General features: G+C 40.9%; 11 protein-coding genes and 1 long non-coding RNA gene across 23 annotated transcripts; 8 read left to right on the top strand and 4 right to left on the bottom strand.

The window, feature by feature from the left end:
• Positions 1-6,233: 6,233 nt before the first annotated feature.
• kiaa0753 (KIAA0753 ortholog) lies at positions 6,234-30,747 on the bottom strand. 3 transcript variants are annotated; one of them, XM_023351967.1, is made up of 18 exons: positions 30,308-30,747; positions 29,588-29,881; positions 29,247-29,508; positions 28,962-29,011; positions 28,762-28,824; positions 27,878-28,099; positions 26,421-26,601; positions 24,427-24,587; positions 24,191-24,312; positions 23,286-23,441; positions 22,627-22,695; positions 20,075-20,162; positions 19,868-19,936; positions 19,151-19,315; positions 17,837-17,918; positions 17,213-17,333; positions 9,380-9,604; positions 6,234-7,001 (listed from the first exon to the last, which is right to left on the bottom strand). In XM_023351967.1, the coding sequence occupies exons 1-18, from the start codon at positions 30,416-30,418 to the stop codon at positions 6,842-6,844; spliced, it is 2,601 nt and encodes an 866-aa protein (XP_023207735.1). In that variant the 5' UTR covers positions 30,419-30,747; the 3' UTR covers positions 6,234-6,841. The 3 variants fall into 3 exon arrangements, with proteins under 3 accessions (XP_023207735.1, XP_023207734.1, XP_023207736.1); XM_023351966.1 differs by having other exon boundaries at positions 28,902-29,011; positions 30,308-30,743; XM_023351968.1 differs by lacking the exons at positions 29,588-29,881; positions 30,308-30,747 and having other exon boundaries at positions 28,902-29,024; positions 29,247-29,338.
• A 1,040-nt stretch (positions 30,748-31,787) lies between these two features.
• txndc17 (thioredoxin domain containing 17) lies at positions 31,788-33,609 on the top strand. Its single transcript, XM_005804075.3, has 4 exons — positions 31,788-32,044; positions 32,195-32,276; positions 32,930-33,005; positions 33,189-33,609. Exons 1-4 carry the CDS (start codon positions 31,900-31,902, stop codon positions 33,255-33,257), a joined length of 372 nt encoding a protein of 123 aa, XP_005804132.1. The 5' UTR covers positions 31,788-31,899; the 3' UTR covers positions 33,258-33,609.
• A 1,070-nt stretch (positions 33,610-34,679) lies between these two features.
• nxn (nucleoredoxin) lies at positions 34,680-107,614 on the top strand. The gene is made up of 8 exons (XM_023351693.1): positions 34,680-35,381; positions 88,816-88,933; positions 92,813-92,946; positions 95,225-95,325; positions 95,445-95,551; positions 97,320-97,499; positions 98,310-98,434; positions 106,221-107,614. Exons 1-8 carry the CDS (start codon positions 35,073-35,075, stop codon positions 106,401-106,403), a joined length of 1,257 nt encoding a protein of 418 aa, XP_023207461.1. The 5' UTR covers positions 34,680-35,072; the 3' UTR covers positions 106,404-107,614.
• An 839-nt stretch (positions 107,615-108,453) lies between these two features.
• mrm3 (mitochondrial rRNA methyltransferase 3) lies at positions 108,454-114,137 on the bottom strand. Its single transcript, XM_005815860.2, has 4 exons — positions 113,743-114,137; positions 110,215-110,459; positions 109,974-110,135; positions 108,454-109,203 (listed from the first exon to the last, which is right to left on the bottom strand). Exons 1-4 carry the CDS (start codon positions 114,105-114,107, stop codon positions 108,623-108,625), a joined length of 1,353 nt encoding a protein of 450 aa, XP_005815917.1. The 5' UTR covers positions 114,108-114,137; the 3' UTR covers positions 108,454-108,622.
• A 969-nt stretch (positions 114,138-115,106) lies between these two features.
• On the top strand, positions 115,107-118,051 carry glod4 (glyoxalase domain containing 4). Its single transcript, XM_005815858.3, has 9 exons — positions 115,107-115,253; positions 115,462-115,511; positions 115,585-115,705; positions 115,794-115,938; positions 116,973-117,109; positions 117,186-117,272; positions 117,350-117,463; positions 117,565-117,651; positions 117,750-118,051. The coding sequence occupies exons 1-9, from the start codon at positions 115,164-115,166 to the stop codon at positions 117,813-117,815; spliced, it is 897 nt and encodes a 298-aa protein (XP_005815915.1). The 5' UTR covers positions 115,107-115,163; the 3' UTR covers positions 117,816-118,051.
• Positions 118,052-118,554: 503 nt separating this feature from the next.
• Positions 118,555-143,844, top strand: kiaa0100 (KIAA0100 ortholog). Of its 6 annotated transcripts, none has more exons than XM_023351174.1 (41): positions 118,555-118,658; positions 119,170-119,295; positions 119,376-119,502; positions 120,610-120,659; positions 120,767-120,908; positions 121,025-121,143; positions 121,241-121,301; positions 121,384-121,579; positions 122,238-122,361; positions 122,468-122,592; positions 122,686-122,753; positions 122,832-122,968; positions 123,136-123,290; positions 123,804-123,997; positions 125,117-125,417; positions 126,590-126,795; positions 127,318-128,347; positions 128,424-128,615; positions 129,741-129,943; positions 130,086-130,204; positions 130,289-130,512; positions 130,588-130,778; positions 132,043-132,142; positions 132,274-132,473; positions 133,005-133,302; positions 133,392-133,549; positions 134,068-134,274; positions 134,433-134,532; positions 135,158-135,340; positions 135,924-136,045; positions 136,136-136,291; positions 137,056-137,177; positions 137,258-137,438; positions 137,513-137,599; positions 138,817-138,825; positions 139,090-139,200; positions 139,293-139,428; positions 140,209-140,333; positions 140,414-140,515; positions 141,900-142,034; positions 142,313-143,844. In XM_023351174.1, the coding sequence occupies exons 2-41, from the start codon at positions 119,225-119,227 to the stop codon at positions 142,496-142,498; spliced, it is 6,753 nt and encodes a 2,250-aa protein (XP_023206942.1). In that variant the 5' UTR covers positions 118,555-118,658; positions 119,170-119,224; the 3' UTR covers positions 142,499-143,844. The 6 variants fall into 6 exon arrangements, with proteins under 6 accessions (XP_023206942.1, XP_023206947.1, XP_023206946.1 ...); XM_023351179.1 differs by having other exon boundaries at positions 123,172-123,290; XM_023351178.1 differs by having other exon boundaries at positions 121,384-121,570.
• Positions 143,845-145,528: 1,684 nt separating this feature from the next.
• LOC102226367 (putative serine/threonine-protein kinase F31E3.2) lies at positions 145,529-150,759 on the top strand. The gene is made up of 12 exons (XM_014475741.2): positions 145,529-145,616; positions 146,445-146,687; positions 146,755-146,838; positions 147,551-147,619; positions 147,831-147,900; positions 148,264-148,371; positions 148,721-148,761; positions 148,845-148,872; positions 149,648-149,737; positions 149,990-150,078; positions 150,146-150,256; positions 150,353-150,759. Exons 1-12 carry the CDS (start codon positions 145,587-145,589, stop codon positions 150,641-150,643), a joined length of 1,254 nt encoding a protein of 417 aa, XP_014331227.1. The 5' UTR covers positions 145,529-145,586; the 3' UTR covers positions 150,644-150,759.
• A 14,473-nt stretch (positions 150,760-165,232) lies between these two features.
• LOC111612046 lies at positions 165,233-167,884 on the bottom strand. 3 transcript variants are annotated; one of them, XR_002754375.1, is made up of 5 exons: positions 167,851-167,884; positions 167,603-167,753; positions 167,433-167,525; positions 166,726-167,098; positions 165,233-166,623 (listed from the first exon to the last, which is right to left on the bottom strand). It is a non-coding gene; the product is annotated as an uncharacterized LOC111612046 (long non-coding RNA). The 3 variants fall into 3 exon arrangements; XR_002754374.1 differs by having other exon boundaries at positions 165,233-166,354; positions 166,449-166,623; positions 167,433-167,753; XR_002754373.1 differs by having other exon boundaries at positions 167,433-167,753.
• A 7,718-nt stretch (positions 167,885-175,602) lies between these two features.
• LOC111611941 lies at positions 175,603-181,831 on the bottom strand. Of its 2 annotated transcripts, XM_023350993.1 has the most exons (5): positions 179,630-181,831; positions 176,775-176,929; positions 176,310-176,465; positions 176,004-176,096; positions 175,603-175,818 (listed from the first exon to the last, which is right to left on the bottom strand). In XM_023350993.1, exon 1 carries the CDS (start codon positions 181,696-181,698, stop codon positions 180,418-180,420), a length of 1,281 nt encoding a protein of 426 aa, XP_023206761.1. In that variant the 5' UTR covers positions 181,699-181,831; the 3' UTR covers positions 175,603-175,818; positions 176,004-176,096; positions 176,310-176,465; positions 176,775-176,929; positions 179,630-180,417. The 2 variants fall into 2 exon arrangements, with proteins under 2 accessions (XP_023206761.1, XP_023206763.1); XM_023350995.1 differs by lacking the exons at positions 175,603-175,818; positions 176,004-176,096; positions 176,310-176,465; positions 176,775-176,929 and adding an exon at positions 179,391-179,509.
• Positions 181,832-195,763: 13,932 nt separating this feature from the next.
• Positions 195,764-199,730, top strand: LOC102236105 (fructose-bisphosphate aldolase C-like). The gene is made up of 9 exons (XM_005810961.2): positions 195,764-195,846; positions 196,859-197,012; positions 197,114-197,325; positions 197,398-197,452; positions 197,532-197,692; positions 197,777-197,860; positions 198,444-198,618; positions 198,773-198,972; positions 199,073-199,730. The coding sequence occupies exons 2-9, from the start codon at positions 196,901-196,903 to the stop codon at positions 199,163-199,165; spliced, it is 1,092 nt and encodes a 363-aa protein (XP_005811018.1). The 5' UTR covers positions 195,764-195,846; positions 196,859-196,900; the 3' UTR covers positions 199,166-199,730.
• A 2,641-nt stretch (positions 199,731-202,371) lies between these two features.
• On the top strand, positions 202,372-207,789 carry LOC102236359 (serine/arginine-rich splicing factor 1). 2 transcript variants are annotated; one of them, XM_005810962.3, is made up of 4 exons: positions 202,374-202,810; positions 203,288-203,466; positions 207,139-207,311; positions 207,500-207,789. In XM_005810962.3, exons 1-4 carry the CDS (start codon positions 202,623-202,625, stop codon positions 207,695-207,697), a joined length of 738 nt encoding a protein of 245 aa, XP_005811019.2. In that variant the 5' UTR covers positions 202,374-202,622; the 3' UTR covers positions 207,698-207,789. The 2 variants fall into 2 exon arrangements, with proteins under 2 accessions (XP_014328763.1, XP_005811019.2); XM_014473277.2 differs by having other exon boundaries at positions 202,372-202,810; positions 207,139-207,614.
• Positions 207,790-211,044: 3,255 nt separating this feature from the next.
• LOC102236607 (dynein light chain 2, cytoplasmic) lies at positions 211,045-217,137 on the top strand. Its single transcript, XM_005810963.2, has 3 exons — positions 211,045-211,236; positions 211,775-211,921; positions 215,273-217,137. Exons 2-3 carry the CDS (start codon positions 211,790-211,792, stop codon positions 215,408-215,410), a joined length of 270 nt encoding a protein of 89 aa, XP_005811020.1. The 5' UTR covers positions 211,045-211,236; positions 211,775-211,789; the 3' UTR covers positions 215,411-217,137.
• Positions 217,138-249,649: the final 32,512 nt, after the last annotated feature.

Raw genomic sequence — 249,649 nt, forward strand, 5'->3', positions numbered from 1 at the left:
GGAATTTGGAAATTCCGACTCCTCGGTCAGAAAAATAAACTGGAACGGCCTTCGAAGTCGGATTTCCTACCGGGAAACTAGCAGCTACTCCGTCTACCCCCGTTACGAACTGCGTCCACCTGGAAAGTGGGAACTCGCGCGTTCTAGTTAAGAAGTCTGAATTCCAACATGGCGACGCCCATAAACATTGTTACCGGTACCTCTTACTAGCATTTTAAGCTTTACTTTCAATGAGCAAACACGACGTTTAATTTGGTCAGTGTAGAGTGGCAGGTGCAACATTTGTTTTAGACACAGGCAAGTGTTTGTAAGATAAACATATTCCCTACACATCTAACTTCAGCTGCAAGGAGCAGCCATATTCAAACACAAAGTGGGCCTCATACTGACTTCGTTTCCAAATGGCCGCTCCATGTATTAAAAGCAGTAAGATGTGGCGGAAACCAGCTTATATTACAAGACACGCATGTCAGAGTGCGTCTAACATCACTGTTACATCATGTATGCAACCATAAACTAAAGGCAAAACTTAAAGCGGGAAGTAAAGCTTACATTGTTTGTAAGAAAACTGTCTATGTTGTCGCCATGTCGATTTCCGACTTTTTAACTAGAAGGCTGAAAAAAAGATTACCAGCTTTTTAGTTCATAATGTCCTATCATGTGTCGGCACATCTCATAAAATCCAAACAAAACAGATTGATGTTTTAGGTTGTAGCATGAAAAAATGTGAAAAATGAAAAGAACACGAATGCGTTTGAAAGGCACAGTATCTGCTGCATGTGGAGGTGTGAGCCACCACCCTTGTTAACTCCGAATCACTGAAGTAGCAGATGCCACCTTGGTCCTTCCGGGGCAGCAACCAGAGCAGAAAGAAAACATTTTGGAACTGTCAGAAGCTCAAAAATAGAACCTTTTAAAAATCCGACTCCTGCTTTTTCCAGGGACAAAATTAAGCCCTTGATTCACTTTCCCACAGATTTTCTTTGGAGCGTTTTCATTCGGCAGATGTTTCACCTTACAGCCAAATCTTAATTCACTCTTAAGTCCATATCTGAGTTGCAACACTTGACCGTGATTGCCTTTAAATAGCTCCTCTCACACATTACGCAGTCATCGTGTGTGAAGTGGCCATAGTAGCACCTGCTGTTTCCATCCCTTGCTTCCTCAAATGGGATCACGCATGAGATCCCGTCGCCATCAAAGCCCCACACGTCCACACCAACGAAAACCACGGAAAAATGCCTGTGGCTGAGCCGTCGCCCTGGAATATGAAAGACAGACATGCTACATTACCGAGCTCCAAAAGGAACACACAAAAGCAATTTGTTATTGTCATGGAAGTCGGCGACGGCCTGCTACTTGTGCGGAGCACTGAGCTCAGATTCCACAGAGGAAAACTAATGGAAAAGGCCTCAAGGCCAGGATGTCGAGGAGACAGATAGCACTGATTATACCAAATGACTGAACTGACAGCGTCCAAGAGAGAGAAAGAGAAAAAAGGCTAATTGAATTAAATCAGTTGGAGTTTGCACAGCTTTCATCGTACGTTTGAAGACTTGCTTCCACTGTCATTAAGAGACACAACGAAGACCTCTGCTACAAATATGTCAAAGGTTGCTGAAGTACAGTATAGGACACTGAAACTCTCCCAGGCAACTCTGTTTATTACCACTGCGGGGCTTTCTGGGAAACAGAGGGAAGATTTGCTACAGCAGCACAAAGCGCATTAGGAGCTATTAAAGAGTCACAAAATGCAGCATACTGGCCAGTCAGTAAAAAGAAGTTGCTAAGTTGCATATCTTTTAGTTTCTACCTTGTGGGCAGACAAATGCACTGTACATCAAAGCTGGGCTAGTAAATTGAAAAAAAAAAAAAAAATCACAAGAAATATCATCTGAAATACTTTTTTTTTTACTTTTACTTATGTATCTCCTGAGAGGTACCACAGTAATTCATCTCGTTTCTCTCTTATTCAGGTACATCTGCAGGCAGAGGTCTTCGTCGCTGCCTGAACAGAGAACAAACGGCATCATGAAGACCAGCAGACACACACATAAGTCAGGAATAAAGGTGTGTGGAGGCTTAAAGCAGGGTGAGGCTATAATACAGCGCCGTAAGATTGAAGCTTTTCTCAGAAAGCCGTTCCATCCACCATCTGAAAATGGAAAAATAATGTTTTGACCCAGCTGTAGGCCTACCGTGACATGGTGACCTACCTACACTGACAAGGTGAGCAAGGAGGGTATTGGTCAGAGGAGTAACCAAGAGGGAACTCTGCTCAAGTGGAAGAATCTGGGGACAGGTTATAGTCACGCACGCCACAAATCTGGCCAATAGGAAAATGGCAAGGAAGAAGCAAACTTTGAAAGAAAGCAGGAAGAACTTCAGTTTAAAGTAGGAGAACGGTGAGGACGAAGATGCTCTGGTCAGATAACAAGAATCAAACTGTATAGCATTTGTACAAATGGGTGCTTTTCACCTGCAGGGCAAACTGGCATTAGTTGAAGGGAAGTAAAACAAAATTAAGCAATAATAGTAACTCAAAGATAAATCTTGAGTCACCTTGAATCAAGACAAAGATGTAAAACCCAATAAACTAATGAAAAAAAAAATCAGCAAAAGACTTCAAATGGAAGTTTACTTCTTAACAAGACAACAACCATAGTCAGTTTCAATAGAATGGTTTTAATTTAGTACATGTTCATCTGTTAGAATGGCCCAGTCAATGTCTAGACTTAAATCCAATTTGCAAAAACTGAAAGATGCAGTTTACAGATGCTCTCCATCCAATCTGAGTCACAATGAGCAAAAATGTCAAACTCCAGATTAGCAAAACCGACAGATGACAACTAGACAAGCCACATTAGATGGTCATTTAAAGGGGCAGTATTATTTGTTTTCCAGGCACATATTGCCATTTTATAGCACAATCAAGTAGCTATATTAACTCCAGTTTGCTATAAAAATGTTGTATATATCATACATAACTTATAAGAAATTTTATTTCCTAATTTAGCGCCTTGAAATTGGGCTGCTGTCTCTTTAAAAACTCCTGCTCTTTCTGAAACTCTGCCCTCAGGAAGTAATCACAACATGGCTCTTCTATTAACCCTTTAAATACATTTTTACCAGCGCTGCACTCAGAAGTAGCTCGTATAATGAGCTCTGCAGATGTACAGTTCTACCAGGTGTTTGCTAATTGCTGCTGGCTAGTCTGAAGGAGCTGAGTGGGGAGGCCACGGGTAAAGGCTGTTCTATGAGGCGGAAGCTCAGAAGCTTGGAAACTGCAGCTGCACCTAGAAAAGAGAGAGGATGCGCCTTCGGTTCATTCAGCCATTTTGCACAGCTGAGTGGCTCCCACAGGAAGCTGCAGGATTTCTCAAACGTACATGAAAGAATCAAGGTTTTTGATGAGGGAGTAAATAACATTATAACATGATGCAAAGCTCAAAAAATGTGCCCCAAAATGTTAGTTTTCCAAAATGTGTCAATCAGAAAACATATTACAAACAATTAAAGAGCAATAAGTATAAAGATTTCAACATTTAAGAACCAGTAAGATCACCACGATTATAAGTGATGGTGCTGGAAATACAAAGAGCATGACTTATAGGGAACTTTTTCAATGCAACAGTTTAGCTGTGTAACTGTGATGAACTCACCTGAACTGGGAGCCAACTTAAACTTTTTGTCTTTTTAAAACCGCACACAAATAGGATTTATATAAATCTCTACAAAGAAAGGAGTACCATCATTACTTTTAACGTAAAAGCATCTTGATGGCTTAATGCATAAGAAATAAAGATGAAAATCTATGCTTCCTACAAAATATTAGAAGAAAATATATTCATAGGCATGTTGACTGCCAGCTCAGATCTCCCACTCTTTTGTGTATCTCTGGAATAAAACACAGCCTAAGAAATGATTTAACCAAAGTCTACGCATTTGCATCAGAAGACATTAGAATGCGCGCTACGGCAGTCCTGCCTGCTCAACAATGACCAACCTTGCTGCCAGCATGACTAATAAGCCTGAGGACTTGACATCCGTCTGATATGAATACAGAGCATCAGCTGGGAAAAAAAAAAAAAACCCCGCAACTCCCGACTTAAATGTCAAGTACTTGACATACTTTACCAACACATAACTGTTCCCCCTCAAAGCACCACAAATGCACCGCAGTCAGTGAAATCCTGACTGAGTTTGGAAATGAGCTCTGGTAATGAGTCAGCGCCGGCCGGAGGCAAGGTCTAACCCCCTCCGATGATTATAAATTATAATCATGTGCAAAACAGTTGCTAATTCTGGTCTTTCCACAGGAGCATCTGCATGTTTACAGTACAGCGGCTCAGAGAAATATTCACTCACCTTTGGCCTTTTCCTCCCTTTTCCAATTACAATCGCAATCGTTGACGTATTTTGTTGGGGATTTTATGGCCGACGCAAAGTAAAAATGATTTATGGCTGGTAAAGAAGGCTGGTTCTGTTCTGAGGACGACTGTGGAACCTCTGGAGATGATGGCGCGAAGAAGGATTCTTCATAAAAATCAAGAAAACTACAGACAAAACATTCTCTAGTCAGAGGTTTAATTTCAACCGCTGTAACACAGACCGCTACAGAAAAGCTTTCTTGTCCACAGCCATTATTAGCATCTACAACAACTGTTTGAAGAAAATTGTTTATTATGTATTACAACTAGAGGGTTGTGGTTCGATCTAAAATATTGATAATACCAATAAAAAGTCAGTATTTCTTGCACTTTGTTTTAGAAAAAGGAAGCAAAACAACTTGTTTTGCTTCAGTTTGTCATGTAAATATATGTCACCAAAGTATTTTGTTGGCACCTATAAACTCTGTCCAAATTCTGTCCTGAGTATTAACAAAATTATTCAAAGAAGTCAGAAGTTTAGTGGTACATCAAACTTGATTAACAAAAAAATATCGGTAGAAGTATTGGCGATACTTCCCCTGTATTAACTTGGTGTCAGATCGATACAAAAATATGAAGTACCGCACACCTCTAATTACAACAACATTCAATTTTCCTCTGGGATTAATAAAGTTTTGTTGAATTGAACCGAACTGTATAGCCAATTCTTTTGGAGTATGCCTCTACCAGCTTAGTTTATTTAAAAACAAGCTCTAGTGATTATTTTAGTAATTAATTATTCTGATGATTAATCGATTTATCAGGTGAGGAAAAAATTGGGCACGTTCCACACTTAAGCCTTTATTATTCAATAGTAAAAACACATAAAAAGATCAAAATAATTCAATTCCATTTTTAAATTACAAAATAAAAATGTTATTGAATAAGATGCAATAACAAAGCATTCTTTTAGTGTACGTTTCTGTTTTTTTTTTATCTTAAATCCAAACTGCATATGTTTTTTGCACAGTTTTGGCTTTATTAGTGCTCCAAGTATGTTGTTTTAATCATCAAATGTTTTTTTCAGTCTTTATACTCCAGTTAACGATTAAGCAAATGCTAAATTAGTTGACGATTATTTCAATAATCGATTCATTGCGATTAATCGTTTCAGCCCTAATATAAAGCAAAACGTTATATTAGTTTATCACCTGATGGAATGCGTTACATCACATTAGCTGCATATTCCGATTTGTCCTCTAGGTTTCTGACCCGTAGCAGTGAAGCACAATTAGCTTCTGTCATCAGAGAACCGGCATTACTTCCCGACGATTCCAGCTGACTGGCCTCCATTTGTCGAAGCTCATGAAGAAGCCTGTGTGGAACAATCAAATCCAGCCAAGATAAAAGACGGAGCTTACTAATTTTGCTGTCTAATATATAAATAATGCTGCAAGCCGGTCCCCACCGTCCAGAGCAACATCTGCATGTGTTCCTCCCCCGATCCGGATGGATGACTTTCATGTTTCCGTCCAGGGACTCAGGCGTTTTCTAAATGGGCCAATCATGTCTTGTTTTCTTTGATGTCAAAATTGACACTTTTCTCTATAATTACGGTTTGTTCAAGTCGTAATTATCTGTAGTGTACTTTATAATCTACTGGTTGCATTTTGCACAGCTAAAATGCACCATGGGAAGTGGAATTACATCAATTTACATGTCCCCACAAGGAAAGCCGTTATGACAAAAAAAAAAAACATATATATATATATATATATATAAATTTCCCTCTGCTGAAACATACTGTCATATTGTAGTAAACTTTGATAGAAAGCAAAAAAGAAAAACAGAAAACAAAAAACCTAACTCTGAAGCATTTATTTAGAGAATAAAGCAAAAGGAGAGTCTGAGCGGCCGTGGAAATAAACAGAAGATGCAATTTGGCTTTCAGACATTTCTAAGTGGAGGCCATATGGAATAATTCATTTCTGTATTCCACTGTGAAAATAGAAAGTGTGAGTAATCCTCGGGGAGATTTAAACCAAGTGCAAAGGGAGGGCAGTAATCTTCTAATCCTCTGTAATGTTGTAATGGTCTCTCCAAGCTTATCTACCCTAAACTAACTTTCCCCGAGGAATACTTCCACAGATACAAATGGACCGGAAAGAGCGATGAGACCATTGCTTCCCTGTGTAATTCACTCATTATCTGCAGCAGCTTCTTAAAAAAAAAAAAGGAAGAAGAAGAATCTAAAATCTCAGTAAAGAAAAACGTGATTTCACTCGAAATAATAATATTTTTTTTAAAAAACGTCGAAAAAATAAAAACATCCATTTTCAAAATGTACAAAATGCTTTAAAAAAATAAATATTTGTGTCTGAAATTGCAGATTTAATCCAACTCGAACACGTAACGCGTTTGTACGGTACAGTTTTTAAGGAAGCCGGAGCAGACGCAGCGCTGGGGACTCCCTACTGGTTTCTCCCGGCTACAGCCTCAGCTGATGCAGGAACTGAGTGGACGGGCCGCAGGAACTCGGAGGTGAACACGGCCTCGGCGTACTCCTCCACCACGTCCTGGAACTCCTTCGCCACGTCCGCCAGCGCCTCCGACAGCAGCTCCGCCGCCACGCTGCAGCAACGGAAACAAGCACGAACGTCAGACCAAGCAGTCGCATACATGTCAATAACCTTTTAGTAATAATAATCGTTTATTGCAGAAGTAATGGAGGACGTCTGTTACTTCTGGAATTGTTAGCAACCCTTTGAATGTCTCAGAGTTAAGGTAAAGATCTACATCTTAAAGGGAATGCACACAGATTGCTAAGTAATGCTAACTCCGCTAGCTGCTAATAGAAGATACGAAAGAGTTTTAATGTCATATAGGACTGCACCTAACAACTATTTTCAACATTAATTATTCTCACAATTAATCAATTAATATGATAAAAATAAATTTGGCACATTTTGCAGATTTTTAAATAAACCACGTAAGCCTTTTATGAACCAGAGTTTGCTCTTTTTGTACGCGTCAGAATTTGACTGCACATTCGCTCTTCCCCACACAAACTGGACTTTCTAGACCAGTGGTGCCCAAAGTGGGTCCTGGAGGGCCGGCATCCTGCACGTTTTAGTAACAACCTTTTCATCATGTCAATGTTCTTCTTAGGCCTTCTAACGAGTCGTCATTGGATCCAGGTGCGTTAAACCAGGGAGAGAACTAAAACATGCAGGATGCCGGCCCTCAAGGACCGACTTTGTACACCCCTGTTCTAGACACACAAACTAGATTCGGTTAAAGCGGCGCAAACAGGGCTGGTGTGAAAGCATCCTAATCCTTGGAGAACCCGAAGTCTCATTCATGGTTCCATGATCCAGTCACAGTTGAGTCCAACAAGCTCAACCTTATGCTGAGAATGCACACAGCTTTTGCTCTGGTTACTATTGACTACATGTTTTTTTATTTAATTTTTTGCTCCCGTCAAGAACAAAGTACACCAACTGGGCGCAATATATATATGATGCAACACAGAATCTATTGGGGGAATCCTCTGTAAATTTTACACTTATAAAATGCGCTTTCATTGGGTCTAGAAGACGACTCCCGCAGGCCAAAGTTAGAACATTATCTGGGTCAACACACATATAAACATCACAGCAGGGACGGGTGAGACTGCACTCGAGAAGTCCAAAACACCCCCACCAAATCTTTCAGATGTCACAGAATCCAAAAAGTAGAGTCAGAGTAATTGTGTGTTGGTGAAGATTTAAAGGCTAAAAACAAGAACTAATGATTCTCCGCCGTAGATGCAGACCAAGAGAAAAGACTGAACTGTTATGGATTGGACTCGCCATGATGAGGCATCACAGTTAATACGCTTTGAGCTGTGCTGAACAAGTCCCTGCGCTTTTACATATTTACCGCACCACTAATCGAGTTGGCCGATATTAATGTAATTTGGGCCTCAAAATGAGGAAGTTCGTCTAAACACTGAGTTATTATCCGCCTCGGGTTTAGCCAAGTGTTGGAAGCGGGGCTTAAAATAGCTCCGAGGATGTATGTTTTCTCTGTTCTGGCAGTGCTTAAGATTCTATGTAGCAATCAGTCTGTCAGCAGACAGATTAAATGAGATCCTCCAGGTGGTGTGGCTGCACACCAGCACACGGCTGCTCATTACCATCTCGTCACTCAGGAAGGATGCTGCTGCTGCTGCTGCTGCTCTGTGTCAGGGTTGAGGGAGGGGGTGTAAAACAAACGTGTGCCAGGTATCGCTCTTCAAAAAAAAAAAAAAAAAAGGATATCCTAACAAAATATTCTTTTTCTAGCTAGTTAGTTCACTGATGTTTGTGCCTCTGCTGTTTTCATTTTGGTTGTGTGGTTTCTCAAACTGAACCACTTTTTAATGTTTTGTATTTTTGGATATTGGAGTTTTATTATTCTTTTTTTCCCCTCATCATTTGGGCTAACAAAAGAAAACCTTGCCTGGCCTGTATGCCAGAAGACCTGGGAGTGCGTCTGGTGAGTAGCGGACTAAACACACTTATTTTTGTTGTTGTTTTTGTCTTTTATTGGGCACTTCCTTATATGACACCGGATTATTTACAGCCACGAGCCTGACCCTGCGCGTGTGTGGGTGTGTGGTTTGGGAACATGAAGTGTGCGGTTTTACCTTAAGTGTGTTTGCATGTTAAACTTTACTGTTTTTATTGGATTGCTGTTGTTGTCCACTCATTTATCTCACCGTCTCCCTTGACTTACAAGTTTAGATGAGTATGGGAGTAGTGCTGGCTACTCATATTTGCCCATTAATATGTTTTCTATGAATGGAGTGACATGATTTTTGTCGAACTTGCTGGCAACAGCAGAATGGGACACTGGCTTCAAACTAGAGGCTGAAACATGCCCCAATTAATCCTATGAAATGGCATCGAACTTGTGGATTTAGACGGTTTACAAAGATGAGAGGGTCTCTGCCAACCTGTCGGAAAAAAGTCAGCACTTTTGTTTACCTGTCCGCAGCAGCCCAGGGGTTGAAGCTGTCGATGGCCCCTCGAGACACAGCACCAAGGTAGGCGTTGTAGTCTTCCTTATAATGGCGGATGTTCTTCAGCGTGCTGCCTGGCACCGAGAGAACGGTCCTGCTTCTCTCTGCCCTGTCATTGGGTAAAACTTTGTTTGTGGGTGGGTGTTGGTCCTGGGTTTGGTCCTCCGTTGGGCTGCTCTCAAACAGGAAACTGTGACAGGGGGAGCAGAAGAAGAGGCCCATGAAGTTAGTTGTACCATAACTTATATTAGTGTATAAATTTTGTTTTTTGTAATCTAAACAAACACCCATTTACAGACTGAGGGTGCTTTCACATAAGCCCTGTTTGGTCCGCTTCAATCGAACTCTAGTTTGTTTGCCCAGAAAGTCAGGTTTGCTTAGGGAGGTGTGAAAGCTCAATTGAACTCTGGTGCAGTCCACCTAAAAGCACTAAATCTCGGTTCGGTTGACGTGAAATCTGATGCCATTTCAATGCAAATGTGATTGGAAGCAGGCCAGAGACCGCTCCAAAAGCAGGAAGCGAAGTGTAGTGCAAGGTATTCTGGGTAAATACAATCAAAACCAATGTGTGTGTCAAGCGAGAAATGGCTCCTGGTCTTCTACCAAAGACAAAAGACAAATCCTACAACCGGTAAAATCTGACACCACTCCATATTTGTTTGAATTTTGTGAAGAAGGAAGTCACGCTTAGTGTCTTCTTCAAATGTTTTTGTGCTGTTTTCTTAAGTGGCGAGGAGAAAAACAGATTTTTCAAAGGGTTTGGTTTATTTGACATATTGCAATGTGAAAGCCAACAGCTACAGCTGGAAATGTAACAAATGCTGCAACTTTGGTTCCCAATCGAACTGAGTCTACTGGACTAAGAGGTGTGGAAACACACTAAAATTCTTCCTTTGCCTCATGGAAAGTTGAGGATGATTATGATTATTTTTAGGAAAGGTATTGCATGCAGGCCAACTCTCTCGTCTGAACCTCGTTTTGGACGAGGATGGCCTCAGCTGCGCATCTCTGAGTCCTGGCCTTATAATCCTCTCAGTTCAGACGAATCAACCTGCCTCTCGAAACATCACTCGCTGAGCTATATTTAGTGTCGCAGCAGCTCTCAAGCAAACGACTTCTTTCTATTGTGCTCCCCGGACCTCGGCTGAACTTGCCTCAGTATTGACCGGAGGGGCCACGAGCAACACAACAGCCATAAATATGAAAGCGGTGGCACAGTCAACTTTGTTTCCTCTCTCAAGCTGGTTGATCTGCAGTCTTGACAGGCATCAGAGGACCGACGGTACAGCCCACCGCCGGCTCACGTATTATTTATAAAAGTCAAAGAGGCACCCGAGCTTTTTCTGACATGGTGGCAAATAAACAAGACCGACCAGCGTTTTTACATTTTGGTCTGACTGCAAAAGCAAAAAGGACATTGTGAGCTGAAGGTGAAAGTAAATAGAGGAATGATGACAGAAAGTTGCAGAAATATGATAAACTTTGCCTAGCTATTGCCTTGATACACAATTTTGTTCAATTTTCATCTCCCTTAGGTGCTCTGTCGGGGCTTTCTACCATTGAGCTTGATGTTTCCGGTAGAATTTCAACAGGGCCAATCAGCACACAGGAGAAGAAGTTGGGAATGATGACATAGATTTTCTGCGCTGTTTTGTTTGCAGTCCAGCCTGTAGTTTAGCAATGGCAGCGGTGGAGGTGAACGAAGCCTTTCAGTCCGCTTTGGCCACGCTTCCAAATATTGAATTAACATTAACCGTCTCGTTTGCATGGCTGAAAAACCTATCATGATATAAGCATCTCCATCCATCCATCCATCCATCCATTTTCTAACACCCTTGTCCCTAGTGGGGTCAGGAGGTGCTGGTGTCTATCTCCATCTAACGTTCCGGGCGAGAGGCAGGGTCACCCTGAACAGGTCTCCAGTCTGTCACAGGGCAACACAGAGACAGACGGGACACACAACCGTGCACACACACACTCACACCTAGGGAGAATTTAGAGAGACCAATTAACCTGACAGTCATGTTTTTGGACTGAGGGAGGAAGGAGAAAATCTGCTATAAAATACATCTTCCAAACAGGGAAACATTTGAAAGGATTCCAGTATTGCTGAGTGGGGCTCTCATCTCTCTTATTGATTTGTTTGACCTGCTGACGGAGCAGCAGCGAGTTGGTCCATATTATCCAGGTTCTGGATCTGGGCCGCTCACCACGGATACGTACAGTAAATCTTATCTTCCTCTTTGCTCGCGAGTGAAAAGATGAAATCGCATGCTGCACTGTCTCAGTGGTCGCTCAGAAGAATTCACACAAAAGCGACGAGAAAGGCGGCCAGAGCGAGAACACTGTAGATGTTTTGGAAAAGAAAAGTAGTCATGAGGGACTAAGTTGGCGCCGGCGCCGGTAAGAGCTTATGGCGGTGGAAAAACAGACGTGTAACGTAAACAGCTGCTGGGTCTCTGTTGTTGTTTCACATCAAAATCTAGAAGCAACAGCACTCTGACGAGAACAAAACTGTCGCTACACCTGTTAAAAAAAACAAACACTTTACATCAATTTTTCCATTTTCAACTCCAATTTATTTTTTAAAACACGTTCAGCATTCATATTTCTTCAACAACCATAAAGCATCAAAGGAGGAAAAAGCATTCCGAATAGCAGCCTGAGAGCGTCTGTTATCAGACAAGGGAATCGCAAACGCCTCCAGTGATAGGCAAAGCGACAAAAATCTGCGGCTTCGTCTCTCTGTCACATGAACATCGTCTCGGAACGAGCACGTGTTTCACAAAGCCCGAGGAAGGGGCTGAATGCTTCCTCTCTCTGGGCTGAAGAATGTGAGCTATAAAACAACAAACACGACGATCTCTTCACACACTGTTCTGCTCCAAATCCCAAACATTCAACTTCCTGCGACATACAGTCAACAATGGGAGAGGATTAATTTTCGCAACAAAATTGATGCAAAAATAAACGGCTTTTTTATTGTTGTTGTTGTTGCTGTTCGTTTTACCCCAGGAAGTCGGGAAGAGGGGGCAGAGCTCCTCTAATCAGCTGCTGTATATAAAACAGGAAGTGAGACTTTTTATCAACGCTGTCTCTCCATCCTGTCTTAAATGGGTTTTCTCTCTTGAAACTGTGTTCAGACTCAAACGTTTTAATTAAATGGGCTTTTTTTTTTTTTTGAAGATGTCTGGAAAATCAGTGGCATAAAACCTAAGAAAATGTTCGAGTACAGTCAAGGCTTTCAAAACCTAAAAAGAAAAATGTTGCATAAAAGGATTAAGGAGACTAACTGCTCTGTCAAAGTAAAACATTATGTACTAATCAGAATTTTCTCGACAGTTTCCGTTCAACGGACTTGCGAAGCCGACAGCAAATTTAGCCCAATCGGATTTTCCTTAAGAAAATATTGAAAGTAGCAATAGGAATAGCATTCAAAATATATTCCTTTAGCCTTTCTGCCATGGGCAGTTATTAATTATTCATTTTGAGAGCAGAAGTGCAGCCTCACTGCGTGTCTGAGAGTCAGAGGGGTTTCATTCTTTAGCAATTTATAGGAGCGATTTACACACTTCACACAGCAGCTACGCATCACTAAAACAGACGGCTCTGTGTGTATTACCAAAAACATGGAATTTACAACTTTAACTCCGAGAATTTTAAAAGGAAGAAACATCCATTTGACTATACTCTGTTCAGCTATTGTCTTATCTTCCTCACTCTCTCTTTCTCTCTGTTGTGGCACCTGGAATAAGTTGCTCCATTCAGCTCATAATAAATTACACACTATTTTGATAAATTGTGGAAATGTGAGCAGATAAGGGGAAAAGAGTTTCTGTTCCTCATCCTCATCCGGTTCCTACACAAGAGAAAAAGAAACATTGGGCCTTAAGCACCACTGACCAATCAAACTGAAGTTTACATCGTCTATTGAGGCTCATTATATTTAAACACGTTCAATAAAAGTTTAGCACCTAAAGTTAGATTCTTCAGGGCAGTATCCGACAAAGATAGCTTATTATGGTCGTAATTTCTCTCTACTTGACTCACGCCATTAAACACGAGCAAATGGATTTTTGTTTTTCTTACACAGACGCTTCTGTGCAAAGTCGAGCTGACCTCTGAGAAATAAGATGTCAACATTGCGTCATTTCATATTTTTAGACATTATCATGAACAATGACGCGTTTAACGATGTGACAAGTGATCTTGACATTTTGACAGTGAAATTAAACAAAACTAATTAGTAGTAACTTGAGTTAATCTTCAAGTGATGTTCTCTAAAAGTGACGGCCCACCTCCAGCTAGTGAATAGTAAACACAGCCTGATAAGAGCTCTTATTTCAGTTGGCATTTTACTGTTTGAATGGGGTGGCTATTCACTGTGAGCAATCCATTTCAAGAATTAAAATCAATCAGACGTTTTGTTCGTGTTAATGTGAACCATCACTGCACTGCAATCAGGCTTAAAGATGCAAAATATCAGGCAGTCAAGCTCACAAGCTGTGGGTTTGTTATTCTGTAAAAGGGAACATTTGCAAAAAAAAGCAAATGAATGAAAAATGTTTTCTATGATGGGATGTGTGAGACTGCAGAGATAAAACCAATTATTCACTAGTAAGTAAGAGATTTTGTTTTTTACCACTCCAAAAAAATATCTGACATTTAGTCATGTGTTTCTAGACTCCAAAGTGTGCTGGAGCTCCTGGTGACTGATGAAACGGACCAGCGTAACGGACATAATGCGACCTCAATGGAGTGGATGACCAGGCCCAAAAACTGGGAGCACTGATGGACTCAAACCTGAACTTCTACAGACACATAAAGACGATTACAAAGTCAGTCTTCTATCGCCTAAAGAGATGCTGCTCGCGTTCTGACTAAAACCAGAAAGACGGAGCACATCGCCCCAGTTCTAAAGTCCTAATGAAACCTGAATGATATTATAAACATCAAAGTGGGGAATAAGGATTGGGTGATAATCTGTTCATTAAAAAACAACAACAAAACACATACACACAAAACCACAATCATAGCTTGTAACTAAAACAACATCACCCAATACTCATATTAAGTTAATGATGTTTTAAAAGTACAGCTGACAAGCTACGAGTCTTTAAAGCAGCTGACTCCAGACTGACTACCAGAGCAGATAGCCTGACTAATTGCCAAGTTAACATTAATTTATCTATAAAGAGCGAAATTACAAAAACACTTTTCATACTGTGACTTCTTTGCGTAGACTTTTTACCAACTTGCATAAGAAGCCAAATTCGAGTGTCTTGCCTTTCATTGTTTAGCATTTTACATGTAAGATCATATTGGATTGTGCGTCCTTAAATCTGATCTGACTATTTGATTGTAATGTTTTGTATGAATTTGGTTGATTGTCCAGTTCTCCAGAGCTGGAACTGAGTTGGACTTATTTGTCCTGTACAGAACCTCATCATGACATTTGATGTAAATTGTCATTATATACAATAACACATTGCACAACAATATGTTAAACAACCAAAAAATGTGGCTGGAGTTATCAATGTTGCAATATTTTTCTAGGAATACGTGAAATTCTTGTACTTATCTATAAATAAAAGCAGTCAGGTAATGGTACACACGTAAAAAAAAAAAAAAGATAACATTTTCTTGTAAACAACATGCATCTGTTGTATTTTTTACTGAAGGTTATCACAGCATGACAGTCTCTCACCAACTCACATCCTAGTTGTTTTACAAATGTTTTTTTTTTAAATTGCAATTATTTTACATTTCCACCTTTTGGCAATTCATAATTCAGAAAATGTCTTACAGAGTGAAACGTTTAGGTTGGTGGTGGAGACATCTCTACTGTAATAACTTAAACACCAAAATTTAAAGTTCTGCTACAGCTTTGTGAAGATTATCATCAGAAATACGTTTCAATGTTGGTCCAGCATTTCCGTCGCACCGAGATCAAAGAAAACTGTTGATTCTGAGAGTAACTTCTGCACAAAGTCTCATTAACAAGCAAAACTTATCCTTTTGGAACCAGTCAAAAGAGACAAATTTGTTTGCCATCCCATGTCTGGACATCGTGCATGTTCAGAGAGGAGCTGGTTCTTTTAAAATGCTGCCTTAAATTGAACAGAGGATGCAGGAGGTGAGTATCTTTAATGCCACAGGGATTCCAAGGAGTTACAGAACAAATGAGCAGAAATCACCATGTTCTTGTGAAGAGGCTGCAAAGCCAGATACCGCTGAAAGCAAATTACGCACATCAAGTACTTGACTTTTTCAAGCAGCTGGGGCATGTTTGGCAAAAAAATAAACACATAAATAAAACCCGACAAAGCTATTACTTTATGACTCCTAGAAGAGTAGAAGATGAGTCACTTCCTCTGCGGAGGTAAGAGCAAAGTCTCCGTAGAGAAATCTGAATGGTTCTGCAAGGTATAATTTGCAAATGCTCGCGGCTCAAATTTGTCGGAATTAGCCGATTCAAGGGGTCTGTCTTTGTCGACAGTTTTTATCTCACCCTTTCTTTTTTCCCCGTTCCTCCGAGCTTTTTATTAATTAAAGCAGCCGAGCAGCCAGAGCTCTGGGCCGTGCCAGGGACAGGAATAGACTCTGCCCTGGGTACGGCACCCACCAAGTGAGCTTGGGAGAGGAGCGCGGCCTCCCTGTGGAAATGCGACTGAAAAACATTGGCACACGATGTGGAAAACAACCCCGCACACTGACTGTGCATCGATAGGAATACGTTAACCGATTCCCGTCCAATCAGAAGTGAATGAGTTCCTGTAAGAGAGATTGCTGCTGAATCCTACAGTCATATACAACCAGAACAATTTTACCACAGACGAGAAAACACTTTCCAAGTAACCGGATCCATTATGTATTTAGATTACTTAGAATCTATGTTCTCTCTTTTTTCTTTTTCACATTTTTTATGTTATTTTATTATTATTATTTATTTTTGCTCCATTATATCAAAGTTTACTGGCAACGGCAATAAAGTGATTCTGATGTCACTTTAATGCAAACAGCTCAACTGCATTGAGTTAGGGCTGAAACAATTAATCGTGATTGATCCGATTGATTGCAATTAATCTAGATTACTCAACTACTGAAATAATCGTTAACTAATTTGTTAATCGATTTATCGCTAACTTGGAGTATACAGATTGCCCAAAAAGAGACCAATTGCTAAAATAACAACAAAGTCTGATCAGTAATTAAGCCAGAACTGTACAAAAAATATATGTAATTTATATATATATATATAAATAAATATATAAAACCGTTCTTTGTCTTTAAATATTTCCTACACAGAATTCCTCAAGTGGCATTTTCTGGGGGAAAAAAATCACCTATTACACATCTTATGTTATCCATTTATTAATCGGTTAATCCAAAGAATTATCTTCAGTTTTTCTTGTATTTTATGCAATAATTTATTTCCCATTTAAAAATAAAAGAGTTAAATTACTTGTTAATTTGCATTTTATTCCCGTGTTTCCAATATTGCATAAAAACTCTTACATGACAAATCTGTAGAATGTGGCAATTTCTTTTTTAGATGATTAATCCCTTAATTGTCAGAATAATTTAGCTATTAATCGATAGCTAAAATAGTAGTTAGTTGCAGCCCTATTCTGAATCCAAGAGAAAAAATAATGAAAGCTGAGAAGCACAGCCCCAGCTGAAAACATATGCAGCAAAGTTAAATGGGTCAACCCTTCATACAGGCCTCCAGGTGATACTCTTAGAAAAAGACGAGAGATGAATAAAGTTACGGACGAAGAAAGAAAGCACAACCCACCCTGCCTCTATGGGTTTCTCCAGAATAATATCGGCTGCGGCAGTCTGTTTCAGCGCCGGCCTGGTGAGCCTAATGGGTTGAGGAGAGGCCGGCCTGGAGCCTGGAGCGTGAGGCTGGGATCCTGGGAGGAGCAGAGGGACGTGATGAGGAAAATGTAGAGTGTGACAGAGGGACAGACGGATGGAGAGGAAAGTCAAGCACACAGTCTGAGTGACAAATATTCCCGTTCCCATGTCAGCACCAGCTCTGTCTCCATCTACAGGAAGAACCTGGGTCGTGACTCTCTCAGCAACAAGGCTACAGTGCTTTGGAAGAAAATTGTTCAGCTCGTTTTTTTTACCTTTAGCGAGTCACAACCACAAACTTTAACCTGCTTCACTGGGATTTTACGTGTGTGCATGTCACTCTAAAGATTCTTTTTTTTTTTGTAGCAAAATTTTTGACACCATCTAACCTTCTCCTTCAATTTAAAAAATATTCACTTTTTTTGTTGGTCTGTCTCATGAAATCCTGCTAAACTAAATAGAAGATTGTGTTCTTAATGTGATGAAGAGGTATCTGTTATTCCCTGTACAGATAAATATAAATGGAGTACTTTTGTTGGGTCTCTTTTGTTCTTATTACCTGTTGTTTTGGAGCGGTCCCAGTAAAGAGGGTCTGAATAGGCGATGGACGCGAACCGTCTCCTCACTACTTCTTCTTCTCTCTGACCAAACACATAAAAAAAGAAGCTTTAAACGCTAAATTTTAAGGGTTTTACGTTCATGCCAGAAACTCTCTAAGTCAGGGGTGCCCAAAGTCGGCCCTCGAGGGCCGGCATCCTGCACGTTTTGTTCTCTCCCTGGTGGTACCTACAACCTTTTCAGCATGTCAATGTTCTTCTTAGGCCTTCTAATGAGCCATCATTTGATCCAGGTGCGTTAAACCAGGGAGAGAACTAAAACATGCAGGATGCCGGACCTCCAGGACCCACTTTGGGCTCTAAGTAACCAAAAATAATCAGTAATTGCAGTTTGAATGTCATTACAATTACACTTCATTTTTCTTAACCTTAAAGCTGCAATATGTAACTTTATAAAAAAAATATATCTTTTTTTAACATATTTAGTCAAATATTCACTAAGTCGGGACAGTATAACATAAGACAGCCAATCAAGATCCTCAGCCTCCTCCCTGTGGTCCCACTGCCATTCCCGATCACAAACAACCAATCAGAGACAGGAGAAGGGTCTTGGCGCTGTCAGTCATGCCTGATTATACGCTGCTCAAAGTACAAATGGCGAAAAAGCAACTTATGATTACGGGACAACTGTTTATCCGCCGTCATTGGTGGCTATGCTAACTAGCCTGAGAAGTCACGACTGGCTCAAATGTAGGGAACTAGCTGTAGCCTAGCATGGAGCAAGGGGGAAGGCGTGAGAAGTGTGTACACTGGGATGATTGACAGCGATAAGCCCCTGCTTCTGGCTCTGATTGCTTGTATCTGACCAAGTGGTGGAGTAGGACCACAAGGAGGATGAAGAGCTAAATTTTTTCACATATTATTTTGTCAGGACATAGTAATATTTTTAACAAATATGGAGAAAAAAACAAACATATTTTTATAAAAGTTACATAATGCAGCCTTAAGGGGAAATATCAATAATTAAGTACCAAATGCACCATAAATAAAGGTTAATACAAATTTCACTTGAAGTGTTTAAAAGATAACAGTCGAATCCTGGATCCGTTTTTTCCCCCCCACATTACCCAGAAAATCAAAGTCTAATATGCTGATAGCCGGCCTCTAGATGGCAAATCAGTAAGCAGCAACTGTCCCCAACTGTCACAACAGCTCACTATAAATAACAAGCCGATTACAGGTAACCTTTGAGGTTGCACCGTGACCTTTAAATGGTTCCCTCAGCTCCCCTCCCTCCCCGGCAACGCAACTCTCACCTGTATTTCCTCCATCCGAAGCAGCATGCTCTCCAGGGTAGAGGCCTGCAGCCCACGCCAGGTCATGTCCCCCATGCCCGTGTTTACGGCCCACGCATTGGGAGCGGTGTCCTTTAGCAGATCTTCTTCCTGATGCTCAACGAGTCGCACGTGATCGCCTGCTGCCTACAAACGACAATTCACGGCAAGGTGACAAAAAGCTGGCAAAATGTCATCATGAGTTCCTGTCGTTTTTGATGCGATACTGACTGGTAACTAAAAAAGAATATCCAAAAGGTCTGTCACGATAACAAATTTTGCTGGATGATAAATTGTCCTTGAAGTTATATCGCCATAAACAATAATACTGTGGTTCTGAGACCATTTTCATGGCATAGTAACGCAAGAACACATCCTCAAAGATCAATAAACTTTACATTCAAGTGAACATTTAACACTGGAACTGGAAAACATCTTAAATATTCAAATTAAATAAACAATGCAACAGAAATAGCAAATAAAATGAATTCTTAAGTCTCTGAAAACAAAATTGTTCTTAAAAGAAAAAGGAGGCTAGTTGAGACGAAAGCAGCAGACTAAAGATTTTTGTCATCAAGTTTTTTGTAGAAAGAAAGAAAAACGATAAAACATGCAAATAGGAATTGAGCTCGTTTTAATTTATAATGGGATTGATTGATTTATTGCGGCAGACCTAATATTCAGCTCTGTGTAACATACCAGCTCATCAGCATGCTCAGGGAGCCGTATCCTCCTAGATCTGTCAGGCTTGTTCTTTACCACACCTTCCTGCCAAAAAACCCGAAACAAACAGGATCACTATATACTCTGCAGGATAAGAAGGTGAATGTCTTTAGAAAATGTACATGCAACAGAATGATTGGAAATGTTTGACACCACAGAGGTAACGGATAAAATCCTCCCCACCTGTGTTTCACCAGAGAGCCGATGGCTGCCCTCTCTGGCGCCTTGCTCAGCTTCCTCAGTCCACTGATTCTGGAAAACGACTTCAGACCTGTGAACCAAAACATGCCTACGTCACAAGCTGCTCTGCAGTGGATGAATTACATTCCCTTTAATCAATAAGATAAGGCATATTCTCCAGAAAACGACAAAAAAATGGCATCAAGAAACTAGGTCGACCTTGGATTCTAAGTAGAAAATTTGTTAGTTTCTTTTCAGAAATACTTGTTCATTTTCCACAGTGGTCTTGTTGTAGGTTAGAATGCCCTAAAGGAATCAAACAACAGTGTTTTGAATGGCTACCGATGTACATATGAAGACGAGGAATAACGGTCAGTTGTAACTCAGATGGTGAAGGAACTTAAAAGGGATCTGGGAGCTCAAGTTCGAATTTTAGATTCATATCTTTGTGTGCAAAGACATATTTTACTTCAAAGGGTTAGCACTATCTGTTAAATGCTAATATAGGTTGCTGAAAACAGCTTAGAGGTTTCACCAACTCAAATTTAAGACTTTTTAAGAGCATTACGAAAAGAATTTAAGACTTAAATCTCCACAGAAACGTACAAACGTCTTCCAGCCAACTGGTGATAAATTTCCACTTAGCCGCGATAGACTCAAAAAGAAGCTAGCGAGGTAGCTAGCTATCGGTAGCCTCAAATGTCTCGAGTTGCTGAACGCAATAAATATGTTTGAGTGCGACACAAACGTTTGCCTAACAGAAAAGTCCCAAAAGAAAAAAAATGGAATAAGATTAAATAGTTCTGTTCTAAGATTAAATATTTCTGTCAATACAAAATTTAAGATCCCAGAATAACATATTAACGGCCAACTTACTTTTTAAAATGAATTTAAGACGTTTTAAGGCCTTAATTTTAGTTACATGAATTTAAGACATTTTAAATATGCATGAACACCTTTTGCGAAAATGCCTCCAGTCCTAATAAAAACATTTAGTCTTTCTTTACTACAGAAAGGCTGCTTATCACCAATTTAATTATCCAACACAGAGCAGTAACTAAGAGCTTGTAGAACAAAAATGAATCATTTACTATGTGAAGCACATTACATGTTTAGGACTAAATAAACAACGAAAAAAAGAGTTTTTAAAGAGAAATTGTATTTGCCTGAAAAAATGGTGATCGGACATTGGCGGCAAAATGAAACATTTGCACGCAGCAGGTTTTTAAAACACAAGACCAGCAGCTTTAACTGTTGAGTTGAGTTTAAGTGATATCAACGTTTCCTTCTATGAAATCACAAATTTAGCTGTGACGAAAAAGAAAATTCACTGCGATGACAATTAACACTGCTTGGACAAAGCGCTGACTGCAACTTGTCCTCGGCTCTTGTCAAACTCCCAAGTGACTAATTAGAAATTCTTTATTGGTCAACGAGGCTAAAAACTCTGCTTTCCCTCGTTTCCCTTGTACTTACCACATCGACAGCTTGCTTTAATTTCTAGTCTTTTGTCTGGGGGATAGTTTCGCCGCCGGCATAACTCTCGTTGTAGCCGCACATATGATTGCGATGATTAGCTGTTTGAGTTGCTCTGGCTGATTGCTGCGTGGATTCCTGCCACGGACTGGCACCGGCGCAGAGATTTAGCAGCAGGATTGTTCCCGAGTGACGTGAGATAATTATTTTTTCTTAATTAATACAATGGTGAATGTTTACAAGAGATAAAAAAACAAAAAAACATATTGTATTACTTTAATTATTGCGTTTACGTATTATATTTGCAATTAGCGTCAAGTGATTATCCTCTCAGACCTTAACCTGTTTTGTTATGCGTGTTGAATTCGAACGTTCTGGTTTGAAACGCTGCAGATGATTACAGCTGAATAATTCACACAGAGATACAAAAGCATTAACTTTCTCATATTTCAGTCAATATATATATGTATATTCACATATAGTGAACATATTTAACATCACAGCCACGTAATGTCAAATATGTTGAGTTTAATCTGGATTTTATGCGATACAACACAAAGGAGTATGTAATTGTGAAAATTACACAACTTTATTTTGTTTTACAAATAAAATTCTACACAGTGTGTGAATTCCAAAGTAAAATTTCTTTTAAAGTCATATTTTAATATACGCAGCATTTTTATGACGACTGAAGGTAACATAGTTACTTGCTACTATATTCCTGGAAAATACACAATACTGCCCCTTTAAAACTGTGACTCACACTTTTCATCCACTCTGACTGAATTTGAACTTCACTGCAGAATCGTAGGGACGGCGGTTTCAGTCTGGATGTCCAAAGACGGTGGAGACACACCCAAAAATATTTTTGATGTAACTGCAACAGCAGGTGATTCTACAGTACAAAGTATTAATGCTGAATTTTATCTGTGAAACTTATTTTGAAAACCATCTTTCATTTTTCTTCTACTTCACAATTATGATGCCTTTTGTGTTCGTCTGTTAAACGAAATCCCAATAACACACCATGGTGGCTGTAACACAACGTCATGAATAATTTGTGCGTATCAGTGGCATACCTTAATCTCTGAATGAGTGGCGCCTCTTCCTCACTGAGCTGCGTAGTCATCTTCTCTTGATAAGACGTCCTGTAAAAAAGTAGCCGGCAATTTTTACATGACGCCAAACAGAAGTTTGATTAAGCCTTCCACATGAATAACTTATAATCCCCATCCTTGAGACCAGCCTGCTAGCTACTGATTAATAGGAATCCACCACTGTAGTAATTAACAGTTGATTAAAAGAGCGCATATGTGCAATACTCTATCAATGCGACGCTTATAAGCACCAGAAACGCACCAATCACTAATCACTCAAAAAGAGGAATGGCCTCAATTGTATCTAGATTAATTTATAGGCAAAAAAAAAAAACTTTGAATCACAATCGGGAGTGTTGCCTGTGGCTTTGCAGCAAGTGGGGTCTGGCATGAAGGTTAGAAATGACTCGGTGAATACCGAGTGAGGGGCTCATTAAAATTCATTTCCACTCCATTTCATCCACTTGGCATTTTTCTCTTCTTGCAGGGTCAGATCTTTTACTGAATGAAGTCGAGATGAGCAGAAATCTTTTTTTATTTTTTATCACAAAACAACTAATCTGGGAAATGGCACTGATTCACTCTGAAGCAAATTGCAAAGTGGAAGATGTTAAAAAATAAATAAATGAGGTGGTTCTCGCCTCGTTGCTTCTTTCGGAGCGGCTCGCTGCGTGGCGCCACTCACTCTTCGCTCGGCTTCTGACTGACGTCCCGCCTGCTGCTCACCCGGAGGGCTCGGCGGAGGCTTCACCGGGGAGAAGAGGCAGCGGGGCTCAGGCCTCCACCTCTGAGGCGCTCTGTTGGGACATCAGCACGGGATTAAAAGGCACACGAGCAGAGACGGATGTAAACAAGAGAAATAATCCCGCCAGACAATCAGATGAAGCAAGCAATCCTGGAAAGGTTTTGATTTATTTTCACTTGATTTCATAGTGTGATGTTGGGCTGAAACGATTAATGGAGTTAATCGTGATTAATCGATCACTGAAATAATCGTGTAATTTGGTAACCGATTAATTGTTCATTTCAGTATACAGACTCAAAAAAAGAAAAACAAACTCCGAACAGTGATTAAACCAAAACTGTACAAAAAAAATCTATACTTAAAATAAACACTTCTTTGTCTGTTTCTACTAGTTTTAGTTTTACCTTGTTCAAATTCTGGGGGGAAATCCTATTAAGCATCTTTTGCTATCCAATTATTATTAAACAGTTAATCCAAAAATATTACCATAAATTTTCTTGCAATTTAGCCAAGAATGTTTTTTTCTTTTCTCATTTAAAAAAAAGGAAATTGTTTGTTTTTGTCACCTTTTATTTATGCATTTTAATTTTTTTTTTTTTAAGTCTTGCCTACTTATGGAGAGATAGAAAAGTATTCTATAGGAAAATAGGCCTTTTGTCATTTTTACAACTACAAATGATTACTTTTTTGTTGCTTTTTTCTGATACCTGTTACCTTAAAATCAAACATGTTACCAATTTAGCACAGTTGCAGTTCTTTTCTTTTTTTTTAAAAAAAAAAATCGTTTTCATGAAGATTTACTGCTGTTGAGGAGGAGAGCGGGGCGACGTCGGCATCCAGGGAACAGACTTCTCCCGCTGAGGAAGCTGACTGACTCGGAGCTGCGAGGAAACTGTCGGCTGCCGGAAACCTGCGTCTCTAATCTGGTCGGGATGAGACGCATTTTCAATAAATCAATCAATATTGACCGTGACATATTTTTTACAAATGCAGATGTTTTGAATGTAAATAACTGGCCCATTAAATACGTCAAGCACCTTCATTACGTCAGCTTTTCTCCCCGGGTGCCGCCTGCTCTGGTGGTTCGTGTTTGGCTGAGGAAGTCTCTGCAGCTCCCTCTGCTGGCCGACGTTGTGCACACCGGCCACCAGGGGCTGGTGGGAGGCCGGTTTCAGCTTTTGTAACACAGCTTTTCGCCCTGCGGGGCACAAATGCAAGACAGAAACTTTGAATTTTTTCACATCCGAACAAAAACAACAGAAGCAGAAATCAGCAGAGTTTGTATATTTCCCCCCCCTCCACATTAAAATTCAAGAACTTTTCAAGCATTTTTAAGGTAAGTTTTCAAACGTTTCCAGCGTCACACGCTGGAGATAAAAACAATTCAGTTCACTATTAAATCATGTAATTTATTACAGCCATTAATAATGTCCCGTGATGGTATTTTACATTCTACAGCAGGGAAAAGGCACATTAAAATATAGGAAAATTTTATGTTTTGCCATGTCTCTCTCTCACACACACAATAACAATAAAAGTGGCAATAAGAATTATTTATTGCATCATTTTTAGGTAAGTGTTTGACTATGAATGTGTGTCACAGCGAAAAGAGCCCCACAAACACAAACACGGATCTTTAAAAACATTCCCGTTTGTTATATGCTTCTTTAAGACATCAGTCACAGAAAGAAGTGTGTGATTTGTCTCGCTGAACTGCACATGGTAACTGTACTTGAAAATGAATTGATGTTTCCACTGAACAAACAGTGGAGGAGATAATAAAAGTATCAATCCTGGCAATAAAGTCAGCGTTAGGGGGTTTTACATGTCAATAATTGGAATTTATTGTGATAACAACAAATCAAGATTCTTATCGTAATAAGAAATGTATCATGATAAATGATAAATAGGATAAATGCTCACCCCTACGCCCTCTGCACCCGACTGGTTCGAGAACAAAACACTGATTTAACAAAAATAAAAAATACAAATCTGCAAATTTTAATAATATTAATTTTATTAACGTTAAAAATATACCAAAAAAAATCTCAAACAAAATGTTCTCGCTACGTTTTCTGGCATTTAGAAAATAAACAAAATTGGGGTCATTTGTTCCTGACCTAAAATGTGAAAAGTATCGTTTGATTTAACTTCACATAGCAAGAAAAAAAAATAAAACATTTTTTTTTTTTTTAAATAAAAAACATTTTTTATTGGATGCATGAAAATATGTGGTTTCAACGGTAATTAACGCTCTCCAAATAAAGGTTTTTAATCAAACATTAGATTACTCTCTATTGCACATCTGTGCAGTTTGAATATCAAGCACTTTCCAAACATTGAAAACACCTAAACGGAACTAAAGGATTTCAAGCACTTGTATAAACTCTGAATTAAAGAACGGGCTAAGATCTAAATGGAAAATTGTTTGAAACCGTAACAAACAAGAGTTTGCTCTCAACATTTCAGCGACTGCATTACGGCAAAATGTATTAATGGATTCAACACAATCCTCCCCGACTGCAGGAGTTGCAGATAAAGCTCATTGTGGGCGTTCATGTCATCTCTTGCAGAGGATAGTTTTCAGCTCAATAAAAGCCAGCGGGAGTTAACTGCTCATAAAGCTGAGCAGCAGGGGGGAGCAAAGGCCACCGCTTTGCACTTCAGTTGCTGTTTTCTATCTCTAAATCGAGGCTCCACGTCAATTTTCAGCCTGGGTGCAGCAATTTAACCGCAGAGGGGGGCCAAACACTATCACACACCAAAAAAACAAACCAAAAAAAAGCTGTATGGTGACTTCCACAAACTGAGGGGGGACAACAGGTGCTTCATATCAGAGTGACTCTAAGAGCAAAAAAGTAAATAAAAAAAGCTCAGAAACGAAGGTAAGAAACCCAAAATACATGTAGCAGATGTAGAAAATAACACAGTTTGATTTGAATCTGTAGTGACTCGCTGAGCATAAATATAAATCCTGAAATGCACTGAGGTGAAAGAAAAAAAAACACCAGAAAAAAAAAAACATGTTTACCACCACGAACAAATCCTCTGGGATTTGCAGGTCTGTAAAGGCCCGGAGCAGCTAGCATGCTGAGACTGTGTGGCCCGGTGGCGGGGGACGCGCTGAGATGAGGAGACCTCCTGCGTGGAGGACGGGTCTGGGCCTGCAGCTTCTCCAGCGTCTCATGTTTGCTGAGGGCTGAGTCTAAAATCTGTAGGGAGTCGGGCAGAGAGGCTTAGGTGCCGGATTAAAGAACCGAAAAACAAAATAACCAACCCTCGTACTATATCATCACCTTCCTAAAAAAACGGCTTATATCATTTTTTTTGCAAATGTTTTTTTTTCTTTTTTTGCCTAAATTATTTTTTGCAAAGAGAGAGGTTGGTTTTTATTTTTCTGGCCAAAATTACTTTTGGCCAAAAAAAAGACTTAAGCCATTGTTTTAGGAAGATGAGGATACCCAAATAACTCTCAACTTGTATATATTTTAGCAATAAACTTCTATATGTAATCTCAACTTCTAAAACTAACTATTATAAAATGAATATTTAAATTAAACTGATACTGTATAAAGTTTGGATCCATTTTTGTGACTATATAAAACATTTTAATCTAGTTAATTGCAGTTATTAACTGTAATTAATCGTAATTCATTTTAATTGTTGAGTAAATAGACATGTGAGCTCAACAACAGAGATATTTGTTGCTCTTAATAATGTTATTTACGTGATTCTGCCATCAGATTGGTGCAAAGTGCTATTATACCAATTCAGCTTTTGAGTGTTTCAGGAACATACTGATTGGAGCCAATCAGTTCATTGCTAATAAATCAATAGGCAGAAGTTGACACCACCCCTCCTCATTTGCATAATGAGGCTGAAATGACCATAAAGTGAAGAGAGGAGACAGGAAAACGTAAAAACGATGCATGGAAATAAAGGAAGTTAATCAAATCTAATTCATTATTGATCCCAACAGGGAAATTAAATAATATGTGGAAAACAAGAATAAACTCTATTCTATAAGTAAAAGAAAAAACAAAAATATATCTATTTTTAAAAGCAGTCAAATTGAAATTATGTGCAAATATAAATGGTTGAAGCGAGGCTGGAAAAAAACATGAACAATGAATGTCAGTTCAATTCTAAAACATGATTTAAAATTCTCAATTTTTTAAAGCAATTTGTACATTTTAAGTGTATTGACTCATTCACTGGGCCCTTCGTATATTTATTTTTTAATTATATCAGAGTTGGTCCTCCATGTCAGCATACACTGAAGTTGTGATGTAATAAACAAAGCTTTTCATCAGGAACTATATTCACTTTAAATCTCCGCTGTCATAACAGTTCATTTTATTATCTGTTCTTCATGAACCTACAATTATTATTCCCCCCATCCCCCTTATTTTCAAAGCAATTTCAACACTAATTGAGATTTATGGAGTCCATAATGAGGAGCTGTAACATAAAACATTCGTTCCTCACCTCCAGTTTCTGCAGGATATCCAGGGCCGCCTCAGGTACAGCCGACCCCTGGTCCACTTCCAGCTTAGCCGAGCACAGAGACAGCTGCCGGATCAGCTGGCCCAGCGCTTTGTAATGAGGGGGCACCTTGCCGTGAGGTTGATCCGAGAGCTGGTGGATGACGACCTGCAGGGCCCTGAGCGCGCCCCGGTGGGCGGCCGCCAGCCTGCCGACCGCCACGGACTGAAACGGGAAGAGGAAAGTTCGCCGAGTTTATTGCCGAGACCGACTGGAGCAGCAGAGTGTAGGCTGCTGCTTTAGCAGACTGAAACGTGGAAGTGTGCTTTTGTTTGTGAGGGACAAACGAGTAAAAATAAAAACACAAATTCCTTCAAGGTTCATCACGTTCAGTTATTTAAAATGATGTAGTTCTAAACCTCATGCAGATAACTACAAAGTGAATATTGTTTGTGTAGTATTGTCGTGAATATTGTTGCTCATTATGGACTTGTCGGGGAAAAAACTAATCTCAATTAGTGTTGAGGTTTCTTTGAAAATATCAGAATTGTAGATTCATGAGTATTAGGGCCAGGCTGAGACGTTTTTCTTTTATTGTGAGAGTGAAATGATAATATTATGACAGCAAAAGTCATAAATTAGAAATAAAAACACCAGATTAAAGTCATAAAATTACAGGAAAAAGTTAGTCTCCTTTATTGTGATGTGACTCTTTCTTGTAATATGACTTTATTCTCACACTATTTCAAATTTATTGTCTTACAACATTTTTCAGATTTTGCTACGGCTTTATTCCTGCATTATAACTTTATTCTCAGATTATTTTGACTTGCTATGACTTTTTCTAACACTCCGTCATTTAAAAAAAAAAAAAAACAAACACCTACCTTTTTTGTCTCCCACATTTTCTCTCCTTTGAGTTTTTCAATATCATATTGTATCTCTTTAACCTGAAAGAACAGTATTTACAGCTGAAGGCACATAAAACACACTTTATCACATCACCTGTTATCTAAAACATAAATACCTGTCGCTGCAGAACATAAATGATGCGTGCTGAGCGCAAGGCCTGTTTCTGTCTGCGTACCTCCAGCTTGATTTGCTCCTCCGGTTCCAAAGACTCCTCCAGTATTTCACCTGCCAGAAAGGCCTGATCATGATCAACATGCAGTAAAAAAATAAAATAAAATCACTGAATGTGGAGGTGACTTTGCTAATTGGGTCTATTTTTTAAAATGCACTGATCTGGTTATTCTTTAATGGAGTAGTCAGTATGAATTAATCGTCCGAAAAAAATCAACAGGTTAATCGATAACTGTTGTTAGTTCAGAATCAGCTTAATGACAGCCGTCGCTGTCTGCAAAAAAATTACCTCGATTCGCTAGCTCCTCCACTTTCCTAATGTACGTTTCCAGCTCATTCTGCAGTTTGCGGATCTCGTTGCTTAAATGTCCCGGTTTGCCTCCTTCCACCTGCCTTAAACCGGGGTCTCTTGTTGGAGGAGACCGGCCCACACCGGGCATTAAAGAAGAAGGATTTTTTTGGGATACTCGCTGTTTAGCACCGATCGGAGCCTTCCTTTCCTTTGACTTGGCCATGTTAGACTCTTGCTTACCTGGAGCCGCTACTAGCTCCTACAGAGACAAGAAAATAGTTATTTCAGTCTTTGTTTGAATAAACTATTCAGGAACTTCTTAGTTAAGACGAGTTTACCTGAAGCAGCTCCGCATCGCTTGTTTCAAAGACAGAGGCCTCCTGCAAATGTTTCGGTGAGGTCTTTGCAAGTGACCCGAGGTGCCTTCGCCTTAGGTCTCGCCTGGCCAGTCTGACAGCGGCCTGCAGCCTCTCCTCGGAGAGCACGGTGAAGCTGCGGGAGCTGCGGAGGCTGTCCGGACTCTCGCGCATCTCCGGACGCGGAAGCAGTCTCTCTATCACAATGGGAGCCGGAGGGCCTGCACGAGTGGCACGGTTGACCACACTCACGGGAATGGCTTCATTAAACAACAGCTGTCAAAGAAATGAGAATCCCAGAAATCCATTTTACATCAGACTAGTGTCTGACAAATGTTTTCGGTGTCTGTAAAACAAGCGAAATTGCTTTGTTATTTCACAAGAGACCAAGTGAAGGTAAGCTACAAGTTTACCTTGTAGCTTACAAGTTTACCTTGTAAGCTACAAGGTACAAGTTTACCTTGTAGCTTACAAGGTAAGCTACCTTACCTTCACTTGTAAACTTAAACTTCTTTTCTGTTTAGCTTAGCTGTTTGACATGCTTCCTGGATTTAGGCTATATATAGGTGCCTTGAATAGAACTATATGCAATTCTACATTATTAAGCATCTCTAAAAGGTCTTGGTGGCATAATTAATTTATTAGCTTCAGTGGAATACGAAAGCGGAGCTAAATAACTTGAAAACTTAAACATTTGTTTACCTTAGTTTGGGACGTCCTAGTTGTTGAATTGTTGCTGTTTACGTTTCGGGCTGAGCCTACATAAACCCAGTTTCTTTCCTGGTTTTGACGTCCTGGTAACAGTGCTGGCATTGCATCGACAGTCGTCACAAAAACAATGTTAACGAATGTAAATAATAATTTAAACCTAATGCTAACACCTATTAGCGCGAGCAAGCTAACGCAACCTTTCAATGTACCTCCGTTTACTTCAGGTTAAACCCAAAACTGACGATTCCACCATTTCGTCGTCGTTTATAGCCAACTGTTTAAGTCTGCAATGAAAGAATATACAGACGGACAGAATACCAAACTAAAACATACACCGTGAATAAGGTTTTAAAATCCCGTGAAGTCTGGACAACAGTTTGAAACGGCGCCATGACAACAACAAGCGGAAGTAGCTCTTTTTAAAAAAAATAAAAAAATAAAAATAACGATATCGTAAGCAAAAAATAAATTTGTATTTTTGTTACTTAAGCATTTTGTTACTTAAGTAAAAAGTATAATACATATATTAACAATTATATTTAAAAAAATTAAATAAAACAAAGACTACGCGACGGGCGAAATATTATGGCAGGCCGTTTTAACATAAAATCGACTTCGTCTCCCTGTCCGTAATTACATTCTAGATATCTAAAAATGCAATTTCACTATCCCCAATGGTAACTTAAGATATCTGCTATTACATTTTGACTAGTATGAATAATAATTCAAGATATTCTAAAGAACATTTTGATTAGTCTTTTTTTTTCTTTTTACAATATATCTCAAAGGCATCTAGAATAAAAAAAATCAAAATATCTATTTCAATTTGAGATATTTTTTAGAATTTTATAAGGAATTTTGACTTGTCAAAAATATTTAAAAGTTTTGACCTGTCGTTATTTGCAAATAAAAATATCTATTTCAATTTGAGATATTTTTTTAGAATTTTATAAGGAATTTTGACTTGTCAAAAATATTTAAAAGTTTTGACCTGTCGTTATTTGCTTTCAAGATATTTGCAATTTAATTTGGACTAATTTAATGTAATTACCTGATACCTAAAAATACATGTAAAATTTCCTGAATAATGAGTACAACTAAGACATCTTTAACTGGAAATATAACTAGTCAGAACAAAAAGGCACATATCTAAAACTTACTTAATGGCTAGTGACAATTCTTGCTGATATCTGAAATATATGTTTCAGATAGTCAGCAATTTATTGTAGATATATTCCTAAAACTTTATGGTACATTTTATGTCATTTTTACCAGTTAGAATGTAATTCGACATATCGCAAATATATATTTTGTCAAGTCAGAATATAATTAGAGTCCTCTTAATTAACAAACACATCTAGTCATGAACCAATGTCAGATTTTACAAAAAAGCAAGTGTCGTAAAACCGATTTTATGGCCGAACTCTCGTGCGCGATCGCTTTAAGAACCGCTGCTCAACCCGGAAGTAATTCTTCAGCTTCTGATTCCTTATTTTTGTCGCAACTTCAGTGTTCGAGCGTGTGCTTGTAGCGGCTCAGACTTGAAGGTTCCAGTCAGATTTCACATCTGCTTAGTCGAAAGCATGGCCGGTAATGAGGAAGTGGTCGTGCACGGATACGAGGAGTTCTGCAAGGCGGTGTCTGCGAGAAAAGGGAAGGATATTTTTGCGTATTTTTCAGGTAACAAAGACGCCGAGGGAAAGAGCTGGTGTCCAGATTGTGTGAAAGGTAACTTAAATATAGCTTATGTCGTTGAGCAAGACTGGCTGCATTATGTTTATCATTTGTTGCTCTAAAATATTTTTGATTTTTATTATTTATTTATTTTTGCATTAAAAAAAATGTTCTTGTTTTATTTTTGTTTGTTTGCTTTTTCAGCTGAGCCAATTGTAAGAGGGGAGCTGACTCATCTTCCTGAGGGCTCCGTCTTCATTTATTGTCAAGTTGGAGATAGACCGTAGTAAGTTTCTTCTTCTTCATTGTTTTTTTGTGTGTGTTTGTTTTCGACCTGATTATGTAACAGTTCATTGTTAAATTATTGCACAATAAATGTTTTGTTAAAAATAAATAATAAAAAAAACAACTTTCTTCTTCTTTTTCCTTCTTTCTTCTTCTCCTCATTATTAAGAGAAATATTGATGAAATAATAATTATTACCCAACTGAATTACTGACTAGTATGACAAAAGGGCACTAGGTATTAAACATAATAACTACATCAATAAAGTATTTAAATTATGTTGTAGTGAGATTTACTTGACGAGGGTTTATTTTTATGTCGTTTCATTTGGAAAAAATGTGATTTCGTCTTTTTTTTTTCCTTTTTCATACATGTTCATACATTTAGACAATGTCTATTCAAGTTCATAGTCTACGACTTGTGATAGATCCAGCTTGGTCGGTGCAGAGCTGTTTATCTTCAGTTAAAAGTTTATATATATATATATATATATATATATATATATATATATATATAAAATTGAGTGAATAATACATCCCCTCCCCAAATTGCTTTTATTTTTAGTTTATTTCATAGCCACAGAGCTGATATTGCTGCTGGTTTTGAATACTGTAGAAACCAGGTTGTTGCAGTAATGTCTACCTTGTGCTTTAGTTGGAAGGATCCGAACAATGACTTCAAGAAGACCCTGAAGTTGACTGGAGTTCCCACTCTGCTGCGATACGGCACAGTAAGCAGTTAATCGTTTAATGTTTGAATCTGCAATAATGAGTCCATAGAGCCTGGATGTGAAAGTCGACAGAGATGTTTCGAAAACCCAAATGTTGCTAAAAGCTCTCTTAAATAAAAAAAAAAAAAATACCATCTACCATCAGAGCAGTGCTACAAGCTGACTGTGATCTTTGTGCTGCAGCCTCAGAAGCTGGTGGAGGAAGAGTGCTTCAAGCCAGATCTGGTGAAGATGATGTTCACTGAAGACTGAACGGTCCCCAGCTCATAAAGAGCCAACATTTCTTCACTAATCGACCGTTTACACTGCTTCATTCAAGCACTTAGTAATCACCCAGTTCTGATCTCAATACAAATTGGTGCAACTGAATTGCTAGCTGCGCTTTTACAAAAACAACCAGTCTGTCACATGCAGCTCCATCATTCGTTGTTTAGTGGGGTTGTTTTGAAGGATCTATTTCTTCTTTGATGATGCTGTGCAATCAGTCAATAAATACACACACTAATTGTTGATTCAAAAAGCAACTAGAGATTTTTATATTGTGATCATTATTTCCATTGCCTTGCAATTGAACGTAAATAAAAAATAAAAAAAAAACATTTGATGTTGAATAGTTAAACGATGCATTATTTGCGATTTGCTACGTCTTCCGCTTGTCAACTGTTCTTTCAGAGGTCACCAAAAAGTTTCATCTGCCTCTTGCAAAACGTGATGCGTAAAGAACATGTAAAAGGCATCTGCAGTCGTCATGAGATGTTCAGTTGTGTCTGAGGATTCTTGTCTCTGATGTTTGGGTTTTCACAAATATTCATCCACCTCAGACTTTTTCATTTGTCATGTTGCAACCACAAGGCACGCTGCATTTTATTGAGGTTTCTATATGATAGACCAAACATAAAATAAAGCAAATATATGTTTAAAATACATTTGAATAACACAAACTAAATGCTATTGCACATGGGAAACCATTTTTATTATTCTTACAGCGTTGCACAAGTAACAGGTCAATCTATTCCTCATGTTGCCTGCTGCCACTCATGGGGAAATGTAACATGAAATTATTTACTGTAAATTTAGGGTTTTATCAACTGATGTTACTTTCAAGTAATTCAAATAATGTGGAATACTTAAATATCACTCTGCATTTCAAAATCCAAATATATTTCCTTGTTTGCTACTCCTGTAGGGTTAAAATCATTAGCAATAACAACACTGCTATGATGTAAGCTAATTACAGACAGCGCCAATGAGAGCAGACATGTTACATAGAGTAGCTTAGGAACGATAAAGCATTTGGTGTTGGTATGATGGGCCCCAAATGAAAATCTGCATAGGGCCCCAAAAAGTCTCGGACCGGCCCTGAAACACAGTGTAAGCCTTTTATTTTATGTTTTCCAAAAGTATGGACTGAATAAAGGAGGCACGCCCACATGTTGTTTTCTTGTTATGACCGCTAGGTGGCGGCAGACTCTCAGAAGTTGCTGGGTCGCTCCAGCGTTTACAAAAATCTTGATGAAATTCACTCAGTATATAAAATAAAACTTATTAGATCGATACAGTAATTACCTGTAACAAATATGTGTGTGTTTGTGACGAAACGGAGCATTCGCGGAAGTGGAAATATTAAAATAAGAGAGTTGAGAATAAAAACAAAATAAAAGTCTAATTCAGCCTCGTTTTGAGGCGTTACTGCATTAAAACCCTCGTATGACATGCAGGAGAAGTGAACTCTCATTTAGCAACAGCTGGTGTAAATGAGCGACTCCGTGCTAAATGGGAGTCATCGCGGTTGCAGTCAGGGAGATTTAAGCGACGCGCATTCCTGCACAGCGCTCAGAGCGGAGGGACGAGCAAGAGCCGCGGCGAAGCCCTCACCACCGCAACGCCTCTCTCCTTACCTCCGGGGCTCGGAGCTCCCCTCACAAACCTCTCGGTGGAGGCGAAAGGAAGTGCTGGGTGTCGCCCCGAACACACGCCGCGGTTACATGTGCAGCAGCCTCGGCTGAAGAGGGAGCGGGAGGGGGGTTACGGTTGTGGCTGCGTGTTCTCGGACCGTGTCGAGCCGCGATGTCGGAGTTTCTGGTGAGTCTGCTCGGGGAGCGGCTCGTGAACAGCGAGAAAGCCGAGGTGGACGTGCAGTCTCTGGGCGCGAGGCTCTCCCTGGTCGGGCTCTTCTTCGGGTGCAGCCTGAACGCCCCGTGCAAGCAGTTCAACGGAAGCCTGTGCGAGTTTTACAGCCGCTTCAAAAAGGCGTCCGAGCATAAGGACAAGCTGGAAGTCGTCTTCGTGTCGTCCGACCAGGACCAGAAACACTGGCAGGACTTTTTGCAGGAGATGCCGTGGCCTGCGCTACCTTTCAAAGACAGACACAAAAAGGTAAGAGAGGCCAGGCGGTGATGGAGGGCAGCCCAGTCTGGCGGATCAGTCCCTGGTTACAAGTGACCTGAGAGCCACTGGAAACAAAACACCTATATATATATATATTCTCTCTCGCTGTTTTTATGCACTTCTGGAGTTTAGTTTGATTCTTCTAAACAAGGCAATCTGCTTTTAATTAGCCCATAATCTGTCATGATAACTGCAGATTATCAGTAGTAGATAAGATGAACTGAAATGAGTTAAAAACACCCGAGCCTATTCTGGGTTGCGACTAATTCATTTCATAGGATCTAATCAGGGAATTAAAGTATGATGCCATTGTTAATAACTTTATCTGGATTATGCTCAACGAATCAGTCTGTTGATAATTGCGTCTGCTGAAATAAGCCAGACTTTAATTCGTCCAGTTCTATCTGGACGTAAATGTGCTGCTGCTGACATTCCTGAGTTATTATTAGGAGGGGAAACACATTGGACTTCCTTCTGGCTTTCCGCTTTCCAAACACACTAATGATTTTACCCAGAGACAGGCTGGAGAAACGGCGAATTAGAGAACGATTATGGCAATTTAATGCCTGTTTTTGTTATTTGTCCATTCAGTTTAGGTTGCTGCGTACAGTCAAAGGCCTAAAATGCTGCCAGTGTAGTATTTTCAGCTTTTTGTGTGTTTCCACACAAAAAAAACGTTTGGAGGATTTGAATCAATTTGAAAGCACTTTTTTATTTTCTTTTTTAAAAATGTTTTTTATATATAGATGTATTTTTTTTTTATACACCAATTTATTTTCCTGGCAGGAAGTCTTTTGTCTGGCTTTATGTGGGGGTGTGACCCACTGATGTCCATTTTGACAAACTGTGATTGTATTATTTCTTTCTAATTCCAGGGACAAAAACTTATAAAAGCCAAATGTGCTGCATGTTAGAGAGAGCCGTTTATAGAAATAGAAAATCAGAGTTTATGCATCAAAACGTATGTTGCTAGCCTTTGTTACTTTTATTAAATTCCCAGAAAACATCCATCATGCGACATGCTGTTTTTAGATGGGGAAACATTGGAGGAAGTTTCTAGTTATGACCCATGTGAGAAAGGAAATGCAGTATTTTATTTTTTATTTTCAGTATTGGACCTGCAGCTCATCAATCTGAGTCGATCAGTTGAAAATCAGATTCTAGCTGATTGCTTGCTGCATCTCTAATCTTGCTTATATATATATATATATATATATATATATATATATACATTTTATTTTTGTTCAACTGGAATTTACAAACTTGCTACAGCTTCTGAAAATGAGCTCAAATTTAGTGGAAATAAGGTTTTGTTTTTCCTCCTTAGCCGAATAACTTCGAACGCAGCTGAATATTTCTTTCTTTTTAGATTTGTGTGCATAAAATGTCGTTTTTAAAAAAATAATAAATTCAGCTGCAACAATCCAATGGAATTTTTTTTTTTCCTCCCCTGTCACACATCATGCTGGTGGATTTTTAAGTTTCTGTACAAATGCATTTTTCTGTGTCACTATATCCCGGCCATGTTGGCAGTCTTTGCAAACAATGGAGCGGAGGATTATGTTGCAGGAATTGCGTGTGTGTGCTCCTGGAGGCCAGGCCAGCGTCCTGATTACAGCATTGATCTATTGCAATTCTATATGACTAAAAAAAAAAAAAAATCCAGAGTCAGCTGTAATGCATCAGTGTGTGAATTCTGACTTTGGCAGAGATTTTCATTGTGATTTATTGCATTTTTCTGCAACGAAATAAACTTCAAAAATGTCTTTCGGATTTGATTACATTAAAATATGAGCTTGAGAGACTGAAACCCTTCAATACGACTTCCTGTCTCCATTACTTTCCCATAAAGGAATCGCCCTCTTGAGTCAAACCAGAGCAGCCTTCCTGACCGTTTGCTATGTTGGCAGGATTAGGACTGAAATGTTGTCCTGTAAATTCTTTCTGATCACCGGTGATTGTTTCCGTTGCACCTTATAATGAACTCCAGGTCTGAATGAGGTTCAGATGATGGAGGAGGAGGAGGAGGAAGCGGGGAGGGTTGTCTTGGGGAGCTGAGCACGTCCACCGTCGCACTGCAGCCTCATTATGTTCTCTGACCCAGAGCGGAAAATATCTGTGGCATCGACATGGGCATTGTTCGTGCTCTTCTTGGTGGTCCGCCTGTCTGTCCGCCTGTCTGTCTGTCTGGGCCTCGTGTTGCAGTGTGCAGCTGTCCAGCTCTGTTTGGCTCCATGTCACGTTTTGAAATATTCCTACTATGTGCTGGGCGACATGGGCTTAAAAGTTTTATCGCAATATTTTGTGGCGCTACGATAAAAGTGAGGATAAAAACTACTTATTGCTACTTTTTCTAGGTAACTGTATGACTCTGTGACCGTGTGTCACGGCAATCAGAGCCCCACGGACACAAATGATGCTCTTGGTGGGGGGAAAAAAATAAAACATTCCCATTTGTAATGAGTTTCTTTAGGACACCGGCCACGTAAAGAAGGGACTGGTGACCGAGTGCATCGCTAAGCTGCACACGGTGACTGTATTTTCACATTTATTGGGTATTTATTAATGCTTTTATTGAACAAACAGTGGAGAGGGGGGGGAAGTAAAACTAACAACCTGAACAGTAAGGACAGTTCTGAGGGAATTTAAACTGCATTCAAATTTATCATACTGTTACATGAGAAATTTATCCCAATAAATGATAAACGTTACAATAAATACTGCATATACAGTATCAGTCTAAAATGTGGCGTTACTAACACTCATTTCATCTGCTCGCTAGATTACAAAATTGTAATGTTGAGACTTATGTTTGCTAATTTTATATTGCTCCATCCAGTTGGTTTGCTTGAATATCTAAAAGTGGTGACACTGAATTTATTTTTGTTATTCTCAGCTGGTTGTTGCTCAAAATGAACTCCTCTTTTAGCACTTTCACATGTTCCTCAAACCCAATCTCCAATGTGTTTTATGCGACGGACTGCGTTGTTTTCAGCTTCTGTGTCCCAAATGAAAATTTTAAAAGTGGCATGTATTTTTATCCAATACATTTTTATCTTTTAGACCTTGCACCAGCAAAAAAGCCTCCGCTTTTTATCTTTGTTGGTCCGTCGCATGAAACCCCACTTAAAAAAAGCACACTGAGGCTTGTGGTCGTAACGTGACAAAATGTTGGAAAGCTCCGCAATTAGTTTTAAACTGTTGCTAGCTTTCAACCATTTCTATTTTACTGCGTTTCGTTTTGGCGTAAATGAAATGCGCCGTCCTTCCGAGCTCCAGTCTGAGTAACAGATTTTGTTAATTGTTTCTTGCCAAAACAATTAGCTGACTTACGGGAAAAATAAGCAGCCAATAATTAGCAGACTGAATGATAATGAATGGCGTTATTGGTTGCAGGCGTAATTAGCTGCCTATTGTTTTCGGATTTGTTTGTCTTGAAGACACAGGAAGTGGCTAACTGGGACCAGAGGGGAATGAATTGTTTTGTCGTTGGATTCGTGTGTGCAGTACTCGTCCTGGCAGACCAGGGTCTTTAAGTTTGGAGGTAGAGAAAAGCAGAAGCTGCTCTAAGGTTGCTGCTTTTTTTTTTATTTATTTTTTTTATTTTATTTGACTTAATTTTTTTTCTTGAATCAGGAAGAGTTCACCTCTTGGTGAAGGATGCACTTTTTGTATTTTGCTCCCCTCTCCTTTGTCCAGAGCTCCAACGCCTCACCGCCCACGTCAGATACTCTGACTTCACTTCCTCCCCTCGCTCTGCTTGCCCACCCATATCCTACAATGACTTACCGAGCCGTCTCACTCTCACTTCATCCTTTTTAGTTTTCACTCTTCTACAGGAGGTATTAATTCAACAAGAAAATAAATCATTGGGTTAAGCAATGGAGTTTGTCAGGTAGGGATGGCCGGTGACCAGAAGCAGACTAAGGTTTAGTTTTGATCCAAAATCCAGCGTCTTTCCAGTCATGCAGTGACTCATCGTGCCGAGACGCAGTGACGACGACGCTCTTCGAGGTGGAAGTTGTTGCCAAGCAATGAAGAAACGTCTGTATTCACTGTCGATAGCCGCGTTTCCATTACAAAAGTGCGTAAATCCATTCGGATGTTCTGCCAAAAAAACACAAGTTATTCAATTGTGTTTCCATTGAATAAGAAATGAAATTAAAATCCCATGTAAATAAGTTTGTTCACGTGATAAGCCATTAAAAATCATGGCAGCGATGGATGTAAACATTTACAGGATGTATATTCACATTCCTACCACGGCGCTAGCGTCTTAGCCATCAAAGGAGACGGCGACATCTTGTCGAGGCGTTGGAGTGATGATCTTGGTACGTGGGAGCGACTACGCATGCGGTGTGTTGGGCAATTTATAGGTCTATGATTTAACAGGAAAGCTTTGGATTCAACACGTTCGAATTACAAACTTTTGATGCTAATAAGTGCGTTGTTGTTGCATACAACCTGCCGTGATACAAAAAAGTGTTTCTATTGCAGTGCTGTGTGTTTTAATTCAGACTGCATAACGGTGAGAGAGAGCAAGACTTAGAGTACATAAACAGAAGCACGCTTAATTTCTCTCCTGTTGATTCCAGCGTGTCATGAAACATGCTCAATTTGTAAATGTTGGCCCTCATCACAGATGAAGATGAGGGCTAATCATGCTAACGATGCTACTTGCTTGTATTAGATGCTAAAGGTTTAAATTTCTCATTTTGTCTTAAAATATTAATAAAACCCCGTTTTAAAGCGACTGCTCTCTCACACAGGACTCTACGTCTCCTCAGCCCCCGATGTAAATAATTTATGACCGCTCTTGGCAGGAAGGCCATTTTAATGCTCATTTGTCGTATTAAATGGTGTCGGCAGGTTAAAGCTTCACAAAAATCTGAAATCTGCTCCAACATTCTGAACAGTGCTAGTTATCGGGTCGAAGCTAACCTGGAATCTGTCCAAGTCTGTTGTCGTTTTTTTTAATTTTTTTTTTATTGTTTGTTTTGTGTTTCAGAGACACTCGGGTCGGTAACAGAATACATTTTACTTAGGAGCCAGAAAAGACCATGAGATCATATTTCCGTGAAGCACAGAACCCATTTTGTTTGAATATATTACTGCTGACTGGAAGTAGGTGTCCAGATGTCGCCTTGCCGACAATTGCTGGAGTTGTGCAAAACTGAAATCTTGCAAATCTACATCACATAGAGATTTTTCTGACTGCATTATAATAACGGGGGATCACGTCACAAGTAAAAACCCTGTTGGATCCTGCGGCTCGCTCACTCGCTCGACTCCCCGCCAGGTGATGACGGTTCTTGGCAGCCTCAGAGCGAAGTTAAGGACGCCTTTCATCAGCACTGCCCTCGTCTGCTGAAATCGTTATTGCGCCGCGCTCATCGGGTGTCGCAGCTTCCTTGTCCTGCGAACACAAGAAGAAGTGGCTTCAAAGGAGGCACGAAATGTTTTATCTGGGGCTTCTTGATCCAGCTGTTGGCTTTTACTAAGATGTTTTAGGTTTTGTAGAAACCTTAGATTGGGGGGGGGGGAAATGCAGCAAACAAAACATCTTCACCAATTAGTGTTGATATGTTGTGTTGAGGAGAATATAAAGTTTGATTTAAACCTTGAACTGATCGTGGGGCCCACACCGATTTCCTGTGTTTTGGTCAGATTGGCCAATTTAGCTTTAGCAATTCCTCATTGCTTTTGAAGAATTAAATGTGCTAAATATTGACACAGGAGTCAATTTTGTTTTTATCTTTACTCCAATAGCTAAAACAAGTGTGATGCAAAAAATCTTGCATTAAACAAAAACCATGAAAGCCATTGCTAGCAGAAGGAAAAATGCTAAATTACAGCATAACGGTGTTTCAGCCAAAGGTGTTTATAATAGCACTTTTTTATTTATTTATTTTTTTAGATTTATAGCACGGATTCCTTAACGCCGGTGTCTAATGCCAGGAAATGTGAGCTCCGCAGTCTGAACAGGGAAACCGATCCTCACTGAAAGACATTTGACCCTGAGCAGTAAATCATGGGAACACGGGTTAAGATTTTGCTGGTCATTAAATTGGCCTAAATGTTTTTGGTTAAACTGCTTATGAAATTTTTTTTTTTAAACTTTTTTTTGTTTGTTTGTTTTCAGACTTTCAAGAGTAAATGAGATGGTGGAACTGTGGGGAAAAAAATAAAAAAAACACAAACAATTTTCATTACCCTTTCTTCTAACATTGTATTTAGAAGATTTTTGAACGTGTCAGACATCCCGACTTAAGTGGAGAAATTTTTTGCCGCAAGACACAAAATTTCCCCAAGTATTTTCTATCTAGTTTCTAATGCAAATATCTTAGTACACTAGAAATAATACAAAAACTATTGGTTCCCATGTTATTTCACTTATAACATGGGGAAAACACCTTGCATCTGCTCATAAATTCACTCGTAACAAAGACTTTTTTTATTAAAGACATTAAAGTTGTCTTTAATGTTGACTTTCATCAATTTAAGGATTTAATTACTTAAAAGAAGCTCCTATATCTTGCTGAAGCGTTTTTTTCTTTTTTCGCCTTATTTCAAGCGTACTAAGATATTTAAACTAGAAAGAGACACTTTAAGATTTTGTGCTTCCAGTTAAATCCATTGCTTTTATTACAGTCCAGAGTCGGGGCATGACGTTTTTTGCACAAGCAAAAAAACAAACATAAAAAAAACAAAACTTTTAAATACCTGCAATTAGTTATTGTGTGCATGCATTCTCCTTTGCAGTTCAGACTTGTGTAGCTGAAATGATAAAATTTGAGCAAATAAAAACTTACAAGTGTTTCTCTGTATTTGCAGCTGGTGCTTTCATAACCTTATTAAAATGACCCTATGGGGCTTTAACAGCTGTAAAGTAAAGTGTGCTTGTATCTTGTCACCTCACGATGATCTTGAGACGGCAAATCACAATGTCCATTCACTTTAACTTCTCTATATCGCTTTTTATAAACTCCGTTTGCTCCGTCTGCTTTCATGTTGCACTAGTTTTGCCTCTGACCTTCCGGGAACCGTTACCTTGACTCCAGCTGCCATAGTTTGACTCCCATTGTTGTGCAGCTGGGACGGCCCCTGCGTCCTGCTCGCCATGTTTGACAAGAGCTCATGTAAAGAATGCGCGACGCAGACACCTGCTGCAATGAAAGCGCTAGAGACATTGGGCGCCTGGCCGCGCCCAATGTCCAATCTCGCACCACAGAGCTCAAGTTGCCTTCTGCTCCCACCGGCCACTGTTGCCACTTTACAAGGTGATGTGTAATGTTTCAAGAGGCTGTCATCACAACTGCAGCTTCGGGGGTTTACCCTTTGAGAGTTAACAAGTTCTGTTAACATTTCCCCCTAAAATCAACGGAAACCATTTGCCTTCAGAAGTCACTAATTTGTATGTAACTTAGGCTACGTCCACATAGCAGGTGTTTATGCTCGACTCCAGTATTTATTTTATTGTTTAGCTTGGTTGCTCATATTACTATGACATGAACGCGACCCGCGATGCGCAGAAGAATAACGTTACATCCACCATTTATGGAGCGATGTGTTGTCATAAAATCATTACAAGGAGGCGGCTAATGACAGAAAGCAAAACTAATAGCAACACCTTTTTTGTGTCGCATTATCTGCAATGTCTGTAGGTTAGTCTGGATGCATAGTCAGAGCCAACAGTGGTGGGATTGTGATGTGCTTCACTGACTCAAACGTTTTATAATTTCATGATTTATGATCTTCATTGTGTTTTGTGACTCAAGACAATTGAAGCTTCTGCTAAATACCTGCTTATTTACCCTTGTTGGCAAGCTAACTTGTTTTTGTTATTATTTGGGTAAATGCAATTTTGTCGCCACTCGGCTAGTCAGTGTTTGTACATTTCTATGGAGATATAGATCTTAAATTTCTTTCATAATCGTCTTTAAACAGTCTTAAGTTTGAGTTTGTGAAGCCTTTCCTCAGCCCTGGTGCAGGAAAACCGTTTGAAGACGATGAGTGGAGCTAAACACAGGGAATACAACAGATGCACTTGAAGCTTATCTGTCTTTCTGAAAAGTTACTTTTAAGTTATTTTTGTCTTTAATTCAGGTTTTATAAAATATTTGCACTAGAAGCTTGAAAAACCATGTTGGTAGGATTGTGGTTTTACAGTGTAGTAGAGGCTTGAAGCCATTATACCTGAGGTGAAAAATAGACTTTGCATTGTCCTGACTAGTGGGGACAAATTGCTAATGAATAGTGCACTTTTTACCATTTTCACTTGTAAAATAACCCACGAAGCTATCCACTACTGCTTTTGATCACCCAAAATCAGACCAGAATACGTCAAAGTTTGTAGCCGCGATACGGACAGAAACGGGGAAACATCCAAGGACTGCGAGTACTTTTTCTAAGACTTCGAGAGTCTCTGTGTGCCTCGTAAAATCCTCTCTGCTCCCGTTATCTTGTTAACGCGATATCCGTAAGGCTACAGCCTCCATCTGACTTTACTCCCCGGCCCCAACCTTCCTCCCCTAGTTGGACCGCCGCTGGACGCCGTGTGGTTTCCAGGCAGGACTTTCCACAGCGGAGTGACGTTAAGGATAACAGACACGGCTGATGTATTCGCCACAGTGTCTGCTGGAGCTCGGGATGAGAACAACAGATGATTCATTCGCTTGTCGTCCAACAACCAGACTAACGCATCTGCCAGTGAAAGCATCCAAAACCAGCACAGAGTAAAGTTCAGCGTTACAATAATTTGACATTCTGGTGATGACATACAGGCGGTTTGTTCAGACGAGGTTTCCATGAGGATAAGCGCATGGCGGTCAGTTGACGAAGCAAACCTCGTCCGGCTCAGCTTCATGTTTTTTAATGCTGCCGTGTCTCGATTCACCTCTACTGCCCCCCATCCCACCCGTCAGCCGACTCTTTCAGTCTGTAATTGCCCCACACAACAGCTCAGCTGCCCTTCCCACCATAATAACCTCACAGTCGCCCCCAGAGGCATCCTGCCATCCATAGCCGTCTTTCGTTTGTCCCTTTATCTTTCCTAGATTGAATGTTGCCTCTCGGCGGTTTCCCCAGTTTTCCTCCTCCTCATCATCGCCACTGATCGTGTTTCTTAAGCAAAATGACAACTGACACAATGACGGATGGATGTACACTCCTGGTGTTGTCTGCGCTCGCTTCACGTTTATTAACCCTGTCGCTAAGGCGGGAGAAAATGCGTGTCGTCCATCGGCGAGTGATGCGACTGATTTTTAAGATGTATTTTTACTTTTATTTTTTTGCTTGTTTTCCATTGAGTCCATCCATGTGACTGAGTGGAAGCAGAGTGGTATATGTGCAAACGGCAACCCTCCGCTCCTCCTCCTCAAGCCTCTGTGCCATATTCACCCAAGTGTAAGTGCTCCTGCAGCTCCTGCTTGAAATGGGTTTGCTGTACAAAGAGACCCAGTGTCTCAGCGTGCAGCATGGCACCCTGGCACCAGCCCTGCTGTTTGTGGCACCGGGAGATTAAGCAGGCAACTGACAAGAGCAGGTTTTCACAGAAAAAGGATGGCTTGATGTGGTTGTAAAACAACAAAAATGGGTCGCCATAAAAATGTTTCATCTCAGTCGATTGGCTTTTTTTTATGGGTTACCTAGTTAAAATAAGGACCAGATGGGGGGGGGAAAAACAGGTTGAATTTAAATATTTGTTTTAATTTTAAATGTAACCTTTCATAAGAGGTCAGCCATGTTGTCCACACATCCTTAAAAAGTCTTATGAAATCTTAAATTCATGTATTTAAAATTAAGGCCTTAAGTGTCTTAAATTCATTTGAAAAATGTAAGTTGTCCTTGTACACATTAATAACATGTCATATTTTGTTGCGGCAGGACTATTTAATAAAAAAAAATATACGCGTATGTTTCTGTTGAGGAACGGTTTCAGTGGTATTCTGTTACCTGATGCAGTCGCTTTTTTTGTGTGTCTATCATGGTTACGTGAAAATGTCTCACTAGTTGGCTGGATGACGTTCTGTTGTTTTGCCACAAGCTCACTTCTGTTGCCAGCAGCATCCCCTGATGGCCCCCCATAATATTTTTGGCCTTAAATTTAATTCAAATTGGCATTAAAAAGTCTTAAATTTGTCTTGCTGAAATCAATAATGCTCGTGTATGTGCCAACAGCAGAGAAACAACTTACCATTACAGGACATCCTCTGTTGATGGTGGCCTTGCTAACTAGCATTAGCATTCATGGCAGGCTTTGTTGTGTCAGAGTTGCAACATTTAGAAATGATATTTCCCCAACATTCCCAGAAACACAAGCAGGTCTTGCTCACAGCAAACAACTTGAACAGAACTTCACAGGACAGATTGAAGACATTTGCTATGCTGTTGAAATGTCTCACAACCTCTAAAAGGGTCAAAATACAGTTCAAAATTCATCTGCGTTTGTACAGTTTCTTGGCTTTTGTGATCTACACACACAGTTGGGTTCTCCGACAGCAGTCTGTCAGCATGAGTCTCTGCTCAGGCGCTTGTCGGCCCCCGTGCCAGTCAAAAAACTAAACACTATTAAACCCACAGAAACGGCCTGGCCGCGGTGTAAAGATGCCTGTGCTCCTGTGTTCCTCGTCCACTGCGACATTAGATCCAGTCTCCCTCTAAATTCTCAACAGCTGCTTCACATGCGACTCGTGCTCCGTCATCTGTGTTTCTAGCAGCTTGTGTTCATGTCACGTTTTGATGTGGATCCCTCCATAATGCGGATTAATGGCTCTTTACTGATGGCTGATCCTCGGTTTGCTGTTGGACAGGCGGCACATTTACAGCGAGCCGCTAATCTCCTGCGGGGACGATGAGGCCGGCCCGCGCGTGGCATCCTGGGTTTCTAATGAGGTCGGACGTCACCGCATTTGGCTTCCCCACAAAAACGTGAATCGGCACTTTAAGTCAGTTCTCGTGGAGCGGCTAAAACATTATTTCGTTTTTTGCTTTTTAAAAGCTTCAGCGAGAGCTAAGCGTGTAAGAATTAGTAAATGTAGTTTTTTTTGTTGTTGTTGCTGCTCAGCAACTCGACTTGCGTTCTAGCACTAGGAGGATTATTTAAATGCTGGCCTTGCTAAATTGGCACATTGCATTAAGAGAGAGAGTGGAGGAAAATGCAGGGGAGTCCCGTTGAAGCGGAGTTCCTGGCCTGTAGGTGGCTCATTATTTTTCTAATAACCAGAGAGTCAATTGGGATAATTTGCAGGTGCACACGGCTCCCGCTCCTCCAGGAGACGGCGTTCACAAACAAGCACTGTTGACTTTGGCTCATTTAGTGTGTTTTGTTTTCAGTTCTGAATCAAAATGTGTAGAAACATCTGCATCTGGGTTTGCTGATTTCATTTTAACAATACAGTAGTTTGACATTAAATATAGCAAAGTTAATTATGTTTTATATACTGTGTGTATTTGAGTCACATGACTGTTGGGGTCAAATGTGTGAACTAATAGTCAGGATCGGTGGTGGGCAAGCTAATTAGGACAGTAAACAACAGTGGGGGCCTTGGAATCATTCATAGGGCTTAATTATCAGTTCTGTGGTGGATTTATTTATTTTATTACAGAATATTTGGGTTGTATTTATCAGCTGAGTTTACCTGCCACTACAGAAACCCTAAGGTGTGCGCTATTCTAAATGCTCATTACTACATACATGCGACTTGTGGATAATTTTTAACGTCATCACATGACGGGTCTTGGTTTCAGTGCTACTAGATACACACAAACTGATTTTGTTAAATGTATGTGCTCAGTGCACAGAGCCTTTAGAGTAAAAAGGCAATGCAAAAGTTAGCTTGTTACATCGGTTAGCTTCCGCAGTCGCCATCTTGGAGGAGGCCGGTCATTTTACACACTAAGGCTATGTTCACGCAGCCGGTATTGATGCTCAGTTAGGATTTTCTTTTGTTTGCTGAAAAAATTAAGCTAGCTAGCTAGCTTAATATAGCTTTTACAAACACATCTGGAGAGCTACTTATTATTTATCTATTTATCTCTCTAGTTCTCTCAATCAAATTGGTAAACTTTTAAGCTGCAGAGGTCTGCTGAAAAAGCCACTTTTTCAAAATCCATTTTACTGGAAGCTAGAAGGACGGCTAAGATTGCGTCAAGTTTGAGACTTCAATTCGATTCGCCAAAAGTAAAACTTCAAACTTCACCTAAACACGTCCCCTCATGACATGAAATTTGACTTGGACTCCTGGACTGAGACTCGAGTTTGATGAACACAATGGAAGAGCAATAGGAAGCCAGCATGCGAGCTCGAGCCTGTAGCTGCTGCGCAGGTTTTACCGAGATAGAATGTGCTTATTTCTTTGCCTGCAACATTAGTGGATTCATAATATTGATATGTCAATATTGGCTGTAGCTATTATAACCATGACTGTCTCTAATTGATTCTCTATGGAAACCAAATAAACATAACTTGCATTTAACATTCTCTGCCAAGCTAGCTGCGGTATGCTAACATACAGCAATCAGGTTTTAAAGTTGTACTTCTGGTCTTTGAGAAGTTGTTAGAAATTTGGCAAAAGACTCGGGGTTTGGCTTGAAACTGGAAAAATCATTTGTAAACATTTCTGAAAAACTGAGAATTTCTCTGCCTAACGTTGGCCCTGTGCATCTGATTCTGAGCATTTAAAGAGAGTTAACTGCCAAATTTGCGCAAGATGACGATGTTTTTAGATTGAATTCTGGTTTGTATCCTTCAGCACAGCAAGGAGATGGGTGTTGAATTAGTTTTTTCCATGTTGTGCACACGGTGCAGCTGAGTACGAAGCGCAGAGCCTGACCTTGCTGCCGAGACACCCGTGTATTGTGAAGCAACAGCAGGTCTGATGGAGGCATCGCCAGAGGATCTGGCTGTAACTGGAGCTGGAAATTAAGAGGAAGACTCATGAGATGAACTATGACAGACAGCCAACACGCTGTGGGAAATGCTTATTATGAAATAATTTGTCTTTAAAAGTGGTTGAAGACTGTAACGAGCCTGGAGACCACGATACTCGCTGGTCTATTCCCCTCCTGCTATGTCTTTGTTGGGTAAATTGCGCCACACCACATGCATTCCACTCATCTCCCAGCTTATGTTGCTGCACTTCGGGAAACATTTATCAGAAAACTCTCTCTGTTTGGAGTTTAGACCTCCTGCTGAGGCTGCACCGTGGCTTAGCTCTGACTCCACGTTGGAGGCTAATCACTGTTTTGATTAGTCTTTTTTTTTTTTTTTCTTTGCCCAATCTATTTGCTGGCAGTGCCGATCCCACGGCCATGTTGAATAAGAGGGTTTATCAGCTTAAGCCTGTTGTAGGAGCAGAAGAGGTCTCGTCTTTTCATCGAGGAACGAAAGCAGCCTCTTTGGACACGAGTGTCCAGGCAATTAAAGATACAGAGGGGCCTCGAAAGAGAGATTACAGACACACGGAGATGGAGCTGGATTCTTTTTCCTCTGGAAAAATGTTGAGTCTGATCAGAGAACCATTTTCATTTTCTTTTTTAAAGATTGAGCCTATTCCTTTGGACAAAATATAAAATGTGTTTTTCTTGTTGTGTGAACATGGATACAGTTTTCTTTTTTGTTTTTTTGTTTTTATCTTTACTTTGTTAATCTACTGTAAATGTCTACTAGTGTCTAATCAGGGTTCTTTTTAAAATCAAACTCCTATCATATATAGAAACACTCAACCATCATACCCCAGAAAGGCTAACACGGACAGCAGTCGCCCTCTCACACTGTCTGTATTTTGAAGGCCATATGAGTTTTTAATACGCATCATCATCACTGTCAAGTAAGCTACCCGCAATGTACAAGAGATCCAAAATCAATAACAATATTGTGGGTAGATCTGTCTTTAGCAGGAGTTTCGTTTTATCCCAAACACAGATGGAGGTCGTTTACAACATATACATTTGCAAACATCGAATCCAACTCTTCATTATGTCATTAAAATTAATGGCATAAATATGCCTGAAAAATCTGTAGCTTTGCAGTGCATTACATTTTATTGGTACTCCACGGTCTGCGTTGGTATTTTCGCTAACTCGCTAAGAGGATGTTCGTAATCCTGGAGTCTCCAGTTTTTCTGACAGCAACCGATATTTTGTCCTGACCAAGGCTTCAAAATGGGTCAGCTGTTGGCAGGGTGATGTAGCGCCGTAAGGAGGTCAAAGTTATAAAGATATTTCAATTTGGCCAAAATACGACTTGGGCAATTATGCTATGAGGCATTTTTACGAAACGTTGGCCTCAAGCAAAAATAGAGTGGTGTCAAACTGCAGCAAATTGGTTAAAAACCAGAGGCTTCTTCTCCGCTAGCTCTAGACTCTTGGGTTTGTTTTAATTTAATTTACCCACAATACCCTACAGTATTATTCATTTCAACAAAGCCGAGACTTGGGTTTTAGGTGGACCAGGATTTGATTTTTTTTTTTGGTCTTTTATCAGCATTTGATTGCGCAATCACACCCCCCCAAACCAACCGGACTCTCTAGAGTTCCATTAAAGCGAACTAAACAGAGTTCGGGTGCGAATGCGTCCTAAGATACTTTGTTTGGGGGATGGGGGGAGCTTATCGCAGCATGGTGCTAATCTCAATCAGGAGAGGGGAGTGCATAAATGTGGACGAAATACTTCTCTCCTCCACCTCTCACCTCCATGTCACTCACCACCTGCTCATTTCAGAGCCAGCAGGTGTGCTCTGAAGGTACCTCGTTCCGCTCCAACAGCCCAGCCAACTTGCCTTTTTTTTATTTTTATTTTCTTTTTAAAGCTGAAGCACAATAAACTGACATCATTAAATATCTTTAGGTGCAGCAGTAATGCATGTGTTTGTGCGTGTAAAATAATTGCCCCCCCCCCCCAAACAAAAAACCGATGAAGTGAAGCAGAAAGAAACCAAATGCTGGTTTCGTTTCAGGAATGTCTTGCCAAAGCCCTATACCTATTCATCTTGTCTTTCTTTTCTATAATTATGTGCTCGCCGAGAGCCAGAGGTATGTACAGCAACCAACGAGGGACAATAAAACTGAAGAATTATTGCGTCTGACGAACATTTTGTAAAGTAAATCGGACCAAAACGAAAGGGGTAAAACTGTAGCCTCAAAAACTGCAAAAGGATGTTCGTCGTGGCTGAAAACGAAACGCGTGGGAACGATCCCTTGTCCGTCCACTTCGCCGTGTGGTCGGGCCCAAAGTGTGGTCGTTTCTCCCCCGGCCGCTGTTTCTCCAGGTTCTGGAACGGAAAAGAAAGAAACTTTCTGTAGAGATTCATCTACAACAGAAGGATTTCAGCTGTAATGTCCAAGCTTCAAGTTTTTTTTTTTTTTTGTTTAGTTTTTTTTATCAGAGCAAGTGTGAGGAATCCTCTTGACTTTATTGTGGTGAGAGAAAATCAGCCTGAGGGGTGGAGATATGTTCATATTGTAAGCTGTAATTATTCTTGGAAATGACTGACATCAAAGCGTAATTAGCAGACCTTTGGCATCACTTTCTAGCTTGCGGGCTGTTGTTGGTGACCGTTCTCAGAGCTATGCGCAGGGCAGAACAATGAGGATGGAGATGGGGGGGGGGTGAAAGGAGGAAAGGAGGAAATGGACATAGTCTTGGTTTGTTTTAACAAGTTCTTCCTTTGTCCATTCGCAGCGTCAGAAAGCAGAGCCAAGACAAACATCTGGCATGGCTTCAAAGCTTTGGATATTTCCTTGCAAAACACAGCAGCGGTCTGTGTAGGTTTATGGAAAGAGATAACAAACTGGGAGCCTGTCATGGCGATAGACGTTCCTCTGTGCACAGGGAAGGGCGGAGTATACACTGTAGTCAATTCTCTGACTTTTGTTTAGCTTTTTTTTTTTTTTTTTTTTGGCAATTGCTGAACTTCAAACGCATAAAAAAATCTGATCGCTAACAGCCGACTGCCATAATTACTTAGGTTAGCAGAGGCGATGTCACACTGTGTGTGTGTGAGAATGCCATAGTTGTGACGGTGGGAATTGACGGTATCATTGTTGCTATCATTACTTTTGAAGTTTAACATGGTGGACATACAGTAAATCACTTTTGGCGATCTGTGCAAATAGCATAGCCATTGGCTTATTCACAACTCCCGTTCCTAATGGGACTTTTAGATATAAATAAAGAAACAGACAATATAGCAGTAAGAGCATTTCAGTAGTGAATAATGTATATAGCACATGTTCTAGGGCTACACAAGAGCATTCAGCTTCTAGGCACCACAAATCTGGAACAAAGTTTCAGAAAATTGCAAAGATGCAGAAACAGAGTTTCTTCAAATGGAGGCTAAGATCCCACTTGTTTACAGTTGCTTCGATTAGTAGTAAATAGAACTTTGATCAGCTCATTTGATTTCTATTTGCTTGAGGATTTTAATGATGGCATTTGAAAAATAATACTTATTGTTTTGTAATTGAAACAAGCAATTACACCTGAACGCTCTACACAAATAAACTTGACAAGATGGCAAAAAAAAAAAAATCTTATGGCAATAACAGTCAAATGCTGCTATGAATAACTTAGTTCTGATGTATTATTTTGTTTTTCCATCTCTTTATCTTTTTTTCTTTAGCATTTTGAGGAATGTCGTGTGTTTGCTGAAAGACTCTGTCCTACTGACTAAGTATTACGTTAGCATAAAAAATGTAAGTCCCACTTATAATAAACATTTATTGCAAGAGTTGTCCTTTGAATATTGCATATAATAATATTGTAATGATGATGTATTTGGGATAGTATGCAGCCGTAACATCAACCTAACATACTCAATAAAATGTGGACATTCATGCATTTATGATCACATCGAAAAAGTCCATCCTTGCTAAAAATGGCTAAAACTTTAAAGTGGGTGTAATTTTGTTTCACTTTCAAAGCATTCTTTACTTCAGAGTAAAATTCTTTCCTTCAAAGGTTTTGAAGTCTGTTATCAGTTCTGGGCTTTAAGGATTCCTTTGGAGAATACTGACTTTTAAAAGTGGCTTTGCTTTGCGACAGGCTGTTTTAACAAAGACACAGTAACTGCCCTCTGCATTTTACATTTGTGGAAGGTTTGTGCTAGCATTACTATTTGTACCTTCAACTCTAAGATTTATAAACATTTTCAAACCATTAAAGATCCAGTATGCTCCATTCAGCCTTTCTGTTATCTGGTGAAGTTTAGCTCTTACTCGCCCTGTCACAGCCCTCATGGACTGAAAACTGAAAACCGGGTGTCTTGAGTCCTCTTTACGATGTTGCAACTTCCATATCAGTGTTTTGTCAGCGTAGCCTTATAGTGTCAGCTCGCAGTGTGCTAATTAGATTAGAGAAAGATCAAAGTTTTTGACCAGCTGGTCACTGCATCAGACAACTTCTCACTGCAACGCCATACTCATACTGCACTTATTTTGCGCAGTTTTTTTTTTGTTTGTTTTTTGTCGTCGAACCTTCTCTTGTTTAGTCTGCCTTTGTTTTGTCCCCCTCTGAGAAGAATAATGCAGGCAAGCAAAAACTCCTGCAAGCTGAAATTTAGAGATGAAACAAGCGGAAATAGCCGGTGTGTTTCCAGTGCCATCTTTGATCCTCAAATCGAAGCCATTATGCGTCCCAATACTCCATCTAAAACATCTCTGGTGACTTTTCTCTTCATGTTCAGACTCGTCTTTGAAATCACTCTGCTAATTATAAACGCGACCCCAGCTTTCTTCTACGTAATAACGCCACCACTCATTATAAAAAGACACTAATAACAAGTCTTTAGCTGCGTGATGGAAACCTCTTCCAGCCTGCTTGTTTATATGGAAGCTAGAGGGAAACTTGCCGGTGGTTTCTGGGGGTTTAGTGGTGCAGGCGACGGCTTGTGCGATTTGTGTACTTGGCATCGAGCGAACTGAACGAGAGACGGGGAAACCAGCGGGATCGCATGCCCCCTCCTTTTTTTCTGTGTGTGTGCACAAGTTTGCCAGTGGTGAAGTGTGAGCAGCTGAATGCCAGCTGAATGCGGACTGAAATAATTACTGCAGTATGCCTGCACAGTCAACAACGCACAACTGCAGCTGCTTCTCGTTGCTGTTGAAAGAATTTCCCAAAGGGTCTAATGAAGCTCCAAGTTTTTTTTTTTTTGTTTTTTTTTTCTCTTTCTTTTCTTTGTGGGAGTGGATCATAGATTTGGTGGAGTAGGGTGCCAGTTTTTGCATGGAAGGGCTGTAACGTTTTCATGGTCGTGTCCTGTGATACTTGGGAAGGGAACAATTGGTTAAGTGTGGACAGAACTTCACTGAAGATGAAGTAACGGAGGGTTTGGACAGAGTCCATCTCTGCAGCTGGTGATTTGTCAGGTGCTTGATTACCCGCCATGTGTGCGTGCGTATGACGAGGGATCCGCTAAAACATGCTTTATTATTCGCTGATCTGGCCTAAAAAAAATAGAAGAATAAACAAAGATACAGCTCGATCTTTTATAATGAGAATTTCTCTGTTTTTTTTTGTTTGTTTTTTTCAAATGTGTAACTGTTGCCTAAATAGTAGTGGCAGAAACAGAAATGGCTTTTAACAGAAATTGCACTGCTAGGTGACTGAAAACTAGGTTTGTCACTTGTTACAATGTTATGTGCCTCGGCAACACTGACTTGTGCAACTTTATTACCAGTAAAGATTTTCCACCAACTTTTAAAATGTTGCAAAAAAGGAAGAAAAAAATGGAAAATGTGAACTAAGTGCATTTACGTCTACTAGTTTGGAGTTGAGGTGTCCCGTATGGTCTCGTTTTCGGTAACACCGGGGGATTTTTTTGACACGGGTGAAAAAATGTATATTGTCATATCAAATTATGACGTCGTTCAACAACCTGAACTGCTTAGCGTGAGGCGCTATGTGGTAATGCTTCCAATAATTGTTTGCCATCCGCTTTTTAAACAAAGGAGAAGCTTGCCTCCATTGCGGCGCGTATTGAGCGTCTACCACGGCATAATTTGAACCGTTTGGAGCGATTTGGTCGTTTGAAGCGTCTGATTGACGCACCGCCATATAGACTTTGAATGTAAACCAAATGTGCGAAACGCTAGGTGCAGAGCAAAAATGTCCAGCGTCTGCATTCAAAGTGCACACGCGTCGAACTTGAAGCGTCGGACACGATTTTTTGACCAAATTATTGGTTTGGTGTGAACGCACCATTAGCGCAAGGTTCACCCAGTTACATGAAACAGAACATTGGTATATCATTAGATGTAAGGCATGTTCCTGTAAATTGCGTTATTATGCCAGCATTGCGATTTTTGGTACATTTTCAAGTTGCCCAGCAACACACACTTAGCAGCCTGTTGAGGTTGTTTCCCTACATGTAGCTCCATTTTGATTATTTCACCATTTTCCAGCTGAGCTCAAATGGCAAAATAAATAAAAATCTATTTGGAAGCAACTTCCCCTCTTGTTGCAGGTTTTTAATGTTTGGCAAGCTGAAAGCTCAACGGACAAGTCCTGCACGGTGACAGAAGTGGAGACGGTTCTGTCTCATCTCTAGTGCGTCGAGAGCAGGACACGCTCATCTGTCATGCCTCCAATTCAAGGTCTTTTTTTTTTTTTTCTTTCTGATTGCGTTTACAGACGTGGTGGGTTTTGTCTCTCGGCAGCATCCTCCTGCTCGCTTATTTCACCGATGAGTAGCACTCCGTCATCTCAGCCTGCCAAGTACAGCTGCCTGGGGATGAAAAAAAAAAAAAAAATACTGGATGGACTCCAGCAGGCTTTGGTCCGATTTATGCTAAGCAGGCAGTTCAGTCGAATACTGCATTGCTCAAATATGCATATTTTTATGAGCTTTGAGAGCGCTTTCCTGCGCAGAGTAGTATCTAAGGTTTCTGTTAAGTGTCACACAAAGGTGTGCTCAGAGTTTTGCTTCAGGAGTGTGTGTGTGTGTGTGTGTGTGTGTGTGTGTGTGTGTGTGTGTGTGTGTGTGTGTGTGTCACTGGTCCTGCACACATTCTCAGGCTCCAACAAAAGCACCCCTCAATGCTGGCCCCTCATAATCCTCTTTACGGCCCCCTGCAAGCCCCCTGCACAGCCCCGCCAGCCAGCTGTGCAGTCAACATCCGCCAGGCAGAGCCGACTTTAATAATTGCTTTTCTTAAAGCTGCAGTAGGTAACTTATATCATTTTTATTATTATTATTTGTTCAAACTATTACTACGTCCTGACGGTTTAATATGAAATGCGCAATCTGAAAAATTGACCCTTTGGTCCTACTGCCATCTGCAGAAATGCATTGCTCAGTGAGAAGCAGCCAATCAGAGACAGGAGGAGGGTCTTGGTTCTCTCCAATTAGTGGATTTTATTGATTAAATTATTGGTTTATGAAGATTTACTTTTTGGAAAATCAAGATTGTTTTTTTGCTAAGTCTAGGTATACAGCTAATGGTTGCCACGGGCGATTAAAGGATTTCTCAAACATGCATGAAAGCATCATGGCAATACTCCAGATATGTTCTTGATGAATAAATAACATTATGACATGATGTGTCTGCCTTTCTAGTACATTAAGGAGAAAATTAAATACGGTAGAAATTATTTCATTATGTTGCTCGTTTTCATTTGTTGTTGTAAAAAATTATATCCGTTAAGGTTTATATTTGACTCTTTCTTGTTTTTATGACATTTCAGTCGAGGTTTCTCTGTTGCGAGTGTTTTTTTGTTGTTTTGTTTTCAGCTCTAAGGCACTTAAGGTTAAACGTCTCTCTGCAGTCGAAGCTCCTTATCCCACAGGGGGGTCTGCGGCTCTTTTCTTTTCCTTTCAAACATGACGATCCCACTTCCCGTTGTAGCTCTGCCCCATTTCATTGTTTAGGAGATTCTTTCAGCTTGATTAAAAATGTAATTATTCACCCATTTACCCCTTCATGCATTAAGGCACTCCCCCTTTTTTTCCCTCTTGCTTCAGTGAAATGGCAAGTGACGTGTGGTAATTGCAGATCAAGGCACGGGTGCCGGGGAGCCGGCTGACTCGGGGGAGGCCCCCGGAGCTTTTGGCGACCGCTGATCTGCGAGTGCTGAGAGCTTAAAAGGACGCTGCTTAGAAAGTTGACCCTTGCTTGAGGGCGCTGCAGCGTAGCCCCTCGTGCCAACCGTGCAGCGGCCAGGCTTTGCATTTGAGCCCCGTGGGGGGTGATTCCTGCCCTCTGGCTCTTGGCCGCAGCCAGCGTCTGTCACTCAGGCCGAGCGCGCCGGAGCAGTACGCAGGCCTGAAAGGCCCCACCACGCCGGAATCTACTTAAAATGAACAACCAGAGCATGCAGGAAGCCTCCCTTTCGTTGTCAGATGGTCATTAGGTTGGGGGGGTTTGAGCTCATTAATGGGTTCTGATGGAGCGTGGGAGGGATATTCTGTGTTTTGGATAAAGCGCCGGAACGCAAACCTCAGGGCTGAAGCGAAGCTGCTCAATGTATGCAAAGCTATCTCTTGACGGGGCTTGTTAAGCATCAATGCTACACAGCCGCTCCGGAGATTTATTTCCCTGGTGGTCGTTGGCGTCCATAAAGTGCCCATTTAGCCCACCGATTACTCCTTTTTTGACTTTGCTGTCTTTTTAATCTTGCTGACAACTTTCACAGTTCTCTTTATTTTGCAACTTAAGAATCTTCTTTCCCACACGTTTTGTTGCTATATGAACAGCTTTAGTAAGATTGATGTAATTCAGAATATTCATATTTATCCTATGTTAGAAATATTTTGGGGTTTTTTAGCGCTGTCAATCAAACTTTTATATGCGCTGCTCATTGTACTAATGATGGAGAAACAACTTGCAGTTGCAGAAACACTGTTTACCCCCCGTCACCCGTTCCCATGCGAACTAGCCTTAGCAGTCACAGCAGGCTTCAGTGTGGGGGGGAGAGCTGTAGCTGTAGCTAACTTACATGAGCATGATTGACAGCGATTAAGACCCTCCTCCTGGCTCTGATTGGTTGTTTCTGACTGAGCTGTGTATTTCTGCAGATGGCAGTAGGACCACAGGGATATCTGTTTCACATTATACTGTCAGGACAAAGTGACTGTTTTCTATTTAAATGGATACTCATGTCTCAATGTGTTCAGCTGCTAGTGTGTAAAAAGCTTGATCATGTTTTCTATGAAGGTTTTTCTAAACCAGTTTTAGGAAGATAATTAAACTTCTGCCTAATTGCTGATCGTTTTGACATCATTCCTTGATGACTTTTTAATTTAGACATTACATGATTTGACATTTACTTTCATTTATTAAGTCGGTCCAGAATGTTTCCCCTGTAATGAAGCCAACAGGTTTGCTTACCCTCAGTCAGACACTGGGCCCTTTAGGCTGAGGTAACATCTTAAAGGAGGGAGCTCCAACAGCAGGATATGTGCTTTATTTTGGATTCTCATCTTAACCTAATGGAATACAGCACTACAGCAATTAAGCAGATGCTTGGGATTAATTCAATAAAGCACCTCCTCTTTGTGACTGTGAGGTATTCTCAGGGAGACGAAGAATTTAGTGCACAGTGTACTTTTTAAGATTATTTATTTGAGGGGGAAAGGCAGTGTTCTTTTGTTTTTTTGTTTTAAATTTATGTTTACTGGATGGAAGCTACCAATCTGTTTCTTCTTTCAAATGTATTTGTTCTCCATCCATCCATCCATTTGTTCTCTAACCATCCGTCCATCCTCTATCATTCATCTACTTGTTCTCTATCATCTACCCATCCATCCATCCGTCATCTATCCTTCAGTATCCATCCATCCATTTGTTCTCTGTCCATCCATCCATGACACACCTCATTTCAGATCTGCGTAGCACTATTGAGTAGCCGACATTGAAGACGGCCATGGCCTTAGAGCAGTGGTACCCAAAGTGGGTCTTCGAGAACCAACAACCTGGATGTTTTAGTTCTCTCCCTGGTTTAATGCACCTGGATCCAATGACGGCTCCTTAGAAGGCCTAGAAGACATGTTGAAAAGGTTGTTGGTACCACCAGGGAGAGGACTAAAACGTGCAGGATGCCGGCCCTCGAGGACCGACCGCTCTGCCTTAGATGATGGCTGCTCTTTCATTTCCAAATAAATGTCCTTGATGGCACTCTGTCGCAGAAAATCATCCCCAGGCTGCAGATTTCTGTTGCTAAGGGACCAAACTGGTGGGCTTGTGACAACAGAGTGGACTCTGAGCAATCTTAGGTAATTACTTCACTTATCCAAAGATCTAAAGGGAGGGGTGCTGCGCTCTGAATTCATTAAAAGGGTTGAAGTAGTGGTTTTCTAAAGACATACGAAAAAAATGACAAGTGCGTGAAAGACATGGAGCCATTACGAGCCAAGAGCTCATATTTCCAGGAGCAATTAGCATTTATTGTTTTTTTTTTTTTGTGGGCCATTAGGGAACGGACTGTGGAATAAAAGAAGAATTGCGTCAAGACCTTTTTTTTTTTCTTTTGTCTTTGTGTTCCGTCGCCGTTCCGTAATGGCCCAAATGTTTTTTTATGTTGTTTAAAAACTGCTGACCGAGTCTCCTTGTTGAAACGGCGAGGCAGGTTTGTGTTTCGAGCTCATTAGAAATGAAAAGAAGAAACGGCGGCATTGTCCGTTCTGTCTTTTCACTTACTGGGAGAAATGAGTTGGAGGCGGAGGGAAGGGAAATGTCCCACACAAAAAGTCCAGTCTCTGCCGAGCCGGTCCATGGCGGACCGTTTTCTGCTCACTTTCGCCAGACCACCCATATCCGCCGGGCTGCACAAGTGGACATTGTAGTCCTGCGGGACAGAAAAAGCCCTTTATCCGAACAGCTTGTCAGGTTAATTCCTGGCAACGGACAGCAGGACTGATCAAAGGAAGCTGAATACAAAAGGACTGTACCTCCAGATATGAGCATCAGTTAACGGCCACAAAGTTCTGTAAACTGGGTCCAAAGGCTTCCCGTTTCTCAGTGAGAATATTATCGTTCCCTGATGACTGATTGATTGCTCTTTTGTGCAGCACTGCTGACAAATCACATTTTCCAGATATCCCAAACAAGGAGGCTTTGTTTCCTTGACGTTGGCTGACCAACAGACCTGCATAAAAGCAGAGTTGATTGTTACTCAAAGTCTTCCACTTCAAAAATGTAAATCTCCAAGCTTTTTGTCTTATGAAAATGCAGATTTATTTTTGTTGACTCTGTTTTGAGAAGAATTTTAGGATGCAGATAAAATGTAAGACAGAATTTTTCTTAATTTAAATGGTGTTATATGCTCCAACCAAGTCCTTTAAGGCATTTATCTCATGATAATTAATTCAGCTGACTACAATAAGTTTGCAGTTTGGATGGGATACTTTCCATGCTTGTCCATTTATTTAGTTGAAAGCCACCAGCTCCTGATGTATGAAGATGAGCTTTATCAATCATGCTGATAGGAAAATAGTATAGTTTGTTGAACAGTAAAAGTATGGGAGCGTCACTTTGGGCTCGTTCTGGTCTTACTTAACTATTGTAATTTTTTTTTTTTTTGTTTAATAGGGTGATGTAGTAAGTGTTTCAACCAGAAGTGTAACTGTATTGAAAACTCGCAAGATGAGACAAGTTAAGAAGGTCACGAGAACGAGACGGAGCGAAATTTGATATTACTTACAAGAAAACTTCAAAGACCAAATGTATCCTACATAAACACGGTTAGTCACGCGTGAAGAGGTTTGTCCACGCAATAAGTCATTCAAAAGCATCCTGCGCCATCATCCGCAGACTACTTCCTGTCACCGTCTTCTTTGTGGTTTGTGCCAGTGGCAGCATTCGGTTTGTTGATCGTGTGACTTGTGTGATGTGGAAAAAAAAAAAGTGTTTCAATTGCTGGTTTTGTGACATGACCCAATTTTGATACGGCCAAAACCTCTTCCTACGCCAAAACGCCACAGCTTTTTAACGAAAAGTTTGTTCAAAATTGTCATGTTTCCATGAAGTGAATTTCAGTCAAATTGCCCAATCATGTGGTCAGTGCAAACACAACTAATGTGATTACTTTAATATTGTGAGATCTTGTCCGGTGAGATCTTATTACACACCCAGCTGAAACTGACCTACTTTCCCCTCGATTATCACTCCACTCTGTGGGATTTAGCAGACCCACTCTGTGGGTTTTTCAACTGGTGTAAGTCAGTTGAAAAACCCATGTAATTTCCCCATTAATGGTGTCACACGTGCATGGAGAGTGCATTTGTGGGAGGAGCAGAAGAGGAATTATGTTGGTTGAATCCATGAAATTGTCACCAATTCTTCTTCACGAGTCGAGATAGTTCAACCAGTATTTATGCAATTCCTCCACAATCTGGAACCAAACTCTATCCTCAATGCTTGCTTCATAGAGTTGGATTTATCTTGGACTTTTTCCACCAAAAGAACTCTGGATCTCAAACTGATTTGGTTCAGGTGCCTTTGAACTTCAGAGCTTTTTTTTTTTTTTTTTTGAGAGAGAGAGAGCAACACCCGTTTCCACCAGTTTGGGGAGCCAAGCATGCTTCCTTAGTCACAACATGGTAGGAGAGGGTAGTAGCAAGATGGCAGAGCTGTGCATGTTACTAATTTGCTTACATATCTTCTTTGGATTTAACAAGCCACAAGCCCTTCAACTGAGCACCAGAACTGCGTTCAGTCTTACGGCACAAAACGGAGACTAATGACATAGAACGGAGCTGTTGATAACTTCGTACCAGACAATAATTTCTGGAGTTGTCTCTACTTTTCCAGTCCTGAAATAAAGTCAGCTGCTGGCTTTCCTAATCAGACCTCTGCAGGTTCTTCAGTGCCATGCTTGTTTGTTGTTTCGTTGTACAGTCGACCGGCCTTTTTGTCCAGCTGTTGACCGGCCCATGGGTGATGTCATGGTTTGCTCAAGAAAAAAAAAAAAAAACTTTTCTGCGGTGCCAGAGCTAAACCAGAGTTCGTACTGTGGAGCCTATATTTTATTTTTATTTTTCTGGATGCTTTCTATTTTAATGTACTAATTTTCGTGACTGTATACCTATTTGAGAACATGTTCTGTTACTATTTGAATGCATAAAAAGCAGAGAAATGTGTTTTTCTAGGCTTGTTTTGTTAACATGACTCGGCCTGGCCTTACAGGTTTTATGGCTTGCAACTGAAACATGCTCAACTGGGGCTTGTCGTCTTTCCCATTTTCCAACTTCCAAGGCAAACTGAATGCACCATTATTCACAAAGACTGAATAATTTATCATTAAGCATCACTACATACTGGCAGACCCGAATTTTTTATTTTTTTTTACTTTGGCTGCATTTTCACGGTTAAAGTCCTGAGGAAAGACCTCAGGGGCCTGGAGAACCATTGATCACACACAATAATAATGTATGCAAAAAATCTGACGGCTTGAAGGGAAATCTTTTAAAAAAATTAGAGGTGGCTTTACATGTAGTTTTCTATAATGCAATGCGTTATGGTAAATCTAATGGGTTTGCTGCTGGATATTAACTTGGAGACATGTTTTACAAGTACATGTTTACCTTTAATTGCATGTTGGTTATTGTAGTGCACGTGTAAAATTTATTTATGTTGGATAAGTTTTCCCTACATGCCTTTGTTTTATTCCTCCCGCAGGAAAGGCAGTCTGGCCTCATGCTGTTTTTAAAGTGGTGTGTTACAGTGTGGGAGTTAATGAAATGGGAGGAATGTTTTAGCTCCATAAAGCTGCTAGTGAGAGGGGCTGGATGGGTGGGGGGGGGGGCATGGAGCTGTACAGTCTGTTCATGGTATTTATAAGACATGTTAAACATCGTCTGTTTAAACCCGATTCAGTCGCTACGTTGAAGGTCTTGAGCAGTTGTTCGTTTCTCTCAACAAATGTGAGCGCACACATAAACAGAAAGCAAGCAGGGTCCGTTGTCCAGCTGACTCCTCCTCCTCTGTTTCTGAGAACACTGGCCTACTGTTTGGATCTCACAGCTCGGATATAATCATATTTCATGTTTTAGTCACTCAGGCTGTTTAACCCAGCACAGGACGTAAAATCATGGTTGAAAGTGATGCGGTTGGAGTGAGGTCATGTGTGACATACGGCGCCTGATGTTGAGTTGGCAGTTCGCTGAGGCTTCTTTCATTCACAATGAGCAAATCCACCACCGGTGTTCAGATTTAGCTTGTAGCTTCAGAGAGTTTTCACTTCTGATAGTCTGGTAGACTCGGTTCGATTGGGGATCAAAGTATCAACATTTGTTGCATTTTCAGCTGGTGCAGCTCGCTCTCAAGACTGCACTGTCAAACTAACCAAACCCTTTTGAAAAACCTGTTTCCATCCTCACCTGAGGTGGCGCTGCACCAAGAACCATCGAAGGAAACAACAAAAACTTCTGAAGAAGACGCTGAGCTCAGCTTCCATCTTCACAAATTGTAAACAAAAATGGAGTGGCGTCAGATTTGAGCAGGTTGTTTAAACCAGTGTTTCCCAACCCTGGTCCTCAAGGCTCACTGCCCTGCTGCATGTTCTAGGTTTTTCCTTGCTTCAGTCCAGTTGATTTCATTTGATGACTGATCAACAGGCGTTTGTTGAACTGCAATTAGTGGAATCGGGCACATTAAAGCAGGGAAACCTCTAAAACATGTAGGACAGTGAGCCTTGAGGACCAGGGTTGGGAAACACTGGTTTAAAAGACCATAAGCCATTCCTCCATTGAGCGCTAGACACCTGTGTTTGTTTTGGTTGTATTTACCCAGAATGCCCTGCGTTTTCCGCTTGCTGCTTTTGGAGTGGTCTCCGGTCCACTTGCTGTTCATATATGCATTTGAACAGCACCAGAGTTCACTTGAGCTGAACAGAGATCTACGCTTATAAGCGGACCAGAGTTTGCTTTTTTTTGGTCCGCATCAGAGTTTGATTGCGCATTCATACCTCCCCAAAAGAAACAGACTTTCTTGGCAAACCTATAAACCTACAACAAGTGTATTATTAAAGCAGACTAAACAAGTCTGGTGTGAAAGCAACTTTTGTTGAGACAAACCGGCAAGATGGAAAACAATGCAGCCTTTAAGATGCTGCTTGTTTCACTGACCAGGTTTCCTGGTTGGAACTTGGCTGCATGTGCAACACAACCGCAGAGTCTTGGGAGGTTTTATGCGTTTTCCTGACTGCATGAAGTCGCATGGAGGACCCCTGTAATTGGACTGAGAGTGACAGGAGAGGCTACACCTCCAGCAATCGCCCACAGCCACATGAACACTCAAGAGTATCACTGTGAAAATCTGCCCACTCGCCCCATTGTCCGACTGTAACACCGCGTCGATGTTCCTCCACCCTAAGACACAAAGCGCCCGGGTCAGGCCAAGCGCACGGATGTCGGTTTCGCTTGTGTCTTCGGTGGGATCTGCGCGCATTCTGGGAAGCTCGTCGCCTGCTTGTATGCATTACCGCGAATGCCACTCACAGGCGGAAGGGAGCAGACAGAAATCCGTAGGTTCACTCAATCCTGTTAATGTGGAACAGCATTTAATTAGATCCGCTCGGCGCCGGGCCCGCGGCGTCCGCAACGCGACAACACTCCGTCTGACTCCGAATGCTGCGATTGCTTTGAAAGGTCTTGTACTCGTGAATAAACTCACCTGAAAAATGCAGATGCGCAACAAGCGAACATGAGGAATCTTTGTTTGCTGCTTTGGATGAGATTTCTGCATTCCTCCCACACATGCCTCCCGTTTGACCGTATTTTCTGCACATGACTTTTACTTGGCTCATGAAATCTACAAAATGGCTATTGACAAGTGTTTTCTGTACTTGGAGGTTGATTGATTTGTTAGTCTCACAATTATGTATCTATGGTTTAGCGTATTTCTGTAATTTCTAGTTGTGAAAATGTGAGACTTTAGCAGCTTGATAAGCAGGAGTTTACATTTTTAGGTCATTTACGCAAGACGTTTATGTAAGAAGGCAATATTTTCACTGCTGCTGCCCAAGTTACATAATAGTTATAGTAATGTTTTTAAGGGTGTGATGGTACACAGAGGAGTACTGAAAACTTCCAGCACAGTGGACACCTGGTTGGGGGAAACGGCTGCAAATACTTGAGACGTTTTCTACTTTGGAGATATTTGCCAAGTAGTTTTGCGATATGTTATCCTCGTCAAACTCTTTCCATAATCTACACTTAGAAGAAAAAAAATAACGGGCAGATTGGGCACAGATATTTTTATTCTATGGAGAACTTGGTTTTGTTTCCCCGTCGTATCGATCGCTGCCCAAAAACTGGACGTCAAGTAAGACTGAGGCAGCAGTGTAGTAGAAATGAGAAATACTGCCACTTGCAGGCGACCATTATTTTCTGAAAATATGTGGTACAATTATGCATCAGTGTGAAAAAAAAAACGATTCGTTTTTTTGCTCCTTTTTGCATAAATTCTTGTGACCACAGAATCACAAAGAAGCGGATTGGCCAGCTAACAAAAATAAATGTCGCCCCTGGATTGGTTGCTTTATGAACGCTAGCCAACAGTTTCGCTTGGCAATGCACAAATTGCTTGTGAAACTTGATATTTCAGCTTCACAAGCTGCATTTTTACATTATTTGATTTTTAGAATATGAATCTGTAAATACTGAATTATTTGGTCCTGATGCCAAAAAAGCATAAACTGTTTTTTTCCCCCATCTTCTCTTTGACAAATGGGGGGAAAAAAGTGAATATTTTTATGAAACATCTACTAATGAACATCTTTGGATATTTCACAACCTTCTCTAAAATTAAACATTTATACTCAATTCAAAAATAAGGTAAATACACAACATCCCCTTCTTTAAATTCTAATCCTACAGGGTTACCTTTAACTTTTTTGCCAAACCTCCATGAACAGAGGCTCTGCTCTGGGGGGGGGAATATTCTCTCTGATATTTCTAGACACCTACTCTGTTGGGGCGTTAACAGACATGATAAATTTGACGCAGACGTTATTTTTGGACTTGTTCTTTTTCTTCCGTGGTGATGTCTCGGCTCTCTAAAGAGAAAAAGCTTACTCTGTCTAGACATGCTCCTTAACAAATACCCGTGTTTATGACAAATCACACCGGAGAGCAGAATCGGCTTCGCAGTCCTATTTTCCACTACATAACAAAACAGGACCTACACAGGAATATATCATCCAGCCCTCCTCACTTTCCATTTCCTCTGTGCGTTTGGGAGGGGGGGGCATTTAAATGTGGTGTGACTGCCTATTGTGCTGCCCATCATCTTTTCACACCCCCTCCTCATTCCCTGCCTCTCCAGTCTACTCAGTGCATGCCATTAGCCTTGATTTGGGGAGAAAAGGGAGGCATGGAGGGCTGGAGAGGTGAGGAGAGAGCTGACGGCAAAACACCGGCCTGATTTCTATCTCTGCGAGCTCAGGCGGTGGCGGCGGTGGCAGACTCCTGCTCTCCTGCAGCCAGCAGGGAAAAGGATGAAGGCTGTAATGTGGCAGCACAGACCCGATGCGCGTCATAATCCTCTCCCTATCTGCACAGCTTTGGGGCTTTTCAGACAGAATACCTGCCACTTTTCATTCCGTTACTCCACACGCCCACACGGCCACAGCCACGCTGTCTCATTATTTCCCAGAGTGCCTTGATTCCATTCGCGCCGATAAGCCGTCCCAGTGATGAGGCCTAAGCAGATGAGGGGCCCGGGGGGAGCCGTATCGCTGCAGTCACCTGTGAATGAGACTGCCATAGTAATGTATGTAGGACAGGTGGAAATGGAGTAGTTACTCTCGGTACCACAGTTTGCAGAGGTTGGTAATGACTTTTTCTTTGTCAAACTTTAATGTGTGCATTCTCTAATCGAAAATCGACTTTGTGTGTTTGTGTTTGTATGGTTTGTGGCAGAAGAAATGTAAAGAGCACGCACTGCTTACTAAAGCAACAGTCATGTATTAACCAAAAGTGAAGACGCAAGCAAGATTTCATAACATTTGCCTGGACTCGGTTTGCATTCAGAGTAAACATTTATTTTCTCAAAGTTATGACAAGATGCTTATTTTTCTCTTACAACTAGTTTTAAAAAAAAGTTTTCACAGCAGGAAATCCATTAAAAAAAAGTTTATGAAGGAGTGGGAAGGTCTGTTGAAATTTTTAATGTTTTCTTGGATTTAGTTACGTATCTAATCTTGTTTTCACTCCCGGAAGTCTGGTAGATTTGGTTCGATTGAGCACACCAGCATTTTCGTCTGGTGAGCTTCTCTTTCACTTCCTCTGTGTCAAACAAACTAAATCCTTGGATAAAACGTATTCCCCTCCTAGTCTGTGGCACTGCGCCGAGAACCACCGAAGGAAACGACAAAAACCTCTGAGAAAAGGCACTGTGCGCAACTTCCTCCTTCATGAAATGTAAACAAAACACATGGATTCGAACAGCACCAGAGTCCACTTCACCCAAACCGAGATCTAGGTTTTCAGGCGGACCAGAGTTTATTTTTTTTATTAATTTTTGGTCTGCATCAGAGTTTCGCTACACATTCACACCTCCGCAAACCAACCGGACTTTGTAGGCAAGCGGACCAGAGTTCCAATAAACTCTATGACTCACCTGCATTTTCCCCACTAACTCTTTATTTCTCAGTATTCTAAGCTTTCCACCACTTTCCCCTGAGCCTTCTGATGTTTGGCACACAAACTCTGTCATACGGGACAATAAAAGTCCGTTGAAGTGGCCAAATGTATGATTGGAGGCAGAGTTTTAACATTGTGACTGCGCAAATCTTAAATTCTATCGGTTGTTTTCAATAACAGTTGCAGGTTTTGATATTACTATGGGTTTAGATTTTTGCAATCACTAAAAGGTGCAAGACTCTGGCAGGAAAGAAACGAGGAACACCATTCCCAATCGTACGTCAAGGCGTGCAGCAGGGGTGGCCGAGTCCGGTCCCAGAGAGCCACCATCCTGAAACGTTTACATTCATCTCATCTCCTACATACCTGAATCAAACGAATGGCTAGTTACCAGGCATCTTCAGAGCTGCACGACGCACTGAGGATACAGGTGTATTGGAGGGAAGATGCAGCTAAACGTTGCAGGTGTCGTAGCTCTACAGATCCGGACTCGGTCACCCCGGCTGTACAGAAGCATCCCTGGAGAATACGGATTTGAGGGAATTGGGATTGAGGTGGTGGAAAGTAACCGAGCAAAGATCCTGTGGGACTTCCAGATAGACGAAGAGAAAACGGTCGTGGCCAATCAACCGGACATTTTGATTGTTGATGAGCAGCAGAAAGTGAAACACAAGAAAGTGGAGACAGATTGAGGACTCTGAAGAGTCATAGAAAATTCAAAAAGTGAAGTGTTAAAGGTTTATCTAGAAGTTTTAGATAGTTTTTTTGTCTTTAAACTATTAAACACATTGTATAAAATTGGCTTTAGCAACTTATTTGCTAGATGTCATCAAGCTGGTTGGCTAAAGTTGTCTCACTAATGAGGCAAAGACTGAAGACTAACGAATAAAGTTTTATTTTGGGGTAAAAAGCCATAAGTTAGATTTTTTTTTTTCTTTTTGTAACCACATCGTTTCCTTTTCGCCTCGGCAGTCAGTCTACATACACACTGGTACCTTGTACAGCCTCAAAGGTTGCTTTGACTGCTCTATTCTACATTCAGACCCTAACCTAACAAATGATTCAGGAGCGGCACGGGTAGTTAGCAGCAGACAGGCGGAGTGGGTCAAGGTCTCCAGTGAGACGCTTGTAGTAATTTTGATGGAGCGATGGGCCTCGGTACAGCAGCACCTTTTGTGTCTGTTTGACAGTAAAGGCACTTTGGACTTCAAGTTTCTCCAGACACAACATCAGCTTGACCTCACTCATTTTTCCCCTTTGAGTTTGATTTTTGCCGTTACTTCCAGGACACATATTGGTCTGTGTTTGCCTACTAAGTACTACTGTAAAAAAAACAAAACAATAGTGATAATAATAATTGAGAGAATAAAAAGGTGGACTTATTGCTGATTAAGCTTCTTTTCATGTCTTAAACCTCCTTTTCTTTTGACTTCAGCATTAATTTCTTCTGGTTTTTCCATTAATTTTGGCCATTGGTTGTGGTCTTCCATGAGTCATATTGATGCAAGTGTTCAGTTCAGCGTTGGCCTTTTACTGAACTTCACTCTAATAGCACAACCCTTTTTCAGTCCAAATATCTTGGGACTGTGGGGGAAAGAAAAAAAGATTTCTTCCTGGACATTTTCTTTTTTCAGAACTTGTTTTGTTTAAAAATAATGCTTCAAGGTTTTCTCATCACATTACTTTCTTTTATTTTTTTTCTTGAACTTTCGCAGAGTTCAGAAAAATTGGAAGCAGTTTTTTTTGTTTGTTTTTTTACCTTCATATTTTTCTTTTTTTATTGATGAGACTTTCAAAAGGTGCCTCGTCGCTGACAGCATTTTATTCTAAATACAAGCACATCTGGGAAGTTGTTTGAAAAAGTCTTAAATCTCAGTTCGTTTCTGCTATATAAGCGCTAAGGGAAGCCCAAGTGCTAAACGACTCCAGTCTCTGAAGTGTCGGTCTCCGTCCTTCTGAGACTATTAATGTCGCATAAAATATTGGGTCTAAATGTGCAGAACTCAAACAGAAGTCCTACCCTTACAGTCTGCTTTAATGGTTTGATGCACTCAAACAAAAATGCCCTAAAAGATTCGATTGATGTCGACTACAAAGAAATCCGTGGCAGAAAACGACTCTGCTCGTATCAAAGAGCTGAACGGATCATTGGAAGCAAAAGCTGCACAGTGTTCTTTTTTGTCATCCAACTTTCCGACTTCTGGCGAGCTTCAAAAGGGGTTTTTTTGCGCTCTCACAAATGTTTGACTTGATTTGTAAATCATTGTAAGGCCCCTTGAAGCAAAAGGTCTGCTTTGCTGTGTTGTGTGCAACACTAAATGTGAACTGAAGTGTACCGTACTGAGCCTTTCTTATCCAAATCTCCCAGTCAAATCAGTCAAGTCTTTTCAAAACTCTAGACATCTAGGCGTTTGTTCCTCGTGCCTCTGGAGTTCATGTTTTGGAATAAAATATGATGCTATTAGTTCATCCACTGCTTATTTAACTCCTAAAGTTATTATTTGTATAAAACACCGCCAATAGTAATATGTACCTTTTATCGGTAATGGACATGGACTGGTAAGAGATTCTCACAGAATAACCTTGAATAAAAATAGTCTGGATTCACACAAAATATGTAGAAATTTTCTAAGATCTGAATGCTTTTATTTAAGTTTTTTTTTTTTAATTGTTGTTCGATGCATACATTTAAAATAATTTAACACGTCAAAAGATTGTAATTTAATCTGAAAAATGTGTTTATTTTTATACAAAGTGCTAAGAAAAAAATGTTAAACTCCTTGTAAACTTAATTGTAGGTTTCAAGAGCTTAGTGGACACAAAATGTGACCCTTTTTTTGCTGTTGTTCTGTGCACATACTGTTAACCCTAACCCCTAAACCTGAACCATTTGTGGAAGAGTTGCAATGACTGGTGAAAATTGAAGGGCAAGGCAAATATTTGTGAATGAGGAGTGAATTTGGATTTGGGCCTGTCCCAATGATCAATAAATCAATTAATCGCATGATAAATTAAAACAAACTAAATCATTTTCACTTGAATTATTTATCGTTTTCCTCTTTTTCTACCAAAAACTGGATGATGGAAGTCTTCAGTCTAGCCCTTATTTTGAAGGAGACTTTTGTTTACAGAGACTTCATGGTTCATTTTATTTTTTGTTTTTGTTTTGTTTATCTATTGTGGATATTTAAAATATCTTCCAGTTCCAGTGTTAAATGTTAATCAGATTTTAAAGTTTATTGATCTGTAAGAATGTATTGGTCTCAACACAACAATATTATCGTTCATCGCAATAACTTCTAGGACAATTTATCATGCAGAAAAATGTGTAGTGGTCACAGGCCTAATTGTGTTAATAGTTGAGATTGTAACACTGTAACTTCCTGGAGGAACTTGCTCCATATTGCCCAGTGGTGTTCATCGTCTTCCTCTAAATGTTGTTTTAAGCTCCTGTTCCGATGAGATCAGATGGAGATCATGAAACTTTCACAAATGGTTTTTGTTGCAGATATACCGAGATAAATACTTTGTAGTTAAACCACGTCCACGCACTGTCATCTTCCACAAAGATCCGTAATTCAACATGACCCAATGTCCGGGTCCGGCGTTGACTCTCGTTTTGGTTGTGGCTCAAACACCAACTAAGGCTTAGCACTGAAACTTCTGTGGTGGCCTCCATATTGTATCCAGGTGATGAGTTGCATCATATCCCCCACTTTATGCTAAATCTGAGCAGTGTTTGAAGTGAGACGCGTCGCTGATGCAACGTGCTGCAGCCAATACAATTGCTGAGGGGTACATGGGTTCACCTTTCAGCCCTTTGCTGCATCAACCTAAACCAGGCTCGTAATTCTCTCACCTTTCTTTTCACTTTCGCATATAGATAAGGTGTATTAACTATCATTGTCTTTATGTGTTTTTTTTTTTTTTTTTGACAAATGTGCACAAGTAACGAAGAGCTGTTTGACTGATTGGAACGGTTGTCACTGGTCCTTTTATGTTCTTGCCCATAAAAGCTCTAGAATGGCTGAAATAAGATATGAGAGGAGTCTGCTGGAAGCCGGGGCTTGGTGAGGTCCCCTGACCTCTGCCTGCATCAGTGGGTGGCCTCAGATCTGTGCTGTCAGGCCTGTGGAGCTGGAATAAAAACGCATCAGAGCGGGCTCTTTTCTCTCATCCTGAGACTGTCTTGATGCAGTCAAATCTCTATGTACAGAAATACCCAATTCCCTTCTATACTCAGCTTCTATAGTATTTGTATGGATAAGAAGGTAATTCCCACTCAAAGTAGTGAAGTGTAAAAAAACCCCAAAAAACTAACGGTTGGAAATTGGGCTGGTTTTTTTATGGAAGCACTTAGCTTCCATTAAAATAAAATTAATTTAATGGAAGTTAAGTACATCATATGTTTACAAAGTTAGCAAAAGCGTCAACATTGAAAACGGCTGGAATTTAGCTATGCTAATTTTTTAGCATGGCTAAATTCAAGACAAACCTTAAATTTATCTTGACTAGCGTATTTAGGGGAAGCTACGCGGACTAAATGTTTTCATAGTTAGCGAAAGCTTTGAAAGAAAAATTAGCTCCACTGTTAGCACATTAGCGTACACATTAGCACATTTCTTTTTTTAGCTGCTAAAAAAACCCCAAGAAAATCAGGATATGTTTTCTCGCAGAGGTTTAGTTTGAAAGCGTAGACGGCGGTGTCAGGCCGGATCAGGAGCCGTGTGGAAGTGAGGCGTGAACGGCTGACATCGAGGTCATGCTGTTCCAGCTGAGCTATTAAAGGCTTGAACTCTGAACCAGAGCAGTGCCCTGTCAGTCAGCCCCTCCACCAGAGTGACATGACCCTGAAAATTGACTCTCATGTCTCTGGGCCTTCTGTGTCTGCATGTCTGTTTTACCACCCTTTGATCTTCTCAGCTGTTTTGCTGACTCTCACTGTTGCAGGTTTCTTTAAAAAAAAATAAAATAAAAATGGTCATAGTATAGTTCTTTGCTATATCTCTACAAAGCGGCACAGGCGATTTCAGACGCTGGATGTCTTTCGTCGGTTCAACAGTCCAAGCAAAGCGTCGCAGAATTGTGAAGTGGAAGGAAAGTTATGCATGGTTTACAAAAACATTTCTTTTAAAAAATGAAGTTTAAAATGGATTTCTATTGAACTCCTTTTGGTCGATACTTCGGTGGAACCACATTTTACAGCTGCAGGTGTTTTCGGGTGCGTCTCTGAACTTTGTACTTCTACAAATGGACATCTCTGGCCATTCTTCTATCACACTCTGTTGTAGATGGATGTTTTTGGTTGCTGTTCCAGTGTCTGTTGTTGCATCCAACACGTTTTCTTCCAGTCCATTTAATTCTGTCCATCTTATCAACTCTAACACCATGTTTCATATTGGGGATGGTTTAATGTGCAGTGTTTAAGCTCTTTTACACCGGGATAGCCTTGGGGGCTCAATTGGATTTGGTAGTCAGTCATTCATTTAGCCGGCCTCAGTTTTTTGCCAAATACTTTTGAAAGAAACAGTGATGCAAAGCCGATCTTATGCAGGTTTGACGTTTTCTATTTTTACCGTAGTGCTCAAACTAGCCAGTCCAGTTTGAACAACAGATACAGTGGTTCCTTTTATATTTATGAGGTGACTGCGCCTATTCTGGAAAAAAAGCTGGAGAAAGCACCGAACCATGACGTCCTTTAGTTATACTCTTACACAAATGCCTCCTTTCTTTTGTTCATTGGATAGTTTGTTCTGATTTCCCGTTTAAAATGAAGCTCACCTTTCTTCAGAAGCGAACAGAGTCCCAGGTTTTTCGAATGAGCGCAGAGTTGACTTGTCTCTAAATTTCAGCCTATTTTATTAATACATTCTCAGACTTAATTGGAAATAAGCGTGTCAGTGATCATTCCTTGTTGCATGAAGAGTTTCTTCTTCGTCTTCTTCTGTCCGATAGTTTTGAAGCTTCTAAAACCGATGTCTGCCCAACTTTTTAGAGTTGCTTTCGACCCAAAATTACTGGAACATTGACCAACATATTCAATTTGACCATTTTGGTGATGGCACTCGACAAAATGTAATGTTTGTTATTGGTTTCTCAATTGGTGACTGCATGATGTTTTTATTTGTGTATTTTCATGATGTAAGGCACTTTGTACTGTCTTGCTGCTGAAATGTGCAATACAGATAATTAAAATCCCAGTAAAACACATTGAAATTCCAAACTATTAAGTGACAAACTGTGAAAAAGTAAAACGGTGTGAATAAGTTTTTTTTTTTTTTACAAGGCACCATACGCTCTTCTTTGCTCCTCATGTAGTGTTGGACTCGGCAGTCCTTGCACAGGGTTACACACTAATCTTGTGTGAACAGTGGCACAATAAACCACTGTTGCATATTTGGTTTTGGGTTTTACCACAGCAGAAAACGTTTGTTCTGACAGCAGAGAGCTCTTGTAAGTTGGATCCGGTCCTCATTGTGAAACCACAGAATAAATTCATGTAGCAACATTGTTGGTCATGTTGTGTTTGGGATTTAGCAGGAAATGACAAGATTAACACCCGGCGCTTCGGGTAGAAATGATACAAAAGTCATTTCACTGTACGGCAGCTGTTACCGAGAGGCTCCCGTCTCACTTCTCCTTCTTCTACCTTTCGCTGTTAAATCTGCTGGGCCGTCTCCAGACTGCTTCAGATTCGAGCATGGACACGTCTTCGAATGCGCCACCACAAACATCAGTCTACCTTTGTCTTGTCTGATTACTGTTTATGGTAATTTAACTGTGGCGTAGGCCAGGTGGTCTTTGGGATTTCACGTGTGCTCTGTAGGATTTCACAGTTAATTTACGCCCAGCCGGTGTTTTGGTTTTTCTCTTTCTGTAGGAGGTGTGGCTTTCTGTTCTAATGGTTGGAAACTAACAGAGAGGAAACTTTTGCATCACAACCTTAAACCAAAAATGGATTCAAGGGGTTCTTAAAAAACCCGAGGTTGATCAGAAAGACCCAACAACTCAGTACATTTTGTAAAAAATATCTTGGTATTGGATTGAAGTTAATAGATTGGCCCTCTTGGTTGACCTTGAGGTCAAACTGTGGCAAGGAAATTTGGAGTTGTATGTCTTTTAATATGTACTTTTTTTGCTTTCTTTTAGTTTTCGTTTCCAGAACAAAGCTCCAAATTGGTTAAATTTGTGTCCCGGTTAAGCTGAAAGTGGTATGTAATGAAACGCAAGAACTGGATGTTTTAAAGTCAACTTTTCCAAGAAAACACTGGGTTGGCCTTGAAATATGAATTTTTACTGGGTTTTATCATTTCTCCAGAGTAAAGTTGGATGATTTGAGGCTTGTGAAATTTAACTACAGGGAACAATTGGATTTGTAATTTTGAGCTAAGTGTGGTAATGTCAGACCTTTCAGACTTAAGCTTACATTTGGTTATGTAAAAGATAAAAATGTTAGATTTTTTAAAAGTGTTTTTTTGTTTTTGCATGAAAACATTCAAAAAAGATTCACTTCACTGGTTTAGTCCTTTAATTTCCTCTTATATCAGAGTTTAAACGTGGTCTGGTTTTCTATGTCAAACAAGAAAATACTTTTTCCTGAACGGGTCATACATTTTAGAAATGCCTAGAGGCGCCACTGCATCGTACTGTATCTTTTGAAATGGAGAATTGGTTGGACTCTTGTATGTTTTCGGTGCAGTAGTGACCCTCCTTCACTGAACTGAACCGTCTTGAGGTTTTCCACACACCTGAAGGAAATCCTCTCCCCCTCTGCTTACCTCCGGGTTGTCCCGTTGGATCTCTCAGTAAACGCTGGAGGAATCTCTAAGGAGAGAACGGCGTCCCTGTTCCCTCCGTTGTTCTGACCTTATTTTGAGGTTCAGCAAGAGTATCAGAAGTGGCTGAGCTTCACATCAGACCCCTCTTTTTTACTTTTCAAGTGAGGTGTAGCCTCAGGTCGTCTGGCAGAGATCTCTACTGTCGAGAAAAGAGGAGCGGGTGTGTTCGGTTGGAGCTCCTGAGGTCTGAAGTCGGTGTCTTTTTGAAGTGTTTCTCAGAGCAGATTGGTTCTTTTTACGCATCATGTTTTTTGTGTTTTTTTTCGTGCTGGTTTAAGCCAACCCGCCTCATCTGACAACAACTTTCTGTTTTCTTATCAATAATACAAACTTAAATGGTAGAGATGTATCTGTATCGGTCCCAATATGGGGGATGAGGGGAATCTGCATCGGGTATCAGTGATGATGTACACAATTCATAAGGTGGATCTATTCATTCTAATTCTATGCTTTGTGCTCTGAGCGACGTCAGGCTTTATTATTTATTTGACATTATATTTATAATTTCTAGTTGCACTTTCTGATACAGATCTCTTAGATTTAGAATCAAAAGTTTAAAAAAGTGGATCGGTGCATCCCTATTAAACAGACTTCCCTCTCCTCAGCCACTTGTTCCAGCTCCTCCGGGGGAATCCCAAGGCGTTCCCAGGCCACCTGGGAAACAGTCCCTCCAGCGTGTCCTGGGTCTTCCCTGGGGTCTCCTCCCGGTGGGACGTGCCCGGAACACCTCACCAGGGAGGCGTCCAGGAGGCATCCTGACCAGATGCCCCTCAACTGGCTCCTCTCGATGTGAAGGAGCAGCGGCTCTACTCTGAGTTCCTCCCGGATGTCTGAGCTTCTCACCCTATCTCTAAGGGAGAGCCCAGACACCCTACGGAGAAAACTTAATAGATGAGGGTGGGAACGTAGATCGACCAGTACATCAAGAGCTTTGCTCTTTGACTCGGCTCTCTCTTCACCACAACAGACCGGTACAGCGGCCGCTTCACGCAGATTCCTCATCAATCCGCCTGTCGATCCCCTGCTTCATTTTTCCCTCATTAGTGAACAAGATCCTGAGATACTTGAACTCCTCCACTTGGGGCAGAACCTCAACCCCCCGACCCGGAGACAGCACTCTACCCTTTTCCAGCTCATTTATTTATATAGCTATGAATTTTTATTTTATTTGAAATGATAAAAGAAAGAACCTTGAACACATTGATCAACAGGTTTTGCATGTCATTCAACACATTTTCTCTCTAGGTTTTCTTATCCAGGGTGTCAGACACACACAGATAATACACATATTGTATACACCATAGAGGCAGTAATGTTAGCTAGTTGTTTAGATATCTAGTGTTGGCTAACTTTGAAGAAGGCTAATATGTTGATTTGTGATGATAACGCTCTCACAGTACACATGATTGACACCCCCTGCCCCATTTGTGAGGTAAAAAATAAAGGTAATACCTACATGTAAGAGTTCTTGCTGTGTAAAATATAATTACTCAGGGGTGACACTTAAGACTCGGTGTGTATGGTTCACAAAATAATGTTTCCCTGACAGTCACAGTTGGTAAGAAACCCAGATTCCCATTAAAATCCATAGGGAATGAATGAGGGTCATTTTTGACCCACTCACGGAAGAATGGGGTGAAAAATAGCATGTTTTAAATGGCATATAAAACATGCTATTTCTTAAAATGTATAAAAGGTCAATAAAAAATTTTAATTGCATGATATCAGTAACATATTTTTTAAGGAATACCTGGAATATGAAGTGATGAAAACTTTTCATAACAAAGATATTGCAAAAAGATGACTTCACCTTCACTGGGTCAAGAAGGACCCACTTATGCATCAGAGGGGATTCTTAATTTCCAAGCCAATTTGTGCAATTCTGTACATGGATTAAACCAGTTTGAGAGCCAGGCCAATAAGATGGAACTTTATTTTAAGAGTCAATCTTGTCACTGCTGCAGTGAAACGTACGGTGGGGAGGAGGAACAACCAACAGGCTGAAGCATGCTGGCAGCAAGGAAGAGAGGGAGGGGAAGCTGGGAGAGATGCAAGGGAGGTCCAGATGCAGAGCCGGGCTGTAAAAATGCATAGAGCCCGTCTGCAGCTGGAGCCAAACAGATGTGACTTTTAGTGAGCGTTTGACTGGAAAAGGAAACTGGTTAATGGGTGGATGTAAAGTGTCTCCCTGTGTGAGCAGAAACTGCATGACTGAATATCGCTTGTCGTAATGAGCAGCTTTTAGCTTTAGCTTAGCGCCGTTGATTTTGAAGCTGGTCCTTCTTTCTTTATTTACTTTTTTTTTATTTTGCATCGACAATAAACAATTCATAAGACTATAAATAATGGAGTACGTGGACCACATCCGGCTTTTGGAGCTCAGATAGGGCGTGTGTGTATGAGACTCTGTCCACAGGCATGTTGTCTGCTGCTTCACGAGGTAAAGTGGATGCAGTGTGTCACTGAGATTTATGAGGTTTCTACCCGATAGTGTTGGGCACAATGGAGTTAAAAATAACCGTCCACTTTATTAGACGTGCCCTAAAAAGCCAAACTAGAGGGGCTGAAGTTAAGTTTCTTTCTCTTGGAGATTCTCCTCCTGGAACTCCAGCTGAAAATACAGTTGGAGTTGGAGTACAGACAAGTTTTTTATACATTTACACTTTTTTTTAATTAGGTGCCTTCCTAATTATGTCTTCCTTATACCTTCAAAACTGCTCTTTGTTCTTCATGGCATCAATTCAACAAGGTGTTAGAAACTCTGTTGAGATCTAGTAACCATGGAGACCATTAAAGTACAATAAACTCAAACAAAAAAAATAACAAGACTTTGTTATTATAGTTCTATATATATATATATATATATATATAATTTTCAGTCAGTGTCATTAAGAGCCACAGTGGAAAAACCAAAGAGCCACCCAAGGGCCCGGAGTCGCACGTTGCAGACCCCTGAGTTACAAAATACTTGGTTTATGCTAAAGGATCCTTTTGATGCTTAGTTTGAACTTCAGGAAGTCATCTTGATCATGATGATGAAATTGAATGACCCATGTCTAAGGCATCAATAAAGTGCCAGAAAATAATCCTATAAATAGTTCAAAAATAGAGTAAAAATAAATATTCAAGGTCAGTCTTGAGTTAGCTAGTTTAACCAGGAAGAGATTTAAAATCTCTTTTACAAGGATGACCTGGGCAAGACAGAAGCATCGGTTTGAATCCCCGTCTAGCGACTTGCTCCTCATAAACCATTGTAATGCTTCATATGGTCTCCATTTCAATCTGCTGACAAATTGGCTTAAATTTTTAACTGCGTTCGCCGTAGCTTAGCCAAAACTGCTGCCTCATGGTTCATTAGCTGGAATATAAAACCTACGGGATCCGGAGCGATCGTAATTTATGCCAAACACGCTGATAATGTGTCTGAAATGCTTCCTTCAAATTTCCATAAATATTAATGTGTTGTTGTGATGGGATTGGGGATTGGGCTCCGGCTGACTCTGGCTGACTTTCCAGGGCTCCGATGTGGAGGGAGGCAGAGCGGGAGGGAGGAGCGGTGGGTGCTTAAATGCAGGGGGCAAACAGAGGTCACAACAGGGATGCTGTCGAAATCACCAAACACCTCCCCCACTCCACACACACACACACGCCAACAAACATCTCCTCCCCAGCCATCAGCACTTCAGGAAATCGGGGAACCAGAGACACAGTAATGACTGGATCTGATTCACAGCTGCACAGGGCCTGTTAGCAGAGTGTAGCTAATTTAACTGCAAGCATTAAAAAGAAAACACATGCAAACTGACTGGTTTCCTGTTTTAAAGTCTGTTTATTTTTTTTTTTGGTTTGTCATTAACATGGAATGGTTACTGAGCTGATAAAAAAAAATATATATATATATTTTTTTTCAATTGAAGGCAGAAATTTCATTCATTTCCGATGCTTGGATTAACTTTCCTAAAATGTCTTTGTTTTGATTCTTTTGGCACAAACAAAAAAATCAGTGTTATGCATCTTACAGGCTCTTGGTGTCATTTTATAGCACAATAAAATGTTACAAAATGACAACTAAAAAGTGTTGTTTTTAAAACAACACTTTTTAGTTGTTCTAAAAATATTTTATATATCAACTATGACTTAAAAGAAATTTGACTTTGTAATTTGAAATTGGGCCTCTGTATCTTTATGAAGCTCCTGCTCTCTCTGAAACTCCGCCTTCAGGAAGTCATCATAACATGGCTGCTCTGTTAATCCTTTAACAACATTTTTACCAATATTTCACTGAGAAGTAGCTCTTAAAATGAGCTCAGCTGATGTGGATTTCCATCAGGCGTTTGCTAATTACTGCTAGCTAGTCTGAAGGAGCTGATTCGTGGAGAGCTGCTCTCTCTGGAAACTGCGGGGCTAAAGCTAGCTTCCCACACCGGAACATGCCGTGCCTGCTCAGGGTAGTTGGATGAGCAGTTTTCCTGGAACAGTAAGTTGTTTCTCCACCGTCAACAGATTGAGCAGCGCATACACATGCCTGATTGACGCAGCTAAGCCCCTCCTCCTGGCTCTGATTAGTTGTTTCTGACCACGCAGTGCAGTTCTGCAGGCAGCAGGCTAAGGTTTTTTTGTTTTTTTTTTACAAATTATCTGCCTCATGTCACAACATGACAGTTTTAGCAAATATGTAAAAATAACATTGTTTATAAAAGGTAAAAACTGCAGCTTTAAAACTTTTTGAGATATAGAAAACAAATTAGGTTTTTTTTTCCTCTTTCATACTAGTCACTCTTTCAGTCTTTGCAGTTTCTTGGTTCAATCCTCCTTCCCCTCTTAAATAAGCTATGCAAAGTATTTCTCTTGGCTGCAGAATCCGAATTCCGTACGCGTTTGATTACTGTGGACGGAGCATGTGCAGTCATATTACCTTTTGGCACACGATGCGCAAAAGATAAACATAAAAAAAATTTTTTAAATGCACCGCTCCTTCCAAGTCATGAGCTGTGAGACTCGAATGCCCATTACAGAGGGGTCACTCTGAGGTAACTGGCTGAGCGGGGCCAGGGCCAGACAAGCTCTATATCATCTATATCTGTGTGTCTGTCAGAGCCTGCAGGCCCTGACCTGATGAAGTGTAAGGTGATAGCAGAGTGTAAGACCAACTTGGAAATCAGGATTCAGTGTTTATGCAGCGGGCTTTAAACACTGCGCCAGGAGGTGAATCATTATGCAGACCCAGCTTAATGACTGACCAGCAGAGATCAGAGATTAAAGCTAGATGGATTCCTGACTGGTGCTAGAGAAGATAAAGCAGAATCAGGGCGGGACATTCTGAAAATTGTGTTGCATGATGGTGTAAAAATCCTCCATCATGCCAAAATATTCACTTTGAAATTCTCTCAGGACACAGCCTGACATGTTTTTGTTTTGTTTGCTGTTTTTTTTTTTTTTATCAAGATTTTATGTGATGGTCCAACGCAAAGAGTGGTGTAATTAGGGAAAGACAAAGATGCATGTATTTCATAATATGAACCTCCCCAACAGCATGATGCTGCCACCACCCTGCTTCTGAAACCGTGGATGGGGTTTCTAAAGAGATGTCCAGTGTTGGTAGTAGCCCTACAAAATACTAACAATTATGTTAGTAATGGATCATTTGATCAATTATTCTGACGATTAATCGATTAATCTGATTTTTGTTTTTGTTTTTTAATTGTCCCGATTTAAAAAATAGGGAAAAAAAGTTTAAAGTTAAGCTAGAAACAGAAGTGTATGAGAAAATGTTAGTAAAAAAAACAGTTCAGTCCCCTTTTTTAAATAAGAAAACATTTTATTTCTTAAAATGGAATAGGACTCAGACACCACTTTTAGTCTCAAGGCTGAAGTAAGAAAATAACGTTTTTTTTTAAAGTGCAACAACAGCTGCAAAATAAAAAGTTTCACATTAGCTTTTAAAAATTCAAATGCTTTCACCACCCTGCTTCTGCGTGTGGTTGGTTTTTAAAGTGATGTCCAGAGTTAGCTGTAGCCCTACAAAATACTAACACTTAGTTTAGTAATCGATTATTCCGACGATTAATCGAATAAAGAAACCATTTAAAACATTTCTTTTCTTTTAAAAGAAATTCATTATAAGATGCAAATGAGCAAGTCTGTTCCTTTTTTCTTTTTTTTTTTTTAAATAAGAAAATTCAATTACTGGACACTCGATCATTTGTAGGAAAGATAGCATATGCAGCTAAAAATATCTTCTCACATTAACATGTGAAAAGCTCAGTTTCTTCTGTCTGACCTAACAGCAGTACAGTGCAGGCTGATCCTTTTTTTTTTTTTTTTTTTTTTTTTTTTAAATAACTGATCAATAATCACATAGCGAAAAAAATTTTAATTGGAGTTACAGAATTTTAACCAGATGAAGCTAAAACGATCACTTGGGTATTGGGGAGAACATATTTACAGACAAAGGTATTTTTTTTATTATCTTAAATGCATAATGTGCACATTTTTGTACAGTTTTTGCTTAATCACTGCTCCGAGTATGTTGTTCTTTCAGCAAATGGCCTTTTTTTGAGTCTGTACACTCCAGGTAACGATTACTCGATTACTAAATTAGCTGATGATTGTTTCAGCAATCGATTAATCGTGATTAATCCGATGAATCGTTTCAGCCCTAGTGTTCTGCACACACGCTGCCCACTTCAGTGTTGCTGTTGTCTGTCCAGACCACCAGCTTGCTGCTACATTTAAACAGCCCCTGTTTTTTTGAAACAATGGTTTCTTTCTCTTCTCTCTTCCTTAAATCCATTTTTTAAGTCTTTGCATTGTCTTCCTTCTACTTCACAATTAATCCCAATGTTCTTTTGATTTCTCACATAAATATATATTTATTTGCGGTTCTACTGTGCTAAAATGGGGAAGGTTTGGGGGGGGGGGGTAGGAGGAGGAAATACATTTGAGGCATTACAAAAAACAATCTCAGTATAACTAGATGTCTAACAGCTGAGCCCCTTCTTTGTACCTCTGAGTAACACTGAATGGGTTTATCTCAGAAGTAGCTGAGCAGTGGGTTAAACAACATAACAGGCATCTGAAAAATGGATCACATGGGAAACGGATGCCTGGAATCACATGATGATCACACTTGATTCCTACCAGACGGGCGTTTTTTTTTCTTTCTTCTTCTTTCATTTCGCTCTCCTTGCAAAGCAAATGCTGTTCAAATTAACGCATTCTTGTGGCCGATAAGTCACTGATGTCAGTTTATGATGGATTAAAGTAAAAAAAAAAAAGAAATTTTTTTTCCCACTTTCATGTGGACACGGTGTGTTTGTGTAACAGGTTTACATCTTGTTCTCGTCTAGAAACCAGAAGATTCCAGGAGAGCTAAAGGACTTTTAGTGTATTATGGGGTCAGTGGGGGGGGAGGCTGGAAAAAAAACACCACTGGGAGGGAAGTATGCACCCCCTGCTAATCTGACCTTTGACCTGGCAGAATGTCACCCTCGGGGCCAAACTCACTTCTGTTTAGGGACAATGCTGTGGATTCTCATTGAGCCGTGGCTTTTTGCTCCTTTACAACCCCCCTCCCCCACCCCTCTGCATTTTCTTTTTTTTTTTTTTTTACGTTCCCTCCGTCGCCACATAAAAACTTGTCATGACGCAGGAGGCGGGGGCCTTTGTAGCTCCTTACAAGACTGAATTGGGGAAACATTCACCCTCTTTGCAAACTCTCTCTCTCATTCATTCTTTTATTTATTTCTTTTTTTTTTCTGCTTGGTTAGCCCTCTGACATTCTGGCACCTGTTTCCAGCACAAACCCATGTATTTATCTGTTGGGTAAATTGTATTATTAGTACTTTGAAAGCAATAAAATAGAGGAGCAGGCAGATGTGTTTCAGAGCAGTTGGAGATTTGTAACTGAAAGCACATCTCTGTCTGCTCTCCTCGCGAGAAACAAAGAATCTAACTCTCTTGTCTTTCCTGTGTTTGTTTAATAGGTATTTAGACCTGACATTGTCTCTGAATTATTAACTAAGAGCCCACAAAGTGTCTGCCACTCGGTGACATGTCCTGACTTCATGGAGGGGAAGAGGTGAGGGAGGGAGGGAGGTGTGTGTGGGGGGGGCTGGTTTCCTTGGCAACAAGGGGGCTCCTTTATTATTAGCCGGTGTCTCCCATCTGTGTTCTGCAGGAGCGAAATATTACAGGATTATTAAATGCATGATTGATGTCGCATTTGGTGCTGGGGATGGACAGACGCTGCGAATCCTGCAGTTTTCACCTTGTTCTTTTTCCCCAAGCTGGCTGGGGCAGGACGGGGTTTGTAATGATGACATTAGCGGTTTGCAGAGGATTTCCTTCTTTTTTTCTTTTTCTTTTTTTTTTTTTTTTTTGCGTCTTATGAACAAAGCCGTGAGTTTGATGAGGAGAAATCCCAAGGGATAGGAAGTAGTAGCTCACAAACTGAAAAGTCGCTTGCGATGTAGCAATCAGATATTTTGAGGGAAACTTCTGATCGCCAGAATCTGTAAACCTTTGACTTGTCAGTTCCAAATTTAGTAAAGTTCAGGTTCTTTCAAAGAATGTGTTAAAGAATATACAGTACAGACCAAAAGTTTGGACACACCTTCTAATTAAAATGGGTTTTCTTAATTTTCATGACTATTTATAAGGCAAGAAATCCCACTTATTAACCTGACAGGGCAGGTTGACCTATGAAGTGAAAACCATTTCAGGTGACGACCTCTTGAAGCTCATCAAGAAAATGCAGAGTGTGTGCAAAGCAGTAATCACAGCAAAAGGTTGCTACTTTGAAGAAACTAGAATATAAGGGCTATTTTCAGTTGTTTTACATTTTTTTGTTTAGTGCATATTTCCACATGTGTTATTCATAGTTTTGATGCCTTCAGTGTGAATCTACAATGTCAATAGTCATGAAAATAAAGGAAACTCATTGGATTAAAAGGTGTGTCCAAACTTTTGGTCTGTAATGTACTATATATATATATATATATATATGTATGTGTGTATGTATGTATGGGTTTTTTTGTTGTTTTGTGTTTTCCCCAGTGTGCATTGGAAAATTGAAACGGTTTGGACAAATGTTCATCCGAAGTGCTTCTGTTTTTTAAGCGGACTGTTGTAGAGCTCCCTCTCAGTAAAATCTTCCAGCTGATGGGACGGGGTTATCTTAGAAATGAAGAACTGGATGTCTCACTTACCGTCGTAGCTCAGTTTCTTCGTTTTTTGCACACCTAAAAATGTTTGTGCATTTTATCAAAATATATTTGGTTACTGTGTTCAAGATCCACTCGGCAAAAAAAAAGTCTTGTTTTCTGCACTTATGTAGAAAATGCTTTGCTCCCCCCCTCCCCGAAATCTTATTTGAAAGACTGGTTGAGAAACCTTTATAGTTTTTTTTTGTTGTTGTTGTTGTTGTTTTTTGTTTTCTCTTCGTTAAGAACAGTCCAGAAAACATTGCCACTGCTAATTTCTTGTCGGCCATGTTTGTTTACTCTGAACTCACGTTTTATCTCGTGAGGTTTTGCGTGATTTCCCGTCTGATATCTGAACGTTGGTGTGTCGGTTTAAGCCGTGCCGTTCACCAAACAGTAGAACCAAACCTGTTGTATCGATATTGTTTTAATCGTGGTGTCGGGTTTGAGGTTTTGAAAATCGTCCAACAATTTTACAATCTTGCCGTGTGAACCAGGCACTGGAGGCTTCTCACCTCTTTTGTTTCTCCTCTCACTTCGTCCTTAAACGCTGGAAATTGCGAAGTTTTTGCTTTCCCTCGGTAACAACATCCACACTTGAAGAGTGTTGTCATTGCAACCTACTACTGCTTTTGAATTGCATTTTTGTGTTTCTGATCGGCAGATCGCCACCAATCGTAGCCATTCGAGCGCAGAACCCGTCAGGTTCCTACAACCTGACGGGTTCGATGGAAACGATGTTGAGGTGGAGTTCAAAGTTCAGAGAAAGTCGTCACCACGTGCTCACAGGAGGATGGGTCGTCGGCTGTCATGGGCTTTTAGATGTGTACAGCAGGGAGGACTCTCGAACGAGCCAAAACGACAGTCGGGTCAGACGAGGCGGCTCGGTGTGAACCGGAGCGCAGCTGAGAGGTGGGAGGGTAAGGGGCTTCCTTTTGTAGCCATGAAGAGCAGCAGCAGCGTTTTGAAGTGGATACAGGCGCTTACTGAGAGCCTCGGGAGCAGAACGAGCGGAGGCGGGGGCGCAGCCTGGAGGAATGTAATCCGAAGCTAGCGGCAGGGGCCTGGCCAAGAAGGGAGTAACGGCAGCAAAGATGGTTGTTTCTCATCCGTCTGCAAGCTGACAAATGATAAAACGACTCAACGTTTCAGAGTTCAAACCAAGTGTTGACGCCGCCGATGCATCCGCTTGAGTTTCACTGCATTTTCTAAGGAAGCCGTAGCACGGGGCACGGCTTTATTACTTGAGGATCCATCAGAGAGGCGCACAGTCTCTGCCCTCTTTTGCTCTACTGTAAATCTTTACGGTCAGAGATCACAATACGCCTGCAGGCACTTCCAATGAAAAAGTCTCTGAAAAGACAAGTGCTTTTGTTGAACATGTCAAAGGGGGGAGGGGATGGCCAGTCCCAACAGATAACTTTCCAGGCAGCCTATCAGTGGCTCACTTGATTAGTGCATTGAAGTTTGATTTATAAGATCTGCAACTGTGTTTAGTCTCCCATGAATCAACATCCTTATTGTATTCTTCACAATTTCCTGAGCATTGTTGGAGTTTCTAAACACTAATGACTTCCTAACCCGTCTAATGTTCTTTCTGTTTTCTTTTCCCCAAGGAGTCTAGAGGGTTATCAGCAATGTTCCTCATTTATAATGCTCAAAGATGAAAAGGACTTATCTGGTATGTGCTACCACAGTAGGATAGCTCTCATGTCCTCAGTTATAAAGGCTTTTGCTCTCCTTTGTAGTGACACTGTTGTTGCGAAGCAGCAATGGAAGCATCTGGCAGACGCCTCGGGCCGCGGCGGTTCAGTGAAAGTAGATCTGTGAGGAGAGGGAGCTCCACCATGGGTTGAGTTGGGGAGGGGGGGGAATCTTCACTTTGTTTTCCTCAACAAAGTGACAACCACTCTGGACCCACTGGTTACAGAACACGTTCGTTTTTTGTTTTGTTTTTATTGCTGGGCAGACTCGATCGATGACCGACCCGAAGCTTGAAGGAGGTGGGTCTGTTTTAAAGTCTGTGGCCACGGAGCGTTGAGGGTTCACCGCCGGTGCTAACCTACTTTTTAAAAGTGGAGAAGCGTCAGGCACGAAAACTAGTGCCTGACACTAGTGCCTGCAAAGATGCGTGAAACCGACGTGCAACATTTAAATGCGGATACGCTGGGAATTCACACCCCGGCAGGCGGTTAGTGGTCCCGTCAAGGGAACCTCTGAAGAGAATCACCATGATCTTTGATTATCGAGGATTGTAAACCTCAGTATCTCCACGCGCAGCGGCCCCACAGCGGGTATACGATGTTGTTCTCAGCCGAGCGTGATCCCATTAGCGCTATGGGCATTGAGTGGAGAGCGACTCTAATGCTCGCACCTCTTGGAGAGTATGGATCTTGAGTATGGATTAGGAATTCCCTGGAGTTGCAACTGTCTGTGACCTCTTTGCCAAGGGTTATTGGTGTAGTTAAACCAGAGTGTTGTTATGTACTCAAGCCTGGTGCTCATCAGTCATTTCTGCAGTTTCACAAGAAAAATCAGAAGTACATTATTTCTTTTTTTTTTTTTTTATTCTGGACTAATTGGCTTCATGTGTTTTCTGACCGCTGGCCTCGCCAGGACAGTCTTTTGTTTTGGTTTTGCAATAATTGGTTATTTTGAAATATGTTAGAACCATATTTCTAAGTTTATGTTTTGAAATGCAATTTTCAGCCTCCTTGAGAGAACACAATGTTTCCCCAGCCACTTCTGTTATGCTAACTTTGTTGGCGGTTCACATACTTGACCTGTTTGTTTTTGAGGATTTCGGTTCTTTGGACGTGAAATCGGGAAGTCATTTTAATTAGCGGCTAATTTAGCCGCGTGTTTTTATAGTTATTCCAGACAATTTGCCTGCTCAAGATTGTGCCCTTTTTTGCATAGTAAGCTGAATAATAAAGGAATCATAACAACATAGATTGTACTGCATTTTATTTAGGAAAAATGTTGATTCCCTTAAGATATGTTGGCTTAGCTTTGATTAGCATAAAATTGAGACGCAAGAAAATCACTACAGTGTTTATATTTGGGAGGTGGAGGAGATTTCAAATACTTAAGTGTGCTGTGTGTGTAATCTTCTCATAGTTTAAGTTTTATATATTTGATGGTTTTAGATTTCTTTGCTGCTTTTTACTGTTTACATTCAACTATTGTGCTTGCTAACTATTCAAAGCACTACGTTATCAATAAAATGATAGACCCAGATTTAGCAACTTTTTCTGAAGTTATTGCCATTATGTAATTATTACTATGCCATAATGATTAAGATAACAACATGTATCGTTCTTATCTTACTTTTGTCAAAAAGCAGCACATGCATTCCCTCTCTCCAGCAGTGTGTGTTACTTTCCTTCCTTATATTCAGTTCACTTCTCTCATGACTCTGTCGTGCCCCAGCTGTCAATTCTTATCTTAAATCTTCTCTGCGGTGCGTACAGGAGCAGAAACACGTTTATGACACAAATGTTCTTAACACCTCTTCATTAACGCTGAAGCAGTTCATCAAAAAAGGACTGAGGGCAGGTTTGACAGCATGATTTATGGAATTTTCTTCACTTTTTTATGTCTAGTAATCCATGCCCTTTTAAAGTTACTGTCTGTGCTAAATCACTTTTGAGATTCCTGAACACTCATTATGTGGAAGAGGAAGAGGTTAGGACTGCTGTATCAGACTTGTACTTTGAGCTGTATTACATATTTATATTACAGAAAGCAAACAGGGAAACTAACAAAATGGAAAACGTATATTCCATTTTGTCTTATTTCCAGACCTGGAATATGCTAAAGGACAAAGGGGTGATTGACAGCGCTAAGACCCACCCCCTGGCTCTGATTGGCTGTGTCTAGATGGCACTGGGAGAAGGCAAACAGCTTGATTTCTTTTTTCACAGAATACCAGTCTCATACCATACGACATGACAGTTTCAATATATGTAAACTTTTCACTTTTTCATAAAAGTAAAAGTCACATATTGCGTCTTTAACTAGGTTATTTTAAAAGACATTCAAAAAGGGTGAAACTAATGTAAACCATTTCTTCTGTTTACATTTTTAAATCACGTGACTTAAATCCACAAGAAGCGTCGGCCTCTTGAAGCCGCTGCTTCAAGAGACATTTTGCTGTTTTGTTGTTTTTTTATTCCCAGTTTGAGTCTCTTGTCTGCGATGTGGAAAGTGAGCCTCCGAAAAGGTTTACCTCCTCTGTGATGCCAAGGTCTGCACCGATTCCTGAACCCGTGTGGATAGTTCACGCTCATATTTCTGTCTCTACAGCGTCCTTACTGGCTTTACGAGGCCCTCTCGGCGTCATCGTGTCATATAGAAGGCATTACTGAACGCGACGCCCGCAGATGTTTTTTCAAGACGCACGAATCCCTCTAAGCTACGTTTGTGCGTCGAGCTGTCTTCGCAGTTATGGCAGGGACGCCGTGAACCCCGTCCGACTGACCCGTCCTTTCTTTCCCACCCTCTGTTATTAGCTCGCCCTCGGGGCTGCTTTTCTTCTCCCTCGGCCCCGTCCTCCTCCTTTAAACAACAGAGAGCATGGTTGTTCTCTAAAATACTTGTCATACTCTGGTGACATTTGTTTACACTCTGGTACTTCTGGTGAACACCCACCGAGCCAGGAGGTGTAATTTTAGCCCGGGTAAATTGTTTCCCATCTACCACTAAAATAAACCCAAGTCTGCTCCCTGGAGGTGTTTTCCGTCCACTTACTTTAAGCTCTCTTCTTATCTCCCTCCCACCCCCTCACCTTTCTCTGCAGATGAAACTATGGAACAAGTACAAAGTAACCAGCATCCCTTCGCTGGTGTTCGTGGATGCAGCGACAGGAAAGGTGGTGTGTCGAAACGGCCTGCTGGTGGTGAGAGACGACCCTAAAGGTGAGAACAATGACCTGCACTGTGTTGTGACAGACATCTTCACACTTTTTTTTTAATCTTCTTGACTCGAAGCTCTGACCTTATTTCACTTCTCTGAATGGTTTTGGAGATTGTGGTTAATTTTAACCATTAAGCCCTTCAGGAAACCACTGTTTATAAGGCCAACCAAACGCATAATGGGGTAAAAAGGACAGTAGAACATATAAATTTTCCATGTCATGGTTTTATTACCCTGAAATCTCGGTGGGAAGCATTAGTCATTTGCTCTGGCTTGTGGGTAACACCCAGCATTTCTGTGGCTGCGTAGGAGACAATCTGGTGTTACAGTATGTCATTACACAAAAACTGTTATTGTATGCAGAGGGAATTAATGTTATGTTAAAAAAAAAAAAAACAACCAAATAAATCGTTCAAAATGGACAATTTATGGCGAATTATACTTAAGAGTTTATATACGCAATGTAGTTGTAATGCGTAATCCAGTTTCACCTCCGAAGTTGTAACTGTATTCACCGTGTCAGTGTCAGAAACAGTTGAGTTAAGTATGTCTGTAGCAAACATTTCCTTTCTGGATTAATAATTTCTGCTCTTTTTGGCCCAAAATAGTAATAAAGTGTGTTGAAGCACAAAGTCTGAATGTTTAAGTGAGGTTATGATGTCAGAAAATGATTTCAAGAATGAACATTGGTGCAAAAATCTTACCTGGAATACAAAGACAAATTTATTACAATGCAGCCAAAGTAGGCTCAGATCCCTGAGGATTAAGAGAAGCTACTGTCTCACAAATGGCAAACATGGCGCCGTTCATCAACACTAAAACTTGCTTCTACGCCAGATGTGTGTCTCCCAGCACAGTCGGCACGACAGACTCTCCAGTCGGCGACCACTGACAGGACGGAAAATCATTCTGGAAAATATGATGGAAGTTGTGTTGCAGCTCTGGGGTGACATAAGACTTTAAAATTCATTTTCTGGGATTTTTTTTGTCTCGTTTTCTAATAACCTTCAGTATGGCTTTCAATGGCACATGGAACGTTTTTTTTTTTTTTTTTTTTTTTTTTTACTAATTTCCTGAAAATGCCAGGAATAAAACCAACTGTAAGGAAAGTGAATAAGAATTAGAGTTCTTACCATTTAAACAGGCATAGCAATTAAATTAAATTAAATTCAAATTCAGTTCAAAAATACTTTATTGATCCCAAAGTGAAATTAAGTGTTGTTGTAACTCTTGTCAACTCATTTTCCCTTAGAAGTAGTCAAATATTGAAGTACAATTATTCAAAAATAATAAACTTTTAGCTTGTAAGTGCAAAATAGATATGGACAAAATGTAATGTCAATATTACGTGCATGCATGCTAATAGTGCTGTAATAACAATACAAGTAAAAACCCTGTACTTGTATAAGCTCTAGAGTTATAACTTTTCCTCCTTGTATGAGTTGATGCAACTATAATTTTAATTCTGTGATTCTTACAGTGTGACCATTTCACAGCGACTTGTCTGGAAAAACCTGTAATCCATGCACTTTGAAGTGAAGTTGGATAATTGAGGCTGCATTTATTTCGTCCTCTGCGGCTGAAGAAATCAAAAATCTTCCAAAGCCCCTCATCTCTGTCTCATGTGGGGGTTCAGGGGGAAGAAAACATGTTGTTGGTGATGGCAGGAAAACAGAAAAGACGAGGGAACAAGAGTATCTCGGGATTTTTATTAAATCCTCCTCAGAGAAAAGATGGATCTCTGCAAATGAGGATTTGTCAATGAGTGAAATCTTTGACTTTTTTTGACTTTTCTGTCATTTCACCGATTTAATCAGGTGTGACAAATCGATTCCTCTCCTGCGGTCCTATGTTTTGGTGTTTGGATTGGAAAAGGGCAGTAAAACCGTTTTGTTTTTTTCCTGCACGCTGAAACTGGGAGGGGTGTGTGAGAAAGGACCCTCAGCAATGTTCCCTCTGCCTTTCACTCTCTGTGAAAAGGCCAGACTTGAGTGGCTGCAGATTGGCCTGCAGCGTAAAGATGGAGTGCACGTTTACAATCAGGACAACAATGAAAGGGAACGCCAGTGCAGCGCAGACGTGTCCTTCCTGCCTAATGAAGCACTAGACAACCGCGCTCACATAAAGAGGCTATTATGATCAGCCATACAGGGTTTTATTTATTATTACCCCTCGGACCCCCACCTTCTTTTTTCTTTTCTTTTTTTTTATTCGGCTGTACCAAATACATCTCCAGAGCAGGAGCAGGACAATGAGAGCATGCTGAAAAGGAAATGGAAAAGTGTCAAAAAGAGCTGGAGGGCAGAATTAGAGGCAGCAATGATTTGCTTGAGAGGCTTGGCTTTTCATGTTCATTAAAATCGTTTTTTATACGCGTGTGTGTGTTTCAAAAAGTAGATATCACACAAAAAAAATTTTTTTTTGCAGATTGGTGTCTGAAATCAGACAGTTTGCTGCTTTTTTTTGTTGTTAAACTTTATTTCTGGTCATTCTGGATGCACATCAAGTTAGCACCCAGGTTTTCGTGTGCCGAGTCATAATCATGGATGTATACAGTAGATAAAGATTTGCACAAACCCGTTCAAGATTTACAATTTTAGTCCAACAAAACTAAAAACACTCTACAAACAGTTTTCAACAACTTTTATTGGTCATTAAAGCTAATAGTTAGCATTAACAGAGTCTGCTGTTGTCAGGATGCTAACAGGAGTTTGTAGTGGCTATTTTAGTCAAACAAAACTAAGAACAAAAGATGGTGACCTTTCTCAAACCAGTTTTCAGCATTTTTTTCTTTGCCATTAGTGCATTTCAGGCTAACGTTTAGCACTGTGAGCCTGCTGTTGTTGGCATGCTACCAGCAGTTTGTAGTTGCTTTCTGGACGAGCTTCCAAACAAATAATGAACCGACAGTCTCTGCTGCACCTGCCTGCTGTTAAACACTTAGGGAATTAAGCATATCTTTTGTCAAACAAGACTAAAAGTAAAGACAGTAGGGCGTGCCGTGGTGGCGTAGGGGATAGCGCAACCCATGCTTGGAGGCCTTGAGTCCTCAATGCGGCCGTCGCGGGTTCAACTCCCGGACTCGGCGACATTTGCCACATGTCTTCCCTCCTCTCCTTCCCCCCCTTTCCTGTCAGCCTACTTTCAAAAAATAAGGGACACTAGAGCCCACAAAAATACCCCCAGGTGGGGTACAAAAAAAAAATACATAAAAAGTAAAGACGGTGACCTTTCTTCAAACTGTCTCCAACCGCTTTTATTACCTATGAGTGCTGTCGGCGCTAATAGTTAGCACGCCAACAGCAGTTTGCCGTTCGGTTATGGACAAGCTTCCACACAAATGATGAATCTGCGATCTCCGGTCCACCTGCCTGCTGTGAAGAGTTTTGGATTTTCTAATTTAGTCAAACCAGACTAAAAGTGAAGATCGGTGACCTTTCTTCAAAGCGCTTTCAACGACTTTGATTAGCTATGAGTGCTGTTGGTGCTAATAGTTGGCACCGTGAGCCTGCTGTTGTTGGCGCGCTGTTTGTAGTGTCGTTATGGACAAGCTTCCTGACAAATAATGAACCAGCGATCTCTGTTCCACCTGCCTGCTGTTAAACATTTAGGGGACTTTACTGTTTTCATCAAACAAAAACAAAAAAAAAAACACAAAAAAAGATGGTGACCTTTCTGTTTTCAACTACTTTTATTAGCTAATGATTAGCACTGTGAGCTTGCTGTTGTTGGGATGCCAGCAGCATTTTGTAGTCGAATTGTGGACAAGCTTCCAAACAAATAATGAACCAATTATCTCTGTTCCACCTGGACATTTATACCTTCAGCTGTGAATTTAGCAGTAATCTCTTCCCATGTTTCCCCCCCACCCTTCCTCTCAGGTCTGGAGTTCCCCTGGGGGCCGAAGCCCTTCGCAGAGGTGGTGGCGGGGCCTCTGCTCCGGAACAACAGGCAGACGGCAGACAGCAGCTGTCTGGAGGGACACTATGTGGGAGTGTATTTCTCAGCACACTGGGTGAGTGAGGGGAGAGAAGACAAAGAGGAGCCCGTTTTTTTGTGTTGTTTTTTTTTTTTTTAGTTTCCAGACTTCTGAATTCTTAAAAACTGACAGCAGTTCAGAGCAGGAAGAGGCGACTCCGCTGTTTGTCTGTTTACATTAGAAGTAGTCGGCCATCTTTGAGCCCTTTCTCCACCTCTGGACCCGTCACCACACCTCAGTGGGCTGCAGGCATTTGTCCGTCTGCGCGCCGGACCTGCCTATAGCCGGCCGAGGGATCACGACTGGGCGATGAGACGCAGCAACGTCGGGTCTCCCAACTCAAGTCAGCAGAGCCGCAGCCGGTTCAGAGCGGTGACGCCCCAATGCAAGCACATTAAAAACTGGAACAGAGCAGAGTCACAAAAATGCCATGAGAGCAGCACATTTCCACACCACATTTCTACCCAGTCGTTTGATGAAACCAGGAACACCAGCACCTCAGTATGGAGCTTTCTTTGCTGTGGTTTTCTCCTCCTTTTTGTCCTTTGTTGTTTTTGGAGAAATTTCTAGATTCCCTATCCCACGCTCTAAACATTGTCTGTCTGTCCGTTCGTCTGTCCGTCAATCCCTCATTTTGCCTAGATGTCCATTTAACTTTCTGCCCTTTTGTCCACACATGCAGCCGTCCATTCATGCTTGCTTATAAATGTTTGTATTTTTGTCCGTCCCTCTATGCATTTGTCCATCCAGTCATTGTTTTGTTCATCCGTAGTTTTGTCCGTCTCTGTCCTTTTGTCTATCCATCCATTGAGTCCATCTCTGTGCGGGTTCTTTAGTATTTTTGTCCATCGATCCATTGAAGCTCCAACCCCTTCATTAAAAAAAAAAACCTGACAAGGATGCATTTATTAGGATAGGACATGACCATATTCAGTGATTTATACTTTTTGAAAATTATTTACTAACTTTCTATTTATTTATCTCTGTTTATGCGATTAATTTTTTTCCATGTATATGTGACAAAATCACACTAAAATTAAAGAGTATCTCCTGTGGTTGATGCTTTTAGATTTTCAACTTCTAAGTTGTCATAGGGTCCCTTTCTGGGCCCCCAAATACGAATTAACTGGAACTGTTTCCATCAACGTTGGCGTTATTGCGCCAGATGGACGATGGAAACACATTTTTCTGAATAAGTTCTGACGTAGCTTCTTTCTTTCATGCGACATTTAATTAAAAAAAAAACACTGGGTGGAAACGGATCAACTGTTGGTGTGTTAAGAAAAGTTTTCGCTTTATGTTCAGAAAAGAGCGGCAAACGGAGCCTGGGAACGGCGGGGAATCTAGGCCGCTCTGTTTTCCCTCCTGACTCTCTGATGTCATCCTAATGCCAGCCATACCAGCGCTCCCTCCTCCTGGTTGGACTGGGATCTGCTGTGTGTGCACACACACACACACACACACACAGCAGAGCAAACATTTTCCTGATCTGCAGTAATGCATCAGGATTAGGAGCTGGCGTGTGTGTTTGGGGGAAGAAATAAAAGAAGCTGGATACAGAACTGGAGATAATTACCAGTTTGTTGGGAAGGTGTTTGGTGACAAACGTGTGAGAGTCATCCAGCGACGTAAGAAACCGCTTCGGCTCGGTTTTCTTTTAAAGGTTCTTAGAAAAATGGGAAAGTATGACATTTTCTTTTAATATTTTCCGGATTGAGATAACTATGTTAACAAAAAAGTGATTTTGGGGAAAAACCTTTTTTTCTTTCCCCAGACTATGATTTACAAGAATCAGACTTGTCCTAATTTACAATTCATTCAGATTCTGGAAAGTTTCCAATTATTTGGAACCCCCCGCCCCCCAAAAAAACTAATATATATATATTCATCTGTCCATCTATCATCTATCTGTCTATCCATCTATCTAAAAAGTGTGTCTTATGATGCAGGAGTTTAGGGGTCTTTGCAAGTTAGCATGAAGCTACTTAATAAAACGAAAGATTCCCAAGGAAAAAATAGTTTGCTATAGGACAGAAAATGTTAGAAAAAGGAGACAAATTCCCCCAAAAATCTAAGCTGTGAAAACAATTGATCAAATCCACTTTTAAGATCAGATCCTTACCAATTCATGCCTCGTGTCACACCTAGACCCTTCGGAAACTTAAAAAAATGTTCAAACCTCGTTCATTATTTCAAAGGTTTTTACTTTTTTTTTACTGTCTCTTTAGATCCTCTCCAGTGGAAACAATTTAAAGTTTTTTTGGGGGTGCTCTTTTGGCTCCGGTGAAATGAAATGCTCCCGTGTGTCTCTTAGTGTCCGCCGTGTCGCAGCCTGACCCGAGTCCTGGTGGAGTCCTACCGAGTCGTCAAAGAGTCGGGTCACAAGTTTGAGATCGTCTTCGTCAGCGCCGACAGGTGAGCGTCGCTGCCGATTCATTCGTCTCGTCGAGCGTCACATCTGCGTCCGTCTTCTCAAACGAGCACAGGAGTAAAAAAGCAGAGCTTCGTCTGAATGTTGTCCGTTTCCACTTTAGGTCAGAAGAGTCTTTTAAGCAGTATTTCAGCGAGATGCCGTGGCTGGCCGTCCCGTACTCAGACGAGGCGCGGAGATCTCGACTCAACAGGCTGTACGGGATACAAGGTATTTTAATTTTGCATCTACAAATTTCAAATAGAAGTAGGGAATAGAGATACAAGTTTTCTATTAATCTGTTATTCTAAAGTTGATTGATTTTACGGATTCACTAAGCATTCATTTGTAAGTGGCCATATTTTTAAAAGCTGAGTTTTCTCTTATATCAAGAGGGTCGACCGTGTTTCCATAACTTGAAAGGCTCGATTTTTTTTCATAATATGTAAACTTAATAAAAGCACATAATTCCGTTTTTTTTTTTTTTTACCCCTCCAGGGGGTCTTTTGTGGGCTCTAGTGTCCCTTATATGAAAGTAGGCTGACAGGAAGGGGGAAGGAAAGGGGGGAAGACATGCGGCAAATGTCACCGAACCCGGGAGTCGAACCCGCGCCGGCCGCGTCGAGGACTCAAGGCCTCCAAATATGGGTTGCGCTGTCCCTACGGCACCACGGCACGCCCCCATAATTCAGTTTTAATGTTTTATTCCGTCAGCTGTAGTAAAAACTGACGATAAACAGAAAATTGTGGTTTTCTCACGTTATTAAACTTGTTTGTAAAATCTAACAAAAGAGGAGCCTATTGGGTTGCTGAATGGAAAACAGAAGATGAAAATGGTCAAATATGTGAATCACTTAATGCCACATGAACAGAGAGCGGTTCATACAGAAGCAGACTCCTCTATGAAGTAGTCTGCTTGAATCTTAAAACGAGGTGAAATAACTCACGACAGCCTTCAAAATCCACCGTGCTTTTTATCATGTTTTGCAACATGTTTTTCATCATGTTGCAATTTTTCTCGCCTTCCCCCTCTGCTTGGATGGAGTGGTTAAAAAAAAAATACACAGAAATTTTGAGATTCATCTCAGAAATTATCTAGAAAAGATCATAGAGATTTCAAAGTTTCAAACATTGCTTATTTTCACTATTTTGTTTTACCTCAAAATTTCGCATCCAGCACCAGACTCTGTTTGGATGATGACCGGTGGTGGCCTCTGCTGGACGGAAGACAAACTACAACACTCAAAGCCAGTTCAAGCAGACGTTATCAGTTAATCCATTGGAACTGATTTTCAATCTAATAAACTTACGATTGACAATTAATCACAAGTCGTCTGCATTCCTAGAAGCTGATTTATAACACCTGCCATGCCGGGTTATATCAGAGAGCTGACAGCTCACTGCGACCAGCACGGATTCGCCCTGAGGAATGTGGACCGGTTATCGAGTTAACCGTCTCTCTGACCGCAGAAGTGAAGCGTCTCTCCGTCGCTTTTCCCCCAATTGCCTTGTCTGTACTGTGGAGGATGATGTGAGCTGGAGCTGGCTCTGTCCTGTGAAGAATGTCAGGAATGCCCAGAGGACGAGTCAACAGCCCCCCCCCCAAATCCAGATTAAACTCCTGCACTCCACGATTACCTCCTTTTCTGCAAACCTCAGTCCACATGTGCAGCTCCCTGACTCATGAGCCGCTTGCTGTCTAACGGCGCCCTTTTCTGATAAGAAACAGACACTCTTCTTTTTTTTGAAAAGTAAGGGGAATGTGTTTGTAACAAGTTAAAGCAAATGTACTTTCAAATAAAATCTATTAAAAGGGGGGAAGAAAAATCTCCACGTAGCAAAGAGAACCTCAGCGGGAGAGTGAGGCAGGGAGGGGGAAGCGTCCCGCTCCACGGAGCGATAATTGACGGAAATGACCCGCGCTCTTGCCCGTTTCCTTCCCCTCCTCTGTTGGTCTGCCTCTTATGTCACCCTCTTTCCGCCCTGCCCTCCCTTCCAGGTATTCCCACGCTGATCCTGCTGGACGCCGAGGGCCGTGTGATCACGCGACAGGGCCGCGTGGAGGTGCTGAACGACCCGGAGTGCCGGCTCTTCCCGTGGCACCCGCGGCCCGTGCTGGAGCTGAGTGAGGCCAACGCCGTGCAGCTCCACGAGGGGCCCTGCCTCGTCCTGTTTGTGGGTGAGCTGACCAGGTGTCTGGAGCGAAACACGAAGAAGGGCGTTAAATGTGAAGCGGAAAGTTGGTCGATTTTATGCATTTAAAAGAAAAAAAAAAGCTGAGTTCTCTCTTGTACCAAGAGGGTCAACCGTCTTTTCATAACCCATTTTATATCTTCTACAGATATAAAATGGGTTTCTGTCTTGATTTCAGAGTTATTTGAGACACAATATCACGCGTAATTTTTTATTCCGATAAGAATCAAGCTGCACTACTTTGTGTTGGTTTGTTGCAGACAATCTCAAAAAAGTATTCAAGTTGTGTGAATAAGTGTATAGTGTGGGAAATTCTTCCACAGTGTAAAAAAAAAAAACATTTCTCTTCTGCTTGAAATCCTTAAAAAGTGCTTGAACGTTTGAAAAGTGCTTCGTTTCTGATTCAGACTGCACAGTTTTGTAATAAAGTTCAAGCTAGCGTTGATGAAAAGCTCAAATTCGGGGGCAACAAAATGCAAGTTGGAATCAGCTATTTACACTTGTTGCTGGAATAGTTTGAATATTTACTTAGAAAATGCTTGAAAAGTGTACAAACCGAGTTTCTGTATTGGCTTAGTAGATTTTCTTTTACTCTGGATGGGAAACAAATTTGATGACTTCTTATCAAACTGAGGAAAGAAAAGAACGACGCACAATGATGACTCTTGAATTTGTTTCAGTCTTCTATCCTCTTCTGTAGCTTCTGCTTGGTAGCCTCTGTTTCCTTTCCCTCTTTTAAACAGGCGTTTTTTTCTGTGTCAAGCTTTTGACTGTGACTCTGTGCGACCTTATTCAGACGCTGAAGAGGAAGGTGAACTGGAGCCAGCCAAAGAGTTGATTCAGCCAATAGCAGAGAAGCTCATGGTCAAATATAAAGCCAAGGAGGAGGAGACGCCGCTGCTGTTCTTTGTTGCCGGAGAGGTGAGAGGAAGCGCACAAAATGGGACGCTAAAATCGATTTTAAAGTGAAAGAGCACCTCTGACTAATTTTGAAAGATTCTAGCAAAGTGGGCGGAGCCAAGAAACTTGGCGTGTAGCCAGGTGAGCAGAGGCTGTAAGGGGGTAAGCAGGCTGTGGTCAGGATGAAAATGTATTAGCGTCTTTCTAATTCTAGATCAGGTTGTAGAATCACCTCATCTCCTCTCCATCATGTTGTGTCTCGACCTTTCCAGAGCAATTTAAGCTAGCAGCAGCAGACTTAATCACCATGTAAGTCGGCCTCCCCTGTCGCCTGTCGCCCTGTTTGCGTTTCTCATTGTGTTCGTCGTCTGAGTGCCTCCATCTTTATTAGACCCAACACAAAGAGACATTGTCTCTCCGAAGCTTGCGACAATTCACAAGCTTCAGAACTTCTATATGCGCGGAGTTTGTTTCCATGAAGGCGTATATTTTTACATTCGTCCCCCCGCCTGTAGCTGAGCTGGGGATAAAAACCACCAGGTTAGATTTGCAGATTGGGTTCACAGTCTATCGGTCCTCGCTCCAAACTTTGAGCAGAGCTTCCGGCGCTGTGGGCTCACAGTCCTTCACTCGGGCCTGGGATCTCCCGGGTCGTCGCCAGGTCGGTTGCCAAGCTGCTGGGAGTCGATCTCAATAAGAAGCCAGTGATTAAGGCCAGGCAGAAGCAAACGATCCAGTACATTTTTTTTACTAGTGCTCTCAACCGATTTAAAATAATCAAACTGATCACCTTTTAGCTCTGTGATTAATAATGATTAATAACAATGCTTAACTTTTTAAGCTTGAAATTGTGGTTCTCATAGGAATGGTTCCCTGGGAAGGCGCCATATCTGATTGTTTTGGGTTTTTCGTTTAGTTTTTTTTTTTTTTTTTCGCACCAGAAAGCAGGTAATGTAGTCTACCAGTACTAAACAGCATCTAAGGAAAGCTTACTCCACTACAAATGCATACATGGGGGCGTGCCGTGGTGGCGTAGAGGATAGCGCCACCCATTTTTGGAGGCCTTGAGTCCTCAACGCGGCCGTCGCGGGTTCAACTCCCGTACCCGGCGACATTTGCTGCATGTCTTCCTCCCTCTCGTTCCCCCTTTCCTGTCAGCCTACTTTCAAAAAATAAGGGACACCAGAGCCCACAAAAAGACCCCCTGGCGGGCTACAAACCCCCCCCCCCCCAAAAAGCAAATGCATACATGTAGTGGCAAACTTGTCTAGGGGACAAGTTTGGGACAGATAAGAATTTAAGAATTATTTTCTACTTCATGAGTGTGTCACCCCTTTCTGACGCCACCCTGGGCAATTGCCTATATCAAAAACTGAATGAAATTCTTTAATAAAGTTCATTTCAGGGTCTGTATTGCATTTAAATCAAAAACTATATCAACAAAATAAGCATCGCTTTAAGTTCAAAACCCTTTTTTTGCTGCCAAATTGTTGCATAAACAGACATATGAGCTCCATGACAAAGATTTTTAGTGTTCTTAATCTGTGAGGTTATTCGAGCTCAGTTCACATCTTTGAAAAAATCCATCTTTAGAAATATGGACACCGACATTAGTGTCAGTGCTGCTGCTACATGTTTAGCTGTGAGGTGCTATTTTAGCTTTGAGGAGGCTAACTCTAAGGGAGAGCCCAGCCACCCTACGGAGAAAACCCATTTCGGCCGCTTGTATCCGCGATCTCGTTCTTTCGGTCATGACCCAAAGCTCATGGCCATAGATGAGGGTGGGAACGTAGATCGACCGGTAAATCGAGAGCTTCGCTTTTTGGCTCAGCTCTCTCTTCACCACGACGGACCGGTACAGCGCCCGCTTGACAGCAGACGCTGCGCCAATCCGCCTGTCGATCTCCCGCTCCCTTCTTCCCCCATTCGTGAACAAGATCCCGAGATACTTAAACTCCTCCACTTGGGGCAGGACACCCCCCCTGACCCGGAGAAGGCACTCTACCCTTTTCCGGCTCAAGACCATGGCCTCGGATTTGGAGGCACTGATCCCCATCCCGGCCGCTTCACACTCGGCTGCGAACCGCTCCAGCGAGAGCTGCAGATCACGATCTGATGAAGCCAAAAGGACCACATCGTCTGCGAAAAGCAGAGATGAGATCCTAAGGCCACCAAATCGGATCCCCTCAACACCTTGGCTGCGCCTAGAAATTCTGTCCATGAAAGTGATGAACAGAATCGGTGACAAAGGGCAGCCCTGGCGGAGTCCAACTCTCACCGGAAACGAGCCCGACTTACTGCCGGCAATGCGGACCAGACTCTGACACCGGTCATACAGGGACCTGACAGCCCGTATCAAAGGGCCCGGTACCCCATACTCCCGGAGAACCCCCCACAGGGCTCCCCGAGGGACACGGTCGAACGCCTTCTCCAAGTCCACAAAACACATGTAGACTGGTTGGGCGAACTCCCATGCACCCTCCAGGACCCTGCCGAGGGTGTAGAGCTGGTCCAGTGTTCCACGACCAGGACGAAAACCACACTGCTCTTCCTGAATCCGAGGTTCGACTATCCGACGGACCCTCCTCTCCAGGACCCCTGAATAGACCTTGCCAGGGAGGCTTAAGAGTGTGACCCCTCTATAATTGGAGCACACCCTCCGGTCCCCCTTTTTGAACAGGGGGACCACCACCCCAGTCTGCCAATCCAGGGGAACTGCCCCCGATGTCCATGCGACATTGCAGAGTCGCGTCAACCAACACAACCCTACAACATCCAGAGCCTTAAGGAACTCCGGGCGGATCTCATCCACCCCCGGGGCCTTGCCACCGAGGAGCTTTTTAACCACCTCGGCGACCTCGCCCCCAGAGATTGGAGAGCCCAACCCAGAGTCCCCAGGCTCCGCTTCCTCAGTGGAAGGCATGTTGGTGGGATTGAGGAGGTCTTCGAAGTACTCTGCCCACCGGCCCACAACGTCCCGAGTAGAGGTCAGCAGCACACCATCCCCACTATAAACAGTGTTGGTGCTGCACCGCTTCCCCCCCTGAGACGCCGGATGGTGGACCAGAATCGCCTCGAAGCCGTACGGAAGTCTTTCTCCATGGCCTCTCACAACACGTTTGGGCCTGCCAGGTCTGACCGGCTTTCGCCCCCACCACCGGAGCCAACTCACCACCAGGTAGTGGTCAGTGGACAGCTCCGCACCTCTCTTCACCCGAGTGTCCAAGACATACGGCCGCAGATCCGATGAAACGATGACAAAGTCGATCATCGAACTGCGGCCTAGGGTGTCCTGGTGCCAAGTGCACATATGGACACCCTTATGCTTGAACATGGTGTTCGTTATGGACAATCCATGGCGAGCACAGAAGTCCAGCAACAGAACACCGCTCGAGTTCAGGTCGGGCGGGCCGTTCCTCCCAACCACGCCCCTCCAGGTCTCACTGTCATTGCCCACGTGAGCGTTGAAGTCCCCCAGCAGAACAAGGGAGTCCCCAGGAGGAGCACTCTCCAGTACCCCCTCTAAGGACTCCAAAAAGGGTGGGTAATCTGAACTGTCGTTCGGCCCGTAAGCACAAACGACAGTCAGAACCCGTCCCCCCACCAGTAGGCGGAGGGATGCTACCCTCTCGTTCACCGGGGTAAACCCCAACGTACAGGCGCCGAGATGGGGAGCAACAAGTATGCCCACTCCTGCCCGACGCCTCTCACCTTGGGCAACTCCAGAGTGGAAGTATGTCCAGCCCCTCTCAAGGAGACTGGTTCCAGAACCAGAGCCGTGCGTCGAGGTGAGACCGACTATTTCTAGCCGGAACCTCTCGACCTCGCGCACTAGCTCCGGCTCCTTCCCCACCAGAGAGGTGACATTCCACGTCCCAAGAGCCAGTTTCTGCAACCGAGGATCGGACCGCCAGGGTCCCCTCCCTCTGCTGCCACCCATCCCACACTGCACCCGACCCCTTTGGCCCCTCCCACGGGTGGTGGGCCCATGGGAGGGGGGGCCCATGTTTCCTCTTCGGGCTGAGCCCGGCCGGGCTCCATGGGTAAAAGCCCGGCCACCAGACGCTCGCCATCGTGCCCCCCCTCCAGGCCTGGCTCCAGAGTGGGGCCCCGGTGACCCGCGTCCGGGCGAGGGAACACCAAGTCCAAAGTTTTCCTTCATCATTGGGGTCTTCGGGCTGCTCTTTGTCTGGTCCCTCACCTAGGACCTGTCTGCCTTGGGTGACCCTACCAGGGGCATGAAGCCCCAGACAGCATAGCTCCTAGGATCATTGGGACACTCAAACCCCTCCACCACGATAAGGTGGCAGCCCATGGAGGAGATCACAGTACATTGTGCAGCTAAATTTAATTTAGGCTTTAATGTGTCATTTATGAGTTGTAAAAGACCAAAGTCTGTCTCTCGGGACATCAGAGTGTTGTAAAAGACGGATGTTTGAGTCGTCAGCTGAGGTTTCATTGCGTGGCAGTCATGTGTGAAACATCGCGGTTCATCAGTGATCCGAATATTTCTGCTGCGGTCCTCCACGGCCAAACGCATGCTGAGTCACGTCACAGCTGTGAGTGTGGTCGGCCCTTTGTCTCTTCAAAAAAAAAAAGTCTCTTTTAGCTTTCGAGCTGCGCAGACCGAGCAGACAAGGTAGCCAAACAAAAGAAAAGATCCTCGACTTCCTCTGGAGGAAAACGCCTGACGTGGAGATTAGATCCCCTCGGATCAGAGAGACCGGAGGACAGATTGCGGTTCCTTCACGCTGCTTGCCTCGCATGATCCGTCATCCATGCTCCATGTGGCTGTAAGAGAGCCTGAAAGGGAGTGGGGGCTTTACTTGTAGCGGCAAGGATCTGGCAGTATTTCACCGGGGGGGAAACGTTGCCGGTCTTTGGTGACGGCTTCCATATGCGAGGATTAAGTGTTCACCGTTTTTGAATGGAGCCGGTTTTTATTGCCAGTCACCAGAGGAAGAAACCACACAGCTGCTCTTTTGTTTGTAGTTTTACAAAGCAGAAGGTCACCAGCTTTGCTTGGCCTTTTTAGGTAGCAGCACAGCAAATACATTCAGTGAAAAGTCTCTGAGCTTGATTGCTTGCTTTGATCACGTTTAGCTGGGATAGCGGAGGATTCTCTGATAACAGAACATCAGAGAGCGGAAGGGCTTGCGGAAGGTTGGAGTGAGTGTTAAACGCAGCAGGAAGTACATCAGAAGTCGGCTTCCTGAAGAGAAAGTCAATAATAAACTCAAAAATGGCACATAAATCAGAAACCTTAGCTGGAACCACACAGGAAAGGCTTCTGTCACTAGATTAGCTCTTTGCTGCAGTGCCACCTTCTGGTCTCTTCCTGTAACTTCAAATTTAATCTTTCCCATATGAAAGTGATTTTTTTTTTTTATGAGTCTACCTTTGAGCCAACAAGTTAAGGTGAGGGGAATTCAGGTCAGGAAACATCCATCAACAGTGTAACTGAACTCTTGGCCAGGTAGGCAACTCTGATTATTAAAGGTGCACTATGTAACTTTTATATATATAAAAAAATGTTTTTTACAAATTTGTTAAAACTATTACCATGTCGTGATAGCTTGTTATGAGACAGATCTGTGAAAAGACAGATTCTGATCTCCACGCTACTATTGCCGCCTGAACAAATGCACCAACCGAAAACAACCAATCAGAGCCAAGAGAAAGGTCTTAGCGCTGTCAATCAACCTCATGCACTTTAGGATTGTATTTGAAACGTAATCAATTACAAATTTATTGATGGAACTTGACTTAATGTCGTGTTTTGACTGTTGATTCTATGCTGCATTGTGTTTCTGTGTTTGATGATGTAAAGCACTTTGAAATGCCTTGCTGCTGAAATGTGCTATACAAATAAAATTTGATTGATTGATGCACTCTGTTCAGTGTGCTAATGGAGGACAAACAACACATCATAGTAAGAAAACTATTTATGCACTGTAATCAGGGGCTATGCTAACTTGTCTGGGCATTCCCAACTGGCTCTGCTAGCTGAAGCTTAGCCGCGTGGAGGGTGATTGACAGCGCTAAGACCCGGCTCCTGGCTTTGATTGGTTGTTTCTAGTTGGCACTTGGAGAAGAAATGTTATTTTATTTTTGTATTGCAGTTTCTCAGCTCCACTATAAACAAGATTTTGCTTTGATTTGCTCTCAGATTAGGTTTTTGCTCACTTGTTTCTGTTTTGTCATGTAAATAAGACACTAAAGTATTTTGTAGACACCTATAAACTTAACCTAAATTCTATCTTAGGTTTTAACAAAATAAATCAAAAGAAGAGCCACAAAAATGCCTAACAATCAAAAGTTTGATGATGCATCAAACTTAACCGATACGGCATCAATATTGATATCGGCGATACTGACCCTGTGTCTACTTGGTATCGGATCGATACCAAAGTGTGCAGTATCGGACACCTCTAATAGAAACATGTCTCGGCACAGATGCGTAAAATAATTTTAACCAAGCATAAAAAGCATTCGTTTATTATTAGTGTAAGCAACATTGCTCTGATGTAGTTGATGAGGTCTAGTTCCTATGGCAGATAATCAAATATGTGAACCAAATATAAACACTGTGTACATCTACTGTATTTTATGAGATGGGTTGCTTTTCAAAGTGTCAGTCATCTAACACTTCCACTACTCTGAGTTTTGACAATGACTAGCATAAGAATCCTCTACTGTCAAGTAAAAATATCTAAAAAAGTTGGGGTTTTTTTAAATTAAAATTGCTCTGCGTCTTCTACGGTGGCCGACAGGTGCAAATGCGCAGCAAAAGAGAAAACATGCAAACAAAAAAGAAGACACCCCCGAATGAAATGCAGCAAATAAAAAGAGAGACGCAAACACCCCCGAATGAAATGCAGCAAATAAAAAGAGAGACACAAACACCCCCGAATGAAATGCAGCAAACAAAAAGTGTTGAAAACGGAAGTGCTCCAGACCACTAGGGGGAGTCAAAGAAAATAGTATTCATTTCTATGGGATCAGATGCAAGATTCTTCTTCTTCTTCTTCTTCTTGGTATTTATTGGCGGTTGGCAACAAACTTACAGTAGCATTACCGCCACTTACCAGTATGGAGTGTGGTTCGAGATGGTCTATAAACTTTCACTTTCTACCTTTTCCCTCCATTAACTCCTGATTAAACATACCCCCACACATACACACCTGCTTATATTATCCAACTTGCTTATAACTTTATATACCCCTCTTTGATATTCTTTACACATTCACACCCAACTTGCTCTACTCATATCCTATGAAATAGCTTTGTTTTTTTAAGATACCGAATAATTATTTGAATATGTCTACTCCCGAAATCTCTCCTCAAAAATTCTATTAAATTAAACCTTTCTTTAATACCTACACACTCTCTCAGCATGCATCTTCTCTCTTCTTCATACTTACAACACTCTAAAATAACATGCTCTATTGTTTCAGACTTCTCACAATAATCACACTTTCCAGATGCAAGATTCAGAGAGATACCTTTACTTTCTTTCAAATTTCTTTCTCTGAATCTTGCATCTGGTCCCATAGAAATGAATACTATTTTCTTTGACTCCCCCTAGTGGTCTGGAGCACTTCCGTTTTCAACACTTTTTGTTTGCTGCATTTCATTCGGGGGTGTTTGCGTCTCTCTTTTTATTTGCTGCATTTCATTCGGGGGTGTCTTCTTTTTTGTTTGCATGTTTTCTCTTTTGCTGCGCATTTGCACCTGTCGGCCACCGTAGTATTCACATCTGGAATGTTTCCCTGCGACGTGACGCAACATCGTTTCCTTCCTCCAGGACGACATGAGCGACTCGCTGCGGGACTACACCAACCTCCCAGAGGCGGCGCCCCTGCTCACCATCCTGGACATGTCGGCTCGTGCCAAGTACGTCCGCGACGTGGAGGAGATCACGCCGGCCGTGGTGGAGCAGTTCGTCAACGAGTTCCTGGCTGAAAAGCTCAAACCAGAGCCCATCTAAAAGAGAGGCTTTGAGCAGGAAATGGACATGCAGAATGAGACTGTCGCTCAACCCAGACCCGTTCTCTCTCTCACACATACACACACACTCGCCTCCTCTCTCCGTCTCCCCTGCTCTCATTCACCTCCACTCCTGACTGTTAGAAACAAATGTCTCCTTACGGACATTTTGACCATGTTTTTTTTTTTAAAGTCCTTTTCCTCTCTTTATGGAGTCCTCTCTTTCTCCCGTGGTGCCTTGCATAGTCCATACAGTACGACGGCGTGTTGGGGCCATTGCAGATAGAGAGGGGGGAAAAAAAGAAGAGTACATTTCTGCCCAAAAATCTCAAAAATTTTTGAGATCAATTCCTGAAATTTTCTAGAAAAAATGTGGAAATTTCTGAGTTTGAAAAGTGTAAAATTTTCGACTTTCAGAATGAGTTTGAAGAGTTGAAAATTTTCTACATTGAAAGTTTTTCTACCAATTTTTTGACTTTTCAAACTCAAATTTCTTTGAGGTTTTTTTTCTAGAAAACTTTTCCGATTAATCTCAAAATTTGAGTTTTTCTACCAAATTTTCAACTTTGGACCTCAGAAATGTCCTTGTTTTTTTTTTTTTTTTTTTAGATATTTTCAGATGTTTTTGTGGAAATGTACTCCTTTTTTTCTGTCTACAATGGCCCTACTACACCATCGTAATACAGTGATATATGAGGATATTCTGTTTTTGTCTTTTTTATATATACATATACACACATTAGCATTTTTTGAGACGTGGAGACAACCTGAGTATCAATACAGTGGACCTACTTATTGAAGCTGATGCTTTGCTTTCTAATCTCACTGCAAGATCTGTGTTGCTTTTGGTTTCTGTATGACGCTGAGAAAGAATAAAAATGCAGTCATGTGGTAATTCGCCTGTATAACAGAGGATCGGATGGATGTAGCTGTAGGCCTATTTAAACAAAACAGTGATGGTTGCTCACTGTAATCGGCGTGCAGCTCGCTGCCGAACGACTCGCCGGATGTTCATGGTGGTTTCATCTCAAATTCGTTTTGAGGATTTTCTGTGAGGGTCCCCGAATGGGGGAAAAAAAAATGGACGGGATATTTCTACGATCACAAAAAGACAAGAGGCAGTTTTGAGAAGCGTCGAATGTATAAACTCTTATATTCTGTTACTCCAGTCATGACTTCTCTAACACATTAAAACTCACTGGCAAGTATAAAGTTTGTTTTGGGGATTTTTCTTTTTTTTTAAATCAACTTTTGACAGCTAGCTTGCTGAGTGCCAAGGCTATAAGCATGGCTGCCAATGATGATAAAGTTATCCTGTAACGGTAGGCTGTTTCTCCGCCATTAGCACTTAGCCTAGCTAGTTTGGACCAATAGTTTACCTTTACGGTCCAAACAGCCATATTTGGCCTTAGTTCAGCTAAACAAAACAAATTTAAAGTTACAAATATGACATCAGCTTTTGAGGAAAAAAAGCCAAAAATGTCTACCATGGGGAAATTATTTTTTCTAAGCACAATTTTATTTATTTTAGGTTGAAAAATAAAGAAAAACAAAACTTCTGCATTTCCTTTCATGGAATGTTGACATGCCACACAGTTTCCAACCTAAAGACACAAATTGGATCTAAAAATATTGATATTAAGTTTCAAATTCAATAGTGACATTGCAATTAAATTATTCCAAGGATTCCTGCATTTTCTCTATATTTAAAACAGTTGGTTCTTATTGTTAGCTAAAGTTATTAATAGCCAATGCGGAGGGTCTAAGAGCCAAGAAATAATTGGAAAACTGCTAATAGAGCAACAGATTTTTTGTAGGATAAAAGGTGCTTCACAGACACTGGGCAGAATAATACCCTTGTTAAATTTTCTAAATGACTTGTTCATACCAAATCGTTTTGTCCTGATGCAAAACCCCCTCAAATTAAGAGTATACTTTCTTTTTACCGACACAGCAAAAATTTGGTTGTCTGAACAAACACATTTTGTCTTTATCATAGAAATTTCTGAAGAGCTGCAGACAAAGTTTGACCTTTGAACCGGCCTTGCTTCTGTTTTCAAAAGGATTCCAGGATTCTGAGGTCAGGAAAAGGTGAACTTTTATTGAAACACAAGAAACACTATTTTTTTTAAAAATAGGAGAAAGTAGATCTTCAGTTTAAATTTATGGGTTTATTACAGGACTCATAATTATACAGTTTACACACTCTATTCAGCTTATTCATGAGAACTTCCTCTCAGCCTTAGACTGCCTCTTTTTCCCAGCGGTCTGTAGAAGCATGGACAGCTGCTTCCTGCCCTCAAACAGAAGGATGCTGGCGGCCATGGCTGAATTCAGACTGTCCACGCCTGAGACGATGGGAATAAAGAGTCTGGAGCCGTCGGTTTTCTCAGCTAGCTGCACCGCCTCTGTGCTCAGGCCGCGTGTCTCTCCGCCTATCACCAGAGCCGTGGGACTCTGGGCCCAGTTCTCGTGGTACAGTTTGGTTTCCACTCTGGGGAGGGAAAGACCCTCGTCCTCCGAGTCCGAATCGGAGTCGGAATCGGAGTCCGAATCGTATTCCTCGTACTCGATAGTTTTCCTTCTAGGTGACGTGCTGACCCAACCGTAATCTCCCGGCTTGGACAGCTTGTTGGTACCGTCTTTGTCGTCAGCGTCTCTTATGTCAGCCACGTGCGCAGTCACCGATTTAGGGAGATGGTTTCTGATCTCGTCCCAGTCCAGATTGGGATAAACCGGGAGTCGGAAATGGGCGCCCATTCCTGCACGCAGGACTTTGGGCTCCCAAACGTCAACACAACCTGTTGACAAGTCAATGAAACGATTACAATTCCTATATTGAAAAGAAAAAAACGATGTGAAAATTATGAGAAATATTTGCATTTTTTAGATTTATAGACGGTTATAACTTGTATAAAATCATCAAGTCGTTTGTCCGACTGCGGTTGTTAGACTTTCTTCTTTCTGACAGTCTCTAAAAGTCATGTAGAACTTTTAAACGATGCGCAAATTTTATGTGAGAGTTTGGGCTGATATCGATATCTGACATAAATATTGTTCTTATGGCCAATCAAAATGTACCCATATATATTAAATGTCTACGCATTTAATGTCGTGGCTCTTTGGACCTTCCATAATACCTCTTAACTTTGACTCAAAAAACTAAAAGAACGGTTATTTTCTACATACAGATATGTTAGCAAATTCTAACATGTGGTTTTTAGCCATTTTTCAATTCATTCCTGAACTAAATTTCCACAAAGAATGACAATTAAATGGTACCAGTAATATGTTTTTAGATCTGTTTGCCTTTAGTTTAAATCCTAAAAGAAGAAATAAAACGCTGATTCTTTGAAAATGACAAATCTCTTACAGTAGATAAAACGTTGTGACAATTGTATCCCTAAATGAGTTTTATTGGCTCTTGGGTTGTAAAGGATACTAAACTCACCAGCTTCCTACCATATGTGTTCTTTCATGTCAAAATCTGATCACTGTGGAAATATTTCTTAGAGATTTAAGATGAATTTTTCTATTTACACTATAAATGGACTTTACGGAAGAAATCTACCTTTGGTAAGGAGGACGTCATGACAGCCAGCAGCAGCTGCACATCTCAGCATGGTCCCAAGGTTACCAGGATCACGGACGTTGTCGCATATCAGCGACAACGGCAGCGACAGACCTCTCTGTGAAAAACTGAGCCGAGCAGGATCAGGCCGGGCAAATATGGCTGCAGAAAAACAACAAAATCAAACTAAGAACTTTTTAAACACATCTGCATCTTCATAAACTGGACGAACGATCCTTACCGATCACTCCCTGTGGGGCAACGACGTCGGACCAGATCTTGATATCCTCAAACTTGACCTTGACTACCGTCGCCCCCCTCAGCTTGTCCAGCGGCAGCTCTCGGAGCCGATCCGCCATGCTGAAGAACACCATCTGAGGGCGGGCGCCGGCCTCCAGGGCGTCGCAGATCAGACGCCTGCCCTCCAGGAGGATTTTACCCTGCTGCTCCCGAAACTTCCTGGATCGAGCAACGCTGACCAGCCGCCTGCAGAGAAGCAGAGCGAGCACAGTGAGGTAATAAAAAAAAATCTAAATCAAGCAATATCCAGAGTGTTGGTTTGCGATCAGAAATCAGAGAGAATCCAGAAATTGTAGAGCTATGAATTTTTTTCCTTTCTGCAGTTCTTCAAACATTTAATTCCAGTTCACAGCATGACATGCATTCAAACAACAGGAGGGAGAATCTCCCTCTGATCTAAACCACCTAACTTTTAAAGCACTGCCTCCTACAAGGACTAATTAAGGGGCGGAGACAACATTTACATTTCCAGAAAGGAAAATCATTTGTACTAAACTATATTCCTAGAAAAATATTTACATAATTCCAACTAACAACTTCAAAACTAAAACTAAAACAAACTGGGCCCAAACAAAATCCAAAAACATCTCCCCTCCCTCTCATGTAATGTCCCATCACACAACCAAAACGGTAAAAAGATGGAAAACGGACTTTCGTTGCACTGTTTTCCTGCCTGTAAACAACGCGAGGAGGTTAAGCTATCGGAGCTAACAAAAAGGAGACAAATGTCCCGGGTCAGCAGTGAGACATCCTGATATTACGTCCTCCAACATCCCAAGATATCTACGAGTTTGCTCCAGACATGTCCATTCTGGTGAGTGTCTAAATTCGCTTTGTTGGTGGTGTGTCATAATTCTTTGCTATGATTTTGTCCGGGTGACTCATGTTCAGTTTATGTTGAGTTCATTTAAGCGGGTCAACCTTGTTTAAGTTGGGCTTATATTTTTTTAGTCCGAGTTTTGTCAGTGGACGTCGAGGTTATTCCATTATTGTGAAGTAAGCTATTTTACTAGTGTTATCAAATTTACAGTATTAATACTGATGTGTGTTCCGATATGTCCTCTTCAAGGCAAACCGACGTATGAAATGGATGAGCTCAATCCAGACTGAATCTGGGTCACTGCGAGGTAAACGCCGCAACATCGGCCCGACCTGCGCGTCAATTAAAGAGGCGATACAGCAAGACCATGGTGGATCAACAAGTTACAGAGACTGTGTTTTCATTATTTCCACCAGAAGATGTAAATAATGAAAACACAGCCTTGCTGAGCTCCCCTCAGCAAGGCTGTAGAGCAGGGGTCTCAAACTCCAGTCCTCGAGGGCCGCAGTCCTGCAGTTTTTAGATGTGCCACAGGTACAAAACACTGGAATGAAATGACTTAATGACCTCCTCCTTGTGTAGATCAGTTCTCCAGAGCCTTAATGACCTAATTATTCTGTTCAGGTGTGGTGCAGCAGAGGCACATCTAAAAGTTGCAGGACTGCGGCCCTCGAGGACTGGAGTTTGAAACCCCTGTTGTAGAGGAACAGGAACCATTTGTGTTGGAATATGTGTTCAGTTGGAAGTGGCTGTTTTCTCTCATTTCATAATTTAATGTGGTAAACATTCATAAAACGCTTGATTCAAGCTCTTCAAGTTGCATGTAAACAGGTGATGAAGTGAATCACATTTTAAGTAAAAAATGTGATATTTAAAATATTTCAAGTAATAAACATACATGTAATGAAAGACTATATTTTTAAATCAATATTTTATGTGACTAAAGTAAACAATTATATAATCAGACATTTTGCAGTAAACATTTAATGTAAACAATCAAACCAGATGAAAGAGTCCATCTGTAAACGTTTAATGTGTAATTAAACAGGTCAGAGTAAACAATAAAGGTGACAAGTAAATGTTATGAAATAGATCATCACACTTTAAGGAAATATTTGTTGTATTTAACATATTTCTGTAAGAAGTGAACATATAATGAAATAGATCCTGTCCTAGAATTTTATGTAATTGAACATTACAGGTAACAAATGTGATGATCATCTGAGCTAATACATTTTATGTACATTTAAAAAATAAAAATGTTAAAATATAGAATTAGTTAAATAAAAAAGGGGTCAAAATGTAATAAAGATACACAGTCTAGTAGAATAATTTCACACAGATTTTGGGTTAATGGGGCACACGATTTGGAAGCTATTGAAGAAAACATATTTAATATTAAAATTATTTAAAATATTGAATATGACTTAAAATTTTAATGGAGGATAGTGTGCCTCGTGTTATAGCATGAATTACCACTTTTTTGTATCAGTTTGTCACAAGGCATTTATTTACAGGAGTGTTTGGTTCGGAAATGGACGGTCCCTATGTGAACCTCCGAGCGCCTGAGGAGGGAGCGGTAGAGAACAGCTGGCCGGAATTAGCGTTCATAAATCGGATCAACCTTGAGCTAAACGCCCCTTACTCCGTGGAGCGCGAATATCCAATATCCAACTTGAAACAACTTCACTGCGGTCGGTAACCCAATGAAAACGCCGGAATGAAGTTTGTTTTGCTCTGTGGCCTTTAAAGATGGCGCCGAGCGACTGCGCGAGACATAAACGTCATACGCAGTGACGTCAGTTTCAAAGCTCTATAGAGATGTTGTAACCACACTGTTACTTACAGAAAAACATTAAATACTTGAGCAGTATAATGCATAATTTTTACTATCGTGTGGTCACAATATCTGATAAGGGCTCTCATATTCTGTGCCGTGTATATTTACACAAAAGTTATAGTATTAGTTTTAAATTCTTTGTTCGGCTTTTTCTTCTTCCTTTTGCGGTTTTATTTACCATCTCTTGTAAAGCTTACGTCTTTGGCGTAGCACAGCGTTAACACGCAACAGCGCCTCCTGCGGTCACAGAAAATATTGTAACAGATGAACGAGGAGTTGACGTAGAGATGAATGGAATCATGAATCATTTTTCTTCCATTTCACAATTATGCAAAACTTTGTAAGATAAAAGTAATTTTGTGGTTCTAATGTAACAAAGTAAAAAAAATTAAATAAAGAAACATTCAGTTATTCAATATAATAACTAAAGTGTCTATAGGAAATCCACAGAACAAACGGCATGAATAAACGCAAATTAGTGATGTTTCTCCCCAAAAATACAGTTATGGGACATGAAAAAAGGAAAAACAGTTGGATTTTTTTTATTTTATTTTTCGGCACTAGTCAATCCGTCAGGATGTGTGGAGAAAGACATGCCGCAAAGGAATAGAGGAAGGGGGTCCAACTCGGGAAAGCCAAGTTGAGGTATGTAGCCCCGGGGCGCAACACCTGTTAACCACTGTGCCACTCCAATATCATAATAATAATAATAATAATAATAATAATAATGATAATAATGATAATAATAATAATAATAATAATAATAATAATAATAAACAAAAGAAAGCTAAAGTAGAGAAACTGCTTACGATAATCTTTTATCTCCTGGTAAAGCCCTCTCATAGCGCAGTCCGTCTATTGAATCCTTTGTAATGTTAGCATGGGGTTGCTTTGCTGTCTCACTCCTCATGTTAACAGCGTCACTCCTGTCGGGTTGTTCTCCAGCAGCTGTAGGACTGGTCCCAGCCTCCTTCTTCTCTGCTGCCTGTGGATGATGATGCTGCTGCTTTACAACTTTACCCGCCTCATTGTCAGGAAACAGGACCCTGACTGGTTTCCTCCTCAGGCCGCGAACAAAGCGCTTCGATTCCACTATAATGTCGCTTCTGGTGGAAAGGAAAACATTTTTCTCTACGGGCAAAAGACGTATCACGCCTCTTATGAGCGCAGCCATTTTTTTTTTATTTCTTCTTCACTTGTCTGGAGGAACTTTTTATTACAACAAAAAGGCTGGGTGCCGCCACCTACCGTAAGTTACCTGCATTTCCACGTCTATTATTACTCTGGCTTTCCCAGTAAGTGAGTAACTCGCTCTTCTTTCAAATGATCCATAATGTGTAACTGCTTAATTAATATCTCAATTTAGTTGGATATAATTGTTTGTTAAAGTTGCGATTAAACCTACAGGTGCTCTGTCAGCCACGGACTCTAACCACATGGTGCATTCAAGTACACGTCGTAAACTACATTTTTGTATTATCAAAGATATTAACGGTCTTAGCATTTCATAAATGGCAACCTTGATCAACCCTCAGCTCATTTTACTGTTTAAGCAAGTTAAATAAATTAACTCTCGACAAAACATACCGCAGTTCTAGTCACTTTTGCAATTGTGCAAAGAGCACGAATTCTCTTTGATGATTTGCAACCGAATTTGAGCAGGATGTCTTTGGTATTTCGCTCATTTTATTGACATTTGCAGTGTTCTTGGGATATTTGTGACGGCTTTTGTCTGCACCTCTGATAAGAACTTCTGGGTGTGCAAGATTCCCAATCGGTGCTAATTTAAAGAACTAGTTTTATAAGGAATCTAGACTACATGTCTAGATGTCTTCTAGCTTAAAACCTCCACCAAGTTATGCGGAATTATTATACACTGAAAACGGAATCTTCACAAATTACAGTGTCTATACCCAGGTGCCATCGTGTACATACATAATCGAAGCTTCTAGTATTTTAATAAACTATTAATTTATATTTTGTCTCATTAAATTAATAAACGATCATGTCAAAAGACAATTTTATTGTAATAATCAAGCGTAATAATACATTGCATTATAGTTCAAATGTTCCAACATTGTTTTTCTCTCCTTTTTGGTCAGGTGGCATTGCTAACAGTTAGTGAAAAATCCGAGGTAATTGGAACGCAACACTTCCATTTAGCGCTCGACGACGGAGAAATCGATCGTTCAGGAAGCTTAATCGAGCTCTGCGTAAAGGAACAGCAATCATGGCTTTGAGGCGAGCTTTACATTTTGTTTTTAAAGTCGGGGACCGAACTAAAACTGCCACGTTCTACCGGGACGTCCTGGGCATGAAGGTAGTCGACCTGAACCGAACATAGCGTCCAAGTTTAACGTCAGTTGTTCAGTATTCTCTTCAGGTTTTATGACGATTAGGATTTTTTTTTTTTTTTTTTTTTTGCACAATCCCTACAGAGTTCCTCTTTAGTTGAGGATGTGAAATTGCGGGTTTTTTGGTTATGAATCCTCTTCAGTTACATTCGCATTTCTTCTATTTCCCTTCAGATTTTGCGACACGAAGAGTTCGAGGAAGGCTGCAAAGCAACTTGCAACGGGTAGATAATGACACCAGTCTGCGTGCACTTCGCACCCACAGGGCTAATAATTCTTCACATTTAAATCTTTCAGCCCCTATGATGGAAAATGGAGCAAGACAATGGTTGGCTTTGGTCCGGAAGACGACCACTTTGTGGCGGAGCTCACGTACAACTACGGGGTGGGAGAGTATCAGCTGGGCAACGACTTTTTGGTGGGTGAAGGTGGATTTTGGACACATCGTGAAGGGCAATCAGTGTTGTGGAATGAAGCAGCAGCGGTGAAGACATTTCTGTGTTTAGGGCCTCACCCTGCAATCCAGCCAAGCAGTGAGCAACGCCAAGCGCCTTGGGTGGCCCCTGACTCAGGTGGAGGAAGCTGTGTATTTAATCCAGGCTCCTGGAGGATATCCTTTCTACATTCTAGACAAACAGCAGCCTTCCCACGGTGACCGTCTCCTGCTTCTGCTTTAAAATGATTCTCCCCCATTGTGGCTCTTTGTTTATCCATAGTTTCTGATCACATTCTTTAAAAAGTTGCATGTTTTTCTTTCTTTCTCTCTGCCTACCTACCTATCAGGCTTTTAGAAGTAACTAGCTTCACTCTATGCTGCCTGTCCTTCTACGTTTTCCACAGTTATGGAAAGAACTCGCCCCATTCTACAAAAGCTTTTTTTTTCTTTTTTTGCTTATTAGAATAGACAATTCGTTTTGTTCTAAAATCTGAAAATGGAAAGAAATTTTAGCTTAAATTTCTTAGTTTACATAAAACCTTTTATGTATTATATATTTATTTTTAAAAAACATTTGTTGCTCTAGTGAGTGTTTATTTTGCAGCAGCAATAGTATGGAAAAGGTTGCTGACGCCTGACCAATAATAATAATAATACATTTAATTTGTGTACAGCTTTTCTAAAAACTCAAAGGCATTTTACAGGAATCAAGCAAAATTACAGAGCACAAACATAAAGATAAAACCATTTAAATATGTAGCACTGGACATAAAAGCAACATCACAAGTACAAAACAGGACATTAATCCTACATTATGAGCGCTGTTATCCATCCTTACAGTCCGTAGTTTCTAAAGGTTCCATATATATAAACCCTGACCTCTTTAGCAAAAGGTCTTCATAAAGTCATGTTGCATTTTTAATAATTACATATTTTCTTTTCTGGTGAAACACCTGTAAATTGGGGGTGTTTGAAAGTGGGTAACGTGTGGAAAAAGTTAAAAAAAAAAAAAAAATGTATCACAACCGCCTCCATGAAATGCTTTCCGATGAGAATTAAGCTGAAATTGATTTCTGTTTTCAGATTTTAGAGCAATATGAATCGTCTTGGCACTCTAGTTTCTGGAAGGAGACGGCGGCGCCTGAATAACAAAATTAGCAAATTAGTCAGATTGTGTCTGTCCACCGTCAGACCTGTGTGATCACTTTCAATAGGCCAACATCTATAATCACTGATCGTCTGTCTGCAGACCCTGTCCAGAAGGTTTGCCTTGGCGTGTCGGACCTCCAGAGATCCACCCGCTACTGGGCCACTCTGTTGGGAATGACGGTGATGGACGAGAGTCGGGACGAAAACACTGTGCTGTTGGGTTACTCTGACTCTCAGGTGAGTTACCAATGAATAATAAAGACAAACATTACTAGTTTGGCTTGGTATGTTTCCATGTTGTGTATTTGTTCAGTGTAAGCTCGAGCTTCGGGACACTGGCGGGAAGGTCGATCACGGAACGGCGTTTGGGAGGATGGCGTTTTCGTGTCCACGCGAGCAGGCAAGCTGCGCTTTCCTTGGACCGTCTCCGGACTGGTTCTTTTGAAGAAACGTGACAGACGTTTTCCGTTTTTGTAGCTGCCCGATATTGAAGCCTTGATGAAAAAGGAAAAAGAAAAAATTCTCAACCCACTGGTCAGCCTGGACACCCCTGGGAAAGCCACGGTCGAAGTTGTTATTTTAGCCGACCCCGTAAGTGTTATTTTTATTTATTTTTTAATTCAAATAACGTTGCGATCTTTTTCAAAATAATCAAAGTGGAAATAGTAAGCGTGTTTTTATTATTATTATAGGACGGGCATGAAATTTGTTTTGTGGGAGACGAGGCGTTCAGGCAGCTGTCTGCTGTGGATCCCAGAGGAAACGAACTGCTTGATAAGGTTGGAATTATTTCAAATCTCTCTCTTTAGGCTAAGCAGTCTACATTTTTGGTTGTTTACTGTGATTTTTCTGTTTTTCCACTTGTTTTTTTTTTTAGGCTATGGCGGAAGATAAAAGCAATGAGTGGTTCGCCAAAAAGAAAATGCAAAAGCCTGCAGCCTGAGACGGAGGCGTTCTGTGGCAATAACTGCGGACCAACAGTGATGAGATTCCGAACAAGGCACCTGTAGAGAAAAATGTTTCATAATGTCATTTCAGTTCCGCTTTCACAGAAAGTCAGTTTCCCAAAAAGGGAAGATATGAATAAAAATATGAAAACGTGTGGTGTACATTTGTAATTATCTTGTCAGTTTGATGTCCCAAAAATAAAATAAGATTAAATAAACCAGTTATATGTCCTGTTTGCTATTTTTTTATAACCCATATATTAATATTATAAATTAATACGTATGAAATTTAAAATTTTATGATTTAATTTGCATAAATTAAAAAAAAAAATCTGGCGTGGTTTCGCCGCCCCTATAAAAATTCTCTGGCGTCGACCCTGAAAACCGGAAGAGAAATTCCCCAAAGAACTCAAGATAGTTTGTCATTTGATTTGCGCTGTTACTGTGCTTCTGTAAATGACTAACCTTTCACACGAAGTGTGGCTGAAGGGCGAAAAGTAACTTTGTACAATTTTCTGAGTGGAATTCAATGCAGTCTATAATAAAAGTCTGAGTTGCCCTGAACATATGCTTTGTTCAAAATTAAAACTCTTTGTGATTGTTCTTTTTTTAATAGGCTAAAAAAGACTAATTGAATAGAATATGGCTGAATAGCATAAAATAAAGAAAAGAAACATTATCAGTGAGAAAGTTCCTGCATCGTGTCAAGTGACCTGCCAGCTGAGCAGAGCAGAGCCGTGTTTACCCTGCCTGCCTGCCTGCGCAGTCATCTGTCAGTAAAGCCGCTCTCTCTGCGGCATTATGCAGGGGCAGCCCGCTGCCTCAACGTGTCGGGCTGGGTAAGCACGCCAATCAAAGACTTTCAGCCAGAGCAGACCACAAACACATCCAGCGGCTCCTAAAAGCGACGCTAATTTGTTCTTTTCCAGCATCGCCGCTGTTCTGTTACTGTTAGCGGTAGCGTTAGCACGCTAACTCGTTAGCTCTGACTTGCTATTGATTTTACTTTGGGGTGACGCGGCGAGAAAAGTGGGTTTAACTGTTGCCTGTGCCGGTGGTATGTTTCAAAGATGTCCCCTCGCGTTACTGACTCGCGTTTCTTCGTGTTACTAACAAGTGTAGAGGCAGCAGGTTTCGGTAAATGCTTCCACATCATTAGCTAACTTCTCAAAGTTTACGTGCTATGTGGCATTCCTCTCTAGAACTACTTTAGCGATATTAGCGCAGTGCGGCTCTTCCTCAACGCAAACCTGCCGCTAAACCTTTGGAGAACGTGTGACGGTGACGACTCGTGTGTCCCACTTTGCGGACTTTCGGCTAATGACACCGTTATGTCTTCCTCTTTGACAGCAGCTGGTAGATAAGCGGGCAGCCGCACTCAATGTCCAACATTTGGGTGTGAACAATGTCTCTCCTCCTAGTATCCTTTCTTCTAATCCTCCTGTCGGGGGTTGTGCTGTTACGTTTCCTGTTCAGGTGAGCCCTGCCATGTTTTCACTGTTAGAACTTGAAAGAGCTGCTCTAACTGTGTGGCTGTTGATATATATATTTTTTAGATGGCTGTTCTGCACCTTGGCGGTCCGATTCTTCCGGGCTGCGCTGAACGCAGAGCTGAAGATCAAATCAGTAGGGCTGTTTTCCGTCAAAGGAGTCAGTGTCCAGTTTCACCCCCAGCACACTCTGGTAAGAAAAACATGACATTCAAATCATGAATTCCTGTCAGGAATGCAGGTGAATCTCATTAAGTTTTAGCAATTACTGAAAAGTTAGTTTATTTCACTTACAAATTCAAAAAGGTTATGCTCTGTCCTACAGATATATTATTACATACAACTTGCTATTGTTAATTCTAGGGCTGAAACGATTAATCGTAATACATTGATCATTTAAATAATCGTCAACTAATTTAGCAATGAATTAAGCGTTAGCAGGAGTGTACAGACTCAAAAACAGCCAATTTGCTAAAAGAACGACTTACTCTGACCTGTAATTAAGCCAAATCTGCACAAAAATATATACATTTTCCACTTAAGATGGGGAAGGGAGGGGGGGGAATTAAAAAAGGAATTTAATTATTTGTTTGTTTGTATCTTTTACTGTATTTCTAATATTGTGTAAAATCTACAGAATGTGCCAAATGTTTTATCCGATTAATCATTGAACAAAAATGGTTAGTTGCAGCTCTGGTTAATTTTACTCATTATATCTTACATCCAATGAGTTTTTTCAGAAAATTAGTTAATGCTAGCTCATCTTCATTGTTGTCTGCCGTTTCTGTTGACTGACCTCACAGATAGAAACACAAATTAGTCTGTGATTTTAGGCTCTTCAAGCCTTTAGTCATTGTCCAGACAGTTATTTTTCAATAGTTTATTTTATTCTATTACAGCATAAAATGAAAATGTTTTCTTTTTTCCTTTTAATTTTTTCCTTCCACATAGTTTCCATGCTTGGCAGGGGAATTTATTTTGCAGAGACCATTTGTGACTGACTTAATTGTAAAATGTGTTAATGGCTCTCTTTGCAAGTTAGCTGTTAGCTATAGTCAGGAAAAATAAACAAAAATTAATGTTTGAATATCCATTCTGCGTGTGATGAATTGATGTGTTCCACTTTTCAAACTAAATCACTCAAACCTTTCTGACTTTTCTGTTATTTTCTAATTACTTGAGCTGCACCAGTGTAGTAAATACCAAGTTAAGTTATCGCAACATGCTACAGAATAAAATAGAAAATGCTTTCTTGGGAAATTGCTGAACTTTTATTGCGATTCTCATTTTCTCTGGTCAGGAAATCGACAGGATTTGGTTGTCGAGCAGACTTCTGAACCAGGACTTACCGTAAGTTGGCCTGCTCTGTTTTTGTAACTTTACAGCAAAAAAATAATAATAATAATTTAACTACTAAATAATAACTGCATCAGATTGAGATCAGTGTTTGTCTACAGGCGATACCTAGCGCTATGCGTCGGTGACACCCGAGTCAGGTTCGACCTTCAAGTACCGCTGGGCCCACTGCTGAAGACCGGTCATGGAAAAAAGACAAAGAAGACTTCAGTCAACCCCAAAACGCTCCGCTTTCTGTCCCAGGTATGAAGACGGCCTACGTCCGTCTGACTTCTTCTTCTCTGTCTTCTTTTGGCTTTTTCCCTTCAGGGGTCGCCGCCACTTAGCTTTGTCGTTTCCTCTATGTTTTTTCCTTCCAGCTGCTGTCCTTCCACGTCAGCTCAGTCAACGTGATGGTGCTGAACCTGGCTCTCTCCGAGTCGCTGTGGCACATGACGGTCACAGGCATCACCTTGTTACTTGACCATCAAAGTAAAAGGTGAGAATTTTCCCCATTTCTTTTACTAATAAGATTCAAAACAGAGAGGGGGGTAGAAAGTAAAAATACAAAACAAATTTTATTTGTTTGCTAAAAGGTTGGCGTGGGACTTCTCAGTGGGGCAACTAAGTAGTAAAGTTCTCAAAAGCAGCCAGTTGGTGAGTTTTGATTTATTTCTTTATGCTGGGTTTTTTTAAGGGTTTAATTGAGTGAGTGTTTGTGATGGTCTGTTTCCTGTAGGATATATGTTTGGCTGAGCTGGCCCTCAGCCTGCTGCTGTCGGGGGACGTGGCCCTACCAGAGATGAGGCCAGGCTGCCTGTCCCTCAATGTGAGGACGCTCACAGCAGAGCTGCATGAGGGCTTGTTCCTCAGCCAGCTCCTGATGTCGCCCAAGTCCCAGAAAAAAAAAGACCCTGCTGTATCTGGTGAGCAAGGTGTGTGTTGTTTTTTATTTTTTTTAAATGCTAAATGGGCATGTATTGGCGGACGTCACAGTGGGTTCAATTTATTACATTTTATACTTCTGTGTTGCATCCAGCAGAAAAGGCTCAACTTTACAGCTAGAGTTTGGAGAAAAACCAAAATAACATACATTAATTTAAGTTTATCTATTTGATTAGAAAAGAGAAGCTAGAAAATTCTAGTGGTGATCAAACCTTTGACTGTATCTAATCCAAAGGCTTTTGTTTACCTTTAGTAAAGGAAACTAACTGCATGTGTACATTACTTGTTTCACAGTTTTATTTGTTAAAATAAATTCTCCTAATCCACAGTAATGCAGTACTTTCTGTTCTGAAAAGAGAAAATACCAAACAAATACAGTAAAGCTACCGGTTGTAATGTGACTAAATGTAAGTCTGTTTAAACAGCACGAATACTTTTTAACTCACTCCCTATGATATGCACAATTTAACATCTTGCAGCTCTAGCCAACATTCAGCTGATTAGTAATCTAGTTCATGTATCGCACAGTTTAATATTTCACCGCATATTTTCTGCTGCTACATTTGCTTAGCAGACGTTCTGTCCAGATGCTCCTCGAGATTCTTTTGTTTTTTGGATTTATTTAAACCCGATCCCTTTTCCTGTCAGAGTGCGACGACGCTGAATTCATCCGCACCGAGACGGTGGAAAAGTTTCACCAGCTGCTCCCCCACAACGTCAACGTGGAGTTCGACAACACAAACGTGACCCTGTCCATGCACAGCCAGAAGAGGCGAGTCGGCGTCAAATTACAGGAGCTTACACCTCGGTATTATTTATCAGAGTCTAAATCAGTTTTCTCATCAATAAAACTTTTCTTTTTTTTCGGGACTATTCAGACACCTGAATTGGACTCTGAAATCTTTGAAGATGAGTTACGGACGCGACGACGAGCAGCTTCCCCTGAAGAGCTTCACTCCTGAGCTGAGTTTTCCTCAGAGCAGCCTGGAGCTCATCCTGGAGGGTCAGCTGGCCTTCCAGTGCTCTAAATAAGTTGTAAAAAAAAAAAAAAAGAAGCAATAATTAACATGTTTATTTTTTTGTTGTTTACTGTCAGATGGACTTCTTCTTTCTCAGAGCAGGCAGAGGATCCTTTGCGTGAACACGCTGAAGACGTTCCTGCAGGTGACCAGACGTCCGGCTCTCCATGTTCGTCTTGATCGTTGGGTTACTCTGCCTTTTAAACGGCTTTTGTCCCAACAGGTTACGTCCATTGACATCTCAGGGTCGTTCACAGTCAACACCTGCATCGTGCACTATCGCCACCAAGAGTTCTCCCATTGGTTGAATCTGTTTCCCTGGCAACAGCTGCTCCACAGAAAGGAAGCCCACAGAAAGAGGCAAGCTGCCAAACGATAATTAACAATCCCGGGTTTTTATTAGATCTCTTGACATTTATTAAACTCTTTGTTCTACCTTCTTTTTCCTTATCAATGTGTTTTTTTTTGTTTTTTTTTTTGCATCGTTCGCTCTGTTGTTTATCCCATTACCCTTCCGTTTTGCACAGTCCGTTAGATTATTTTCCCACCCTGGTCTTCCTCAGGCGTCTCCCCCACTTGGACGCTCCCGTGATGATCTCGTCCTCAGTGTCCAACGTCAACGTGTCCGTGCAGCTGGGGGACACCACGCCCTTCGCTCTGGGCTTCATCGCCGCTAACGCAGGTCCGTCCGCAGCACAGCATGTGATTGTTATATGGCTTTCATTTTCACTGCTGAGTCAGTATATTGCTGCTATTAACACTGTTTTTTATAACCCCAAACAACCTCCTGTAAAGGGACTTGTGAAATTTTCATACACTTTGAACTTTTTCACGTTTTGCCACTTTACACCAACAGACCTTTATGCATTAAACAGGAATTTTGTAGTAGACTGACATTTTTCCTGTGAAGTGGAGGAAAAATGATGCATGGTTTAGTTTTTCTACTGGCTTTACATCTTTAGAGACTGAAAAGTTTTTCATATTTCTTTTTGCAAAAAAGCCGAAACCCTGCCTGATAAAGAACATCTGAGATCAGAAATAAAAAAAAAAATCTTTTCACGTTGGACTAACGTCATTTATGTACAACAGAGGACCAAGAACTGTTCCCTGTGGTACACCATTGTTCTGCACACAGTAACTTGAAATTCCTAGCATTCTGATAGACCTGCTCTCACTTGTGTATTTATTTTTATAGAAGTGCAGCATCTTCTCGACCTCAAGGTCGACAACGACAGCTCAGATTCTCAGAACCTGCACCGGCGGGCCTCGCTGACCCTGGACAGCTTCTGGTGGAGAGTGGGTCAAGGCTCTCACATCCAGCAGGCTCCTCACCCGCCGGGTAAACACGTGTGGGGCGAAGCGCTAATTCTAGACACCTTAAGTCTCCAGGTAGGAAAACATAAATCATCACTTCTCATCAGTGCTTGTGCTTTGTAACTATTCAGACTTTTGTAATTGGAGTTGTTTACTTCTTTACGTTTCCCATATTTTTTTTTTCTTGTCTTGTCCTTGTGTTTACTTTGCTGTTTGGAGACATGTTTAGGCTTTTCTCTTTAGGTTAAAAAGCATAGTGATACAACTTAATAAACACTCACAAGATGGTAGTTTAATTTTTCAGTCCCTCCAGGAAGTAACGATATTCTACTAATACAAATTCACTCGTCATTTGCTAATTTTGCACAGACTTGCAATTTTCATCGCAACTTATCTGCAAACTTTAACATTTTCTGTATGTCCAGTTGTTGCACTCGGCTGAATGTTGACCCGTACCTTTGTCCCCTTCTAATTTAACTTCCTGTTTCAGAAGTCTCTTGAAAGCCAAACCTGTAAGATGAAAGCACGTGAGACCCTAAACGATACATTTGTCTTTAATTTTTTATTATTATTTTTAAACCATTTTGAGGTATTTTATAAGTTTTGCTTATATCATATATGCAATTTGTTAACTTGAATGACCAATATGAAATTCTCCCTTTGCACTTTGATGACTTTATTTGTATTAGGGGATTTTAAGAAGGTATTTGAAAATGTTCTTTGGAGTTTTAACTATAAATATTAACCATGTTACACTGAACTGTTTAACATGGTTAACATGGCAACACTTTTGGGGACGATTGCAACTTTTTTGTAAGACAAGCATAAATAAAGCTTAAATTTGAAAAAGCTGCCGCAAAATCAGTAATTTTCAGGCCACAACAGTCAAAACAAATATCGCAACATTCTGGAAGGATGGATTTTTCTGACTTTTTTTCCTGGAAGCATTAGCAGCAGCCTTGCTGTATTTAGAGGTTTCTCAAAAAGTCTGCTGAAATTGAGTTAATTTCCAAAATTGAGCATTAACCTACAGTAAAAGTGATAAAGGGCTGAATTTGAACAATTATTGTTATGTTAATTATGTTAAGTTAATTTCAAACAGAAAATTTGTTAAAAAAATATATATATATAGCTTTTGTCTGAGTAGAAGTAGTCTGGTTTTAGTCATGAATATTCTCCCTTTCTTTGCTCCAGGGGAGTTTGAACAGACCCCAGTCCGCCTGCAGCAGCCAGCCTCCCAGCCTGAACGTGGAGTCCAGTCTGAAGGGTCTCCAGGTGGAGCTGTCGGAGACCTGCGCGCTGTGCCTCTCTCGCCTCCTGTCCCTCCTGCGGATTTCCGCTGACCCTCAGCCTCACCTGCCAGACGTGACGCCCGACTCGCCCTCTGGAGACGAAGCCGTCAAGTCAGGCCACTCCTCCTCACAGCCCGGCCTGCTTTTTAAACTGGACTGCTGTCTGGACGATGTCAATGTGTTCACAGTCTCCAATGTGGCGGGTAAGAAGACTCTTCTTTGAGAAAAACAGTCACGAGTCAGACGTTTAACGTTACTCAGGTAGGATTCTTTAAGTAATTGGAAAAAAAGTGTGACTTCCTTTCATTTTAAAACTATAAACCAGATAAAAGTTGATTCCAATTTGCTTTGTTAAGGTGGGAGAGGCAACATTTCTAACTTTTGATCCCTTTTCTGTCACTATGAAACTTAAATTACTCACTATGTAGGAATAATATTAGATTATCTACCTTTCTTCTGCTGAGGAGGTAAATACTGGAATAATGTGAAATAAACCCAACACCTGATTTCTTCATCACTGTTGGTCTCATGGGCAAAACCTAAAAAAATACTTTAGGGATAGATTTAAAAACACAACTTATTTTAGAAAAATGTCATTTCAATTAATGCTACATGTTTTTTTGTTTTTTTTACCCTATTACTTCTTTTGAAAATACATAAGTGATCTCAAGATGTAGGTTTTATTTATTTGTATTTTCAACATTTATTTAACCAGTAGATTAAATAGTTACGTCCCCCCCCCCCCCCCCCCCTATTTAAATTTTTTTTGCAATGTTATCCTGCTCATTACAAACTGCACCTTAAAACTAATAAAAGAGCAAAGTTAGGAAAAATATGAGTGTGAAATTATTACATCTGCTTGCAGTAGCTGCTTCAGACAAAAGCATTTACAAAGAGATGTTTGTATATTTAAATGAGTAATAATAGTTCAAATTCAGACTATTATGTAGCTGATTCCAGAGGCAGATTATTTGAATACTTTCCTGCCACCTGAGTAGAAGCTTTTGTTGCATTCAGGAAGAACAAGTCTCGTAAATAAACACAAGAATTTCTCGTTCTTTTATTTTTGTAAAGGGATGTTCATTTGTGGATGTGAAAAAGTAAACATGCATGTTTGCTCTCAACTAAAAGACGATCAAGCAGCAGAATATCATGCAAAGTTGTCTATTAGAGTTTGAAGGACTGATGCTCCGAAGGGTAGATTCCATCAAGGACATGTTGGAGTTAACCAGTTGTGGACAAATTTGTCAAATCCAGCAAGCAGTAAACAGGAAAACTCGTTTATTGCTTGGATGTCATCGTTTGACTCAAATTTCAACCGTTTTCCCAGACTGATATCAGAGATCTCATCTCACCAGAGTGTGTTGTGTTTCAGGAGCCGTGTCTCTGCGCATGGACACCGTCAGCATGCTGAGCTCCGCAGAGAGCTCCAGAGTGTCTCTCCAGGAGATGAGCTTGTCTCTGGTGAAAACTCTCACTGAGAACATGGAAGCGTGCTGCCCCGCCTCCCAGGCCCTCAACCCCATACTCAAACTCACCGCAATAACCGTCTGGTACCACGTCACCACACCCAGCTTACAGGTAGCCACAGGTTTCTAACGATGCGTTTTCCACACCATTTTCCAGAAACAAGGCTAGTTTTCTGAGGCTAATTTATTTCAATTTATGGAAACTAAACTGGGGGAAGTCAGTATTTTTTCCTCTACCTGTGAGTTTTGTATGTCAGTACAGTACATGCCATGTATTATAAGGCTTAGTCGCTGTGACAGAATCATTGATTTTTTTGTGACTGGAACTCTTTGTCTCTTTTCTCCCACGCACTAAACAGCTGAATAAATAATCCTACTCAGTTGAATTCATACAAAACAGATTCCAGTTACACATATCCACATGACTTGACTTAGTTTTAAGCGGTTACTCTTAGACAATCTGGGAAATAAAGCTATGTTGCATGTCATTGTTACATTTTGGACTCGTTGGGCGTTGTGGATTGCAATTCTTCCTTTTAAATCACAGAAGCCTCATGAATTACTCAAGTTTGTTACGGTTAAATACAGCTAGAATGAACAGAGTACGAATGGTTGTATTTCCATGTCTGTACAGGTTCAGTGTGAAGACGAGCTGGCTGTAGACTGGGCTCCACAGGACCACATGGTCTTGTTCCAGCACATGACCGAAGCTCAGGCCTGTTGGCGTATGCTCCGTGGCGAACAGGAAGAGAACAGAGACGCCGTGCTGGGTCAGACCAGAAGCTTCTCCGTACGCCTGGAAATGGGTTCGACCCATTTGACGGCCCACGTCAGCGAGAAGAACTACATCCTCCTGCACACCAAGGCCTTCTCCCTTTCAAAGCACGCCGGCTCCATACACATACGCTCCCCTCTGCTCATCTTCAACTTCGACGGCAACAACATCGTCTCATTCAACGAGCTGGACGTGGAGACTCACGACGAGCTCACCGAGATGCAGCTGCACAGGGACGCCTTCCCGTTCCTAGCCACTCCCCACAACCGAGTCTGGGTCCTCACCTGCCCATCTCTGTCCGTGGAGTTCCCCTACCAGTACAACTTCTCCAAGACCTTTGACATGGCCATCGGCGTGCAGAAGTGGCTGAAGACTCTCCACCTCCCTCGGGGTCCGCCGCCATCCGAGCAACGGCTGCCTCCCGACCTCGTGTTCAAAATCAGCCAGTTCTCCTTCGTCTTCCTGGACGACGTCTTCGAAATCAAGCTGAGAGACAACTACGAGCTGATGAAAGACGAGAGTAAGGAGAGCGCCAAGCGCCTGCAGCTCCTGGACAAGAAGGTGGCAGAACTCAGGAAGCAGCACGGAGAACTTCTGCCCGCCAGAAAGATAGAGGAGCTGTACAGCTCGCTGGAGAAGAAGCACATAGAGATCTACATCCAGCGCTCGCGCCGACTCTACGCCAACACTCCCATGAGGAAGTCTCTGCTGACCTGGAACGTGTCGGACCTGGAGCTCGTCGCCCTGGCCGATCAGTGTTTTCACGGTCCGGAGAAAGTCAGAGAGCAGCTCAGAGACATCGACAGGATCAGTCCCTTCCCCCGAGACGGGCTACCTCTGGTGGTTCAGTGGTGTCGTGCTGTCAAGTTTAAGCTAGGCGCTTTTTTGGGTAAGTCTATCATTTAAAAAAATAACATTTAAATCAAAAAATTGAAAAACAAGTTTCAAACGTATTATGTTGTCAGTGAGAATTCGAGATTATCCCCGCTACCTGTTTGAGATCCGGGACTGGGAGCTGTCGGGACGTCTGATCGGGACGGAGCAGGACGGTCAGGCGAGGGCTCATCGCAAGCAGACCGTCCCGCTCGGAGCGCCGTGGGGAGATGTGACGGTCCACAGAAACATGCCTCCACTCAAGTTCTACTATGATTTCAAATGTAAGTCCTGCACATTTTTGTAGATCCTGTGAAAATTATTAAATTATTTTTAGGTCAAAAAGAAAGTATTGTTTTGTATTCCTATAACAAAATTCATTCTCACTGTCCAAACTTTGACAGTATTGTTTTAATTTATTCGGTTGTAGGCATAAACTAATTACAGTACATTCTCACTGTATGATGATAATAAAACTAACAGGTTTTTTTTCCCGCAAAAATTTTAATCTAAATTCTACAATGCGCGCCACTAAGTAAAAAGTTAGTTACGCTAACCATAAACCACTAATCATGAACAATAGATCCAATAGCACTAATCAACATGGTATTCAGTGGACGCTAATGCTAAGCCACTAAATTCAACAATGTTGGTTGGTGTTTAGCGGGAGCTATTGCTGTAGCGCTAAATTCAACCATTTGTTGATAGCTTGTGTTACATACGTAGTACATCGCCCTCAGCAGGGTCAAATTGGTCATTGCACACCTCACTGTGTGGTTGCATCTCAGAAAGTGACCAAAACTTCAACACAGACATCAAACTCCTTTTCAATGGAAAGTTTTCATAGCAGTCAAGTAATTTTGTGCTTTAGAATTTATTAAGAAAAATTAATTTAGCAGAAGAGAAGTGTGCTAAATGTTTTCAAAGTTAGCAAAAATGTTAAAGCGCTAATCAAAAGAATTAGCTGTGCTATTAGCGCATCGGTGCATCACTGCTAAAATATATAATCTAATTCCTTTTATTTAAAGCAGAGCAACATTTATTACTAATATTACTAAAACCAATGAAACACTGTAACACATTGATTAAGAAAGTTATTATATTTAGTTGTTTAATATTTGATGCGTAGAGTTCATCAGAAGCTAAATAAACACCACGAGTTATACTGTGACAATATTAGTCATTTTTACACTTCTGTTCGTCAATCCCATATGTAAAATGGGACTGATATTAACAACCAGTATAATTTCCTTGTTTTTGCTGGTCTTGTTTTTTTTTTAGTGTTGAAAGGGTAACAAGATATATGTAATATACATAATTATTAAATATAATACAAGGAAATTCGTCACCAGCACAGAATGATGCCATAACATTTTCTTCTGGTTCTGATTAAATCGCTCTCTCTGCAGCCAACATCTCTCTGTATACCATCGTGTGGGGGCCATGTTGGGACCCTGCCTGGACGCTGATTGGGCAGTCGGTAGACCTGCTGACCAAACCCACAGCCGATCCGTCTCCCCCTCTGGCCTGGTGGGACAAAAGCCGTCTGCTCCTGCACGGACACTGGCTCATGAACATCGAGCACGCCAACCTGCATCAGCTGGCTACCGAGGTGAAGCAACTTCTTCTTTATGTCTTTGCTTGACTCTACTGATGTCATTGAGATTATTTATATGTTTTTGAATATTTCCTCAATTCTTTCTATTGTTTTGAGTGTTTCTGTTTTAACACAATCGGTGTTTGGGCTTTCCCAGGATCCGTACAACACAACCGAGAACTTGCACTGGGAATGGACCAAGCTGAACTTCGACTGGAATCCTGGGGAGTTCGTGTTTAAAGGGAATTTGGACGTAAACGTCCGGACGGCATCAAAGTAAGCAGCAACACTTGGAATGAAATCTATTCCCACATTCATAGATAAGATTTTAACAAATAAAATCCCCGCTTTCCATTCCAGGTACGACGACATCTGTTTCCTGCATTTGCCCAACCTCTGCATGACCCTTGATCTTCAGTGGCTTTGCCACGGCAACCCCCACGACCACCATGCGGTCATGGTCTGCTGCGCCGAGAACATCGCGGACGTGACCTCGGGACAGCCTCACGACTCCTACCGAGCTTTTCGCTCTGAAAACCTCAACCTCTCCATCACAATGGACCTCAATCAGAACTGCTCCACTGGTGTGTGTGAGAGCCGTCGAACCTCAAAGATGAACCTACGGCATGTTTAAAGACGGCATTCATCTTGTCTTCTAGAACCTCCCGAGCCTCGAATCTTGCTGTACAGCAGCACCCTGCGCTGGATGCAGAACTTCTGGGCCACCTGGACCAGCGTTTCTCGACCGATCTGCAGAGGCAAGCTCTTCCACAGCCTCAGGCCGGTCCGCAAAAAGCTGGGTCAGCACTACAAGCAGATGTCCTACACAGCCGCCTTCCCTCAGCTGCAAGTGAGGTTTTGATTATTTCCCTAAAGCTGCCCGACGACAACGGTGTTTTATCGGTCAAGAGGCCGAATTGATATCCACTTGGGTGATAGTCGCCATAACGATTCTTGTTGTTCAGTGATGAAGTTAGTATTGTTTTTCAGAAATACTCATTTAGCTTGAAACAAAATTGATTCATTGTGCTTAACATTTCAAAGTGCTTAAAAATTTTCTTTAGATACAAAGTCTTCAAGGCCCAAAGTGCCATAATTCAAAGTTTTAATGGGCGCCACATATAAATGCATCAAATAAGTACTTATATGTTTTAAACATTTTAAATTAAATTAGAAATAAACACACTGCATAATGTGACTTATCTTTATACCTGTACCAGCTCTCACATGGGTTTAAAGCTTTTATATGCATGTAACTTTTATAAACAGTATTTTTTTTTTTTACATATTTGTTAGAACTGTCATCATGTCATGAGAGTATAGTATGAAACAGATATGTGAATAAATGTAGCTCTTCTACCTCCTCTTGATAGCACAACTTGATCAGAAACAACCAATCAAAGCCAGGAGGAAGGTCTCAGCGCTGTCAGTCACCCTCGTCTACATGCTGCTCACACCCTCCCCCTCTCTGCTTGGCAGAAGCCTATTGTAAATGCTAAGGCTAGCTGATAAACAGATGCAAAACTCTTTGGAAATGTGTCAGGACTGTTAGCGGAGGTGTTTGGGATCATAAACACCACCTGGAACAGAAAGTTTTTTCTTTGCCATTTACACATTAAGCAGTACGTACCGGAGCACTAAGACCCTCTTCCTGGCTCTGATTGGTTGTTTCTGACCAAGTGGTGTATTTCTGAAGATGGCAGTAGGACAACAGGGAGGAAGAAGGAATAACTTTTTTCACAATTGATCTGTCTCATGGTGACAGAAATATGTACGAAAACATATATTTTTTAATGAAAGCTACCTAGTGCATCTTTACCTGGGTTCAGAAAACGTCCAGTCTTCTTACACTTCATCTAAAAAACTCAGAGTTTCATAATTCATTTCTTGCCGACCATCCAAACAAAGGAACCTACATCTTTCTTCTTTGTTCTGCAGACAAGCTTTTTGTTATAAGGAGTTAGCTGTAGAACCAGAATATTCTTAACTTCTGTTCCGTGTGACTTCGAGACAGTTGAGCCCATAACTAGTTTTTTTTTAGAGGCTTAAACCCACAAAAAGGTTTCAAACATCTGTATTTAATGGGGTTCATGCATGTATTGTTTATTCCTCAGGTGCATTACTGGGCTTCCTTTGCGCAGCAGAGAGGAGTCCAAGTGGAGTGCAACAAAGGTCACGTCTTCACTCGTGGGACTCAGAGACTCATCCCACAGGGTAAAAAGCATCATGGGATTTAAAACAAAAAAGCTTTTCTGTTTTTTTTTCTCAGACTCTGCACACAAAGCTACCTTATTTGTATATTTTCATTTTTTTTTAAAGCCAACTCTCGTGTGTTGCTCTTGCAGCCGGCACTGTGATGAGGAGGCTGATCTCTGAGTGGAACGTGACTCAGATGGTGAGTGAGCTGTCTCAGGTGACGGTTCACCTGATGGCCTCCACCTGGGACGAGACGGCCGACCACCAGATGAACGCTCAGGTGAAGAAGACTCACCTGCTCAGCCTGTCGTCGCTTAGCTACCAGCGGCAGAGCAACCGCATGGAGGAGGTAACGGCTGGAGCCCATTTTCGGTTTTTCATGGGCGGGCGATATAGGCTTAAAATTTTATCACGATATTTTGTCAAACTATTGTGACACCAGTAAAGGTGATGATGAGAACTGCTTATTTAGTCTTTTGTAGGAAATTGTATGACTGTGATTGTGTGTCACAACAATTATAGCCCCTCAAACAGACACACTGCTCTTGAAAAACATTCCCATTTTGTAATTTAGCTTTTTTAGGACACCGGTCACATAACGAAGTATGATTTGTATCACTAAACTGTACAGGATATTTTCAGATTTATTGGTATTTACTGGTGTTTCAATAAACAAACAGTGGAGAAAATAGTAAAACGGATGATACAGACAATGCGGACAATTTTTTTTTTACTTCATTACTTGGAATTTATTGCGACAGCAATAAACCAGGATTCTTACCATGACAAATATCACGATAAACGTTAAACAATACGATAAGTACCCATTCTTGTTCAAAAAGTCAAACAATAATGTTTGTTTGTGTGTAATTTTCGACAGGAAGTGAACACAACAGATGAAACAAATGCCTCTTACACTCACAAACTGCGCCTGGTGGACCTCCGTGCGTCCTGGACGACCATAAACAGAAACATCGCCTTCGGGCTGTACGACGGTTATAAAAAGGCGTCCGTGTTGAAAAGGAATCTCTCCACCGAAGCTCTGAAGGGTCTGAAGATCGACACACACCTGCAGACGAAGAAACTCAAGCGTTCCCCCTCCAACTACTCCCCGACCGCGGCTCTCGTCACTCCGGTCGTTCCCGCCGCCAATCGAGTAGAGAAAAGTCAAAACGAAGGTGAGCGTTCCCAGCCGCTGTGACGGCGACGATCTCCGTCGGGGGATCGGGAATGGCTCACCCGGATCTGTTTCTTCGGTGTTTTGCAGGAACGTCGATGTTGCAGAAGCTGATCGAGGAGACGGACAAGTTTGTGGTGTTTTCCGAGGAGGACTCTGGAGTGAGCGACCAGCTGTGCGGCATTGCTGCCTGTCAGACCGACGACGTGTTCAACCGTAACTGGTTCATAGAGCTGGTCAACTGTCAGGTAATCGCTCTGACGCTGCGTTCAGGAACCATCACGGTTCTAACAGGTCTCTGATGTGACCAAAGTGTTTTCCAGGTTTGATAAAGCATGGAATAACAATAAAAGATGAAATAAATAAATAAATGTTTTATTTAATTTAACCACAAGCTGCCATATAGCAGACTGGTGTCAATTACAGTATTTCCACCATGTAGGCCTTCCATGTATTTCCACCAACCAGGGCTTATGATCTTTTAAGTTTATCAGAACTGATCGAACTGCTTTTATGACCACATGTCAGAAGATTACAAGATTTCTGTTCATCCAGGTTTTGGGCAGCCAAACCACAGAAACTTCAGCACCCAGTTAGGAAATATTCTGGGTAGGGGTGCTCCGATTACAGTTTTCTGGCCGATCGTCGATCTTTTAAAAAGCCTGGCCTGCCAAATATTTATTTCATCTAGTGAAACCTTGTCCAGCTCAGAGACAGTCTTGGGCGTTACCACAACATCAGTCTGAATGCGATTATCTTCACCTAGATGATGCTGCGCGGCACAGAAACAGCCGGCTGCGTGCTGGTGTCTGCAGCCAAGGCCCAGCTGCTGCAGTGCGAGCACCACCCAACCTGGTACAGCGACACGCTGAAGCAGAAGACCACCTGGACCTGCCTGCTAGACGGCATGCAGTACTTTGCCACCATGGAGCTGAATCCCTCTGAGCAGGAGGACCGGCAGCTGTGGCTGGAGGTAGGCTCTGCTCTCAAGAGCAAAAGTAAACGGTGTGTGGCCAAAGGGCGTCATTTGAGTGGCTATGCATATTCTGCTAAACACTGCTTCCAAAAATGCTGGGATTGCAAATTTTTGGACAGCATCTTTAATCTGTGGTTTTTTTTTTTCTTGTTTAGGTGAAAAACATTGAAGAGCACAGGCAGCGTAACCTGGACTCAGTGCAGGAGCTGATGGAGAGCGGCCAGGCGGTGGGAGGGATGGTCAGCACCACTACAGGTACGGAAAGACTTGATTGTGCTTCGAGTTATTAATATCTGTATCAGTCCCAATATTGAAAAATAAAAACCTATTCAGGCTAATTCTTTGTGGTCTGAGCGATGTCAGACTTGTCTATTTATTTTACATTATATTTAGAATTCATAATTGCACTTTCTGAACCATATGACTGAAAGTTTGATGCAGTTTATTTTTTGCATGTTTGACCAAGATGGTCAGCCTGTTGTTTCAGTTTCTCTGCTTTTTATTTTTCATTGTCTGTTACGCTCCATACTGCACTGATTGAAAAAGTTAAAGTTGTGTTGTTGTGGTTCAGAGTTATCAAATAAATTAGTAATTTAGTAAATTTATGCCTGTTTAAATGAAAGAAAAAAAAATAATTTTAAGTCAATACAGCACTATTCTGTTTTGTTCAGTATCGCCCGATAGTAAACTTTAGATATTAGTACTGGTAGTAAACAAAGAAAAAGAAAAGTGGATGGGTGCTTTCGTAACCATGCTACTAAAGTGTCTTCCAAATTCAGCAAATAATAGGAGTGAGAAAAGGAGCACATTTTTGGCTCCCGTATTCTCCGATTAGATTGAATTATGCTCGTATCAGACTGTTGAATTTTGCGTTTGGCAGACTGGAACCAGCCCGCGCAGGTGAACGAGTCGCAGCAGGTGCAGCGTATCATCTCGCGCTGCAGCTGCAGGATGCACTACATCAGCTACAGCCACGACATCAACCCAGAGCTGGCCACGCAGATCAAGCCTCCCGAGATGAGGAACAACCACGAGAAAGAGGACCTGCTGAAAAAACAGGCGGGTGTGTGTGATCACAGGAGCGGCACTGAAATCCAGCTTTATTATTTTCCAAATTCGACGTTGGTAATTTTATTGTATTTTTATTTTTGCACTTTTTTATTAACCCAAAAAGTGCATAAAATATGACAGACCAATAGCAGTTTGTTTCACAAATGAAACAAACTGCTGCGGTTCAACAGAACATTATTTTTACCAGATTGTAAAACGTGTTTCCTTCTCGTTTCTTTGAAGAACTCAAACATTATGTGCAAAAACTAGAATCCCATTTTTAACATAAAAGAAAATGTCCCTGTTAAAAAAGCTTTAGAGTAAAACACAATAAAAATACTTCTCGCATAAAAACAAACTATAAATAGTAGAAGCTTGTGCAGACTTCCATAATGATCAGGACGCTAAACACCACAGAAACTACTGTCTATCCTTCCTTTATCGCACATATCAGCTAATTCTGTGAAATTCCACATTTCATTGTGAATTTTATTTTGCACATTACATTCTGTGATTCCGTCAGCGTTTTAAGCATAATGGAAATCATGAGCACTGAAGGGAAAAAAAAAAAAATCTGTTAAATTATTTCTTTTCAGGTGCCGTGGAAACGTTCACTCTCATTCACCACGACCTGGAGATTTCCACGAACCCGGTTCAGTACGCCATGATCCTGGACATCGTCAACAACCTGCTGCTTCACGTGGAGCCCAGGCGCAAGGTGGGCAGGGACGTCAGCCGGCCGGGAATCTTTTTTTCGTCTTCTTCTCCTTTCTCCAGCATCCTGTGACGGTTTACGGTTCTTCTCCAGGAGCACAGCGAGAAGAAGCAGCGGGTTCGCTTCCAGCTGGAGATCTCCAGCAACCCAGAGGAGCAGCGCAGCAGCATCCTGCACCTGCAGGAGGCGGTGAGGCAGCACCTCGCTCAGATCAGACGCCTCGAGAAGCAGATCTACTCCAACATCAGGGTGAGCCGTGCCGCCTCGCTTTTGAACCCCCACAAAGATCAACAGTCTTATGGTTTGACATAGAAGTTCAACAAAAAATGAAGAGGGCAAGGTGGAAGTGGGATAACTTCATTAGTAGAAAGCACTTAACTGTATTCATGTATTTAAATGGAGCTAATTTGGGTTCTGACATCTCCCAACATATTTCTTGCTTATTTACCTGGTCTGTTTTTGTATTTCATATTGATAGTTGTTCAGTAAATTTAAAGTTGATTTGCTGTAAAAAGGGGGAAAATGTATTTATACAACCCTTTTCACAGGTAGAGACCACACAGTGGAACTAAAAGCATTAAAATGTGTGGAAAAAGTTCAACAAACATGAGTTTAGCTTTAGCATCATCACTGCTACTGTTCTGACAATGGAGTATTAGGGCCAAGCTAAGAAAAAAACAATCTTCCACAATCGTTTCAGCATCCTGCTATTGATAATAATCTTATGCTGATGTTTTAATAGATGAATTATTTCCTTATTTGTAAAACCAGTACTATAGTATAACTTCACAAAATGCTCAGTGTTCCTCATTTTATTTCAGTTATAAGACTGCTTTTGTGTGATGTTATTTTGGTAATATTCCGACTTTATTTTGGTAATGTTGCGACTTTATTTTGGTAATGTTGCGACTTTATTTTGGTAATGTTGCGACTTTGTTTCGGTAGTACTATAAATGGAAAGGAGAAATTCAATTGAACCAATGTGAATTATTTTAAATTCCACCTCCCTTTAGGCTCAAACCGACGAAGCGAACAGCGACGAACTGATGGACATCAACATGCGGCTGCAGAACCAGCTGAACCAGGAGAAGAATGACATGCAGATGAAGAGCGAGGAGCTCAACATCCTCATCAGGTCTCTCGTCAAGACCGACGGACCTTTCTAGCAACGAGCGGGAAACGGCTCGAAGTAAAAAAAATCTCTGTCGTTTTTAGGTGTTTTAAAGATTTCCAGCTGCAGCGGGCAAACAAGCTGGAGCTGCGAAAGCCGCCAGAAGACGTGGGTGTGGTGCGCAGGACGGAGATCTACTTCGCTCAGGCTCGTTGGTGTCTAACCGAAGAGGATGGGCAGCTGGGCATCGCAGAGCTGGAGCTGCAGAGGTTCATGTACAGCAAGGCGAGTAAAATTCACCATCTCCAGCGCTCGAGACGCCACAGAGGAACTAAATATCCACTTCTGGTTCTTTGTAGCTGAACAAGTCCGATGACACGGCCGAACATCTGCTGGAGCTCGGGTGGTTCACGATGAACAACCTGCTCCCAAACGCAGCTTACAAGGTAAATATGATCTTATAATTTCAGTAAAGGTAGTGAGAAGATATGAATAATTTACAGCTCTGTTAGGAGGTTAAATGCACTCATCATCTGCATAAATTAATGTCAAGTTTAAGGCTCTTATTAATTTTTCTAAGATATATGCTTTTTTTTTTCCTGGACGCACAGATTATCATCTTGCAATCCAAAAGTCGTGGGTTCGACTCTGCGTGTGACAAGTGAATGTGGCCTGTAGTTTGAAGCACTTTGCGTCACACAACAGAATGACTAGAACAGTGCTGGAAAAACTCAGCCTATTTAATATTAGACATTTTTAGAAACTCGCGATATATTGGCACTAACATCGGTATTGGATTTTTGAATTTATTGGCCTGATCTATACTAATATGTCTAAAAAGTGACTAATATCGGCCAATACTGATCTTAGTGCAGATATATTGTGCATACCTGCTAAATATTAGTGGTAGGGATGCATGATATGTCGGCGCTAACATCAATATCGGCCGATATTAGTCATTTTTTATTATTATCGATCAGATAAATAAAACCGGGGCCGATTACAAACAACCGATATTTATTAGCATCTTGTTGCCATTTGTTTCTGGACGGGAGAAGGTTGGCCATGTGGTGTTTATTTTGTCATGTGACAGAGTGATAGCGATGCAGCAAAGGATTGTGGGAGGTTTAATAGAAACAGAGAACCATTAGCAAAGGCCATGATGTGGTTAACATTTAACAGCCATTTGGGATCAATAAGGTATTTTTGACTTTTTTTTTTTTTTTTCTTTCAAGAAGTTGAAAGTAAAATATATAAATGTATAATATCTGTAAATATTATACATTTACAGATATTATATTATACTATCTGTAAATTGCTGACCAACTGCAGCAATTTTAAACATATTTAAAATGTTTTTATCAGATATTGATATTGGTCCAAATTTTTTGATCGGCGCTTTCCTAATAAGTTGAGAAGAGCCGTATGAATACATTTGAGCCACATTTGAAAGTCGCACCATTCGAACTAACTCTCCACGGTTGTGTGTCGCAGACGTCCTTCCACCCAGAAGTAAGAGATTAAATAAAGCTTTAAATGAACAGCATTCTTGCCAGTGATGAGTGCATGTAAACGTCTGACTGGAACACGTTGTACTGTTTTTTGTTTTTTTTTTTACTTTTGCTGTTTTCTCATGTATTTCTGCCTGGTTTCCTCCGTGCAGCGTGTGAGGGTACGTACTGAGGACAGACATGTCTGTGTTTGAACCCACCTTGTTTGTCTGGATGGGATCACTCCGCAGCTCCTCTGAGAGTTTTTACTGTGTCGCATGTTGAAAGCAACTAGCCGCATGTGTTCCTGATGTCTCACGACCGCGTTCACGTCATAATTCCCCCCCCCCCCCCCCCCCCCCCCCCCCCCCCCGTTTCCGTGGCGCACCTTTCCGACCCCGTCCAAGTCGCGTCTCAACGCCGCTGACCTCGTCTCGTTTTTCCAGGTTGTGCTTCGACCTCAGAGCAACTGCCAGTCGGGGCGACAGTTTGCCCTGCGAATCTTCAGCAAAGTGCGCCCCCCGGTGGGAGGAATCTCCGTGAAGGAGCACTTTGAGGTCAGAATCGCGTCACACTGCTGCTGCTGCTGCTGCTGTTGAAGCACATTTCTTGCGGTTTTGCTTTGATTGAGCCTCTCTGCTGTGTTCAGGTGAACGTGGTGCCGCTCACCATCCAGCTCATGTACCAGTTCTTCAAACGGATGATGGGGTTCTTCTTCCCGGGCCGAAACGTTGAAGAGGAAGACGTCACAGATGAGGAAGACAAGTCCAGAATGGTCACTACTGGTACGTCGCTTTGTGATGAAGGCAGTTTTTGTCTCTGTACAGAGTTTGTACGACTACTTGAAATCCTTGAAAATGCCTGAATTTTAAGGCTTGGAAAGAGCTTGATTCATGTATCAAGACCTTGAAAGTGCTTGATGTTCAGAACGGCATAGTTTTGTAATAAAGTGCATTCTAACATCCGATTAAAAGCCTAAATTAAAAAATTAGGTAAAGCCAGATATTTTCATCCACCTAATTAAAAGACACATTTTTTTCTGATTATTAATATTTTTTTGAAGGGCAGTTTTGTTTATGGAGACTTCATGATCCATTTTATTCATGGTTTTGTTTTTAAGTTCTTTTCATTTTCGTTGTATTGTTTTTAGTTGTCATTTTATTTTGGATAATTCAGATACAGTATATTCAATTTTGTGTTCTTTGCAAAATGAAAGTTTATTGATCTTTGAGAGCGTGAACTTGCACATATGTACCATTATCTATATATAGAAAATGCTGTCAAAACAACAATATAACCATTAATTGTGATAATTATTAGGACGATTTATTGTCTAGCAAAAATGATCCTAACTGTGTGGATCCTGCAGCAGACCAATCAATACCAGCTTCTATTTTCTCCATGCGCAGTGTTGAATTACTCGTGTGTTTTTGAGAACTGTGGTCTTGTGTGTGTGTGTGTGTGTGAGAGTGGCTCTGTGGTGGTGTTAGGTGTAGCCTTCAGTGTCAGGCAGAGGGCATGGTGCTGACACTAATACAGTGTGTGTGTCTGTGTGTGTGTCGCAGCTATCCCAGTCAAACCCCGGCCACTGTCGGAGGACACCATGGGCGCCATGGGCCCCAGTAAGAGCATCACCCAGGGACTGAACCGCACGGCAGGGGTCAGGAGGTCGTTCAGGAAGCCTCCAGAGGTGGGGAGTCGATTGTGAATTTAAGCTGTTCAGGAAGGAGAGAAAGAAACTAACTGATGGTGTGTGTGTTCTCCCCTCAGCATCCTGTGGATGACATCGATAAGATGAAGGAGAGAGCTGCTATGAACAATTCCTTCATCTACATCAAGATTCCCCAAGTGCCTCTGTGTGTCAGCTACAAGGTGGGTTTCACCTTTAACACTGAATCCACCTCAACTTCTCACATCAATCCGTTTATTTATTTTTAGTAGTTCTGTCGATTTTCAGATGCTGTCATGTTCTCAGTTCACAACGGTATCAGTTTGGATGTGGACCCGTTGTCACTAGATTCCCCCATCCACAACTCCAACATCTAAACCAATGACTACAAGTTTTGTCCCCCTTTTGCCTTTCCATTTTCATCTGCTCCCTTTCGAAGTTTCTCCTTCATTTTTAATGTCTAAAGCCCTTTTTGCACTGCAGGGTCTGGCCTGGCCCAGCCTGGCTCCGTTCGACCCGGTCCTATTGGCACTATGGCCCTGGTCGTTTTGCATTGGGCGGTATACAAGGGGTATGGGGTGCGGTGGGGAGGCTGTCACGTAAATTGAATTCTTGCTAAAGCTACCGAGACGATCTCCCCAGCGACAGCAGAACAGTTTCCTTCTTGGGTCTCCCGTCCAGCTCCTTCTGTATGCGCTTCGCTCGTCAGCGAGGAAGCTGAGGGAAACATTCACCCTTCAGGTCTTTCCCTCATCGAAGTTATGGTCTCTGAGCTGGACTCGGCTGCGGATTGCGGGATTTCCCCGCTTTAGCGGCGCCAAATGCGAAAATCCCCTCGTTCACAGCCTTACCGACTTCTGATCGGTTCAGTTGGAGAAATGTTATTTCCATTTACCACTGATATCTATGGCAGACGAGGCGATTGTAATCCCAGTGTAGCACAGAGCGCAGATTCATCATTCAGATCAACTTCAAAACCCTGAGATTATGATTATGTACAACTGATGCAGACCACAAAGTTGAGATATTCATTCTGCATTCCGCCGATAAATAGCTCATGATTTAGATGCAGACATCACATTTTATTATTTATATCCAGACTGTGGTGGGACCACAGTCTGTGTAGTTTTTTTGTTTTTTGTTTTTTTCAATGCGAGAAAAAGTTGCATATTTATCTGTTTAATCTGGTGACATGATGCGGATCGTTCCTTCAGTTTGTTTAAAATGATTTTAACCGAAAGAAACTAAAATGCAATTGAATATTCTGTCATTATCATTTAAAACCTTACAGGTAGGAATAGATTATGACAGGAATTTTATGACACCACATGTTAAAATGACAGACGCTCCTCTGACCCAGAGATCTAGGCTAACCAATTAACAGCTAACTCCAAACCAGCCCGGTCGGGCCGGCCTGATCGGAACCGCAGCTTTCGGGGCTCCAGCGAACGGGGCGGTACCGGGCTGGAAGTGCTAATGCAAAAACGATCAGCCCTGCTTTGAAGCCAGAACGGCCCGGGTCGGTCCGGGTCTGGCTGTGCAGTGCAAAAGGGGCTTAAATGTGTTGGATTTGTTTTTCCCCCTCAGGGAGAGAAGAGCAGTGTGGACTGGAAAGACCTGAACCTGGTTCTTCCGTGTTTGGAGTACCACAACAACACGTGGACGTGGCTGGACTTCGCCATGGCAGTGAAACGGGACAGCCGGAAGGCCCTCGTAGCGCAGGTGTCAACGCTTGCAAAAAATATTCACACCCTGTCTTCAACATTTCACAAACCTTAGTGTATTTTATTAGTTACTGTCTGCCAGTTTAGAACATAAAATGCTAAGATAGTTATAAAGTTGAAGGAAAATCAAACATTTTTGAATTTTACAATTTCAAGTGTATTAAAAAAAGTTAAATTGTTAGTTTTTTTTTCTTTCTTATTTAACATTTTTTGAAAGGTCCATGTTTGTTTTTGCTGCTTATCGTTCTTCATAAATGGCTCCATGTTGCTGCCTAGATGATAAAGGAGAAGCTGCGGCTGAAGCCGGCCTCCGTGGCGGAGCTGCGCGGGAAGGCGTCCGACGCCAAGACGGACAACAACCAGCAGCAGCAGGAGGAAGACGAGAAGGCCCGGCTCCTCATCGGCCTCAGCACCGCGGACAAAAGCTCCAGCAAGAAGAGCATCTTCAGCCGACGCAAGTGAAGAAAAAAAAAAAACCCCACACCCCTCACTGTCGCAGCTCCCTCTGAGGGACACCCCAATGTCACTCCAGCTTCTGGAACCACGTTGGAAGAGCGGGCAAAGCTTCTCCTGCAGTTTCACTGCATCACATGAGCCTGCTGAACTTGTTTTCGAAGGATCTCCATGGATATCTGGATGTCAAAATGACCAAATATGTGGTTTCGTGTTTTTTGTTTTTGTTTTGTTTATCTGTGTGCCAATTATAGCATTTCATACACTGGGCAGCTCTGATTTACGAAAGCATTTAACTGACAAGAGCTCGGAAATAAATTGAGGAGCGGTAAATTGGTAAAGCGAGAAAATGTAAAGCTTATCTCATTAAAATGAAACTTTGTCATTATAACGACACAAGTTTTATGTGAAGCGAGAAACCTTCTCATCTTAATATACTCGTTTTAGCGAGTTTGCATCTAGTTATAACATTCTCGTTTTAATGAGAAACTCAAGAAAGTCGTTCTTATTAGCAATAAATGTTCTCGTTTGGCATCTCATTACAACTAGAAAGGTTCATGTCTTACTTAACGAGATATTTTCTTGTTCTAACAAGAAACGTTCTCATTTTAACGTGAAGCGTTTTCCTTTAACAGGAAACATTCTCTCGACAACGTCTAAAAATCCCAAGAGGTTTTGCTGTTTTACCATTACAACTTTTCTTGTTAAAGGAGAAAATATTTTGATATATATATATATATATATATATATATACAATGTATTAAAAAAACGATGCTGCTCCTTAATTTCTCTCCCAGCTCCGTCAGACCGATGAACCAGATGTAATAAGTGTTTTGTTGCATTGAACGTAGCGAGGCAGATTCCTGCTCCTCTCCTGCTGGCTCAGGAACACCGCTGCAGATCCACCACACACACACACACACACACACACACACACACACACACACACACACACACACACACACACACCGCTTTCACTACTAACAGCTGGGATTCCATTCATTTCATGCTAAACCTAAATTTATCAGTGTATGTTTTACCATGTATGGAAGAAGCTGATCTGGGCTGCATGACTGTCACTGACATGAAGGCCGACATGTTTTCGATTTTTACTGCATCACTCAGCCTGCTGTTTTACTTTGACTTACCTCAGTGCAATTAATCAAGAAGAAAAACAACATCTTCGAGTACTTGATGGTTATGTTGAAAAAAAAAAAAGAGAAGAGTGCGTCTTCTGTAATTTTAACACTAAAGCACTTTTCATGCAAAGTATTTGATATTTTTGTAACCACGGTTGTTCTGTCACTTGTCTTGAACGTTTCGATTAAAGAGTAACGCAACAGCGGCTGTGCTCGCTTCCGTCCTGCCGGCTCCTTTTGTTTACATCGCGGTTAAAGTCGCTCGCCTCTCTCAGGGCTGATTGATCATCGACCTGACGCCGGCCAAACCCTCCATGGGGCCCTAGGCAAAATTTGGGTTTGGGGCCAACTAGTTCTGTTAACAATGTGGACTGGCTGCAATCAGCAGTCCGATCATTAGATCATTCACACACCTGCTATAAGTTTATTGCATCTCTGTTGGCAGTGCTGTTTACATTATATACATGTATAATATGGTACATTTACTGGCCAACTGATTTATAGACCAGTTGATTTCTGGGTGTCGATTTGCTAAATTTTGGGGGATCGTGATCTGCTGATACTTCCATGTGAAAATCAGTCTCTGTCCTTTTCTGCTCTACAGTGAGAGGTTTGACTGACAGACCAGGTCAGGTCTGAACGTTTGCAGTTAACAATATTCACCCCACTGTTGCCAACTCAGCGACTTTCTTGCTACATTTAGCCACTTTTCAGACAAAAAAAATGGATATCAGCCAAAATCTTAATTGGCAGGTCAGTCTTTTTAGAGATCGGTAACCAGGGATCAGACAGAAAACTACAATCTCTGCAGCCCTACACACTTATTCATGACATTCTTTGGTTAAATAAATTTCTCTTAAGCGTTACTCCAATAGCTAAACGTGTAATGTATATCAGGTGAGTTTTTCATCCCTGAGAATGTGGACCGGTACCGGTCCTGGACTGATTCTGAGCCTTCAAATGATTTTAACAAAACTTTCACATAACTTAGAAGTTGATGTAAAAATAATGTTTGTTTTTTTCACAAAATGATTTTGCTCAGCAGCCAACAACAAATCCCCAACTACAGCTTAGAGCAGCTCATCAATGTAGCAGCTAATTAGCCTGACGTAAAAACATTTTGGTAGACAATGTCAACCATTGAGAAGTTTTAATTATTATCAAACTTTATCAAAACAATACCTCAGAAATATACAGAACCAACCATGAGAATCAACTCATTTAAAGTTTAAACTCAGTTTCACACAAAGACCCGAGCAAAATGTTTGGCTGTAGAACTGGACCGCTCCAGGTCGCTATCAAGCTAATTTTCTATTAGCAGCTTTACAAATCTTTTACATTACATTACATTACCAAGGCTCACTAAAACAAACCTTTATCTTGGCTTTTTTTATATTCTTCCTCTTTTCTCCCTCCCCAAAGGACAAGTCCTTTTTGAGACATTGTTTTGCTAACTTAACTTCTGACCGGAGCTTCGGACGTTTGGATGCCCTGAACTGCAGCTCGTTACCGATGAAGCGTGCGGTTCCTGCCGCGGCCACCAGGGGCCTCCAAGAGCAATTTATTTTTATCTTTTTGTCCATAAAATAATGATTTCTACATGCATTACCAGATATATATTATTGTGAAAACAAATCACTACATAGTGAAATTGTGTTTTTTATAATATAATGACATAGAAATTATTACTAAAATAAATAAATAAATAAAAAAATCCGTTCCACTCAGGGTGGCCCTTGGTGGTCCTGGGGCCCTAAGCGGCTGCTTAGTTTGCTTATGCCTTGGGCCGGCCCTGATCTGACTGCTTCAACTGGAGCGGAATCTCCCCGCAAATCAGGTGCGTCACATCCATCCATCCGCGGGACGCAGCTCCAGTCTCACAGAGACGCGTGGATTTACGAGACCAAAACACGAAGACTTTTTTTTAAATCTTTGTGAGTGAAAGTCTTGAAGGTGCGATGGGATGCGAAGTCGGTAAAAACAGGAAGGTGAGTGAGTGATTCAGATGCGCGCGCGTTGGAGGTGGTTACGTATTTTTACGCAGAGTTTGTGCAGTGATTCTTGTGCAACTAGAAGTGAAACGTGTTTTCTTTGCTCAGCAACAAGAACAAAAAAAAAAGAAAACAAATTAATCTAGGTCCAGTTTTTACTTTGCTCCACAAATGGGCATCGGTGAAAGTCAAAAATAGATTATAGATTGGATAAGTGCTTACTGACCTTCATTGTGATCATTGCACGCGCGGTTTTGTCGCAGACGTGGCTCGAGCCTTCAGTTATGTGGGAAATAAAGTGTATACAGTTGAATTGATGCTGTTCTTTAAAAGTATTTGCCCACTTTTTTTTTCTTTTGCGCATTTCAAAACAAAAATCAGCTTTGAAATCATGTATTAAAGGAAGAACGTTGACCGAGGTTGGCTATAAGAAAATATAGTACAGCCAAATTAAACGTATATTAAACACGTTTCCTACATTTTTAAACGTAATATTGTTAGAAAAATGATTACGTAACCTGTATGACAAAATGAAGTAGGCATGAAAATCCCAAACAATATTGACAACTATCAAATGTTGATAAGAGGAGCAGGCCAAAATGACCAAACAGTGAAAAACTTCAGTAAATCATTTCTGAGTCCAAAGCCATAACAAACATAATCTGATAGTTAAGCCCAAATACTGTAGATGTTGTTTAATTTACAAATTGAATAAATAAATCTCAGAAATTTGATCTGGACAAGTTTGTAGTTATGACAGGGCAAATTAAGAATCCTGTTGATTCCACCACTGACGAAAGCGATTTGATTTTCGGTTTTCATCAGACAGAGGACCCAGCAGCTCCATGTCGCTTCAGTCGTGGCTTCCTATCAAACGTCCGGGTCTCCATCCCTCGCAGACCCGGACATTCTGCTGCATTTCCCCGGGCTGTGGGAGTGGACCTAGAGCTGCTTCCTCCAGGTGACAGGGAAGGAACGTCTGAGAAAGAGAAACCTCCTCCAGCCCTCGTTTCGCTCTTCCTGCCCGAGTTTCCGCAACGTAGATCTCCATCAGAGGATTGTTTTCAGGTGGGGAGTTGGTATTTAAACCAAACTAGCTGGCGTGTGAAAGTGACCTCAACTTTTCTGCTTTCAGGTTCTCGATGTCATCGCTAAAGGCTCTCTTGGACCGGTCCTAAAAGTCAGGTTTTTTCGTCAGGCGAAGGTTTGGGCTGCTAAGGTTGGTTGACATGCAACTCTAAAAGAGGAAAGTGTGTTTGAGGCATTACAGGAAAACAAAGGAGAAAGAAAATGACATTAAATTATGAAATACATTAGACGGTAATAGTAAAATTAGGCATCACCAAGAAAAACCTTTAAAATGCAACCTTAAAAGAAACAAGTAGCTAAGAAATTATTTAAAAAAAATGTATATATATTTATGAAAATGTGATAGACAAAAAGATTTTCAGTAATGATTAAAAAAAAGACAATAGTTTCTGCACATCTCAGATGTCCGTGAAGGTGATTTCAAAGTTGAAGAGCACAGAAAATAATGACTTTTGTCTTTTCTGCTCGAGGCTGAAGGAAATTCAGACTCATTCGTGGATAATTTGAACAAAACGAATCAATGATTATTATGTACTATGTTATGTTCATGTACTCAGAGCTTTTTGGACATCACATAGATTATGAATGAAAGTGGGCCAAAATTGGAGCCTTGAGGAACCCCACAAGTGATTATTGTTTTTATTATTATTATTATTAGTAGTAGTAGTATATTTTCAGCAGTCCCTCTGTGCCAGCTCTGAAAGGTGTTGGCACACAACTCCAGAGATTCAGTAAAACCAAGGCAGAAGTTTTTTTTATGCATCAATTTGAAATAATACAATATAAAGCGCTAATTTCTCAAGTTTTATTGCTTTTAATAATGGATATGTGTTGTCACATAGGTTCTACCAAAGTCAGAGATCTTAAGACAGGGAGTGCTGGAGCAAACAAAAGAAGAAGTAATAATTCAGGTAATTTTTCTCCATTTTTTAGAAAAGTAATGGCTCTCAAAAATTATGCTAACCTTATTAATTGTTGTAGATCAGAGCTTTCTTACGGTTTAAAGGGGGGATGCATTGTTTTGCATTTAATCCTAAAACAAAGCCAGTTTAAATACTACTTCCACGTTTAGCTGTTTAGTCTCATTTGTCCACTTCCTGCTCGTTTGCCTCTACTTTGCAGAGGCAGCTCAGACATCCGTTTATTCACCGTGTGCAGGACTGCTGGCAGACACAGCACCACCTCTTCATCAGTGAGTCAAAGCTGCAAAGATTCCTGCTACATCCAAATCCCAGGCCTCCGTTTTAAGGAAGTACTCTGAGATCCAGTAACGGCTAGTAGCAAAATTAGACATTTGACAGAAAATAACAACAAGAAAAAAAAAATCTAGAATGTGACCAACTGTGGAAAACATTCATGTCAGGTTCATGACTGTGTTTTTGACCTTTTACCTTCCTCACCAACATTAGGTGGGGGGAAAAAAATCTCACTTTCTGTGGTTTCTTTTGCAATCTTCCAATTTCACATATTCACTCAGCCGCCTGTTCTGACCTGATTGAACTCGTCAGTGGAGACCTAATAAGTATCTGTGCTAATCTATGTTATCCCCCTGCAGTGTTCGAATACTGCAGCGCTGGAGACTTGTACACGTACTGGTTACTGAAGGGCCAGTTTGACCAGGACCAGGTTCGACTCCTTGCTGCAGAGCTGGGCAGTGCCTTGGGTATATATGCGTGTGTGGGTTTGTTTGTAATACCTTGTGGGGACCATTTTCCTGCCACATACTATGTTGTGGGGACCCACTGCTCCTTGTGGGGACTGAAGCCTGGTCCCCACAAGGGGAAACACTGTTTTTGGGTCAGGGGTTAGATTTAGGACTAAGGTGTGAATTGAGTTTTGGTTAGGGTTAGAATAAGGGTAAGGTTTAGGATGTAGAAATGAATGGAAGTCAATGGAAAGTCCCCACAAATATACCATGCAAGTGTGTGTGTGTGTGTGTGTGTTCAACAATGTTCATCAGAACAAATTTTTATTTTTGTGTAAAGTTTACTGGATTCATTTCTCTTTTAAAGGTTTCCTACACGATCTGGGAATCGTCCATAGAGACGTAAAGGTATGATTTTATTTGAAGAGTGTAGTTTATTTTTCTTGGGTATAACCTGAGTTATGTTCATACATTTTTTCATTATTTTTCAGATGGAAAACATTCTGTTGAGTGATCAAGGTAAGGCTCATCTCTTTTTATACATGTAGCCGGATATCTGTGAAAACAAATACATTTTTATGCCTTTTTTGGCCCTTAATCCACATGAAAACGTTGTTTAGTGTCACTACAAATGCTTATTAAAAAAAATATATTTGTATTTGTGTACACACAAATACAAATTGGAAAATGAAGATTTAGTGCTTCACACATTAGTCTGTGACAAATAATGTACCAATATATCCACATACTTGATTTGACGCGATTCCGTCGACATTCTCGTGTTTTAATAACTTTATATTGTAATAAGCTATTTTAAAGTAGTTCAGCCTACATATCTGTCCATACAAATGAACCTCCTGCTGCCATGCTTAATTCCTAACAGGAAGTTGTGGTTGTTTTGAAGCAATCTGATTTGTTGACAGGTTTTAGCTTTGCACTACACTGCCCCCTATGGGTTTTGGGATGTTTAAAACGACACTCGAGGGCGTATTTGTGCGGGTTTGTCTGGATGAAAACCTTTCTGAAACCGATCCCGTCTGCAAGGTTATTGTTTTAATAATATTATACATGTGGTGGAGATATTCTCTTTTAAAAAGACCCAGCTACATGTGTACTCATTAGACGAACCCTAAACAGAGAGCAAAGAGGAAATAAAATTTAAAAAAAACAATAGCGAAATGCCCAGAAATGCTCAGATCAAGAACTCATTGTTGATCAGTCACTAAGCTGGATAGAAAAATCAAATGTTACTGCAGATATTGCTCAAAAGTTGCTGTGTTTTGTCTCGATTCAGGTCACCTCCGCCTGTCTGATTTTGGCCTGTCGCGCCGACTGACTCAAGGAGGACGAGCGTTCACTGTATGCGGAACGATTCAGTACATGGGTGAGATCTCCTAAGCTTCTTAAGAGAATGTTCCAGTTTTCCAGCTCTTTTGACTCTGTGAATGAGTGAAACCCCCCGTTTTCATCATTACAGCCACATCGGTTTCTTTGCCGCTCCGGATTCAATTTGACCCGGTTAGAAAACCGAAACATTTGTGACGTTTTGTCTTTGGGATCTATTAGAACTTCTTTCTATCTGTTGTTTTTCATTTTCATTCCTTTGAGTCATGCTCATCTTGTGTTTTTCAAACAGCTCCTGAGGTTTTGAGTGGGGGTCCGTACAGCCACGCCGCAGACTGGTGGTCTCTCGGGGTTTTGTTGTTCTCGCTGGTTACAGGAGAGGTAACTTTCTTTTGATTCACTCGTAACAAACGCCGCATTTTATTGGTTTTTGCTTCTCCTTTTGCAGTTTCCACTAGCTGCGGATTCGAACCACATCAACATGTTGAAGAAAGTCACAGACTGCCCTTATGTTCCACCAAAGACCCTCAGCTCTGACCTCACCCTACTGCTCAGTGAGGTCAGTCGGCTTCAGTAACATCCTAAGTTCACCTCTGGGCTAGAAAATCTCACACCTAAGTCTCTTTCTTTTCCTTTCCTCTCCTCACCGCTTCAGCTTTTGTGCAAGAGTCCAGGGAGCCGCCTCCGTGACCTGCAGCGCTTCAAGACTCAGGCCTTCTTCAGGGGCGCCTCCTTCGACTCGTACATTCTCCAGAAAGCGCCGGTCCAATTCCTTCTGGAGCTCAGAAGCCACCCTGACTGGGCAGCCACGTCGAGGAGAGGCTCCGTGGCGGACTGGCTCGAGAACTTTGACTTTAATAACACCTTGAGTGCTCCTTTAACTCTCACTGAACTGCCTCCTGCTTCGCCTGGCCAGGACGTGACGTTGACTGCAGAGCAGGACTAGAAACCATGACGACGCGACTCATTCTAGGTTTGAATTCAGTCACTAAGCGATTGACGAACATCCTCATTTTTTACCATGTTTTTACCTTTCAGTCTTTTCTCTTTATTTACAGATATGTTGCAACTTTATTGCATTTTGTACCTTTGTGTTTCTGGATGCGCTTTTATTAAACTTTACATGCTTGAAGCTGTTAAACATTTTATTAAAAGGCTAGAGCTGAAGAGGCTTTTGTAACTTCCAGAATATTTTGAAAAAACAAGTTTTTTGAGCTTTATTTCATGTTGTAATGTTATTCCCTCATCAAAAACACACCTGGAGTATTGCCTTGATTTTTTTTATACATGTTTGAGAAATCCTTGAATCTCCCGTAGCAACGTAGAACTTTGTGTTTTCTGCTCTCACAAAGTTCCACCTTTTTCCACAAAGTTCCTCCTTGGAGCTGCAGTCTGTAGTTGAGCTTCCGCCACTTTCCCTACTCAGCTCCTCCAGACTAGCGGCAGCAGCAATTAGCAAACACCAGGTGGAACTGCTGGTCTGATGAGCTCATCATGCGAGCTACTTCTCAGTCCGACACTTCTAAGAACGCTGCTAAACGCTTAATGTTGTTGTGATGACTTCCTGGAGGCAGGATGTCAGAAAGAGTAGGACCCTCTTAAAGAGACAGAAGCCCAATTTCAAGGCGTTAAATTGTATAAGTCAAATTTCTTTTAAGCCATGTTTGATATACACTGCTCAAAAAAATAAAGGGAACACTTAAACAACACAATATAACTCCAAGTAAATCAAACTTCTGTGAAATCAAACTGTCCACTTAGGAAGCAACACTGATTGACAATCAATTTCACCTGCTGTTGTGCAAATGGAATAGACAACAGGTGGAAATTATTGGCAATTAGCAAGACACAATCAATAAAGGAGTGGTTCTGCAGTTGGGACCACAGACCACTTCTCAGTACCTATGCTGTCTGGCTGATGTTTTGAATGTTGGTGGTGCTTTCACACTCGTGGTAGCATGAGACGGACTCCACAACCCACACAAGTGGCTCAGGTAGTGCAGCTCATCCAGGATGGCACATCAATGCGAGCTGTGGCAAGAAGGTTTGCTGTGTCTGTCAGCGTAGTGTCCAGAGGCTGGAGGCGCTACCAGGAGACCGGCCAGTACACCAGGAGACGTGGAGGAGGCCGTAGGAGGGCAACAACCCAGCAGCAGGACCGCTACCTCCGCCTTTGTGCAAGAAGGAACAGGAGGGGCACTGCCAGAGCCCTGCAAAATGACCTCCAGCAGGCCACAAATGTGCACGTGTCTGCACAAACGGTTAGAAACCGACTCCATGAGGATGGTATGAGGGCCCGACGTCCACAGATGGGGGTTGTGCTCACAGCCCAACACCGTGCAGGACGCTTGGCATTTGCCAGAGAACACCAGGATTGGCAAATTCGCCACTGCGCCTTGTGCTCTTCACAGATGAAAGCAGGTTCACACTGAGCACATGTGACAGACGTGACAGAGTCTGGTGACGCCATGGAGAGCGGTCTGCTGCCTGCAACATCCTTCAGCATGACCGGTTTGGCAGTGGGTCAGTAATGGTGTGGGGTGGCATTTCTTTGGAGGGCCGCACAGCCCTCCATGTGCTCACCAGAGGTAGCCTGACTGCCATTAGGTACCGAGATGAGATCCTCAGACCCCTTGTGAGACCATATGCTGGTGCGGTTGGCCCTGGGTTCCTCCTAATGCAGGACAATGCTAGACCTCATGTGGCTGGAGTGTGTCAGCAGTTCCTGCAAGATGAAGGCATTGAAGCTATGGACTGGCCAGCCCGTTCCCCAAACCTGAATCCGATTGAGCACATCTGGGACATCATGTCTCCTCCATCCACCAACGTCACGTTGCACCACAGACTGTCCAGGAGTTGGCGGATGCTTTAGTCCAGGTTTGGGAGGAAATCCCTCAGGAGACCATCCACCACCTCATCAGGAGCATGCCCAGGTGTTGTAGGGAGGTCATACAGGCACGTGGAGGCCACACACAATACTGAGCCTCATTTTGACTTGTTTTAAGGACATTACATTAAAGTTGGATCAGCGTGTAGTGTTATTTCACTTTAATTTTGTGTGTGGCTCCAAATCAAGGCCTCCATTGGTTAATAAATTTGATTTCCATTGATGATTTTTGTGTGATTTTGTTGTCAGCACATTCAACTTTGTACAGAACAAAGTATTCAATGAGAATATTTCTTTCATTCAGATCTAGGATGTGTTATTTGAGTGTTCCCTTTATTTTTTTGAGCAGTGTATTTAGCTTTATTTTATAACAACTGAAAATAACATAAATACTTGATTGTACTATAAAATGGCACTATATGCTGGAAAATACATAATACTGCCCCTTTTTTTTTATTACCCCTGCAGGGGGTCTTTTTGTGGGCTCTAGTGTCCCTTAAATGACAGTAGGCTGACAGGAAACGGGGAAGGAGAGGGGGGAAGACATGCGGCAAATGTCGTCAGGTCCGGGAGTGGAACCCGCGACAGCCGCGTCGAGGACTGAAGGCCTCCAAATACGGGTCGCACTAACCACTACGCCACCACGGCACGCCCCTTAATACTGCCCCTTTAAACCATATTTAGTGCAGACTCAAATGTATCTTAACCATAGGTGTTAGGTTACAGAAATAGTTTTCTGTAACCATGCTGTCAATCCACAGCATGAATTTCAATCCAGACTTTGACTAGGTCACTCCAGAATATTTCATATTTATTTTGCTATTATGAGGTGTAGTTGCTGGTGGGCTTTGAATCATTGCCATCACTTCATAGCCCCACTGTGTTTGAACTGAAGGTGACAGACTGACGGCTGGATGTTCTGCCATAAAGCAGAATTCATGGTTCTGATTCTATCCAAGTTCTGAAGAACTAAAGTATTCTAATACCATCATACTATCACCACCATGTTTGACAGTAGGTATTATGTTGTTGTTTTTTCTTTTCTTGAAATGCTGTATTTTCTTTAGATGTAACAAAACATTCAGCTTTGAAAAAGTTAGAATATTTTCCCCACAGCGTTGGGAGCCGTGGGTTCACTTGACGTTTGGTGGCCAACTTTAAGCCTCCGCACGACCTACTTACAGGATCCCTCCAAAACCCATTTAGGACATCCATAATAGGATGGAAAATGGAGCACCAGATAAAGTATCATCATTAAACGTCTTTAATTAGTTAGCGTGGGGGGGAAAACATAACCCCTAAGGTTCCCACGGGAGATAACCGAGTATAATTGCTGAACTTCGCAGAGCCGTGGGTCTATTTCAGAACCGTGTCTGCTGAATGGGAGAGCGTCGGCTCCTCCCTGACACTGAATTCCCTCTCAGGCCTTTGTCTTAGACAGGTCCGCCAAGTCTGTGTTGTGGCTGTGCGGGTGGTACGCAGTCCAGTGACCCACATCTGCCTTCGCCGGCACACTGACCCAAAATAGAGGAGAGAGGAGAGAGGAGTCCCCCGGAAAAGACGGATGAGTCGACTCACCTGAGGGTTGGTAAATAGCGCCATTACGTAACTGAGCGCGCGACATAAGCAGTTTTATTAACCGAGGACAGGAAGTAAACAGTTCGGGCTCGGACTGGGGGTGGAGGATGTGTTAAAGAGCAACATTTAAGCAAAATCACTGATTACACAATTGATTTTACCCGTTATTATCTTCCTATAGCAGTATAAGTAAGTTTAACTTTCCAGGAACGTCTAATTAGTAACCTCCGACTTTCTGTTTCCCTGGAGTATAACTGTGACACAGCAGGGGACAATTTCAGTTTAACCCCTGACTGTTAGGCTGAGGAGAGACGCCAGGAAAAAATATGTTGGCTCTTATGATTATACTTTTAAATGTGTACTGCGCTGGAATTTTATCTAAAATTTGGTTAGAAACTAAGTTTCTTGTTGTTTATGTACAACAATCTGATATTAATATCTTTATCGTCCCTGATATCAAAAAATATTCTAGATCGGATATTGGTGACAACGTGCCTGATCCATAATGACGGGGCCGTGCAGAGACCTTTGGAGGGGCAGGGGCTCAAAGTTAAAAAAGGGTACATTGAACAAGATCTTAAAACACCGTACAACAACATAGCAAGAACCATATTGATCAAGAATCTAATTGGATCCTACTATATCATTGCCATCATGTGGGGACAATGCAAAGCAAATCTAGTCTATATTTTCCCCAACATGTATAAAGTTTCTGTTTCTGGTGCTGACAGTCCTGGAGGTCTGAGCTGATCTGAGACTGTAGCTGTTAAACAGACCAGAGGAGAGAAGGTCAAAGGTTATGAAGTTATGAAATAAGCTAATTTGCTGCTATTTTACTAATGAAGCCCTAATAATATCTATTTAACCTCTAGAACAACTTGGCTGCAGACTGATGTATAGATCCAAAAAGCTCAAAGGGGTTAAAACTATATAATAGTTTGATGTTAAACCTCTGAAGACTGAGATATCAAGGCAAAGAAAACTCAGTAGCTGCTGGTAGGGGCCATTCAGGGGCCTCCAGACATCCAGGGGCCTCCAGACATTCAGGGGCCTCCAGACACTCAGGGGCCTCCAGACATTCAGGGGCCTCCAGACACTCAGGGGCCTCCAGACACTCAGGGGCCTCCAGACATTCAGGGGCCTCCAGACATTCAGGGGCCTCCAGACATTCAGGGGCCTCTAGACACTCAGGGGCCTCCAGACACTCAGGGGCCTCCAGACATTCAGGGGCCCCTAGAAATGGTTTAATTGTAACACAGACCGTAGATCTAAACCTGTAGCATCATTTATAGAGAATGATAATGTTATTACATTTTATTTAATACATTCAGCTGAGAAAAATAAATACATTTAGGATTTAATTAGGACGCTTACTTTGTAAAAGTTTAAAGAATCATCTTGATAGTTTGATTGTTGTGTTACCATGGCTACAATATGGTGTAATCTTTGTGTTTGAATTGGGTTTGTTCACAAATACATCACAGCAAATAACCAATAATCAGTGACTGATTTTAGATTCAGCCAATAAACTTGGTCTCCCTCTCACAGATTCACCTGATCTAGATTTAAACATGTTAGTGATGCTAGGAAGGGTTTCGGGGGGAGAAGGGTTCTGTCTAAGGCCCCATGTTACCTTGGGCCGGCCCTGGAGGAACAGCTGCTGCAATGCGCATCTCTGAGTAAGTCCGCGCTGGGCAACCGTGTGAACAGCAGTAGCTCCACTGAGGAGTTTGGACGACTGAAGAGCATTTTCCACTTGACGCGCCAGCGTGATAACCGGTGTCCAACGTAAGTGAAAATTCCAATGAAAGTCTGTTTCTCACCTCCGGTGCATAAGCCTTCTCAATAAGCTGATCCCATAGCATCTCGTCTTCCATGGTTCCATAAGCACATGTGACAGCCAACTCACTAAAGCAGCCATGTATTGAGGCACAGTCTCATCCGCCATCTGCGTTCTCTGTCGGAATTGGTGTCTTGCCACAACAACGTTCACCTTCCGTGCAAACTGTAGTTCCAACGCCGTCATTGCCTCATTATATGAAGTAGTGACGTTAGGCAAGGTGTAAAATAAACGTCGTCCCTCGAAGCCCAGTGCATGAATTAGTAGAGCACGGCGTCTAGCATCGGACCAGGAGTTTCCAGTAGCATGAATAGTTAAGTATTTCTCGAACATCTTCCGCCACGTGGAAAACGGAACCGTAGGTTCTGCACTGCAGGGCAGGAACGGTGCAGGCATGGGTACAGACGTCATCGTGGCCAATTGTTATGTTTGGAAGCTAGGACGAGGTCCTCCAAACATTTACAACAAAAACCTAATTTCCATATTTTATTATCTTCTATTAATATCTATTTAGAATCCTTAAAAATCAGCTCAAATGCTAAAGCCATTCAAATCATAACTGCCCTTAAAGAACTGCAACCCTCGAGCACCGATTTGATTTTGACATTGTAAAATAATTGTTCTATGTTTTGTAAAGCCCATTTATGTTGTATCTGTTTGTAATTATTACTGTTCTATGTTGTTCACATATGTTCTTTGTTTGCAATAAAAAAATGTATGGAAAAAAAAAGCTAGGACGAGATAGAAGCTCAAGTAGACAAAGAACCTTTAACAGCTTTTATTCATAACTCGCTCAGCAGTACAGTAACATCAAGTATTCCTTCCCTCCATCTTATCTCTTCTTCTTCTTCTCTCTCCTCTCTATCCTATTCTCGTACACCACCTAGTGGTAGACACAACAAAAGGCATTTTCCAGAAAGCCATCACTCTTATCTTTTCAGGAAGTCTTAATTTTTCCTGCCCTGCTTTTAACAACGTATTTTTCCAGTCAGAAAATATTAACCTGTAATAAAGTCGCTGAGGATCCAGAAATGAGAAGCAGTCGGTTCTATGGGTGGCGGGGCGTCCTGGATTCTGATTGGACAGCGCCTGGAGGGAGTGGGCGGGGCTTATCTGTCTGGTTTAACGCCTGGATGATGTGATGAAGCTGCAGCAGGAGGAGATTCTTGATTTTTAACAAAACATTTATTATACAATAATTTAACAATACATTACATAATCAGGTCAAGGATACTAAAAACACAATAAACAGTTACAATAACAACTTGTTATATTTTAGTTCTCCTTGATTAGAAATGGTGCACAACACATTGTTAAAACCCCACAGTTCTAAAAAACCCTTCAGATTCCCGGTGGCTCTGTGGAAACAAAACTCCAATCTCAACCTGGCCTTGATGTTAACCTTCCACAGAGCCACCACGTGGAGTTGAGGTCCAGCCTGCATTTTGTCCCGTCCAGTCAAGTAAATAGCCATCTTGGCTTCGGCTATTAAAACATTTAACAGCCGGCATTAGTGGATCGACTGTAATGTACACCATTGATAAACACGGAATTGGTCAAAACCACGCTAAAAAGGCTAAAAATGCTCGTTAAAAAAATTTAAAAATCCAGTTAACCGTACACAATCCATAAAAACATGAAAAACACTCTCGGACAAACTACAAAATGGACACTCGTTTAAAACCCCAGGACTGATCGATAAAAACGAGTTGGTGGCGATGGCGCCGTGAAGAATCCGCCACTGTAAATCACCGGTCCGTTTCTGGCTTTACATGTGGCTGTAATTCATTTACAGCCACATGTAAAGCCTGTGTTGGTTCTCTCGGAGGTTCTCTACCGCTTCGATGAAAGCATTTTTAATGGCGCTGATCATCTTCCACCGAGGCTGCAGTCGGTTTATCATGGTCGTCAGGACGTTCCTCTCCAGTATCGGCGTCCCTGCCTGCAGGAGAAGGAGGATCATCTCTGGCTTGCTGCAGCCCTTCAGCAGGTCCTTAAAAATCGGCTTCCCCTGGCGTCTAATCATGTCTGGGCTCATGTTTTGGTCCGTGTGTTGGGATTCAGCCCAGAGTTTATCAAAGAGTCTCTTGCAGATGGCCTTGTGTTTCTCTGGAGGGTAGTCCACCTGTCCAGACTTATCAATAATCATGGTGATCACGTCTCTGACCAGGCTCCGCAGGGCTGTTTTTCTCCTCTCCACGTCTTCAGAGTCCTGGTCTTCCTCTGACTCGCTGGTGGTCTCCGTTTCTGGTTCATGCTGGTCCAGCTCACCAGGAATCATTCCCTCACAGATAAAATGTTGAGCTGTGAATCCAGGGAGATGTGAGTTCATTTCCCTTCTTTCCTCTTCATAGCAAACGTGGGAACCTGTGAACTCCTCATTACCGTCATCGTCCAGCACTAAAGATGGCAACGTCCGACTGTCCCACTCGATCACAGAAGGAGTGAAGGCAGATGAGGAATCGTCAGAGCCATCATCAGAAGTGGACTCCGGTTCCGAGTTGTTTTGCAGCAGATTTTCCGTCAACAAAATCTCTGGATCAGACAAGGCGTCAGTGGATGATACTTCATCCATCTCTGACCGCCCTTCTTGTTCCTGTGGATCTTCAGTTGACTGAATCTCTGGTACAGAGTTCTCCACGTCTGCATCATCGAGAGGATCGATCGGCTCAGCGGGTGAGATTGGATCCACCTCAGGCTCCTCCCTGTGTGGATCTGTGGTTCCCTGGTCATCGAGAGGAACAACAGCTGCCGTGGTCGAAGGTTTGATCTCGTCTTTGGCCAGCTGAGCCTCAGCTACACATCCTGTAGCGTCTGAAAGGTCGTCAACATCTTCCACCTGGATCTCCATCTTTTCATTCAAAGAGGTTTCCTGTAGTTCCTGGACTATCAGTGGAGCCACCTTTGAGGAACGTTTTCCAGTGACATTTCTGAAAAATGTCCTGATTTTTCCCATCAACCCTCCACTCTTCTTCTGCTCACAAGTTGAACCGTCGGCTGGTTCCTTGAAATCCGATCTCTCCGAAACGGTCTGGGTCTCTGCGGTTGGTGAACTCAGTTTACTGGACATGATTGTTGTAAGGTGTGAAGGTGAGATTAAGGTTTTGTGTGAGATCAAGAGGCTCTGAGGAACAACTGCGAAGTGACGTTCAGGGAAAAAGAACGAGCAAATAAAGACCCTGACTTATGACGTCCGTCCAACGTCATAGGCATCAAACCGCCCACACAGCAGCGTCATGTCGTCACGTACGAAGTCACGTTGCCTCAGGAGCCACTTTACTGCGCATGTCAGACTGTCTGTTTAACTGTTTAAATGATAGTCGGGATAATTCAATAATTTAGGAGCGGCAGCCGCCGCAGATCGCCTCTCTTCGCCCGGCGCGACTCCCGCAGCTTTGCGGCGTCCGCAGCCGTCAGGTTTTATTTTTAGCACATCGTGTGAAGCTCACACCGCCTCAACCCGCTGCTTATTAAAAATTATTATTTCTGAAGGCTTAGTTTGTCAAATGCCGTGATGGAGGAAGCTACAGCTTCATTTTCCTCTGGTTGTGACCAGAATGGGGAGAAATGATTTTATTTGTTCTTTGCCCGCTAAATATAAATTGCGCCATTTATTTTTTTTTAATGAAAACGGGACTCGGTTTATTTCAGTGAGAGCTGATGATGTTACCGTGAACAAAATGGCTTTAATATCGCTAGTTAATAGCTAATATCCAACGTTTGGGGCATTTTCTCTCATCTATAGACTGACCTGCATTCAGGGCCGTGCAGAGACCTTTGGAGGGGCCGGGGCTCAAATCTAAAAAATGGCACATTGAACAAAAACACCGTACAACAACATAGCAACAACCATATTGATCAAGAATCTAATTGGATCCTACTATATCATTGCCATCATGTGGGGACAATGCAAAGCAAATCTAGTCTATATTTTCCTCAACAGGCATAAAGTTTCTGTTTCTGCTGCTGACAGTCCTGGAGGTCTGAGCTGATCTGAGACTGTAGCTGTTAATAAATACAATTCCTTAATTAAGTTAAACTAAAAGAGGATAAGAACAAGGACATTAAAACAACAACTCTGTATGTTTAAAAGTTGAGCAGGACCGGGGTGACTGTTTACGAAGTTCGGAGCCGTCCGGTTCTTCCAAGCAGCGCTGCTGCTCAGAGGGGATCCCCGCCCTGAAGCTCTTTCCCGCCTGCCTCACCCGGGGAGCCAGGCCGCCGCTGCTGGGACCTCCGTCTGTGAAGCGCCGGATCCTTCGTTCAAGGAGGCGCAGGCGATTCTTCTTTGTGGCTGTGTCCATACTTTTATAATGTATAACTACCTTATACATTATAAAAGTGTTATTGGGGCCTGCCCATAGCAATGCATAAGGAGAGCAGTACTGACTTGTGAAGTCAGCAGCATGTGGGACATCACTAGGATGTTTTCTATATGTAACACGGGGGAAAGAACCCGGATTGTGACTGAGGACGTGGCCCTAGAGCCAACTGGTAAACTACTGAAATATCAAGTGGTCTAGAGTTTCCCAATTAATGATACCCAAGTAGGTCTGGCTGAGAATGAGGAAACAGAAATAGTATACAAAATATGTTTTATTTATACATTCTTTTACAATATTAAAAATAGACTTTATTATTCTAATTTAAAACGCAATAGGCTCAAAAACCCCGGACAAGACTAGAAGCAATTGGAACCAACGAATGCAAACCAGATTAGTAGAAACACAAAATAACACAAAATAATGTTAGGGAAAAAAAAGAAAAACAAATCCCGCGTTGCCCCAACCCCGTCCTAAGGTTGTGCCCAGTACGCTAATAAAAATAAGGAGCTATGCTGTTCTGGTTCTACACGGTTTGTGGTTCTGAATAGTTTGTGGGAGCACAATAGGCAACAGCAGCAATCAGTATTAAATGTCCACGATCCGAACACTCACAGCAACCCGATGAGCACGGCGCCAGCGCTCATCTGCCCTGAGAGCCAACTCAACCAACGGACCAAACAAACACACACAGATTGGCGTGCACACCCGGTGCCTATATACGCTTAATGAGCCCGACAAGGCTGTGAACGGAAGTGACGGTGGGGAACGGGGCCGAGATGTGTTCAAAGGCCCAAACCACGGTGGGAATTTACAACCACTAGATGTAAACTATGTCTTCCAATAAAACCACCCGGTTACATATAATTGACTTACTCTTTCAGTATACTAAACACGGCTAATAAGTAAAATAGCTAATAGCTTATTTAAGCTAAAATGCTTAAATGTTTAAATAAGCATTTAACTGTATTTCTGAGCTCTGCATACACCATTTTTGTCTCATCATTGCAATTACTGTGAGTGAGCTACAAATATGAATCGCGGTACTATAATGGGAGAAGACAAATAGTTCTCTCATTTGCTTCAAACGGTTTTCCAATACGTCTCTCGGTTCCTGAACGGCAAGGAGTTGTTCAGGCTGCTTTTTCCATGTAAACCAATGGGGTGTCTCACAAAGATAGAAATCTTTTTCCTCCTCTATGTGTCACACACACATGACAGTTAGCAGAGGATTGATAACCATAGCAACGGAACACAGGAGGCGATTGGCTGCTGGTAGATTGGAGATTGGACTACAAATACGCATCACTGTAGTTCTAATCAATACTCAGTTAAAACAGAGGGCTGAGCTGCCATTTAGAGCTATTGGCTGTTTTGGCCAGTAAATAACGGATTTAACCCAAACACTGTTAGACATTGTAATTAGTCTGGTCATTTAATATGAAGCTTATGTTTTTTTTCAAAATAAAAGCCTCAATATCCCCCTCAGGTTAATGCACCGCCGTAGGCGGTGCAATAATATTAGCATGCATTATATTTTTCTCTCAGGTTAGGGAACTGCCTTGCTCAGCAAGGCAGTTCATTAGCATTAGCCTTTTGCCTTAAATAAGCTATTAGCTATTTTCTTACTTATTAGCCATGTTTAATATACTGAGTGGAGTAAGTCAATTACAGACAACATTCTAATGATATCCCACATGCTATTGACAGCATGTAGAGAAAGATATGTTCAGCCTGCTTTGATCAGAAAAACTAACTGCTTCAAACAGTTACAATTCTGTCTCTCCCTCTCTGTCTCACTCACATGACAGCTGAGCTGCTCTTTAGAACTACAATGACTGAAGGTTAGAACTACAACATGGCGGACACTGAGTGCCTACAAAAGAGGTCTGAGCTGAATGTCAGAACTACAAACATGGAGGAACTGTCAGTTACTACAGAGGAGGACTGAGCTGGCCTTTAGAACTACTTGTGTTTTGGGCTTTTTATAACTGATTTTACCCAATCATTGTTACACATGGGATTAGTGTGGCAATTTAAAATTAAGTTTAATGAAAATTTCAAAATAAAAGCCTTGAATATTTTTACATTATGTAATTGCTCTTTTTGGCTTTATTTGACTTTTTCATCCAAAGCACTGATACACATGGGATTAGTTTGGCCCTTTGAAATGAAGCATACTGAAAACTTCAAAATAAAAGCCTTGAATATTTTTACATCATATAACTGCTCTGTTGAGCATTATATAACTGATTCAACCCAATGACTATTAGACATGGGATTAGTTTGGCCCTTTGAAATGAAGCATACTGAAAACTTCAAAATAAAAGCCTTGAATATTTTTACATCACATAACTGCTCTTTTGAGCATTATATAACTGATTCAACCAAATAACTATTAGACATGGGATTAGACTTGTCCTTTGAAATGAAGCTTAACAAAAGTTTCAAAATAAAAGCCTTGACAATTTTTACATCATGTAATTGCTCTTTTTGGCTTTATGTGACTTTTTTTTATCCAAAGCACTGTTACACAATGGAATACTGTGGGCATTTAAAATGAAGCTTACTGCAAATTTCAAAATAAAAGCCTCAATATGCCCCTGAGGTTAGTGCACCGCAGCAGGCGGCGCAATAATATTATTCTGCATTATGTTTTTCTCTCAGGTTGCTAATGCTAATGAACTGCGCAAGGCAGTTCATTAGCATTAGCATTAGCGTTTTAGCTTAAATAAGCTATTAGCTATTTATTTTACTTATTAGCCGTGTTTAGTATACTGAATGGAGTAAGTCAATTATAGAAAACATCCTAGTGATGTCCCACATGCTACTGACAGCAATCACGCTAACATTAGCATTTTTGCTAATTTTAGCTGATACACTTACTTTATCATACTGGATGGTGCACATCCATGTTAGTAAACATTCTTGTGAATCTCCTCATATGACTGCAGCTTTCTTTAGCATTGATGCTAATTTCTAGCATCAGAACGCTGGGTCCAAACCGACGGGCACACTTTGGCAGGCCCCGGTTAAATTTCTTCAGGCATTTTCTAGTTAACAGCTTTTATAGCCTATAATAACATTATATACGCTGTTAATGACTTATTTTAACTGAGATGCTTCGCTTTGAAAATAATTAAACTTTAGACTAAAAAGGAAGAGGAAAGAATACAGCAAACTCAAACCCCGAATCACACGTCACAGAATGACGTCAATGACCGCCTGAAACAGAGTCTTTGAATGTAGGCCTTCTGCGATCATTTGGTCACTAATCATTTTCTTTGTCTTGCAGGTAAATACTTGTAAACACAAAAGCCATTAAAGATAGGTTATCCTTTCTAAAATGGACGAGCATCGCTATGCAGGATAAAAAGAGAATTTTTAGTCCGGGTCTTTATTTAAAGGCCTGTATGAAAAGGAGGAGGATATGTGGCCTCTGATTGGCTCAGCTGGTTATTGGTATTAAATGACGGCAATCTGTGTCATGTGACTAAACTTTAATAGTCACGTGACATTTGATATAGCTATATGATGTTGCTATATAGAAATAGATATTTAAATCTTCATCACTGTATTTTTTATACAGTCTTTGAATGTAGACTGTATAAAATCTGCATTTTATACAGTCTATTTGCGATAATTTAGTCACTTTGTCTTTTCTTTGTCACATCAATATTTGTAAAAACAAAAACAAAATATTCTACCAGTTTATAAAATGTATAATTACATTACAAAAAAAATATGTCATTACAGGAAATCTTAGTGACAGGGCCTATAAATGAAAGTTTATATAATTAAACTCAGGGGCGATTCTAGGATCTGACCTTTAGGGCTGCTGAGCCCCCAGCAGGGATAAGACCCATGAAAAGATATTTGTTTGTTCAGTTTTCTGAATCTAACTGCTAATTTACATACATTCACTAACAAAATAAAGAGACATGTTGTCAGTAACTCATAGAATAAAAGAACAATGTTCATTTTACTCAAACATAAACCTATAAAGAGTAAAATCAGAGAAACTTTTCATTTTTTCCAGAGGTGTATATACTCAGTTTGAAATAAAATCTCAAGATTACATCATGCCTGCCAACATCTGCTAACATTAATGAGTTCAATCAATGCATTTTTATGACAGGCTAAATGTGTCTTGGGCATTGTGATTCTTGATATTTTTTGTTCAATGGCTCTTTTGTTCTTTTTTTTTGTAAATAAGATTCTTAATCTTTTATTTCTGGCCAGTGTTCACTCTTTTGTTTGTCCATTATTCTTTTCACACCCGTATTTCCCATGTTTTGTCCTTTATCTCTTTTTTCATGCAGCTCTCCATGTCCTGTTAGTTCCTCCCAGCTTAGATCAGCTTGATCTGTTTCTTTAGACTCCGTGGGAACAGAATGAATGTGAGAAGAGATTCTGAATCTGAGGTTATTTTTAAACCATAAAAGTTGATCAAACTTTAATGTTTTCTTTTGCTTGTTTTCATACAAACAAAATATAACTTGTTTGTGCCAGGCTTCATGCCAATGAGTTTAAATAGCATCAAAAAGGAAATGAAATGATGGTCCTTCTGCTCTAAAGCAGATTTATCATCTCAAATGATCCAAATCTGATATCTGAATAAAACCAAAGCAGTGATGGCAAAAAAAGCTTTTATTGAAATTTCTTACAACTTGATGTTATTTCACTCTATGATCAGCTTAATAACTTTCCATGCTTTCACAAATCAAGTGAAAGTTACACAAAAGACTAAACAGAATACAAAAACCTCCAAAATACACCATGACATCATAATTAATAAAAATAACATGACACTGCGAAATATATACAAAAAATTTAATATCTTCCTCATGCTTTCACAAATCAAGTGAAAGTTACACACAAAATGAAACAGAACACAATAAGTCCAAAAATACATGTATTATATTACATCATAATACATAGAAATAACCTGACACTGCAAAATATTTGACATTCTTTAATATCTTCCTCCTGCTTCCTGTCTTGTAAATAAACACCATGATTTTCACACTGTTGTGAGACTTTTCTTTAGCATTGTGATGACTGTGAAATATAAATTTAATCTTTAAATGTACACATTTGTTCAATTTTTACTCTTCAGAAACCAACAAAATGTGTGTTTATACACTGAGCAGGAGCCACAATGATCTTCTGTAATTCCATCAGATTATGCAGCATATCTTCTTCGTTCCAAACATTACATACACATTATTACATAAAAACATGCTACCATGACTTTTTTTTTAACAATATTAGTTTCTGGACAGAGGAAATGAGCTGAACACATTCTTCAACAGGTTCAGTCCAGGAACAAGCTCATCATCTTCCTCTCCTGTCTGCAGCCAAACAGATTTCTCGTCCTCCTCTGACCCACAGCTTTCCTGTCAAACCTCAGATGTTCCATCTTCCACCTCAGTCATGGACTCTTCTGCTTCCACAAGTTTGTCTTTAACCACATCAGGAAACACTGCTGCTCCCTTTGCCTCCACCTCCAACTTTTCTGTATCTAGAAGTCAGGTGAAGAAGCAGCCGGAGAGACTGAACAGGAACGAGGATGCAGGTCCAGATGCTGTCAGTCCCAGATTCCCTCTGTGGGATTCTGCAGCATCTCTTCAACCTTTGCCTGACCCAAGAGGAGGTTCCGTTGTTGTGGAAGACATCCTGTCTGGTTCCGGTACCGAAGAAAAGTCACCCATCAGTCATAATGACTGTAGACCTGTTGCCCTGACGTCCCACATCCTGAAGGTCCTGGAGAGACTCCTGGTGGCCCACTTGAGTAAGCAGACGATCACATATCAGGACCCCCTGCAGTTTGCTTATCGCCATGGAGTTGGAGTTGATCAGACACCTGCTTCAACAAACCCACTGTCATCTGGACAAAGCAGGCAGCACAGTGAGGATCAGGGTCTTTGGTTCCCAGGTACATTGAACATAATTCAGCCTGATCTGCTCTGTTAGAAACTCCAGAAGACACAGGTGGAGGCCTCAACAATCACCTGCATCTGTGACTACCTGACAAACAGACCACAGTTAGTGAGACTGAAGGACTGTGTGTCTAACCAGGTGCTCAACAGCATGGGAACACCACAGGGCACTGTACTCTCACCATTCATTTTCACTCTCTACTGTTCAGACTTCCAGCACAAGTCCGACTTCTGTCATCTACAGAAATACTCAGACGACTCTGCAGTTGTTGTGTATCAGAGGAAGACAAGAGGCTGAGCACAGAGATCTGGTGGATCACTTTGTGGCCTGGTGAGGGAACAATCATCTAATCTTGACTGTAAACAAAACAAAGGAGATGGTTGTTGATTTCAGGAGAAACAGGAAACCCTATTTCCATCATGGGAGAAGATGTGGAGGTGGTTCAGGAATATAAATACCTCGGTGTTCATCTGGAACACAGACTGGACTGGAGACGCAACAGAAGGCAGGAACCACATGGACAAGGCGTCTACAAAAAGAGACAGAGCAGACTGCACTTCTCCAGGAAGCTAAGATCCTTCAAGGTTTGCAGCAAGTTGCTGCAGATCTTTAAGTCTGCTGCTGAGAGTGTCATCTCTTCTGCTGTCATCTGTTGGTGCAGCAGCATCAGAGCCAGGAACCTCAAAAGGCTCAACAATCTGATAAAGAAGGCTGGATTGGTTCTGGTTCTGTTCTGGAGATGACTGTGGAACCTCTGGAGATGACGCAAAGAAAGATTCTTCATAAGAGTCAAGAAAGCTATGGACGACTCTGACCGTCCTCTTCATGAGTCTGTATGGGGAAAACAGAGTATCATCAGTCAGAGGCTTCTTCAGGTTTGCTGCAACACAGACAGCTACAAAAGATCTTTCCTGCTGACAGCAATCAGTCATCTGCAATAACTCTTTGAAGAATCTGAATTAATGAGCTACAACTACATTTCATTTCCCTTTGGGATCAATAAAGTCAAAGCATGTTTGGGTAATTCTTGCACACTACTCAAAGTTTGATAGAAAAAAATATTGAACAATTGGAAGTTATGGTGGAAACATTTTTGTGATTTCAATGAAATGAAACGAAAAATGTAAAAAGATAATGAAGTTTCTCTTTTCCTGTGCAGTTTCACCTGTTTGCAGCTCGTTTTGCTGTTTGCTGCGCGTTTGCAGTTGTCGGCCACAGTTTCTGATCAAGTCATTATCTCCTCAACCTTCACCATCATCTGTTACAACCAGTAGATGGACAAAGTAACCTGCTGTAAGTGTTGGTCAACTCATGCTTGGTTTGTTATTGAAGGACCTGCTTCACATGGTCCTTCTTTATTCTGTGTCCTCAGGTGTCCCGCTGTTGCATCAGGAAACTTCATCTTGGGATTTCCAGCAGGATTTTCTGAGTCCCTTCAGTCCTCTGTGTCTTCTCTCTCCTGATTGGTCCAGTGCTGCTGGTGATGCTGGAGAATCATCACATAATAATACACACATTCCTTAATCTCTGTGTAAATAACAGATGATTAAAGTGAATTCCTGATCAAGTCATCATGTCCCCACCTTTTCCACAATCTGTTACAACCAGTAGATCAGCAGTTGGAGCAGGTCGTCTTCTTTAATTGTTGGTCAACTCAAGTTGAGGTACATGAGTTGACGGAGAAATGAAATAAAGAGAAAAGACATCAGAGTTTAAAAAAAAGAGAAGATGGACAGAAGAAAGAACAGCTTTGAAATTTGACCTTAATTTCATTCATATTTAAAATTGTTAGCTGGGTAAAAATAAGTTTTCTTACTTTTTTTCGTCAACAGGGTTCTCTTCTCTACCTCCACCTTACTGGTGGTGTTGAAGGTGGAGGTTTACAGGTGGAGCATGTCTTCTTTAATTGTTGGTCAACTCAAGTCATGGTACATGAGTTGACGGAGAAATGAAATAAAGATAAAACATAACAGGGTTAAAAAACAGAGAATATAAATCTGCAGAAAAAAGAAAAGGTTTGAAATCTGATCTCAATTTCATCCATATTTAAAATTGTTACTCGGGTAAAAATAGGTTTTCTTACTTTTTTTGTCAACAGGGTCCTCTTATCTTCCTCCGTCTGACTGGTGGTGTTGAAGGTGGAGGTTTACAGGTGGAGCAGGTCTTCTTTAATTGTTGGTCAACTCAAGTCAAGTGACATGAGTTGACGGAGAAATGAAATAAAGAGAAAAGACAACAGAGTTAAAAAAAGTGAACATGGACAGAAGAAAGAACAGCTTTGAAATTTGACCTCAATTTCATCCATATTTAAAATTGCTAGCCAGGTAAAAATAGGTTTTTTACTGTTTTTTTGTTAACTGGGTTCTCTTATCTTCCTCTGTCTGACTGGTGGTGTTGAAGGTGGAGGTTTACAGGCTGACGAGATCCAACCTGGAATGATCAGAGAATCAGAGATCTGCCACCAGCATGATGTGAAGGTAGAATGCAAAAACTTACAAGCGGTGTGAAAAACAAGGGATCCAGAAGGCAGGAACCACATGGACAACGATGAAAGAATCCAGCGATGAGCAGCTAAAACCTGAAAGATTAAAAACTGGGAGACTGGATTAGTAGACGAACAGGACAGAATAATTTACTATATTGGAAAGCAGCATGTAGGGAAGCACCACTATTACACCCTGAAACAGGACGGAGTTGAGAGGAAAACACAAAGTCGAAGAAAAGCCCCGGTGCAAGGCGCTACCTAAGACTTCCTCAGTCCTGCCAGAAACCTTAACATCTAAAATACTAAATTTAGCAGCAGAACAAAGAAAAGCCCCGGTGCAAGGCGCTACCTAAGGCTTCCTCAGTCCTGCCAGAAACCTTAACATCTAAAATACTAAATTTAGCAGCGGAACAAAGAAAAGCCCCGGTGCAAGGCGCTACCGAAGGCTTCCACAGTCTGCCTAGAAACCCAATGGCTTTAATAAAAAACATGAGAGAAATGATGATGTCCTAATATGACTTCCCAAATAGGTCTTCAGTTTTTACAGATCCCAATCTAATCAGAGTCACTTGACAAGACGTAGTGAGGTCTAAAAAACACGTGTCTGGAACTCTGTCTTGCTGTAATTCCGCTAGATGTTGAAGGTATTGCTTCCTCTACTGTGTCCTCTTCAGTCCCCATCCATAAAAAGAAGTCAGGGTATGACAAAGTTGAATCTTCAAAGTGCATTGGTGGTGAAGGACGGAAAACGAGGGGTGACAGAATGGGATCCTCATATGGCGACATTGGTGAGAGACTGACAACACTGGGTGACAAAATAGGATCTTCAAAGTGCGTCGGTGTTGAGGGACTGAGGACGGGGGATGACAAAATAGGATCTTCAAAGTGAGTCAGCGTTGAGGGACTGAGGACGGGGGATGACAGAATGGGATCCTCATATGGCGACATTGGTGAGAGAAAGAAATCAATGGGTGGAAAAATGGGATCTTCAAAGTGCGTCGGTGTTGAGGGACTGAGGACGGGGGATGACAAAATAGGATCTTCAAAGTGCGTTGGTGTTGAGGGACTGAGGACGGGGGATGACAAAATAGGATCTTCAAAGTGCGTCGGTGTTGAGGGACTGAGGACGGGGGATGACAAAATAGGATCCTCATATGGCGACATTGTTGAGAGACTGACAACACTGGGTGACAAAATGGAATCCTCATTTGGCGACATTGGTGAGAGACTGAAAACACTGGGTGACAAAATGGAATCCTCATTTGGCGACATTGGTGAGAGACTGATAACACCGGGTGACAAAATAGGATCCTCATTTGGCGGCATTGGTGAGAGAAAGAAATCAATGGGTGGAAAAATGGGATCTTCAAAGTGCGTCGGTGTTGAGGGACTGAGGACGGGGGATGACAAAATAGAATCTTCAAAGTGCGTTGGTGTTGAGGGACTGAGGACGGGGGATGACAAAATAGGATCTTCAAAGTGCGTCGGTGTTGAGGGACTGAGGACGGGGGATGACAAAATAGGATCCTCATATGGCGACATTGTTGAGAGACTGAAAACACTGGGTGACAAAATGGAATCCTCATTTGGCGACATTGGTGAGAGACTGATAACACCGGGTGACAAAATAGGATCCTCATTTGGCGACATTGGTGAGAGAAAGAAATCAATGGGTGGAAAAATGGGATCTTCAAAGTGCGTCGGTGTTGAGGGACTGAGGACGGGGGATGACAAAATAGGATCTTCAAAGTGAGTCAGCGTTGAGGGACTGAGGACAAGGGATGACAAAATAGGATCCTCATATGGCGACATTGGTGAGAGAAAGAAATCAATGGGTGGAAAAATGGGATCTTCAAAGTGCGTCGGTGTTGAGGGACTGAGGACGGGGGATGACAAAATAGGATCCTCATATGGCGACATTGTTGAGAGACTGATAACACTGGGTGACAAAATGGGATCCTCATTTGGCGACATTGTTGAGAGACTGATAACACTGGGTGACAAAATGGGATCCTCATTTGGCGACATTGTTGAGAGACTGATAACACTGGGTGACAAAATGGTATCCTCATTTGGCGACATTGGTGAGAGACTGAAAACACTGGGTGACAAAATGGGATCTTCAAAGTGTGTCGGTGTTGAGGGACTGAGGACGGGGGATGACAAAATAGGATCTTCAAAGTGCGTCGGTGTTGAGGGACTGAGGACGGGGGATGACAAAACAGGATCTTCAAAGTGCGTCGGTGTTGAGGGACTGAGGACGGGGGATGACAAAATAGGATCTTCAAAGTGCGTCGGTGTTGAGGGACTGAGGACGGGGGATGACAAAACAGGATCTTCAAAGTGCGTCGGTGTTGAGGGACTGAGGACGGGGGATGACAAAATAGGATCTTCAAAGTGCGTCGGTGTTGAGGGACTGAGGACGGGGGATGACAAAATAGGATCTTCAAAGTGCGTCGGTGTTGAGGGACTCAGGACGGGGGATGACAAAATAGGATCTTCGAAGTGCGTCGTTGTTGAGGGACTGAGGACGGGGGATGACAAAATAGGATCTTCAAACTGCATCGGTGTTGAGGGACTGAGGATGGGGGATGACAAAATAGGATCTTCAAAGTGCGTCGGTGTTGAGGGACTGAGGACGGGGGATGACAAAACAGGATCCTCACACGACGTCAAAAGTGAGAGACTGAGGACAGGTGGTAACTCAATGGGATCGTCATATTCCGTCTTTTGGTACGGAAAGGACAGGACACTATACTTGGTCCTCTTGGCCGGGGGCTCCTCTTCAGCATCACTCTTCTTTGTCCTCTTTCCGTTTATGCCAGTCACAGATGTCACATGAGCCGCGTCCTTTTCCAAACCTACCTGATGATGTTGCAAGGTACCGATAGGTCTGGACTTCTCTGGACGCAAAATGGGCTCTTCCTGTTTGTCAAGTCCAGATGGGAATTCAACTGAATTACAAGGAGCCATGTCTTCTTGGGGCTTCTGAGCCACCCCTAATTTAATGTTTGGTCGAAGGACCTGGACAACCCGAAATCGGGATCTAAAGTCATCCTGGTCTCCATTACCTACCTCGTCTTCACTGGAGCTGTTAGTAGAGCTACCACTGGAGCTGGTAATATTGCTATCAGTGGAGCTGGTAGAACAGTCCACAGACTGCGGAGGTGAACTATACTTCAACTCCTCTCCGTGGTCTTCAGAAACCATGTCGGCTTCATTTAACCACAACTTACCGTGTTCCTCACCATTATCTGGACGTCCCTCCAACGTTGGGGATCCATCTGCTGGAAGCGCCATGGTATGGGCTGTGAAGAAAAAAACAAAGCCAAAAAAGCTATAAATCTGTATCTTGAAAAAATCACAAAAGTCCAAAGCAATGTTTAGAGGGAACACTGAAATACCAACAATACAATAACCCAGCTTTGTAAATGTGTTTGTTTTTCTTGAATATATTTAATTAGCAATATTAATGCTATGCCAGATGTGATTATACAACAAGAACGGGAATTAAGAGATAAAATAAATAAAGCTTATCTTTAGTCACACAAAAAAACAGCAAAAAACACAATTTTACATAAAAACCAGAACAAACTCTAAAACTCAGTGATCAAACACGTATAAACCATCAGCACTCAGACAAACAAACTTGCAGCTTCATCTTGGTACCAATCAATCATTAAACACAATAAATCAAATTTAGATTTATTGGTAATTCATCCCTAGCCATAAACTCTTAAAATAAAATAAAACCCTGCAACAAAATGGATTCACTAAAAGTAATTTTATCAAACTAAAGTAAAGTGTTTTCCAATCACCACTATTAATATTGCTGACTCTTTCTGAAAATGTAATCGGCGTGAAAATATATTACAGCTCCAAACATGCAAAGGACCAACACAGCATTTCGTAAACAACTAATTATTCAAAACTCCTCTTTCTTAGAAAAAGCAAACTAAGCAATAATGGTTTAGTAAATATTAACTAAACTACTTAGAAATAATACAGGACAAATATGTATCTAAAAACTTTTCTAATATTCAAGTGTTAAGGTTTTATTTCAAGCAACGTATCCAAGGAGACCAAATGTGTTATTGAGGCATTTTTTGAAACCTGGACCAGACACTGACTACTTATTCCAAAGATCTGAATAAAACAAAACGGATCTTCTAAAACCAGAAATAACTTTTTAAACCACATAAACAACGTCAAACCCCTGCAATCCCTCCAAGATTTTAACTAACAAATGAATCACAACTGGACCAACTGAAACTGAGATGATTGTTTTTCTAATGAATTTTAACATTCACTGTTAACATTCAAGTGACTTCTGAAAATGATACGTCACTAAAATGCAATGGAACAAAAGGCTGTTTTTCTGGTCTTGAGTAATTACAATAAACTAAATAATTTAGTTACTTTGTGAAATAAACAGGCACACATTGATTGTTCTTTAATGACTTTTTATAAGAATAAAGCTGTGTGTTGTTATTTAATCAATGTATCCATGGAGACTACATAGAACACATTTTTCACAAAGCTGCGTTGAAGTCATTTTAAATAATGTCACCAATGTATCCATGGAAACTAAATATGTTTGTCTAGGCATTTATCAAAAAGAAAAAAAGGGCAAATAACCATCCAGTTTACCAAGAATTGGAATCCAAAGTCATCAAAGATGATTTTCACAAATAAATCATTATTTTGTTTGTGAAAATTAGCTTTGATTGATGATCACTACGACTATACACGATTCATTGCCTATTAATGGTCTATCATTAACGAACACACACACTTACAATGCTTATTACTGGGCGACAGTGGTAGGAGTTTGCCCTGCAATGGTCCGCCTCTGTCGTTGTGTCCTTGAGCAAGACACTTCTCTCACCTTTAGCTGGAGTTTATTGCTGGCACCATACAACATCTGTGGCTACAATCCATTAGCTTATAAACATCAGTGTGTGAACGCGTACATGAATGGAAATTTTATGGAAAGCTTCCTAACAAACCGTTAGTCTGATGTCATTACCATGGAAACCAAGTATGTTTGTCAGGGCATTTAAAAAAAAACCAAACCACATCAACATGTCCCTATCTTGAAAAAAATAATGAAACTAGACAATTGAAATATAGGTTATTATAAGGGTAAACACTATTTTTTAAAATGTTTTTTTTTTTTTAAATTAAATATTTAAGGCATTTTATTTTGCGTGTCCATGGAAACTGAGTGTTTACCACGGCATTTTTCAAAAAATAACGGTCAAAAAACAAGCTAATTTTTCAGGAATTTGAAGTTAATTGAACTAATTTGACAATAATTCCGTAAAATGCATATATTTCTTAAATTATTACACCACAGTTTAACATTCCCGACATTTCCAGCGAAATTCAGTAAAGAAAAAGGCTCATTAGTTAACTAGTTAGTTAGATCTATGCTAGCAAAGAATGCTACTCGTCTTTTTTTCTACAGCAGTCAGTATTTCTTTAAAACACACACGAACGCAAAAATAAACTAAACAAGTCACTAATATCTTAGTAATAACTTGCTTTGGTTTATTAAAAATAGTAGAAGAATGATTTGAACCTTCCAGCTGGTCACCCTGCTGCTTCTTCTCCCGGTCAGGAAACGTCTTTCGCAGGTTTGGTATCCACGGGTTTCTTCAGCAAGTGCGAATTTCAGCAAGTTCTTCTTCAGCAAGTTTTGCACAGTAGATTCTCGACAAGCTCAAACCTTCCGAGGCTGTAAAGGCTCCTTCAGGCGTCTCTGTCAAAAGTCCCGTCGCAAAGGGGAAAGAACTCAGAAGGTCGGCGTCATTTATAGGCTCGAGGACGCTAACGTCGTTGCCATGACTTCCATTGACGAACGCACGCGCTGGTGCGTGAGAGAAATTGGACCACAAATAACGGAGATTTTTTTTTTCTTTCGAAATGTTTTATTGTTACTTGGGACGTTTTTTAAAACATGGCATTGTACAGTTATACATAAATTTTTACTTATCTTTTAAACAGACCAGAGGAGAGAAGGTCAAAGGTTATGAAGTTATGAAATAAGCTAATTTGCTGCCATTTTACTAATGAAGCCCTAATAATATCTATTTAACCTCTAGAACAACTTGGCTGCAGACTGATGTATAGATCCAAAAAGCTCAAAGGGGTTAAAACTATATAATAGTTTGATGTTAAACCTCTGAAGACTGAGATATCAAGGCAAAGAAAACTCAGTAGCTGCTGGTAGGGGCCATTCAGGAGCCTCTAGACACTCAGGGGCCTCCAGACATTAAGGGGCCTCCAGACACTCAGGGGCGACCAGACACTCAGGGGCCCCTAGAAATGGTTTAATTGTAACACAGACCATAGATCTAAACCTGTAGCATCATTTATAGAGAATGATAATGTTATTAAATTTTATTTAATACATTCAGCTGAGAAAAATAAATACATTTAGGATTTAATTAGGACGTTTACTTTGTAAAAGTTTAAAGAATCATCTTGATAGTTTGTTTTGTTACCATGGCTACAATATGGTGTAATCTTTGTGTTTGAATTGGGTTTGTTCACAAATAAATCACAGCAAATAACCAATAATCAGTGACTGATTTTAAACTCAGCCAATAAACCTGGTCTCCCTCTCACAGATTCACCTGATCCATCGGTACATATATTTCTGTGTCTGTGTGTGGAGCAGAGGAGGGAAGAGAACAAAAATATAAAACTATACTCCATTAAAACTCTCTGTCCAGACAACAGATCCTCTTGGAACAAGAGGGGAAATGTATGTCTATTGCATGAGCTTGTTTTTGAGGCTGTGGACCTTCTTCAGTAGTTTTGCCCCATCAAGTTCCAAAAAAAGTTTTTGAAAAGCTTCAAATGTGTTCTTGAGCTGCTTTGGATAGTCATGGTTGAGGGCATATATCAGTCCCATCAGCAGTACAGATGTTCGGCTTCCACATCCTTCCATCACTTGGTTTCCCTCAATCACAATCGACACATCTGATGGATCCTCCTCAGCCATGATGTTGTGCATCACGATCACCTTCATTGTTTTGTCTGTGTAGTCCTCACATTCCTACATGTTAAAAAGAAAGAAACAAAAAAGATACACATTCTTAATTTTATTGAATATGCTGTTTCAATACATTTCAACTTATCTAAAGGAGAGCAGAGGGGAGTGATCAAAAGGGGAGAGAGGGAAAAGGAGTGGAGAGGAGAGGATCCCTTGAGTTAATCAATCATCTGTTATCAATGACATACCTGGCAGTCATGGAAAAGATCTTCTTGTCTTTCACCAAGGTAGTTAATGAGGCAGCAGACAACTGCATCCCTATTTTTCTCAATGCTCTGTGTCTGTAGGGAGATACAATTTAGTGAAAAGACTGTTAGTGGAGAGTGGGGAGAGAATTACATACACTAACACCGAATTGCTTAAAAACCAAAGGGTAGTTTAAGTTGGTAAGGAGCTCAACTTTGTGCACAACAAAGCAATTTTTACAAATTAATTGACTTTTAATTCACGTATATCAATAATGACACATTTGTGAAAAAATTTAAATAACATACGTCATTTAAAGTGTCCAACAGAGGGTGCATCTTGGAGCCAGCAGCCCCTCCTTTAGCACGCATAAGCTGCATAAGACTTGGTGTGTACTCATCAAGCTTTAGCATGAATGTCTCCTCCAAGGAAACTGTCGTGATACGTCTGAACTCTTCCTTGATCTAGGAAATAAAAGGACACAAATAAAATTTTAAATGACAGACTGAGAATGATGCCTTGATAAATGTGTCCTTAATGCACCCCATGTCTTGACGGTGCAAGGACAATCTGCATAGAGGCAGGGTATGGAGTGGACTCGACCAAAATGCCCATGCATTAGCCTGCTGTGTTTCAGCAGGTCTAATCTTTTTGATGTTGTGAAGTTGCACAACTTGCATTTCCAGTTCATTTTCCCATAACTGAGGTCTTTGGTTAAGGTAACTACACCTTTAAGGTCAATGTTATTTATTTTATTTAGCAAACTTGCATACCTGTACAGGATACACTGGGTGTGGGGACGTGGGAGAGTGTGTCAGCCCCAGAACTGGAAGCAGAGTGGTCTACCAGTGAGTCCCTGCTTGTGGAGAACAGACAAGAGGAACTGCAGAGAGGGCAAATACCGAGTGTCCACATACAAAGACTCTGGCTGCAAAAGAAATAAGAGAAAAAGAAATGATCAGACATGTACCTGGGAGAAGAAATATATCAGGGCTAATGTATAGTTCAGAGGTTATTATCTTCATGTTAACCTCATGAACAACCTCATAAACAAGAGATTATGCTTTACGGGGCCCAGAATTGTGATGCCGCAGAGACGAGAGCTGTGACACCGGGTCCAAGGTTCTGATCATGCAGGTTTGGTTTTAAACCATGATGTGGAATTGAGCCTCCACTCTCCCTTTAACAACCAACAAGTTACAAGTCATTTATCTAACATCACAATTAGTCTGAGGCTCTTTAATGAAGGTAGAAACTAAACATAAGGTAAATATTTTGCATAGTTTCTCTGTGCTCCTCTGATCAGAGCGGTCTGTCTGTCTGTCTGTCTGACAGGGTCTGTTGTGCAGAAATAACTGTACTTACCTCACTAAAATAAAGGCAATGCAATTGCATAGATTAATATTCATTCTTCATAGAATTAGTTTCATAGATCATATTCATAGATGTAATATGCTTCATAAACAATATTACAAGATTCTGAAAACATTTCTTAAGCACTGACGTTTTAACAATACCCAATATAATATAAAATCAATTCTAAAATGTTTTACTTGAACACACAATTCCTTTAAAAAAAATTAGGTGCAGCAACAGTGGGTGTTTACACACATAAAGGTGGGATACAGTGGTACTTTGTTTTCATTTTACAACATGTTTGTTTCCACTCTGGTCCACATCAGCACGCTGTTTCCATGACGACTGACCGGAAAAGACGTGCGACACGTCATCTTTACATGAGTCTTCAGAGTCCCGATTGTAAAAATAAAACTCTGAGAAGTAACGCTAAACTTTAACAACAGAGACACACGTACGCAGGCATGCAGGTAATCTGGAGAGTGGATCATTTTGTTTTTAAACAGACCGCGGCGGAGACCGACTCTAGCAGCCATGCTAACGTAGCTAACAGGCTAACGGAGCTAACAGGCTAACGGAGCTAACAGGCTAACAACAGAAAACACGTCAGTCATTTCATATGTTGGCGACATGTTAGTATAGTAGTATTTTAAGACTGGACTTAAATGAATTGTTCCTCATTGACAGCAGTGTATTTACTGCCTGTGTCTCGGTGCAGCGTGATGTGGGAGCAGAGACCTGCAGGTACTTACTGACCATTATACCTTAACCACTGGGCAAAAGCTGAACTATCCGCTTTACAGTCTATGTGTTAACTAAACAGCCGCCCATTCAATATATTAGAAAAAGCTGGCGTTGACTAGTTTCTAACCTTAAAACCAGCGGTCAGACACAGTCATGCATGCTGGCTAATGTTGTAAAAAGCACACCGCCAACATTTCATTGCAACTTACCTGCAGTTGCCATGGTGGCGCCAGGGACAGATTCAAACTTTGATTTCGAGTAATGGCATGTTACACAGATGCACATGGAATATAAGTGAAGTGTAACATCTCATCATTTCAAATATTACAATTTGCCTTCGCGCTATTATTCACAGCACCCCTATGTAAATAGCTTACCTTCAGCTCCCGGTTTGATGGCAGAGAGGATGCAGACTTCCCAGTCCCGCTCGTTCAAAAACGCGGTCTGACGCAGGCGCAACTTTGGAGCACCGTACTTAAGATTCGGGGGTATATTTTACTGTATTTTCCTATGTAATGGTTTTTAATGTTAACGAATGGGTAGCATGTGTATAATTTACCCATTATTTTATAATTCCTTGGCTGACTGAAAAAATTTATTAAATTTTATATGATTTGTATAGATCATATTTACCACTCTCCAAAATCACTTTTTCAGTGCAACAACGTTCACCTTCCGTGCAAACTGTAGTTCCAACGCCGTCATTGCCTCATTATATGAAGTAGTGACGTTAGGCAAGGTGTAAAATAAACGTCGTCCCTCGAAGCCCAGTGCATGAATTAGTAGAGCACGGCGTCTAGCATCGGACCAGGAGTTTCCAGTAGCATGAATAGTTAAGTATTTCTCGAACATCTTCCGCCACGTGGAAAACGGAACCGTAGGTTCTGCACTGCAGGGCAGGAACGGTGCAGGCATGGGTACAGACGTCATCGTGGCCAATTGTTATGTTTGGAAGCTAGGACGAGGTCCTCCAAACATTTACAACAAAAACCTAATTTCCATATTTTATTATCTTCTATTAATATCTATTTAGAATCCTTAAAAATCAGCTCAAATGCTAAAGCCATTCAAATCATAACTGCCCTTAAAGAACTGCAACCCTCGAGCACCGATTTGATTTTGACATTGTAAAATAATTGTTCTATGTTCTGTAAAGCCCATTTATGTTGTATCTGTTTGTAATTATTACTGTTCTATGTTGTTCACATATGTTCTTTGTTTGTAATAAAAAAAAATGTATGGAGAAAAAAAAAAAGCTAGGACGAGGTAGAAGCTCAAGTAGACAAAGAACCTTTAACAGCTTTTATTCATAACTCGCTCAGCAGTACAGTAACATCAAGTATTCCTTCCCTCCATCTTATCTCTTCTTCTTCTTCTCTCTCCTCTCTATCCTATTCTCGTACACCACCTAGTGGTAGACACAACAAAAGGCATTTTCCAGAAAGCCATCACTCTTATCTTTTCAGGAAGTCTTCATTTTTCCTGCCCTGCTCTTAACAACGTATTTTTCCAGTCAGAAAATATTAACCTGTAATAAAGTCGCTGAGGATCCAGAAATGAGAAGCAGTCGGTTCTATGGGTGGCGGGGCGTCCTGGATTCTGATTGGACAGCGCCTGGAGGGAGTGGGCGGGGCTTATCTGTCTGGTTTAACGCCTGGATGATGTGATGAAGCTGCAGCAGGAGGAGATTCTTGATTTTTAAGAAAACATTTATTATACAATAATTTAACAATACATTACATAATCAGGTCAAGGATACTAAAAACACAATAAACAGTTACAATAACAACTTGTTATATTTTAGTTCTCCTTGATTAGAAATGGTGCACAACACATTGTTAAAACCCCACAGTTCTAAAAAACCCTTCAGATTCCCGGCGGCTCTGTGGAAACAAAACTCCAATCTCAACCTGGCCTTGATGTTAACCTTCCACAGAGCCACCACCTCGAGTTGAGGTCCAGCCTGAATTTTGTCCCGTCCAGTCAAGTAAATAGCCATCTTGGCTTCGGCTATTAAAACATTTAACAGCCGGCATTAGTGGATCGACTGTAATGTACACCATTGATAAAAACGGAATTGGTCAAAACCACGCTAAAAAGGCTAAAAATGCTCGTTAAAAAATTTTAAAAGCCAGTTAACCGTACACAATCCATAAAAACATGAAAAACACTCTCGGACAAACTACAAAATGGACACTCGTTTAAAACCCCAGGACTGATGATCGATAAAAACGAGTTGGTGGCGATGGCGCTGTGAAGAATCCGCCACTGCAAATCACCGGTCCGTTTCTGGCTTTACATGTGGCTGTAATTCACTTACAGCCACATGTAAAGCCTGTGTTGGTTCTCTCGGAGGTTCTCTACCGCTTCGATGAAAGCATTTTTAATGGCGCTGATCATCTTCCACCGAGGCTGCAGTCGGTTTATCATGGTCGTCAGGACGTTCCTCTCCAGTATCGGCGTCCCTGCCTGCAGGAGAAGGAGGATCATCTCTGGCTTGCTGCAGCCCTTCAGCAGGTCCTTAAAAATCGGCTTCCCCTGGCGTCTAATCATGTCTGGGCTCATGTTTTGGTCCGTGTGTTGGGATTCAGCCCAGAGTTTATCGAAGAGTCTCTTGCAGATGGCCTTGTGTTTCTCTGGAGGGTAGTCCACCTGTCCAGACTTATCAATAATCATGGTGATCACGTCTCTGACCAGGCTCCGCAGGGCTGTTTTTCTCCTCTCCACATCTTCAGACTCCTGGTCTTCCTCTGACTCGCTGGTGGTCTCCGTTTCTGGTTCATGCTGGTCCAGCTCACCAGGAATCATTCCCTCACAGATAAAATGTTGAGCTGTGAATCCAGGGAGATGTGAGTTCATTTCCCTTCTTTCCTCTTCGTAGCAAACGTGGGAACCTGTGAACTCCTCATTACCGTCATCGTCCAGCACTAAAGATGGCAACGTCCGACTGTCCCACTCCATCACAGAAGGAGTGAAGGCAGATGAGGAATCGTCAGAGCCATCATCAGAAGTGGACTCCGGTTCCGAGTTGTTTTGCAGCAGATTTTCCGTCAACAAAATCTCTGGATCAGACAAGGCGTCAGTGGATGATACTTCATCCATCTCTGACCGCCCTTCTTGTTCCTGTGGATCTTCAGTTGACTGAATCTCTGGTACAGAGTTCTCCACGTCTGCATCATCGAGAGGATCGATCGGCTCAGCGGGTGAGATTGGATCCACCTCAGGCTCCTCCCTGTGTGGATCTGTGGTTCCCTGGTCATCGAGAGGAACAACAGCTGCCGTGGTCGAAGGTTTGATCTCGTCTTTGGCCAGCTGAGCCTCAGCTACACATCCTGTAGCGTCTGAAAGGTCGTCAACATCTTCCACCTGGATCTCCATCTTTTCATTCAGAGAAGTTTCCTGTAGTTCCTGGACTATCAGTGGAGCCACCTTTGAGGAACGTTTTCCAGTGACATTTCTGAAAAATGTCCTGATTTTTCCCATCAACCCTCCACTCTTCTTCTGCTCACAAGTTGAACCGTCGGCTGGTTCCTTGAAATCCGATCTCTCCGAAACGGTCTGGGTCTCTGCGGTTGGTGAACTCAGTTTACTGGACATGATTGTTGTAAGGTGTGAAGGTGAGATTAAGGTTTTGTGTGAGATCAAGAGGCTCTGAGGAACAACTGCGAAGTGACGTTCAGGGAAAAAGAACGAGCAAATAAAGACCCTGACCTATGACGTCCGTCCAACGTCATAGGCATCAAACCGCCCACACAGCAGCCTTATGTCGTCACGTACGAAGTCACGTTGCCTCAGGAGCCACTTTACTGCGCATGTCAGACTATCTGTTTAACTGTTTAAATAATAGTCGGGATAATTCAATAATTTAGGAGCGGCAGCCGCCGCAGATCGCCTCTCTTCGCCCGGCGCGACTCCCGCAGCTTTGCGGCGTCCGCAGCCGTCAGGTTTTATTTTTAGCACATCGTGTGAAGCTCACACCGCCTCAACCCGCTGCTTATTAAAAAAATTATTATTATTTCTGAAGGCTTAGTTTGTCAAATGCCGTGATGGAGGAAGCTACAGCTTCATTTTCCTCTGGTTGTGACCAGAATGGGGAGAAATGATTTTATTTGTTCTTTGCCCGCTAAATATAAATTGCGCCATTTATTTTTTTTTAATGAAAACGGGACTCGGTTTATTTCAGTGAGAGCTGATGATGTTACCGTGAACAAAATGGCTTTAATATCGCTAGTTAATAGCTAATATCCAACGTTTGGGGCATTTTCTCTCATCTATAGACTCACCTGCATTCAGGGCCGTGCAGAGACCTTTGGAGGGGCCGGGGCCCAAATCTAAAAAATGGCACATTGAACAAAAACACCGTACAACAACATAGCAACAACCATATTGATCAAGAATCTAATTGGATCCTACTATATCATTGCCATCATGTGGGGACAATGCAAAGCAAATCTAGTCTATATTTTCCCCAACAGGCATAAAGTTTCTGTTTCTGCTGCTGACAGTCCTGGAGGTCTGAGCTGATCTGAGACTGTAGCTGTTAAACAGACCAGAGGAGAGAAGGTCAAAGGTTATGAAGTTATGAAATAAGCTAATTTGCTGCCATTTTACTAATGAAGCCCTAATAATATCTATTTAACCTCTAGAACAACTTGGCTGCAGACTGATGTATAGATCCAAAAAGCTCAAAGGGGTTAAAACTATACTCCATTAAAACTCTCTGTCCAGACAAAAGATCCTCTTGGAACAAGAGGGGAAATGTATGTCTATTGCATGAGCTTGTTTTTGAGGTTGTGGACCTTCTTCAGTAGTTTTGCCCCATCAAGTTCCAAAAAAAGTTTTTGAAAAGCTTCAAATGTGTTCTTGAGCTGCTTTGGATAGTCATGGTTGAGGGCATATATCAGTCCCATCAGCAGTACAGATGTTCGGCTTCCACATCCTTCCATCACTTGGTTTCCCTCAATCACAATCGACACATCTGATGGATCCTCCTCAGCCATGATGTTGTGCATCACGATCACCTTCATTGTTTTGTCTGTGTAGTCCTCACATTCCTACATGTTAAAAAGAAAGAAACAAAAAAGATACACATTTTTAATTTTATTGAATATGCTGTTTCAATACATTTCAACTTATCTAAAGGAGAGCAGAGGGGAGTGATCAAAAGGGGAGAGAGGGAAAAGGAGTGGAGAGGAGAGGATCCCTTGAGTTAATCAATCATCTGTTATCAATGACATACCTGGCAGTCATGGAAAAGATCTTCTTGTCTTTCACCAAGGTAGTTAATGAGGCAGCAGACAACTGCATCCCTATTTTTCTCAATGCTCTGTGTCTGTAGGGAGATACAATTTAGTGAAAAGACTGTTAGTGGAGAGTGGGGAGAGAATTACATACACTAACACCGAATTGCTTAAAAACCAAAGGGTAGTTTAAGTTGGTAAGGAGCTCAACTTTGTGCACAACAAAGCAATTCTTTACAAATTAATTCACTTTTAATTCACGTATATCAATAATGACACATTTGTGAAAAAAATTTAAATAACATACGTCATTTAAAGTGTCCAACAGAGGGTGCATCTTGGAGCCAGCAGCCCCTCCTTTAGCACGCATAAGCTGCATAAGACTTGGTGTGTACTCATCAAGCTTTAGCATGAATGTCTCCTCCAAGGAAACTGTCGTGATACGTCTGAACTCTTCCTTGATCTAGGAAATAAAAGGACACAAATAAAATTTTAAATGACAGACTGAGAATGATGCCTTGATAAATGTGTCCTTAATGCACCCCATGTCTTGACGGTGCAAGGACAATCTGCATAGAGGCAGGGTATGGAGTGGACTCGACCAAAATGCCCATGCATTAGCCTGCTGTGTTTCAGCAGGTCTAATCTTTTTGATGTTGTGAAGTTGCACAACTTGCATTTCCAGTTCATTTTCCCATAACTGAGGTCTTTGGTTAAGGTAACTACACCTTTAAGGTCAATGTTATTTATTTTATTTAGCAAACTTGCATACCTGTACAGGATACACTGGGTGTGGGGACGTGGGAGAGTGTGTCAGCCCCAGAACTGGAAGCAGAGTGGTCTACCAGTGAGTCCCTGCTTGTGGAGAACAGACAAGAGGAACTGCAGAGAGGGCAAATACCGAGTGTCCACATACAAAGACTCTGGCTGCAAAAGGAATAAGAGAAAAAGAAATAATCAGACATGTACCTGGGAGAAGAAATATATAAGGGCTAATGTATAGTTCAGAGGTTATTATCTTCATGTTAACCTCATGAACAACCTCATAAACAAGAGATTATGCTTTACGGGGCCCAGAATTGTGATGCCGCAGAGACGAGAGCTGTGACACCGGGTCCAAGGTTCTGATCATGCAGGTTTGGTTTTAAACCATGATGTGGAATTGAGCCTCCACTCTCCCTTTAACAACCAACAAGTTACAAGTCATTTATCTAACATCACAATTAGTCTGAGGCTCTTTAATGAAGGTAGAAACTAAACATAAGGTAAATATTTTGCATAGTTTCTCTGTGCTCCTCTGATCAGAGCGGTCTGTCTGTCTGTCTGTCTGACAGGGTCTGTTGTGCAGAAATAACTGTACTTACCTCACTAAAATAAAGGCAATGCAATTGCATAGATTAATATTCATTCTTCATAGAATTAGTTTCATAGATCATATTCATAGATGTAATATGCTTCATAAACAATATTACAAGATTCTGAAAACATTTATTAAGCACTGACGTTTTAACAATACCCAATATAATATAAAATCAATTCTAAAATGTTTTACTTGAACACACAATTCCTTTAAAAAAAATTAGGTGCAGCAACAGTGGGTGTTTACACACATAAAGGTGGGATACAGTGGTACTTTGTTTTCATTTTACAACATGTTTGTTTCCACTCTGGTCCACATCAGCACGCTGTTTCCATGACGACTGACCGGAAAAGACGTGCGACACGTCATCTTTACATGAGTCTTCAGAGTCCCGATTGTAAAAATAAAACTCTGAGAAGTAACGCTAAACTTTAACAACAGAGACACACGTACGCAGGCATGCAGGTAATCTGGAGAGCGGATCATTTTGTTTTTAAACAGACCGCGGCGGAGACCGACTCTAGCAGCCATGCTAACGGAGCTAACAGGCTAAGGGAGCTAACAGGCTAACGGAGCTAACAGGCAAACAACAGAAAACACGTCAGTCATTTCATATGTTGGCCACATGTTAGTATAGTAGTATTTGAAGACGGGACTTAAATAAATTGTTCCTCATTGACAGCAGTGTATTTACTGCCTGTGTCTCGGTGCAGCGTGATGTGGGAGCAGAGACCTGCAGGTACTTACTGACCATTATACCTTAACCACTGGGCAAAAGCTGAACTATCCGCTTTACAGTCTATGTGTTAACTAAACAGCCGCTCATTCAATATATTAGAAAAAGCTGGCGTTGACTAGTTTCTAACCTTAAAACCAGCGGTCAGACACAGTCATGCATGCTGGCTAATGTTGTAAAATGCACACCGCGAACATTTCATTGCAACTTGCCTGCAGTTGCCATGGTGGCGCCAGGGAGATTCAAACTTTGATTTCGAGTAATGGCATGTTACACAGATGCACATGGAATATAAGTGAAGTGTAACATCTCATCATTTCAAATATTACAATTTGCCTTCGCGCTATTATTCACAGCACCCCTATGTAAATAGCTTACCTTCAGCTCCCGGTTTGATGGCAGAGAGGATGCAGACTTCCCAGTCCCGCTCGTTCAAAAACGCGGTCTGACGCAGGCGCAACTTTGGAGCACCGTACTTAAGATTCGGGGGTATATTTTACTGTATTTTCCTATGTAATGGTTTTTAATGTTAACGAATGGGTAGCATGTGTATAATTTACCCATTATTTTATAATTCCTTGGCTGACTGAAAAAATTTATTAAATTTTATATGATTTGTATAGATCATATTTACCACTCTCCAAAATCACCTTTTTCATTGCAACAACGTTCACCTTCCGTGCAAACTGTAGTTCCAACGCCGTCATTGCCTCATTATATGAAGTAGTGACGTTAGGCAAGGTGTAAAATAAACGTCGTCCCTCGAAGCCCAGTGCATGAATTAGTAGAGCACGGCGTCTAGCATCGGACCAGGAGTTTCCAGTAGCATGAATAGTTAAGTATTTCTCGAACATCTTCCGCCACGTGGAAAACGGAACCGTAGGTTCTGCACTGCAGGGCAGGAACGGTGCAGGCATGGGTACAGACGTCATCGTGGCCAATTGTTATGTTTGGAAGCTAGGACGAGGTCCTCCAAACATTTACAACAAAAACCTAATTTCCATATTTTATTATCTTCTATTAATATCTATTTAGAATCCTTAAAAATCAGCTCAAATGCTAAAGCCATTCAAATCATAACTGCCCTTAAAGAACTGCAACCCTCGAGCACAGATTTGATTTTGACATTGTAAAATAATTGTTCTATGTTCTGTAAAGCCCATTTATGTTGTATCTGTTTGTAATTATTACTGTTCTATGTTGTTCACATATGTTCTTTGTTTGCAATAAAAAAATTTATGGAAAAAAAAAGCTAGGACGAGGTAGAAGCTCAAGTAGACAAAGAACCTTTAACAGCTTTTATTCATAACTCGCTCAGCAGTACAGTAACATCAAGTATTCCTTCCCTCCATCTTATCTCTTCTTCTTCTTCTCTCTCCTCTCTATCCTATTCTCGTACACCACCTAGTGGTAGACACAACAAAAGGCATTTTCCAGAAAGCCATCACTCTTATCTTTTCAGGAAGTCTTAATTTTTCCTGCCCTGCTCTTAACAACGTATTTTTCCAGTCAGAAAATATTAACCTGTAATAAAGTCGCTGAGGATCCAGAAATGAGAAGCAGTCGGTTCTATGGGTGGCGGGGCGTCCTGGATTCTGATTGGACAGCGCCTGGAGGGAGTGGGCGGGGCTTATCTGTCTGGTTTAACGCCTGGATGATGTGATGAAGCTGCAGCAGGAGGAGATTCTTGATTTTTAACAAAACATTTATTATACAATAATTTAACAATACATTACATAATCAGGTCAAGGATACTAAAAACACAATAAACAGTTACAATAACAACTTGTTATATTTTAGTTCTCCTTGATTAGAAATGGTGCACAACACATTGTTAAAACCCCACAGTTCTAAAAAACCCTTCAGATTCCCGGCGGCTCTGTGGAAACAAAACTCCAATCTCAACCTGGCCTTGATGTTAACCTTCCACAGAGCCACCACCTCGAGTTGAGGTCCAGCCTGCATTTTGTCCCGTCCAGTCAAGTAAATAGCCATCTTGGCTTCGGCTATTAAAACATTTAACAGCCGGCATTAGTGGATCGACTGTAATGTACACCATTGATAAAAACGGAATTGGTCAAAACCACGCTAAAAAGGCTAAAAATGCTCGTTAAAAATTTTTAAAAGCCAGTTAACCGTACACAATCCATAAAAACATGAAAAACACTCTCGGACAAACTACAAAATGGACACTCGTTTAAAACCCCAGGACTGATCGATAAAAACGAATTGGTGGCGATGGCGCCGTGAAGAATCCGCCACTGTAAATCACCGGTCCGTTTACAGCCACAGGCTTTACATGTGGCTGTAATTCTTTTACAGCCACATGTAAAGCCTGTGTTGGTTCTCTCGGAGGTTCTCTACCGCTTCGATGAAAGCATTTTTAATGGCGCTGATCATCTTCCACCGAGGCTGCAGTCGGTTTATCATGGTCGTCAGGACGTTCCTCTCCAGTATCGGCGTCCCTGCCTGCAGGAGAAGGAGGATCATCGCTGGCTTGCTGCAGCCCTTCAGCAGGTCCTTAAAGATCGGCTTCCCCTGGCGTCTAATCATGTCTGGGGTCATGTTTTGGTCCGTGTGTTGGGATTCAGCCCAGAGTTTATCGAAGAGTCTCTTGCGGATGGCCTTGTGTTTCTCTGGAGGGTAGTCCACCTGTCCAGACTTATCAATAATCATGGTGATCACGTCTCTGACCAGGCTCCGCAGGGCTGTTTTTGTCCTCTCCACGTCTTCAGAGTCCTGGTCTTCCTCTGACTCGCTGGTGGTCTCCGTTTCTGGTTCATGCTGGTCCAGCTCACCAGGAATCATTCCCTCACAGATAAAATGTTGAGCTGTGAATCCAGGGAGATGTGAGTTCATTTCCTCTCTTTCCTCTTCGTAGCAAACGTGGGAACCTGTGAACTCCTCATTACCGTCATCGTCCAGCACTAAAGATGGCAACGTCCGACTGTCCCACTCCATCACAGAAGGAGTGAAGGCAGATGAGGAATCGTCAGAGCCATCATCAGAGGTGGACTCCGGTTCCGAGTTGTTTTGCAGCAGATTTTCCGTCAACAAAATCTCTGGATCAGACAAGGCGTCAGTGGATGATACTTCATCCATCTCTGACCGCCCTTCTTGTTCCTGTGGATCTTCAGTTGACTGAATCTCTGGTACAGAGTTCTCCACGTCTGCATCATCCAGAGGATCGATCGGCTCAGCGGGTGAGATTAGATCCACCTCAGGCTCCTCCCTGTGTGGATCTGTGGTTCCCTGGTCATCTAGAGGAACAACAGCTGCCGTGGTCGTAGGTTTGATCTCATCTTTGGCCAGCTGAGCCTCAGCTACACATCCTGTAGCGTCTGAAAGGTCGTCAACATCTTCCACCTGGATCTCCATCTTTTCATTCAGAGAGGTTTCCTGTAGTTCCTGGACTATCAGTGGAGCCACCTTTGAGGAACGTTTTCCAGTGACATTTCTGAAAAATGTCCTGATTTTTCCCATCAACCCTCCAGTCTTCTTCTGCTCACAAGTTGAACCGTCGGCTGGTTCCTTGAAATCCGATCTCTCCGAAACGGTCTGGGTCTCTGCGGTTGGTGAACTCAGTTTACTGGACATGATTGTTGTAAGGTGTGAAGGTGAGATTAAGGTTTTGTGTGAGATCAAGAGGCTCTGAGGAACAACTGCGAAGTGACGTTCAGGGAAAAAGAACGAGTAAATAAAGACCCTGACCTATGACGTCCGTCCAACGTCATAGGCATCAAACCGCCCACACAGCAGCGTCATGTCGTCACGTACGAAGTCACGTTGCCTCACGAGCCACTTTACTGCGCATGTCAGACTGTCTGTTTAACTATTTAAATGATAGTCGGGATAATTCAATAATTTAGGAGCGGCAGCCGCCGCAGATCGCCTCTCTTCGCCCGGCGCGACTCCCGCAGCTTTGCGGCGTCCGCAGCCGTCAGGTTTTATTTTTAGCACATCGTGTGAAGCTCACACCGCCTCAACCCGCTGCTTATTAAAAAAATTATTATTATTTCTGAAGGCTTAGTTTGTCAAATGCCGTGATGGAGGAAGCTACAGCTTCATTTTCCTCTGGTTGTGACCAGAATGGGGAGAAATGATTTTATTTGTTCTTTGCCCGCTAAATATAAATTGCGCCATTTATTTTTTTTAATGAAAACGGGACTCGGTTTATTTCAGTGAGAGCTGATGATGTTACCGTGAACAAAATGGCTTTAATATCGCTAGTTAATAGCTAATATCCAACGTTTGGGGCATTTTCTCTCATCTATATGTGGCGACCACAAAAGTGTGACATTTGTGTCTATGACTTGAAATTGTTAATACAAGTTCTGTACTTTATTTTGGAGAAGAGTTTTTCTATATTTTTTTTAATGTGCTCTGTAACATTTACTCCACGCCAGCAGGGGGCGGGTGGCGGTTTTGGTGTCCTGCTTGTATTTTCCCTCATTGCTGCATGACACTTGAGGTTAACAAGCCGTTTCCTCGTCTTTCTCCTGTTCTTCAGGTGGGTAAATATGTGAATAGGTTTTTAATCCAGTAATTAGACATGCTGGAACGTATTTGGAATATTTGTGAACGTATTTGGAATAGTTATGTACTGTATTAGTTATTCAGTTTTTGACTTTGTGTCGTTATGTTCGAAGAAAGTAACTACGCACGGTGTACATGCTAATATTAGCCATTAGCCAAGTCTGTTTAATACATGCGCTTCACCCACTTCAGGTTATGCTGGAATAACCGTTAGAAACTGAAGAACTCTATGTCTATTTTTCTGTTTTGGCTTTTGTAAGGTCCCCACCACCAGTGTTAAAATAGTTCTTTTACCATTAGGATTCAGGATGGAAAAAAAGCGACTTTAAAAATGATGTTTGGTTCTGTTAAGGACTTTAGTTTATTGAAGGTCAAATGCAGTACTGTCTTAAGTTAAAAAGTAGCTGGTTAATGTAACCACTGTCTAATGCGTTTCATTTGGGATAAACAGCTAGAAAGCTAAGAAGAAGAATGAGTGGATATGTGGAAAGTGGAAAGAGATGTTTGTTTTGTCGCTAAAAGATGTTTGTTTTTGTCACTTATGGACACTGAAATGTATTAAAAAGGTTGAACTTTGAATATATAAACTGTAAAGAAAGAAACTCAATACAACAAGTATGTTTGGATGTGAAACTTGAATAAATTGCTGCATGACACTTGAGGTTAACAAGCCGTTTCCTCGTCTTTCTCCTGTTCTTCAGGAGTATATCTGTCAACAGCGGTGCTGTCGCTACGGTACCCGTTACATATAGACTCACCTGCATTCAGGGCCGTGCAGAGACCTTTGGAGGGGCCGGGGCTCAAATCTAAAAAATGGCACATTGAACAAAAACACCGTACAACAACATAGCAACAACCATATTGATCAAGAATCTAATTGGATCCTACTATATCATTGCCATCATGTGGGGACAATGCAAAGCAAATCTAGTCTATATTTTCCCCAACATGTATAAAGTTTCTGTTTCTGCTGCTGACAGTCCTGGAGGTCTGAGCTGATCTGAGACTGTAGCTGTTAAACAGACCAGAGGAGAGAAGGTCAAAGGTTATGAAGTTATGAAATAAGCTAATTTGCTGCTATTTTACTAATTAAGCCCTAATAATATCTATTTAACCTCTAGAACAACTTGGCTGCAGACTGATGTATAGATCCAAAAAGCTCAAAGGGGTTAAAACTATATAATAGTTTGATGTTAAACCTCTGAAGACTGAGATATCAAGGCAAAGAAAACTCAGTAGCTGCTAGTAGGGGCCATTCAGGGGCCTCCAGACATTCAGGGGCCCCTAGAAATGGTTTAATTGTAACACAGACCATAGATCTAAACCTGTAGCATCATTTATAGAGAATGATAATGTTATTACATTTTATTTAATACATTCAGCTGAGAAAATAAATACATTTAGGATTTAATTAGGACGTTTACTTTGTAAAAGTTTAAAGAATCATCTTGATAGTTTGATTGTTGTGTTACCATGGCTACAATATGGTGTAATCTTTGTGTTTGAATTGGGTTTGTTCACAAATACATCACAGCCAATAACCAATAATCAGTGATTGATTTTAAACTCAGCCAATAAACCTGGTCTCCCTCTCACAGATTCACCTGATCTAGATTTAAACATGTTAGTGATGCTAGGAAGAGTTTCAGGGGGAAAGAAGGTTCTGTCTAAGGCCCCATGTTACCTTGGGCCGGCCCTGGAGGGACAACTGCTGCGATGCGCATCTCTGGAATCTACCTGGAATTCACCTGGAACCTACCTGGAATCCCCCGGTGGCCTCTATGTCAGTCCTCCGATGCTTTGAGGACATTTTGATTCATTTCATTGTGGCATGTTTGGCTTTTTGCTGCAGTTCTAATTATTGCTTCAATATTTTCTCTGATGTTTATTTTGTGACTCTAATTGGGTCGAATCTTCCTTTAACACTTGAGGTTCTGCAGTAACTTCTATTTACAGCCCAGAACCTCCAGCCCAGATCCCGTCAGCAGCGGCTTTAACCCGCCTGGTAGAAACATTAAGGAGAAGCAGAGCGAATAGTCAGCAGGTGGTACCAGGTGGTATCAGGTGGTACCAGGTGGTACCGGGGCTTTGAGCTGCGTTGCGACTCGTGGTGACAGTCGGTACCGTGTCTTATATCAGGATGTCTGATATAAATCAGATATTTTTTCTATCTGTCGGTGGAACCGACTCCAGCTGCCTGTAGTGAACCGGGCCTTTAGCAGAATGATGAAGTTAAAGTCAGAAGTTTCTCTGCAGCCGAAGCATTTCTGAGTTTATGGGTGAGGCAGGTTTTGTCCCGCTATTGCAAGGACGATTATAAAAATATAAATAGAAACAGTTTTTCTAACGTCAACATCAGACCTACTAAGTTTTTATTCACAACCAGAGTATGAAAAAATATTCTTGCCCATAATTTAATAGTTAGAGGACACAGATCCGCCCCCCTCCTCACCTTGGACCCGGAGTCTGAACAACATGGAGGCTCTGAGAGTCATTATTAGACTGAGGGCAGCCAGACTTTTGCTAAATTATTATATTTGGCTAAATATTATTGCTGAGGGGCACGCCGCAGGGCTGTGTGCTCAGCCCAGCTCTCTTCACCCTGTTTACACACGACTGCGTGGCCATCCACCCCACCAACACAGTCGTGAAGTACGCGGACGACACAACAGTAGTGGGTCTCATTTCAGACAACAACGAGACCCACTACAGAGAGGAGATTCTGCAGCTCACTCAGTGGTGTTCAGCCAACAACTTGGTGCTGAACACAGGGAAGACCAAGGAGGTCATTGTGGATTACAGAAGGTCCAGGAGGACGGATCACACTCCCCTTCTCATAGATGGAGAAGTGGTGGAACGTGTGGACAACATCAAGTTCCTGGGCCTCCACATCACGTCTGACCTCTCCTGGAACACAAACACCTCCCACCTGGTGAAGAAAGCACAACAAAGGCTCTTCTTCCTCAGGAAACTGAGACGGGCTGGACTTTCCTCACGGCTGCTCGTGAACTTTTACAGGGCGATGATCGAGAGCATCCTCTGCCTCAACATGAATGTGTGGTATGGTAGCTGCACAGCATTGGAGAGGAAACAACTGACACGGGTGGTGAGAACAGCACAAGGCATTGTGGGATGCCCCCTCCCAGACCTGGACTCCATTTACACAGACCGGGTCAAGAAGAGAGCTGGATCCATAGCCATGGATTCCAGCCACCCGGGCCACAGACTGTTTGTGCCGCTGCCATCAGGCAAACGGTACAGGAATATATGGACTACAACAAATAGACTGAGAAACAGTTTCTTCCCCACAGCCGTCAGAGCCATTACTCCCTGCCGTCCCCCCCTCCCACACATATCATAACCTCGCAGTCACACATACATATCCCCCACCCCCACACGGCCATATTGTTCTGCACTTTGCACTGTCACATTATCTGCACTTTGCCATAATTGGACCTGCTGCTACTTCTTTGGTGTGGTTGAGTGCCTTTAGTTAATTTAGTTGTATATATTGTTATTATTATTATTGTGTGTTTGCTTATTTATACTGTATATATTTGACCTTTTGCACGGGAGCTGCAATGGAAATTTCGTTGAATTCTGTTCAATGACAATAAATGCTATCTATCTATCTATCTATCTATCTATCTATCTATCTATCTATCTATCTATCTATCTATCTATCTATCTATCTATCTATCTATCTATCTATCTATCTATCTATCTATCTATCTATCTATCTATCTATCTATCTATCTATCTATCTATCTATCTATCTATCTATCTATCTATCTATCTATCTATCTATCTAAAAGCAGGCCTTCTGATATACATATTAAAAAAAAAGAAACTCAAAAAGGACACTAGGGGCATCAAGGACAAAAGGGGCAGGGGCTCAAGCCCCCATCGCCCCCCTCTCTGCACGTGCCTGCATAATTGCACATTTATTCAGTCTAGTTCTATGCTGTGTGCTCTGAGTGACATCATGCTTTATTATTTGTTCTACATTATATTTAGAATTCCTAATTGCTCTTTCTGAACCATTTCAAAGATAGCATGTTGCTGTTTATTTTTACATGTTTGACCAAGATAGTCGGACCATTGTTTCAGTTTATCATTTGTTTTACATTGGCTGTTTTACTCCTAACTGCACTGATCGGCCAATGCTAAACCTTAGATATCGGCATCGGAAGTGAAAAAAGTGGATCGGTGCGTCCCAGACACGCCTGTTTCTCCGACAGAGAATCTTGTTGGCGTCTGGCATCATGACTCTGAAACACCAGAACACTTTTAGAAAAACAATACTAATGAACTGTAAATAGGCCATCACTGGATCTTTCTGTAGAATAATGATCCAAGACAAATGACAGAGACATGTACCCTAGACTTCACACAAGCCTTGTCCCACGTTGATCCTGACGTTTTGTGCAGGTGTGAATAAACTCAAGCCAACTCTCCTATTGACCAAACAACCGGACCGAGACGCACTTTTTGAGGTTGTTCTGGTCCACTTCCACATGAACTCTGGTGCGGTTCGCTTCTGGTGTGAATACCGACCGGTCTCAATCTGAACAAACTACAGGGAATGTAAGTCTTTTTGGACTTCATGAGGCACCACTGCTGGGCTTTGTGGTACAATGAGCCTTTCTGTGATGCTACTGGCCGAATGTAGGGACTGTACTGTTTTCTGATAGCGATGCTGCTGCCAGCGTGTTGTGCATCGGGACAGGCAAAGATCTGGTCTAATTGCTGCCAAAATTAATATTCCATCTCAAAACTTTTTTTTTTTTTTTTACAAAGTGCAGTCCACTTACAAAAAAGCACAATGTGAAATCGTTCCAAACAAGAAAAATAAAGACTGCTTTTGGTCCGGCCTAAACAAGTGGACCGAAAGACTTTCCTGGCATGAATACACTCTAAAATAATCTAAATCCTACAAACATCTCTCTCTCTCTCTCTCTCTCTCTCTCTCTCTCTCTCTATATATATATATATATATATATATATATATATATATATATATATATATATATATATATATATATATATATATAATGCCCAGCTTCATCATATGTTGTAAAAGTATGCAGTTGTAATAATGAGAAAAGGGCGGGCAAAAAAATTGTGCCACCAAAAGCCCATTTTTCACATCTTTGTGGCTAAAGTCAAGGCTCTGTGTAGGAAATCAACCCTTCAAATTGAAAACAAATTGACATTTAAAGCCTCGTTAACACAGGAGTGACCAAAACCTGGAATTAACCATTACTATTTCCATGTACATACGATCTCCTCATAATCAAAGTGAGAGGACGTATAGGCCTGAGTGTGAAACCCTCTGAGATTCTGAGGGTGTGAGTACCAAATTATCAGGAGACCAGAAACTTTCCTTTGGGCACTTTTTTTTCTCCCTTTACTAATTAAGATAAAAATAAAACCCCTCAGGGGAGAGGTTAAATAAATCTGCAACAGGGGCAGAGATTATGGATATATGATGTAGGTTTTTGAGACGTAGCCTGAGTCCTAATGGCTGCTGTCGGCACAGTGATAGGAACTGGCATTTAGGGAGAAAGAGAAGGATTCCTCTCATTAAAAGCTGCTTGTGAGCTTCAGATTTAGGTGGGCTTCTGCGATTTTCTATAAGAAATATAGGAATGATTTCACTTGTGTAAAAAGAAGTCGGAAGTGGACCTGAAAATGTTGGCAAATCGTACTAGAACAATGATTCATCAAGATTTCTAACTTATGTAGGGCAGAGGTGGGAGTGTAAGCTCCGCCCAGGGGTGTATTCATGTAAGGTGTGACACACTTTGAGTTGGATACAAACCAGAGCTGACAGAGAGACACTATCACTGCTCATCACCTCATCAGGGGAGGTAAGATGGTTTATCTCTCCTTCCTTTTGATAGCATGATATTTGGCTGACTGTGCTTGCAGTCTGGTAACAGATTTTACCTAAACTGTTTTTTTTTTTTTTTTTATTGTGCATGGAGAACATTTTTTAAACCTTCATTCCAGCTTTTATTAGCATCAGAAATCTTTATTTGAACATTTACATGAACGTTCATTAATTTTATGCATCTTTTCCATCAAGTTTAAAATATGAATGTCACTAAGTTTGAAATAAAAATGAAAGAATATTAAACGATACAAAAATATGTGTTTTGTTTTGTACTTTGAAACACAAATATGAAGAAAATTATTTTGTATAGTTTAATTTTCCTTCTTTTTATTGTTATTTTAGACGTATTTTAGAATTATTGACTTAAAACAAGCTCTTCCTGAAAAGTTTGATGTAAGTCAAGTCAGTTTTGTCTTATTTCAAATGTGCTAAGATATTTTTGTACTATTTAATTTCCCCTGATATTTTTGTTATTTTTATTTTAGACTCAGTGACCATTCATATTTTAAATTGAATGGAAAAGATGCATAAAATTAATTAACGTACATGTAAATGTTCAAATAATTATTTCTGATACTAATAAAAGCTAGAACAATATTTTTAGTCTAGTTACTAGACCAAAAATACTTGGTAAGATTTTTATGTTTTTTGAAGTGAAAAACATAAAACATTAGATAGAATCAGGAGAGCAAATATGTATTGTCTGATGTGTATGGAGACACATTATAGGTACCCCTCCCCCCCACCCCCCTCTCTTATTTACCTACAGACCCACAAGCAGCTAAATGCTGAAAATGCCAAAAAACAAATATTTTTCCACCATCATTTTGGCACCCCCTCTAGCAGCGCCCACTTTTTGCGCCATAGAATTAAATTTCTACATACAAAAAGGCTCCAGCTAAGAACTTTTTTTCCCCCCTTCTTGTAAATATACAACTGACTGTGCTTTGCCAATGCCATGGCGGCCGCCCTTCTCCTGCCGCCAGCAACCGGATCATCAGAAGGTCAACTCTTCCACCAGTCCCAGGATGACGCACCAGTTCCCAACTCTCTCCGAGGGCCAGAAGAGGGAGCTCCATGAGACGGCTCTACGCATAGTTTCTCCAGGGAAGGGCATCCTGGCTGCAGATGAGTCTGTGGGTCTGTAGCACTCTGATTACCTCTGATTCCTGGTTAAAACCACATTGTCTGAACTCCAAAGAGATGATCCTGATGGATAAATCTGGACGTTTTCTCTGCAGGCAGCATGGCCAAGCGGCTGGCCCAGGTCGGGGTGGAGAACACAGAGGAAAACCGCAGGCAGTTCCGTCAAATCCTCTTCAGTGCGGATGATCGCATCAACAGCTGCATTGGAGGAGTCATCTTCTTCCATGAGACCCTCTACCAGCACTCTGATAATGGCGTTCCCTTTGTGAAAATGATCAGGGACAGGGGGATCCTGGTTGGGGTCAAGGTGCGTCCGCTCTCCAGTGAACGTGCAGCGTGATGCAGGTCAGAACTAATCCAAAGTTTCTTCTCTCGATAGGTTGACAAAGGCGTCGTTCCTCTGGCGGGAACATGCGGGGAAACCACCACGCAAGGTCCGATCAGCTCATCTTTATAGATTGGCTCTATTTTTTTTAAAGGATTTGCAGCTCAGCTTTAAACCTTTCTCTGCAGGTCTGGATGGCTTGGCGGAGCGCTGTGCGCAGTATAAGAAGGATGGAGCGGTGTTTGCAAAGTGGCGTTGCGTGCTCAAAATCAGCGACTCCAATCCATCGAAACTGGCAATCACAGAAAATGCAAATGTGCTGGCGCGCTGCTCGAGCATCTGCCAGCAGGTTAGAGGAATCAATAGTCTGCACGTTATTTGTGGACTGATACTCCTGTGTAGATTGACTGAGAATCTTTGATGTTTTGGGTAGAATGGCATTGTGCCCGTCATTGAGCCAGAGATTTTACCTGATGGTGACCACGACCTGAAACGCTGCCAGTATGTCACAGAGAAGGTGAGGTTTTTGTATTTTTAATATCAGGCTGTCCGAACACACTTAAAAAGACTTAAATATATGTATCCCAAATTAAGGTCTGAAATTAACTTTAAAATGGTGGGGCATATATATATGCCCCACCAAGTACAGCCCAGAGGAGGTGGCAATGGTGTCCGTCACCGCCATGCGCCGCACCGTTCCCCCGGCCGTACCGGGTGATTAAGCATATATAAAAGATGTGGCACATATCTTTTATATATGCCAAAAGATAATGGAGAATCTTTTAGAGTAATGCTCAGGAGGAGCGTGGCAAATGTCACGGTCTGACAATGGAAAGAGGCAGTGTGTCAGACCATCAGTTTCCGAAACCACACACACAAAAAAAACCTCGTAAAGTGCATGCCACGGTGCTCAGTGCGACCCGACAGACCACACACAGGATAAAAAGTCTTTTTCCTCAGATCCGCTGGAGCGTTAAAAGAGCCTCAGGAATGTGGGGGGAAAAAATTTACTTGGAAAGAACATCACAGAAAAATATGGAATTATTTAAGACTTTAGCAAAAAAAAACAACATTCAGTTCAAACTTTTTGTGTGCTGCAGGTCCTGGCTGCAGTGTACAAGGCCATGTCAGACCACCATGTCTATCTGGAAGGCAGTCTGCTCAAACCCAACATGGTCACTCCTGGACACAGCTGCCCCACCAAGTACAGCGCAGAGGAGGTGGCAATGGCGTCCGTCACCGCCATGCGCCGCACCGTTCCCCCGGCCGTACCGGGTCAGTCACACTACACCCACTGCCGACCAGAAACACTCACACACTTTTGAAAACACTCCATTCTACCCCTGGTAGATTTTATGTAAATCCCCATTTGCAAAGAACTGTATTTACCTAACAGAAAGATACCAAACTGATGGTTTACTCCCTGCAGGGATTTGCTTCCTGTCTGGAGGTCAGAGTGAAGAAGAGGCCTCCGTCCACTTGAACGCCATCAACAACTGCCCCCTGGCCAAGCCCTGGGTCCTGACGTTCTCGTTCGGCCGGGCCCTGCAGGTGTCGGCCCTCAGAGCCTGGAGAGGGCACAAGGAGAACGAAAAAACCGCCACGGAGCAGTTTGTTAAGCGAGCAGAGGTACTTTTTCCTGACATGTGCTGCACATAAAAATAACTATGATGCCAGGTTTAATAGCTGCCTGCTTTTGTGTCACGTTTATTTATTTTATTCCTCTCAGGTGAACAGTCTGGCATGTCAGGGGAAATACAGCGGCGGTGATAACTATGGCGAGGCCGGACATCGCACCTTTGGCTCCTGCCATGCTTACTGAACAAAGACATAATTATTAAGCATTATATTGTCTTTCTTATGCTATATCCCCAGTGAGTAGCACAATAAACCCTTAGACTAGATAAAAATAGGTGATGTGTGAATATATTGAATGACAACAGCTGACAGTGTTTTATTGCAATGTTTAATGAAGACAATCAGGAATGTAATCAGGACTTCTCATGTCTGAAAGAAATGTCTACTTCCTCTGCATAATGTAATGCAGTGCTCAAACAGTCAATTCTTTAATCCTATGAGAATATTGACCTGTTAGCATGGACTACAGTTACATCAAGTAGTGTCAATTGCTAATTATGTGATCAAACGAATGATGCTCTTCATCCCCTTGTCTGAAAATCTCTATTGCTTCTCTGAGTGGAATGAATGTGCTTAGCTTAGCGTTTAGCACTGGTTGTTCAGAGGTAAAAACAATAATGCCTGGCATTAGCTTTGAGCTAACGAGCCCCTGCGCTCCCTGCTGACCTCTGAATGCATCATGCTGTCAGTCACAGGAATATTCTCTGTACAATAAACATCAAATGCAATAAAAATGCTTGTCGGTTGAAGTCTGGTTTGTTTATGGAACGGCACGTTTTTGTTGTGAAGGAATAACCAGGTGTAATAAGAATGTATTAAGCAGGATAATTATCAGTATGAGTCCTTAAATAGTTAGTATTTTAAATGTTTTTAGTAGCTCTCAAATTACATTTGTGAACAGGGCTGGTCCTAACCTGTTTGGTGCTCTGAGCAAACAACACACTCAGTCCCCCCTGCAGGATTTTGGGGTGTCTAACTTAAGGAGAGAAGCAATTAAGGTGGTGAGATAATTTAATAGTGTCATAAGTGTAAGGACAATATATATTCTATATAACGTTGGTAAATATTGGTTATAACATCGGCCCAAATGTTCAGATAGGTGCATTCCCAATTTATCTGTAATAAAATCGATAAAAATAGCACAATGCAACAGAGTGATTACAGCAGGCTAACACCACTTTCCCAAATTAAAGTGACGTGATTATGGGGCACTTATTCTGACACAGCTAATAATTAACAAAGAAATGGGCCTACATATTCTTCCAGTTTGTGAAATATTCAGAATAGCAATCCTAGCAACACCTCATCCTATTTAATATAGTCCACATTACATCACAAGATTACTGTCATTGGTATGCATGCAATTACTCATTTAAAACTAAACTACAATATGCAATATATAAATATATTCAGGTATATACTTATACTTTTACTTATTCATTTTATAGACTTAATTTGATCATAAAGTTTCTCATTTAACATTGTGAAAAACTAATTTTAGTATATTTACAAATAATGCCGTATTAATAACCTATATTGACTGTACACTAAAATTACATTTCTGCAAACTAGATTTGAATTCCGATTAAACAGTGAAGAATCCTGGCTAAAATCCTACTGGAACGGAGGAGTTTTCTGTTTGTGACAATCTTTCTCGCTGCCTGTTAGAATAACTGATCAACTGGGAGTGAGCGCCCTCTTGTGTTGAGCAGTGGAACCACAGCAAGAACATATTTGTCAGATGTGAAGGGGATTATTGTAGCGTAAATAGAGAATCTTTAAAACACAGTTAAACATTCATGATATCTTTATCCTATGTGTAAAAACACAGGAAGACAAGATTTGTTAAAAGTCAAACCACCTCACTGCATCTTCTCAAGTTTGTGGAATCAGAGTTTATTGAGTGTTGGCAGAAATGTGTTGAATGCAACTCTAAAAGCTCAGAAAACGTCAAGTTATATAAGCCATAACTTGATGTGTTATCTACTGCTAAACAGACCAGACCTCTGTGGTTGACATGTTTGAATTTAATTTAAAGAGTAAGTAGTTGTTGCATATTAAAACATGACATTATGCATTTTTGTAAGATAAATAAATTGGTACTAAATTATCTGGACATACTAAAGAAAGAAAACATCTCCAGCTTACTTGTAAAAGTTAAGATGTGTTTTTGGAACAACACTTGAAATAAATATAATCAGACCAAAAAAAAAGCTTGAATTTACTATCTACTGAACAAATGAGTAATAGGTAATATGTTGTACCTATTACCTATAGGTAATAGGTACAACATACCTATTACCAACAGGTATTTCGCTCCATATAACACAGTAGGAATGTAACCGGTAAACCTTTTATGGATGCAAAAGCAAGAACCCCCTACTTGATGACTTTGTGTTTCTGTGTTTGATGTGATGTAAAGCACTTTGAAATGCCTTGCTGCTGAAATGTGCTATACAAATAAAATTGTATTTGATTTTGATTTAAAACAAGTTGTGTTAAATTAAATAGTGTAAAAAATTATGAAAAGTGTTTAACATAAAAGTAAGGTCAGTAATGATGTGGTGGTTGAAGAACTACCTAACTAGCTAATTTGGGGACTTCATATATTGAAGCAGGTCTGTTGGTAAGACTTGTTGTACTAATATTGTTTTTCAATATTTGATAATTTTGTGTTAATTGTTGGATTACACTTAGTAGCTTTAATTTGTTTTGCCTTAGACAATAAAGAAAAGTGTAAACAGTTTGTGATTTCCTTGGTTAACTCATCAATGCAATTGCTGTTGACCTGTTTGCCCAAAGCCTTATAGTCTGTCTATAAACAGATTCTGCTAATGCACATATTTATAGGTCAGCAACAGCATTTTAACCTGTTTTCTAAATCCATATTATCCAAGTGTAGTATGGGTTACAGTAACATTTAGATTCCCCTTAGGAGAAGGAGAGCATTTTTGTATTAAATTGACTGTCAAAATGCCCACATTCTTTCTATGGTTACAGTATTTTAAAGTTTTTGAAAATCTTTCATCATTTTCCTGCTCCGTCACATAAAATCTGGGAAATAAAATACATCACAGTTTGCGGTGATAGTATGAAAACCTGTGAAAAAATTCAAAGAGTTAGAATGCTTGTGTAAGGTGCTGTAAGTCTACTGCAGGATCGTCCAAGGCTTCATATTTTATAAATTAGATCAATGCCTTTTTTATGCATTGAACACAATACGTTTAAGCCAGTGACGAATTAATTATCAATTATAATTAATTATATTATTATTATTATCGTTATTATTATATTCACTTAAATTTAAATCCATCAAACCGGTGACTTTTGTTGCATTTATTTTCACTGGACTAGTTTCTATGGCGGATGTGTCAGGTCTGGCAGAAGTGTGTTTTAATGGGCGTATCACTAAAGAAGAACTGAGAAGTGATCCTGACTTTTTAAGACATTTGTCTGTTCTAGAGACATTAGTCGCGATATTAGGTTTTTCTACACATTTTTCTGATTAGTTTCTCTTTCCATATCCTTGATTTTAGAGTCACTTGGTTTTCTAGGTGTTTTTGGACGCCATAGTTTTGAAGCTTGCAAACAACCCGCCGTCCTCAGTCTTTTTTTTTTTTTTTTCCAAGTTAGCAGCAGCCATGTCGGGTGTTGTGCGAGGCCCCGCTGGGAACAATGATTGCCGAATTTACGTGGGGAATCTCCCACCGGATATTCGCACCAAAGACGTGGAGGACGTGTTCTACAAGTACGGGACGATCCGAGATATCGACCTGAAGAACCGCAGAGGAGGTCCGCCGTTCGCCTTTATCGAGTTCGAAGACCCGAGGTGAGGCGCTAGCAGCGGCTAGCCCACCGAGCCGTAACCGATGCCATTGTGTTGTCAACGCGTTGCTCGGGGATCCGGCTATTTCCTGGACCTGCATTGTTCTCTTTACCAAACGTGGTTTCGCCTTTCATGTGTTTTCACTTGTTCCTAAAATCACAAAGTACACACGGCTGTCCGGTCGCAACACATGCTGCACTCTGTTATAAATGTTGAAATCGCAACACTTTTCCACACATTCACAGCCTCTCCTGATGCACATCCATACATTTAATTGCGCCATTTTGGCGGCAGTGTTATTTCTGCCCAGCCTCGAGTCGATTTCTTATATTGAATTTCATAATGTGATTTGCGAGAGTCTCCAACGTGGATTGAGATGCATTAATATGGCGACGACCCGTCTCAGTATTTACCATGCACTGCTGTCGGCATCAACGCTCTCAATGGGTTTCATGACATGTTCCTGTTTTCTAACAACAGGGACGCCGACGATGCGGTCTACGGACGTGATGGGTACGACTACGACGGCTACAGACTGCGGGTGGAGTTCCCACGGAGCGGCAGAGGCTCCAGAGGCGGGTATGGGGGCATCGGTGGAGCACCGAGGGGGAGATATGGACCTCCGTCCAGACGCTCAGAGTACCGGGTCGTTGTGTCAGGTAAATAAATGAACGATCCGCTTTGTTGCTTATTGTCTCTTGACTCAGTAAAACACCACGTTAATAATAGACTCTCACTCTGTGGTTGAATTGTGGCATTCTGTAACTGGTATATTAAGACTTCCCAGTGAAAATTACAATTTTGATGAAGTAATCTTTAGTTGGGATACTATTTACAAAAGTGCTGTAGTTCAAAATCCAATATGGGTGTCTCACTTTTAAAAAAAAAAACATCAGAAAACTAGCAAGCATAACAGCAAGTATAATTTCTGTAAGTTTTTATTTTTCGTGTAAATCAATGATGCACATGGTATTGGACATCCTCATCTCCAAAAATTGTTCCTCAATACTTGAAAGTGTAAAATTAAGAGAAATACAATGTTTCCTACTTGTCTGGCAGCTAGCATTAAATGCTGCTATGCAATAATTAACATTACATAACATTGGTTTCATATTGTTATAGTCAGATAAAGCAGGACTTAAATGCATGCAGAGGTAAACGTTTTAAATTAAGCTTTTTAAAAACACTTTTTGTGTGTTAAATGAAACCTACTAATTTCATAATTATTACATATATACAGTGAAGTAATTAAAACGGTCAAATAAACACTAACATGTGATTGGCTAACCTGCCCAGCTGTACATTTCAGACCAGCTTTATATACTAAAACAGCTGTCCTGCCCACAAACCTTGAATAAGATTGAATTATTAATGAATTATTAAACAAACAGTGAAATGTTACCATGTAATCTCAACCCTTGTTTATCTTTTCAGTTTATTTAAATCCATGTTTAAGTAAATTGTTTTAATTATTGTGCAAGGAGTGCTTTGGATGCTAGTAGTTGGCGTCACGGCGAGTGACGAATCCAACTGAATGCAGCTCAAAGCCATTGGGACTGGCTAATTGTTGGGGTCATTGGCCAAACTGCTTATTGATGGTAATCCAAGCTGACAGCTGCATATTTCTCTACATTCTACATATGCAAATGATGAAGAAATGTGTTCAGCATGGTCTTCCACCGCCTCTGGTTTGATTCCACACAGCTCACCGCAAGTGCAAATTAGCAGTTTAGTTTTTACATTTTCATAATGTTTAATAACCAAACTAAATTAAATCCGAGTTTATGGTCGGCAATAAATCCCCAGCTTTCCAAATTAGTGTTGTGTCCCAGATTGTTTTTTTTATTTGAAACTACATGATTCTGGCACCTGAATGCCTCACAGGAACCGTGAAAGAGTCCTTTACCTCGCTGCTGGAATTTGGTAAATAGAACCGATTAAAGTGATTTATGTTGAATATCTATGAAAATTGTACATATTGAGTTAAAAGAGAGCAGTAACATAATATTAGATCATTTTATTTATTTTAAATATTGATTTGGCTTTTCTAAAGTCCATATTCAATAGCGGAAACGTGTTTCTTTGTAAGGTTGAGTTCTGGTCCAATACCTTCACCAAACTAAGTCACAAGAATTCGAACATTGTTTTCGGGAGTTCTTGCATTTTCTTTGATCACAAATGTAAGCTGAACCCTATACCAAACAATGTGCATGTGTGGGGTTTTTCCAACTTTCTGCCACAGTCCATAAACGTGACAGGAGAATTTTCTCTCCAGGTTTCTGTGTGTATGATTGGTCCTGTGTGTCTCTGTTATGGACCGGCCTTTAAATGTGAGGCTCAAAATAATCTGTCGCACTTAGTGCTTCAAGTCTAGACGCGTGTTGGCAAGGGCTGCATAATTTACTGCAGCTTTATCATCCTCACTACATCGGTGTGTGCAGTATCAAATAGAGCAGCCTGGACTGTAATAAATATGATGACCTGTACTGTACCTGCACTGTGTCATATGAAAAGGAGACTTTCTCTGTAGTAGGGCTGTTGTAAACGAATATTTTAGTAATCGAGTAATCTATTGATTATTCTTACAATTAATTGAGTAATCGGATAAAATTTTTTAAAATAAAATATTGGTAAATCTGGCATAACACCAGTGTTACTATCAGATATCAGCATCAGTCCAATTTTTCATATTTGAGCTTCCCTAACAGTTAGGGATGCTCAGTTTAGAAAATTAACCTGTAACAATAATTGCTCACTTTCCAAGTTAACCAGAAGAAAAATTATACAAAAATTATATTCAATTTAATAATAAAGAGGCAAGCTCACAAATACGCTTATAAAAAAAATGTCTATGCTCCTGCTTTTGGTTTATGTATTCATCTTCAGTCAGTTTAATAGACGAACTTTCACCTTTCCCCATACCTGTCAAGCTTTGGGTTTGAGTGTCGCCTGGAGTGGGGGGCTTGGGGTTGGGGGCGGGCGAACGAACAAACCTAATGTGTGTGTGTGTGGCACACGACCAGGGGACAAACGTAAGAAAGAGGGTGGGGGAGCAATACGGGATATTTACGGCACCTTCGTTTGTCACACTCAGAATCTCATCTACCGCTACGATGCTCTCCGCCACCCGTTTGTTCAGACCGGGATGATATAAAATTTATTGTGCGGGTCGTCCGTAAACTTGCACTGTGAGCATCAACTACTCGGCCGCCCGCCGTGTTCAGTCTATCCGCTCATCTGTATAAATACTCCCGCAGCGCTCGCGCGTCCCGTTGTTCACTTTCAACCAGCAGCTCCGGGAGGAAAAAGCATATTAAGGATGCTTAATATGACGAGTTTTCAGTGATTTCGATGAAAACTCGGGCATTATCATCAATCAATAAAATCCCCATGGGCCGAACTTGAAAATTGGACATTATGCCGCCAACACTTGGCATTCGCCAACAACTCAGAGGCGGAAGTGAGAGCTCCGTGCAACACAAATAATGTCCCGGCCGGAACACAGTGCGCTAAATAATAAAACACAAATTAACGAAGCTTCGAGTAAATTTTCCTCGAGGAATTTTAATAATCGAGGTACTCAAATCACTCGAGGAATCGTTTCAGCCCTGCTCTGTAGTGTTCAGTATTTTTTCTTCAAATCACATTGTTTCGTGTGTGTTCGCTATTCACTTTTGTCTGATATTGTGTAGCTCTAATACTGACAGTGAAATTAAACTTTTAGCTTTAAAAATACCTGAACAGAGACAAGCATCACGTTTATCCCATCACCCGTCATTAAAGCTCTGTCCTTCCCCATGAATTATAAACAGTCTGATCTTTGTTTTCTTCATACCAGATCCAGTTTCTGATTTTAATCTTTAAAAATGCTTTACTTTTCTAAAAACAAAATTAAAAATAATAAAATATATATATATATAAAAAAGACTTTTATTTCTGTTGACAGAGTATTAGGGCCAGGGTATGAGGAGTTTTAATTACAAGAAAAAAAGTCATATCAGCAGAATAAAGACACAATTTTACCAGAGGAAAATTTTGAAATTACGTTCAGACGTAATTTTTTTTGTTTGTTTTATGTTGTTCATAAAATTTACTGCTGGATTTTCCTGCTACCGTGACTGTATTATACTGAACGTATTGGTGGGGGAATAATCCAGATTTTCCAAAAATTCAATATTCATAAACCAAAAATGTGTTTTTGATTATTGAACAGGCACCTTGTGCAGGTGCACTAACTTCTGAGAAATATGTTTTATCACAATAAAAGTATTCCACTTTTCCATGTTGTGCCTTTTCATAGTTGGACCCTTGCGTGTCGTCCTTGTGTCCAGGTCTTCCTCAGAGCGGCAGCTGGCAGGACCTGAAGGACCACATGCGCGAGGCGGGCGACGTCTGCTACGCCGACGTTTACAGGGACGGAACCGGAGTTGTAGAGTTTGTGCGCAAAGAGGACATGACCTATGCCGTCCGAAAGCTGGACAACACCAAATTCCGCTCCCACGAGGTATGTGTACGGGGTTTTGATGATCTGTCATGGATAGTGATGATTCTTTGCCGCGTCGCGGTGAGTATTGTAACGAAGTGTTCCTTTAGTCGCACGCCGACGCCCAGCCCTTATCGTTGCCCGTCTGTAACTTCGGCCAGAGGCAGGAATGTTGCCTTTTCAATGTCAAGTTCTCTTGTGTCCGCCAGGGAGAGACTGCTTACATTCGTGTGAAATTAGACGGTCCCCGCAGCCCGAGTTACGGACGATCACGCTCCCGCAGCCGTGGCAGCAGAAGCCGGAGCCGCAGTCGCAGCGCCAGCCGCAGCCGCAGCAATTCCCGAGGCCGTGGCCGAGGATCTCCCCGCTACTCGCCCCGTCACAGCCGCTCTCGTTCCCGCTCTTAAACCTTTGCCGCCATCAATGGTTTATTTTTTTTTGTTTTGTTTTCCTCCCTTCCCTCCTCCACCTTCTGATGTATTCCCTCCTGTTTTTTACCTCCAAGTTTCTCCAGATGTCGGCTATTGGTTTTTGGTTTTTGCATTTCTTGTCCTGGTGTCCTTGTGGATGATCTTGGTGTGTACGTGTACCCTCCTCTCTCCTCTCTCTGCTTTTTCCCCTTTCGTTTTCTCCTTCTCTCCCCTTCTTTACGTCATCTCAGATTTTGAACGTTACAAGTTGTGCTGTGGTGAAACTTCAAAAATGTTGAGTTGTGAGAGCCGCACTCAATGTTTTTGGAAGTGTTAATCTGAAGGATTTTTTTGTCTTTTAAAAATTTTTAGTAGCTTCTCTTTGGATAAATGTGGGGTGGGCTGTATTTTTTGGGGGTTTTTTTGGAAGCCCGATACTTAACTGTATTTTACCCTTGTGTCTTCCTTTAGACATCTGAGGAGAAGGATTAAAGTGATTTGGAATAAAACCATTGTGGAGCACATTTCATTTGTATGGTCAGGATACAAATAGGACATCTAGGAGGAGGATAGGACATCTAGGACCAATCAGGTCGAGGCAATGGTATGCTTCATATTCCATAAACTGAACATTTTGACAGGTTGCCATGTTATGCATGTTATTTAACAAAGATATGTGCTACTGTACTTTGTTAAGACAGTCTGTAACATGCTACTCTGGTTTCTGACAGAATAAGCAGTCCTAAATCAAGTGTTGCGATGTAAGTGTAATCCTTGCTGTCAAATGTAAAGAAAAAAAACAAAACAACTGCTTTGTATTAAAAGCGTCCCAGTTTTGAGCATCCTCATTGGTTAAAAAAAATGCTTTGAAGTCAGGAATTTTGAAAGTTTTTTTTTTTCTTTAGTGTCTTTTGAGTGTTCAGTGGAAAAAAAAAAAAATAGGCCCAAAACTCTTGACATTTTATTCTAACGGTCTGCCTCTGATTTTCTTCCTGGTATTTCAAGGTTTTGATTGGAGGAGTGGCTCAATGGATCCCAATCCTTGGAGCTGGATGAGTGGATCGATTAGGGAAGGGATAGGCAAGGATGGATGCTCGGGAAACGGGAGCAGAGTTTCCAGGATTCAAATTTATCAGAACAAAAATAATGGGAGTCCCAGAGCACCTTTCTTTTTTTCTTTTTTTTTTTGACCCTTTTTTGGTTTAGGCCCCAATGGCTTTATTGTAGAAGAAAACGAAACAGAGGACCAGGAAGTTGGATCAAAGGATGGAGTCGTAGATGTCCGGTATGAGGGAATTAAAAAAGAAAATATGGGGAGGTTGGGAGAGGGTTAAAATCTGGGAATAGTTTGTAATTTTTTTGCTTTGCATAATCTTTCTTTTAGCATTTTCAATAAACACACTTTCAAACATATTTGTGGAGTTTGTTTTTATTTGCAGTTTGGGCTAGCCAACCAACCACAAAAAAAAGCTAATTTTCAAATTGGAGCCATTTTGAATTCTCAAACTTATTTAGCTTGGGAAAACAACCATTTGTGTAAAATGTGATTTATTGTATATTTTTTATTTTTCACAACACACTAATCTAATGATTTCTTAATTTTTTGCCATACTATGGTCACAATAAAAAAAGTGATGAGACTGTATTGTTTGCTGCACCTTGCTGATCTAATATCTTTGGCTTCTTTCTGTGAAAGTGAAGCGATTATTATTTTAAGTAAAATGGTGGAAAATTCAGCCTGAAAGCCCATATAGTCAGAAACAGCATCTTTCAGTGATTCTAAATGGCTGGTTGAAGTAAATGCATAAAACAACCTTAAAACAATAAGTGAAGGTTTTATTTGTGTTTTATTTTACTTGACGTGACGCTAAACGTAGCCTACACTGTGTTCCTGGGGTGTTTTAAAACTTTACGTTGGGGTTTGGTGGCTTAACCAAAATACAGAAGCACATGTTGAGGGAAGCTGTCACTACTGCAAGTGAACCTCTGGGTGTCAATCTGCCTAATAATAAACTTTATTGTTAAAGCTGCTATATGTACAGGACAAACAACTGAAAAAGATCATTTCTTTATATCTGGTGCAAACAGCAGTTCACAAAATATATAAAGAAAAAACACCTCTAAAAGATATAAATATAGTAAATAATGTATAAATGGGAGACTAGTATATAAACTTTACTAGTGTTATGTAATTTGTGAGGGGAGGAAGGGTTGAATTTGTTACCTTGACAAATTGTTGTCAAGGTAACAACAATTTGTAATTGTTGTTACCTTGACAATTCTTGACGGAATTGTCAAGGTAACAATTGAGAACCATTTTATACAGATAGATCTTTCAATATTAGTGAGTTCTTGAATGACTATGCAAGTTCAGTTTATCCAATGAACAGATTTTTAGCCGATTAAAAGTATATTTTCTTTATTTATTAAACTACTACTCCCAGGTAAGAGTCATTACTTCCCAGCCCTTTCAAAAATAAACCAAAACAGTACATTTTGTTTTATAGCAAACTCAATTAATTTCCTATGCATTAAAGCAACATATCGAAATAGTTTGTCAGGCCAGAACTGTAAAACATCTCATTTAGTTGTAAAGTTTTTCCCTGGAGTTTGATGACATATTACTGAAGGATTGTATTCTTGCCCAGACACATTCATGGTGTGAAAGTTTTTATTCTGCTGGTGACACGCCTTTGCGAATTTCAAAATAAAAAACAAAACAAAACAGGATGTCAGTCACAGCCCTACTGCCATGACTAGTATATTCAATAAGCCTGTCGCAATAAGAAATTAATCGCATCATAAATTAAAATGAGCTCGATAATCTACATTCAAGCGATAAGTAATGTTTATTTATGGTTTCTGCTTGTGTCGTTCTTATTTCCGTTTCTTTTTGTCGTTTTCTGTTGTGCTTTATTTTTGGGCTAATTAAAATGTCTTCCAGTTCCAGCCACAAAATTAAAGTTCATTGGTTTTGGAGAGGGCGAACTTCCATTATTACGCAATGACCAATACATTGCTTTAAAACAGTGTCGAAAACAAAACAATTACTATTGTTTCTGGGACAATTTATCGTCCAGCAAAAAAAAAAAAAAAAAAAAAAGGCCTTTTGGTTACCGTGACGTTTTCAAAGAGCCCCGGCTGTGACTCTGCTGTCAAAAGCCAAACGACACCTTCCAGCAAGCGGAGGTCCGGTTTCCACTTCATCCTCCAGTCGGTGGCGTATGCTGTGAATGATGCATTGTGGGACGAAATAAGATGCCGGCAGAGAGGAGCTGGAGAAAAACGCTCGCGCCGCGCGAGGAGGCAGCGCCGCAGCCAATGGCGGGGCGCGGCATGCAGCAGAGAGGGGAGGGGGAGGGGCGAGCCGCCGCGGACAGCAGCGCAGCGCAGCGCCAACCTACCTTCATGCTTATTGTGTAAATCTTTAAAAAGCAATTAGCCGCAGCAGCATCTTCACCTTCCCTCGCCGGCTCGTTTAAAATCCACATTTCTGAACGGAGGGCCCTCCTTCCACCTCACAGGCGCAGGAAAAGGTGAGTTGCACCGCCCTGATCTAGAAGATTCATTCACTCTCAAGGTTTGGCATATTTAGGATTCTTGTTGTGATGATGTGCTTATTTTATTTATTTATTTATTTATTTTTTTAGCTGTACGCGTTCATGCATGCTTGAGGGCTTATTCTACTTGGACTGGTTTATTTTCTAAACTGTCTGCTACGCTGGGGTATAAAAAGAAACCTTTTCATAATTGTTGCGGTTCTGATGCAAATGCATTTATAGGAAAGTAATTTAACTCCGCCTGTATCAAGTTTCACTGTAAATTTCTGCTAAACTAAACCCCCTGTTTGGTAAAAAAAAAAAAAACAACCTCCAGAAACCCCAAGTAGAAAATTGAAACGAAACGATCAGCTGGAAAAGCCGCTGTGCAGAATGGCTTTTACGTTCTGCGTGTGACTGGAGAAATTGCGATGATCTGGCTGGCCTACAAGCCGTCCTCGAGCCCTCTTCTCCACCACGTGCAGTGACATTATTATTTTTTATTTTATTTAACTCTTTCTGTTTCCCTCCTCAGCACGCAGCCTGAACCATGACCGACAGGAAAGCGGTGATCAAGAACGCGGACATGTCCGAGGACATGCAGCAGGACGCCGTGGACTGTGCCACCCAGGCCATGGAGAAGTACAACATAGAGAAGGACATTGCTGCCTACATCAAGAAGGTGAGCCGTGTTTTACATCAAATGGAGTCATCAGAAGTGTTTCCCTGCAACACACTGGAAATGAATACCAAGAACTTGGGAATTTTTCCCATATTTTACAATCTGCCATGTTGAATGTTTCCAATATTCCAATTACAAAAGTTTAAACCTGTCCTCATTGGGCAAAAAAGGTAGAACTCCCTAAGGGGATGGTCCAATTTGGACATAATTTGGTCCACATTTAGATCAGCAGAGTATTTGGCTGATTCAGTTTGCAAAGCGATGGCTGAAGAGTAGAGTAAGCACCGGAGGGGATAAGTGTTGCCATTGAGCTTAGCGCTACTGTGCTATCAGGCGGTTGCTGGAGCATCTAACAATCGGTGAGTCAAATAAGTGAGTGAAAGTCTTCAGACACTAGCTTACTAGCTGCGATTCCATTTCAAACATCTGTAAAACTTGTCGATATTCCGCTAGTGTGGAAAAAACTGCACAATTTCGCAATTACGTTTTCGTTGTGTTAAAAAAAACCGCGATAAGAAACACGTGTGAATAAATTTGTTCACGCGATGTCACCCTCCTTCCACTTCCTGTCGTCTTCTTCGTCATTTCATTTCATTTCATTTTCATTTCATTTCTTCGTCATTTTCTGCCAGTAGTGTAGATCTGGTGTGGTGCGAAAAAAATGTTTCCATCGCAGTTTTGCTGAAATGCGCTAATTCCGATGTGGCAGAAAAACCACTTCATCTTAGCGCAAAAAACCTTGAATCAAAAAATGTATTGTTTCTTTTTTTCTCCAAAACTGCCGTGTTTCCATTGAGCAAATGTGTTTTTGTAATTGCAATTTGCGCAATTATACGGGCGATGGAAGCACAGCTACTGACGCAGCTGGCAGAATTACCAGGCGTAACCTCGTGTGGGAAACAAAATTTTTTTATGTCTAACTATTAAAACAAGAATATATCACACGAGCTCAACCTTGTAGCACTACTTGTTGCTGTCCTGCTTTTCATAGAGTAACTCTGGGAGCAACGTGCAGCAACAGGTAGAGGAGGAACCGCATTGCACAAGGCGCCGGTAGAACCTCTCGTCGTCAAAGAACCGTCGCGTTCTTCCATCTGTAACCCTTCAAACTCTTGGTATAACTAATGAATTTTCACGCTTGAGTTTCCAATGAGTAGCAGTTTGGGTATGTGGGACGGGTACAGATGGCAATGGGCACATCAGCACACCCAAAACTTTGACGAGTCCGCTCTCTGTTCAGGATAGCCTCATGATTTAATGATCTGTTCAGACAGACCTAAATTTTGATTTGAGCAAGTGCTGTCTTCGTTTGATCCGTCTCAGGCAGCCTGTGTGTCTGCTGACCTTCATCACCGTCTCGTGTTGGATGCTCTGCTGTAAGCATGTAGCAGTAACGCGCCGCTCCTTATGCCTGACATTTTGGCCCTTTCCATATTCAATCATGATTGTCCGCGTGGGTGCCAAGTTATGTTCAGACTGGTCCTTCCGAGTGCTTAACTTTTTTTTTTGTTCTTTTTTTTTTTTTTTTACTTTTTGAGTTTTAGGGTAAAGTTAGGAAAACAGTGGAAAGTGGACAGAAAAGCCCAAAGTTAAAAGAAAAGCATAACTTGTGAAATCTGTTTGAAAACGGCAGCGGCAACAATGAGTGAACCGGAAGGAATGTGATACGCCTGAGTTTAGCTGTAATTGAGAGACATTTTTATGTCTGCTTATACTTTTGTATGTGCAGCGCACACAAAAGTGTTTTGTTTTTGTTTTTACACTGCCAAGGTCTGCAGCCCTTGCACTTCAAGTGAATTTAGGTAAAGGGATTTGTTTAGAACATTAAAACGTCCTTTACTCTTTGCAGATGGAATCAATTTTATCTCAATTTGAAGTGGGGGGGGAAAAGTATTTAACCCTTTAAAATACTGTTCTTGTTTTCTTGTTTCAGATCAAACAAAGTTTTAAATTAGATTTTTTTTTTTAAAAACTGTCATTGGAAAATGCTGCTTCAAATAAGAACTTTATATAATTTTTTGGTTTAATTTTACTTTTCATAGCCAGGCGTGATTGCTGCCTGGCCTGTAAAATCAGCTACAAAAATGACTCCAAAAGTGCATCGACTGCTCGTCCAGGGGGTCAGAAAAGAATGCAGAGCAACATCTAGATCACTGTAGGCCTCACTCTTCTTAGTTAAAGTCAAAGTTCATGAAAGTAGGGTATTACATCTGGGATAAAATATCTGGTGAAAGCCGGATGAAATACTTCAATGGACACAATCATGAGGCGTCCAGTCAAAGTCTGAGTTTACATGCAGTGTGTGTCTGTGCTGGAACAGAATCCCCAGCCAGTTATCAGAAATGGTTGCTGCCGTCAAAAGTGGCAGGTTGAAGGGGCAATTACTTTTTCACATAGGGCCACGTTGGTTTCCTTAGCTTTTATTTTTAACCCTTTATAAATAAAATAATCATTTTGAAGTTGCGATTAGTTTTTCCAGTAAAGTTTCTCTGATGTAAACGCAAAATTTTAAGTGTGACAAAAAAAAAAACAACAGGAAATCCGTAAGAACTAAAATACTTATTTTAAATATTAAATTAGTTCATTGACTACCTGCTTTTGTAACATTTTACTTTGGAAAGCAAGATGTTTTAAAGTTGCAGTATGGAACTTTTTCCAAACTAGTTTTTTCCATATTTGTTAAACCTGTCACCAAGTCATGACAGTTTAATTTAAGATGGATAATCTGTGGAAAAAAATGGAGCTCCTCCACCTCCTACTACTGCTATCTGAAAATATACAGTCAAAATCAACCAATCAGAGTCAGGAGGAGGGTCTTGTTGCTGTCAATCAATGATGATTAGCGTGCTAATGGTAGAGAAACAACTTACCATTCAGGAAATCTTTATCCACCATCATCGGTGGCTATGCTAACTAGCCTTAGCTAAGTTGTGTGAGTAAAGGGGGTTGAGTACGGATGATTGGCAACGACAAACCCCTCCTCCTGACTGTGATTGGTTGTTTGAGTGGCATATTTCTCCAGTCAGCATTGGGAAAAGGCAGAAGTACTCTGTTTTTATTCTTCAGGCTATCTGTTTTTTGTGATACTGTCACAACACAATGATAATTTTAACAAATATATATAAACAAATTATTTAATAAAAGTTACATACTTCAGCTTTAATGCAAAAGGTTGTCAAAAAAAGAAGGTTCCTTCCTCCACTTCAATGCAATCTTGTGTGTGTGTGTGAATAAATTAAAATCTGCTAATGCTAAAAACTAGCTTTCCCCTGTATCTTCTATGGCCGCCACATTCTTGGCCGTGAACATCTACAACCCAGCCGTTAATCCTCTCCCCTCGTCTCTTTTTAGGAGTTTGACAAGAAGTACAACCCCACCTGGCACTGCATCGTTGGGAGGAACTTTGGCAGCTACGTCACCCACGAGACGAAGCATTTTATTTACTTCTACCTGGGCCAGGTGGCCATCTTGCTCTTCAAGTCCGGCTGAGTTTCTGATGTGTGTCGAGGAGTTTTTCTCCCTGAACCTACATCGGAAATGCACTGGTGGCTGATGTCTCCCATAACACTTATGACATACCATAACGATGCAAAATTTGCCGTGCGCAAACTGCATGGACTATAACACTTATATAATATGTATGTTACAGTAAGTTTACTTTTCGATAGTTGCCATTCGAAGGCAACTTGAAGTAGTTTTTGTTGATCCTAGGTTGTGAGAGATTTCAATGTGGCCCTTGATTGTACTATACAGGAAAGCTGTAGAATGTAGTGGTTCATCTGCTTTCCTTCATCACGTGGCGTCGCCAGAACCCCATTATGACAAACTCGTGTTTTAAATCGTGACGTTAAACCTCGTGCACGACGATTCATCTTAAAAAAAAAAAAAATTTAAGTTTGATCATGGAAAAACTTGAACAAGGTAAAGAGAAAAAAAAAAAGTAATATGTAGGAAATTATGTCATCCCTACCGCACGGGAAACAAGATCTGTTTTTTTTTTTTTTTTTTTTGAGGGTTCGGAGGGTTTGATTTCATTTCAATATTCGATCAATCTCCAGCCGAGGGTGGAACTTTAGCAGCCGCGTTCAGAAAAGATGTCACATTGCCGAACACACGTCACACTCTGGAGGAGGCACTGGAGCGAGTGCAGGCATTTCCAGAGAGGTTTAAGTTTGTCAAAATCGTAAACTTTCACTGTGAAGGATGGAGCGTTTAGGGCTCGCACAAGCAGACCTTAGCCTGTAACGTCCGCGTTCTAAGACTACAGACTGGTTACCAGAATTCACCTACCTAGATCTTATTCATGATCCTGCGTCACTGCATGTTTGGGAGGTTTTTACTGCTTCAAAAACTCTACGTAAATCTGTTCTCGGAGGCAAATAATAAGCTTTTTTTTTTCTTGTTTCTTCTCTACAGTACGTGGATGTTGGACGTCGCTAACATGCGTCTTGTCCCAGTTATTGCGATATAGCCGGATTAGATGAACAGATGAGGTTCAGTTTTAACGAGGCTACCACCACCCATGCGTTTCAGATAGTTGTGTTGTCTCATGTGGCTTGTGATGCCTTTAAAGTTGCAGCACCTTAAGTTTTAGTTTAAGTGGCCAGTGTCTTGCCGGACAAATCATTTTAAATGTCAACTCCTTAAAAAAATTAAAAAAAAAAAAGCCAGATAGGTTAATCTGTTACCCTTTCCGTTACAGCGTTTAGGCTTTTAGTTTTGTAATGTCAATATAATTAATTTTTAAAAGAAAAAAAAAAAGCTATAGTATTTTGAATTGAGGACTTTTGGACTGGACAGGTTGAAGGGATTTTAGTTTGTGGGGGCGGATAACACGCATTTCTCGCTGTGCATAACGACTGAATGTTTACTAAGTTATCGTTCCCCATTTGTCAGTTGTGGGTGAAATGTTTAATCAAAGTCTTAACCTTGGATTGATTTTTAATTCTTATTTTTTTGTCATGGAACGTCTTCCTAACTGTTGTGAAAGTAAACTGATTTAGCGCTGTTTTTCCTCTGGCATGTATTCTTTGCGGTGTATGTGTAGGAGCCGTTCCGATGCTGTTAAATTTGCACAAAACTTGTGCCTGTCATTGCTCTCAACTGTAACTGGCTTGAGTACAATTGCACTTCATTAGATTTATCCAGTAGGTTGCTACAGAACCAAAACTGTATAAACCGGATAAAATAAAATAAAATAAAAAAATTATTGTTGACTTTTAGTTTGTCATTGCCTTTCTTTGTGCTAAAGCTAATTGCCATGGTTAATAACATAAAACAAAAACACTTTTTAGAAGATAACTCTTCTATTGTTACATTTGTAAACTGGCTAATTAGATGAGCGTTTCAGAAAGTCCAACTTTTTCGACAAACATTTCCAGGTGGTGCCAGATATTCCGATTAGTTACTGCTTCTTAGTGCAAGCAAGATAATATGTTTGTGTCAATGTAATATTTGTGAAAAAAAAACAAGTATTTTGAAGGAGGAATTTATATGAAGGTAATCTGCACTAACCTGGGAGAACGAAATAGCTAAAATAATAGCTAAAATGCTTATTTTATGGAATAAACTAAGCATTTGTTTATTGCTTCTTTCCATGTTTTATGGAAAGAAGTAGGGATATTTACGGAAGAGGATTAGGGCCACCGAAAAAAAAAAAAGTTCTGAGATTAAAGTCAGAATTCTTTTTTTTTTTTTCGGTGGCCCTAATCCTCTTCCGTAGATATGGATGCTTTTATTTTGAAATTTTCAGTAAGCTTCATTTTAAAGGGCCACACTAATCCCATGTATAGCAGTGTTTGGGTGTAACCAGCTATATAATACTCAAAACAGCAGTTACCTGCTGTGAAAAATGTGAAGGATTTTATTTTGTAGGGTATGTGTTGCTCTTATTTTGATAGTCCAAAGTGATTGTCAGTTTAGGACTATTTTTTACATCTTTATTGAGAACCAGATTACATAACAGTACAAACGCAGTGTGGTATAATGCCCGCCAGGGGGGTCCAAACATTGAGACAATACCTCACCATAACATTACATAAATACATTAAAGAGAGCACAAAGAGCATGTTTTAATAGGTTTGGTATTGGAGGGATTTCCAATAGTTTTGATGTTTTGTTTGACCTCATGTTCAAAAATGGAAAGAAGTGGTTTTTGATTAGTGTAATGGCATTTGTGAATGTGCCATTTGGCTAAGAATAAAATAAGATTAATAATAGAATAAAATAGAATAGAATTACTTTATTCATCCCAGCAGGGAAATTATTTCGCAGTTACAGCAGCATAGAGACAAGACACACAACATCCACCACTGCGTAGCAATTGTAGACAAGATAAAATAAGAATAAAATATGACATGCTGTCAATATAAAAAGCAGCTTAGAGCAGACCTTGCAAGGATTCAAAATGCAGAACAATATAAAAATGTTGTTTTTTTTTAGATTTTGGGTAGACAAAGGGAGACGTCCGGTTCAGTTCGGTGCATTTTGTGTCTCACAGGTTTATCTCAAATATTTTCATATAATGCAAACCACATTTTTTTTTTTTTTTGTTAGAAAATCATGAATTGGAAATATCCATGTGTCTTGGTAATATGACATGCAAAGATATTTAAAAAAATTCTGTTTTGAAAAATGTTATGGGTTGCTGAAGCGTAGAGGTCAGCCAAATGAGCATGCCCCCACTGACCAATGTTCATTTTTCACTGAATGTAAAACAAATAAAAATAGCCAGTAACTGCACGTTATTTGTACCATTATAAACATTTTTTGGTATACTTTAACCTAAATAAGAGAAATATGAGAAAAATACATGAATTATTTATAAAATAGCACTTTTTAATCATGTCCCTCCAGTTTTGTTCAACCCCGAAACAGCAGACCAACCCCTCCTTTTTATATATAATGGTTCAGTCCAATTTCCTCAGCACCCTGGAAGTGACATCACTTAAGTCTTTTCTCGCTCACACTGTAAAAGAGATTGAAGTGTTAGGAAAGTTTCTCACCTATATTTGATTATTTTTATCCATAGATCGTCTTCGTCAAGCTCGACCTTTCAACTTTGTTACGCAAGTAAATGATATTCATTGTTGTTTGGGAAAAAGTAAAGAATGCTCTTTGAAACATATATTAATTTCTTTTTTTCATTATAACCTCCGTCCAAAAAACATAAAATGATGTTTTTCAAAACATCATTTTTAAACTATATTTGCATGTTGTATTACCAAGACGCATGGATATTTCCATTTCTTGTTACAAACATAGTGGTTTTGTTACGGGGTTGAACCTGGGACTTTGGGAACCTCTGTGTTACGGGGTCGAATTTAAAGCAACATAAGCAACAATGAAATTCGTAATACTGTGTGGGATTTCATGCATATGGGCATGAGAGACATATTTTCCTGGGAGTTCAAAGAGTCCTTCAATAGATGCAGTGATCAAAAACACAATTTTTTGTGGTATATTTTTAAGTAACCCGAGACCCCAAAATGTACCGAATCCAGAGAATCGCCGAGATACGAAGGTGAGTTTCACTTTCTTTAAACGCTGTGGCTAACATTAACTTCAGTGTTTGCTAGTAGGCAACATTCTCTGATATTTTTCTTATAAAAATGTGCTATTTCAGTATTTGCTATTTAATTGTTCAAATTGTTTGAATAATTGATGCAGCAATGTCATTATTGTTTTTTCATGCTTATCCCGGAGCATGTACAGTAAGTCATCTACTGAGATCAAACTAATGGCAGTTTAAGGGCAGTTTCTGGAATTAGGAATATTCAAACACGCTTTTGTTGAACGTTGTTGTTTAAGCTGCGAGAAAATTCAGAAAACCAAGAGACGTCGAGCAAAGCAATGAAAGCAACAGAAGGAAACAACAGGGCACATCACGCAGTGTTAGCTAACTGGATCACAAAACAACGCTCTATTTACGGCTTTAGCGTTCATCTGTGAAAGCTGCAGGGCTCAACAGCGTGTCAGCAGCAACTGGTTATTGTGTTTACTGTGAATAAATGGGAAAAGCTCCATAGCTTGTTGCTATGGACCTTTGTGTCAGATGTCCACTCTGAGATGAGGAGCATGAGCCATGTAACTGTGACACCAGGGGCCGTAGAGTTGTACTGTTAACCCGTATGGCTGACAAAATGGGACCATTTAGCCGATTTTTCACTCACTTTTGTGAAGAACTGGTGCTTGAGGCATGACTCAAAGTCAAAGCTGCAGTATGTAACGTCTATAGAAATGTTTTTTCCCCCTTATTTGTTGAAACTGTCTCTATGTTGTGACAGTATGGCATGGGACAGGTAATCTGTGAAAAAAAATCACAGTGCTACCAGTGCCAACTTGGAAAAAAAGAAAAATCAGCTAGGAGGCGGGTCTTAGCGCTGCCAATCACAATCTCGTGTGGCGCTGCAGCTAGCATAGCCTGTTATGAATGCTCAGTCTAGTTAGCATGGCCAGATAAACATTTTTCCTGTAAAGGTAAGTTGTTTCTCCACCATTAGCACGTTTAGCAGCGAGTTCATGAGGCCTACTGGCAGCGCTAAGACCCTCCTCCTGACTCTGATTGGTTGCTTTCGATTGGGAGTGGCGCATTTCTTCAGACATCAGTAGCAGAACAGGGAGGAGGTGGAGGAGATTGAACTTTTCACAGATTATCGATCTCATATTTTACTATCACAACAAAGTGACAGTTTTACCAAAAATGTAACAAACACATTTATTATGAAAGTTACATACTGCAGGTCTAATTCAACTGCCAAATATATTTAAAATGAATATAAAGTATTTATAAGAATTTCTGGTTTAATGGAGGTTGCAGTGTTGATAATAGAAGATTTACTTTTGCAAAATCTGTAAAAACATATATTTTTCTAAACTATTCCTGAGTTTATTTAAAGAATTACATAATCTACCAGTCAGCGGTGATTATACGCCGAGATGTCGTATTGAATCATTTTGTTCTTCATATAATCGTTTTGCTCCCCAACTAATGCGGCACAAATTACATTTGTTTATGTTTACTTCACTACACCGGCTAATTGCGCTGATGTGCACGCCTACGTTCAGTGGCGGAGCTTCGGGTTGGCGTGGAAACGTGCGTACGCATGATTCGTGTTTGCACACAAACCGTGTCGGAGTTTTAGCCGATGAAACTAAGCCCTGGAGCGGTCAGGTCATGTGTCAGTGTCGAGGCGCACGTGACGGCATGAGTAAACTGTGCATGCACAGAAAAATAATCAAATGGAAAGAGTCATATTCAGTCGTTGAGCATAATTCAACCTACCATAACACACGCAGGAGAAGAAAAAAAAAGACATCTTATTTGCACTCTGAATACTTTTTACTGACACTGGGACGACAGGCATGCTGGTACTTTTCTATTAGTTTCGATACATTTACTTGCTGCCCAGCTGGGAATCTGTGGAAACAATAGTTCACAGAGTCAACAGAGCTGAGAAAGCAAATAAATTAAAGGGGATTAATGAATAATTTGTAGACACAGACTGAGGTCAAAGTGGATGAAATGAGATACTCTGGGGGTTAACTGAAGTACTTAGCCTCTTGCACTGCCATGATTTTCTCCTGTTACAAAGTTTGAAACCAGAGACGTTGGCAGACATGAAGCCACACTGGGGAACACGATCTTAATACACCCACACCCACCCACCCACACACACACACACACACACACACACACACACACACACACACACACACACACACACACACACACACACACACACACACACACACACACACACACACACACACACAGAGCCGGTTGTGTTTTTGCTGTTTTCTCACACATTTCTTATTGTAAGCACAAGGCTAGATACTAGATACTATCGAGAAAAAAAAAAAGAAAATCATTGTGGCCTTCTGTAAATCCATTATTGAGTGCCAGCCTTTGCCGCGACAACTGTCGCCAAGCATTTATGATATGTTTTTATAAACGTCATTGCCAGGAATATTTTCAAACAGAAAATTGGTTTAATTCATCCACACCAAACGGTTTTCCATCATGAACTTCCTGTATAAAGTCATGCAGCAGCCGCTCCATCAGATTTAAAGGGGCGGTGTTATGTGTTTTCCAGGCTCTTAGTGCCATTTCATAGCACAATAAAGTAAGTATGTTACCTTCAGTGGCTGTATGTATCAAACATGACTTAAAAGAAATTTGACTTTGGAATTTGTCACCTTAAAATTAGGCCTCTGTCTCTTTAAGAAGCGCCTACTCCAGTGCTCCTCATTATGCCGTCCACAACCTTTCTGAGGAGCGTTGGACTGAGGAGTAGTTCGTATGACGAGCTCAGCATACGCAAAGTTCCACCCGGTGCTAATTGCTGCTGCCGCTAGTCTGGAGGAGCTCAGTGGGAAAAGTTCAGTGCAAAACAGTTGCACTGGGTTTTTTTCACATTCAGAAGTGAACTGCGCTGTTGTGCTTTAGATCTTCGTCCAATTACAGATCACAGTTGTGTTTGAGCTTCACATCACAAACAGACTGACTTTAGGATTTACAATCTGAGACCACAATTCATGGCTACAGCAAGTCGGCAGCAAACATCTATACGCCACACCAACATGTTTGACTTAATAAATCATGCAACTTTGATTAAAAAATATACACATTTCTGGAAAAAATGTATAATCCCTCCTCGCATTACTTTGCTATCTTTTTGAGAGATTCTACGCAGTTGCTCCAAATAGAAACGGGAACACCGGTTATTAAAAGAAAAGCTCAGTTTGTGTTTTTCCCAAGTGCTCAGGAGGTTTTCCCATTTAGAATTGTGCAGAACGTTCTGCACTTCTAATTTGAACATGTTTGTTCAAAACATCTGATTTGAAAAAAAAAAACAAAAAACTTTGCATAAGTCTTTAGTCTTTTTTACGTATTTTCCCTCTGATCGGACTCTAATCATCTTTTAAAGTGGACACTTTGGTGTTTCACAATCAGAAATAAATAAAAAAATGCAATCAGGACTGAATCATGAATCAAAGCTCGTCTGCCTCACAGACAAGTCGCACCCTGCTGGCCTCACGTTACCTCAGACTTGAATGCGTCAGAAGCCTGTCTGCTTCTCTGCCAAACTCGCAGCGCGGCATTGAGCTCTTTAGTTTGATTTTCTTCTTTTTTCTTTTTCTTTCCATTAGCACCTCCGTCCCCCACATACCTGCCTGCGTTCTCTTTCATAGCCTCTGGCCGCCTTCGCCCATCTTCCCACACGTCGCTGTAATTTATGGCCAGAACACGTTCACATGTAGACCGCACAGATAATTGACTGGGAGGCGATGACCGACCCGGCCTGCTGTCAAATTAAAGACACATTCACGCAAAAAAAACAAAACAAAAAAAACAAAACAAAAAAAACACCCTCTTGAGGTGGGTTAAAAAAAAAAATCTTAATCATTTAATTGACAAAAACCCCCAACAATTGTTTAACTTGTTACATCTGAGGAAACAGCGACTCTAAATGCCACGTAAAGTTTCTGTTTTTGTGACTAATCTATTCATGAAACCCTCCATGTTACGCTTCTCTCTTGTTTGATTTACCAAAACATTTCCAACCCAAACAGTTCGAAGCCTTAAAATCCCGTCCTCCATGAAGCTCCCATTGATGCTGTGGATGTTTGCGCTCTGCTGATGCCTCATAGTCTGCGAGATGACCAGTGGGCGGACATAACACCGACATAACAAGGAGGCACATGACTCAGGCTCAAACATGAGGGATGTTGGGAAAAATAAGGGCGCATTTCGTGTGTAGGTTGAAGTGTGTATGTGATTTTTTTTATTTATTTCATTTTATTTTATTTTTTTGTGATAATTCATTGCACAAAAAATGTTTGGAAGCGGAAATATGACCTTGTAGGCTGGCAAAATCTGCCTTTGAATCGTTAATTTTCCACAGGATTTATTCTATTTTTAAAGCAAGTTAAAAAACAAACAAACAAACAAACAAACAAACAAGTAAACAAGCAGTGGAATATTTCTAACAATCTTCACACACAGAGGGATAGATTACCAGCCCGGATTTTTTCTGTAATTTTTACTTTTATGGCTTACAGATAGAGAAAACCCAAAGTTTAGCGGGTCGGAAAATTTAAATACTGAAGAAGGTTGTTAATGGAAACTCATGACGTCATAATCAGCTAATTAACTCAAAACACCTGCAAAGACTTCAAGCTGTCTTTATCTCTGGACCACCCGGGTAGAAAAGTGGGGAAGACTTTTCTTCGTTAACCGGGGTTCCCACTGACACCTAACAATTGAAATTACGAAAATAAATTGCTTAATGGAAACAGGCTAATTTTGAAAAAAATAAAATAAAATTCTAGCGTTTCAATAAAAAAAAATCACTAGGATTAGGTGGGTTTTATGACCGTGTCGAAATTGGTTTATTTTGTAAAACTGCAAAGGAAACACTTTATTTCACATCACCCAAGTCACCGGATGTTGCCACTGGCGCAAACCACGAAGAAGAAGTGGACAGGAAGTACTTGAAAGACAATGGCGTAGCATGTTTTTAATGACTTATCGTGTGAACAAACTTATTCACATTTGATTTTATTGCGTATCTAATTTAATGTAGACACCCTAATTGCAAAATGACGTTGTTTTGTCGACATTAGCCGAATTATGGAGAAGGTTTTGGGCACATTTCTAATGGGAACGCAGCTATTGACAACGTTCATGAGGAAGGAAAGCCACAAAACTCATTGCTGGAGAAGCTGGTTGTTTCGTTGTTCTGAATCTCATAGTCAACTGAGTGTAAGGAAGAAGGAACAGGGAAACCCGCAGTCTTCAGAGGATTGTCAAGTGAAATCCATCCACACAGAGGAACAATAAACATTGGCTACAAATATCGCATTCCCGCTCTGTTTTTGATTGGACTTACGTAATATTCTAATTTTCTGTGGTTTTCTTTACCTATAAGCCATAATCATTAAAACTGCTTGAAATATTTGACTCTGTGTGTAATGAATCTCTACCAAATGACCCTTCCACTTTCTGATGTGACTGGCAAGACATAATGCAATTTTTAAGAAATGGTAAAAATGTTCTTTTTTAGATGGTTCTAGTTCAGAATTAAAATGGCTGAAGGTCACACAAAAGCACATTAAATCCCGTCTGGAGAGTAAAACCGGACCAGCTTCTCCGCGTATTGCGCCTGAGCTGCTGATGCAGAAACACACTCAAAGAAAAGAAAGAAACGCTGGAAGCTGCACAGGACTTTCCTCAAAGCGGACGATTAATATCCTGACAGCAGGAAATTCCTGTCGGAAACCGACGGCGGCTCAGGTGCGCGATGCGCCTCGCTGTGCGCCTGTGTGCACGAAACGCGACCCATCTAGTATATATGAAACCTAAACATCGTGAGGAATCCCTCTGCAGGAAGCCGCACCGTGCAATCACGTTGCGGGAATGTTGCACCGCTGTTACTCACACAGATTCACACAAATCTAAATGTGATTACATATCCGCTGGGCTGAAAATTGCCTTAGTTTAAGCCTCCAATTGTTCTGGAAACTGCACAGTTGAATATGAACGGCAGTTTTATTTGAGGCCGTAAGGAGATGCTTGGCCTAAAACAGAACACAGGACACAGGCAGATGTAAAGGATAAACTTTTAATATGAACAACTTTTTTTTTAAAAAAACATAAAAACAAGAATGTCAGACAAACTAGACGTCATAAAGGATGTTTACTAGCTTGCTAAGATGTTAGCATTAATGGCAGTATTGACTTTGAACAGTACAGAACTACATGCTACGGAAGAGGATCGGGTCCACTGAAAATATAAAGAGTCCTCACTTATTTTATGGGTTAAATGTTCTTGTCAAACTCTACAGTCGTGAAAAATTGAAGCATCGACAATACAATTTTATCCCCTTTTTCTGCTTTGACCACAAAGAATGACGAAGACGTTACAAAGACGACACAAAGTGACATAAATGAACAAGAACGTTCCCATGGCTCACCCGGCTCCCTTTGAATTTGAACTTTAATCTCAGAATTCCTCCCCCCTCCCGGAGCTCTAATCCTAATCTTCTTCCATAACATGCAGCCGCACAGCACGCAGCTGCAGAGATGATAGACAGACAAAACACAGACATGCTAACAAACATCCCAACAACATGATGATACAGCAAAAGCTACAAAGAATCGGTTTAGTCGTACAATATTTCTGTGTTCGAAAGGCTGAATGAAGAAAAAATGGCTCCTCAATGAAATATGAAAACGCTCAAATACGTCAAAAGTTCTTTAGATTGTTTTCAGCTCTGCTATTCCACATTTAGACCACAAGAGGGCGACCACACCCCTTATATGTTTGACCTTTCATCCCACTGACAGTAATCCATTCCAACAAGGAATTTCAATCCAAGATCCACAAGATTTCAGATTATTGGGAGGCGGGGGGGGGGGGGGGGGGGGGGGGGGTGATATTAAGTCAACTGAATGTCAAAAGGATGGATATTTTATTTACAGTTTACTTCCTTGTAAATTAAAAAGCACTAAAAGGCAAAAAAAGAAGAGAGGTTTCTCTTTCTATTTTGAAATGCCCTATGTGGATGAAGAATGTGCGTCCACTCTCCATTTTGTCCTTGCGCTGCAGGACACCTAGAGGTGATGTGGGTCATAAACGCCCACGGCCCCCCGGGTCTGCTTTGCTGCACCCGAGAGCAGTTTGTTCTAATGGCTTCCTCCACATAGACGGCGACCGATGAAAGTTTGCTTTGCGTTACGGGAAGTTGCCGAAGCGGTCACCCTCTCCACACACACACGATTTCACTCAGGTGTGGTATCACTCATATGCCATTAGGCTCAGTAACAGGGTCATTCCGAAGATTAAGAAGGCGGAGGAATTTCACCGTGACTGCAGGCGTTGAGTCAGGAGCTTAAAACGGGAATCGTCGCTTGTTTTTTTTTCCCGGAACGTCACGATTTTAATGTTTTCATGTACAAAGCAGATATCAAACATACTTTTTTTCCCAAAATGGATACATAATGCATAGGCTGAAAGGGATTTGGCGGTCATCCCTGCGTGACTAAGGAGCAAGGTCAAAGGTCGGAAATGGTTGCCTTTCATGGGCCGCGACACTTTTATGACCTTGGACTCGGACACAGCAGTGAGCAGAAAATGAAGTTTGCTTCTGATTAAATCCTACTTTGTAACATGAAAAAAAAATAAAAATAAAAGGTGAATACGAACTCGGAGGTTCTCCTAAACGTGTCGAGCTTCAGGAGAAAATAAAATAAAAAAGAAGAACAGATTTCCACTATTCCTCACACAGAGCGTCTTATCTGAGCCAAACCCTTTATGGACCATCACCTCGTAATCCGCTCCTTTACTGCCTTCGCTTTGCGCTGCTGTCAAGGGTAAGGTAATCAGCTTATCGTGAAAATATGATTTATAAAAGCTGCGTATGTGAGGGGCCTCTTGATGATTCAGAGTGACTTTGATATCTTCCAAGGAAAAAAAAAGGAAACGCACGTCGCCTCCAAATATGCAGAGAAAGTAACGACACAGACTCGTCCATGATAATCCAGAGTAGATTAGGGTTGTTTTTGTCCACAACTCAGGGAGTTTTCAACACATTCTGAATGTTTTAGTTGGGACAGGTAGCAGGGGGGGAGCGTGCTGCGTTTCAGTACTTTGTTGCCTCATCCCGGATCATATCCCAGTACTGAAGGCATGTGACATTGGGCAACGGGGCAATAAAGCAAAGCAGGTCTTTATGAGACCGACTGTGAAACTGCAGAGGCATCCTGCTCTCCAAAATGAAACCTTAGCTTTAAACCAACAACAAGGGGCGCTTATCAATATTAAAATAAAATATACACATGTAAGGTTTGACAACTAGTGTGCTTTTTTTGTTGTTTTTTGCATCATTTCACCATTATAGACCATTTTACCTTTCCTTAACTTAGCTGGAGCTAGCATAGTTTAGCTAACTTTGGTTCATCAGTTTAGTTTACCATTTATTTGACTTGTCTTCTTGTCGCTATGTAGAAATAGTTTATGTGGATTTCTCAGTTTAACTCTTGTTCTGTTCAGCGGTGGTTCCAGATCCACCACTGCTGGTTTTTCATGGCAGCTCAGAACAAAAGACGCTTCGTGTGTTTTTCTAACGCCTGAATAAGACGCCGACGTCTTCTCTGCGGTAGATAACGAGCGCTAGCTTGTTATGAATGTATCTCAGAAAACCGTTGTAATTTTTAAATACTCATCGCGTGAACAAGCCTATTTACATGATTTTCATTTCATTCCTTACTTAATGGAATCACCGCAGTTGTGAAATTGTGTTATTTCGACATTAGCAGAACATAGACAAGGATTTGCGCAGATTTGTAGTTGAAACGAAGCTCAGGTGTTTTAGAAAGGAGAAATAAAACAACACAAAACCCAAGCGAGGGTCTTTCAAAAAGTAACAGCAGTAATTCTCATAATTTTTTATTTTATTTTTATGTTTGTCCAAAGTTGTTAAACAATTTATGGGGGGGTGTTTGTGCAATCATAAAAAAATGTAAAACTTTATTTTTTTTCCATGACATATATGCAAATTGATAGATCAGATGCTTTGTGTCAAAAAAAAAACAAAACAATTTTATTTTATTTTATTTTTTAAACTTTTTACTAGAAAACAGTAAAAATTTAATTTTGGAGGGACTTTAACCAAATAATAATAATAAAAAGATTTAAATTAAAATCTCAATGATAGTGTAAATTGGCTTTTTAAAAGACAACCAGTGGCACAGAAAACTTTGAAGGAGCACAGCCAAATTACACAGCCTGGCTGATTTACTCCATGTGAATCAACAGAGCCGATACTACGCTAAAAATACAATTAAAAAAATGGTCAAAGACCCAGGAAGGTTAAAGTTGTTATAAAGTATCCTGAGCCAGTGATAAGGCCGCTTTAATTGAAGGAGAATATGAGCATATTCTGACTGGCAACAAGGAGGCACAGGTCAGCAAGTTAAGTGATGGGCTTTAGATTGCTCTGACAGAGTTTTAAAGATGTTATAAAAGAGACTTTTTTATGTGATTGCAGTCGTGTTGGCCCTGACTCAAGGTTTGTGGACAAGGCAGAAACCAAAGATGACGGTGGTGCCAGCCTTTGTGTGTATGTTGGTGAGAGGAGCAGTGAAACAGGGTGGGTGGGGGTCCAGCGATGTCCCGCAGAGGTTGGGTGATGAAGGTCAGGCAGGTTGAGGGGGTGAGGAAGTCAGACAGGTAGGGGACGCTGATCCAGGTGGTGGGACTGTTCAGTCACCATGTCTCAATCTGCAAACCGTCCCTGCTTGACCGGCCGAGGGCAACCACTAACGACCCCCAATTACACTTCCTCTGTCCTCCAGAAAGCAGTCAATGTGGCGTGTCCCTTTAAAAATACGTCCTGACCACAACCGCATAGCGATGGCTCCGACGTTTATGGTGGGATATGACCAACTTATAGCAGCACAGCAGTACCTTTTGCAAGTTTTTTGAGTTTTAAGGTTTTAAGAGATGGCATAAAACCTGGGAGGGGACTTGACATCTAGGGATCGGGAGGGAGGGGGGAGAAGAAAATAGAGATTATGAGGTGGAAAGGTCAACCTGATGTTTCAGAGAGGGACATTTTTTCCATCAGGATGCCTCCTGTGGTCAGGGTTAATGTGGTGTTCTTGGGACAGAGATGTGCGGATGAATTAATTTTAGGGATGAGCAGAGGAGCGTGGAGACAGCCGGCCAGAGTCCACCACAGGTGGGGAGAGAGGGAGAGGAGGGAAAGGAGGGGAGGAGATTTGGAACTTTTTTTTTTTTCCTTACTGCACCGTCTGGGAAATCCTGAAAAATCCTCGTAACGACCATTGTTTTAAATTTCGGTGACTGAGAACACAACTTATCCGTTCAGGTTTCCCAACCACAAAATGTTCAAACATCACTTCAGTGTCTCGTCAGTCACACTGCTCACGGTAATTAATGCAAAAGAATACAATCAGGTCTCTACAGCTATTGGTGGTTTTAAACCAAAATTTAAATAAGTGCATTATCAGTGTCCTAATTACGGCTTTCGTTACCCATTCTGAGATGAGACATTGTTGTTAAATGTTTTACACTCTTACAAAGTTTACTAACTCACTAGCTGTGTTTCCATTAGCCGTAAAATTGGGCAAATTGAAATTACGACAATAAATTTGATTAATGGAAACACGGCAATTTTGAAAAAAACAAAAGTTTTTTTCAAAAAAGTTCTTTGAGCTAGGATGAGGTGGCTTTTTTTGTGGCCGTATAAAAATAGATGGATTTCCTGCAATGGAGACACTTTTTTCACATCACGTGAGTCACGTGATCAACAACTGGATGTTGCTACTGGAGAAAACGACAAAGACGACGACAGGAAGCAGTAGGAGGATGAAGGTTTGTTTTTCTTTTTTACGGACAATGTGGAGCTCTCACAGCCTCATGCAGTTCATAAAAAAAAGTTGTGTCATTGGAACATGTTGCATCCAGAACTCTTCTGGAAAATTCCCTGACTACAATTCCCCCAAAACGCTGCATAAGTAGCCGCTCCCAGGTACAAGGCGTTTGTTGTCCAACGCCTGGATGAGACGCTAATGTCTCCTCTGATATATGTAACATTCGTCGCTTCCAGGATTTTAATGACTTTTAAAACGTGTGATTTTAGCTTAATTTCTTATTTAATGCAAACGCCGCAACTGCAAAATTGTGTTTTTCGACATTAGCAGAATAGCGACAGATTTGAGCACATTAGTAATGGAAACAGCTTTTTTTTTTTAAAATTAAAGCATTTAAGGAGCTGTTGTACTTTTCCTTATTTTAAATAAGGAAAAGGAAAATACCAGGACACACTCACATCCTCTGTCTCGGCGAAGAAGGAAACTGTTAAACCTTCGAGTATGCACAGGGTAACAAGGCCGAAGTTACGGTCAACTGACTGTGAAGTTTATTCTCTTTACTCATGAAATAATAGATAACTCTGGTTTCGCATTAGGTGGCGTGGATCCAGACTCTTAATTGTTCAAAAGCTGACTTAAACAAGAACGGTGGATTCAGAGGAGCTCCCGCGAAGCCCTCTGATGTCAAAGTTCATGTTTAGAGTAAAAACAGGCTATTCACTCGTGGAAACGTCGGAGTTTAGCATTAAAGTGTGACAGCTGTGGCTGTGGAGGAGCGATGGGACGACTGTATCACAGGGGTTTCGTAATTTCAAGCCCTTTTGGGACAAAAAACCCCCCCGGCAAAGCGAAGGGCAACTTTAATAAAGTACGACTCTGTCAGTAGTTTCAGCTCCTCGTTTCTGCTCCACTTTGCATGAGATCCGTCGCTCTCCTGACAAAGATCCCATTTAGCGAAACCACGCCAACATCGATCCGTACACGAGGTAGAAGGAAACGATTCCCCCCTCGCACTCCGGTTACACATTAACTGTTAACAAAAAAAAGAAATAAAAAGAGCTTATAGACTTGGACAGATAACCTGCTACTGCGTCTGACAGACCAGGCAAATAAATTTGCTGACTGAAAAAATAATCTTGACACTAAAGGTCATTGTTGCTACTGTCACATTTTTCTTGTGTGTCGCTGTTGCGTTTATGGCCGGCATAAAAAATCTACGGGTGTCCGACTGTTGTTGGAAGAGAGAAAAGATTTTGCTTGTGAAAGATTTTCTTATCTGTCATAAGGAGGTGAAAATACAGGAAAAACAGCTTTATAACGGCACACACTATCCACTGGTACAGATTTTCACTATGCTTTCAGCGAAGTCTGTAAAAGACGTAACACGTTATAAAAGTACTTCACTGAGAATAACCTCTGTGCTGTAATGCTTTTTACACTTTATTAAACGTAGTAGACATGGGCTTTTTACAGTCGTCAATATTTCTAATTACTATTTGTGGATTCAAGAAACATATCTAATCTAGATTTTAAAAATATCCTATAATGCATTTGTTCATCCAACCATGCAAATTTCCAGATGTGGTCATATTTATGTTCATGTTCAGATGTTTCAGCTTTCAACAAGACCAGCGGCTTTACGGTTCATCTCTGCTACGTCACTAAACAGTTGTTAAATACTTCAGTTTTATTTAGCAGGATTTCTGTCCTTTAGTTGTATATTCACCAGCATTCGACTATCCTGTCATTCTTTGGAGTCACTGAATTTTAGTGGATTCCCTTAAACTTCATTTGAGTGGCTGATTCTACCACAACGGGTGGGCCATAAAATAAAAAAAATAAAAAAAATCACACAAGAATCCAGATGATCATTTACTGTGATTCAGAATCAATGTTAAATGTTCTAAAATCGATTTTTTTTTTTTTAAATTAAACGAATCCGCTGTCAGTTGGCCTCCATTTTGTAGCTACGTCAGACATTCTGACGCCAAAACGCAGCCGGTACTGGATCATACGCATATGGGGATGCAATAAAGAGGAAACAAAAATGGAGGTAAGAGATATTCAACTGACCTTAACTTCTTTGTAGGCAACATTTTGGACTTATTTTGCTTTTTTACTGAATGTCGGGGTCATGGAAGACACTGAGCTTTCCTGTGCGCAGCGCTTGCACAAATGAAAATGGAGTACTTCCGGAACACCGAAAATGGGCGGAGCCAAGCTACAGCTGAGCTGAGGTACATCATAGCTGCATTATGGAGCTTAGTGAGGTGTGTTGTGCGATTGATCAGCAGTTTGTGGTTGTGTTTTATTCAGAAATGCATATGAACAGCAGTGTCTATATATTGCCCCTGCTACTCCACTTCCACTGTTCAGTTTGTTTTTTTTTATCCGCAGGCGACATGAAAGTTTTTCGACAACTACAAACACTGTCAAGTGGCTAAAAACTCTCGGATAGAAATCGCGACGCCGTCGTCCACAGAGCATCTCTGTGACGCTTCGTAGAAGAATAGAGGGATGGAGTCGTTTCATCTAAGCGTGGATTAATATATAAAATCTAAAAAGTAGTAACAGCCGCTTGCTGGTCCCCGTGTCTCTTGTGATGCGAAAAGTCTTTCCATACAAGCTGAAAAAATCCCCTCAAAAATTTATATTCAAATGTATTTTTCTAATTCCAATTTGTGCAATTTTAAGTTCAATATAAATGTGATTGGATGAAAACAATCATTTGCTAGTGTCGTGGTTTATTGACATGTGCTTTAAATTGCGTTTTGACGCACTTTGCGTATGAAAGACACATGAAATCCTGCTCCGTTTTGGCCTTCTTGGTGTTTCATACACGAGGAGAAGGAACGCCGGAGCGAATTTAGAGACCGAATGTGGCATATAAACACTCAACCCCACAAATTGTTTGTTTGCATAGATGCATATAAAGACGGTGTGTCAAATGGCCTCCACTGTGATGTAACAAACATTAGCTAGTGTGAAATTAGATTGGACAGATTTTTTTTTTCCACCCCCTTAATAGATAAAAATACTATCCTAAAGGGCTTTGTGCATTTGTGCAGGCAAACAGAAAAACTGGTTTTAAATTAGTACAATAATCTAAAACAGAAGAAAAGACAACATCTGTAAGAGGGCAAATTTTTTTTTTTTTAATGCAATGCGTGTGTACGTGACGCACAAGAGCAGCGCGTGCTGTTGTGCAAACGCAGCCAAAGTAAAAGTTTAACTTTATCCACCAAATTTTTGGTGAAACTAAAGAATTATTGAGTGACTGTTGGCCATCTGCTCCAAGCGTTCTCCGCTTAATTGTGCGTTTTTTAAAAAATGTAATACATTCGGATGAATCTTTCCTTGACGCTCCTAAACTTGCCAAGAAGCTGTCAAGATGTTTACTTTGATGCAGACGTTGTTCAAATTGCAAACAGCTGGAGATAAAATGGATCTTTGTGGTATATCTTCAGGCTAGTTAACGACCAGTGAAGATCTAGTTTGTTTGGGTAATGTTGTGTTTCTTTGTTCCAACCCCTCACATGTCAGTGGCAAGCGCCACACACACACACACACACACACACACACACACACACACACACACACACACACACACACACACACACACACACACCCACACACACACACACACACACGCACACACACACACACACACACACACACACACACACGCACACACACACACACACACACACGCACACACACACACACACACACACACACACACACACGGCTCCTCATATGTTCAAAGTACCAAGCTGGCTGTGACTGCAGGTAAGATGCTGTCTATTGACAAGTTCTCCAACTTTCCCCAATATTTAACATATTTAAAATCTGTACAAAAATGAGAGAGAATATTGTGGTATTTGACTGGAAACTAAAGTTAAAGCTTTAAGGTTAATATAATTTGTGATTTGATCATTTGGGAGAGAGTTCTGCAAAGAGATATTAGAGACAAGTGATCTTCAGATCCAGCTACTACTTGCTGGAAGTCTCCAGAGACTTGTTGGAAGGTGGCGATCATAATGTTTTTTTGTATAAACATCTTAAAATAAAGGCAAAACTACCCAAACGGAGTAACTGAAAACAACCGAATCCTCATAAACAATCGATAATCCAAAACATTGTCTGTTTGTGTTTTGGATCTTTAGTGATATACAGATTTCATAAACGTTTTGGTTATTGCTGAGTAGCAAAAACAAAAAAACAACAACAAAAAATAAAATAAATAAATGCTTGCATTTGTTTTTTGTTTAATACACGTTTTGGGACACCAGTAGTTAAAATTTGTCCGTTTTGGCAAATTTGGACGCTACTGGAATAGACATATTCAGGATTTATTTACTGTGATCTTCTACTGTACAAATTAGTGTCATGTTGACTTGTTCTCTGAAATCTGGCAAAATGAAACTCATTTTCTCATCAGCTGAATAAAAATTTTTCTGTTTATAACAAACGGACGATTTTTTTTAAATAGAGCTTATACAGCTAAAGCCAGATATTTGCATAAGAAGACATAAGCTTTACCTAAATACTGCCTGACAGTCAGAGTAAACGTTTCCTGCTTTGTCGGATAGAATCATTCTGTGTGCTGACTGTCAAAATAATGCATTTATTTTTAATTTCTTCTAATTTAGATTGTTCAGCTAGAAGAACAAAGCTTTAATTTCCTGGCTGACATCTTGAGACGTTGCTTCGATATTTCCACATAAGGCTTTTTTCCTCATGATGGAATCTGAAGTGCACCAGTCCCTCTTCCTGCAAAATGCAGACATACCATGATGCTGCCACTGCCGTGCTTCCCGGCTGGGGCCCTGAACATTCTTAACCCGGAAGAAAAAGTTGTCATTAATGTCTTTTTATTTTTCTGGTACTTATGCATTTATTTATTTTGAACAGACAATAGGTAAAAACACACACAAAAAATAAGATAAAACAAACTTTCATGCCCAATTTGACATGTAATTTTACATTATCTGTTCAAAAGGAAGCAGGCAGAAAATACAAGATCTTATGATTTCCTGCCTCTCTGATACTCATCAGCTTATAAATATTTAAATCTCCAAACACCAGATATACTCCAATATTTTCACTTTACATGACACTTAAATGTCACGTTCTCATCCTTAAATGGGCAATTAATTATACATTTATACATTTTTAATATCCGCAATAGCATTTTTGTCTTTAAAACGCTCATCTTATACAACATATTTCCCAACAAGCTCCTTTTTAAACACTTTTTTAAAGCTGGTTTACATTTGTTTAAAACTCATCATTCATTCCATTCCATAAATCTACTGAGAAAAACTATTTTTTGTTGTTCTAATACATTATTTATTTAGCAAACGAAGACAATTTTGTTGAGCCTAGCTGACCCTAAGGCATAAAAATTGGACCATTTTTAATATCTGACATTAAAAAAAAAACAGATTAATGTCATATCTGGTTTAAACTGTACATATTGCTGAAATGAAAAAAAAACATTGATTATTATTATTATTATTATTTTTTTCATCTTAATTTGTTCAAATGTGTAATTTTGTGTTACACGAGCCGCAGCAGAGGTATGTTTGTCCTGCCCGGTTTCGGCCAGAATATTCCGCCCTGCATGGCCGCTAACGGCGGCTGAGCGTGGCCCTGCATTAATCAGGGGGCTGTGAACCCGCCGTTTAATTGCAGAGGAAGCCGAGCAGGTAATTACTTTTGAATCTCGCGAATGAGCGGACAAGGAAAGAAAACAAACAAAAAGAAAAACAAGACACAGGACATCCATGCGTGGCGTTCTCGGACCCACCTCTGTTTGTGTTTTATTTAGTTTATTCTGCTGAGTGAGTTATATATATATATATATATATATATATATATATATATATATATATATATATATATATATATAGATAGATAGATAGATAGATAGATAGATAGATAGATAGATAGATAGATAGATAGATAGATAGATAGATAGATAGATAGATAGATAGATAGATAGATAGATAGATAGAAAGAAAAATGACAGAGTTGTGAAAAAGGTTTAAAACAAAATCTGGAAAGTGCGGCAGGCATTTGGTTTTTGTTCCCTTTTTTTAATGATGCCTCTAAACACAAACCACTGCAGAAATCTCCCAATTATTACACTGAATCCACTTGTGTAGTAAAGCCAGCTGTTCCGTGAAGGCGAATGTTTTAAAAAAAAAAAAAAAAAAGAAGTTATATTTAGGCCTATTTAAATGACTTGAATTTATATTTTTATAAATGTTATATTACTGACGGTCATATTTGTACTTGCTAATAGTTTAACACTTTCAATGGAGTAGATTGTCAACAAATAAGCAATTTGTCCTCAGGGATCAATAAAGTATAAAGTAAATAAAGTGTTAATGAACAAACAGCAGCGTGAAGAGAGCAGGCAGGCCAGGGAGAGCGTTGAGGAAAGGTTTAGTCAGTGAAGTTTATTTATGAAGCGCCTTTCACAGACATGAATCACAGTAAAGATTGCGTAATATGAGAGCAAGCATAAAAGCACAATAAAATCCTGACATAAAAGGCTGGGAGAACAAAACTTTTTTTTTTTTCTTAAGACAAATCATAGAGTCTGAAAAACGAACCTGCTAGGACAAGCTATTCCACAGTTTACTAGCCACAGACTCACAGGTCCCGTCTGCCTTAGATTTTAGCCAAATACGTGGAACAACCAGGAGATTCTGGGATTGGACACAAGCGTTTAATAAAAATTGATCCACATAATTACTAGCGTGGCCGTTAAGGGGCCCCATAGATGAGAACAAAAGCTTTAAAGGGGCAGTATTATGTATTTTCCAGGCACATAGTGCCATTTTATAGCACAATCAAGTAACTATGTTACATTCAGTTGTTATAACAATGCTCTATATATCAAAAAGGACTTAAAAGAAATTTGATCTAGCAATTTGATGCCGTGAAATTGACGTCTGTCTCTTTAAGAAGCTCATCCACCAGTATGTCATCAGTGCTTCTCATTATGCCGTTTAGAGCTGGACCGTTGGACTGAAAACGACATGCTCAGTTCCACCAAGTCTTTGCTAACGGCTGCTGTCACTAGTCTGGAGGAGCTGAGTGGGTGGAGTCAGATGGAGAGGGTTCTCTGTGAGGCGGAAACTCGACTACAAACTGCAACTCCTGGGAGGAGCTTTGTGAAAATAGGCGGGGTTTTGAGGAAAGAGGCGGAGCTTTGTGAGAGTAAGCCGCTGAACTCTTGCGACGAGAGTTTAAGGAATTTCTCAAACATACATGAAAGAATCAAAGCAGCCCTCCAATTATGTTTTTGATGAGGGAATAATGTTGACATTATGTAGAGCTCAAAAAGTCTGTTTTACATAACTGCCCCTCTTTAAAACTAATTGTAAAGTCCACTGGGAGTCAGTATAGAAATGATGAAACTGGGGCAATATCAACTTATTTACAAGATGTGGTGAGACGTCCCGCTCTTGAATTCTAAATACTTTTCAAATGTGAATCTTGACGATCCGTCTGGAGTCGAGACCATCAAAAAGAGCACTACAGCGGTCCAAACGCGATGACACGAAGGGGGAATTTAGCAAGACACTGCAAGTGAAGTGTTAGGTTCTGCTCTTACCTCACTTAGCTTTATTAGTGCAAACAAATTCCAGAACTGCGCTGATTGAGCTTTGGTGGATAAACTACAGCAGACGGCACAGAGAAAGCTCAGCAGAACACACTCATGTTAACGAGAGCAGAGCAAACATCTGATAACGGCATTCCTGCCTCGTTTCTAATGCTCTGCTGGATAAAGAGATGTCTTATCGCACCATTGTTGGCCACAAACTCTTCCTCGTAGGCGTGTGTTTGACTTCTCGCTGAGAACGGAGCAAGCTAACGGCTTGGATCCGATTCCTTCTTGTTCGTTTCCTCTGGAGATTTATGGCACCCTGACACGCCTCAGATGAAGCTGGCACAGTTTGTCTCATCAAGGAATGGCAACAAAAAAAAGGGTCAGAGGTGAGGCTGTGCCAAGATGTGCACTGTTGTCTTTATTATTATTTATTGTAGTTACACAGAGCGAGGATATCGCAATAAAATTCTCGTCTGTAGACAGAAAAATCAATCTGAGATGAACAATAGAAAGTATGAGGAAGGTGAATGCAGAATAAAGAGAGGGCTGTTGTAAATAGAAAAAAGAGGAGTAAATTTCAAATAATCAGAAATTTCCTTGAAAAGAAAAACAATTTCTGAGTTTCAAAAGTCCGATTTTTTTTAACTTCTGAAGTTGAAAATCACAAAAACATTTTCTAGAAAATTTCTGATTTGTTTTGGACGAAATTTATTCTGCTTCAAGTTCCCCCCCCCATCACCACCATGACCATTATATGATGGTGAATTGATAGGAAAATGAGTAATGAGAGAAGGGGAAAGACACGCGGCAAAGGCCACCAGGCCGGGAGTCGAACCTGCAACAGCCGCGTCGAGGACGAAGGCACAGCCTCACCGCTGACGGGTTGTGCTCAAGCCCTGCGCCACCAGAGCACTCCTGCTCCTAGTTTTTACCTGCAAATATTCAACCTTCGACCTTTGAAACTCAAATTTGAGACTAAGGTCAGAGAATTTCTAGAAAACACTTGGAAATTTCTGAGCTTGAAAAGTCATAAATTTGCTAGAAAAGCCTCAGAACTTTTCTAAAAAAAATCTTGAAAATTTCTGAGTTTTTTCTTGCAAATTCTCAACTCAGAAATTTCCAAGTGTTTTATAGAAAAGGTATGAGATTAAGCTTAAGATGTCAAACTTCTTTCTAGCAGCTTTTTGACTTTTTAAACTCAGAAATGTCCAAGTTCTTTTCTAGAAGAAAAGATGAAATCTCAAAATTTCCAAATTTCTTTGGGTGGAAATGTATTCTTCTTTTTTTTCTCTTTTTTTTTTTAACTCTAATATGCGGTCAGAGCGAACCATGTTCTGCAGGACATATTTGGAGCTGTTTTCCTGGGTCTTCACTAGGTGACAGCAGTGGATTCAACCAGATTACAGCCAACCTTCTGCTCTCAACACAAAAGAGCTCCTATGTTTTCATGCCCACAGCTCAGTACTATGCAAAATGAAGCACTGGCATGGAACTGGACCTCACAAGCTGGTCCCAGTCATGCAAATGTGTCCAGAGTCAACGAATCCAACAGTCACTAATGGCTAACTTACAGACAAATACGGTCTTATATGTGAAAGTTTGATATAGACGGAACATCTTCGTACTTTGCACAAAATATTTGGCTACAGCAGGAAGGATGCTGGAGGTATCTGATGAAAACTGTTGGCTCGTCGTTTGCTCGAGCAGCTCTGCTTTCGTCAGCCACGTGGAGGGCAAGTTTCATCAGTTAGCACGTAATCAAATGCGGAAAAGCTCAAGAGTTGTGAATGCTAACCTCTGTGTGGATGTGGAGCGTAGAGATGTCAGTGCACCGTTACTGCTTTTCTTGTCTTGGAGTCGGCTAACTTCGGTCCCTACGATGACCCGTCTTGTTGTGTCTTCACCTGACTCTATGGAGATAGCCATTCAGCCCGCCTTCCCCCACTACCCCTCCATGTACCTGACAAAGAGGATGTTGCTTTGAGTCCCGAGTCAATATTGACCTGGAACCAGGAGGAGAGAAGCAGCAGCATCAGCAGCAACACAAGCACATGTAGACTTTACCTGAAGAACACTGGAAACCACCTGTGAAGACGAGGCGCTAATTTAGCGTCTTGTCAAGAGTTGGAGGCTTAAATGCAGGAGGTGAAGTGAAGCAAACTTTTCGGTGTCGATAATTTGAACAAACAATATAAATGGGAAATGGCAAAGGAAACACAAATGAATGACAACATAGTGGACTCCATGGTTGATGCTGTTACCATCTTTATGTTGGTCTTGTGTCTAAGTTTCACCCAAAGTGGATCGGTACAACGTCGGTCACCCACCTGAGCTCTGGATCTCCAGAGTTACTAGCTTTGTCTCAACAGTCCCTCTGAGATGCTGTGGTGGGTTTTTTTTGTGTGTGTGTGTGATTGTTTCAGCCTAAAATAACTGATTTTGTGGCATCTTTTTCAAAACGTTGCGCTCAAATCCGCATTTTTATTTTTAAGCTTTATTTTTGACCCTTTGTTCTTGCTATTTTGGCAATAAACATTTATTTTAAATATGTGGAAATCAACAGTGAGCAAAACTTGTGGGCAGAAACTGCAGAAGATTGTGTTTATGACCAGCATTAACTAACCAGCAAGGGATGTAAAATAGGCAATAGGCAACAACAACAGAGTTGCGGTGATTGGTCAGAAACCAAGGAAATACAGAAAATATTGGACTTCCATACAAATTTATGAATGATGAAGGAATTTGCATTAATAGCTGCAGTCGATTCTGTCAAGTTTATTTGTGTAGAATATTTCAACAACAAGGCAAAGTGCTTCACAACATAAAAACCCAAGACAGCAACCAATTATGGAATGGCAATAAACATGACATTTTGCCTAATGCCCTCATCAAATGTTTTGATTAATGTTCCACTTACCAACAAGCAAAGGCTAATCTGAACAGGTGGGTTTTTAGTCTCGATTTAAAGCAGGCGTGCTCAAGTCCAGTCCTGGAGACTGGATGGTCTGACTTGACCATCCTGCAACGTTCAGAAGCTTCCCTGCTCCAACACACCTGACTCGAATGAATGGCTCGTTAGCTGGTCTGTTCAGAGCTGATCCCGGTCCGTCGGGGTAAGGATGCTTCTAAAAGTCGCAGGATGGTAGCTCTCGAGGACTGGACTTGATTTAATAGAACTCGGTGTTTCAGCAGTTTTGCAGTTTTCTGGAAGTTTGTTCCAGATTTGTGGTGCATAGAAGCTGAACGGTGCTTCTCCTCGTCTGGTTCTGGTTCTGGTGATGCAGAATAGACCAGAACCAGAAAACCTGAAAGATCTGGAAGGTTGATTGAACGACTTCAAATCTTTAATGTATTGTGGTGCTAAGCTGTTCAGTGATTTATAAACTAAAGTCTACTCTCTGAGCTCCAGGGATCCAGTGGAAGGACTTCAGATCTGAGGTGATGTTCTCTATCTTCCTGGTTTTAGTGAGAACATCAGCAGCAGCGTTCTGGATCAGCTACAGCTGAAGGGCTGATTTTTTTGGCAGACCGGTGAAGACGCTGTTGCAATAATCAACACGGCTAAAGATACACGCATGGATCAACATGAACGGATGAGTTTCTCTAGATCTTGCTGAGGTGTTAGTCCTTTAATCCTGGAGATGTTGTTCAGGTGATGGAAGTCCGACTTTGTAACTGTCTTTATGTGACTCCGAAGGTTAAGGTCAGAGTTCATCAGATTTCGGGCCTGATCTCTAGTTTCTGGCTGTAATAACTGAACTTCACGCTGATTCTAGAGCGTTCTTCTTTTGTTCCAAAGATAATACTTTCAGTTTTAGCTTCTGTTTATCTGGAGAAATGCTTTTAACATGCAGTAGACTGAGCTCAAATGTTTGGAGTACCAGTCTCTTGCTGTCTAAGCGGAGCACACAATGTAATCGTTGAAGCTGCCCCCGATTATAAAACTCTGAATTACATTTGTGAAATAAAAAAGACATTCCCGCTTGGAACTTTATCAGCTACTTCTTCCCTGCCCACCATACTATATAAAAAAAAAGGTGCCGCGCATTAGAGACCTTAAGACATAACCAAACAGCAGCCGTGACAAACAGCAAAACCTCAAAGCTGCTCTGATCTGACTTGATTTAGCCTAAGAAAAGAAGAGGAAAACGCTCAATCCCTGACTACACACACACACGCCCACGCACACACACACACACACACACACACCTTGCGCGACCTTTCGAGCAAACACGACTCGGAGACTTTCAAGTCCAACGAGGAAACACGCGCATAAGTACACACCCTGTGTCATGGATTATGTTGACTCTGTTGCTGTACCTCCCCCGTCCCACACTCAGCCATCCCGGCATTAGGATCATCCACAGGTCATGTTTATGAACTGGGAGGAGTGGAAGGATGCCAGCATCTTCGTCACTTTCCTCTCCTTCTTTATCTGCGGATGTATCATCTGTGGAGTAAGCCGAGCGCCGCTCGTCGACTGTCTCTCTCTGATTTGTGGGTGTGGTAAGGAGAAATCTTGCCCCACTGACAGAGATCAAAGCTGCTGCTTCGCCTGACGAAGAGAAACTGAAACTGATGAAATCAGCCTGAACTCTGGTGGATTCATAAGCTCTAGCCGTCCAGGGGGTTACGAGGTGTGAGCATGAAAACGGATGGATGTTAGCGTGATGGATGGCCGAAGAAATGTAGTGTGGTCTACAGAATTAGGCAACGATCCATGTTGTGGATTGCTGGCTTTATTAGCTTTATTAGCTTTATCAGCTTTATTAGCGCTGAGTTTTATCAGCCTTGCACTCTGCACAGACACCTCTCTGATATATGGCAAGCAGGCAGAAACGGAAAGATATGGAAAAACATGTTTAAAAATGATTTGGCTACAGTTCAGCAGTTACATTCAATAAATCAGAATATTCTTGAAAAGTTCATTGATCTCAGGTAATCGTGTTCACTAAATGAAGCACCAACATTGGCTTAATAACGGGAGGGTGTTTTGAAGCCTTTATATTCTGATAATTATCATGATTTTTCTGCTTACAGTTAATGAAAGCACAACATTAAATATTAGAATATTACATCAGACCAATGAAAAGACATTTTTAGTACAGAAATATGGGCTTACTGGAAAGTATGCTTAATGCTGGCTTAAAGATAGATTTTTAAAATATGATGTTTTAAAATATGATTTCTCAAAAATATGATTTAAATATGATTTAAAATGTGCTTTTTAAAATATGATTTTTAAATATGATTTTAAAAAAATCAAATTTTTTAAATATGATTTAAAATATGATTTTTAAAAATATGATTTTTTTAAAATATGATTTTTTTAAAATATGATTGAAGCATTTGAAACCAAATGCTTCAATGAGTTGCAACATTTACTCGTCTCTGTGTGTCTTTCTTTTTTTGTTCTTCAGAGTGTCATGTTTAAATGCATATCATTCATTCACTTCAGATTTGGATAAACAAAACAAATAAAGGTTGGTTGGATTTCTTTGCTTTATCTGCCTAAAATTCTTACAGGTGTTTAAACTATTAAATTGCAGAACATGGCATCCTGATCATGGTCTTGGTTGTTATACATTTAGTGCTAAGAAAAAAAAAACACAGCATCTTGATTTGTGCTGTTCATCCTGAGGTTGGGTGTCTTTATCCAAACTTTGGGTCAAACATCTGAAAGAAGAGGTCATTAGTAATAGCCTCGTGAATTGGTCCTTTGACAGAATAAACAGTAAGGTTATTCTGTTTATAACCTTACTGGACAGAATTGCTAGGCACAGTCAACGTGTCGAAGGAATCCATTTCGGTGTCCTAAGGATCACGTCTCTCGTCTTTGCAGACTAACTTATCTTGGTTCTGCCGGCTTCATCGGATCATGATCTACAGCTTTCGCTGGAGTGGTTTGCGGTTGGTGATGAGGCCATCGGCTTGAGCTGGAAAAGGGTGGAGCGCGTTCTCCAGATCGGTGAGAGGTTCTGGTCCAAGTGGAGGAGTTTGAGTGTCTTTAGATCTTGTTTGTGAATGAGGGAGAAATGGAGCTGGAGAAGAGAAAGCCACAACATTCCGCCAAAGCTCTCGATTTACTGGTCCATCTACGTTCCTGCCTTCGTCGGTGGTCACGAGCTTTGGCTGCTGACCAAAAGAACAACATCCTGGATACAAGCGGCCAAAATGGGTTTCCTCTGCAGGGTTGTCTGGGCTCTTCCTTAGAGATAGTGTGAGATACTCAGCCACCTGGAAGGGACTCGGAGTCTTCATGTCGAGAATAGCCAGTCTCCGTTGCTGCTCCTATTCTCTGGAATAATCTACCTTTCCAGATTAGATCTGCCCACAGCCTGGATCATTTGAAATCGCTTCTTAAAACTCATTTTTATTCTTTGGCATTCAATTGAGGCCTGATACCGTAGCTCTTCTGTTTTGATTTTTTTTAATTACTACTCTTGTTATTACTTATATTATTTTAACAATAGGAATTTTTTTGCTCTTCTTGTAATATTTCTCTTTTCTTTTCATCAACTTATTTTTTTATCATTTTTGTGCAGCACTTTGGTGCAGTTTAAAACCTGTTTTTAAAGTGCTATGTAAATAAATTTGACATTGACGTTTGATTGGGACGATGGTTCTGGGCTGCCAGGTTTGCCAATCAATAGATACCTCTGCATTGGATAAGTAATAAGTATGTAGAGGTAGATCGAAGTTGTACGTACACCTCAACTAGCCTCGTTAAATAGGAGACATGTTTTTCACACAATAACTGGGGAAAAAATATCAACTGTTTGACCCGTCAAAATAACAGCCCATGAATATCACCACGGCAGTCTTCAGAAGGACATACAAAGTGTTCAAGTCAGAATACAGTCATGACACTAATTTAGCCGTGCACATGAAAAACTTCAGCTGACATTCAACTCCGGGAAAAACCGACGGTGAAATGACTTTTGAGACTTCAGATCTTTAGTCTTGAGTCTTTCAAGGACCATAGAGTGAAAACCTCAGATCTTGTGGTTTGCTTTGTTGCAATAGACCTTAACACAGCTTTTATGTGCTATGTTATTAAGAAATTATTTTCTTTGAGACATAGCAGCTTTTGACACTGTTGACCATGACATATTACTGAATCGACTAGAGAGTTGGGTCGGACTCTCCGGTCCAGTGCTTAATTGGTTTGAATCCTACATAAAGAACAGGGATTTCTTTGTTTCAATTGGAAACTTCTCATCAAAGAGGTCAAAGGTAACATGTGGGGTACCCCAAGGTTCCATCCTAGGACCCCTTTTATTCAATATTTATATGCTCCCACTAGCTCAGGTTATAACAGGAAATAATATTAGCTACCATAACTATGCAGATGACACACAGCTCTACATTACGATGTCACCAGGTGACCTTTGACCCCGTCCAATCACTGAACAGATGCTTAGAACAGATAAATGTGTGGATGTGCCAAAACTTTCTCCAGCTGAACAGAAACAAAACTGAAGTTATTATTTTTGGACATAAAGAGGAACGATCTAGAGTTATAGATCTAGAGTCAATGCACAGTTTCAGTTATTACAACTGAAAACCAGCCATCAGCCCGAAACCTGGGAGTAGTGATGGACTCTGACCTGAACCTCCAGAGCCACATAAAGACAGTTACAAAGTCGGCCTTCTATCACCTGAAGAACATTTCCAGGATTAGAGGACTAATGTCTCAGCCAGATCTAGAGAAACTCATCCATGCATTCATCTTTAGTCGTATTGATTATTGCAACAGCGTCTTCACAGGTCTGTCCAATAAATCAATCAAACAGCTGCAGCTGATCCAGAATGCTGCTGCTGGTGTTTTCACTAAAACCAGGAAGATGGAGCACATAACACCAGTTTTAAAGTCCCTACACTGGCATCAGTTAGTTATGTGCAGTTACGTGCTTTGTCTAGGCCTTAGACACAGTTTCCTTTACCTCAGACCGTTCTCTATCATCTTACAGGACGGTGTTAAAGGACGATCATTTATATTTACATTTATATTTATATATATATATATATATATATATATATATATATATATATATATATATATATATATATATATATATATATATATATATATATATATATATATATATATATATATATACGTATATATATATATATATATATATATATAAAGCTTTGAATGATTGAAAGCAAGTTTCCCTGAGTGTAAACCTCTTCTCCCTTTCAGAACGTCGTCTGAGGTGAGGGGAGGAGCGGTCGGCAGGTTCAGGTTCAGGTTCAGGGTAAGGTCCGGATCAGTCTGCGGAACGGTACCGGACCGCTGCTTTCATCCAGCTCACGCACGCACAGTCCGGCCCGTTTCCAAATCTTCCGTTTCTTGCGCTGAGCGGGCCAAAGAACGATGGGTCCTGAGAGGTCAAAGGTCAGAGGAGACACCGGATGACACATTCTGGGCCTACACCGGTTCTGAACACCAGGACTCCGATCCTTAACCAGAAGGCACGATTCGACTCAGGCTGTGATTGTAAATTGATTTTATATATATATTTTAAAAAAAGAGGGTAAAAATTCACCAGGACATGGGCTGATTTAGTCTTTTAGTATCTTGTCTACTAACCTTACCCAAATAGCATTTAAGTTTCCAAGTTGCTGAACAAGGAGTTTAAAAATAATTCAGAAGTCAAACAAACACACAGCTACAGTCTCTCCCACACATAACCATCCTTCAACCGTTTCAACAGACCAGCCTGGACACATATTTGTCAGACTGAACTGTCATCATTGCTGATTGTTATAATAATAATAATAATAATAATAATAATAATAATAATAATAATAATAATAATAATAATAATAATAATAATAATAATAATAATAATAATAATAATAATTTACTCTCTTATCTGGTAATCCAAAACCGTGTCTGGGTTTTATATTAGGTTCAAATTGAGAGTCAAAATTAGTGTAACTGAAACACATGTTTTAGTTGGTTTACTTAAGATAGTGGCTTTTAAAAATAGTTGCAACTTTAATCCAAAATCTGAGTTTTTAAACTCCTGATTATGACAAACTCGTGTTCTGACGCACACAAAAATGATTCTTTAAGTCTGAAGTAATTTAAGAGAAATACGTTCTGTACGTCTAAAATTTAACAATAGTAGAGATTTTACGACTCTCATATCTCCTAGCAGTAGGTCTGATGAGAGATCATTAAATAAAAAAAATCAATCAGGTTTGTTTGGTTATTTTTCTCTAAGGTGTTTATGTAGCACTCGTGTATTTCACAAAGTAGATTGTGAGGTGTTGATTCTAATTCAGTGTTTTGACAAACATAATTTATTCACAATGATTCACATTTTAGTTTGTATAGTTCTGAAATTATTGCATTACTGTGTGCTTTTCTGTATGTTATAAACTCATTTACACTGGATGGAGAACTAACCTCTGCTTTTAAGTCTTGCTACAGATTCAAAATTGCCTTTTGTTCCGGTCTTTGACTAGACCATTCCAAAACTTCAACAAAGCTCTGGTTATGCATTCAGGGGGTCACACTTCCAGGTTCTCTGACGTGTTCACTTCCTGGATGTCAATATTTCCATAAAATTAGTTTTTAGTTTTGGCCCAGTAGTTTCTCAACTCGACCTCAAAAAGAAGATTTCGTCTTGAATTTGTTCTAAAATAACATATTTTTTTGTTCTTCGTTTTTGCAGGAAAAGATGCACACAAATATGTTTTTTGCTTTTCTATTGTTTCTGTTTATCATGTTAGTTTGCTGATCATGCATTTTGTTGACACCTTTGAATTCTGGCCTACGTTTTAGCAAAACATTTTAAAGGAAGAAGCACGAAAATTTGATGATAAATCAAGCTTGAATGAAAAGTATCGATATTGTTGATAGTGGTATCGGATTGATACCAAAATATTCAGTATCGTGTCAAAATAAAGAAGCTGAAGGCAAATCCACATCTTTTTCCTTCCTCGACACAAAATTCACTACTTTGTGCTGCTATTTCACCTTGCACCTCAGAATGCTTCACACCGCCCGGCTTCTGGTGCTGTGGACTCTCTTACAGGAAGCGTGGGGCCCATCCGGGACCCGGGCTGGTCCCCTCGTTGCTCAACCTGCGCGAAACCCTTTCGGAGGGACCGGGTTCCTCTCCCCGCTTCGCCGCACACCAGCTTCTTTCACAACAGGCGCCTTGTACCGGATTAAAATGTTTTCTGCAGTTTGTTATTATTTATTGTTAATGGTTGACAGATTCTAAACCAGAGACATGAGAAAGTGGCAGAAAACCTAACAAACAAAACAGTATCAGTTTTCATTTACAGGATCCATCACGTTATTCCATCTGCATGGAAGCATGGCTTCCACATCTGTTTTAAAAACAGAAATATTAGTCACTTTCATAAAATGATGGTCATTTATATATATGTATATATATATATATATATATAAACTATCCCTGATGATAAATTGTCCTCCTGTTCAGATCAGTGGTGTCCAAAGTGTGGCGCGGGGGCCATTTGAAGCCCTTGAAATGTTTCTGATGGGCCACCCGACCAAAAGTCAGAAAGGGTAAAAGTTTTTCTTTTGATAAGGCAACAGTCTGGAACCTTTCTTATGTTTTGGATCTTTATAGATTTATAGTTTAAAAAAAAAAAAAAAGTTGTTTATTATCAATAGATAAAATAATAATAATAATAATAACATTAATAATAACATTAATAATGATAATAATAATAATAACAACAACATTAATAATAATAATAATAATAATAATAATAATAATAATAATAATAATAATAATAATAATAATAATAATAATAATAATAATAATAATAAAAATAAACTAAGTTTTGCATTTTTAGCTTAATGGTTTTTGTGGCTTGCCAGGAGTTTAAATTTGCCAGTTTTGGGGGGAAAAAATTGGTTTTCAAGCCCACCCAGAAAAGCCGACAGGTGAATCATTAAGGTGTCTCCGGAGGGGACAGAGCTGCAGACGGACTGTAATTTATCTGGGTTATTAAACTCCAGCGGAGCGAAGGGCACCCGAGGTGCGCGGCTCATGACGGAAACATCAGTATGGTAGCCGGTGATAAGCCTGCCTGTAAGCTGTGTAATGACACAGCAGCTGCAGGCGAGAGAAGTCACACAAGAACAAAAAGTTCCATTAATAAAACATTACTGTAATAAAATGAAACAATTAACACTCCAGCAGAGAGGCCTTGACTGGGTCCGCCGCTGAACCCTTAAAGGAATGTTTTTGCTTTTGGTGCACCCCTTCTTCTTTTTCAGCTCCTTTTAGTTTTATTCTCCCGCTGTGCTTCATCGACGTTCTGCTACTTTTTAGCAGAAGGGAAACACTCTCTGCATCATTATAGCTAATAAGTATAAGGTGATCCTGCATATTACTAATGATCAACCACATTGATACTACACTGAAAGCTTGTCTGACCAATAACCAGCCCAGACTCTGGTTCACAGAGGAGGACTGCAGCTTCTGAGATGATGCTCCAAACCTGCAGCTGAAGGAGTTTACAGCTGGAGATGCCACAGTTTCCAACATGTCACCTGCTGAAGGAGAGAGAAACAAAAGTTTGCTTTGTCAGAAAGAAGAAAGAAAGGAACTGCTGACACGAATCGGTTCCCATGTCAATTTGAATTCATAAAAAATAGCTGCTGGAGGATCAGAGAGAATATGATGAGAGAAATCAATTG

The sequence above is a fragment of the Xiphophorus maculatus genome, chromosome 18 (assembly GCF_002775205.1).
Source record: "Xiphophorus maculatus strain JP 163 A chromosome 18, X_maculatus-5.0-male, whole genome shotgun sequence".
In the NCBI taxonomy this organism is placed as follows: domain Eukaryota; kingdom Metazoa; phylum Chordata; class Actinopteri; order Cyprinodontiformes; family Poeciliidae; genus Xiphophorus; species Xiphophorus maculatus.

Bases quoted from the DNA above. Each gene is read 5' to 3' on its own strand.
- kiaa0753 (XM_023351966.1), bottom strand. From the start codon at position 30,418: ATGCCAGCACTGTTACCAGGACGTCAAAACCAGGAAAGAAACTGGGTT. The intron at 28,100-28,761 runs GTAGGTGTTTGT...TTCCCGTTTCAG, and splicing joins AAATGTGGGAGACAAAAAAG to TCCGTGGCGGTCGGCAGGCT. The intron at 23,442-24,190 runs GTAAATCTTCAT...ATGTCCCAACAG, and splicing joins CGCTCTCCTCCTCAACAGCA to AGCGCCTCAGAGGTGGAGGC.
- glod4 (XM_005815858.3), top strand. From the start codon at position 115,164: ATGGCTTTGAGGCGAGCTTTACATTTTGTTTTTAAAGTCGGGGACCGA. The intron at 115,939-116,972 runs GTGACCGTCTCC...GTCTGTCTGCAG, and splicing joins CAAACAGCAGCCTTCCCACG to ACCCTGTCCAGAAGGTTTGC. The intron at 117,273-117,349 runs GCAAGCTGCGCT...CCGTTTTTGTAG, and splicing joins TTTCGTGTCCACGCGAGCAG to CTGCCCGATATTGAAGCCTT.
- LOC102236607 (XM_005810963.2), top strand. From the start codon at position 211,790: ATGACCGACAGGAAAGCGGTGATCAAGAACGCGGACATGTCCGAGGAC. The intron at 211,922-215,272 runs GTGAGCCGTGTT...GTCTCTTTTTAG, and splicing joins TTGCTGCCTACATCAAGAAG to GAGTTTGACAAGAAGTACAA.
- LOC102236359 (XM_014473277.2), top strand. From the start codon at position 202,623: ATGTCGGGTGTTGTGCGAGGCCCCGCTGGGAACAATGATTGCCGAATT. The intron at 202,811-203,287 runs GTGAGGCGCTAG...TTCTAACAACAG, and splicing joins ATCGAGTTCGAAGACCCGAG to GGACGCCGACGATGCGGTCT. The intron at 203,467-207,138 runs GTAAATAAATGA...CCTTGTGTCCAG, and splicing joins GTACCGGGTCGTTGTGTCAG to GTCTTCCTCAGAGCGGCAGC.
- nxn (XM_023351693.1), top strand. From the start codon at position 35,073: ATGTCGGAGTTTCTGGTGAGTCTGCTCGGGGAGCGGCTCGTGAACAGC. The intron at 95,326-95,444 runs GTGAGCGTCGCT...TTTCCACTTTAG, and splicing joins GTCTTCGTCAGCGCCGACAG to GTCAGAAGAGTCTTTTAAGC. The intron at 97,500-98,309 runs GTGAGCTGACCA...GACCTTATTCAG, and splicing joins CTGCCTCGTCCTGTTTGTGG to ACGCTGAAGAGGAAGGTGAA.
- LOC102236105 (XM_005810961.2), top strand. From the start codon at position 196,901: ATGACGCACCAGTTCCCAACTCTCTCCGAGGGCCAGAAGAGGGAGCTC. The intron at 197,013-197,113 runs GTCTGTAGCACT...TTTTCTCTGCAG, and splicing joins GGCTGCAGATGAGTCTGTGG to GCAGCATGGCCAAGCGGCTG. The intron at 197,453-197,531 runs GTCCGATCAGCT...CTTTCTCTGCAG, and splicing joins CGGGGAAACCACCACGCAAG to GTCTGGATGGCTTGGCGGAG.
- LOC111611941 (XM_023350993.1), bottom strand. From the start codon at position 181,698: ATGTCCAGTAAACTGAGTTCACCAACCGCAGAGACCCAGACCGTTTCG.
- kiaa0100 (XM_023351174.1), top strand. From the start codon at position 119,225: ATGTCTCTCCTCCTAGTATCCTTTCTTCTAATCCTCCTGTCGGGGGTT. The intron at 128,348-128,423 runs GTAAGTCTATCA...TTATGTTGTCAG, and splicing joins TAAGCTAGGCGCTTTTTTGG to TGAGAATTCGAGATTATCCC. The intron at 139,201-139,292 runs GTCAGAATCGCG...TGCTGTGTTCAG, and splicing joins CCGTGAAGGAGCACTTTGAG to GTGAACGTGGTGCCGCTCAC.
- txndc17 (XM_005804075.3), top strand. From the start codon at position 31,900: ATGGCCGGTAATGAGGAAGTGGTCGTGCACGGATACGAGGAGTTCTGC. The intron at 32,045-32,194 runs GTAACTTAAATA...TTGCTTTTTCAG, and splicing joins GTGTCCAGATTGTGTGAAAG to CTGAGCCAATTGTAAGAGGG. The intron at 32,277-32,929 runs GTAAGTTTCTTC...CTTGTGCTTTAG, and splicing joins CAAGTTGGAGATAGACCGTA to TTGGAAGGATCCGAACAATG.
- mrm3 (XM_005815860.2), bottom strand. From the start codon at position 114,107: ATGGCTGCGCTCATAAGAGGCGTGATACGTCTTTTGCCCGTAGAGAAA. The intron at 110,136-110,214 runs GTAAGGATCGTT...GTTTTTCTGCAG, and splicing joins TGCCCCACAGGGAGTGATCG to CCATATTTGCCCGGCCTGAT. The intron at 109,204-109,973 runs GTAGATTTCTTC...ACTTGTCAACAG, and splicing joins TGACGTCCTCCTTACCAAAG to GTTGTGTTGACGTTTGGGAG.
- LOC102226367 (XM_014475741.2), top strand. From the start codon at position 145,587: ATGGGATGCGAAGTCGGTAAAAACAGGAAG. The intron at 146,688-146,754 runs GTGGGGAGTTGG...TTCTGCTTTCAG, and splicing joins CATCAGAGGATTGTTTTCAG to GTTCTCGATGTCATCGCTAA. The intron at 147,901-148,263 runs GTGAGTCAAAGC...ATCCCCCTGCAG, and splicing joins ACAGCACCACCTCTTCATCA to TGTTCGAATACTGCAGCGCT.